Source organism: Anas acuta, chromosome 19, assembly GCF_963932015.1.
Source record: "Anas acuta chromosome 19, bAnaAcu1.1, whole genome shotgun sequence".
Classification (NCBI taxonomy): domain Eukaryota; kingdom Metazoa; phylum Chordata; class Aves; order Anseriformes; family Anatidae; genus Anas; species Anas acuta.
Window position 1 is genome coordinate 7514902 of NC_088997.1, and position 231658 is coordinate 7746559.

General features: G+C 44.9%; 3 protein-coding genes and 1 long non-coding RNA gene across 10 annotated transcripts; 1 reads left to right on the plus strand and 3 right to left on the minus strand.

The window, feature by feature from the left end:
* Positions 1-1359: 1359 nt before the first annotated feature.
* HSD3B7 (hydroxy-delta-5-steroid dehydrogenase, 3 beta- and steroid delta-isomerase 7) lies at positions 1360-19039 on the minus strand. Of its 2 annotated transcripts, none has more exons than XM_068655753.1 (6): positions 18793-19039; positions 15184-15339; positions 11803-11911; positions 7904-8003; positions 6913-7075; positions 1360-5895 (listed from the first exon to the last, which is right to left on the minus strand). In XM_068655753.1, the coding sequence occupies exons 1-6, from the start codon at positions 18947-18949 to the stop codon at positions 5459-5461; spliced, it is 1122 nt and encodes a 373-aa protein (XP_068511854.1). In that variant the 5' UTR covers positions 18950-19039; the 3' UTR covers positions 1360-5458. The 2 variants fall into 2 exon arrangements, with proteins under 2 accessions (XP_068511854.1, XP_068511855.1); XM_068655754.1 differs by lacking the exon at positions 18793-19039 and adding an exon at positions 16573-16698.
* A 1875-nt stretch (positions 19040-20914) lies between these two features.
* COL26A1 (collagen type XXVI alpha 1 chain) lies at positions 20915-195729 on the minus strand. Of its 6 annotated transcripts, none has more exons than XM_068655751.1 (15): positions 195677-195729; positions 170518-170640; positions 160782-160885; positions 66639-66700; positions 53829-53982; positions 51035-51079; positions 47761-47877; positions 46194-46346; positions 40226-40318; positions 38652-38713; positions 36174-36236; positions 32388-32432; positions 30625-30669; positions 29491-29575; positions 20915-26042 (listed from the first exon to the last, which is right to left on the minus strand). In XM_068655751.1, exons 1-15 carry the CDS (start codon positions 195712-195714, stop codon positions 25870-25872), a joined length of 1362 nt encoding a protein of 453 aa, XP_068511852.1. In that variant the 5' UTR covers positions 195715-195729; the 3' UTR covers positions 20915-25869. The 6 variants fall into 6 exon arrangements, with proteins under 6 accessions (XP_068511852.1, XP_068511853.1, XP_068511847.1 ...); XM_068655752.1 differs by having other exon boundaries at positions 195581-195712; XM_068655746.1 differs by lacking the exon at positions 195677-195729 and adding an exon at positions 193877-194213 and having other exon boundaries at positions 160782-160879.
* A 512-nt stretch (positions 195730-196241) lies between these two features.
* On the minus strand, positions 196242-204374 carry LOC137842101 (uncharacterized). Its single transcript, XR_011088913.1, has 5 exons — positions 204303-204374; positions 203663-203805; positions 202757-202825; positions 197225-197309; positions 196242-196293 (listed from the first exon to the last, which is right to left on the minus strand). It is a non-coding gene; the product is annotated as an uncharacterized lncRNA (long non-coding RNA).
* Positions 204375-208690: 4316 nt separating this feature from the next.
* On the plus strand, positions 208691-212259 carry IFT22 (intraflagellar transport 22). The gene is made up of 5 exons (XM_068655755.1): positions 208691-208849; positions 209105-209184; positions 209275-209364; positions 210077-210279; positions 211184-212259. The coding sequence occupies exons 1-5, from the start codon at positions 208811-208813 to the stop codon at positions 211330-211332; spliced, it is 561 nt and encodes a 186-aa protein (XP_068511856.1). The 5' UTR covers positions 208691-208810; the 3' UTR covers positions 211333-212259.
* The last annotated feature ends 19399 nt before the right edge of the window (positions 212260-231658 follow it).

Below are 231658 nucleotides of genomic sequence, written 5' to 3' on the forward strand. Positions count from 1 at the left end.
GAATCCATCAGCCTCGTGAGTTCTTGGGCAGAAATACTGCGCTGGGTTTGCCTGAGTGGGGCTCACTGGTGTCGTTTGTGCAAGCAGGGTGGTGACTGAGTGACTGGAGAGGATGAACAGAAGCGAGGACAAGCTTTCCATTACCAAAGATCTGGATTTATTTCTGTTCAGTTGTTGCAAGTCAGAATCCATTCTTTTCATTTTTATTCTTCCTTGCTGTGACACCTTTAAAATCCACGGTACATTTAACTTTTGATTTTCATTTAATACCCTTTAAAGTGATCTAATGCAGACAGATTACGGATGGTGAGGGATACTGTCCTTTGGTGGAAATACCCTATTTAATAAAATATTGGAAGACAGATTAGCTACTCTGTACATTAAAAAAGAAAGATATCCTAAGTTTACATGCTATCGCAGTAAAACTTTATAGGCCTATCAATTTTAGACAGTCACAGTCACCTGAAGTTTTCAAATCACTTTGCAGAGGTAGCTAGCTATCCTAGTTTTGAAATCAGAAATAGTTGTTGATGCAGTTTGCAGTATTTAATGTAGATCTATGTAAATTGCTAGGGGAGGGGGAGGAGAACAGTTTGATCTTAAAATATAATTTGGACTGTTCTCATCTTCTCTTGTAAAAGCTGTTTTGATCATTTGTTGCCACCTCCCAGTTTTCAAACATCTCAAGTCTCTCAAAAAGTTCTGGTACTTTTAAAGATAAGGATCAAATTTTATGTATTTTTGTCTCTTAGTTCTCATGCCTTTGACATTCAGGTTTGCAAACTTTTCCCCCTATCAAAGGGCTTTAACGTCTTTCCTATTTTATTTTTAAATGAAAATTGACATTCTCGTTTGATAATGTGACTCTAAGAGCCAAGACTTTAAGAAAAATGCCAAATACCACAATACTTATGGGAATTTGCAAACTTATTATTAATAATGGGCTTCTCTCTCTTCTCTTAAAGTCTCCTGAGATTTTGATGTTTTATCTAAATCCACCCAGATTCTTGTGACCTTTGAAGGTGGTGAGACAGTGAAGAAGCACTTCCTTGGGAGAGGAACTGGAGTAAAACGTGGATCCAGTTTCCACGTTGGACCTCTTTTAAACATCAAATATTTTCAGGTCTAAGGTTCTGTGGCCTGGAGTCTTGTTTTTCCCCCACTCCTTTTTGCTTTGCTGGTAGAATTAAGAATTTGATTTAACGTTATATGCCTGAAAAAATAAAGCATTTAATTTACATTTTACAAGGCAGTTATTGCAGGTTAATTAAATATCAATTGAGTGTTATAGGCCATATTAAGATTTATTAATAACCCAGGAGATAAATCTCCTTGGAATTCAATTAAATGAAAATCACATAAAAATATATGTGCAATTTTATTCATATAATACATAAAACTTGTGAATTATAGTGAAGCATTGTACAGTAACCTGATTAATGGAAATTAATTGCTGAAATAGAGAAAAATCAATTTAAACTTTCTGTAGCAAATACAGAAAGCAAGGTACACTTCTCCTGTACCCTTGGAAAGCTGAGTTTATTCCTGCAATCACAGTGTCATGCTCCATACTGCAGGATGCGTCTTGGCCATAACTGGGCTCCCTCTCCTTTCCCCTTCCTTTGCTCAGCGTTTTAGGCTTATGGAAGGGAACAACTCTGTACTGCTATTGTGTCCCTGGTGAGTTAATTGTTAGACTGAAGGTCTGAGAGATGAAAGGCAAGGCAGACCGGCATGCTGGTGGATATCCCTGGCTCAGGAAGTGCACGTGGGTTCGTGCCTTGTGTCATGGGTATGATGGTCTCTGTCTGCAAGGGGAAGGCGTGCAAGTGTGTACCAATGGATGTCTTTTGCCCTCGGTGCTTTTTCAAATCTCTCTCTAAACATTCGTAAGATAGTTACCAGCAGAAACTCTGCTAGCCAAATTGCCTGCAAGCTCAGAAGCACACGGTGCACCGGGCTTTTTCCAGGATTAGTGAGTATATCTAGTCCCGTTGGGGAAAGCGAAGCTTCCGATATCAGAGATGAGGTTGAGAAGCTGGACTTGGAAAATATCTTTCCAATATTTGCTGAACGATTGAGGCCTGGCGCGCTGCCATCTGTTCCCAGCGCATCCTGTGTTAAATACTGTCAATATGAGATTATGTTCCAATTACGGTACCAGACTGACTGGTTTAACTCCTACCATGAATCTATTTTCCTTTATTACTATGTACTAACTATGTGACTGATGTACCAGACACCAAAAGAGATGGTCTCTGCCCAGAGGGCTTTGTCTAAAAGAAACATGCCCGGAGAAGACAGAGCGCAATAGAAAATGCAGATGAATGAGTAACTCGGTTAAGATTTTCTTTTTAATTTGGGAATTCTTTGCTTGTTTGTGTGTTTGGCTTGAGTTTTAATGTTACTAAACTTGCTTCTTTCAGACGTTGCACAAGAACAGAGACTTCCATAGAAACTCAAACAGGGTTAGGCATGCGGCTCTTTGAAGTGTGTGTGTGTGTGTTGGGGGGATGAACGCTCAGTACGCACATGGGAACATCGGCAGGCGGAAAACGGAGGAAAAACCACGTCCCAGCTCAGACAACTCCGCCAGCAGACGCCATGGCTCGCGCTGGGGAAGTTTAGCCAGCTTTAAAAAATAGCAGGTGCCTTTCTGTCAGTGCACTCCCTGCTCATCCTCCCTGCTCCTCCAGCAGAGAAGCATGCATCTGTCTCCTCTGTGCTTCATCTCTGCTTCTCCCTGCAATAGTTGTCAGGGATATTAGCATTAAATACTTACTGCCTGGCTTAACTAAGGGGTAAGATAGGATTTAATTTGTATGGCTGAAATCCAATTATATAATGGAGCCCCTGGGGGAAGCAGTTATACCTGCTGAATCTCTTGGATGAGTAATTGTGCACAAAGGCTCCTTTCCAGAAGTAGAAACAGATCTGAAATATTTTTTTTCCTCTTTTTATTTTTTTTTTTCCTACTTCTGCTGCTGTTACATAATAGGGCTGGGACCCTGAAAAGAAAAGCCAATGACAACCCAGTGCAGTAGAAAGAATTAAAGCACTGCCAGGAGAAAACAAGTTATAATCTGATAAAATCAAGGATCTAACAGGAAGTCTGCAGCAGCATTAGCTTGGAGGAGCCAAACTGCAGTGCAGCCAAAGGAAGCTTACTCATCTTTTTGGAAAACAGTACAGAGGCTTTGCTGTCTAACTTTTTCCCCCACTTCTACTATGTGCAGGGAAAGGGAATCCTCTGCTTGCTTTTGTCAAAGCTTGGGAGGTGGGTAGGTGTAAAAAAAAGCTAAGTAGGTAAATTATTCAAGTCCTTTTGAAAAATGCTGCCATTAACTACCTTTAAAAATGCCTGTTCCTTATCCTGTGTGTCATCTGTATCCTGCTAAGCATCAAAATCATAGGTGATGATGAGCAGGATAGGAAGAAAAGCATGATAAGGTTCCCAGAGAGGTTTCTGAAAGGAGGCGAGCATACATTGGTCTCTAGGGTAGTATTGGGGCTTGGCAATTACACCACTCAGTACCTTCAGTAACTCCAGAGCCCACAAAGGAATAAAGCTATGGCTCCAAATGGGACTGACAGCATCAGCTCTTGAACTTAGCCAAGTTTTCTCGAAGGTCAGAGTACCATATTTCATTATATTTTGTAATAAAAAGCAAACTTTTATTCTTTTCTGAGTTACCAGTGGAAAAATAATTTTCTTGGTCTCTTTGATGATATGCCTACACGAGGATAAAAAGATGAATGCATCCAGGCAGCAGAGGGAGGTCCAAAACTCCAAATGCCACAAACTGAGGACAAACCTGGATGGTCAGGTACCCCCAGCCCATCCGTCAGCCTTGCTTTCTGGGTAGGTCTTCGGATTCTTTTTTAAAACAGCTCAAGCCAAAGCTGTTGCAACACTCGAAATCACACGGCGAAGGTACCTGTCTCACAGACTTGCAGCTCCACCCAGTGGCTCTTTTTTGGCAAGATAAAAACAAGGCTTCAGAAGCATCAAAACCTGTTGCAGTCGACGTTGTCATCCTGCAGCGATGCTCTGGCAACACACATGAGAAATTGGGTATATATTTCTTTGTCAAATTCTTAGCAAGCCGTCATTTACCATTTAAATTATAACAGGAAGCTGCCCAGCCAATTGTTAATGAAATAGAAAACCCAGCAATCTTATTACTCCCTTTCTGAAAAACTTCCCAGCGCAAAGGATTGAGTAAAAAAGTAGGGAACTGATAACTTACACAGTTCAGCTTCCCACATTCTCTATGAACAGATTGTTTGCCCTAAATTTATTTGTCATTTGAAATTATTCATGAATTACCTGAGCAAATGATTTGAGATCTGTGAGCTCATTTTCCAAAGAATTCTCTTGTGAGTATGAATTTCAGTGAAGTTAACTTGGCAGCTCACACGGTATCGCTTTGCTTTCCTTCCTGAGTAATTGCTATGACTAACAAGAAGCAAATCTTGATCATTTCTATCAAAGATATCATGCTGAAACTTGCTTTTTCCAGGAGGATTAGGGAAGTAATTAAAATAAGCTTTTATTTGTGCATATGTACATTGTAACTGTAGGAAAACTCAGGAGGTGGTTACGTGTTCACAGACTACAGGAATACTTTAAACATTCTCAAAACAACAAAACTAATTTTAAATTTTAACCAGTATTATAAAATAAGCCATTACTCCAAGCTCAGGTGAAAACTGAAATCTGCTGTGCTTAATGTAGGTCTGTCAGCCCCTCTGCATGCCTTACAGGTAGAGGAACCGGCAAACTGATCCGACCGCAGGCTTTGCTTTTGTTGTGAATCCTCTGTAAGTGCCCACCCCATCTGTGCTAAGAAAATATCTCTGAAATATTGTTCCCCCACGGACTGTAGCTCCAGCACCACGGAATGAGTTCAGATACACTCTTCTGCCCAAAGTTCAGGCGTTATTTAGCATAAATGCAGCCCCCAAGGCCTTCACCCAAGTTGCTGTCTGCCTTCTGTGCAGCAGCTGAACACGGCCTTTAATTTGTTTTGCTGCTACAGTGCTACAAGGTAGGAGAATTTGAGTTACAACTTATGTGTAACCACCTCTAAGCTTGGTCAGGTGTCCAGGCACATGGTTAGGATGTAAGGTAGGCTATTCATCGTCAGTACAAGAGACTGCAGGCTTATTTTATAGGAATAACATTTCAAAACAGATACAATCATTCATATGTTAATAATAACAGGAATAATCTTAAAAAGAGGTAGCATTTTTCTCTTTTCCAGAGCTACCTCTTTTCCATCAAGCCCTAAAACAGAGCAAGAACTTGCTGGGTTTCCTTGCTCTTCCAGAAATTATCAGGGAAGACCCCTTGAGTGTGTGAGTTGGTTACAGCCATCCCACCAGCTGCCTGAGACCACAGCGTGTTGTGAAGTTCAGCAATGAGCTCTCTCTCTCTTTACCCACATGTGCTGCTTTAATTCTCCTTCTCGTGAAGATGGGGGCAGGATAGGTTCCCTGCAGCTGCTTTCAGCCACTGCGCCGTTCTCTGCTTGCTCTCCTGCCAGGTGAAGAGGGGTTTGTACCCAAAGTGCCTGAAGGCTTTGTCCGTCTCGTAGGAGAAGGTGGTGACTATTGTGTTCAGTAAAGGCAAATTTAGGAACGGCTGCGGCTTCCAGAAGGGGTACAAGAGGACCTTGATTATCCTGTGCAGGTGTATTATCAACCACATCTTCCAGTAAGGGATGTGCGAGCCCAGCCTTATCGAAGGGTCCATAGAAGACAGGATCTGGTGCCTGACCAGAAAACCTTTTCTTGGAGTGTCATCATAGCAATAATACACTTGACCGGCGAGTAAGTCTGGTCTCAGCTGCAGGTGCCTTGCTGCAAGAACGTGCATCCATGCAACATTCCCTGGAGAAATAAGAAGGGGGGAGAGACAGGCATTCAGGAGGAGCTAGATTTGCCTGTTTCCTCTTAAAATGAATGAGTGCATTGGGTCTGCCTTCTTCGGTGCTGCGAAACAGGGAAAGCACTCATTGTGTTACTCAGCTGTACTGCCGAGAGACAGAGTAGTTAATCCAGACCTCCAAGAGCCTTTAAACCTTTGGTCTCCCCTTTGTGCTGGACAATTAATGTTCCTTGTGATACCGGTTCACGCGAAGCGAAAGGGCAGTGTTTTGTAGTGAGAGCAGGATGAATGGGAGGCAGAGCTTGAGGGTTTTATTCCTGGCTCTGCTGAGAGCCTTTGAAGAAGTCACTTGATTTATCTAGGCCTGGTTCTTCCATTACAGCATTTTCAAACTACTGTTATCTGCACTTTTGGAAAAAGACATATAAGTGAGCTGCACAGAAATAACTAAAGCCCTGCATGATTTAATGGTGAGTTACACTCCCCTGTAACGCATTCAACACCACAACAAACTATTTCAATAGGTTTCATGTGTAGTCTTTCGTGCTTGCAAGAATCACTTATGTATTACAGTCTTTTTATTTTTTTTCTAAGGAATGTTTTTCCTAAGTTATAAATAGTTAATGTAATTTCTTGTAATGAAAATGTCTTTTCAAACAACAAAAAACATTTTTAAAATATTCCCGAATTTCTGTCTTCCCCAATAAAATCATTGAAAGGTTACCAAAAAAAAGTTCCTATTATTCTTTTCTGCTATTTTTTTTCTAAACATCATTTTTCCCTACATTGAGGGGAAGAAAAAAAAGGAAGCCCTTCGCAAGAAAAAAAAATATTAAAAATGTAAACATCTATATTAAAAATTCTTTTAGCAAGACCAAGCTTTGTGGTTATAAAAATATTTGTGTTCAATCCCCATACTCATCTTTCTGTCATCAGGAGTTATGGGTAAGCTGCAATGGAAGATCTCCTGGGACCAGAACAGCCTGGCAGCACCACAAGCAGAGAGATCAGTCACTCACCCACATACGTGGAATTGCGCTCGGTGTTTTCAGGCTCCAGGTAGTTCAACACATCATTCCTGGCTTTGGCAAACAAATACAGGTCTCTCAGAAATGTTGCCTTCTCCCCATATACTGTGTTCGCACGGATGATGCAGGTTGTGAGTTTGCCACCATTGCTCAGCTGAAAAATCGGGGAGGGATGTTAGTGAGCAATGGATTCAGAGCTAAAACCTTCCACAGTGATGTTGTGTGTGTCAGATGAAACCAAAAATCTTGGGGAAATTGGGCTAGAGGAGTCAACCTTTGCAAACTTTGGCTGGACAGCTAGGGCCTGGTTTGGATCCTTAGAAATGCAATGAGGTGCCCACTTGATTTTATTTATTTTTAACAAAGCACACCTGCATATGGGTGGTGTTCACTGAGAAAGTTCAGGTGGAGGGTGCTAACAGCATTAACTCCTTCTGCAGCTGAGCTGTGAAGGAATATTTGCAACAACCAAAACTGGGCTGACCTCAAACTGTAACCAGGAGAGAGAGCTGCTCCAGGCAGGACAGAAGTTGCATTTTTATGTTCTGCTTCATCCTCTAGAAGGACTCATCTGTCTGCTGACTACTGGGAGTCCGAAACAACTAGGCAGCCAACTTAGGTAGGTGGCTGGGTCTGGGTAATATTAAATAATAAATATTGTTAAATCACTCAGGCATGTCTGAAAATACATTGTTATGTGCAGTATGAACCAGGTGAACCTGGTTTTGTAGGTCTTAAGTTTACACAGTGCTTTTCAAAGCCCCACTCCTTTTGGTGGAGTTTAAGCATAGGCATGAAGGGCAGCACTCTTTGATCTTGCAAGTGCTTGGCAGGCTCAGCCTTTGGTAAACTCTGGGGGTTTTGGTATGTATATCCAGTCGAGGAAGCAGTTGGATATGAGCTGTGGGACCTTTCTAACCATCTGTCTCCTCCCACTCATCCTGTGCTGAAACACCAGGGGTGCTACCATTGATTTTTGTACCTTTTTTCCATTGGCTTCAAATACAAGTTTTTCTGCCATGGCCTTCGTCTTCCCATAAGGAAGCTCCACTTCCCCGCTGTATTTGGTGTCCTCGTTTCCTCTGGAATAGATTGCAGATGCTGGGTGACTGTGGAGGTGGACCTCGGGGCTGGGAGATGTGTGTCATAGCGTGATTTACTCTGCAGCCCCTGCCCTCCAGGGACTTACCTCTGGTGGGGAATTGAATGGGTCTAAGATCCTTGCTATGGTCTGGGAGAAATAAATACCAGGCAATTCTGCAGGGTTAGGCAAAAGTGGGTTCATAGGGCAGGTTTGCATGATTTGATGTCTGAGAGTTGGATTTGCTTTTGTCTAATACTGTGTGATTGAAGCAAACAATATGCTGGCAGGCAAATTAGAAGGCAGTGCAGTTACCTTTTTAAGCAACTCTCAAGTGGCTGAGCAAGGTGGAAGGAGCACAAGATGATGGAGGGCAGGAAAATGAGAGCAATCCTACTTTTTTTTTTTTTTTTTTTTTCATTAGAGGTAGCAAGAAGCCTCTTATGAGCTATAAACTAAAAGAAGCTGCTGCTGCTTAATTTTCTCATATTGTAGATTAGAGTTGGGAGTCATTTGCTGGTGATGCAAAAGCTGCTAGTGGGCTTGTGGAAGGTGTGCAATCACCAGATTTGTGCTGAGGTTATTCCTTCATCTTCCATAGCAGATTGTGCTTGAGGGAAGAGCAAAAATGTAGGTCCATGATCTAGGGCAAGCAGGGCTTGGAGCCATCTGGGGACCCTTGGCTGTGACTGCGGAGGAAGGCAACATGCTCCTCAGCTGGCCGTGCCTCCTAACTTGCAGCAGTGAGGAAGGGAGTCAATGGGATCCAACAAATAACTGCCCTCCCAGGCCTGGAAATAATTCCAAGGAGAACCAAGAAAGCAGCTGCCATTTTGTCCCAGTGTTGTAGTGCACATTAGTCCGTTCTAGGATTTGGTTCAGAATTTGCGTTCTTCTAATTTTTAAATAATTTTGCTCTATATTTTTTCTCTCCTTCAGAGCCACTTCTGGAGAGGCCTGCAACAAGGTCGTGCAGCCAGTCTGCAGCATGGGTCTTTTTGCCAAGCTCTGGGCCTCAGCAAAGCAAACTCTGACTCAGGCTCCCTCTCTGACCTTGGGCAACTTGCTTGCTCTTTTCTGTGCTCAGATCCCCACATGTAAAACCCGGATAATGCTGCTGCCTTTCTTCTGCCTGTTTGGCAGTCTGGTATCTCGTGTGTCAGATATCCCAGCTGAGATCAGGGCCGTCTTGTGCTGCAGCAACAGAAATAAATTAGGAGCTTCAGAAATACAGCCTCCCCGTGCACCCCTGGCTTTTATCACAAAGCCCTCCTCCTCTTCCCTGTGTTTACGGGTGATGAGCAGGAGACAAACCAGAAAACAAGCACGACAAAAGATTGATTGTGCGCGGTTTGTTGTGACCCCAGGAGAGGCTCAAGACAATTAGGGGGGTTATCTAGAAGTTCTAGTTTTAATTGCTTTCTTTTTATATCTGAATTTATTTTTTGCCTTGCAAAGCTTTTAAAAAGCAGCAGCTTCACCAAGGGGCAACCTGCCTGTCATTCCTGGGCTGCAGAGCTCTGCTCGTATTTGCCTTCCCCCACCCCTTTTGAAGCTTAGTAGTAACAAAGAGCTCAGCATAATGCTCTTGCTTTTCAAAACGATCACAGATAACTGAACGCTAATAAGACTGGAGCAGCATTGTCAGAAGGTATCTCAGCGGTGGCTGTCTCAGAGGGATTGAGACTGACAGAGGCATTTTCTATTATTGTAGGATGCTGAGGTGTGAGCATTATCCCTGCACCCATCACCCTGTCCAGACACTAATCATCCTTTGTCTGTGTCAATTCCCCAGCATGTAAAAGTGAGTTAAATAAAATTATACAAGGAACGAGAGAGAAAGGGGACAGAGAAAGAGAAAAAGGAAGTAAGGCAGGCTGGATCATGCTCTGAGAGGGAAAAGAGCAGAACAGATTGGGTGGGGATGGGGAAACAGCACCTGTGCTTTCAGTCTGGACATGGACATATTACTGGGTTCCCTAGTGGGACAAGTGGTGTAATTTTTATGTGGGTGCCTCTTCTCCCACTTTAATTCCAGGAGCTTAAGGTGAAAATCATCATAAAACAAGAACCACTCTCAAAAGCAGGCTTTCTCCCAGCATGATGTGAAAACGTGAATGTGTTCTGTAAAATGAGATAAAGGCGGTGATTTTATTTGTGTTTGTGACAGGGAAGGATTGGGAGTTGAGAGGATGGTCAGCTCCATGAATGAACCTCAGTGTGGATGGGTATCATTACTTGGGCATCATTACAAGGCCAAGGACTGTCCTCTCAAGCAAGATTTGGGGTAGATTTCTCAAATCACCTACTCACATGCATCTCAAATCACAGGGCTAAAAATTCAAACAAGGACATACATTCATTTTTAGAAGTGATTTAGATATGTTAATGACCAAATTCCATAGCCTTTCAATAACACCAGATCATTTTGTACTCATGCTCCCAAGTGGGTTGAGGTTTCCTGCTCTCGGGGATTTTTTTTCCATAAGACATTTATTTCTATGGATTTGGGTGCTTAAATGATGTTCAGAACAACTGGGTTATGCCTTAGTTTACTTGCAAGTATGAAATTTAGGCTTGTAGGTCATTTTAAGTTATGTCTTAAGCAGCCTTTTCTAGCTAGGCTCAAATTTCTAGAGCCAAGAGACTGAAGCCAGCTGTGTCTAGACTGGCTGCCTGTAGAGACAAAACTTGGTTTTGAGCCAGTTCCCCTTGCACACAAGTTTCCATGGTTTGAGCAGTCTGTGTAGATACAACTGTGCTTGAAATCAGCAAGCAGCCTTACAATGGTGCATATCAGACTTGCCCCTATCTCCACCTGCCTTCAAATGTAATGTGGCTTCAGTAATATCAGCCCAACTTGAGGTGCAAGTCCTCATGCCCCATGAATACAAGAGGTACCCAGATCCTGAGCAGGAATGTCAGCTGGTTGTGAAAGGCTATTCTGGATATCAAAGAGAAAAAAAAAATACCCACCCCAATACTGGCATCTTCGCATTGTTCCAAATCCCACCTTTTGCCCCAGGAGGGCTTCTAAGCTCTACTACATCCTCTGAGTCTGTGGGTTAGTCTTGAAGGAGCCACATGCAGAAGAGATGGGTTTAGCATATATCCAAAAGCAGAAAGTCCAGGAGTTAACCCTGGCAAACACCTCCCAGGGAAAGGTATTTTTGAGGGATAGGGTGCCATTGCCAGGTCAGAGCCTGGTCACAGAGAGTGCAGCTACACGAGAACACTGCAATTGCACACCAAATGCAGCTGTGGCCCAAGACTATGTCAACAAAGTACCCTCTTCTGAGCTCATGCTAAAATAGTCCATATGCATTTGATCTCTTGTTACTGGGAGCTTGGTGCAGGTTCACTAGCAATTCACTGTGGAGCTGAAAAAGAGGAAAGTGGGTTGGTGACAGAGCATCACCTGCCCTTTGGGTCAACTCAGCGTGAGGTGAGTGAAAAATCAGACCCAATAGCAGGGTAAAACTCAAGCTTGTCAAACCCTGAGCAGCTCAGATCTGATACCAAAACTGATGTTAGGGCTTAGAGGAGCAGGTCCATAGCACATGGAGGACGGCCTGGAGGTGCAGCTGGGTCCTACATCTCTCAGTCAGCTTTCTGGTCAAGTTTTGGCTGGGAAGGGCTGTGATTCTTGAAGATGAAGAGCAAAGAGGGATTTCTAAGGAGGAGTAAAAGAATCAAGAGGAAAAAGAACACATGTTGTCCTTTGGAGACACAGCAAAATTCTTCAGCTGTTTGCAGCTTTGCTTTTTGCAGAGTGATGCAAAAGATTTGTTCGGCCTTACCTGCACATGGGCTCACACAAGGTGTTAGGTCCCACCGCAGCGATGGAGCTTGTGTAGACAACATATGGGATGTTCAGGACACAGCAGGCCCTTAACACATTTTCAGTACCTGAGGACAAACATCATCTGCCTTGCTTTGGTTTCTGTTATGCAAGTCAAATGAGATTTCCAGACTTGAGATTCTGACTTGGACTAGATCCATCCTTTTCATGGCCAAAAAAATGTAAAGCCATAGGTCAAGGTTGCTGCTCCTCAGGTACATTTGCACAGGTATGGATGTTTTATAACATGAGAGTCACAGCTACATCTTCAGCTATAAAGTGGCTTAATCTCTATGGCTATTAGTATCTGACATAACTTTGACTTAATAGTTGTTAAAAAAAGAAGCTGACAGCTTGGCAGAGCAAAATTCCATGTTGTCCATCTTTTTTTGATACATGAACAGACTGTCAAATGGTGAATTGCAGCCTTCTGGCAAAATAATTGGTGTTTTAGTTGCATACATGTATACTGCTCTATGGAAGTGACTGTAGGGTGAAAAAACATTGCAACAGACTCCTCCTGGTAGCTACAAAACATTAAATAAAATAGTAAGTGCAGTTTACAAGTCCACATGAAATCCAGATGAAACTGAAGCATGGTTTGGTTCAAGAAAACCATGGGCAGAAATCTCACAATACATTTCATACAGTCCTAGGCTGAGTCTCCCATGTGAAACAAGGAAGCAACAGAACAATTGGTACCAAAAAGCCCCCCTTTTTTGTCATCTTTGTTCAGATAAAGTATTTATTCCTTTTTAGGAATATAGGAACAGTATCTGTCTAGGGGAATAAAGACAGATTAGATAGTAAAGACAGTAAAATCCAGCATTGATCTTAGCTTGCAATGTTCCGAGTGTCATTAGTTTACACATATTATGGACAACCTAGTGACTTGTGTCTTGGTTTTTCAACTTAAAAGAGCTGAGAATTTGCTACTTGAGTGAAAGCTGTAACTGGTTTGCTTCAGGTAGTGTGGTAACCAGACAGCAGTCAGGTTAACTAGTACTGAGGGCAGCATCTATGCTTCTTCTGGCTGAACTTGTGGGTCAGTGTGTGGTTTTGTGCTTTTTTTTTTTTTCTCTTAAGTGATTTGCAACTCTTCCAGGGAGGGTTTTGCAATTATCATGATTCAATCAAGCTGATTCTACAATAGCCTGAATGACAACAACAAACCCATGGATGCATATTGATGGGCCTTCAAATCTGATAAGGCAGATCTTAAAGGAAGCTGCCGATAGAGTTGGTTTCGGGAAGCCTCTGCACTATTCATACCTGGCTAATCAGGATCTGCCCTTGAGCCATGCTGCGGATCTTGCTCAGGAGGGCTTACAATTTCTGTTCTTGTTCTTAAAGGCGTGATCTTAAATTATCAAGGAAATCCTGAGTTCAGGATAATTTCAGAGAGCATGAGTCAATATGAAGACCTGGTAGAAAACAATTTACTTCTTCATTGGCCTATACTATACAGTTTACTGAGAACCCCTGTAGATAAATATCACTGGAAACAGATAAGTTAAAATCCATTCAGCTTAACAAAAAACAGATTAAAGAGACTGATTAGATGGAAAAAGCAATTCTTATAAGAGAGGGCTCCTCAGTCTAGTCAAGACTGTAACACAATTCAGAAACCAGTGGTTGAAACAGAGAAGGAACAAAGCAGAACAAAGGTGTAAATTTTTGCCAGCACTAGTAATTAGCCGTAGCCACACTAATACTCCTAAGCATCGTTATGGCTTGCTGAAAGACTTGATAGATAGCCCATTAACTTGCTGTCCTTAATTCTAGGCAAAAGTCCTTTGAAAAGGCATAGCCAATTTAGCCACAAATTACTGGGCTTAAGGCAGTAATTGGATGAATTTCTGTGGCCTGAGCTGCACAGAGGAGCCAGCTAAGATTATGTAGTTGACCTGTCCTGACTTTTTTCCCCCCTTCTATGAAGTTTACAGTAGGTGTCAAATACAATTCAGTTTTATTCTTTTACCTGCTATGATTAATGGAAAAGTTCAGGCTAATCTCTGCATTTAAGACTCTGAGCAGTCCTAGTGGAGGCCGCAGCCTGAGTTTGGGGAGGCCCACATGAAGCCATCCAAGGGAAGGCACAAGGTGCAGAACAGATCAGCTGCAGGTGAGGCTCCTGCTGAGCCACCTCCAGCTGCTCCCAAAGAGGCGCTCAGCCACCAGTCACGTTGCAGAAACACAGGCTGTGCGGTGTTCTGGTGCTGTCAGATATTTCTGACAGAGGTTTGGTTTGCTGAACAGGGGAGTTGCCCGAGTTCACTGTTATCAGTGGAAACCTCAGTGCACTAAAATACCTTGCTCATAGCAAGCAGACAATGAAGAGGAAGATCTCACAAAGCCATTAAAAGGCAGCAGGAGCCCTCAGGCTCTGGGTATTCTTGGTACACACACACAATACAGGCTCTTAAAAGCATCTGGTTTTGAAAACAACTACAGCAATGAATGGATGGAATTTAAATGTTGCCCTTGAATATATCAGAAAGTAGGAGTAGCCCTAAGCAGTAACCAAGTGAGATGTGTGCATGCATGTATATACAGTATGTATGTGTATATACACATATATCTGTAAAATTGTTTCCTTGTGGTTAACAGCTATTCTAGTAGCTAACAGCCTGAGGTGCCATTGGAATTGCTGCTGTAATAGGGATTTCATTATCTTTATAGCCCATACTTATTTCACAGATTTATGATCAAGTTTTCTTTAAGCAGATCTTGCACCTAACATGAAATCAGCTCTTGGTGATAGAAAGAGTCATGGAGATCTTGGCTGTGTGTGGCTTGTAGATATGTAATAGTTGCAACCTCTGTGACTATTAAAAATAACATCACTCCCTTATAGCATGGATGCAGCTCAACTGATAGCTACCCTGTACCCCCACCCGTGCAAGGCTATTTTCTGACCCCCGGGGGAAGCCACAAAGTATTTAGAACAGGGGTTAATTTTTGATCACTGTCTTTCTCACATACCTGTAGTGAGAAGAAACTGTTTAGTATGTTCTGAATCAGTATTACCAGTGAAAGTTATACCCCTGATTAGAATAACTTACACAGTATCTGGCTCCACATCTGACTTCATGAGATTTAGCTTTACAGCTGTGCAGAGAAGCAGCACAGCCTGCCCTGAGCGACAGGGGGAAAAAGCAGAAACCCCCCTGCTGTAAGTGCACCTTTCTCCTCTCACAGCAGAGTGGTGCTTGTGGCATTCAGGGGACACAGGAGCACGAAGTCAGAGCGGATACATATGTTGTAGCCTCTTGTATGACTCCACACCAAGGCGTGTGAATTTAAGTCTGTATTTAATTGCCTGTTTTAAAGAGCTTACCCCCAACGTTGACAGCTTTCATTTCCCAGAAGGGCACAGTGTTTCTGTAGTCCACAATAGCAGCTGTGTGAATAACCACGTGAACACCCCGCATGGCAGCAAGGAGCAGATTGTAGTCTCGAATGTCTCCTTTCATCACTGTCACATGAGTGGTAGCTGGAGAAGAATAATATAAGCATAAATGCAGGGGGAAAAAAATACAAAACAGCATCCTCACCTTCTTGCAGGATGAAGATCCTGCTTGGAAAGCTTTCCTCTCTGCAGGGCAAGCAGCAGCACGCTGACAACTCTGCCATTTGAATACATCACACCAGGGAAAAATACATCCCCGCTTTCTGAACCCCAAGAAACCAGATCTGCATCTGGTTTAATTCAGCACAGCACTTTGCCAGTTTGCACCAACTGTGTGTCAGAATAACTGCAGCTGTCATTGCACATCTCTTACACGCAGCCAAGGACAGAGCTGAGCAAGGCTGGGAGACGGCTGGCCCAGAGCTGCAGCTGGCAGCAGAACTGGCTGCAGGATGTGTGAACGGGGAGGCTGTCCCACACAATTTCCTTAAGGCAGAAGACTTCTAGAGTGTGGTGGGAATAACACCAAGCAAGCTTGAGGGACATTGCACAAAGCTTTATTTAAATTGCAGATAGTATAGGTGGGGGTGGAAAATAATGTAACAGGTCAGATGAAGTTTCATAGGGAATTCCTCTCTTTGAGCCATTCAGAAAACTGGTTTGTTGTTTTTTCCTTCCCCTTGTCTCTCAAAATTGCTGCTCCATACACAGCTATTGTTGGCATCTACTACTAGTTTTCATGCTTTGAGATGGTGTTGTAACATCTCAGTGGGATTTTTCCCTTTTTCTGTGGTTGGGAATAGGCCAGCAAGAAGCTGGGTCAGGAAGCTGTGCTCCCCAGGACTTTTGTAACAAGCCAGGCAGCCACAGGGCTGCCTTGGGGCAAAGGTGTCTCCTCTGCCCTGGGCTGGGGGCTTCCAGCAGAGCCCCACACAGCCAGGAATCAGGGTAGTGATTTCTGAAGGATCAAGCACAGGAGCAGCTCAGGGAACAGTGTGTGACTGCAGCTATGGAAGTGTTATGACCTGGAAACCCTCGGTGAACTACTGTAAGTACAAGGGGATAAAAGATCTTGTCAATTCAAAGGAGGGAGAAAACTGAGGATGGTAGGTTTGCATTTGCCAAGAAGCATGGGACATAGGGAAAGGCAGAAGCTTAACAAAAGCATTAAGCTGATTTCTTAAGTAGCATCACCAAAATTTGGTGAATAAGCCCATAGCAATAGGATATTTAATATTAACAGAGAGAGTAAATTCAGCACAAACAGAGGGGAAGAGAAGGAAGATATTGCCCATATAGCAGAGAGGATACGCTTGCCTGGAGAACAGAGGAAGATGCTCCTGCTGAAAGGCTGTGCTGGTGCTGAAGGGTAGAGTCAGCAGCCTCATGGTGGGGGCAGCTTGCTTCTACTTAGCCTTGAGGAAAAGCCTGCTACAAGTTGGGCTGAAGTGTTATATAGCTCCTTTCTAATCACTGTCTTAGGGCAGCTGGTGCAATTAAGACCAAGGAGAGACCAACAAGAGCTCAGCTGTAAGGAGGGAGGTGGCAAGCACCAAGCACCAGGAGAAATTTTCAAATTGATAACACTGGTGAGTGTTATCCAGGACTGCTAACGGGGTAATGGATGTAATTGCAGCTTTATTGCTCTATCAGATAGTTTGGAGGACTTTTGGAGGAGGTGTTGAAATAGAGCAAATGAAACACCTGTGCTTAGAAAGGAGGTAAAGAAGAGCCAGGGAATTATGGAACAGCTTAACTTCAACATGAGGAATTTCAGGACTTAAACAACATGTGTGTAAGCACCAGTGGGATAACCTGGAGCATAGTAGCAAGTGACACAGATCTGGCAAGAATGAATCATGTCAGATAAATCTCCTTTGTTCTTATGACAAGCTAGCAGGCTGTGTGGATGTAGTGGAACAGGTCAACGTCATCTATCTTGATTTTAGAAGGGCTTTGGAAACTCTGTGTCATTCTCATACGCAAGTCAGTCAAACGTGGTCTAAGCAAGCCACACGAGGGTGAGCACAAAGCTGGCTGAGTTACAGCTCCCAGGGAGCTGCCAGCTGTGGGAGGTGGCTGCCCTGAGGCTCTCCAGTGCTTATTGCTGTATTTGGGTCTTTTTATTGTTTTCATCAAGAACCTGGCATATTTGTTCATTAAATCAGCAGATAACATCAAACTGGGAGGGACTCAAAGTACGCTGGAGGATTAGAGTACAAGCTGATTGTAACTAATGGAGTCTGAAGGAAAAAAATAATGGGGGTGAAATATGAAAATATGATAGGGACAAAGAGCAGATACTGGGCTTAGTAGGGAAGAGGCAGCGGGCCCAACCCAATTCATGAAAGGGTTAGGTTGGGCTTGATTGCCTATTGCCACAGTCATGCAACTGGGCAAAAGGCATAACTGTATCGACAGGCATAAACGGGGAATAGATTGTGGGACAGAAGAAAACTCCTGGCTTCTGTCTTGCCCTTGGTGCCACCTCTCCAGAAGAGAGCAGTGCCCAGAGATACAAAACGGTGAACCACGGAGAAGGAATATCAGCCCTTTTAGCCTAAGGGCTAAAGGCAGGGATTATGGGAGCTCCTTAATGGTTAAACAGCTTTCCCCTTCAGTTTTGGGTAATTTTAACGCAACTGGCTACATGAAGCCCGAGGAAAGCAGTATGGTGATTTCATCTGCAGAGGAAGTACTTCTGATAGTGACATTTCCCTGAGAATCTTTTAACTTTCTGAAGTCCCTCTCCTCCTTATCAATACCTCTTATCAGATAGGAGCTCCCATGTCACTTTTTTTTTTTTTTTGTCTCATTCGAAGCAGGCTGAGGGTTTGGGCGGCCCACCACCAACTGCAGAGAACTGTGAGCTGTGTTGGCTTGTTTGGGGTGGATGCTCTCAGATCCAGTAAAACGGGTTGCTTTTCCCCAGCGTATCTCACTGTAATCAGCCCTGCTGAAACTTCAGAAGGCAGCACTCAGGATATGATCAAATGGATTAATTTAGTATCTTGGAGCATATTTACTGAGCCTCACCTCTTCCACTTTTTGCACAGCGCAGTCAGACTATAGGTTTCTCTCAATTATTAATTTATTTCACGGTATCTCTAGCAGACACTGAGCTTCTGAGCACTGATTCTATTATTGTAAGGTATTTGGTTGTCGGCTCAGAATTGCTAACTGGTTGGAGCAGGTCAGGAGCATGGGGGTTTGAGTGGGTGAGCAGAACCAACTGGGCAGCCAAGATCCTGTGTGAGGTCCCCAGGGAGTGTTTCTCCTTACAGCTGGTACTTTGTGGGGACTCGGCTCCTCCCTGTGATAGACCGACGGCTGCTGCTCCCTGTGGAGCATTTTGCTTTGATGTGGTGCAGTGTTGAACCCGCTCCCCTCCCCACCCCCCCAAGCTGGAAGTTATGCTCCATGCAGGCTGCTTAATCCAGGTTCCTTCCCCGTAACTGGCATCTCCAGTAAAATACCCGCTGTCTTGAAAGAGGGAGGGTTATGGCTGCTAAATACAAGATGATGCCCTTGCCTTACCTGGGATGAATTTTTCTTCTTCTCTTGCTCCTGAATCAAAAACTCTGACCTCTTTGATGTAGTCTTGTTGAGACAGGAGCTCTACAATCTTTTCACCAATAAAACCACATCCTCCTGTCACCAGGTAGACCTGGGCTCTATCCGTTTCTGAAGACATTTTTGTGGTTGAGGAGTACAGAGAAGGTTGCAGCCAAGATCCTATCGTGTGCTGTTGATCCCTGTGTGTTTTCTGAACGAAGTCTGAAGTTTAACCTTCACAAAGTGTAACTGGCTGAACATTAACTCCAACCAGTAAGCCAGGTTTTTGTTGGCACAGTCACACAAGCGCTGCCCCAGACACACTGATGCTATGTGCGGGCCAGTTCTGGGCTTTCTGACTCAGCCTTTCCCTTCCACCCTGGTAGCGTGGGATCAGTGGGACACCTCCAGCTTATCTTGGTACGTGGCCAGTCTCAGCCCAAAATAGTGATGCCAGGTGTTCTCCATCCTGAACAGCCCTGGCCCATCATAGCCTAGACCTCGCTGGGGGCTGTGCAAAGGCTGCATGTCCTAGAGATGCACTCAGGGCATTCAGCTTTTAGTATGAAGCTACAAAAAGATCTCATGTGCGTGCACTAATGACTTTGTATAGACGGTGAAACAGCAGCAGATTCAGCCAGTGCTTTGCCACATTGTGAAAAACACAGGCAGGCTCAAGACCAGGCATTTGTAATGTCACAGGCACCAGCTCTAACATTTTGGTCCTCCAGTATGGCTTCCATGAATTCATTCTCTGAGTTGGACTGTACACACATGCTTGCACATTTAAGAGGAGAAAATCCACTTAATTTGAAAATGTCTAGTAGTAAAGGCACTAGCACAGCCTTTGGCGAATTGTTGCAGTAGTTAATCACTGGCATTGATAAAGGAGCGGATGGACTGCTGTGTGTTATCTGCCAGATAGTGGCCAATACGCCTTTGCCTTACTACACTGTAAAGGCTGTGTGCTATCCAGCGTGACATGTGGATCAAAAAAATGGGATTGGGTTTGTCTAAGGGTGCTTGATCTTATCCTGAAATGGGGGCAAAACCTGCCCTCTGGCACAGCTGTTGGTCACTTTCCAACTCTTGCACAGAGTCACAGAGGTAGCTAAGTCGGGCCTCATCAGCTGCCAGTCTTTTTTTTAAAGCCAAGCAGATTATTTCCTGAAGTCTAGTCAGGTATCTTCCAATCTGTTTTTGAACCAACTTGTCACCTTTTGTTTTTCTGGACTGGGTATACAGTATCCTGAGAGAGGTAGCAAAGGCAATCAGTCATGCAATCTCCCTACTTACTCTTCCTTTATAATACACACGGGTATTATAACCCAGGGAAGCACTGTATGGGAATGTCTGGCATCAGGTTACCTTGAGCATGTCCTCAGCTGTGTTGCAAAAATACCCTGCATGAGGTGGAGGCCTTGACTCCGTGGGCATTTCCCACTGTTTACAAGACTTAGCTTTTGCTACAGGATTGGCATCTGCATATCTACAGTGTAATCTGATCAGTAGGGAAACAAATTAGCTGCAATTTATGCATCTTGTTTTGTTTAGAATGCAAAAACAAGTTCAGAAACCAGACCTGTCACCTCTGACAGACACAGCCCAGGTCCTTCCCTCACAGGGGAAACCGTCCCTGTGCAGCCAGCCAGGGACTTGCATCTAAATGGGTAGCTGTTCCCAGAGTAGGAAGCATTTCTAAAAAGTTCCCAACCACATCTTTGACTGACGGTCACATGAGGTGAAGAGTCTGGGGTGTGTGTGCATCTGTGTGCGCGTGCCTGAATGAACCCAGAGGCAAATTCAGAGACAGCACAAAAGCAAAAGCAGCTGGTTCTGGAGGAGGCCGATGCCCAGTAGGTACCAGAGGGCTGCAGGGAGGCAGAGGAGGGCAGCTGTTGCTCTTAAATTCAACAATTCGAATTCCTTGAACTGTAAGAAAACAAGGAAGGGAGGCAAGTTGCAAGTAACAACATATTTTTAATGCCCGCTCCTAAGCACTGTACTCTCTCTGGCTGTTTCTCCTGTTCCCCCTGCAGCCCCAGGATGCAGTTCACTTGAACTTGCTGTGAACGCCGTAAATACAGGACACCTGACATCGTACTCATTTACAGTATGTTTATTTCTCAGTGCATTACATGAAAGGTCTTTGGTATTTGTGGGTTCTTGAATACTGTTCCCACTCTGCTCTGTAAGAAAATGCTGAATACAAAACATTCCATATACAGTAACAAAACCCATAGCAAATAAAGAGAAATAGATATCTTGAACAATAACATAGCAATATGAAAACAGATAAGTAACCATGCAAGAGGTGGAACAAACAGGTTGTGTTTACAACAAACATTAGAGCCTGCCATAAATGAATTCATCGTGTCAGAAGAGAGTTATTCTTGTCCTAATTCAGAACGTACACGACTGCAGAATGCTGCATATGGCATAACGACCAAATGGATGTATAGCTTATTACAATGGGAGAAGCTGGGACCGTTTGCACACATACAAAACACACTGATATAAATAAAAAAATACTGTGTAAAATAACTAGTGAAAAAGTTAACATTTCCTTCTATGGGTGGGAATGTGCTTTGTGGACAATTATAGCACCTTTGAATTGCTTGGTTTCAAAGCAATCACAGAAACGGCAAGTAGTTTAAACCCTATACCAACAAACACCAGAATGGAATGTAGTCTCAAATAACACAGAAGCTGTAAACATGGAAGAGAATGAATTTCCACTAAATTGTATTGAGAAGTAATTCCCGAGGCTGAATGTCTTTTGGAAGCCTTTGTCACAGTGGTTAGGTTCTTACATTACAATAGTTCATTGCAGGGACTGGGACTGAACCTGAATCCCAGCGCCAAACTTTCAGAAAGCCACCTGTGAGCCATAAGCTCGGCTCCTCTGAAAGCAGCACCCGTTCATGCTACCTGCAGAATTGGATCTGATTTTTATAGCCTGTCCCTGTTCCTGTGGAAGGTGATGGCAGAATTTTTGTGGAGTTTGGTGGGAGCAGACGAGGGTTCTTCTATTTTTTTCTTATTTCCCTGGGTCACTATCGATTCTTTACAGTAAGTGCAGGTTGGATACTCTGGAGAGAAGCATTCTCCACCTCCCCCGGAGTACCAGATTGCTGGTGAACATCAGGGTGCACAAACTGCAGCGACTGTCAGTTGTGCAATGTGCTGCTGCTGCTTCTGGTTAGCTCAAGGCAAGGAAAATGCGTTCCTACTACCAGAACTGAGCCAAGTCAAAAACACATTGGAGTTCAAAGAAACATTAAGAATTTCAATGAAGTCTTAGGAAAAAAAAAAAAAAAGGAAAACAACACACTATGGTATTGCACAGTATGCATGTAAGATAAAGCACTAAACATTTCATTAAAATATATTTCTAAATGAGCACGCATCCGAAGTAAATCCACTCTCTAAGTTACATAGACATGGCAAGATGCATACATGCCCTGGCTAAAATGAATCTTAGTATCCTGCCTAAGATGGAAAATGTGGTTGGAGTGGTTTGCTTAGGCATGAACATCATTAATGTCAGCATATGAGGCTGTGTTCACCTTTAAAGCGTATTTGAACTGGGACTGCACAAGACTGTGGTCCAACTGTTGTGTAAGTATCGAGGAATGAAACCCCAGCTGAGAGAGAAAGTCCAGTTGGTGTAATCTAATGTCACCCAAATTAAAGATACAGTACCACATAAAAGAGGGATGTAGCTAAAAAAGCAAGAAGTGTGGGGAGCAAAAAAATGACATAGCTCATACAGAAAACTGGAAAAATCAATAATTAAAACTGTTGCAACCCAAACCTAACCAATCTTGTGACAGTTAGCTTGGCAGGAATAATTGCAAACAACTTCAATTAAATTTCCCATCATCTTGCCAGTGATTTAAATAATTTCTTAATTTAAAAATCCCAAATCCTAGTCACTATGAATGAAGAGAGTACTCATCAACCTAATGCAATAGCTTTGCATTCATGAAGACAAACTTGGAGGAAGAAAAATTTCTCTTTCAATTCAACATGAAGGCTCCAGAATACCAGGAACATGAAAAAGGCCCCATTGTACTCCTCCAAATTCAACCCTGTAGCTGCAAGAGCAGTGAAACAAATTTTGCTGTTTCCCTGTTTAAAGATTGCTTTGTTTTAGTTTAGGTCCTGAAGGGGCCATGAGAAAAGCTTCTTAATGCAGTGAGCACCTCTAGCTTGCACCAACCTGCCCCGCACAGGCATTTACCTTGCACTGTGATTTCTCCTCAGTCTTCAGGGTCTCACCTTCCAATGCCTGCAGGAGGCATAAGGGGATATCTCCCACGTAATGGCCATATGATCAAGACCAAGCTAGTCCCTGTTCAACAAGGAGGTAATCAAGCACTTCTCAGTTCCCACATGGCAATCAGCCTGTAACTGGGGAGACACCTTTTTGTGTGTTTAATTCTTAAATGGGAAGATTATTCCAGGAATGTACCAGTGGCTGCACCAAGTTCAGCTATGCTAAGCAGATGCTCCAAGTCCCCTTCAAACTCTTTCCCACAGGGCAGTGAATGCAGGGATGTGACCTGCTGAACAGCCCTTCAGTCAGTTGCTGATTGTTGGGAAGTTGAGCTGCTTGTATCTGTGAGCTTGAGGCTGAGAGCTGGTTGCCAGCCTTCTCAAAGGCACTGATTAAATTCCACATTGTTTATATACGTGTTGTAATTAGAGGTAGCACTGGACTTAGAGTTACTGCTGGATTTGAAACTCAGACGTGTTCAAGAGACTTTCTCCTCAAAGTATTATGAATACAAGACCACTGCCTGAGCTCAGTAACCTGCTTGACTCAGATGTTTTGACTTGTTTTCTTATCTTCTGACTATATCACACTCAATCTATAATTCAGAGTGCAGGTAGACAAAGGAATACTGGAGCCCAGAGCATCAGCTCTTGGCAAACCTTTGTGTTCACTTCAAAAGTTGGAAAAAAAAAAAAGTTGGGGAAAGAGAGCACCTGACTATACCTTGCCTTCAACTCCCAAGACTTTTTCAAGGCTTGTTTCTTTGAAATATCCAAAGGAAAACTTGAGTGAGAAACAACGTGAACTACACAGATTTATTGTGGAGCAAGATCCCACCAGTGGCACTGGTCGAGCAGTGTGAGGATTCAAACGCAGGGTAAGTGCATGTACTGCAGCCTTCAAGCCAGTTTAAGCCCTGGCTGTTTTTTATTTAGCTGTATAGCAGTAAAAATCTTCTCTATGTGGACAAGTTTCTCTGCTGCCTGCTCAGCATCAACTTGCACCATTTTGCATGTTTTGCGAGGGATGGTTGGATTTCTGAAGAACAGGGCCAAAAGAACCCATCTGGTGAATTAATTCATTCAGGAGTAGCCTTTACCCTATTTATTTCTGAAAATATAATGCTCTTCAGAGGAAAGATTTGGATGTTGTGATGTCTTCTGTATATTTACAATGTATACAGAAAGTTAATTTAACGCGTGGCTAATGGGCTGGCAGAGCTCCTTCATTTTAAGGCTCATTTCCAGTGTAGCACGTGTTTCTGTTTTTACCTTAGGATGAGCACTTTGGGCGATGAGGGTTCCTGAACTCATGGACCATACAGTTGTTGGTCTGCAACAGCTTTTGACAGAAATAATTGTTGGAGTATAGTTCGTCTTTTTCAGCTAGCTGTATCTTGCACTAGGAAGCAGACAGAATGAGACCAATTTACATGACTGACACCATCAAATGAAAACCACAATTTGCTCACTTTTGTTTTGGGTGGAATTTGAAAACTTGGCAGAACAGTTAAAAATATATATACATATAAATAAAGGTAGTACCATCAGTTCTGTTGATTAGTCTTACCCTTTCGAACAAAATTCGCTGTCTCCATGAATGACTTGTCCAATTTGGTTTGCACAGCAGGTTCAGTGTTTCATTTGTCACTGAAGGGCAGGTCCAGCTTCTTAAACCTGGATGCTGGGACTTTCCCCAAAAACTTGTTATTGCAAAAAGTAAAATGACTTTGTACTTAGCTCCTTAGTGCAAGATAAGCTCTTGACAAGACTAATTCCACAGACTGTGATTTGCTATTACACTGTCTCCACATTCAAATGACAAGGATTTACCCACAGAATGATAAAAAAAAAAAAAAGTGAAAATACTTTTCCTTATTGATGTAAAATTAAGAAACTATTGTGAAGTATTTGAAGTATTCTTTTCTGTGAATAGTTATTGCTACGACTTAAATTATTTTTTTTCTGGATGTATGCACAAACTGAACACAGTATGGGAAAATTCTTCTGTAATTCCATCATCCCTCATACATACTGCTCTAAATTTTCACAGAACAGTCTATACTTATTGAAGATAGAGAGTCAATATACGCCATGAACATTTTCATCAAAAGTCCTTGCTCAGCCTGTCACAAACAGAAATAATGTCATTCACATGCAATCAGCAACATGAAAAGCCAAGATTTTGATGGTAAATTGCAAACAGTAATCTGCATTTTCAGAGTAACAGCTTAAAATGTTCTTTGAATTTTCCAATTTGTTCTTTGCTTAAAAGAAATCCTTGCAGGTGAGACTGCTTTAATGGCCTGTGAAAGTGGTACCTTCAGCTGAAGTCAGCGTGACACCACCACATAAAATAAAAGCGGATGCCACCAGCTATACCAACGGACAAGACTAAGGTTTGGCTTCGAGTCTAATGGGATTGATCGTCTCCCTCAGTTCAGCAGGGCTTTACTGAAGTGACTTTCAGGGGCTGTGGGGAAACAAGGGGAGGATTAACTGCTGGAGACACAGTCAGGAGGTGTCACTTCTGTAGACAGCTTCTGAGGATACCTGCCACCTGGTATTCCAAAGGCAAAACAACAAAATCAAGAAAAACATTCATAAGACCCTCTCTGAGCTATGGATAAGACATTCCCTGCAATAAGGGCATAGTGTTGGACAGGTAAGGGAATCCAGTTGCCAGCACTACAGCCTCCTACCCACTTCATCTGCACTTAAGCACTGGGATACTGTATCTTTAACTGGTAAACCGGCACGGAGGACACGCAGATGCTCCTACTTCATCCGATTACTTCTCCTTTTGGCTTCACCGTCATCCAGCAGTGAAGAGAGGATCTGGTAGGCTTGCGGCTGCTGGGGTCCTCCACGTTTGATCTTGATGCTGGTTCGCAGAGGGGAGCCCGGGATCACATCTTGTCCAGAGCCTGGCTCAATGGAAGACAAAGAGTCTGTAAGGAGAGAAAGTCACGGGAGAGCACTATTTAAAAGGGGAGGCTAAGGAAAGAGTAAATGGGCCTTTCTGAATGACGCCTCTTCTGGAAGAAGTGTTGTCCCTCCTGATGTCTTTCCATCCACCAAGGAACTGGGGCTCTACATTTGCTGTCATCATCCTACTCCAATATTAGGCCTTTTCCCTCTGCTCTGTATAAACTCCTCAGGGTAAATACTATTATTGCACACAGCACAGCAGGTCCTGTTCCCGTTTGTCACTCCATTTACAAAGCAGTGTTCATTTATTGATCATAATCTACCTTGGGCTACAACTACTACTCAGCACTGCCCACAGATTCCTGTTATTGAAGGATAAGGCATTGCCAAGTGGTCACAAGGAAGTGCTGTTCCTGGGGGTGTAAGTACCATTTCACTCCTTGTAAAGGTGCACATTTTTGAAAGGCTTGAGCCACCCGAGGCTATAGACAAATTAGCAATAAATCTGGAAATAAATATTAGCTGTCCACTCTCCCAGCATGCCTCGTGTTAACATACACCTCCTCTTTCTACTGCATCCTGCCCTACAAAGCTAAATATACATTTGACTACGGGACACTTTTATTTTCCCAGCAGCTGGCAACAGATGCTGATAGCATGATGCTGCCTCACCCTTTGGAATGCCCCAGTTTCTTTTTCCTTTTGCCTTCAGTGCTGGACATGGGCGTGTTTCCCTGCTGAGAGTCCAACCTCACAAGCCAGACACCCAGTCTTGGTTCATTCACATGAGGCAGCATTTCTATTTCAAGGGAGCACTTGGCTGCAGGAGGATTTGTGCTGTGCTTGCTGGAAATAAACAGTGCCAAACAATCCGGGCTTTCTTGTGTCCTTCTGGGCTGCTCTCCGTAGTTTGCTAGGCCAGATAATCTCAAGCTGCCCCCTCATTGCAGAGCAGAGGTTTGTTTGCTGGTATGTTTTGCCTTGTTGCTTGGGTGGCTGTGGTTTTGGAAACCACGTTGATTGTGAAGTTTCTAGGGAAAATGAGAGCATGCGATTGGCATTTCTGCGTGGGTTTCTAAAGCTGGGTGGAATTGGGCTACCCAGGAACCTGTGGTAAAATTCCTGACACCTATGGTGGGAACCTGACCAGATAGTTGGTGCTGGGTGATTTAAAGTTGTGGTGCTGTTCACTGCAGGGAGGTCTGTGCGCAAGGAAATCCTATTTTGTTATTTTAGATGTTTTCAGTTTTTTATTTATTTTTTAGCCATAGTCACATAAAGGGATGAACACAAGGAAAAAAAAAAGCCTTACTTTCCGAGTTCTTTTTCTAAGTGGTATTTTTGTAGGGCCTCAATATGTCTTAAGTTAAAGAATGGAACTATTTCAAAAGCACAGAGTAAAAATATAATTACCTATACTGTATTATTGGATAAAAAGGGAACTATTTATATAAAGACATGCAACAGAGGTGCTTAAACATGGCCTAAACTACACTATACAATTAAAGAAACATCCACTTTTTTTGATATACTTACATCAGTATAGAGTATATATATATGGATATCAGTAACTGATCTCCATCCCGAACAATAACAGAAAATACGTATTTGTCAGTAAAAATGGTTTGCTGAAGTAGCTGTGTCAAAATAGCAGCACCACACGCCTGGTTGCTGTGGTACTGCCAAATATAATGTATAAAATTGGTAAACAAGGCAGCTCTGCTGGGCAAATTGGTATCTGTCCCCCAGTTCAAGCCCCAGTGTCTATATAAGCTGCCCAAAGAGCTGTTTTTTGTTGTTGTTGTTGTTGTTGTTGTTGTTGTTTCTTTATAGTAGTATAAACGAGGTACAAAGAAAAAGACCATGGTGGGCCAGACCCTGGGTCCTGTATCTCTGTGAAATTCACTGACTGTACTTACAGATTAGGTTCCCCTTCCACTCTTACCAGAAGACCATATACACTGGGCATGGGTTGCTGCCTAGGTAACCTAGTGGGCATCCTCCTGGTACTTCCATCATGTCAAAGCAAACAAGCATAAAAACATCTCTTCCTGCCCTTGGTCTATAAAATCTGGTGAAAAGCTGAAGCAAACCAGGAGTACTGTAGAGGTAAGGTCAGGGTGACTGCGGTTAAATCATGGGCTCATGATTCATGATTTCCCGAAAAGCTCTTGCTGCTGCTGCCCATTGCTTCTGGAAATAGTACTTTGGGCCTCCAAAAGACACATCTCCATTGAACAATGCAGAGCAGTGCAGAGACCCAAGCCAGTTCAGCCACACAGTGTAGCACTCTACAGCAGCACTATTTTCTCTTTCACGTGCCCAATGGCATTTTCATCTGAGCACCGTGCTGGCTCCAGAAGTGGCTGGTGGGCTCTCAAAGCCTCGTGCCTTACTGCACCATAATAGGAGTGCTTTATGGCACTTGCTTAGGAACCTCAGACAGTTTAACTATGAGTTTGCCACATCCATATCCAAAGGCCACTTCGGAATAAAGGTGGATGCTGATCTGAAGGAAGGTGTGGTAGCAGCTCGATTTACAAGCAAGGCCAGGAAGGAGGTTCCACAGATCTGTTACAGTGTGAAAAGTGCCATGGGACTTAGTTAGAAATGCTCAGCTTAGTGCCAAAGAACAGGCCTGTTTCTCAAAGGCTGGGATAGTAGCTCCAAGTAGTAGTATTTTGCCACTGCTGTGTTTCTGAAGGGAAGAAATTGGCACAGCAACTTTGGCAGCTGTGCAAGACTTGAACCTCAAGTGGCACGAAGGGAGAAGGCTGACCTGTGATGACTGCACGACCCCACACTGGTTAAGGGGAGAAAACACTTAAGGAGTGATGCCAAGTCCTGCAGCAGTGATGGGAGAGCAAATAGCCTTAACAGAAAACTTACATTCTATTTGAGCGAGGAACGTGTGAGACTTTCTTTAACTGTGATTGAGAAAATAGGTTTTATGTAAGTTGTAATGGCAAGACCTTCACAGATCATCTGTTTTCTGGGTAACCTGCAGCACTGTTAGGGCTTTCTATGTAAACTACAGAGCTATACCAGGCAAGAGCCTCAGTGGTATTAAGGTGACTTAGAAGACAGTATTAACAGCATTAAAAGATCTTGACTAACAACCTGAACAAGCACCTCCCTGAGATGCTGGTAGATGATCATGGGTGCAGCATGGATTAAGACACTGTTCACTCTAAACTGTAAATAAAAATTATCACAGGGGGGTCATTTCGTCTGCTGGGGTAAAACCAGAGTAACTCGGGCAGGTGGTGGAGGCTGTAGGTCCTCAACAGTTGCAAGCATCCTTTAAGTCATGCTGGGTACCTAGTTTTGAGAAGGATGCCTAAATAGATACCAGACAGCTTTTGACATTGACAGAGAGCTTAGGAGACTGGGAGGGTATTTCATCATCAAGCAGCTGCCTGAATAGAGTCCTACTTGTCTCGAAAAGAAAACTTTAGCCATGCTTACCATGAATTCCTATCATGTGCTCAAGAATCAATACCCTCTCAGCTAAAATCTTCAGAGCTTCTCGAAGTTGTTGAACACCTTCCCCCTGCAAGAAGGAAAACTAACATCAGTACGTGTGTGCAGAATAGGCTTCTTGTTCATGATGTTGGCTGAGTAACACCAAACTATGCAGTGTGAATGCTTAAAAAAAAAAAGAGAAGTAGTAAAAAGTGAGATAAGCTGCAAGGATTAAGTTGGAATGCAGGAGAAATTCATATTTATAGAAAAATCTCCTCAGTTATACCCCACACTTGCAGAGCCTCTGGCTCAAAGCCAAACTTTTCACTTTGGTTCGTGTTCTTGCAGTGGGCCAAACGCAGGGTGTAGATCTGTGTCAAACCATTACACCAGGCAGCTTATGTTAATAACAACCTAGCCGATCAACTGCACTACCTGGAAAACAGGTTTTGCTCTCCTCTGACATTTACTCTGAATATCAGGGAGTTACTTGGGCTTTCCCTTCATTGGGACACCAGGAAACTGGCAAGCACCATCCTGTTGTTGCCTTATAAACTGGAACAGTGGCGTGTATGCCCATCCTGACGGGCTTCATGCTGCTCCTCTTCAAGTTCCTAGGTTGGCCACGTGCTGTCTGAGCCTGGTCACTTACTTTTACATATGCTCAAACTGTATTTCATTGCCCATGTTGTCTTAGATATGGGCTTGAAGGGACAGATGGATGCTGGGGAGTATTTTAGGGTGGGAGAGCAGCAATGTGAGAACTCCAACTCGCTGCACATCCAATTTCATCTCTTCTGGGAGGCTGTTGCTGTGCAGTGAAACAGGGCAGCCTTTCCCTACCTTGTAGCAGCTCTGTGTGGGATAAGAAGCACTAGGGATTGAGGAGGTGTTCAGCATGCATGGTGAGGAGAGCAGCTGACAATATGGCCAAGCAAACCACAAAGACCTGGCTTTCTAGCATGCAGTAAGGTGAAAGCCAAGGATCACATAATTTCTGCTGCACTTTTGTGACAGGACCCTTGTCCCCTCTCAAACCAGCCCAACAGAGGGAATGTGGTTAAAAGACAGTAAAGAGATAAAAAGTTAAAAAAAAAAAAAAAAAGGCAAAACAAAACAGTAGAAATACATGCTTACATCAGCACCTTTATCCCCTTCCTCACCCTTCTTGCCTGGTTCACCCTAAAAGAAACAAGAAAGAGAAATTTGTCTCCATATGACTGAGGATGCTGTCCAGGATTACTTGTATCCCTTCCCTCCAAAGGAACAAATTAAAGGCAGAAGAGTTGAAGCAGCAGCAAACAAACTGACTGCCTGTCACTTCATGAGCTCTGTCCTGGCTCCCACCAGCGTCCCAGCAGGTCCCCCCCTATTTCTGACATCGATGAACTTGGCTGGGGGTGGCCAGGCTGCAGGAGGGGCTCGCTGCCATGGCCTGGCCCTGCCACAAATCTCAGCGAGCAACGTCTTACGCCACAACGCTGAGATAAAAACACCATTCCCCTCCCCCAAACATGCATAGGCACATCTTTGATTTAGACCCTAAAAATCCTCCATTCTGCCTTCATTAATTAGTCATATCACTTTCTGCCTCTGAAGATGCTCATTAAGCTTTTCTTGAACAAAGATCCCTGCGTGCTGTGAACATCAGGCTGATGTTCCCCCTAACCAGGAAGTTCGTGCGTTTCCCAAAGAACAAAAGACACGAAGAGATTAAACCACAAGCTAAACATAGAGGAAAAGCCTAACAAATTGCTGCATAAAACAGAGTGGAAATGCCTGGGCTCCTCAGACTTGTTTGACATCCTTGAGATATTTGCAAAGCAGGGAGTGGGGATGGGAGGCAGAACTGAAGAAAAGGCTGTGGGAGTTGCACAAAATGATGAGCTGGAATTAAGGAAGGGTGAAGAGAAACCTCACAGCGAAACGAGCAGCTCTCTGGATGCTGCCAGTCAAAACAACCAACTTGCTCCACTTGCTCACTTTCAGCCAACCTTCAACTCCACTGGCGTGTTTGCACGCTAGCCACAGGTGCCTGTGCAGACCTCTCCTGTGTGTGTCTGTTCAGCTATCGCCAAGGAATCATTTGGCCAAGTCTCTTAATCTCATTAAAGGATTTCCAGCTCAGCTTGGCAGATCAAGGTGCAAGAGGGCGTTGAGAGCAGCGGATGCACTTTGGGCTAACAGTGCCCACCTTTGGGCTCTGCTACTGCCAGGACCCTCACAGGGCAGGGAGGAGGCTTCTGTCTGCCAAGCTGTGGCTGGAGGGGGATCTGCAAGCACGTCTCTGTTGGTGTGATGCCTTCATGACCACTGCTTTCCACCTCTGGAGAGCAGGACTCGAGTCACCAGTCCTTTCTTCCACTTTATGCCCCTGACTGCCCTGTCGACAACATACCACTAGCAGAAGCCAGCCAGGTAAGTCTGCAGAGCAGAGCTGCTAGCTTGCTGTGCGCTGTGCAGTCTCTCTCTAAGAGAGCCTAGAGCCAGCATTCTCCCCACCTAACTAAATCAATGGGAATCTGTCTGCTCTGTCCTCTGTGACGACTTTTTATGACTGACTTCTGGCTCTAGGACCAAGCTCCCCAGCTGGCAGGGCACCAGCTCCATCCCTTGAAGCACCCAAGGTGACAAAACCCATCAGATCGGTCTGATGCACTCTGCATTTCAGTGCTATGCCTAACACGCAGGAAGTGTACGTTTCATTTGCAGAGCAACACTAAGGTAAGGCTTCCTATTGAGCAAATCTCTGAGCTGGAGACAGCTGACCTGGTTGTTGTGTCTGAGAGAGCTGGCTGAACCAGCTGCAGTCCAGCTAGGTGGTGTTTATGGTGCCAGGTGTGCCAGGCAGGCACCAAAACCATCTGAGTCTTGCACACACCCGCAAGTGCATCACTTACAGGAAATCCCTTAATGCCCCTCTCTCCAGTCAGACCTGCTTGCCCCTGTTGGAAATAAAGTAAGTGTCATTAGGAGATATTTTGCCATTTGACAAGAACATAGTGTCATTTCTACTAGTGGAATTAAGATGGCTTAATGAAAAACCTTACACTTGGGATAATATGGAAAAAAAAAATACCCTTTCCCTTGACATTATCACTTAAAGACAGCAAAAGAGGGTCATGGTTTTCTGTCAAGCATCAGCTCCAAATCCTATCACACTTTGGAGAAGTTTGACTCAATACAGAGCTACTCCGCTCAATACCCTCTCAGTAAGATGATTAGCAATTTTTTTGAACTTTACAGCAGTCAGTTACATTATAGCAGGAAGGAATTTGGCTGGAGATTTGTTTCTTACAATGCTACAGCATTCTTCTCTCTAGTAAAACGGACAGGCTGATGCTGCCCAGACAGCAAACAGAGCCCAGGACTCCCACCGAGCGCTGATTTAATCTGCCTCCTGCTCACACACATCCCCCTGTTAACCCCAGCCGCTACCGATCAAAACACACATAAGGTATTTTGGTTGATTTGTTTCTTTTTTCTGTTGTGCTAATTTTCACATTGTTCTCAGTGCTTCATCTTCTTTTTCTTTTTTCTTTTTGTAAAACAGAAGCACTTCGGAATGGTGTGTGTTGGTGTGGGGTGGGATGAAATGCCATCAAACCGAGCAGCTCTTTTCTCCCTGTTTTCCTCCATAGCTTTAGCTTCCCACCCTGGGGCAGGGCAGAATCACTGACCAGGAGAAGAGTTATAGATTATTTTGTGAGAAAGCAGGAGCAGGAGAAGAGGAGGCAAAATTTAAAAGCATCTTTAGAAATCTATTGATGAAACAACCACGTATTTAACCTGGCTCTTCTCCCCTAAACACACACAGAAACAAACCCATCCTTTTGTTCCTAAAAAACTATCTAGCTGGCGGCAGCTTTTTGTAGCATTTGCCAAAAAAGGGAGAGCTGCTTTTTTCTTCTGTCCATCCAACCACTGCTTTGTGTAACACAAATGGGCCTCGGGCATCTCAGAACCATTACCAGGGAGCCCTGTGCAGCACACAGCTACCAGCGCTACACAAAGGCCCACATCAACACCAGGAGCACCAGGAGGAAGGCCCAGTTCTTCAGGTGCTCTGAGCACCTTCAAAGGAAAATGCTCAGATTCTGCACTGGAGGGAGTAAGGGCTGCAGAAAAGCACAGGCAGGCAGCAAAGCACAGAGCGGAGACATAACAACACGCTGAAAATACATAAACAGGCTGTGCTCTGTGTCCAGGAGGAACAGAGAAGGATGTTATCAGCTTAAAGTGGATCAAAGGATATTTAGGCTGAACGTTAGAAATATCTTTCATCCCAGGCCCTCAAGACCTGTACCTCTGAAGACTGCCTGGAGATGATGTGGTGCATCCCTCACTGGCACTGTTTAAGAATACGATGAACAGAGGCTGATCGCGAGCAGCACGCACATAGATGTGCCATCCCGGGGATGTGCTCAGACTGCTTCAGGTCTCTTCTACATCTGTTCTCTCTGAGATTAAGCAGGAAGAATGTATAATAACATTTTCTCATACCTCAATAGATATTGTCAACCCTCCTCTGCTTTTCTTTGCAGCTGCACAGCTCCTCCGCTCTGTGTAAAGCTAGCCCTAATTTGTATCCACCAAACCCAAATTGCAGCATGTAGTTGTCAAAACCAGCATTCAAATCCACACTCACAAAAGACAAAAAGCATACAGAACATCCTACAGAAATTCTGCCAGAAAAAGCTATCAGCTTTGCTTTGCATGCTAACAAAGAAAGGACAGGAAATAGAATTCACTTTTTCTATTTAGCAAGGCATTGTGATACTTGAAAATCTCATTTGTCCCAAACCTAGAAGGAGAGTTACAATTCTGAATATCTACAAGGAGAGAATGAAATCAGAGTCTAAAGTATGCACCTGTACTGAACAGACACAGTGCAACACAGCTTTTGGTTCAAAGGAAGTATAGTGATAGTCCTAGCAATATGGTTGAGCACAAACTAAAGCACAATGTTGAATGAATCACTGAGGAAGAGCTCTTATCAGTTTCCTGGATGGAAACTTGATGCTTTGTCATACACCATGCTTTTTTCTTTTTCTTCTTTCTTTTTTTTTTTTTCCTTTTCTATTTCTTTCCTTTTTTTTTCTTTTTAAATTGAAAATTAGCATCTAATGGTAATGAGCTGTAGTAGCTACCCATTATGAAATCTCATCAGTTAAGGTTTTAGTCTCTGATAGAACCTTAAATTCTGGTTCCAGAATGCATCAGAGACTGATCTATTAGTGAAGCAAATAAATGCCTGAAGTGGATGATCTGCACAAGGAAATTGTTATTAAAATAATACTGTCATTTAAAATGGTCTCTATCTTTCAGGTGGCTGCAGGTGATTTTTTTATGCAAGAGCAGGAACAAAGCACCCCACAAAAATGTGCGAAGATACTCAAATAAAACTGAGCTTTTTGAAAGTCTGTGCACTCCACCCTCAGATATCCACTTCTCGACATGAAGTGCTGCAGGAGAAACAAGCCACCTGGGCCCTGCTCGCCTTGCACACAGCCTGGATGGAGGAATGTAACCTGCGTCTGTCACTAGGTATTCTCATGAATTTGGAAAGTCATCACATTGGAGTTAACCTGTTTGTATTTGCCTTTCTTAGCTCTTTCAGACTTCCCTCTGCCTTTTGAATTGGAAGAGCAGAAATGAAGGAGAAAAGGAGACGCTGTCAGATGGGGGAAGCCCATCACCCACAGCCACCCACTGCACAGTGACCCCCACACTCACCTCCATCTATTGACGTGGCAGTGAAAGTGGCACTTGGAAGAACGGGGAATTTGTTTCCTACAGCACAAGGCTGGGCCTGTGTAGCCACCGCTCCAGACACATCATTTTACAGGTACCAGCCAACATTTTTATTCTCCATTTTTCTTTAATGCTTTGACTTTGTTCCACACTAGGGTCTTAGCAATGCTCCACAGTCCATCTGTGCCCACGGCTACATTTGGCAGATCTAATTGCTGAATGAGCCTCCACCATGTACTAAGTTCTCAGATGATTTTGTGTGCCTAGTGTTCTATGAGGCAATTTCAAAGACCATGGCCTGTTGGAGAGTAAGCTTAAAAGAAACAGCTGTAGGCCTAAGCACCATCTGAAACCCTTCCTGGTGCTGAATGCTGGACTGGGAATCTGACACAGATATATCTCGCTTAGGTTTTTCTCCAGTATTCCCTAAGCTTCACCTGTTTGGAAATAAATTCAAACAGCCCTTCTTGCTACAGTCATTAGCACTTCAAGGCCCATCAAGGACTGAGGTATAGCACATTTTCTAAACATATTAAGAGCATCATTTAACCTGGGGAATGGCTTTGGTTCAGGAAAAGTCTGATGAGCTTTTACCGTGTTACTGTCACAGATGGAAGAAGTCAGACCATCTAACATACTCCAGACTAAAGAGCTTTGGTTGGCAGAAGAAAGCTGGCTTCTGCCAGGCTGAATATTCCTTGGATTTACTACCTGCATCTCTTTAAGGAACACCAGACTCTGTGCAAGCAATTCAACCTTTTATCTGTTCAGTAACCCCTCATCTTGTTTTTTTTTTGCAGAAGACCTAGAAACTCTGCATTTAGATTTGGCCATGGCTGCAGTCCCATGGAAACTGAAAGACCTGTTGTATGTAATTTCTAAGGCATTAACCCAGATCCTGCTGGGAATCAATCCACTATGTAAAACCTTACTCTCTCTCCTCGGTCTCCTTTGGAGCCTTTTGGCCCGGGTTGTCCTGGAGAGCCTGGTAAGCCCTAGAAGAGATGCAGAACAAGGAGAAATTAACTCATATCATGAATTCTTTATGAAGATGTAGTGAAAACATTTCCCGGTGATCCTCAGCTCCTGAAAACCTCGCATACCCATTAAGTGATTGGGCTGGATTCGCTTTTGCCCTCAAGCAGCAACAATGGAAGCTCATTTTGCAGATATCCCGAGCACTATATTTTCTGCATATCCCCTCTCTTTGGGTCTTTTAATGAACTGCATGCTACTGATGTAGCATTTTTTAAGGGGTCAGTGTGACAGGATAGTTCTCATTCTCAGTGACTGAGAAGAAATTAATAAACAGATGGTATGGTTGGCCTAAAAATCCCCACTACTTTCCTCCTCTTCATAATTGCCTCAGTGGGTGGCATGAGTAAGCATACATACCTGAAAATTAATTGGATTGTGCAGTGGAAATTATTTTGAAGCGATTCACTCACCCTAATAAACAATTTTCAAATTAAGCCCAATCTCTACTAATAATTTTGCTCCCTGGGTTGAGTAAATCTATAAAGCAAGTCACCAATGGATAAGAAGGGCATTGTCTCCAGACTTCCACTAATTGAACTGCTTGGCAAAAATCTATCAAAATTCTTAAATTACACACCCAGTGAAGCCACGGGTATAAACCAGGCAGGAAGAGCACAATATTGTTTGTTTATATTCTGCATGTCAGTTCCGCATGACCATATGCAAGATGCTTTTTTCCACCTCAAGTGACTTGCACATCTCCTTGGAGACTGCAGCAAAAGAGTCCCCTGCTCCACACCAGACAGCTGGCGATTTAAGCCAACCTGCTTAACAACAGCCCCCAGACAGCACCAGCAGCCAGAGAAATGGGCTGTCTAGGCACAGCTGCAAGGAGCCTCATCATCTGGTTATGCAGCTCAACAAGATCAGGGACTAAAGGAGGAGCATCCTCCCAGCTTAGAATCAGAGATTCATAGAATATCCGAGTTGGAAGGGGCCCACAAAGATCATCAAATTTAGATCCTGGGTCCCCAAAGCATGCAGCTTCAGCTGGGAGGCAGCAGTGCTCCCCATTAACACGTTGCTCCTTGCCTGCAGTCAATCCTCCCCAGAAATTCAAGCCTTGATTTAGGAGGTTAACTAGAGCTGGCAAATGAGATAGGGCACAAACCAGACTTAGCCCCATGCCAAACACAGAGCATGAACAGAGCTCAAGTGCCCATAAGTAACCTTTGCACTTGACAGCTCTCAGCATTGAATTTTACTGTACGTTTACAGAGGGAAGCTCAAGAACACTGAATTAAACAAATCTGTTGTAAAAAATAAAAAAATTATAAAGCATGCTGCATGTGGAAAGCCAGACCCTATTACAGAACCTATTTATGAATTGCGAATTACCTTATATTTAATCACGTTAAACTGCAACCGTCATTTTGCTGCCAATTTTCCCACTGTGTTCATATCTATCTGGAGTTTCTCACCGTTCTCCAGAGCATTCACTAATTGAAATGATTCTGCTACACTGGCAAAATTTCACTAACCTGCTCTCCGTTGCTTCTTCAAAGTGATTAATAAATACATAGTAAAAGTCTCCTTTCTCTAATTTCTAGCAATCCCAAACCTGTCATATCAGGATCTGAGTTACATCCATCGTCTAAATTACTTAACCTTTCCCTCTCTTCTGTTCTCTTCAGTCACTTCATCTCCTTAGTCAGGTCAGATACCTTTGAAATATTTGATGTCACTGGTTTACGTCCACAGTAAGAAACATCCTTCCCCAAACTGGAGTCCCCTTGTATCAGCCAGCCACCATTTGGAGCAGCTTGGCAGTTCATTATTCATCATAATTTCTTTTCTTTTAACCTTTTTTTCATCCATATGAGTACTTTGCCCTTCTATCATAAATTCTTTTTAGTGACGTTATCACACTCCATAATTATCCTCCCCGCCACAAATTTTTATCAGTATCTAATCAATCAAACTGATAGTAATTTGTGATGTTTTTTATTGGATGGAAAGTGCTATTTCCAAAAAATTAGGCTTAAGAAATTCACTTTGGTGAAATGGCGAATTCTCATTGATACATTTTTATCCTTTTTATGTGTTCCACAGGAAACACAGTATTTTTCTATCACAGTTTTAGTAAAGCCTATGTCAAATCCTTTGCATCAACTCAGGCTACAGTAAAACATTTTGACAGAGTAACAGCAAGATGTGTTGTTATGATTAAGGGAAAGCCTGGGAAGTGCAACCATTTCAACTTCTTATCCTACTTCAGGATGAAAAACAGGTATTAAAATCACAGAATTTCACTGGGACCAAGACATCAGGTCCAAGATTTATAAAGTACTCGCTCTCTTTCAGCGATGAGAGGATTTTTCACACCTAACCCCCACCTCTCCCCCCCAGCCCCAAAGCACTAAAACTCTTACTTGTGATCCAGGGACTCCGATGGGTCCTGGGGGCCCTTTGGGTCCTGATGCGCCTGGCGGCCCTGGTGGGAATCAGCATTTGAGACAAGTTTAAGGAGACTTGGAAGGACCCTGAATTCCAAACACATGCACTGCCTTTCATTGTTCTTCAGCTCTCAATGGGTGAGAGCCATTCGTCGGTCACAGGACTACAGCACAAGCACTTCATCATACACCGGGTTCCTGGACACCCCCATCCTGCTATAATACATCCCTATGCCCTAGGGAAGACCCTAGAGCTCTGGGAAGAAGAAAAGGTGAAAATAGGGCAGGAAGGATGTCAGCAACGTGTTGCATTTCCATTGCTTAAAACAATAACTCTTTAGAAATCTTAAACTAGACCCATGAAACAGCTCCATCAGAGCAAACTGCTCTAGCTGCTGTTTCTGAAATGGAGGGGGTCCTGTAGGTGGGAAGTCTGCAAGCTGCTGCAGTCTGGCTCCCTGGTTTTGTCAGAACGTTGACGATGAACATGAAGGAGCCAGGGTTTGGACACAGCCTGAACAGAAGGCCAACTGTGGCAAAGCGAAGTGCTCTTTTGGTCTTTGCATGCTCACTCCAGTGGCAAGAAATTAATTTTAAATCTGTTCCACAGAAGTGGTTGCTTCCAGGCCGTGTCAAACACTGCCTAAACAGGTCAAATTGTTTTATACAGTCACATAACAGATTCATTCCTGTCGGAAAAATGATTATATCCCAACAGTAGCTGTTAAATTGTACCTGCAAATGGGAGACAGGATATTTGCTTAGTCTGAACTTAGCAATACTCCTCTCTGCTTTAGCTGTCACAACCCTTGAGATGAAACAATGTGGACATTGCACACAAAGTACAGCTGAATCAGCCTCAATCATTAATGCCCCATACAAACGCTTAAGTCAGAGAATAAAGGATCTGAAGGATAAATGAAAGGCCCTCATAATGAAGGGAAAAGCCTTCTCTGCGACTGATGGGAGTTCACTCCTAAATATGCATCATACAGGGAAGTGCTGATGTTTGCAGGAACATTATCATTTAAGCCACCCATCAGCACTGAGAAACAGAAGACTTGCTGCTAAATTTTCATCCCAGCTTCTGATCTCAGTTACGCTGGTGCAAATGTGGAATGGCTCAAAACAGATCCAAAGTTTGCATAGATATCACTGAAGACAGCTGCCCAGATCCTGCTCAGTAGAGCTCCACAGCAACAGGGCAGGATTGCACCAGCAGTGAGAACAGCTCTGCTCTCACAGAGGAATTCACTGGACAACCCATTCTTAGGGACACTCCAACAATTCCCTTCTCAGGATGTGCCCTGCCAAAGCAGTAAGGAATTGTTATAAGGTTAAAAAAATAAAAAATCTGCTGCTATCCACAGGTAAGAACTGGTTACTTCTTGCCACCCTTCCACTCCTGGACCCGTGGCTCCACAGCCCTTCCAGTGTGGACCACTTGCTTTCCCTACAGGCATCCCACAGACCACTTCACTCTCCAGCAGAAAACTCTTTCATTCATCTTCCCCATCAGTACAGCTTTGTGGCTCAGCGGAGTGTTTTACCTGGTGGCCCTATGGGCCCTGGGGCTCCCCGCGGTCCTGGCAGGCCAGCCATGATGGTGTCTATGACGGTGGAGGCCAGCTGGGGTTCTCCGTCTGTGTTAAAGAGCAGAACAGTTAGCGGCCCTGCAGCAAGAGCTGCCCCGTCCCAGCAGGCAGGACTTCTCTCCTAAATCCTCTGGCGCCTGTTGCTGGTAAAGGGCAGGCAGTGCTTCTGGATGCAAAATCTGGGCTCTTTGAGCAATTGTCCTGCTCTCTGAGGGCACAGGCTGCATCCCTCAGACCTCCTCATCTCACCTCTGCTAGCCCCTGGAAAAATTCATCCTTTCTGTCCCCAAATTGGTGTTCACACCCATGCAACACTACTTTTGAATGCTGAAGCAGTTTAGGAGTAGCTCTGCACTGTACAGCAATAACTCACCCCAGATTTGCCATCTCCAAGATGCATCTGGTTTCTGGCTACCTGAGAAATCACACATGGATTTGGAGCTCCCTCACGCCTGGCATCAGTGAACCGCTGAGGAAAGCTGGCAGTCAGCAGCGTGCCCACCAACCCAGCAAGCTCACCCTGCCACACAGCTGCTGGGAGACACCCCGAGGTCTGAGGATGGAGGAAAGCTCAAGGAGAGGCTGTGCTCTGCCCCTTGCACATAAGCAGAAAACTCTCTGGCCAGCCTGTGTAGGTCTCCTGAGCTCTGGGGAACAGGAGATGGGAGCAGAGCAGGGAGAGGAAAGCCATTAGCAGGAACTGGAGGAACTTTGTGCTTTTCCACGTCTTTCTCAGTCACATCCTGGTAGGAATAAAAATCAGCCTGTAGCTGCCCACATCTTCCCTCATCTTTGAGCCAACAGGCTTACCACTTCAGTTGGTAACTGAATAGAAACGAACAAAACTATATAAAATAAAAACAACCCTTATAAATTACTGCAACACCAAACCCACAATCAACAACCCTGTTCCCTGTGGATGTGCTCTGCAGCATGCTGGCAGTCTGTGGGGTACCGTGTGGCAGCATCTTGCATCTCAGCATCCCACAACACTATCTGACAGCTGTGGAAACCAAGGTGCAAAAATTCCACAACTGGCCAAGATGCTAATAACACAAAGCAAGGAAGGGAATCCCCACATCCTGATGCTACAGAGATTCCCAATCCATCGTCCTGTCGGGGCTATCGGACCCACAGCAGGTTTCCTGGTGCATTTAACCTGGATGAAGATGTTGACTCCCAGTCACTGGAATGGTGAACCCTCTGAAAGTCCCCATTTTCCACAGCGGGAGGCCGCCACACCAGAATAATGCCCATCTCCTCCTGCCCATGACCTCAAACATACTGGTGTTCCCTTTCACCCATCCCTTCAACTCATAATCCCTCATTCAGGGGAACTCTGCAGGTGTAAAAGACTGCAAATGGCTCACAGCTGCACTGGTGTGAGGATCAGCTAACACCAGCAGGATCAGAGTGATGTTTGCTTACTTTGCAGAGTCCAGCCCCAACAACAGAAGGTGAAACCTCCAGAAATGTTAGCAGACACATCGTGAAGCCTTTTCAATTTCTGGAGTGCTGGTAATGATAGAGAAGACTTTCAAGCTCGGTGTTTGAAAGCAGCTCCTAGGGAAAACTGTGAAATCTCTTTACCTGCCAGGGATGACAGAACATCTCTGCAACGTCTTCCTGGCAGCAGAACAGCACGAGATCTAACCCAGATCCCTCTGAGAACCAAATTTCAAACCTAAAGCCTGAATGCAAACAGGTATTTCTTTGACTATTGTTTCCAGACCCATCCATCTTCCCTTCTTTACAGCCCTGTAAAAAAACAACTGAGACTGTTTTCATGTTCAGAAGGGAAGGTACCCAAGTGAAGTGTGTAATCCAATTAATTTGAGTTTTATTTGACCATGTCAAAATCCATCACAGCTTTGGAGCGAGATGAAATTGGGAAATGAGCACTGAACAGCAATTGCAGAGTCTTTTGTTTTTCAGAGAACAAGTGGTCAACAAAACCAAACGCATGTCCGCTGAGGGGGAGAGAGGATGGGCTACAAACAGGATTTAATCACTTCTGGAGGTAAACTGGGGATAAAGGCTTGGGTTTCAAAACATTCCAGCTAAACAATACATTATTGCGCCGACAGAGTTATTTCCCACAAATCCACCCATCCTGACATTAGACCTATTAGACTTAAGTTATTTATGGAAGGTGATTCAGTAACTGTGACACTGAAGGGAGCTCTGCTCAGCAGCCCCTGAGCTCAGCGGCTTCTGATTTGCACAGAAGCATGGACACGTGGGAGACCAGAGAGGCTCCTTCCTAAGCTGTCTGGCCATGCAGAACTCACCAGGATTAAAGTTTTCTTCCAGGAGCTCTGAATGAAACATACTGTGAATGAAATGGGATTAAAGCATGTTAAAACACAACCCTCACGTGTTTAAGGGACTCTCTCCATATTCTCACAGAGCAGCAGGAAAAAAAGCTCTCTGGTCTTCCCATCTCCCTACACGCATGGGGAGATTCTGGGGCTCACTGGTGCTGATCCCTTCTCTACACCTATTTCATCAATGGCACGTTGGGCACACAGGCAAGCCTGCTGCGCTCCAGCTTCCCCTTGTCAAATAGGTTAACGTTACCTCTGTGTCCTTTGCAAACTGAAATCTTTGTGATATTAAAAACCACAGCCCTCAAAGATCTGTTCTTTTTTCTTCCTTTTTCATGAAAACCATCTCAGCTTTAACACCGAGCTGACTCTGGACCACATACCTGAGCCACTCTTTGCCAAGTGGCAGAGAAAGAAGCGACGCTTGCAGCAGCCCCAGCAGCGGGGTAGGGCAGGCCAGTCTCTGGCCAATATCTCGTGTTTCTGACTCAGGGATAAATTCCCCCATTATAGGCTTGATTTGCTGAGACAGGATGGAAATGAAGTAATCCTGTCCTAATTTCTTTCTGCTACCTGATCTGCAGGGAGACAACTGGGACCAATTTCTTCACCACAGCACAATGAAACTGTGAGAAAACGTCTCCCCATTTTGGGCTTCTGCCTGCTGATAAACACTGCCAACAGGAACTTGTTGTGATTAATAAAGGCACACGCATTAACCATGTTCAGGCGGAACCAAACGCCGTGCTGCTGCTAATAATCCAATACAGCTTTCTCACATCTCTGTGGGTGCACATGCCCATTACAAGGAATATGCTTCCCTCTGCTGTCAGCAGCTGGAATCTTGTGTTTATAGTTTTCAGATGTGCTCCATTAAAAATAATAAAAAAAAATAAAAACAAAGAAAAACCTACCCAGGATTTACAAGGCTAAGCTTTATTGGTTGTTGAGGATCAGCTTTCCACCAACCCCTGGTAGGCAAAATCAGCCAGCGTGTAAGGAAAATGGTAAGTTTTGTAAGAAAAATGGTCTCAGTATTGCAGTAACTTTACCATGACCAGGCAGATGACTTAAACAGGCAGGGAGACTTGTATAAGACATTATTTTTAAACAAGAGGACTTGCTATAGATTTTGGGCTTAGAGACCCAATGTTAGTACATCAACAAAGCCAGCTTGCTCCTGCACGCGTCAGTGCAATCTTTGCTGTACGCATCTAGAGGAAATTTAATCTCCATGGACCACTACAGAGTCCTGCCTCACACATCGCATGCCCTGGAAGAAACTGGATGAATAATGTGACCCCAGTGGGCAGCTCTGGTGCTTGCTCCTTGACCCCAAACTTCGGTGATGACCAGTGAGAAGAGCTGACACTGCCTGGCTCACTCAGCCACCCACCAGGACCCACGGGAGGGGGCAGAGGAGACCCTGGGAGCTGTGGGAAGGACAAAGATTTCTAAATTTATCAGATGTGAGGCTTAGGATAAAGCTGTTGGTGGCTGGCAGAAGGCATGGCAGCTGCATACAGGGAAAGACCAGCGCTGTCTTCTCTGTCCAAGCACCAGTTCGCGCTTAACACTCATTTATTTAGTCAGACCTCTGCTACAGACACCACCAGAGAGCACACAGCTTTCTGCTTCTTACATGACCTGGGTTATAAATCCAGGAGACAGAGAGCTTGAGAGCTCCATCAGGGCCAGTCTCTGTAACAGCAATATTTTAATTCCACACAGGATTAGGCCTTAATTTGGAAACCTCTACACCATCAGCTCCCTAGTTCTTCTGAGAGCAGATAAATCAAGCCTTGGCAGCACACACTGCTGCAACAGGGTCCTGGCTTCTCCTGAATACCAAGAAATCCCCCACAGGTAGAGAAGCACAGGGCTGCCCTAAGGATGGAGCGGTCACCATCTACTCACAGACTCAAGTCCTTGGGAGTCTGCTGCTGCCCAGTGTGGCTGAGTTAATGCAGGTATTTATCCACTCATTTATCTGCTTCCCATCTGGGGATAACACAGAGGTTTCCCTTCTCACACATCAGCTGGGAAGGCCATGGAATCTCTGCCTTTGCATACTTGTAAGTCTATCCAATACCTTGTAAGAAAGAGTTGAATTTAAAGGGTAAAAAAAAAAAAAAAAGGTACCTGGGGGGTACCAAAGCCACCCTCCAGGATGCTTCGAATAAAATGGTGAAGATAGAGGGGCACCAAACAATGCAGTCACTGCTTGGTGTAAGGCAGGGAGGTGGCTAACAAAAAACTTCCCTGTTATAAGGCTTGTGAACGCAGCAGCTCAGTCTGTGTTTTGGGAAAAACCTTCGCACTGAACCACAATTAATTTAATCTTGCCCATACGCGTTAAGTAACTGAATATGAAATAGAGCTGTTAAAGTTCTTCCCTAATTAAAAATACATCTGTTCATTTTCAAGAAAAGGAATCTGGAGAGGGGAGTGGGTGGAAGGAAAAGGAAAGCTCTAGAAAACTGTCAGACACAGGGAGACTTACTAATCCTTGGCTGCAAGCAATACAAATGAGCTTTGAAGCTGGACATGAGCAGAAGAGCTGGGGAAAAGGCACAGCTGAAGTCTGGGGGAGTGGAGATGGGAGACCAGGCAGAGCTGGGGCTCCAGGGGTTTACAAGCCAAGCAGAGATACATCTGAGTCCTGCTTTATCATTATTAGATGCCAGGAATACAACACCAGATCAGAAGAAATCAGATCAAGCCCAGGTAGGATTGCTCAGATAAGAGCGCATGATGTGCATTTCCAAGAAAGCCTTTTCTTGCCACGCACAACACAAATCAAGTAAATATATTTTTAAATCACCATAGGCTCAAAGAAACCCTGACCTTCCAGCCATAGGGAAGAGATAAATTACAGTGCTGGTCTGGGCTTTTGAGCCCGCAGTTCCGTGTTTTGCATGGATGTGGGATAAAGTTGCTGTGCCAGAAACACAGGTGGGGAGACGTGTCTGCGGGGGCAGGAAAAGAGCTGCACTTAACAGATGTCCCTGTTACGTTATATAATTTCAGAGCTGCAAACATTTAGTAGTTGTGCATTTCTGAGCATCCCCGAGCACCATAACGCTTCAACAGCAGCACCAAGAGGCCTTACAGCCACGCAGGGTCATTGCACCAACACCTCGCTGGGTGGACACGCTGTATGTCTCTACCCATGTGTCTCTCACATGATGCTACCTGAGCTCTGATGTTTCATTAGAGACCATCTTCACAGCAGCTACCCTGAATGGAAGCTTAAAGGATACTGAATTGCCTCCTCAAAGCTATGATAAACCCAGAAAATCAGGCACAGGGAACACACATGAGCCCCCTGAGCCCTGTACTCCGATGTTTGTAGAAGAGCAATGACTTACATGCAGTTCCTCGCTGTGGTGAACCCACCTAACTTCTGACATGCTTTGTCTTTAGCAGGAACGCCCAAGAGACCCACACAACAGAGGCAGCTCATCTTTCTGCTCCCAGGAAAGGCAGGGCTATGGCAGAGCCCAACAGGGAGGTGGGAGGAAGATCTGAGTTGCTCCAAGCCTGTCTGTTCTGCTGATGTACCAGAAAAAATGGGAACAGTGAAAGAAACTTACTTTCTTTTTCAGCCGTGGGCTGAAGTGAGTAGAGAACCCCTTGTTGGAAGGTAAGAGGGAGGCTTGGGGTGGCTGGTGGCCCTGGAGGCCCCGGGGGACCTGGGATCCCAGTTTCTCCTGGAAGTCCTCTTGGTCCTTGAGGTCCCAATAGCCCTGTGCAGAGGCAGGAGAGGATCTGTTAGTGCATTTGAAGATGTGCTGATGGATGCTACCATGTAAAAAGCAGCAACAAGCCCATTTGCTCCTGGAAAGAAGAGAGTCTAGATGGTGGTGATTCCTCCAGGACAGCGGTGAAATGCTACCTGAAAATAACCATCACTGCCAGACGTGATGGGGGTGTAAAACATGCAGAGAAATGAGAAAGGAATGACAATTCAGTCTTGGGGTTGTTTCCATTAAGCAGCAGATATCCTCTCATCCAGTCCCACCATGGCCTGAGATTACCACAGCATATTCTTGCCCTATTAGTAAACGGAAGCTTTCTGTTCTGACCTGCAATTGTGTGAGTTAGAGAAAATAAAAAAAAAGGAAAATTGGGAAGCTGTTCCTAATTCCCTTCGGCTTTTTCCTCTGCAAAGCAGACGGCCTTGCTTGGCTCAAAGGTGCCAAAAAGTTTAATTCCTCAAAGAGTAAAATCTCCCCTCTCCCTGAGGCTCAGCAAGAAACTAACGGCAGCAAGGCCTGAAAGCAAGCACAGCTCTTTCTCTTCCCCTGCACGTACACCTGTATGTCACCTTACCACCAGGAAAAGCACAGAACGAACACCAGAAACTCAGTCAGTCCAGCAGCAAATCTGTTCTGCTTCCTTTGGGACTGGAAGGCTCTCGCTGCAAATGGAGAAACCAAAAAGCAGACACATCCTTGGCCAGACTTGAGCCATTGATGGGTTGCCAGAAAATGCCAAAAAACTGTTCAAGGCTGCTCTCACATTTTTAGGCATGCTCCAAGTTTCAAATCTTTCCTGAGCTCAGATTTACAAGGCACAGCCTTTGAAACGCATGCAAAGCTCAGAGGCTGAGGTCTGGCACCTATTGTGCAGTATCACCTTCATCAAAAGATTTAGGAACATTTTGGGGATGTAGAAAGTCTCCGAGCTCAGAAATGGAGCGTACTGTGAAAAAATGGCCTCGTAACCTTTTCCCTTAACGTACAATAGCATCATTAGTTTGACATTCTGGCATCTGACAGCTTGACACAAATGGTGGAGAAAAAAGGCAGTTAAAACAGGCACACAGTGAGGAGGTTGAACAGGCAATGTTCTTCTCCGAAGGCCGACAGATCAGAGACGGGTTTTCACAGCTCCCGAGCAGGATGGGGAAACATGATCCTGATATTCTGCTTTCTGGGAAATCCCAGGGACCATCATAGGTCTGCATGCAGCTGCTTACCCACTGTAAGGGCTGCTGGCTGAGTTCAGTGCCCAGGGGACTTGCAGGAATGGATCTAATATAAACCAAAGATGCTCAATATTGTGTGTTTCCCAGCCTTTTGTGTCTATTTGCAGAGACAATTTGCACAAAGTGAAATACATCCCAGCACGCTGGCACTGCCTTCCCCTGGGACTTACCTGGTGGCCCTGCTGGGCCCCTCTCGCCGGGTTGTCCCTTCTCGCCTTTTGGTCCCGGCGGTCCTGGAAGCCCAGTTGGTCCAACCGGGCCTGGAGGACCAACCTGTCCTGGCAGCCCTGGAAACATTCAGAGAGGAAATTAGTTGGAGGCTAGGACACTACTGAGGTTGGAAGGTCTTTAGCAACCTGGAAAGGGCGCTAAAAAAAAAGGCGAGGGACTCACAGATGCAATGGGGAGCAATGCAGCTTGGTGCAGATAACGCAGATGGGGTGTTTCTGGTGGCAGGAGCCAGCCAGTATATGGGGGAGAAAAGCCAGATAGGACCTTGCTTCTCTTCTTCCTCCAGTCTTTAGAGGCACAGGAGCATCCCCACGCCCAAGGTCCAACCCCACCAGCCAGCAGGACACGCTCCTCCAGCTGGGTCCAAGCTGACCTGAGCCCACAGCTGCCCCTTCACCAGGTCAGAGCAGCTCTGGGCTGGCCGGTCCCTGAAGCTCCCCTTTGCTAGTGCCATCCAGACGTGCCTGTCAGCTCCACGGTAGTCCCAAAGTATCAAAATACACCAAATATATTCACAAAAGCAAATCAAACCCTGTTTCCCTTTTGTTCTGGCTCTTACACACGGACCGCCCAGAGATTCTGCGTCACAGATGTCTCCTTGTTTTCCCCTATTTTCATTTATCTATTGAGTGCACCACGCTGTGCACAAACATTTTTTCATTCCCAACTGAAACGAACGTACCCACGCTTTTGAAGTAATGAGATGTTATTAATTTATACCGATAAGCAGGGTGCTGAGCAATCCCACCTGGAAATGTCACTTACAGTAAGTGCAGCCCCTTGGCACGGCTGCTCAGACCCCCTGTAAGCCTGAGAGAGGTGCAGGCAGTGTTTGTAACCTGCAAGTGACTATTTCTGGTGGCAATAAATAAACCCTTAGTGCTGCTTCCATTAGACTATCAAAATAGAAACAACACTTGGCAATTTTACAGTATTTTTCAGAAAAACATTGTGTCTTTTGCTCACAGAGGCAGTAGCTGCCTTACAAAGATAAACTTAAATACCGGGCAAACATCACTAAAGCCTTTAATACCTCAGAGAGGTGTGCGAGTTATTCCGTCTACTCCGATTAGGTGGTTAATGGTTACAATAAAGACATCAGCTGACAGAGTTGGGAGAGTCACAGGTTCCTGGTTTCTGGTCTAGCTCTGAGTATTTGACAGTGGTGGCAGACATAAGCTCCATAGCCAGAGGAAGATCTGAATCCAAGTTTTGGTGCATTCAGATTTCAGGTTTTAGTCTCTGTGTTATGTACGAGCATAACCCAGCAGAGCACAGATTAAATTTTGATTTATTTTTAGTCGGCATCCTTCCCCAGCCCTGGTAATGAGAAGAGGTACTGGCCCCTCCAAGACCAGAACCAGGAGAATCCGTGGCAAATGGGGAGGGGAGAGGGGTGGATGGGAATGGAAGGAGAGAAGGAGAAAAGGAAGCAAGCTGCCAGCTAGCTCCTCCATGGCTGCCCCAAAGGGAACAAGGCTACATAATAAAAAATAAGGCTCACAGGATTTGCAGCTCCAACATTTGGAGTTTCCATTCAGTTTCCAACCTAGGTGTGGGATAGCCGACTTGGGGCACAAAACTGTGTTTCCCCAGACATTTATCCAAACCGTCTGCATTTCTCAGAGCAAAGCAAAAATCCCAAATACCAGACCCCTTGAAAGATTCCCCTTCCTCTCTTCTTTTATTGCCATTCTGGAGAGATGGCTAAAAAATATTTTTCTTACAAAAATGAAATCTATCCATCTCTAATCCATGGTGGAACCTGGCAGACTGAAGAAAGGAGATTTCAAAGGTTATGTGTGGGAGCACATTCCTGTACTTTTGTTTTATTCTGTTATCAATGAAGGTCTAATTTAATACAAGTACTGAACAAAGAATTAAGGTAAGGTTTTCATTTGCATCAGTTTGCTTACCCACGGGACACAAACTGCAGACTTTTCTGTGAATAGAGAGGCTCTTTTAATGGATCTGGGTTAAAATCCCCCCCAACACAGCAGATGCTGTACTTGGCAAGCTCAGGCAGGTGATCGGGAGCCCATTTAACAGAGCAAGACCATTAGCTGAGAGGAGTGTGAACAGCTTCTTCCACCCTACCAAAACCCCCAAACTTTAGCACAGCGAATCCTTCCCAGCACAGAGGGAAGAACAGCAGAAACAGTGCTCTGCAAGCGAGACACACTGGGGTGCTGAGCAGAGGTCAGAACGTTTCCTCAGTCGTGTAAGTCAGACTCAATCCTTCAGTTCAACCTTTATAAATCAATCCTGTGAACCTCTGCAGACCAGGAGCAATCATTTGCTGCTAGCATCCTCAATCATGCTGCAGCAGCGGAGCTTTAAAGGAGCTGGCACTCACTTCCCTGAAGGTGGAAAGTGCTAAAGGAAAGGCTGGGAGAAGCAGCGCTGAGTAACGTGTCAGGCAAATGCTCATACTGGTGACAAATGGTGTTACCAGCATGAAAGAGACAAGTGCAAAATGGAGAAGAAAGAGGGATGGATTCAGGGAAAAGTGGTAGGAAAACCGAACAGGCCAAATCTTCAGCTGGCATAAATCAGCTCTGCTGCAGTGACATTCATTGCTTTCAGAGAGCTGGAGCCCCTGGAAAGCATTCATTTCCCAAAATAAATGAAAGAAAAACCCAAGGGGAAAAAAAAAAAAAGGTCGAGGGTAAGCATGCTACTGCTCGTGACCAAATAAGATGTGCAGAGACCTGGATTTTCTTCCCAGCCCTGTCATTAACCTGCAACACAACACCTGTTCCCCTTCTTTCCCCGAGGTCTTGTCTATACGGACAGGAGCACGTTATTATCCAAACAGAGCTCAGCAAATCAATGCCCTGACCATCACCAGCAGCTTTCAGTGCCCCTGGCAGGCGATCCCGGTAATAATAGTGGTGCTCTCACCCTGCACTCAGTGTGCCCCATTTGCTCTTGCCATGTGTCCCTCACTGAACTGCCTCTCCCTCGGGCAGCGCTTCCCAGCCTTCGTGTGCCAGGGGAACCGAACGTCTCCACGAGGATAAACCTGGTGTGCTGCCTCCCGTGATCAAATAAAACCTGAAGAAAAATCCAGCCCCTGTATCTGTGAGGTGCCGAATACCTGAGGACTCCTGGCCACAGGACATTTCTGTTTTGGGGATATATTACATACGGGACCGGGCACAGCAACATTTTGTGCTTTGAAAAAGGAAATAGCAGAAACCATTCACTTACCCTGCGGTATTAGCTGCTCCTCTGCACCTCTGTGTCCTTTAGGCTCTAATTAAGAGGGTGAGGGTTAAAAAAGAAAAAATAAAAAATTAGGTCTTTTGCTGCCAACTGGCTCAGGCAGAGCATATATATTTTCTTAATTCTCAGTAAAACGTATCCTGTTGATTAACAAGCTGATCAGAAAGGCCAGCGGTGCAGCTGTCTCAACAGCTCTGATTGCTTTTAAATGATTGTCTGTTCTCGGCCTTGCCACTCACAAAAGAAACAGCTACCCCAAGAAACAGTAGCAAGTTTTCCTGGACCTCAGCCTGGAGAGGCATCAGCCAACTCGGAGCTGTAAGGTCATCCAGAAACACTCTCATTGTTCAAAGCAGCCAGTCCGTATCACCCGTCTTTGTGCTAGGCACCAAGATCCTGCCCTCAGTCCATCGGGTTTAGAAATTTGGCAGCACACAGGCTGGGACTTGGATTTGCTTTGGCTGAAAGAGTAGAAGCAGGGCAAAGCAGGCGGTATTTCACAAAACACGCTGGGGAAGGGGATGGGAGGGACAGAAGCATAACTTTCCACAACCCCAAATCACACAGGGCACTCGAGTTTGACTTCCACCTAATCTACGATCACACGTAGTGAAAGATCTCCTGAGGTCTGCAATCACTGCAAGTGAACCTGGGGCGAGCCTGAAGCAGCAAGTGACAGAACCATGCTGAAATCATGAAAAAAGGGGCAGTCCCACCCTACACCAACTGCATGAAATTCCCTACATTTCACCAGAATCCCCAGTGCATTTTTTGGCTGGCTTTGAATTGTAGATACAAACTGATGTTGGGAGGGAAGGAAGCCAAGTGTGAACCCTGATCCGTGAAACATCCCCACAGCTCCTTAGCAAAGCAAGCACTTCAAGTCCACAGAGCTCAGCTGGGGCACTGAGGAGGCAATTACATGTCAATAAGCAACTTAACTGATTACTTCTAATTGCTGAAAGACATCGCCCTGACCTGAAATGCCTCAGTGCATGCCTGATTCCCAGTTATTATGCTGGAGTTGTTATTCCACGCTAGGTTAAATAAATCAAGGCTAGAAAAACACAGGGCAACAATGAGTAAGGACTACACCTGGTGGCAGCAGGCAGGCAGGGCTGTAACGCCTGCAGCTGGCTGTGCACCCAGCCTGGTAGCCTGGCTGAGGAGACAGAGCACTCACGTACAGCTCAGACAACAGCATTGTGGCTTTTGGAGGTGCTCACTAGATACCTGGATTTACTGCCGGGGTACAGGGTGCTGATATTGGGCCATGGAGGCAACCCGATGCAAGTGCTAGAAGAGATTGTTGTGTTCTGCAGCGCTGCCAAAAGTCTGGGGGAATGGCATTCATCGCTGCTCGCTGAGCAGGAGGAGGTTATCGCCTGTACAGAGCCTCGGAGAGGAAAGGACTTTGAGTGGAAGGGACAGAGCCGTCAGTGCTTCTGCGAGACTGACTTCAGCACAACGAACTGCAGGTGCAGAGATACTGCAAGAGCAGAAATAAATGACATGGAGGAGGCAGAACGAGCACATAATGGACACTGGGGGAAACTGCTTTAATTCAGTTCCTGGCAGCCGTCGCTGTGGTTCTGAAAATACTTTGCAGAACATATTGTTAGTGAACCTCCCTCCATGTTGTGGCATCCTGTCAAATTATAAACATGGACGACATCTGGTCTATGTTGGTTGCTCCAAGTCTGCTGCAGTCATGAAGGGCTGCCATAATAAACTGCTCTGACAAAATAAAGGGGGAAAAAAGAAAAAAAAAAAAAAAAAAAAAAGGAAAGTAGGCCCTACAGAGGATAAAGAACTGCTCAGGGAGCAAGCAAAGCAACTGACAGACAGGGCTTTGGAAGCAGAGAGCAGGGATCTTGAATTGAGAATGCCAAGGTCAAGGAAATTCAATGCGTAGTGATCTGTCTAGCCAAGTGGGCTCAGAGGGAGATTTCTTGTAAGTGTATTTTTTTTTCATGCCACAAGAGGGATCATAAAACAGCCCATTGTGTTTATGGCAAATTTAAAAAATATAATGCAGAGTGCAACTGATGTTGCTATTCATGGGAAAGTTTTTCCTCCTAATAAAAGCAAGAATTACCCCTGGCCCAGTCCTCTGCCGCCCCACACAACTCCCCATGGGGAAACACTGCATTTAGTGCTCGGGAGGTGAACACAAACTGTCCCCCTGTTCCCCTGCTGGCTCTCTGGAGTTTCCTCTGGAATGTTTCAATCTGTCCAGGCCTCCAGATCCACAGGGACACAGGCATTGTTAAACCCTCAGACTGAACAGCCCCTGCTTTGGAGGAACCGTGGCTCTGGGGCTGACTAATGATGGTTCTGACCCTAATGCTGAGGATGAAAGCTCTCTCACTGCCTCTCCACAAGGTGCTTTTCCTGCTGAGCACAATCCCACCTTGCAGCAAGCACTTGCAGCCTGGCCAAAGGTACAATGGTGAGGGTGCAAAGCAAACAGCAGGTTGAGGCACCTGTGTCAGCAAGGCTGCCTGCCCGTACTCATCCCACAGCACCAACAGCTCCCTGCTGGGTCACACCAATGACAGCAAACATTCCAAAAAAATAATAAAAAAAATCCCATTAGTAAACCTCAGAGTCAGAAAACCTTTACAGGGCTGAGGGAAGGCGCTGGCAGACTTTCCCTCTGACCCCTCTCCTGTGAAGCTTCCACCACTATGTCAGATCAGCACGGGCTATTTCATAGGCACCCTACAGGAACCGTAGGGTGGGCTGACCAACTTAGCAGAGAGCAGGTCGTGCTTACCAGCAGGTCCCACCGTTTTCCTCAGGACGGTCCCGGGATTTAGCAGGGGAAAGGCGTCTGGCAGCAAGTCATCGTACCAGGTGGCTGTCGTCCCCGTGATCGGCAGGTTGTTTTCTAACGGGGGGCTTCGCTCTGCCGCCTCGAGCAGGAGGATCTGGGTAGGGGATGCAGAGAAGTCAGACAAGGTCAGCGGGATGGTTTCACTCACGGTCTCAGTTCTGAAAGGTCTTGAAACTCCTCTCCTTGCCAGCAGGAGCTGTGGATAACTCTACAGCACAGACTGCAGGGTTTTGGTGTTAAAGCTCCATTGGTTTTCTGAAAGAGGCAAGAATTACCCCAGAAATGAGCCGGGTGACATTGCAAGAGGTTCCTTAGAGAGGGCTTTGCTGCTTGCAGAGATTCAGCCTCCAGTGCGGCTGTGTACGGCAAGGACCGGGAACCCAGGGAACAGAGCTGGGGTGAGGACACAGCTTCTCACTGCTAGGTTGAAGTCGGGTCAGAAATCACCGAGCTGGGACAATGTGAGGGGCTGTGGGATGTCCTGGGTGGCAGCCTGAGGTGCCTCAGGACAGCTGCTGGCTGCAGGCCACAGGACAAACGCTTAATGAATTAAACGAAACAGAGAATGTGAAGCTTTTAAAGAGCTGAAGTGCTTTAATTTGGGAGCAAATAAAACAGAGGCAATTTCCTCAAAAAGCTCTGCTTAGCAGTAGGAGGATATTATTAAAACTCACAACTGCTTCTATACCTTGTAAACACACTACCTTCAAATAAATCCCCATCCCAACGTGCGTCCCTGAGCTCCTTGGGCCATTTACAACCTGAGCTCCTTGGCAAAGCGATCCCGTTTTCCCCGTACAATTCAGACGGCTGTTCAGCGAGCTGAGCTCCCCCAGCCACTGGTGGCCTGTATGAAACTGGAAATGAGGCTTTAGCGTGGCTGCAAAATCCTCCACGTCCCCAAGAAGTGGAGGGAGGGAAGATGCAGGTGGACTCTGCCCGCTGACAACCTCAGTTAAAGTGAAGCCTGCGGGAGCCATCACTGCCATTTGTAATCAACGTTTTTATTAGAGCTTTCTCAAACTGCGATTCTTTATAAAGTATTTTTTCTAATTTAATCTGTATGCTTCCCAGCCACTAATCAAGGACGGCATAACGAGGCAGTCTGCAGATGTCATTTGCAAAAGCAAAACTATTCCTTCAACTACCAACCCACTGAGACCAGTGGCCTGGATTGCCAAGCCCCCACGCTCTGCTGCAAATGAGTTTTGTCCCAGTTGCTAGACATCACCTAGCTGCTAGACATCATCACCCCATCAGCAGCACTTGGGATGCAGCAGCAGCCCTGCTGCCTGCCCAGGATGGATGCAGGATGCCCATCCTGGAGCAGGGCTGAGGCTCCCAGAACCGGAGTTTTGCTGCAGACATCCCACCTAACCAGCAAACTCACCAGGAAACGGTTTGAGGAGTGCACCAAGTGATTAGTTATTGCACTGTTTCTTCCTGTTTGGAAACCACCTAACCAAATACTGATTTATGGATAAGGGAAATAAAAGAGAAATCAGCTCAAACTTTCCACTAAATCCCTAGAAGTTTCAGCTTTTACACGCTGCGCTCATCTTTACATAATGAAGTCACACTGCAATTATAAATGAGAGTGACTTGGCTCCACTCATTTGTTTTTAACTTGCAATTATTGCAGGGTTTATCACTTATTTATTACAAGGCCTGGTGAGAGCCAGTATTACAGCAATGCCAGGAATGATGAACTTCCTGCAGAATGCACTGGCCTGACAGGGGTGAATCAGAAACTAATTAAACTGGGAGCTAGCTTAAGTGCAGGGGAGCTGTACCTCAGCTGCTGCAAACAAACAAAATTCCTCCTCTTTATTAATGGGTCCAGAGCCTCGCTTTAGTAGTAATAAGAAGGCAAAGAGGAATTAGGCCACCCCGCGAGCCCTGCTTCCATCCAACAGGCTTCTCTGATGCCAGGCAAGGCAGGAATCGGTTCGGTGTCTCACACACCGCTGTGCTTCTGCCCAGTGATTCACTGCTCAGGCTTTGAAGGAGACGTGCTATCAGTTAACGAACACTCAGCCATGTGCCTTACCACGAGCGTGCTTAATTCCCATTGACGTGGGACTCAAGTGAGCATTAAAGACGTTCTCTGAATCAGTTTGTCCTGTTATATTGCTCTCCTGCTTCCCCAGCAAAATACCTGAATGCCGCTGCCAAAGTACACTCAGCAAGAGAGGCAAAACTACACCTTGGGGTGGTGCGTGAGAGGGGCCAGAGCCTGGCCAGGGTTAAGGTGCTCCTGCTGGGGGGAAGAGACCAAAACAGGCTGTCTTGGGCAGTATTTTATCGTGGCCCAGCGGTGCTGCAGGAAGAGGTGCCCTGAAAGTGACAGCAGCACTGGGCAGGGACCCGCAGGCTGCGGGGGTGCTCGGCCCTCGGGGGCAGCGTGAGCGGAGCTAGCACAGCTCGGCCGAAGGTTGCATCTGGAGTGGAACAGCTCCAAATCATTTTTATGGGTGATAATAAAAACGTGTTACCACATAATCAACACTAAACAGTGGCAACGGTATCCTTTTCATTAAAAAAACATGGCTTAAATGAGCGCTGTGCTGATAAACGCCGGAAAAGATTTAAAGGCGTGCACAGAGTAATGTAGTGTGATCTTTTATATGCTGACTGTGTGTACTTCATGGTCATCGGGGCTCGAGCCATCGTAACAAGTTTATTTTCCCAGGGCACAAAGTGATAGAGGTTGGGAAGTCTCTGGACTTGAAATTGCTGAGAAATTCTAGTTTTTATGACCAGGACTGAAAAAGTGCCCAGAAGATGTAAAACAGCAAGAGGACAGCTCACATCGTGAGATCCAGGGAGCCAAAGCGAAGGAGGAGAAGCACGAGGGATTTAGTCACACTCAGAATCTCAAAGCATACACACTTCTTTCAGCAAGGAGTGTCCTTTTATAAGCTAGCACAGCACACAGCACAACCGGGGTCCTTCGGCGTTATTACAATAGCATTGGAGCCATTCATCTATTCTCTGTCACGTTCTGTTTTTCTTAAAGCTGCCATTGCCATAGTCAAGGGACTCGAGGAGAATTCCCACTTTCATTAAACAAAAAAAGAAAGTTTCTAGCCCTCTGAGTAAACTGCTGGAAAATGATACCACAGGGGCTCACAGCCAGAAAGCAAATTAGCAAAATGTGCAATGTATTAAAGGCCCAGCAGTAAAGTCTTGGTGTTTGCTCGTCGGTAGGGTTGAGGTGGACAGAAGGCTAACACCAACTGAAGAAGGCACAGCTTTGCTTGGGAATCCTCACTGCAAGCAGTGCCCATGTCTGTTACTATTACTACTTGCAATGCAAATGTTATTGCAAAAAAAAGGGGAGTGGAGGCAGAAAACACCCCAATGACACCAAGACTTGTATCTTGATGCCAAGGATCACAACAGTCGCCCATCCAACTGAGCAGAAGCGGGTACAGGGAACTTCCCGAGGAGCAGCACCTGTGGTGGCAGGGGGGCAGATCACTGCAGGAGACACGAAGACCTTTCCTCCCAGTTTGCACGGCATTGTGCAAGGGGGAGGGATGGCCTCGAGTCAGCAAAGCACTCAGGCTTTTGTCTTTTTGCACGTACAGAAGCGAAAAGTCAAATCTGAGCCGAAATGGACGCGTTGAACCGGAGCCTCTGGCAGCAGAGGTCCCACCAGCATGAGACAAGGGCTCGCCTCTGGTTTCCAGACCCCACCTCTCAGATGCAGCTGAACTGGGTCAGAAAGCTGGAAGGATCTGAAACGCTGGGGCCGCGTCCCCTGCCAGCACCGCCGCGGGAGACGGGCCCGACGCAGGAGCCGGCGTGCGAAGGCGAAGGGAGCGCGGGAGGGATGACGCACTGCCCTGGCCCAGGAGCTCGCAGGCCAGCGCCAGAGGCAGAGGTTATTGCCTGCAAAAGTCACCCCTGGGCTTTCCGAGCCCCGCAGAGCCACCAGGCTCACCTCTGTACAGCGTCTGGCGCTCGCCCTTCTCCCGCGGCTTGAAGCCTGGCTCTCCTCTGCGTAGGGCCCTCAGCAGGGACGTTAGTGTTACGTGCCTGAAGCTCGGTCCCAGCTTACTCAACCCAACTCCCCCTCTTCTATTTGCCAGCATAAACTTTCTAAACTTCAGACACATACCACATTTCTTGCGTCAGATCAAAAGCTCAGCCCAGGGACAATGGAAATGGGAGGAAGGTTTTCATCTTCTTGAGATGTTCAGTGTCTGAGGATTTTTTTGGCTTGCAGTGGCTTTCGAGAACCCTATTTTGGTTGTTCCCACACATCAAAAGAAGATTTCACAAAAACAGCCTCCTCCCATCATCTGTCCTCTGCTTGCATTCCTGATGTCCTGTAACTAGTAGGTGCTAGAAATGAGGAAAGAACAGCCGGGCGTCCAACGATTTCAAAATTGATACAACAGGGCTCAGAATGTTTTTCTTTGGATAAAAACCCATGGAAATGCAGGGGGATCGTTTGACACAATCCAGATGGATATTATTAATTAATAAACAGGGGATATTTGCTTTCTTGAAGCATTGACAGAATGAACTCCCCTCCATCTCTTTCTGAAAAGGAGGGAAAAAAACGTGCATGGATCTAGCTCATCAGCTAAAAATTCCAGTGTAAAATAAGATTCTCTTGATCTTGTAAAGACACAAGCTGATTAATAATGGTAATTGCATAACTTGTTGGACATATCTTTCTTTATAGCAAATTATTTGGCAAAATGTAGGAGTTTTTTAATCATTCATCCAGACACAGAGCTAAACAGGGAGTTTTACAAAGCCTGATGGAGAACGGTATCTCTCTTGCAGCATTATGAAACCTGTGAACGCAAGGCTCCAATGCAGACACAGTTGTTTGGTTTCAGAAGCCAACAGACATTCGGTAAGAGTTTGCTGCAATCTGATGAACCGGGTACCCAGAGAGAATCTGGGTGACTTCATCCTTATAGCATCTTAGAGGCTACAGCCAAAGGGGACAAGATAATTAGTGCATGGAGGAGTTCTCGTGATATTGATAAATTATGTAGGGAGCAATAGCTGATGTCACTGGACTGACCCAGCGTAGACCAAAAGGTAAGCTTGATATCATCAGCTATTGCACTGAAGATGGAAATTTGGACCAAGGGTTTCTGCCAATCCATAGGTGATGCAGCCCATGCTCTTTTGTGGAGGTATTTGATTTCTTTGTACAGTTCTACAAGACTTCCAAAAACAGAGGATGCAAAAAGTGACTGTTTCAGCAGCAGGTATCTCCTAGGGGGGAATCACAGCAGAGACAACACGAGAGCACGAGCTAACCTACTAGTTCAGGTGAAACCAAGGCAAAGTCCATCAGACCACTGAGGCTTTGCCCCTCAGGCTGCAGCAGGACAAGGACTGGCACTCGCTCACCAGGTCACTGCCCTCAGAGGCACCCAGGGAGTTTCTCTGCTGCCGCCACCACCTGGGGGTTCACCTTCGCTGCTGTACGGCCACGCAGCCGGCCATCGCTGGCACCCCTACGCCTGAGAGCCAGGGGAAGGAGGTGGATGTGGAAAGGATCCAGCAATCCTCCCAGTGCCGTGCTAAGAGCTCGTTGCAGAGTGAAGTACACAAAGGAGCTCAGAGTGAAATCGGATTCCCCACCATTACTTTAAAACACCTGATAAAAATAAACTGCAGCTATAACCTTCCACCCTCAAAATCACATCATTCTTCTCTGCCCAATTTATTGCTTGTCACCTGCTGGGGATGTAGCAGTGTTACGGACGTGGAGCCAGGCCAGCCTGAGATGAAGTCAGTCTCCAGAAAGTAACATCTGTTCTCAGCAATGGCTTTGAGATCAGCTCTCTGCTTCTCGTCAGGTGAGAAGCCCTCGGCTCTGCCTGAGATGTTCACATCGGCCAGCTCCAGCGGGCCGAGATGCCTCCTGCACTCTCCTCCTGCGCTGGGCTCCACGTGAAAAGCTGCTAGAAGAGAGCAGCACAACTGCAAAAAGTCAGATGTTTGGGCCTTTCCTTGCTTGCCTTGGTGCAGGATGAGAAAAGGACCTTAAGCCACTTTTCTCTTACAATCAGATTTTTGTTATGAAGCTCCACCAGAATTCCTGGGTTATTCCTGACTGGTTCCTAGTAGGGTTAGCAAATGATCCGAGCACTTATACAGCCTTTGCTGTTACCTACTTTTTGGCCACAAGAGTATTTCTCGTGAAAAACAAAGCTTGCAGATGTAATACCCTCAGGTAGTAAACATACTCAAAGTATTTCCTAATGCAGACGTAGGATTCGCTTGGCAAATTAAGTTGCATGTTAAAGGACAATGGAATTTTTCGAAGTTATTTTATGAAAATGTCAAACATATTTGATTAAAAATGCCAAACCTGTAACTAAAAAACTTTCCAGGAGGGGGTGGTGGAGAGGGAGGTCTTTGAAGCCTTTTTGTGGTTCTGGCAAATGATTTACAGCATTTGCCAAACACATGGAACAGCCTTAGGGGACCAATTTCTCCTTCAATCCAACAGTGATAAGAAATAAGATCCAACAATTACCAGGCTTGAGAATGAAAGGATTTTAACCGTCATTCTGGAAGACGGAAGCATGCCCAAGTCAGAGAAAGGTCAGTATCAGAACTGCCTCAAGTGTCCTTGGCAGAAGCGTGATGATTGCTTGCTAGAAAAATGCCAAGGAGATAGATGTGAAGCTCAGAGATGACCTTTGATACAAAATTTGGTTTACCCACTAGATTTTGTTTCATCATCTCTCCTTCTTAAGCATCAGTTTGAAGATGTGTTTTAGTCTTAAGGACAAAACCTGACCTACAGAAACTCACCAATTCACTTAAGCATTTTACAAGGAGTGATTTAAGTTTGCTTGTGCTACAGCTACCTGCAAATTAACCTAAATACTCCCTGAATTCAATGCATTGTTCAACTGGAAAAGCAGATTCTGCACAGGGTCACCAGGAAACCTCAGAGATTTCCTAAGCTACTTTCAATAACTGCTAGTGGCAATCAAATATACAACGTGGAATATTCATGAAAGTCCTTGAAATACCAAGCAAGCGTTACTGTCCGCTCTTTGGGAGCAGCAGCAGCCTCACGGCCAAGCAACTCGGGTTTTGCTCCTGGAGTTTCTCCCAGCTATGCTACAGTACCTTAAAACATCTTCTGTTTTGCAAATATTTCTGCACTACAGCAGGAGATTGTTTCACATCTATCAGAGAAGGAAAAGACAAACCCCACAAAACATCACAGACAGCTGCTTGGAGAAACAGGCAGATACAAAATCATTTCATACAATGATTTCAGCAAAAAATTCCAAGTAATGGTGCTTTGTAATCAAAAGACATGGGTCGTGAAGGTGCTGTGTGGAAACCTGAGCTACATAAATGGGGTGATTTCAGAGAAATAGCAACGGATCGATTAAACCTCTGTGTACAGTACAAAGATTTTCTTTAAAACCTTTCAGAAATTCCTACGTGGGGAATCACATTACAAGGACTGTTTTCATGCAAGAAATACGCATGTCATTTATCAATCACACAATGAATCAATCAGACACTAGATATGTAATGCTATCTCCTGCTTTAAAGCTGTGAGTGAAATGCCACGATCCTCTCAAAAGCGGTGTCAGGAGATAAGGCTGGCTTATATCAACGCAGATCAAATGCTGTGCTCAAGCTCCAGCCGAAAGTTGGGATTAATATCACACTGCCCATAACTCCGCGGTGCGGTTTATTAAAAGAAACCGGGGGTTGTAGAGAACAAAATAAGCAGAAGGCTTTAGGCAGCTGCCTGCTTTCCTGCTAGCACTGCTCGCAGTGGGAGCAGCGCTGCAGCGCTCTTGAGTTTCAGCACAATTTGTCAGGGCTTTGTCCTGTGTCACAGGAGGGCAGCATCAGGCTCAGGACGGCCAGAAAGAAAGGACTGTACCCTCTTCCCACTTAGAAACTGGGCTGGTATAAAGAGAAGCCTTGTATTTGAAATGAAAGTGGGTTGTGGGAGGCTGTAATCATGTTGTATAGGATGCCACGGGAGAGAAGTAAGGTTTGGCATACTGGGGAGGGGAAGCTTTTGCCCTTCCTTGCATACTTTCTTGCCCTTTGCCCCAGCCTCAGCACCATCTTCACTGATGTAGATTCCCCAAGCTTGTGGATTTCAAGCTCAGCACCATCAAGCAAACTTTCAAACCTGTGGCACCAAAATGGGTCTGGTATCAAGCAAATGGAGTGTGCCAAATCCATCCCATGTTGATGATGGGGTAACTCGAAATGGGAGAGATGAGAAGGGATCCAGACTCATCTCCCTTCACCTCCTTTTATGCAGCAACATCTCACGCAGCCCCAAGGACAACCTACAGCAGTGTTAAGGAGGGCACAAGGCACGTGAGGACTTTGTTCTGTCCCTAATGAGTCATTTTTTCTCACGTCTCACTTTCTATTCCAACTTTCACATTACAAAAATAGGAGGGCTCCTTTTATTACCTCATTTGGACACTGACCTTGCAAGTTGGATGAACCAACTCATCCCTGCATTAAGAAAGATGAGAGCCGTTCTCGTTACAGCCCCATTTTTATGGGGACGGCTGTGGTAGCCTGCAGAAGAGGAGGAGGGAAAGAAGAAACAACAGACTTGCAGCCTCTTCTTCCACGGCTGAGCTTATTTCACATACACTTGCCCTTCACAGCCACCGGAGGACAAACACACATTTAACATGTCCTCACACATACTGGGAAGGGCTCTTGGCTCCTCCTCCGCTTTGCAGAGGTGTGAAGAAGAGCCTGTTTTTCACTTGTGCCTAGCCTGCTCTATTAAAGCAGCATTAAATTCCTATTATATTCCTATCTATTAAATTCCGGGTTGAAATTCAAAAGGGCAAAAGCAGCAAAGTCATCCATGGGTGACCTTTTCTGATTTACACACTGCAGTTGCAAGTCCCCCCCTCACACTGCTGGAATGCAGACTCCCCGTCCATTTGGGATTGTCATAAATAACCCAGAGATTATCTCTAAGTTTCCCACACAGGGTATTCCAGCCACAGCCTGTGCACAGCAAAGGAGCTCTGTATTTTCTCATACCCAGTGAGACATTTCTGCATCCCTTCAGAACTGAAAGCTTCCAGGGGGCAGCTATCCTTTGGGTATCCTGTGGCCACTTTCACTGACGGCGTATTCAGATACCACAGATTTCCTTCTACTTACTGCAATACAAGTGCAAATGGGCCAACAGGCAAAAAAAAAAAAAAAAAAAAAAAAAACAGCAAAAAACAAGAATCCACCTTCGTGTTTTCTCCTCCCACTTGTACTCTTACCTTGCTGTAAAAGCAAGGACAGAAAGAAGGCTGTGGAGGGAAATCCTGCCCCCGAACTGGCTCTTTCCCACCTAGAAAATGTAAGAATTAGAAGGAAATGTCTTTCTCTGAATGTGAACCTTCTATATCACAGAAATACTCTGTGGCTGCTCATATGGCTTCTACTCTGGCATCTTCAGGTCCTGACATTACTGAGCATCAGTTGTTTCAAAACAGGCATCTTTCTCCAAAACCCAGAGCAGGAATAGAAGCAATACTAAATGAATGTAAGCACCTTTTTCAAGGGCGCTGGCACTTACTGCATTACAACAACTGAGGTCACTACATGGCTGTGTAGATCAAACTGAACTTAAATTAACATGGAAGAAAGAGTGAATCAGCACATTTCTCCTGTGTACGGCCTCTGTGCTCATATAATGTTGCTCCACTCTGCTTTTAACTGCTACACGCCACCAGTTTTTGCACAGCGGCCACAGCTTATCAAACAAAGTGGAAGCCCAAAGATGAACAACATCCTTGCTAGGCTGTGCTGCAGAACATACTCTCCTAGCAGATACATGATTTTAGCTCACCACAATACAAACAGACAACTCATTGCCCTCCATAAAAGTAAACCTCTTGATGAGCTTTGCTCCCAGCTTGGGTCTCTGTGGGAGCACAGCAGGGTCAGAAGGAAACCCATCACAGCAACAACACAAATTGCCTCATTAGCTCCCCAGAGATAAGGTGTTTTCCTTGCCTTTGGAACTGGGTAAAAAATCAATGAATATAATTAGCTAGAGAAAGGTCAAATCGGAAACACAAGTTTTCCAAGCTGTAACTTTTTAAATTTCTTTGAGGATGAGGTGTCACACACAAATGCTCACATTTAGCATGGCTAAAATAGAGCATGAAGCACTCTTCCTGCAAGCCAGACAAGCCCCAAGCAGCAGCGCTTGCTTAGCATTACGAGGTGTCTGGGACTGCAGAGTGCTGCAGCACTAAAACACACAGACACGATGCACCATGCCCAAGATAGCTGATGGAGCTGATCAACCCCGCTGAGGTGCTCCTCGTCTGCTGAGCTCAGGCTCCACCAGCTGATCATGTCCGTGATTCTGCAAACTTCCAGCTACCTGGAGACTTGGAGGGCCACGGCATTCATGAGGTCCTTCTGGCAGGAGCCTGTCACTCCGCAACCTGTGAGTCTGAGTTATCCAAAGTGCTCAGGGAGGCAGGGAGAAGGAGTTGGACTTGATGATCCTTGTGGGTCCCTTTCAATTCAGGGTATTTTGTGACTCTGTGACTCTAAGGTGCTCTTTGCTTGTCCATGGCTGGGACGAAGCCAGTACCTAAACCCTTCAGGGGTCCAGCTGGTAACATCTTGGCACTGGGCTTTGCACACATCTGCCTCGCTGATCCTCATGTCAAAGGGTTTGCAGGACTGCAGAGCCTTCAGCTGTCGACACAGCGCTTTTTGGCTGCCAGCTCGGTGCTCCCTCCTGAACGCAGGGTGGGTTGCAGCATGGTGGCTGCCAGCACCCAAAGCATTTCCTAGAGACCAGCACGCTGGGTTTGCCAGCCAAGGGACAAATGCCAGTTGCTGCACAAGTGCCCTAGGTCATGTTGGTGCCTTCACTAGAGCTCCCATGCACAAGGTGAGCAGGCAGCACTTCCCAAATACCAGGGGCATCAGGCAGGTGGTGCCCACACCAGAAAGCGGATTGCTTTTAGGTGACAAGAACCTAAAATCACCTGTTTTAAACCAGCTGCATACCTGCATAACAAACCCACTGACCTGGGGGCACTTTCGCTGGCGGTCAAAGACTTCTCAAGGGGGGTTTGGGCAGGTGGGAGCTGCCTCCTCCTCCGCCAAGTCCTGCCAGGGCCCTGGCTGAGGCTGGCCTTTGCCTCTTAGGCTTTGTTACCCGGCACAAGTGCTGAGCAGCACAAGCCAGCAGGGCGCAGGTGCTCTGATGTCAGGACTTCGGAACAAGTCTTTGGTTATGAATTTCCAGGGAGTCAAATACAGAAAGTCCTGGAAAGCGAAGGAAGGTAAAGCTGGCTACAGGCTGAGCATGGGAGGGCTGATTTACATCTCTCTGAGGCTGGTCCATGTCTTACTTGGACTCGAGACTACACGCAGAGGTCGGTCACCAGCCCCTCTCTGCTCTCTGAACGCCTCCAGCTCGCCGCTGCCAAAGAACACCCACCTGCCAGGTCCCGCTGCTCCGAGAAACAGCCCAGCTCGTCTTTGTCCTTTGCACTACAACAGTTGTTTCCACTCGAACAATACAGAATTCCCCACATCTTCATCCCCCCCTCCCCTTTCATTTTCCCCGAAGTGAAATATAACTGCGAAGGCTTTGAGGAAGTTCCAGACAACATTGCTCACTTCATTTCAGCTCAGACAATTCCCAAATTACCAGAATCTCATGCACTGGCCTCAAAATCACCACACATCCAACCTCCCCCCACCAAAGGTTTCTCCCCAAATTCTTTCATGTCACTGATAGCCATATGTTAATGAATAATAAGAGCAGCACTTGCTTAAAGCAACCAAAGCATCGCATCTAACAGCCAGGACTGGGCTGGCACAGGGACACCACAGATCAAAGGGGACCAGCTCAGCTTTTTTGTTACTAGACTGGAACAAGTCGTCTGAATCCCAGTAGGTAGAAATTAAAGCAATTTGCAGGGAAAAAAAAAAAAAAAAAAGAACAACAACAAAAAAACACAACAAAGTGAAGGTCTGCCCTTAATATTTTTCTCCACTGAAGTTGCACAAAAGCTTCCCATCCTTCAGAAGAGGGATAAAAACACAGGAATGGATAAGAATTGAACAGCTGGCTGAACAACTGTCCTTAGAAAAATCTGCATGTCCTTACTGCTCTGTTTTGTGCCCTACAAGGGTCAGGTTCCACAAGGCATTGGAGTGAGCAAGACCAGAACTGGAGTCTGCTCTTTCCCTAGCCAGGGGAATCGCTGCTTTATGTCCCCGTGGTATCAAGCAGCTGAAAGCAAGACATTTATCACACAGCTCCATCCGCCCGCTGTTCCTGGAGCAAAACCTGAGTGCTATTCAGGAGGAGCTGAATTAATGCTCACACAGACCCATCTTTCACCAGCCGCCAGCAGTACAGACGGGGCTGAGTGCCTGTATCTGCTTCAAGTGTTTTGTCCTGCACCACCCAGGCACCTCCCTTTGGGCTTGTTTGAGGCAGACACATGGAGCACTTGCTGCAAAGCAAATGGAAACAGCACGAGCAGCCTCTCTGGTTATTAATCCCAAGAGCTGAGCTGAGCAAAGGAGATGAGCAGCTCTCTCCTTGCACACCACTTGGTGTCACACCAGCTGAGCTCTGCTGTCCCTGCTTGCTGTGCAGACGGACAGACACCTCCCCTCTCCAGGGCTGCTGACTCAACTTTTTCACGGGCAACGCTTGGAAAATTTTGCCAAACAGAAGAATAAAGACAATAAAATCCTTACCTTGGCCTCAAGCGTGTTTAGCCTCTCCGTCATATCTGCTAGTCTTGTGCAGTTCATGCATTCTGGAAAGAACAAAACAGAATGATGTAAAATCTCTGGGTACTTTGCATTCTAATCCATGGCTTTCACTCTGCGGGCCCTGATCCCTTTTTGATCCAAGGCACACAGGAAAGTGCTTCAAGATAATAAGTTATTGGGGGTGGGAGGTGGAATAAACATTCGACACTATTATGCAGGTAAGCAGCCACAGCCACATTATGAATGTTGTTCGGGGACATTCGGTGGTGCAGTGTGAAATCAAGTTCCCAACAGGTAGAAGGTAGGCAAAGAAATTTTTAGTTTTAAGACTTTTCCTGGTGCCAACCAGCACGACCAGCTGTCACCAGCAGAGACATGGTCTGTCACTGGTACAAGCTGGCGTGGCACGTACCACCTCACAGACCCCGGGCTGCACAGCTGCTGCTCCCACTTAGCTCGGTGCTCTTCTCTCCTCTGCTCTCAATCCTGGTCAAATCCCGAAGAGAGCAATGAATGCACAGAACACCCGTCTCTGCGGAGCCCTGCTCCATCCCCAGGCCCTGTAACCACTCCCACAACAAATCATCAGTCCCAGCAACAGCGAGAAAAAACAAAAGTGACCCCAGGGCTGACGCAGAGCAGACCTGCAGCACGAAGTGGTTTCCATCTCACTTTGCCGCATAGAAGCAACAGATCGGCAGCAAGCACCAAAGGGGTCTTGACAGGATGCCTTACCGAGAACAAACGTTAGCTTAATGGGCTCTGAGTGCAGTTTAAAATGATTGCTTGGTACAAAGGACATCACTTATCTAAACAGGAGGCCTGCTGCTTTGCCTCTGTTTTCATTTCAGCAGTTTTAAAGTGAGTGAAGGAGGATAAAGCCCTGAGCAGAGATTTAATCAACAAGCACTTTCCCAGCACGTCACAGCCGTGTTGAACGGCCTGTTCCCAGCTCGCAGAGAAGCGTTCCAGCCTGGCCTGCTCACCTGTCACAACTGCTCAAGTGCAATGGTTTTTAAAAAGGGAAAATGACTCGCAGCATGAAGTCTGACAGAGAACAAACCAGCCTTACTCAGGTGACACATCGTGGGACACAGCTCATGTCCCACAGAGGAGAATCCCTGGGTGCATTTCTGGGCTCCTTGAGGACCAGGGCCAGTTCACAGTGATGACCACTGATGCAGGATTTATGCCTGGTATTTCCATAGGGCTGGGGAGATTGACCCCTAAGTCTTGAGCCACTAACAAACCATGCAGGTGTGGCTCAGGCTGAGGGTGCACTGGGGATTTGTGTAAGCCCAGTACCTACCGATGGAGAGCAGTGGGTGAACCAAACATCCCTAGGACACCTGGGACTCAGTTCTCATCCCTAACGAGTGTCCCCTTTTGCATGAGGACCCCTGAGGAACCTCTCAAATCTTCACCCACAAACACTTTCCAGTTTATGAAGCACATGGTATGCGCCGATGGCTCTCAGCCATGCTACGATTTTAATACGTGGCTCGGAGGGCCAGGAAGTTTGGCTGTTCCCCTTCAGTGATTTACAGCCCGAGCAGACTGTCTGAGTACTAACAGCATCCAATCACCCACTGCAGAAACCTTCCAAAGAAATTCTCTCCTTGACCCACTGGGGGCACAGAAAATCTCCGTGGGGAGCTGTGCACCTTCCCAAAGGAGGCAGACACGCAGCCTCCATCTGGTGAGGCCTTACCTTTTGCAAACAAAGCACGTGATGGTTTGGGCACACTGCGATCGAGGGCTTTCCTCACAGGTCAAGACTGACACGGACCGTCTTTGGACTAACAGCATTTATTTTTATTCTCTGCAATCGATCTTGGGGATCAATATTTTTGGCCTGAACTGGCCCATGAATACACGAGTGCCACAGGCGCACTGTCCCCGGGGAAGGAAGTGGGTGAGGCTGGTTTGGTCTGCATCTGCTTGTGGTGTGCAAAATGGGGAATTATGTTCTGTTTGTAACCGGCTTCATGCTTTTGATCTTGCTCATCCCCATCGAAAGATAAGACTGAATAAATCCAGAGCTCCCAAGAGCCAAAAGGCGTACCAGATGTGTTACAGAGCAAATAAAATATGGAGTCCTAGTCTCCCTTCTGCTGGCTTGCACATATTAATAACCCCCATAGGTTTCAGAGAGACTAACTTGACCCGTCTGAAAACCATCTCTGGGGCAGATTTTGAGATGAATTGGTAAGTTAAACTCTATTTGGAGAGCTCAGCTTACAGAAAAGACTTGTACTACCCCTCTGCACAGGGGCGAATCAACCAACTCAGATGAGAAGCAGCTCTGATCATCTCTGCTGGACACTGGTCCAGCAGCCCCTCTGCTCTTGAAGAGCATCTCAAGCAGTACTCTTATGTGCATTTGCTGGACAAAACATTAGATTTAAATAAGCAAAATAACAGAACTCTGATCCTGTCCTTCTCAAAGCACCTGGAAACCCGGATCCACACCCAAAGTACTTAGCCTGGACCCAAAAGACATTTAACTAATCCAGTAAGTGGAAGTCCTAGTGCAAAAAATCTTCTCACTGAGGAAAAAGAGTCCTGCCAACAAATCCTTGTGTAATTTATCTAGATAACTGGCAGATGGACAATGCTTACAAACACGAAGAGTGAGATAAATGCTTGGTACTTCTGATACAGAAACTACAGTCAAAGCTTGCTTGCAACACACCAGGGACCAGCCTGCTTCAAGATCTGGGGGTCATTATGTGTCCTTGTAGAGAAGTCTGAGGATGATGGTGACAAATCAAGCTAACAAATTATCTTCCCTTACTACTATGCACTTAAGTATTTACTTTCTAATCCTAATGGCTGGTGGTTCCAAGGGCTTGCACTGCAAAGTCAAAGCATTCTGCTTTAGTAAAGCTAGCCTGAGAATCTCACATCATTATTCCACAGACAATGAATACAACGCTGGGGCAAATACACACGCTCTCTGACCTGAAACTCCAGAGCAGACGCTATCCATATCTGCAGAAATCCATCACTTGTTGCTACACAGAACCACAGTTTATTTCCCCCAGATTCCTAGCTGGCAGATTTGTATTTTTCCAGCTAAACTCTGAGAAAGGAGTTGTGATTTCACTCTATGAAGCCCAACCTTAAAACACATGGTAGGATTTGTTTTAGAAATATTCCAGCAGGGAGGATAAATAATTGAGATAATAAGTGTAAGACTGTACCAGCATATCGTGTGACACCCAGTCTGTCTCCAGAACATCTTGCTGTCCCTGTCCTAGCACACCTCTGCCTTCCTGCCCTCCTGTTCCCCCCCTCTGGCCGCGTGGATGAAGCAGTACAACTGGAGGGAAAGGAAAGATGTAACATATCAGAGATGGGATAGACTCAGCGTGCTGGCAGATAGCAGGTCACATACCTTGTGTCAGTGGTGACCTATTTAACTCTGACCCAAAGGCTGCTGCATTTGATCGGTCTTCAATTAAAGGCTGAGAGCTGGCACCTCCTGCGCTGCACGAACAGGCACCGGGTTCTGGACGTGCTCCTACGACAAGTGACTGACAACGGTGAATGTCTTCCTTCAGGTGCTTGCTACGCTTGGCATTTCCACATTGCTTGAGCAGCATGAACATAATTTCATGATTAAATAGGTGCATATTTTGCCTGCTCGAGGCTGAAAGCCCCACAAGTCTTCCAGCTCCTCACTCAAATCGAGATTAACCAAAAAGGCATGATAACGGCTTTATACCGATAGGGCTCTAATGATTTCAGCATAATTATCACAGTGGTACTGAAGCGAGTAAAAAAATCAGGCCAACTTTCACCATGGGGCCGCAGGTCAGAGAGTTCTGCGAAACAGCAAAGAAACCTCTTGGCACCTCTGCCCCATTTCTCAGCCCTGACAGCCCGCGCTCATTTGTATACCCAGAGTCTCTGCAGAATATTAAAAGGGCTTTTGGTTTCCCTACAGCCAGATGCTCAGTAGATATAAATTGCACAGCTCAACTGAAGTCAAGGGATCAAGGCTCTGTCTCTCTTTTTCTTGATAGATTACTCCAGAATTCATATTTCAGAGAGGAGGCGGAGGAGGTCGTTTATAGCATATGAAAGGGGAGAGAATTCTGGAATCACAAAGCCTTTGTTTAAACAAATAAAACCTTTGCAGCCAGCTTTTTCAAGGTCATATTTTGCCATTACTAGAAAGTCGAACCCTGCAATGCAGTGGGGTGGTTTGGAGTATACTGCACTACAAATCTGTAACACACAAGCTGAGTAGGTCCAGTTTGGAGAAAATGTTGTTCAGTATTCTCTGAACAAATCTGGAAGAGCATCAGTAAAGTCAGCTAAATTAATCCAGGCAACTGTTTCTTTGCAAGGAGAAAAGAATGAAGCTCAAAGCTCCTGAGGGGAGCAGAAAGCATGGCTAACTTTACAGTAAACTCTGTGAGCAGATAGGGAATGAGAAGTGACACAGACATCCAGGATCCAGCAGCAATGCAGCAATGTGTTTCACTCAGGTGACAACAGCACTGTCACCATGCCCAGGCTGTCCAAGTCCCATTATCAGGCTCAGCATGAAACACCCACCAGAGGTGTTGTACTTGGACACTTCAAGATAAACCACTGGACCACTGCCCCTTCCATCCACTTGTTCCCACACACACGCATACGGCCTAGCCAAAAAAGAAAAACACAAGCAGTGATATTTGCAGGCACCAGAAGAAATCTCAAGTCAAATTCCACAGTAGAAATACGAAGACAGACCCCCTGCGCCTACCTAGGTGGCCCTCGGTGGGGGACAGCCAGCCTGGGCTTGCATCTCCACCCTTCTTTAATTTGTCTGGTTTGACCCTTCCAGCCTTTTTACATGGATACTGAGTTTCCCTAAGTAGTTTATGTTCTGGCCCTTTGCAAAAGCTTTCGCCAGTGCTTGTGAAGGATAGCAGGCCCAAGCCATAAATCACAGCCAACCTGGGATCTGTTTTTTCAACACGTTTCCTCTAATGAGAGTCAGATGTTGGCTAGATAGACTTTATTAATTGTACTTGTTTGGTATCAGTCATGTCTTTAGCTCTGTAACGGAGCTGGAGCAAGCGAAAGGCTGACAGCAACCGTGGAGAGGAGGAGGAGTGCTCGCGTGGCCCGGTAGCCTCTGGTTTGAAGAAAAAATGGGAATCAAAGGTCGGGGGAGCTACAGGAGGGATGGGACCCTGACACGATGGTGCAGGCCCGGCCACCACACAGCCAGCAGAACCAGCCCACGAGGCTGGAGCAAGGCCTGCTCGCCACGGTCAGCACCCCGGGTTTTGTTTAACGCAAGATCCACAGGACCCAGCTGCCACAATGTCTTTGTTTACTGCCATGGCATTTACTCATTGTATACGTCATGAATTTACACCTTTTGGCAAAGGCAGTGGTTGGGAAGGGGCCGCAGTGGCTGGGGTCCCACACAGCAGTGGGGTTGGGATCCGGCTGAGGCAACCGATGGGGAAAAGCCGAGCTCACCACATCCCTCCTCTTCCCATCGCTTCACATCAAGGCCGTCTGTCCTCTCACCCCCTCTCTGGGGCTGATAACTACCCAACACCACGAGCCTCTCATTCCAACAAACAATTCCTCTGACCCCATGTTCAACACCAGCACCACCAGCCCCACAGCACTGCCGCTGAGCAGGGCCCTGAACGTAATTAAAGCACTTCACAGGTAACGAACCTCAGGCCAAGGAGGCTCAGAGAAGTTTAAAGATGATCTCATTGACCAAATAACGATGTTTTGTTCTCTCCCACAGTTTTCACGTCAGGATTTTACAGGATGCAAAGCTTTAGTTTCACTCATAAATTGTAAATTATTAGGCTGCCTATCAATATGAAACAGAACATCTATAGAATATTTCTGCAATTTTAGCATCATTACGGATAATTCATTGTCCCTACCAGGAGACCCTTATCACTGCCAAAATTTCTCCATTTGTGATCTCTCTCTCTCCATTTAATATATATATCTATCTATTTTAATAACCCTTACCCTTAACTTTACTGGCTATCTTTAAAAAGCAGCTCAAATTTCCCTTCTTATGAGAACTGCTATCTGATCTTTTTCTGCTTGTAAAATATTCATACTTAATTTTCATGTCTACTTTTTTCTACCTTCTTAAACAGGAAAGGGACTTTTTTGTTCCCCAAAAAGCAATAAATATTTCTTTTATCATGAAATTCTGTGATTTTGAAGGCTCTGTAATAATAAATAAATAAATAAATATAAGAGCAAAACCGAGTGAAAAGGAAATTTACCACAAAATGTACTTTTGGAATAACAACTACTATTTGAGAACCCAGATAAAATCTGGTATATAGCTTCAAGTGGAAAAAAATGGGGTGTACTTTGCAAAAAATTTCTGCAGTACTTTCTCTAGATTTTTTTTAACTGATTTTCAGTTTCTTAGTGACGTTTTGGTCTTTGGTCTCAAAATGGTATTTATTTCAAAACTCACCTAAATTAAAAATGAAATTAACTGATTAAATAGTCTTAGTGAAACTAACTGGTTCACTCTGGGTCAAATGAAATAATTTAGGTTGACCCAAAACCATATTTTAGTCATTATGTTGTGTCAAAAAGAAACCCTAAATATTTCCATTTCAGTTTGTCCCAAATCATTTTTCTTTCCAATTTTTGGTTTGGCAAATAAACCCAAAAAAATCTCCATTATTCACCCAGGTCTATTCTTAAACAGCTCACATCACTCACATTGTTTTATTTAAAATTTCACACATGCACACTCCCACACCACTAACTAATTTTATACATAATTGCTCTCAGCCTGGGGATTTGTGCTCTTTCACAGTGCCAAAGATCTATTTTGCTGGTTAGGCCTGTGCTCTGTTAGCATATGGAATTAGATCATGATCATTTATTCATAGGCAACCATGAGCTGTGAGCTCCGTGTTCAATCCATCTTTATCTGTCAGAGGAAAGTTTAGCAGAGAAAGGCTGGCTTTTGGGGCAACACATTTTGCTAGAAATGTATTATCTATTATTTTTAGAAACACCAAGGACATTTTACTAATATAGCCTGAAGACTGAAATGACCCCGACGAGGAGGAATTTTCCCTATCCAGCACGGGTTTGTTAAAGCCTTGCTGTGTGTGAGCTGCAGAAGATGCACTCCCAGATGATGCTGATGGCAGCGTGGTGCTCGGGGCTTCTTGGTGCCGCACCAAACCTCCGTCCTGGCAGCTCCCCCACTGGCTGTCACTGCCTGGCTGTAAAATTCACCAAAGCAAATAAAACGCCAGAAAACAGGCATGCAGGTAGCATCAATAACATGTATGGACAAACCTCTCACAGCAAGATGTGGCTGTATATGAGTGCCCCTGACCTAAAAGGAAGGAGCCCACAAGCTTTCCTGCCAAGGCAGCTGAGTGCACCTGAACCCCCAGGGGCTGGGGCTTTGTCCTGGGTGAAAAAACCCTCCTGGAGATGCTCCACTCCCCCCTGCAGCCAAAATGCAGTGTCCCATCCCCACAGTCATCGCATCAAACTCATTCCTTTGGCACTGCGTGTTGCAGATCAGGGAGTGATAGTTCATGGCACCTGGCTAACTCATCCGACCCCAGCCCAAGCGTGCATGGGAACCACACTGCACCTCAAAGTTCACCTCCAAGTGAGACGGTCCCACATCCCTTCCAGAGGAGACTGCTTTTCCCTGCTGGGAGAAGTGATCAGGGGAAAAACGCGCTCAAAACACGGCATAACATAACACGAAGTAAGGAAGCAGACAGGACGAAAGGAATCAAGGCTCACCATAAACTCTGGAGGGACTCCTATAATATCAGCTCTGCACCTGCGTATCACAGGTCAGAGAATCTCTCACAGTCTCGAGCCAAACAATGTGTGCTAACTGGACTATGTCTCTCAGAAAGACACTCTAGAGCCAGACAACCTAGGTTTCTTTAGCAAACTGCATCCAAGGCTAACCCCTGTGTTAAAAATATGCATCTTGTTGCCAGTTTGGATTTCTGACATCAAATTCTACCCCTGCTTTGTTTTATCACACTTCAGACTGCAAGGACTAAAGACACCTCTAAGGTTAGATGCCTTCTCTCCATGGAAAGTCCCTGTAACCCATAAACATGTTACATTTAGGATGCTCCATCAAGCACTGGTGTTTCTTCATCCAGAACATTAGCACTGCCTTCCTTTAGCCAAGACAAAAATTAGCTGAAAGACCAATAAGGAAAGCGTAGCTTAAGCTGCTGAAAAGAATGGTCTGAATTCAGAAGAACTTTTCTCCCTGAAAATCAAAACTCTACGTTTGCCCACACTTACTATGGAGAACGCACTCTGATTATTCCTGTTATCAGCCCCAGGGGCACTTTGGCAAAGCCTCTGTTTCCCTGATCAACATTTCAGCTTCAGGCTCGAGCCAGCGTGCTTCATCCATTCTGCCATGCCTGTCGCCCAGCGCTGCAGGGACAGGATGCAGTCCAACAGGATGCTCAGCCTCTTGAGGATCATTACTCTGCCTGATTCTGCTAATTACCTTTTGCTAGCTTTTGTCTAAATCCCTCTGAGCTCTGCTATGGTCCTCAGAGATCTGAGCAGAAAGAGGAATCCCTTCCACATCTCCCTGCAGCTGCAACTTCGCTCTCTGGGACACCAGGGAGAAGCAGACCCAGCAAATCCCCGATATCATCTGGTCCCCATAACGGGAGGAACAAGGTAACAGTTGCATCAGATTAGTGATTAGCGCAAGGCTGTGCAAAGGAATTTTTTTTTTTTGGTTTTGTTTCCATGTTAACTTCTGGATGAAGAAAAATTAGCAAAGGAAATATCCAGCTGGGGTCAGCCAGGCATGTTTCATTTTCAGTTTCAGATTTTTAACTCTTCGAAATAGCTGCACCAGACTACTTTTCTAACTCATTTTAGGATGAAGAAATCAGAAGATATCCATCATACTGTGCTGAATCAAAATGTTTTCCAGAATTCCTTCATCCTGTTATTTTAACCCAAAACTTACCAAATGCTTCCCACAACTGGGGACCCAATTATTTCCTGGTGGAACCAAGATTGTCCTCACCATTTGTGCTTCCTCTCAGTTATGACACCTACACAATAACGAGTACCATCACATCTCCTCCAAGACATCGTGCTAGTGGTAATTAGAACAGCTTCATTTTGAGGCTCTAGTTGCCCCCGCCTCGAAGTTCTCCTACAAAATGCCTTAAATGGCACATTTAGACTCAGGAATGAAGGCCCAGCATCAGGGGAGATCTCTCCCGGAACACGGCGAGCACTGGGTAAGGCTGCACGTCAGCCAACCTTCTCTCCCACGCCATTCACCCCACGCACTCAGCCCCAATATTACGTTTCTCTTACAGCTGTGGAGGATTTGACAATGAATTCTGAACCTCCCTGAGCACTGATGGGGAACGGGGAGAACAGCCAGAGCCTCCGAGTCCAAAATGGACAAATGTGGAGTGGTGCAATTTGTCTGCAATGCACTGAGCAGGAATCGGAGATCTCCGGAGAACCTTCCTCCCGCCCCAGCCCCATACCTTCTTCTTACAACAGAATCGGTGATTATTCCTAGGCAACAATACACTGGCAAATAAGCTCAGACCAGGGCTTTAAAACTGCACAGCTGGAGGATTGGGAGGCTCTGTGCAGGGTCACTGGTGCCCACTGCCACACGATGCCTCTGGCAGCAGGGCTGATGTTGGCACTTCTCAGTTTCACACAAGCGTAAATGTTCTGGGGTGAAAAGAGCTCCCGGACTTCATAGCCACCGAGAGCTTAGCCCCAACAGCATAATCAGGAAACTCGAGGGTACTTAAACAAACCAAATCTCTTAACTGGTTCAGTTTATCCTTCTCCATGAAAGGTATCTGGAAGACACTCTCAAGCACTTCACCGAAGCTGATTGCTCGAACCCAAACCATCACATGCCACAAATCCTTTAAACTTTGAACAGCTGCCAGGCACTCGTTTGCTCGCAGCCATGGAACAGCTTTCTTATCAATAAATGAGGATTCCTGTGTATGCAACACCCAGTAATGGCAATGGAAATGACTCGGTCAAATGCCTCTGCTTTGAGATTAGGAAATGCCCAAAAGGTTTTAGGCAGCAAAAAAGTGCTAAGTGCAGCTACAGGACAAGCAAGATGCACATTCAAAATAAACAATGGAGCAGTCCCCTTCCAGAAGTGTGAGGACAGCCAGTGTGGGGTATGCTATAAAAACGTCGACATTTGCTATAAATTGTTGTGCTTTGAGACCCAAGATGCTACAGCACTCCTCAATAGGAAATAACTGGGATATCTCCAAAAGCTGTTGGTAAATGAGGACTTTAATGGTGACAATTGCATCAGAATAAGAGCAATCTCCTATTTTAGCCCAATTAGTGCTGTGCTAAATCATCAGCCAAGGCCCTGCCTTTTGCAGTTGAAAGAGACACATCTGTGAGGCTCTTCTGTCGCATGTGTTTTATATTATACTCTAGCACAATATGTATAAACTAACGCTATTCTACACTTACACAGCACCTCATCTGGAAATCTGAAAGCGATTTATGAATGGTGGGCATCTGTGACATTTTACAGATGGAAATTGAGGCACGGAGGGATTCAGTAATTAGCCCCAGACTTGCACAATGAGTCAGCTGCAGAGCAGAGCCTATTATTTGTTGTGTGGTAACATCTAGTGTCCAAACACACAGGGACAAAAGTCTTTTTCCCCAAATAAAGCATGCAGACATGCCCAAAAATGCCACCCAGGTCTGCATTCAGACCTAAGTTCTTGCTGAATACTCAGTCTGAACACATATCCCAAAGCACAGCCTCCCCTGGCAGACAGATCCCTCTGTTCCCGAAGCACAAATGCAGACCAGAAGAAGGGTTAATATGCCTGAAAGTTTGTCTGCTTTTTCCACATCAGTTGATCTAATAAAAAAGATTGATTCTCCCTGCAAATCTGGCCTCGCTTTAACAAATCATTTGATTTGACACAAAGGACTATATTCAGATAGTTTAAATTCCACTTCAGTCCCTGGAAGTGCACTTTCTGATGGACTGAACGCTTGGAGACAGCCAATGGGAAGCACCAGGCAGAGACACCCACCTCGGGTAGGGTTTACATTGTCTGAGTGTGGCCAGAAGCATCTGCAGATCTCTCCGTGCTGTAGTGCTTATGAGCCTACTAGGAACGTCACGGTGTTAGAGAAAACAGACAGCCCTTCCTATACCTCCTAGAAAGACAGCAGCAACCCACATTGCTGAAGCACTTCCAGCGTGTGAGTGTAACACCACGTTACCTTCCCACCTTGCCCAAGGCAGCGGGCAAGATGCCTGGAGTGACACTCGTAAGGTGTGGGGCTGCAGATCACCAAGGGGGAGAAGAAGCCCATTAAAAATCCAAGCAATCCAGACACTTGGGTTAGAAAAACTTCAATTGCTTTAGTTTGAAAAGACAGGAAAGCATCTGCAGCCAGATCTCTGCTGCAATTTAAAACAGATCTAATTTGCAGCTCCCCATTATTCCCTCTAGGTACTGCCTGTATCAAAGTTAATGGATGTTGAAGTTGGAAGGAGCTGGTTTTAGTGCTCCTGTCCTCGGTATACCTGTTCTCTACTTATCTGGCACGTTTCCTTCTAGAAAGAAGAAGAGCAAGTCTTCATGTGATGTGGTGCCACACAGAGCCTACACTGAACAGGAAAGCTGTGGAATACCTCCTGCACGTTTCATTGTCCCTTTCAGAGCAGTCATCTCCCTCCCCAGACCTTGCTGAGCGAGTCCCAGACCCACTAGGAGCAGTACATCCCTGCCTTGCTGTCTGTCCATACTCCTAAAGTGTTTAGCCTACCCAAAAACTCAGTGTATCATTAGGAGGCTAAATGACTAAGAGAAAACAATAGAAGGAAACATCTTCAAACACAGGATGTCTGGAGGAATCCTAGGCCAAATTGCTGATAAGGAGGATTTCTTGCACAGAGGAGAAATATATATGTATATATATCCCTCCAAAAACGCAGCCAATATCCTCCAACCCCCATTGTCAGGCTATCAGAAGAATAATAGTATCAATTAGATTTTGCCTGGAAGAGAGCAACGAGGTAAGCCACATTTTAAATAATTTAGTAACTAGTCTCCTTCGGGGTCCCAGATGTGCTGTGGGCAGGACCATTCCTGCCTCATATGGCCACAGAACAGGGCAGGTGTTGAAAAGTATACGGCTGCCTCGAGGGAGGAATCAAAGCACAACGTGGAGACACCAAGGAACTGAAGCAGCAGCCCCAGACAACAACTGCAGGGGAAGAGAAGTAAAAATCGTTCGCCCGAACCAGGGTTTGCCAAAGATACCTTACAGGGGATTCTACACACCAGAAAGGTTCTTTAACTTCTTTAAGTTAGCAGTGAACACCTAGAAAAGGTGCAGATGACTTCCACCAGCTCAGGACCAGCCACAGGTGGCTCTGGGGGTTCATCAGGCCCCTGGATGCTCGTTTCATTTTTGCCAAGCTCTAGAAATGTCCCTTTGGGATCCCGCAGGAGAGATGGACTACTGGTCAACCCCCTGTTGCTCCTGGGTGAACAAGCTGTGAAGTCCCATGTTTGGGACAACAAAGCAAAGGATGAGGTGGGAATCCCCAGGCAGAGAAGACTGAATTGTCTCAGGGCAGTGAGAAGCCAGATAGTGCACAGTCACCTCCAGGCTTATTTAATATTTAATAAACTCTTCTGCAGGGCTTGTTATGAAATAAGGTAAAAAGCGCTATTGGACAGATGATAGCAACACACTGCCTGAGATGATAAAAGCCAAGAAGGGATAACAGCAGGTAAGGACTTGGCAGTAAAGTCACTTACAAAAGACAATCCAGAAACAAGATTATCCTGTAGCGGGACCAATAATAAGGAATTCTGAAGATTTAGATATAAACCCTGCTGACACAACACTTTTCCCACGTCCTTGGACAAATTTAGTTCCTTCACATGGGAGCACCAATTCGAGGGTCGGTGTGATTCATGGTGCATTCATGGGCCTGGACAGGGCCAAGTTACAGAGGGGAGAAGAACCGGATCAAGGATAGAGGCAAGAACTGAAGGATCCTTCTCTCCCAGAAGGGCTGGGGCTGACTTCTCTATTCAGACATTTATTTTTTTCCTGATACAATGAGAACTAAGAATTCCAGGGAAGGACCTGATGCTATCGGCAGCCAGCAAGGAATGGCTGTTGGGCACCTTCAGTCTCGGGGTCCCACCCCAGGGATGAGGCACTGCAGGTTTGGAGGCGCAGCCTTCCCAGGCTGCCATCCCTGCCCTACCTGGCCAGCACCACTCCAGCTTGTGCTGAACAGCCACGGTTAACAAGGAATCAGACCTGTTCTGTCCCATCCATGAGCACAGCACACAGAGAGAGAGGAACTACAGTTGGAGCACGAAGCACATCTCCAGTAGAGGTGGAAGCAGAAGACAGAAGCTTGGCCTGATTTAAGGCTTCATTGGTGCTTATGGGCTCTGGGACACTTATTTTTTCTGCTGAGTGCACGTTCAGGGAGGAGAGCAAAGAGGCAGATCAGCATGAGCTCTTCTTCCCCTTGCCACACTGCTGCTTTCACAAAACCAGCCTTGTTGGAGTGGTTCGTCTGCTCAGCACATGTGCTGCTCCTGAGCTGGCGCGATTTTCATTGCCCACAGAACCTGCACACAGCTATCACGTACAAAGGCTCCTGCATCAATCCCTGCTGCTTTTTGATTAACCATGGATGGAGATTGACAGTCGAGTTTAAAACCTCGGCTGGACTTTCACACGTGCACCACAGCACTTTTACACTACTTTTCCTGCCGGCTCGGAGGCACACACTCCACGCAGCACCAAGCGATGCTTTGTTGCTGGCCCCCTTCAGCCTTGAAAACCACCTCAGTTTTATCAGGAGATGCTGCTCAGAGGCACCAATGTGAGTGTCACCAAGAGATGTGGATGTGAGGAGACAGCAGGCTGCTGATGACTGATGAGCCTGTCTCCTTAGAGGAGAATCTGCAGTTACAAACAAGGTCATGGCCATATTCCCTCTGAGAGCTCTGCAGCACCACCTCACCGGGCTGACCCCACTCCTTGTGGCACCTCTCAAAATACCACCATCAGAAGTGAACAAGGAGCACGATGAGGTCTGTGAAAACAGAGAGCTTTCATTGCAAGGAAGAGTGCACACAACAGGCAGAGCCCCACAGACACCCCCCCAGTGCTTCCCCAACAAGCAAAGGGCATCCCTGGCTGCACAGCCCCCTGCCCGGCCGTGCACCCGCTGTGCTCTTAGGCTCTGCTTTTCCCTCGTGTTCAAGTTGCCCACTTACGGTCCTGGTTGTAAAAGTAACTGTGCTGGCAGCCAGATGAACCTGCGGGGGGGAGACAAGGCAATTATCACCGGGAACATGTCAAACCCTTGCCCTGCGCAGCATCGGTTCTGCAGAGAAGAAGTTTACTCAGCTTGCGGAGAAAAACTTGGTAAGGAATGAAAGCGCCTTCGCTCTCCCCGCTCGGCTCGTTTGCGCTCGTGCCAGCATTTCCCCCCCTTCCCACCCACAGCAAGACATGCAGGCACAGACACACACACTCGTGCTCTCGAAGTGCTGAAATAAGCCTGTAAAAGAGCCCCATGCCTCTGCTGGAAACGATGCTTCCAAAAAATGCAACCACAGAAAAACCTACTGAATGGAACAGGCTGCAGCAAGCCGTTCTGGTCAGATGTACGAGGGCCTTGGGGTTTGTTTTGGTTTTTGTTTTGTTTTGAGGATTGAGGAAAAATGTTTTGTTTTTTTGAGGAAAAACTGCCCCAGGTTCAAGGAGGGAGAGCAGCAGTCGGTGTTTTGGCTGAGCCATGGGGAGAAGAGCCCAGCACCTTCCCAGCTGCTGCTGTGGGTGCTAAAAAACAGATTTGTGGCAGAGAGAAGGGAAGGAACCAAGTCAGGAGGGGAAAGGGATGTAGCAGTGCCAGCACAGCAGCATCTCCTACTGTCCAGAAAACCCAGGGACACTTCAGAGAAGCAGGTCTGCCCCTGAGGTTACCTCGCCTCTAGAGATTTTTCTATCTCCACGTGTAAAACCAGAGATGCCGACTCCAACCGCCTTTGTAACCACTCTGAGGTCTGCGAAGACCTAATTATTTAAGTCTGTGAGCCACAAAGCACTTTCATCTGGAAAGCACAATAGATGAGCACATCAGCATCTATGTATTCCTACACAGAAGGGTAAAAAAAGGAAAAAGAAAAACGCTAAACAAGCTGAGGAAATAATTGTCTTGGTACCAAAAGTTTCCCACAGCCCTGGCGGATGACGGTCACACTGGAGCGCCGTGCATTAGTCATGATCAGCACACACAAAGTCGTCTTGAAGATACTAACTACAAACAACTGTTACAAGATTTTACAAGAGTGTGTTTGTTGTACCAGTGTCTAGAAACATCACATTAAAAACAAACAAACAAGATCAGATAATTGCTTCAAGTATGGTTTTGGTTAGGTTGGGGTCCTGGATCTTTTTGCACATGTGCCTGGAAAGCCGAGCAGCAGGCTTGCTGACTGCCCTGCTCCGATCTCCACCGGCAGGACTCGGAGACGTTTGTGCAATTCCACCCGTGCAAATCTGGACAAAGCCAGAAGGCCCTTAAGACCCTCAAATACCCAACTAATACCCACACAGTTCCCCTTGGAGGGCCGGTGCTTTACACCAGTGTTACATTCCTCCAACATCTATCAAAATTTACTTCCCTCAAAATCTAATTTTGAGGGAAGGAAATGCAGACTTGGCTGCTGCTGTCACTCTCAGCAGCCACTTCCATAATGCTGGGGCAAGCATGGGAGACACAAATGAACAGAAAACTGCCCTGAATGAAAACCAGCCCTATTCTGTTTCTTTTTTCTTAAAGAAATTCTGTCTCAGAAGAGACGGAAGTCCCTCACAGGCTGCCCAGTGGAAGGAATCTTTTCACCTGGTTTAATCCAAGATGCAGGGTTCAAGTCACGCTTACTGTGCACAGAGATGGCAAATCGGATCAGGAACCCAAGGGGATGCTCCCAACTTGACCACAGCACGTGCTGCACCACTCATATCACTTCCAGTCCCACCTGCTCAAGCCCTGGCAGCTGGGAGGAGATGCCTTCTGCTGAAAAACCCCATACAGAGAAGACAGACCCTCCTGTGAGCATTTGTGATGCCAGCACGTGTTGCAAGCTCATCTCTGGCTGCAGAGGAGAGAGCAGGATCGAGGACATACCCTAAGCCAGGGCAGCAACCGGGCTGGACCAGAGCATTTCTGCAAACACGACAGAGACACAGTGCTTAACCAGGCAAGACTTTTCCTGCTGCATGGAGAGGGGCAGTTTTGCCTCTACATGAGCAGCAGTTGTAATCTTCCACTGATGTGGAAGAGAAAATTAATCTAGCCGTCCAGTGCCAACGCCAGCTTTGAGGACTTAACATATGAGCAACCAAATGAGGTTTTCATGAGATTTCTGGGAACTGGTACACGCAGAAAATGGGCATGAGATGGAGTGAACAAGGCACTTCGCTACAGAAAGCCTTGCATCAGCACAGAGTGTTCAAAGTGCAAGCCAGAACAAAATCCGCACAATGACATAGTTTTGCACTCTTAACAGAGTGATACAGTAACCAATATGTAAGAAATTTTCTTTCATTATTCTGCTATTAACAGAAACTACAAACCACCATGTTCTACTTCGAGGGGCAGATAATGATTCCAGTTCAGTCCCTTCCAGTTAAAATTAGATAGATGTTTTATGCCTTCTGCAAGATCTGCAGAGTCAACAGAACCACCAAGGGCCAGCTCCAGAGGGATCCTGTTACTGACTGAAGACCCAGCAGAGTTGAACCACATCCCCGGAGCAGCATAGGAAGCATCTCTCTTTGCACAGCAGTGCCAGGCTGAGATCAATGACATCAAAAAATGTGTACATGATCTTTTCTGTAACAGCAACAAGAAAGAGCAAACTAAATCACAAGAACTGCAGAAAGAAAGGCCACTCAAAGGTAGAAATCTATTCCACAGCCCTGCGCAGGGAATCCATTTCTGGAGAGCTGCCTAAAACTCTGCATCCGCCTTGTGCTGGCTCAACCCCCACTGCTCTTGGCAGGTGAGATAGAAAATTGGTTATAAAATGAGCCCTATATTTTATAAGTTTCATAAACATTTTTTTAAAAAACTGGAATATGAGGTATTCTCAGGGATCCCGTGCCAGAGAGTAATGTGGTCTAACTTGGAAACAGAGTTACCACCTGTTCATGGCAACTACTCTTTTAATCTTCATTTCTGTTTTATGAGCTGACCAACACTATTTTATTAGCTGACAATTAGTTTAGGTTGATTTAATTAAACTGAGTTGATTACAAGCCCTCTTCCTTCCAGGGCAAACTTCCTGCAGGACTAGGGGCTGGAACAACCTTGACCCTGTATCAGTAAAGCTGTATTCCAGATCTCCTTGTCAAAAGCGGTCACACGACAATTCAGGTCAATGTATGTCGGTGGGCACAGAGACATTTGAGGTATTGGGTAGGAAAAAAAAAAAAAAAAAAAAAAGCAGGATCTGGCTTCCTTAAGCTTAACTGGTGTAAAAACTTGCCGCCGGTTTCATAATGAGTGCATGCATACCACACAGATGGACAGTAAACCAGATGGGGAAAGAGAGATGAAAAATAACCCAATTTAAATACCCCTCATATTTATTATTTTACAGGAAGATCAATTATTTAAAGCATGTGGCTGCAGAGATGCCTGAGTCAGTGGAACAGCAAGGGCAGAGCAGGGGAGGGAGGAATGGCAGGCACGGTATGGGGGGTGCATCTTAAGCAAATACTGCTACTGCAGAGCGGTTCATTTAACTAAGTGCAGAGATAAACACACGGTCATAAATGAGTTACTGCTTGATCTAAAGCTTGAAGTTGATGACAAAAATCTGTTGACATCAACAGGCCAACACATCATGGGCATCTTGAGTGGACACCTCTGAAATAAATGTTGCATATTAGGGAAAGAAAGGTTTTGGTAAGCATTTACTCCTCTGTGAACACATACATTAATACATCAGCATTCAGCATAAAGTTTTGCATCTGCAAAAGTCTGGTCTACAGTGAAAAAGGTAGGTTTGTGGGTAGCTTTACTCACACAGGGAATGGCTTTACCTGCAAGTCAGGTAACAGATGGACTGAGAAGAGAGAGCATCCATCCATTCATCCAAACGGGCTGTATAGTGATATCTAGCTTATTTTAAAGATTCAAAGCAATAATTAACCACCATCAGCAGCATTAACAGCCTTCTGAGTACTGGCCCTTACCAACTGAGCTTGAGTGAAATGTTCAGGACGAACTTTCTCACGTCACGGTTTCACAAGGCCCATTTTGCAGCAAGGCAGAACCCAGTAGTTAATTATACCTCGGAGCTTGCAGTAGAGGTTGTGGCAACAACTCAACCTTGGAGAATGGATAAAAATGACTGTAACAGTAGTAGGCATTTGGGTGCAGTTAAGCACAGACAATGTTGTAGTCAAATGGCCATCCTGCATGATATATGTTGCCTTTGACACTTACTGAACCTTGAAAAGTGAAACGCCACTACTAGTTACAACTCCCTGGCAACAGGAGCCCTAATAATTCTGACTAATTGTCATGGAAAGTTACCCTGATTGCAAATTTGACAGTTATAAAAATCCAATTTTGGAATTCCAAACAGGCCAGGAACATAATTAGGCTCCACATTTTAACACCCTCTTGATCAATGGTGGGGTAATGGAGACTCTTCCAAGAGCTTTGTTTTGAAATGAATGGCGCCATATTGATGAAACAACTTGGACAGAAACCAGAAATTAAATTGAAAGTTTAAACAATGCAGCTGTATTTTATCATCCTGTATTGTCAAGCTTTAACGAAAATAGCTCCTAAACAGAGCCACATGTTTTGCCTGTTGCCCAAAAACTGAAGGTGAATTTTAAAACCCTTTCCTAAACTGCAGGATGCCAAGATTTTTCAGCTAGAAGTTATTATTAGGACGCTACAGTATTTCATAGAAGTCTTGACAACAGTTTTGCATGGTTTCTGTAAAAGCAACTTCATTTTTTAAATCAGAGATGGCTTAGATGAGTGATGCTTCAAAAAAACGGAACCTCTGTTGTACATTTCTTTTTGTTCCCTATACATACGGTACTAGCAAAAATAAAATCTAATTATTATCAGTAGAACAATCAATACAGGGAATATAAGAACGATTCCCCCCCTCATCCTACGTGTCATTAATAACATTGTCAGCTGCCTTCTAATCTCAAGACCTGGAAAGAGATCAAGTGTGGGTGTATCGTGTGTCTCAGTGTCACTGAGAAAACTGCAGTCAATTCTTAGTCTGAGAGTATCTCTTGCCTTTGAGGATTGAGATATGATGAAGAAAACCACCACTGTTACTTACAACGCTCTGAGAACCAGATCTTTGATAACTCTAATGAATTGGTCAAGATACAACAGACAGAAAATGTATAACAAGACAGTCTTTTTAATATCCAAGCTGGATTTGTACAGCTGGAAAATTAGGAAGAAAGTTCTGTTTTTTGGCTTTTCATCTGCTCAAATAGCCTAGCGGATTTTAGAGGTGTGCAACACATAGAAATTAAATGGTATTCTACCACGTTTATTTACTGCAGGTATGGTATCATGTTGCAAGACTCAGTTCCATGTTGTGTGAAAACCTATTGAAAAACCAACACCACATTAAGTTTTTCCAGCCTTCCCTGTAAACGTCTAAATGTTCAATCTCAGGTTTGAATCCCTGTAATCCCAGAACCAGGACAGAAAAAAAGCTCTAGGATTGCAACCCTCCAGCTGAATAGGTTCAATGGCTCAACTCTCACATGTGCTACAAGAATGAGGTATTTTAATTGGATCTATCAGGAAGCTTGCAGAGGGGTGCATGCGACTTTCATCTCAGTCCACCGGATGAAGGAAGGGAGAGGAGACGTAAAGAGATAAAAAAGCTGAGAACAAAGAAGTCCGCACGGTGTCACTCAGCCTCTCTCGTGCTGGATAAACACGTCTGTCAGATCCTGACAAAGAGAGGTCAGGCTAAAACCTCCGAAAATGGTGGTCTGTAAGGCTGAGTGGCTTTTATCTTCCTGTGTGTTACAGGCTTCCCAACAGCACACGGCACGACTCAGTTGGATAGCTTCCATGTATTTCTGCACACTGCTTTTTTCTTGTGTGCTCCTCTGTGTAATGTGCAAGCAATGCATGTAGGTATTATGTGTTTTTGTCAGTGTGACACCTGAAAAGCTGGGACCAAGCAGCTTCAGAAGGATTAAAGCTAACAAGGCAGACAAAAACCCAAAGCAAGTTAAATCCCACTGATGATAATCTACGTGCTATCCAGTCACTTGTAACACTTCAGTAAGCAGAATGCAGCCAAGCACCCTGCGTCGCAGCATTTCCAAGGTGACTTCAGGCCTTCAAAATGTCACCTACCCTTCCCCACAGTGTGTTTCACCCATCCATGCACTCACGTGCAGCGATACGGAGACCACTGCTGCTGGAAGACCTGCCCATTGCTCACTGCACGCCTGCTGCCTGGCAGCACAGAAAACAGAGCATGGTGGGGAGGGTTACGGGCAGGCCACTACGCTGAGATACGATTGTTGTGACAATGTCAGCAGAGTAGCCTTCTGATTTAGATCCCTGTCTACTAAATGCAAAGGTGATGCATCCTTTCTTTGTGCATATTTAGTATGTTAACTGTACTACAGAGGCTGACAAAGTTCGCTGTGGTTATGGAGGTCACATGTTCCTTGGGCAGACCATGAAAAATGAGCTTGTGTTCATTAAATGGTATCTAAAATGTCGGAACTAGGAGATGGTTTTTAATGAGGTTGCTACTCCCATTCATCTGCCACTGTTCAATATCTCATAGCTTTTTATCTCTCTTAGCAGACTAACAAGTCTGTAAAAGCAGCAAGATAAATGCCAGCCAAATAGCTTAGCTGCTGTAGCCAAGTATGTGAACATGGACTTCAGAAGTGCACCAAACTTTACAGCCTAGGGCTTTGCTAAAGTGGCTCAAAGGAGGGCTCGAAGGAGGAAGCACCTACCTGTACTGGTCTGTGCTGCAGCAAGTTTTTTCTGCAGTCCTTTCATGGCTAATGAACATCCAACAACGCTTGATAAAAACAGTGTCTGCTACTGATCAAGTACTGGTTGCTTTGTATCACACTTGAATCTAACAGGAAGAAATGTCCAAGAAGATGTATTGTCTAAGTTCAACGTTTTATCAGAACCATATGAGCACACAGAGCCCAAGGTCCTGGTCAAAAGCCAAAACATACAAGCAGGAAACTGCAAACGGGTAAAATGTGACACTCAAAAAAGGGGTAGTTACCCTTATGCCAAAAACAAAGGCATTTTTACCATGATGGTGGTGTATCTGGAACACCTCTGCCTCCTGAAACAGAACACAGTGGCTGCTTCAGGGCCTGTGTGCCAGGCCCTGCCGAATGGAAACCCTCGCTCAGACCACCTCGGGGTGATGGACTCCAGTGCCTTTTCTTTACACATTCATTTACACAGATGCATACACATGTGCACATACCCTCGTGTCTGCACCGAGAGGAAAACCGCTTCCATCACAGCTATTTTTATGCTCTTCAGACTACCGCTGAGAGTTTTCTGAATGATTTCCTTCATGATATGGGCTTGGGCTTCAGTGAAGAACCTTGTCTGGTGTTCTCCTTAAAACATGACCTCATGCCAGAAAAAAAAAAACCCTGAGGGGCAGAGTGGTTTCACAGTGACTTTCCAATCACCCCTCCACCTTTGCTGTCCTCTCTCTTTGCTGCACTCTCTCTTGGCCAGTCATTTTCAGTCTGAGTCTCTGGTTTTCAATGAGGCCAACTTTGGTGTCAAGATATGGAGCAATGGAACCGTGTTCCACCTAAAATGGACGTGGCTTTTCCGATGCAAAACCCTAGCTTCTTCTACAGTTTCATCAGCTCCCAGCTGCTAAGAAAACAAGAGTTTCAGCAGCACTTACTGAACCCACGTTTAACTCCCGGGACAGCCAGCTCAAAGTACCCGCTGGCTTGTGGGCTTCGGATACCTGCCACATGCACTTACGCAAAGAGAGCCTAAACTGTCTGTGACAAGAACATGAGGGGAATATAATGCACTAACCATCACTAAGCTACGCTAGCACATTTTTTATGTGCTAAATTGTTGTTTCCAATTAACTTTTAGCAAGAAAACATATCCTGAGTGAGCCTGTCACATTCCTGCTAAGGCACAATCCACCACTGCCCACAGTGAGAAACACTGCAGGGCATCAGGAAATGCCTCCAAATCCCCCCCAGTTCCTCACTCCCTAACCCCCCAGCACACACAGCGCTACCCCAGCACAGCCCTGCAAAACCTATTTGCATTCTGCACCTTGAAAAATAGCAGCAGAAGATTCCTGCTGGTCCCTGATCATTTTAAGTTGTCTGTCCAGTCAAGGTAGAAAGTCTTACGGCAAAGGCACTGCCACTTCCACTGCCACGTATGCAGAGGCCACAGTTCCCTCAATACCATGCCCCCCATTGCTGAAAAGTAAAATAGCTGTTGGAAAGAACTGGAAAATAGTTTTTAAGCTTCATTAAAATATTTCAAAAAGTTACTTTGATTTAAAAACCCACCTTAATAAAGCCATATTTATAGTTTCTTTCCACAGTCTTCATCCATTTATACAGCTGCAGTTCCTCTAAAAGACAGTTCAAAGAAATGCAGCTCCAGGCACCCAGTCAGAGCCTAAAAATCCATTGCTGAGTTGCCCAAGATTTTACTAATAAAATTTGTCTTCAGCAATATAAATTGAAAAGTCAAAACAGAAACCTGCTCACAATCTACTGCAGTGGGTTTTTCAATCCGCAGCTCGACTCCGTGAAAAAAAGGTGTTCCACATGCCCTCCGATTGCTGGGGGGAGATAAGGAAAGAAGCCCGGTGAGTAGGTGCTGAAACCTCCCAGAAACCCGACCATACCCTGGGGTATTGTCCTCTGCTCAAAGAAGCAGGCACTCTGCTCGTGACCCCAGATCAGCGTAGCCTCTTCGTGACTTGTAGGAGAGCAGGCCAGCTTGCAGCGTCTCCTTTCACTGCCATTCTCTGAGTTAAAGTTCTCATACAAACCCTCTTTTTCTACCAAAAAAAAAATTTCGCTTCCCCTCATCGAGGTACAAGATGCCCCAATGAGAGACAGCAATCTGCGAGAGCCCAGCACACCAAGGGCAGCTCTCCTGGAGCTGCTCCAGGCAGTGGCAGGGAGATCTGTGGCAGCTTCGTGGGGTAATGAAAAGCACAAATAATATTTCCTACTAGTGCTTGAGACACAGCCTTCTGGCTCACCCAGTGAACTACAGGTCAGAACATAAGGCTGAAAATAGTAAAAAAAGGGTTGGAATTGCTAGACTCATCTCTCCTAATAACCAAAAGCAACAAGTGTTATACTCTGCAACTACATTACGCTACTTTAATATTAGGGTAGCATCAGAGGGTGCTCGGAGCATTTAAAAGAAGATATTTGTTTTCCTACATCGCTATCCTTCAGCTACAGAAGACTCAAAGGCTTTGCAAACTGGTTTCCCAGTGACAGAAATACACAGCACAGAATGTGGGGAAGCCATCAGGCAATTCCCGACCTCTCGTCAAGAAAGCCCCCCCAAAGGCAGCCCTGAGTTCAGAGAAACACGTCGACCCCATGCCCAACCAGAGCAGGGCAATCCCCAGCCAGGAGGTCTGGAACAGCCACGCCAGCTTGCATCTCGTCACCAAGCCCTCGAGCCACATGTCATCCCTCTCTTCCAGTCTTTTGGGACAGCTCCTCCCGTGCCTTCAGTGCAGCAGGCACACGGTGCCAGGGCCATGCACACTAGGCAGGAACTCTCCCTGAGACGCGTGGTAAAAAAGAGGCAGAGCTCCAGGAAGACACAGCTGATCTCAGAAAACACCGTTTGGGTAGCCCTGCTCTAGAAGAGAAATAAACCAGGGAGAGAAAAATTTTCTGCCGTTAGTAACTGTTCCTTGCATAAGACGCGTTTTGCCAAATCCATCAGTGCAGCACTTCTTCAAGGCCTCCGTTATTCCCATGCAAAACCAGGAATGCTCGGGGCCACAGACCTGCATCTGGCAGCTCCCGCTGTGCCGGAGCTCGTTCAGCACTTGCACAGGGCCCTGGCCCGAGTGCTCTCCTGGTGCTACTGGAGCACTGCTGCTGAATAGCAGCACGCTGCTTAGCTTGCAAAGCCAAGCAGTGCACGAGCAAAGCAGGGCTTGTGTGTTGTTTGTTTTTTATTTTAAAACTGTACAAGCTTATTGAAGGGCCAACATATGACAAATAGGACAGGCTTGTCAAGAGTACTACCAGAGAATGGGGACAAGCAAATCATTCTGAGCTGGCAATGCAGCCTGCTGACTGCGAAATGCTGGAACTGGACTGCTCAGCAAATGCCCGTCAGACCAGCAAGGCTGATGAGAACAGCAGGACTGGGGACAGCAGGGCCGTATCTTTAACGTCCAGACTTTACATCCTAAAATTCTTTAATTTCAGTTACTATGAAATTCCAGCGCTCCCTGATAACATCTAGAAGGCAAACGTTGCCACAGCACAATCTCCAAGGAAGCAAATTTTAAAACTGAAATGACCTTTGAAATATTTGCCTACATTGCTTTTGCCAAGAAACCTGGGGCAGTTTCGTCTTTCATCATTGCTGACTCCCAGCTTTTGGCAAATAGCACACGTTAGGTTGTTATTAATAGTAGTATTTTTAAATTAGTGTCTAAGAATCCATTTGTGTCCTCTGGTAGCGAAGGAATTTGAAAGAAAAATAAATAAATAAATAAATAATACCCCCATCTCGGAAATTAGAGTTCGCTAGCAAGCATGCCTGGATTCAATCTATAGCTCCTCAGAAATCACAAGCCAGTGGAAGATTAACCCAAAATCATAGGATGGGAATGCACATGGATTTCTCATTCTGCTTACGGGAGGGTAAATTACATTTTTTCATCTCCGAAGCTTGGTTGATGTTTCAGTTGGTCCGTGGTTGAAAGGCATCTGCCCAGCCACCTCCCGTTGCCATTTGGACAGGACAGATCGCTCCGTTTGCATTTCCCTTCACATAAGATAATGTGTCCTCAGCTCTCTCCCATTCACAGCACAGGCAGCAAAATCCTCTGCCTCAATACCAACACTGTCCATGCTTTTCAAAAGTGAAGGCACCTTCCCTGCTGCTTTCCCTGAATAAAAACCATTACTGACAGGGTTACAGTTCCTCAGGGACACAGACAATTGCTTTCCTATTTCTCACCTCTTGGATACATGCATCTAACACCAGATGTCTATGGAATACTTCACTCTATAGAGGGCTACCAATTCCCCTCATCATTTTTCAATTAACAAGCAAGTAGGTTTAGCACTGGCCGGGACATGGGGTGTTCTGAGCACGCCGCAAAAAAATTCAGGAGGAAAGTTGTGCAATGAAGTCACACCTCATAAGATAACACGAACAGGAACCTTAAATGCCATCATTTTCAGAACATTTTTTGTGATGACATTTCCCCCACATGAACCAAGACAACCTCAGGTTCAGACAAAGCACAAAACGCTGCCCAAGCTGTGAGCACTTGGCTAGCAAAATACAACGTACCACTCCCCCAGAGAACTTGGCCTTGCCTATCCTGGTCCAGCTGTTTTATTTTGTGAATTAGAATCTAAATGCGTAAGCAAAAGAACCACACGAGTTTAGGTTTGCTGATGCACAAGGGGATTTTCTCTAATAATCCCATACATCATTACAGAAGCTAGATGTGTGAACGATGATCCCCTAATATCCTCTGGGGAGAGCTAGAAGTCTCGTATTCAGCAGGCCATTCAGGGGGGTGCATCTGTGGATATCAGAAATATGATTAAGTGCCTTAACTAGAGGAAACTGTGTTTTCTTTCTTTCCTTTTAATGAACAGCTCAGAGTCCGGAACATGGGGAAGAGATAAAATGCCTGAAAATAGTCAACAATGCATCAAATGAACCTGGAAATTTCAATTTGAGTTTCTTCCAGCTACTTGCTGCCTATAAGGCTAACAACAAATTTACATCCTCCCTCTCGTACCTTAACCTGAAGGGCTAATGGGAGAAGGTCACACCTCACAGAGCTGAGACTCTCCTTGCCAGGACATAACCATGCAAAAGGGTAGGGAATATTTTGACATATCAAAGGTGGATCCATGGCAACTTACACCAAAGCAGAACCCACACCTTTTACCATCAACTCAACAGACAATTCTCCCATTCTATGCATACAAACATAAAGTCTTACGTTAACCGAGTTAATGATGTCATGGCTAGTAACTCTTCCCTCCTGACTTCCAGTTATTTCTCCGTGTTTTTCACAGATCATAAATTGCAAGTTCACTAACCACCACTGGTAACTGTATGGAGTTTTTCCCTTTTCTTTCCTCTTCCCACTTTTTTTTCTTCCCGTAAAGAGCTTTAGTTATATGAAAAAAACTTACACTGATTGTGACTGAAGGTAAGATGGCCATGGGGACGCTCCAGCGTTGTGTAACCTCTCTATAATGGGTTCACCCACAGCCTTGAGACATTCAAGACCGGTGACTCAGAGCACAGAGCTGGTACTGAGAAACATTATGATGAGGGATCTGATAAAAACAACATGAAAGATGAAGCAGAAAATCTGCTTGCATTTTTTTTTTTAATTGGTGTGGAAGGGCAGATCACAGTAAGCATCGAGGCCAGAGGACAGGCAACCAACAGCTCAACTTCTGCGAAACAGGCACCAGTTCTGCCACTCTGACTTGGTTCTCAGTAAAACATGCAGATCAAAGAGACAACTTGCTGGAGTTTCTCTCTCTCACGGCCTACATTAATTATTACTTAATGCAATGTAACATTTTTCCCATTGTGTTCTAAAGAAAGCCAAGCAACACTGGAATACAGTTCTCATGGCAAGGCTACTTGGCTATATTGCATATTCTACATATGTCATCATATAGATTTAACATATGGGTCATTCTAACAGTGTAAATCGGGAGTAACTTCGCTGGAGCCAACAGAATTACACTGCCATATAGTCAGCGTGAGACAAGAAATGGGCCTGCTGCCTTTGAAGCTCGGCTATCTGACTGGAACACTGGATTATGTAATGGGGAAGGCTCTTTTTAAGACCAGAAGAGGTGAGAAGGAAAAGCAATGTAATAGAATGCAAAAAGTTTGCATTTCTTGACTTTGACCTCATTGCCTACTTGAGCAAGCCACAGAAGTTACTTCAGAAACTGTGGGAGATCTTGGAGTTGGACGGTGCTTTTCTCTCACGCTTTGTCCTTACAAAGGTGAAAGGGAGATGCAATGGCACAGCCTCTATGCTTTACTCCTTTTTGCTAGCTAAAGAGTCTACAGCACGTAGCATAATTCCTGTTACAGGAAGGAGAAGTTAACGCTGAATCTGGAGAAGCCAGGGAAGTATCAAGAGATTTCCAACAGCTGACGGCTGCTCTGGAGAAAAATCCAGCTGCTCCTTTCCGTGCTGTGACCTGTTAAAGTTGGAACAGCAAATTTCCAAACCAGTCTGTAGCCATGCCTGGAACAATGAAGCGTAAATAAATTAAATTCTTATCTCGGAAAAGCTTATGAGTGTCTCACTCCGTATGCAAGCTTTTCAGGAAATGGGGGAGGGGGAGAAAAGCTTCCAAAAATTCAGCACTACAATTATTTATGCTTTCTGCAGTCAGAGAAAGGGAAAGGGAAAAAATGAAAAAAGAGAATAGCAACCTTTTGACGGACAGAACAAGCACCACTGTCTCTAGGGGAGCAGGAGAAGGCCTTTGGATTTTGGCACAAGCCCTCACCAAAGGTAAGAGGAACTCAGCCACGTGTGCAGCCGTGAGTGGCACAGACTTTCTGTGTGAGCTCTGCCAACAATTCCCCCACAGAAAAATCCACTGAAGGGTATCTAGTTCTGGAAATAACAGTGCATAGCCGGCACACATGGTCTCAAAACAATATGTGCACAAAGCAGTGCCAATTCCAACCCCAAAAGCTTATATTCCCCCCAGCCACGGGAACGGGCTGGCAGGAGAGAGGCAGGACGGGAGGTCACTCAGCAGCGTGCTTGCTCTGCATCAGAGCTGGACTTCCATAAACTGCAGTCTCTTGCCTTCTCCTCTGAAAGAACGTAACTTGCCAACAAGTGTTAAGGCCTGAATGATCTTTCCAACGCTTTCACGTTTTACGTGGATGCTGAGCGGTCGCAGTGGCTCCAGGTTATGGAACGGGAACATCAAGCAAGCAACGTGAGGCAGCTACAAGTGTTGGGCAAACACCTGAATGAAAACCTGGAGGGCTACTGCAAACTGCTTACACTACGGCTATTGGAAAGCTATCTTCTTGCAGACCAGAGCAAAACCAACGTTAAGCCTGCTGCTTTTACCTGGGGATAAACTTTACCACATGAAAATGGAGTGCAAGATGTATAGACAAAGAGCAGTTATGAAACGAAACAAATGTCTCCTGAATTCAGTCATTTCCCAGAGGGAGCAAAAGTTAATCACATAACCTAAAGACCAGGCAACTGCATTTAAAAGTAATGATGCAAACCATTCTTGAAAAATAAAAACTAGATCTTTGCCTGTCCTTAGATTTTGACATTAAGACCATTATTGCAGCTTGACCTCTGTGTCACCTGAGAGAAAAAAAATAACCCTCGCTATCATAAAACAATACTGCTACAGACACTTGTATTATATTTATCTTATAGTTTTGTGAAAATATTTCTCCCAAGAACTCTGTTCAATATCTAGTGCTTCCTTAACTAACCAGAGATTCTCAGTCAAAAGGAAGATCAAAACTTCCAATCCAAAATTCTTAATTCCGGACTAAGCTTTCAGAAGAAAACTATGGAAAAAAAAAAAGGCAATTCAGTAACTTTTTAAATTTAGACTAAATGTCAGTTCTCTGCCTTAAAAACGTCAAAGGCAAATGTTCAAACATCCTCCCTAATGCTAATTTTATTAATACTGTCAGCAGTTCTCGGTATCTCAATCTAGGACAGTGAGTCAGGCAGCAAATCAATCCAATTGCCAAATCTCCAGAGAGAAAGAAACAACAGAGGAAGCAGGCCAGAGAGATTGCTGATAACAGATATTTAGTCTCCATGTGGGACAAATACTTTGCTACTTCCTCACACTCCTTTTGCTCTGTTACACGGGGGGCACCCACTTAGTTGTGGCTTAAATGCCTAAATTTAGATTACGCTGCCTGGAATCGTTATATGGGAAGAATTTTTGCCTTCCACTCCTCGAGCTGGTTCTCAGCTGACTCGTGGGACATCTCACCACGTTGGGGGCTGCGACTTTCCTTACTGGAAAGGATGACGCTGTCTCTATGGTAAGCAAACACAAGAATTAGTTCAGATAACACAGGCCTTCTGAACCTTTATTTCTCCTGCAGCCCGTTCAGTGCAAGCATACCTCTGTACCCACACCTGCAGGTCCCCATTATAACAAAGAGCAATTCCACACACAACAAGATTCAGCAATTTCTTGGCAGATCACAGTGACACTGAGAAAGATGAGACCTGAGACCAGGTCTCATTTTTCAACTGTTTGAGCCACTCAAACAATTTGGCTATGAAAACTCGACTTTCCCCTTTGCTCTTGTTGGTAGAAAAAGAGCCAGACGAAGGTTTTGCATTCTGGACACAGAGATCATGCCCAGCACCCCAGGGCTTTTAGACCTGTTCCTGACAGTTCTGATTTTATCAGCTTGGCAGGACACGATGGCATACACTGACATCCTACTTCCCCCAGACAGACGTACTGCCCTGAAATCAACCCCTGCCTACGTCGCAAATGTAGGATTTCTTTGCACTAATTTGGGCACCTGAAAGCTAGACATGTAAATCCGAGCTAGCCACCCTGGCCTCTCTTTAAGCTCGAAGGCAGAGAGCAGGTACTGCCCATTTCCCTGCGCCAGACCTCCCAGCCAGCTCACACAGGTGGAGGCACCAATTTTTCTGCATGGACTGTGCGAGGAGCGTAGCGTGAACTCCAGCGTTCACACTTCACCCAAGGAGCTCGCAGCCTTACGTGATATATGTTAACCTTTGCTTTTTATGTTCATTGCTACCAACTTTTTATGCATGCCTGCAGCCCGTAAAAGATTTTCAGCTCTTAAAGCAAACAGGCAGCAAGGATTGCCGATGCAGCATTAACAAAAAAAGCAACACAGAAGGGTTTGAGACCTGCTGGGCACTGTGTGCCTAATAAACATACTTGCATTTTCTTGTCAGCATTATTTTGCCTGCTTGGTTATGTTTAACTAAGGGACTAACGAGAAGCTTCTACACATGCCTGCATGGGGAGGTTTTATTTCCTTTTCATGTGCGAACGGAGCTCATGTTTGATTTGCACTGACCCTCCTTCCCACACAATGCCAGAGCTCCATCGCCTTGGCTACGGGCCACACGCTGCGGTTGGAGACGCGGTCCCTCAGGTAATTATCTGAGGAACATTTACATGGAAATCGATGGTACAAACTCACAGCTGTCTGCCGGGCTCCGAGTTTGGCTGAGCCAGAAAGGGATTCAAAGAGAAAAACCAGTTTCTAAATATAAATTATAATTTTATTATTAATATTATTATTGTTATTATTACTAATTGTATTTTCCTTATTTTTTCTAGGCAAAGAAGTGAGAGAAAGGTGAAAAGTGGTTCTTGGTGAGACAAACCTTAGATCCCTCAAGATGTCTGGATATTTTGATCAAATTACTTTGTGCCTTCAGCTGTTATCATGCAGGACTGGGCACTCTTTCAAAGGGAAATTGCACAGAGACTAAAGCATACGCTCATTGGCACAAAAGATCAACTCATCTGTTAAAAGAATTTGGACCTCTTTGAGAAAGTTAAAACATTTGCACCAGTTATTGTGTTAAAGCGCTACAGTAAAAAGAATCCAGTAAACCCAAACACAAAGTGCAAAATTAATAGGTAGGATATCCGCTGACTCATTGTGATTTTTTAGCAAGGCCTCCAGTACATACAGCCCAGGGGCTTTCCCTTGCCATACTTGGGCTGACTTCAGTCAGTGTCCTTAAGATCCTCTTTCCAGTTTCCCAGGTTCTTATATGCTTTCTTCCAGGGAGGGGGGGAAAGTTGGTATGCCCTCACCCAGCTGGGACGCTGAGTTTCTGGGTACGATGATCAAGGTAGTGTTGTAAACTAAAAAAATGAAAGTTTTCCTTGTTTTAACGTGACACTTTGCAATGTGTCCCTCACAAACATGTTATTCAGAGGACAAAATCTTGTTAGAAATCACCTTGATAAGTGAATAGTTAAGATTCTGATTACAGTACCTTTGAGGGCACTTAGAGAATCTCCTGCTGAGCCACTGATGGTCAAGTTCAAGAATTTTTGGAGGACAATGGGAGACCAGAAGCCTGGGCAGAAGGAAGTGTGATGCTTATCTTTAAAAATGGAGAAGAGAAACCAGCCATTTCTGTATCAATATGCAGAAAAATACAACACTACATTATCAGACTATTTATAAGCACCTGGACGATAACAATCAAATCACGTAATAACCAACATACATCTATCGAGAACAAATTGTGTCAAACTAACCTAATTTCCTTCCCTGATTAAATACCTGGCCCCTTGAGGACAGAGACAAAACACTAGTTTGCACATATCTTCATTCTGGTGTGGTTTTAGCCCTAGATTTTTTTTTTGTGGCATCTTCATAAGACAAGTAAGGATACAGAGCCTGCACGAGTCTGCTACAGGGAATATGGGCAAGCAGCAGAGAATCACCCAGCAGTGAGCAACATTTCCCTGCCAAAGGGACAGGATGCAGTGAAGGAGGCTCCACAGGGCTCTGCCCCACTGCAGGTCTGCTTCATCTTCTAGTAATAGTGAGAAAAAGAACAATCCTGATCAAAAATGGAAAGCTTACTAAGTTAGATTAGTTGATACCATGTTAATAACCAAGCATTAATGATTAATGATTGCATTGGCAAAACAAACCCAGTGAGAAAGAATCCAAAGCATAATCTGAAACAAAAATGGAGATTTTATAAACAATAAAAGTGAAAATTATCTACCTGCAAGGATGCTTACTATTTGCATGTTACACAAAGACTGGACTACAAATGCACTGACAGAGAAAACTGAGGACAACTCTAACAAATTAGTGAAGTTGCCTGAATAAAAAGAATAAAATTCAAACTGAGCCAGTAGTACCCGTTGTCTGTTCACAGGATGAAGAAAGCCTGGCTTAGCACTGGTTCTGATAAAAGGCCCTCGACAAATTAAACATCAGACTCCCACACCACACCATCAGAGACTACAGCGAGCCCCAGACTGGGCTGGACAACAGGCATGGAGATGGCAGAAAGGAGGCTTCTGCTCCCTCAGCACAGATAAAGCCTCAGTTATATGCAGCTTCGGGTATTTCACCCCATATAAAAACGAATTCCTTTTGGTTTTGTGTGAAACAGAAAATAAATCAGCACCTGTTTAGAGAGACACCACTGCAGCAGCAACAGTAAGCCTGGGAGAGGCGAGTTGTCCGACCACAGGGCAGGGACCTCAGCAGTGCTGCTCAGCCACTCAATTTGTTTGTCCCTTACATCTCCAGCAACCCTATTTTAGACCATTGCCTACACACGCCCTCAGTTACCTCCTGACTTTTTGCTAACGAACCAGGAATACAAAGGGGCTGTCGGGCAGAAGCCGCGGGCTGATGGCTTCCCTTACTCATGGCTGCAGGCTGGGGAAGCGCGGGCAGGCGGCTCATCAGCCGGCACATCCCAAAGGAAGCCCCATCAGTGCAGAGCTTCCTGACAGCTCCTGGCCTCTCTCTGGAATGTGTTTAATTTAAAAGAGAAAAAGAGGGAAAGAGGTGGGAGCAGGGGGGGAAGAAAGGAAGAAAGATTCCAGGCCTAAGATTTATGGAGAGCCAAGGCAGTGGGAAGAGGGAATTAATAACTAAGGGTTATAGGGTTTTGTGTGCAGATGATGATAACACACTGGGCTTTACTTGGAAATTCACAAGATATAACCAGAACGGGGAATGAACACAAAGCAACCAAACCCATCTGCATGGCTGGATCCAAAACTGAGGCTCGCTGGTTCCCCAGTACGTCCGTGTGCCTTTTCCCTGCTTCTTTTCAGAGGGAGATGTGTTTGAGGTTGGTTGGGGACTGGGAGCTGTAATCTGCTCCTCCAGTATTTTCCTAGGAGCCGATCTGGGAAGGAGCAAAGACTGCTCAGGTACTACCCGTAATTCTAAATGACTTCGTTTTCCAAGTGATCAGATCTGCAACAACAAAGGCTTCAAATAACATGATTATAGTAACTAAGGGCATGACACAAAGGTAAACACGAACACTTCACGTGGCTTTTATATCCACATTCCCAAATCTTCATCTCAAACAGGAGCAAGAAGAGCCAGCTGCTACCTCTACCTCCTGTTATCACAGTAGATCAGACAGAAGAAACGCAGAGCTGGCCCGTCACCTGCACCATCAGAGCTCTCCAGTTCAGGTTTCACAGCCTGCAGGCATTTGCCTGGGCTCCTGTTTGGAAACTCCTCATCAGCCACCCACTTCCACTGTTACAGGACATTACGGGACAGCAAGTCTGGTGTTGTAAATGTTTTTAGTCCCACAGTGTGGCCACCGACTCTCCAGGCCAGGCTGAAGCACGTACCACGGCTCAGGGGGCGCACTCCCAGTCCTCGATAAATGGCTTAAGAGGAATGCAAGGGATTTACAGTCACTGATTGCCTATAAATCAATTAAATGATCTAATTTCAGCCACAAGTACAGAGCGCGGTGAGGTTACGCATGGAAAGGAGCAGGAACGCCTTCTTCTTACAGAAAGTGGGATGCGGGAATAAAGCGACTCTTTCAGTTCTGCTCTGCGAGAATGGAGCAGGCAGGGCAAGAGCCTCACGTTTCACAGCACGAATTCTTGAAGCATTTTTTCGGAACTCATTAACAACCCACTGAAATAAGGGAAAGCACTTCATTTTGAAACCATTTCACTGAGCATCACCCTCCCCAAGGAACGCTCCATCAGCCGGGACAGACCCGACACCATCAGGGCATCTCTTCCCCTCCTCCTCCTCCTTTTCTGCTTTCTGGAGATAAGCATTACTGTCTGAGCCAGCCAAGGAAAGGAAAGGCATCCAGGCTCTTTAAACAGTCAAACACCAGACTTTTCTTTTTTTTTTTTTCAGCCCCTTTATGGAAGGATCTTCAGTTTGAATGCAATGAGGACAACAACGGATTCTTGCTGAACTCAGGAACTCTCTGGTGGCCCTGCTTTTCATTGAAGAGCCTTGGAGCTAAAAGCTCACGTTACTTGAAGATGATCTCAATTGAAGTATTTTCTGCTGCGTGCGTTAGCAGCTGTCAAGCACCCTGCTCACAAAGCCAATACGTAATATTCCACCGCAGTTTTTATTAATGGTATCTCATGAAAGGTACAATAGCATCTTGTAGGAGAAACGCTGGAAAACACACCTTAAAGGACAGTCTGGCAGAAACGTTGGGAATGGCAAAGAGAGATCTGAATATATATTTTTTTTCTTTTCTTTATGATAAAAAACTAGATTACAGAGATTACAATGTAATTTCAAGGCTTGGCCTGATGGGACCCAGAAAGGAATTGGATTAAGAACAGATTGTTTAATTCATTATGTTTAATTCATTAACCTATAAATATTATTCTCCCAATTCTCTGTGAAATGGGAATACATAAACTCCCTTTAATATACAAGAAAACAAGATGTCTCGACCGAGATCAGAGTCTGTGGAAGAAAATTGCTTCTTCACGTAACATATAGTTAAACTGTGTAACAGCTCGCCACGGATGGACTGCAATGCCGTGCCAAGGATGTTGCACTTGACTGCATTTTTCACGGATTCAGAAAGGGTTGGACCAAGTCACAGAAAAATCCAAGAAGGCTGCAAAATGGAAAGAAAGTGCTAAATGGAAAGAAAGTGCGTGTCACCAAGTGATAAGATGAGGGGAAACGGCCTCAAGTTGCGCAAGGAGAGGTTTAGGTTGGATATTAGGAGAAATTTCTTTACTGAAAGATTTGTGCAGTGTTGGAATGGGCTGCCCAGGGAAGTGGTTGAGTCACCATCCCTGGAGGTCTTCAAGAAAAGTGTAGATTTAGAAGTTAGTAGCATGGTTTAGCAGTGGGCTTGCATGGGTTAAAGGCTGGACCAGATGATCTTCGAGGTCTTTTCCAGCCTGAATTGTTCTGTGACTACGAAATCAGCTCAGAGCTAAGGAAGTGATTGAAACATCACATGTTGGATGCAGGCTGGCAGAGCAGTGCGAAGTACTGCTATGCACTTGCCTTTTTACTCACATTTTTCCATTGGTATCAGCTCCTGGCCGCTGTCAAAGTCAAGAACCGAGGTTGTACAGATATTTGATTTGATACGATGTGACCAATGTGATCCTCCTATCTTTATTCTCCATCTACTATCTTTAGCTTCCAAGATAAGAATAATGGATATGGAATTTCTGTTCTTTATCACAAATTTCTGAAGAACAAAATGCTTGATGTGGTTGTTTTTTATGTCTCCAGAGACTCTTTTAGGGACATCAGCACACTGAGGCTGCCAGCACAAAGGGAAAGGAGAGAGGAATAGGGTGCAAGTGTTGCACCTTACCAGTGACCTCTTGGACCCTCACAGGAGGATCCTAAAACATGCAGCTTTTGAGGAGACAGCTGCTAAGGATTTTGCAACAAGCAAAGCCCATTTTAATTCTATTGTGATTTCTCTGCTCTTTGGGATAAGGAAGACAAAAAGAGGGATCAAGGAAAAAGTACCTGGGAAGTGTCTGCTCTAGCAGGACTAAACCTCTGCTGCTCTCTTTCTAGCCTGTAATGCCACGGGCAGAGTGCCAAGTGGCATCATGTCAAATCCTTGTTGTAGGCACCTGGTGGAAGCTCCATGAGCAGCTGCTCCAGGAGGATGGGCTCAAAAACCATCAGGGACTGGGACTATGGCCAAGCCTTAACGTTGTGCTGCTTCCTTTGATCTGTTTAGACAGTGCTTTCTAGACGGCAGATGATGCCTGGAACAGACCCTCTCCGCCTGTGCACAAAGTCACCAAATCTTCCAATTTATACTTAAGTTCTGCAGAGATTCAGACTGAGGGGGAGAGAAGCAGCATTTAGCTTCCAGCTAAAAGCAGCTTGCTGTAGGGCTGGGGGATGAACCTGCTCAGGGAGGAAATGTGTAAATAGCACGGACACGAGTTACTGAAGGAAGCACAGTGCTGCAGGAGGCAGAGGCTCGGGGAAAAAGGGCAGTGCCTGCTGAGCAAAGGGAGAGCAGCTGTTGAGCAGGGGCTGTGTGTGGTGAAGGGTGAGACCAAGACCTGCCGGACTCTCCTAGCAGATGCAGACTGTCTGCCTCAGGCCCAGTAATGCTCAAAAGTGGTTGACAGTGAGGAAACTGCAGTTTAACTGAATAAAACAAGGTTTATGGATGTCCAAGAGTGCACCTGAACCCACACTTGCTATAGTAACTCCAAACACCACGTAGATGCGTCACCAACTGCAGAATCAGGATGGACAAGTACACGCAGGCTCACCTAACAGATAACTGCTTTTCGATAGGGGCTTGAACATGTGTGGTATATGAACGAAGACACCACTAACAAACTCGTGGCTCTAGTTTTGGGGCAGGAAGACCTCGAATGGGTTGCTGGTGGCCATGCACCAGCCACTCAGCTCTTCCCCTGCCATTATTTTGTCAAGCAAGATGCACAAAGGCAGGCAAGCAGATACATATGGCCTGGCTAAAGAGAGTCTATAAATTTGAAAATCACCTGGGCACATCCAGACAAAGATCGCTGCAGGAGCACTCCTTGTGCAGTTACTGAATTTCTGGCAGGAACAGCAGGACCACAGAGGCAGCTCTCAGCTGAGCCATGCACAGGCTGGGGCTGCTTCAGACAGCGAGGCTTTCAAAGGCAGCAGTAGCTTCAGCTGATTCTGAATGACCCCAGGAGTTACTGGGCTAACACATGCCTTCACCTAAACTAGGAAGAAAAATAAATGCAGCACAACAAGGAAGACTGGAAGGTTTGGTCGGGGGAAAACACATTTTTGCTCCAGGTAAGGGATTACCAGTCTCTCAGGAAGGCCTCGTGGGATTTCCAGAAAATTTCACTGTAGCAGCAAGAAGCAATTCAGTTCCAGTAGGAAAGGCTACAGCTACAGGGCAGATAGAGCTACATGTGTTTAGTCTTCAAAGGTTTAGTAATTTCAGCCACTTGGCCAGGCTCGCTTTCTCATGTTGTTTATCCTAAATGATTGTTTGGAGATGCATCCAAAAAAAAAAAAATCAGAAACAGAGTGGTCTGGCGTAGACAGTCATGGAAAGGCTCCGTTCCTGAGTAAGCTGTAAATAGACTCCTGCCTTAGTAATTCATTATGAAAGAACTCATTTTCGCCAGGACTCCAGGTTAGGGGTCAGCTTCTGGGGCCTGAAGGGCTCAGCAGGTTAGCCACAGACTCCTTGCCTCCAAGAAGAAATGCCAAGTAAATTATTTATTTATTTATTTTTCTTACTACTTTTTTCATGCTTTCTCACCCTTGGTCAGAGGCTTCCAGAGAAGAAGCAATCAAAATGAAGAAAGCAATATGTAGTGCCTTTGATAAATTACAGTGCTGGTGAGCAGCTTCACCAGACAGGGCTTGGAAGATGAAATTAAATTCAACGCTGTCTCAGATTACTGACTAAATGAGGCAGCCTGGGAAACAAGCACACTGGATGGACTTAATTCATAAACCACATTTTTTTTTCTTAGTGCCCAGGAGTCAAAACTTGTTGAAAATCCCAGCTGCTCTTTGAAGTTTTCCTGGGCTGCCCACAGTAAGTAGCAGGTATCGGTCACTGGCAGCCCCCAGAACTGCTTGCTGACATCAGACACAATGAAAAATATGAACTATGTACCCAGAGGCATTAAAACGTCTTTAGAGACCTGGTCATCTTTTTCATGGCAATATTAAAGATGATATTTGTTTGGAAAGGCCTAGATGCAGAAATCTGCCCAAGAAAAACCCTTTCATGAAAATTTGTCCTGTTTTTAACTAGCTGGGCTTATTTAGGGTTTGAGCTCTTTTTTAATACGATGATGGAAGAAACAAGGATTCCCATGCCACGTTCACTGTTATGATCTACTCAGAGAAACATCCCAATATTAATGTCTACATCCCAATATTAATGTCTACTCAAGTTCACCAATTACCCGAGAATGCCAGAAATCATTTATTTTAAATGAAAATTAAAAAAAAACAACGCACTCAAGCATTTCTTTTTTTACTTTTTCTAAACGTGGACCTCAAAAGAAATAGAAAAGCCCTTTAAAAGGACCTTCCTCTAAACACCCCCAGGAGGAATCCCTCGCCCTCTCTTTAGGGGCACCCACTCTGCACCTCTGTGAGTGAGCTGACTGCGAGGGACTAAAGCTGGGCTGGTGGCACGGAGCCTCCCCCCATGAGGCTGCCTGTGCCTGGGCTGAACATGATCCTCTCAGCATAGTGGCTGCTTCCTGGGCTTCGAGGAAACTCTTCTGCATCCCAGCAGAGCAAAGGAAGCCAAAAGGAAAGACACATTGCAAGCTTTCCTCTTCATCTGCTGCTTTTCACCGAGGTAGCTTGGTGGTGGCCGGGGGCTGTGACATGGAGCGAGGAAAGCAAAAAAAAAAAAAAAACAAAAAAAAAAAACAAACAACCAAACAAAAAAAAAACAACCCACAAAAACAAAAAACAGCCTCCAAACGCAGAGGAAACAAGGAAACAAAACACTGAAAACAACACTCAAAAAAAATTACGAATAGCATCTTGCATTTGTTGATCTTTCCTAAGGTTCACTGACTTCAGAGTTTCCTGTCTGCAGACTAAGAAATAACACAACTTTTGTAATTTGTCTTAGTCACTCAGCATAGGGCCTCTGTTCTCAGCTTGTACTTCAAATCTGCTCTGCAATATATACCACATGAGTCAACTGTGTGCGAATAGCAGGCGCTTCCCAAGAGAGCACGTGTGTGTGTTTTGGGCTGAAAGTCACCAGGATATTTAAATAACTTGGTAAGTATGCACAAACATCGGTAATTCTAGTGTAGCCATAAAAATTACACAGTATGGAAATATACTGAAAATGAAAATTGGTACCTTAGACAGCCATAAAACCTTAAACTAGCCACGAGTTTGATTTTAGGAGACCAAAGGTATCTTTAAAAAAAACCATCAGCTTGTTGGAATAAACTTTGCTGCGAACCGCAGGAGAATGTTACAACTCAGCTCGCCCCGTGATTTTTTTATTTTAATGCTGAGTTAGAACAGATATAACCTCAAAGTTACTGAGCCACCGCTCCCCAACTGCTACCATACTGCTTTCCCGTTGTTTCCTTTTCCACCCCTTTTTTTTTTTACTAAACCCTTCTCCTTTCATATAATATTTCCTACCTACGCAGTCTGCGCTGCCAATGTATCAACAAGTGCCTTTTGCTCAGATCACTTCTTGCTAAAACTCACATCACACTTTAGAGAGAGAAGCTGCAAAGCCATTACCCTGAATCTCAGATCTGCGACTCCACAATCCCTGCCCTTCGGTATTCAACTCGTGCTGTTACGGCACGTCCCTTTCGGCACAAGCCAAATTAAAACCCCAGGAAGAGCAATGCTGCTGGGGGCCAGATGGGTTGGATCCTCCCAAAAAGACCTTCCCCTTGCTGTGTCACCCCACTGTCTTTAAAACCAAGACTTCAGAAGGAATACGTATTTTTAGCCTTTATTCTCAAAGCTGCATCTCTCAGCAAAGCCTAACCCAACCCCATCCCTCCACAGCTCTGACCTGCACGCCCACCCTAAGCTGGGGATGGCCACAGCCCATTTTTGGAGATCCCAAAGCACGCTCCTTCTTCCTCTGCTTTGTGTCCTCAGCCTGGGAAAGGGCGGTCACGTACTAAAGGAATGTGGGACCGATGGTGACTGCGAGGCTTTACAAATTCAGGGCCACGCTCACCACTTGAAAGTGGCTGCTCGCAAAGACCCCGCTCAGAAATTCCTTCGCTAACTGGAACCGCAGGGGAAGCTTGGGATGGGCAGGATTTCATCTCGTGAGAGCATCTGGCTGAGACCAACATCAAGGCTGACCGTTTTGCCAAAAGCACTGGGAAGACTAAGTCACTGCAAAAATAAAGATTAAATCTCACAGTTAATGAAACGAAACCTCAGCACGGCACAAGGCAGTGACAAGTTCTCTCCACCCCAGCCCACTTCTCCCTGGCGTAGCTGATGGGAACCTTGCCCCGTCGCGAGGCTGGGAACATTGCTCACGCCAGGCATTGCCGTGCCTTTAAACCCCAAATATTCACCTGCAGACCCACAACTGAGCCCAGCGATGGCTGATAGAGGGCTCCTGCCTCTGCCTGTGGAGGGGGAGCAGAGGGGAAGCACCCTGCAGGCAGTTCTCAAGAGGAGGAAAACCCCCAGGCGATTCTCCCTGCCTCCACCCGAAGGATTGCTTTCTGCTACCAGTCACTGTAGGAACAGCTCCATAGGGGAATCCCCACACCACGAAGCTCCTCGGGACCTTTGTCCTCGCTTGGGCAGGGCAGCAGAGCTGCCCAGGAAAGCAGGTTTGCTCCCCAGCTCCCGGATGACCTCCTTTATGACCAGGGCTTTCCGTGCCACAGTTTTTCTAGCCGTAAGACGGGAACAGCAATGCCATCTTTCGCAGTTCAGGGATTCCCAAAACCCTGTGTACGGGTGAGGTATTCCTGTTATAATTCAGACCTGCTGACAAACACTGAAGCTTTACCATGACGGATGCCTGCCTGGGTACGTGGTGTAGCCATTCTTCATCGAGCTGCTTGCGAAGTCCACGGACCCAGCTGCGTTCAATTTGATGCTTACACTTATCCAAGGCTATTTATACATCGTGGCATTCTTAACCTCAGTGGCTTTGCATCTCCCCACATCTTTCAATCGCGTAATTGAGCTGATGAAAAGGTCCCTGGTGTATTTATTTCACGATACCATTATCAAAACTGCACAGCACAGATACCCAGCGCTGGTAAAGCTTTGGAAAGGGAACTGCAAACACCAGGCGACAGCAGTGCTCCAGCCAAAGTCATCTTCTGTTGCCATTCACACGGTGAATGACAAACACAGAGGATGAATTAGGCGCACAGCACACTGTTCAATTAGCCAGGCCAAGAGCTTTGCAATAGCTTTCAGTGCTGACAGCTCGGTGATAATGAAGCTTAGTTACTCGCTGCACTGCAAAATGCAAAGCAGAACATCCAACCTGGAGGAGGGAAAGAATAATGTTTGTCTAATTTATCATGTTTCCAACTGACAAATAACTTCGGCTCATAAAAATAAAAAGGAAGTGAAGCTTTAATCCCCTCTCCTTTCCTGCTCGGTGGAACGTTTTTAAAGCATCTCTCCGCGTTCTGGACCACGGATCGCTGATCCTCCTAAACGCCACAGCGTATTAGTGGTTTCACACACTGGCCCAGCCCTGTTCCAGCATATTCAAACCATAAGGCAAGCAGAAACGGGGCATTTGGGAGGAAGGGAGACGCAGGAAATACCCTTGAAAGCGAGGGAGATGGGGATTTTATCCCACTTCATAACGCAGCAGAGAATGGAATTAAACAGGCTGACCACATAATGAGGAGCAGTTCTTAAAAAAGAGAGCAAATCCTTCTCCTAAGCAAGAGCATTTGTATCGCATAACCTTGGGACACAGCCTACACGTCTATGTTTGGTCTGGTCTCCCTAGGTTGCCTGTGATCAATGGACAGACGAGTGAAATCACCTTCTGGATCTTTATCAGCTCCTGTTCTGAACGGACCCCCAGGGAAACCTTTCCTCCTGCTCTGATTAGAAAGGGAGCCGTTGCAGACAGGTCTGGTCACTCACGCCGACGTTCCTGACGGGAGGGCTGCGAGTCCTTCCCGGCAGCGGCCGAGAGGCTGGGGCAGGCAGCCCACATGCTTCTGCGAGAACAGGATTTATCCACACGTGCTTCATTCGCTGGGATTTTTGTTCAGCTTTTTGATTCGAGGATCCAAGGGTCAGCATGAGAAACAGGAGGGTGATGCTGGCAATTGCTGCCACCAGTGTGCACAATCTTAATGCTCACTCAGAACAAAGATCCGCAGCTTCTAGGGTTCAGCACACTTGAGATAAACAAAGGTTTTTGCCTTCTTGATCCCTTTTATACAGGCAATGCTCTGCTGAAACAATGCTCCCTGCCCTGATCCCGCAGACACAGACCCTCCCTGGATCTCCCTGTGCATTTCATGCAGTGAACTCAAAGCACTTTTTTTTCTTACACACAGTCAATTTCTATGGTTTGAACTACTGGAAGCTAAAAATCATCACTCGTTTCATTAGCAGCTACTCAAAAACAAAAGTACCGTCAGTGACTTGCCAAAGATGCCATGGTAAGGGCAGTGATGGGGCAAAGCAACCTCTGGAGTCTGGTGTCCCTGTGGTATTACATAGGATGCTGTTGGCATGGTTTTGGTACCAGGCACTCAGCGATTCTTCCAGGTGTTAAGAAAAAATACACATGGCTCAGTGGCACTGCCTGGCAGCCCCTCCGGTGAGGCAAGGCTGGTGATATCCTGCTGCAAAAGTGGGGGGTGGTATCCTCTGCTTTGAGCAGTCACAGGTAAAGACTAAGCTACTTTCACAGGCTAGCAAATAAAGAACTTAAGGTTTTTTTTTTCCTTTTTTTTTTTTTTTTCATTCTCATAGAGTTATGCTGGATTTTAAAAACTCAAAGCTCTGCAAAACAGCACTTCTAATTACAAGGTAGGATTTGGGTCCTGCTCTTCTGAGATACTCAGTTCAATGCAGACAATGCCAAAAGTCAATGCTCACCCTTTAAAACCACTCTTCTCTGTCCACCTCTGCCTTCCCCTCCTCTGTGTTCATGCTGAAAATACAGAATAAATGCAGAGTGGAAGAGGGAGGCAAACTTATTTCAAAAGTCTGCAAGTAGTCTGCCGTGATGTAGGTGGGATCTTGATGACACCAGTTACAATTTCTCCAAACTACTGCAGAGAAGTATTCCCATACATCAGGTGTATTTTCTTACTCCTGCATTGCTCTGTTAAACTATAAGTACCTGTCAGTCACTGAAGAGCTGAATCTAACCACGCACAAAGGCAAAGGCAGACAAAACCAGGAACGGTGTGTCTGAAAGGTGTGTCTGAGGAACTTCACAGCCAGGCGATGCAGGGGGACGCTCATCTCTGTCACAGAGCAGGCAGCGATGCAGAGAGGGTCATTTAGGATGCACATGGCAAAGCCTGAGATTAATCCCTGGCTCTTCTCACCACCATCTAGCAGCTTAGCCAAAATGTCTTCCCAAAATCCTGCAGCACTCAGCTGCTAACAGATGCAGAAACTGCATTTATGAGCCCCTGGACAGGAACACGGGTGGCAGGAGCGAGCAGGGCAGCCTGGGGCATCGAGCACAACGGCAAACCTTCCATACCACATTCTTCCTCCCTGAAATCTTCTTGAGGGACTTCTGCAGCTTCTTAAGAATGCTTCTAAACATGACAATTTTCAGCAAAGCTCGCTCAAGGCTATTGCCCCACAGCCTTATCCCTGCATCCTGCCTCCCATCAGAGCAGGGAGGACCCAGGCACAGCAGCCATGTGGGGCACAGCACCCGTAATTCTGAGTTGTGTTTGCTCCCGCGTGTACAGATTCTCACTGATGCAGCAGATAACTTCAATAACCTCCGCAGAGCTAGAAGTGATCTACTTATAAACACGTAATGCAGGAGCACAGACACAGAAGTGGCTTAAAATCTCATACAACCTCCAACAACACCAGGTCCTCCTCGCTGCTCCATGCTCTCACCTATGAGAAAAACACATGGAAAAGGGCCACAGTCCCCTGCTGTAGCTTTTTTTGCTCTGACAGACAGTGGCCAAAGGAAATTACAAGAGCTTAGATGAGTTACTAATGTCAAAATTACTAATACCACTGTGATCAGAATGGAAATTTTCACTGGGCTGTGGAGGGTGGGGAATGAAGACTCGCACGGACTGGAATCCTGCAAGAGGCAAGAGATGAAATTCAAGCCTGACCTCAATCAAAGTCTGCATAGTCCAGAAAACGCCACTAGGACTTTCTCCAGAAATGAACAGCAACGAAGAAGAGCTGTTTGGAATGGAACATTATTAAATCATTTCTGGCAGCATTTTGGAAAGAATTACTTGCATGTTGGCACTTTTACACCTCTGCTCACGGTTCTGGTAAAGGTTTTTGGAGCCCACAGGCTCTATCTGGAAATTATTGCTTATATGATCTTTGATATTTCCTCAATCAGCCAGCCAGCTGGAAGGTGGGTACGTACACCCACACTCTAAATCTGAAGCGACTGTACCTTGCTGCTGAATTAATTGCCTGAGCTGCTCTCACTGCAGGAGCAAGTCTTGTTATAGGGATTTATAGGGCTTCTGCTGCTCTTGCTTCCTGTCAATGGGACAAAGCACGCACGGTGAACGCTTGTTGCTGAATTGAGATTTAATCAATAACTCTCCTGCGTTAACTTTGGTCTGACTTCTGAACTCTTCCTTTGTAAGAATCTTAAAGGAAAAAAAAAAAAAAACAAAATCAAAAAAAACAGCTCAAAGCCCTCCCTTCCTAAGCCACATACAGCTTTGCTTTGCACTGTGATGGTACTGAAGAATCTGCCAACAGGCAGAGTTGGAAATCAAAATGGATTGAAAATAATTGCAGTAAACTTCTGTGACAAAGCAGGTGTCGCTCACGTCACGCCAAGAAGCAGAGCTGGTGTGCTGCCTGTCCTGCCTCCAAGTGCAGGTGCCACAGGACACGTACATGTAAACCTTCAACATTGAGACAAATGTGTTAAAAAGAAAAAAAAAAAGAAAAAAAAAAGAAAAAAGAAAAGAGGATTGTCTGGACAACAAAATACTCAAGGAAAACAGCAACAGGCCTGGGACTGCAGTACCAGAAGATGCTGACCTTCCTGGAGCTCCCAGTGAACCCTTCCCATGGCTGCAGGCAGCAAGTCACCGGCCACAAAACCTCTGAGAGCAGAAGGGAGGTGCTCCAAGCGCGGTGGGAGTGGGAGATGACAGTGGGGCTGGGCACGTGCGTGGGTGGGCCCCAGGTCAACCCAATGACATCAACGTCCCCAGCCCCTGCTGGCTCCCTGCCCTGCAGCTGGGAGCTGGGGCTCGCCAGCAGCTCCCTCCCCAGCACGCCCCACTGCCCGTCCTGCAGCTTCACGAGCCTCTTCCACGATGTTTTTAGGCTGAGCGTGGCTTCAACACCTCCCGAGGGCTGCGCTGCGGCTCCAGGCATGGTTCTGGTCCTGCGGGGACAGCTCAGCCAAGCAAGTTCTCCGCTCCCAGCGAGGAGACTCCAAAACGCCGTCCTAAGCAAAGCTGGGGACGAGAGCTGAAGGGAAAGGCACCCCACGTACCTATCACCTATTTAGCTTCTGCTGAATAAGCTTTTTCGTACACATTGCCCAACTGAGAGGAATGGAGGCTCTTCTGAGTGTAACTCAATAAATTTGAGAGGAGGGAATGCCAACACACACTTCCAACTCCAACCGCTAAATAAGGAAACATACGTGGAAATTACAGATGAACAAATTCTAAACAGACCTGGGGGAGTTTTCTCCTTTTCATCCAAAAAGCCATAAATGTCACAGGGCCGAGCAGCAAATCATTCAAAACAATGTAGCTTACCAAGCACGCTGTCAAAGCAAAAATCTGAGTCACTTAAACAACTGGATGCTATTTCAGGACTTTTTTTTTTTTTTTAAAGGCTCAAATTCCTCTTTTGTACTTGCTAATAACGGGCGTGTTTCTTGGCTAGAGCTGATCTGCAGAGGTCTGATTTGTCTTTTATTTCATTCTGAAATGCCTCCCTGACCTCCAGCCGTGGGGCCAGGACCCTGGGAGGCCATCTGCCCAGCCTCTCCTCCCAAGGCAGCATCAGTTGTGCTCTTATCATTCCTGACATGTTTGCCTAAGTGGTTCTTAAAGATTTCCAACGCTGGAGGCTCCACGACCACTTCAGGCAATCTGTGTGTGTTTTATATAAATCAGCAGCTCATCTCAAATTGAATGCTACATTTAATTTTGCTCGCTTAGGTCCAACAATAACGTTTAAAACATGCATGCTAACGTTGAAAGATTGAAGAGCACATGCACATAAGTGCCCGCCGCCTACGCCGTGCTCCCCAGTGCATCCCAGGATCACAACACGATGCTCCTGCTGTTACAAACCAAAGACAAGTTAAAGGACCCCAAAAAGTACTCGGACCAGGCAGGTACACGGGTTAATGACTGCAAACTGCGCTGTGGCTGAATCACCCAAAGCTACAATTACGCTGAGAGTTTCCCTCGGCTGGGGAAGCTGCTGCACTGCAGACCACAAAACCTGGGGGGATCCCAGCGCTTCTCCAAATCTCTAGCTCATTCCGCATAAACACTTGTGTTTTTATCATGCTGCCTGTATAAATTCTACTCTCTGTAGTTTGACTTGAGAATATAAAACCCAACGCTATTCATACAGCTGTTTGACCAGTTCCTTCAGGAATGTGCAATCACTTTATCTGCCTGGTTCATCAGTTCCTTTCCCACTGTTTCCAGTCATTGAGCACTTCACTGAATCCAGTCACTGGCCAGGCAATGATTTCCTTTACAGCTCACTCCTGCAAGCCCATGGGTTGCACTGCTCAACCCCAGCAAGCCCTGGGGGGCTTCTCTGCACCCTGAGCCCTTCCACTCCAGCCCATCAAACAGGGCTACACTCATGGCTGGGTTTGGTCATTTTTCTCCAAAGAACGTATTCCTTGTTTCTAACAAGCGCAAACTCTGTCTGGCAATATCTTCTTTCTTTAATAAAAAATAATTGATTTTCTTTCAAGATCATCATTTTCTTTCACATATCTGGGTATTTGGTCAAAATGTAAAAAACACATAACTAAAAGCAACGCAAAAACCTTCGTATTATGGGAAGCACTGCCAGACTCAGTGTCAGAAATCGTAACCATCCCTCAGAAATTGCTTTTAGCTAGCTATTCTTCCCCAAAATTATCAATCTATTTGGCAACTTAAATATTATTCCTTACCATTTTGATTATGATTTTTTTTGTTTACCTTGCATTTGTTGTACATTCAATTATATACGCAGTAGATCTGGGCAACGCTTTCTCTGAATTGATTTATATACAGCAAAATCCTTTTTTTAGCCTCTGTTGGTTTATTTAGTTACTTCCATTCTAATCCCAGGTTGAGTTCCAATCTGACAGCATATTTTTTCTATTTAACGTAAAACACCATTTGCAGTAAGCATTTCCTTCTAATTGTAAAAACACATTCTCGTGATAGAGCAGCAGTTGTGCCAGACTAGAACCACTTGGCTGACAAATTAATTCGGGAGGTTTCTATTTACAGCCTTTTGCAGAGATTTCTGATCCCCAAGTTTCAGCCACTAATGATGTGTTAATTACTAAAAGCATTGATTAAAACATTGTCTGATACTAATCAGAAGAAAACAGTGTGAGATGCAAGCCATTTGATGAATGACAAGGCTCTGCCACTTATCACAGTTCCCCCAGTGATGCAATGAGAGGGACTTAAGTTAGACAAGGAGGGTGAGATTTTGGGGAATTCTCGGGGTTTTTGAATCCCAGTGAATTTGGTAAGGGCTGCACATGCTCAGCAATCTCCAAAAAGTCAGGCAACAAACCAGAAACAACAAAATCCACAGATTTTCATGCCAAAGGGGGACTCATCCTTTCCTGGAAAGTTTTGCTGCTCTCGAGTGAGAACCAAATTATGGATAGCAAATGACTTTTCTTCCACATCGCCCTAAATATATACATATATATTTGTCTCTATCTATAAAAAGGAGCTAAATGAACCAGGAAACTGCAGACTGCCAAGTTTTAGATGAAAGAGGTACTGCACATCAAACAGCGACCCAAGCAGACTGTCCAAGAGGGGGTGAGTGACGCCTGTTCTTCCACGCGCTGCAGTTACATGGCGTATTGCACCCAAAGCTGCTTCCAGCATCTGCGATGGCACGCAGCAGCCTGTCGCTTGCCTGCTCGCTTCCTATTCATCTGCACAGGAATCAAGGGCAGGCGGCAGGGGAGCTGGCAGGGTGGCAGGATGTATGCTGTTCTTGTGGACGTTATACGCAGCTGGGATGGTAATTTAGAGCCTTTCTACAAAGAACTGTGATGGGAAGGTAACTGTTTTTCCTTCCATGCCAGATGAAAATCTAAGCTTCCTCTAAAACATGCTGAGTCAATGTGGAGTACGGAAAAGGAGCGATATACTGTCCAGACTTGCACAAGGGATTTCCTTGTCCTTGGGCAAGCAGAACGGGAGACTGGCAGAGCGCAGTCCTCCTGCCCAGTTCGTGCACAGTCTGAATTTGTTCCAGACATCTGGGCTGCGGGATGTACATTTGGACACAGGTCAAGGACAGCTTGGAAAGAAAGGTGCTCCAAAAAAAAGAGACCACACATCCAACCCAAAACTGCGATAGAAGGGAAAATTTACTGTCTGGAAAAAACTCAGCTGTGCTTTATACATCTGGTACATGAGATACACTTTATGACAGGCTGAACTGTATCTTCTGGATTAAGGCTTGCCATGTAACTTAAAGTACTTGGGTTGGTTTGGTAAACCTTACCTGGGTCTGCCTCAAATCACCACCAGTGCACTCAAGAATTGTGACATTTTCTTCAGGCTGCTTCCACTCTGCAGCTCCTCCAACACGTCGTTGTCTTTCATCTTACAGCACCTAAAGCAGGGCTATTTTGAAGGTATGCAAGCAACACACATAAGACCCCAGGTTTAACACCTTGAGTTACTTAAGGTTACACAAATGATCCTCCTGCATTCTGTCTGCATAACAATCTTCGTATAATAGGTCACACAAAGAACCTGGTTCGTAGTGAAGAGGAAGAACTGCAATGGGGAATAGGAGGCAATCGTTGACAAAGAAGTGCTGCCTGCAAACATGTTAAAACATGGGAATATTCAGGAAGAGATAACTGAGTGCCAGCAACACCTTAATTTGATTTGGTGAACAAGAAAAGAGGGGTTCAGACAAACTCCAGGACTCATACTAAGGCTTAAGTTGACCATGGCTGGACTGAGGGAATAAGGAATGGCTCAGTGTGCCACCTGCTAGCTGAGATGCCAGCCACACTAAATATAACACAGCTGCCTCTGTAAGGAACCGAACACATAAAACGTCACTGTAAGAATATAACCTAAAATAGGCAGTCCCATGCTTCAGCTTTCCTAGGAGCCCAGCTTCAATAGCAGGCAATAGCCACTGCCTGTAGGAACGTGTAAGAGGACAAGCACATAGTGATACTTGCACTGGGAACCCTCCCAGCCTCCACTGGTTTATGGTTCAGCAACTTCCCTCGGCTGAGCTCAGCGACACGGTCCAGCCTGTGCTCCCACCCAAGCATGCACTCCCTGAACAGGCCAGTAGTTTTTTTTGCTTTGGTTGCACTGCATTCACTGTTTGACAGTATTTTTCATGAAAGCAACTGCAAATCTTCCATGAAAATTGAAGGCTTGCAGTGTGAGACAGCAGATGGGAAGTGCCAACATGCTAGGTGCCTAGGGCCATTCTCCAAAAAGGTGTAACACCGTGCCACCCCTCCTGGGATCCCACCTCATGGACTGCAGAGACCCCCCAAAGAAGGAAGGGCAGCGACGGGCTGCTGCTGGAGACACAGACGGGAGAGCAGAATCCACAGAGGAAGGGAAGGGGCTGAAAAAATTTACTTCTGACATTTTTTGGGGTAAAGATTCAGGATACTAAATTTGAGCTAAAGATTAGAGATGTTGCCACAAATCATAAAAAGAAAAAAAAAAAAAAAAAAAAAAAAAACAGAGGAGAAAGCCAGGGTCTGATCATTCCCAAATTCCAATGACTCAGACGCGGGTTGGGATGACACTAATGGCACAGCAAGGCAGGGGTGAGCATGTGTCAGGAGAAGAGGAACTCCCTAGTGCGACTTGCAGAGCAGCCAACATGAGCAAACACTTGTGTTCCTAATCTTCAGAATCATGCTAGGCATAATTACGTCCATCAGATGTTTGGAGGCATTCTGGTCTTATCAGCAGATCTGAGGAACTCACGACGAGATAGTATGCACTTGAGATAGGAGCGTAGAGGCTTTTGTGTTATTTTTTTTCCCCCTTTTGAGCTGCTAGATTCAAAGTCCCTTGGAGAATATTGATGAGGAATTCACAGCATGTCTTGCATTAACCGAAGAAAAGCAGCAAATCCTCCAGGAACAGCTAGAACAGCTAAAACTGAAATCCAGGCAGGTGCAGGAACCAAGTCAGGAAGGCAGAGCTCCACCAGATCACCATGGCTGCCGAGGAGCAGGATGCTGTACGGTTACGAAAGTTGCCCATGTTCACCTCTAACAAGGTATCCACAATCAGGCTCATCACAGGAGCAAAAAGGAGATCTCTGCGAGAAGCAGGAGGGGTAAATACCCACAAGCAAAGCTCTAGCCCTGAGCCTGGAACAGCCTGCACTTTGGGTTTTGTGGCAGTAGGACCTATGAAGGAAAGGCACCCAGAAGGGTTGGAGTTCAGCTACAGAGCTAGGCAGAAGTTTGGTGTTTGGGAAATAAGACCAAACAAACTGAAGGTATCTGTGCTTATTTGGTTTGCTTATGAGTGCAGTGCACACACAAGCAAGAATATTGGCCAGGAGAAGAATAGCCAAGAAGTTATGGAAAAGGAACTGAATGCACTCGGTGCTGGCAAATAAACCATCAGCTCTGGTGAACTGACAGGAAGAACCCAGTCCCACGGGGTGAGAAATGGCTCAGTTTCTACTGACATCTGCTGACTGCTAGCTCAGGGTTCTCACCGTAACTGGATCCCATCCTCCATGAAGTAAATGACTCAACACCTTCGAGGAAGGATCCTATACACAGCAGTGCAGCCAGAATCAGGTGTCTGGCCCCCAGGGCATAGCTAACACGAGGAAGAGCTACAACAGCCTCTGCTCTTACACTGCACACATCCTCACACATCAGAGCACCTTCAGCAGCACCATTCTGACTCGCCTTTGTTTTCTTAGTCTATTTCTGGACAAGAAGCAAAGGGGCAAGATCAGTGCCTGTACATCACCACAAATCTCCACTTCATACTTCCACATTCCTGGATACTCAGGCAATTCTCCATCAGGCAGTAAGAAACGGTTTGTTCCAACACAGCATTTAAGATATTCTCGTCTTGTATTAACGGGGCAGCCAACTCACCTGCGGCCTTTCCAAGTCTCTTGTGCACCCAAGTGAGTTCTCCCTATGGGTGTGAATCCAGTCAGTGAAACCAGTGCATAGCACGTGTGGTCAGCATTGGACCCCAGCCTCTTGAGGTTTTAAAACCTTAAGCTTTATAACTGTTTTTAAATACATTAAAAACAGAAACGATCCAATGGAAAAAGGAGATCCTATAATTGAGTTTGAGACCAACAGGCATGCTTCTGAATAATCAGAGGATGTAATGTGAAAGCAGTCAGAAGATTCTCAGATAAAACTACGATGTATGGAGCTTATTCAGCCAAGTACCTCTTTACTAATCATTTCCCCCTATCTTAATTCAGGCTGATAATTTGCAATTACAGTTGTGAAGGGCTCCAAGTGAAAAGCCCTTTTATCAGATGTTTCTGCTGTTAGTCAACTTTCCAAGAGGGAATCAGATCCAGATGAAGGTACAGAAAAGTCCAAATCAATCAGCCTTTGACAAGAATTGTAGCCCTCCAGCAAATCCAAATAAAGCATCTTGATTTGGGAAGACATGAATGCAATTAACTGAGGAATCCACATTCATTTACTTCCCTTTGTAAATATTGTTTATTTCCTTAACAGGTTACAAAAATGGTGACACACTGAAAATTCAACAGCCCTAATCACTGGGCTAACAAGATCTAAATGATTCCAGGTCCCCCAAAGGGAAGTCAGCTACTCTCAGATACCCACGGACTGATTGTCCCTGTCAGAGAAGTATTGGCTAACGTTTATTAACCCATAAAAACCACTGTCTGAAAGGGGCATTGAAAGTAAAAAACCTTGGCCCTCCAAAGTTTACATTTTTCCTATGTGAAGCATGCCAGCTCTTTGATTAGCAGCCAAGAAAACGGACTCCATTCCATTCCAAGTCTTAAAAAATTGTATGAAACAAAACATTAGCGAAGTGATTTTTCCTTGTTTTAATGTGGTTTTCAACATTAGGTTTATTGTTTTGTGGTTTTCTGCATGGAGAGCATATGCTTGCAATATGTTTATGATATTCTGGGTTTTTAAAGCTACAGTATAGCCATTTAAAAAGAGAAGATCCTGCAATTTTAGGAATCCTCTAATTAGACAACAGCTGATGTTTTCACTGTCCTAAGTGCCTTTGCAGGAGGTAAAACTAAAGGTAAAACAGATTCCCTGTTTCTGGCTGGTCAGTCAAGTACTTTCTCTGCTTTTGAGATCATGTTGTAGAAGCGTTCTGGCTCTTTTACAAGTTAGCAATAATCATTTGTCCACCTGTTAGAAGGCACTCACCCTTTAGGTCTCAGTTAATTCAATAAAATAGCCACCTCGTTAGGTCTTTCAATACAAGGACAGCACAAGTCCTCTTAGGGTTGGGATGATCACAAGTGGATCTCTGATGGATCGGACCCAACGGCAATAAAACCAGAGAAAAAGTTTTGGTTTTATCTCTCCATCTGCGCTTGCTCTTGGTATTTGCTTAATAACAGTCAAACCCAAGGAATGGAGAATCTCAGCACGTGGGCTACAGATATACCTAATGGTGTAAACCATCATACTGCAGAGAACTGGACTTTCTGAGAGATCAAGTCTTCTGCCTTACACACGTACCAACTAAAAAAAAAAACCACCTATCTGCCACAAGTACTAAACACGACACAAAGATTTAGGTTGGATAGAACCTGTGCCTTCAGACTAAATCAGGAGAGTTGTCCACATACAGATTCAAAATAAAATTTACACGTGGACCCTTCTGATTCCCGTGAGTTTTTGTGCTTGGGGTATTCAGCACACCACCTAACTCCACACCAAAACACAATGCCAAAATTTCTGAGTGGAAATAAAGGAAATAAATATCAACTGCAGAACCTTGGGGTACAGACAGAATCAGCCGCAAGAGGAAGAACAAGAGCCAACAACTCCTGAAACGTTGGCTCCAGAGGTGAGTGAAGGAAAACAGCTCGTGGAGGAGTAGTTACTCCATCTCAGCACGACACCACAAAGGCAATCAACACGGAGTTTGGAAGACAGTCCCATACGAGGAACAGATAGCATTTATCTGCCTGTAGGCTAGGTGGCCTGGGCAGGCGGAGGTGCCCACGGTCTGGTTCCATTCCCTGCAAAAGGAAGCGGCCGTGCTTAAGGTTATCTGCTGAAGTCTGACACCCAAAACCAACAGCACAAAGCCAGTGCTTGCTTTGGGAAGTTTGGCTGCGAGCTGTCTTCAGTTTGACGGAGAAGAGCACTGTAACCTAGCAAGTAGCAATGGTATTCATGGTACAAACACACACAAAAGGGAGACAACCACATAAAACAGAGGTAGCATTGTATCTATCCACTACAACCAACTCAATGTTGTGCAGTGACAGCCAACCCTGTCTGCAACGTGAAGGCACTAAGCACAGCTAGCAGGTTCCTTCACGTCCTTGTGTTCCCTAAGCTCTGATCCGAAATAAGCAGATGGGGGAGAAACTGCTGACATGACACTCTGCGCACAGCCACACACCCTTCCCTCACACCTCCCCCAGATAGCCTGGCTCCAAGGGCTAGCGTCAGAAAAGGAAAGAAGCATTTAATTTTATAATTTCTGCTCCAGTGATTCACGAGGTGCTTTTGCAAATTGCAAGAAAACACCCTATGAATCAGTCAGTGACAAAAATAAGTTACATTAATCCATAGTAGTAATATGCTCGGAGTGCTAGAGTTTCAGTAGAAATGAGCTCATTTGTTAAGCTGCCTGCTCAAAGCATATAGGATGGCTTTGTGCCGTAACATTGTCCCATAAGACAAAGGCCCACTTTCCTGCTGGAAGAGACCACATATCACACACCAGATCTCTATATTCAATTTGAGACATTGCAGAGTGGCATCCTACTATTCAGCCGCCCTCCTAACTTCTTCATGCCAACAGCAATCTCTCGCCTACTAATTGTGGCGTTTGTTCTACATCAAAAACACTGAATTAGTCAGCTAGAAATGGGCCAAGATCCAAACCCCATAACCAAGGGCAGTGGTCATGGCTGCACAGGAAACTCTTACACTTCAGGATGAAGAGAATCAAGCCACTGATTCTAATGGTGAAGGTGAACTCTTTAATTGCAAGTCAAAATTCAAGAGCAAGACAATCATCACATCTGGCTTTGCAAAAGCTAACAGCAGCCCTAGCCAAAATGACATATGAACGTTAGAAAACTGGAGTCTGGAGTCTGGGGCTCTTTGTGCAAGCAGCGATCTAGACTGAAGTGCTGAAATAATGATTCTCAGGGCGTCTTGCTTCGCTTCACTGCTCTTGTCCCAACAGCTGAGCCCAAAAAACACAAAGGTATGAGCTGCAAACAGACATGCCCGCAGAGATTAGGGAGGCTGCTCCCCGTCTTCATTTCAAGCACCTACTGTCAATTCTGAATGACTTAAAAAACAATCTATCCGATCCCTCAGAAAGCTTGCTTCAAAATTCTACAAAACACTTCAAATTCGAAAGAAAGAAAAAAAAAAAGCTTTGGAAATGTCCAAAAAGTTTGAAGGGATCCTGACACTGAGTTCTGTGCCTTCCCCCTTCCTATCCTATTTAAATAAGACTCTGTGAAACAACTGGTACCTGTAAGAAATAGCACTGGCAACCTGAATACAAGCGCTGCTTCCAAGTCTTCTCTGAAGCATGACTTGACATTAAACAACTTGCACCTCGATTTCCAACAACAGCTTCATTTTAAAGAACTGCTGGAAAATTCATGATCAGGTCTATGAAAAATTACAGTAACTACTATGAACACATTCCCAAATGAAATGATGGTCTCAGGCCAACTCCACAGTCTTCGCCTTTGCCCTGACCACAAGTGAGGAATGGTGCAGCCAGTGTCAGATTCTGCTGCGTTTTTTCTATCTACTGCAGCTCAGTAACCATAGGATGACCTGAATTTTCCCCCTTCTAGGTAGATGTGGGGATCATCGCAACCTAATGACTAAAAAAAATAAAAATCCTCCTTTCAGGTATCTAATATCTGATGCTTCAGGTATTCTGTAGTTACTGCTGCAATAAAATCTGGTTTTAGAACAGCAGACAAGCGAACGCAGGAAAAAACGCATACAACCAAGTGGTCATACAATGCTCTATTGTGAAGACTGACTTGCAATTTTTTAAAAATAATGCTGTTTTATGAACTGTTTGGGACAGCATACCATAAACTAGGATTGGCTCCCCTTCTCCCTAGCGTCTTCATAGCATCGTGTCTGTATTAAAGCAGAGACCGAGAGGCCAGGTGCAATCTGTATGGTACGGCTCCGTGCTCCTCCCCCGTCCCGCACAGCACCCGGCTGAACTCACAATCTGTCTCGTAACAGAGAGAACATCATTTCAACAATGAAAACAACGCTTCGAGCAATAATTCGGATCCAGTCACATTATTAAAACGTAGACTTTTAGAAAGCATTCCCATCTCCACGTTTATTACGCTGCGTGGTTTCAGATTTTGCTTCCCTCTGAAAGGCGGCTGGTGCTGGCTGCCAGCTCCCAGCCTGCTTCACCGAACGGGTCCTACAAAATGTGGGAGCGCCTGGGATGTAAAGGATACCATGCTCTGTAATGTAAAGGACACCGCGCTTTGTACTGCACACACTCTTTTTGGTTGAGGAAAAACATTTCTCTTGGTAGGACATTTTTCAGAGTGAAAAAAAGAAGTTCGCCTAAATCCAAGTCTGAGAGAAATGTGGCGTGATGTTTTTGTGAGAACACGGGCCCTAAATTTGGGGTGAAATCTGACCTTGGATTGTTCTTCTATGTCTGCAGATTATTTTGACTGTGTGGACTATTTTTCCCATTTTGCTGGGTAGCATTTTCTCGTTAGCTTTTCAAATGTTGCTCAGCTTCTGACAGTTAAATGCCAATCCTGCAATTCTTCAGAAAAGCAGTTCTACGTATAGAGACCAAGTTCACTACTTCATCCCAACTTCTGCAATTTAAGGCTATATCCTACATAAAAGCAGTGGTTAAAAGCCTGTGATCCTTAGACCACTAGAGGTCCATAGAGCTGTTTCTGCTAAAGCTGTGAAGAATGCACGACTTAAACAATAGTTTTATTCCTCTGGCCTTGCAAGTTTCAAGCGTCTCGTTTTAAGGGTTGAGCTTCTCTGCACACATCTGGATGGTTGGATTATTACATGTAAAGTTTTAATAAGCCTCTTATTTTGGGGCGTGTTACACTGGTATAATCTCAACCATAGACAAGTTTACAGATGATACCTAGGACAATGAAAACTGAAAAAAAAAAAAAAAAAAAAAAAGTAACCTGCAGATATTACAAAAGGCAGCTGAGCCAGATTTCTTTGTTCATTAGCTGAGCAAAATTTCTTTTGATGTGAATGGAAGATTAGCACTATTTGGTACCAAAGTATTCAAGTCACAAAGATGAGAATCGATGCTAATATCCACAAAACATCTAATCCAAGAAAGCAAAACTAGCCCAAATACGCAACAGAATGGAAGCAATCAAAAAGCCATAGCCTTTTCACTACGGAGATCTTTTTTGTTCAGGCTCCTTCAGTCTCCTGCAGTTATTTTAATGAGACCAAGCTCTACAGTTTTGCATGGAAGAGGTGCGGGGCTGTAGCAGGTGGGAGGGAGAAGAGCTGTCCCCAAGAGGATAGCTCACGGTAAGCCCCTACTACAAAGAGTAACTAGGTCTCGAGAGACAACACAGAGTTCAAAGGATTTTAAACATTGTCTGAAAACACATCCTGCACTGCGGCCATCCTTCTTACGTTTCACTATTTCGCAGGGTGTTTGCAGGACAGCATTCTCCAGTTTTTCTCCCTGTTCCATGTCCTTCCCACCTGGAGCTCCACCACGCTGTGCAAGCTGTCCCAGCGGGGTGCTGTGAAGGGGCTGACACTGTCACAACTCTCACAGCCTTACTCCAGGTTAGAACAAAGAGCAGGAGCAGATCTTGTCAGAGCCTCTTCCTTAGCAATGGAGAAAGCAGAAAGAAATTGGAACTAGCTGGCAAGAAGAAGGTTCCCATTCTCTATTAAAGCGCCTGAAGACTTGCGTGACAGTCCATCCCTGTAATGCTACCATGCCAGAGATAAGCTAAAGATCATATGTGAACTCATGCACAACTTGTCAAAAGGTGCAGAAAAGATAAAACAGGTTTAATTTTATGCTATAGGGCAAAAGTAAAGGAAAACACATACATATCATAGGTCTCTTCTTACTTTCTCCCTCTGGTGCCCTTCTGGCATAAAAATGCACCCTTCAGTCTCTAATTCCTTTCTTACTGAAACCTTATCATTAGCTTACTCACACACTTCCCACATAATTATAACTGTAGTATTTAGGGTAAGAAACACTCATAAAATCCCTATTAGCAAGGAGTGTTTATCTTTTGCACTCACAAAGCATCTCCCAAGTATCAGAAGAGTTAATGCTTTCCCTCTGTGCCTTCAGTAAAAACCAGGTTATTTTCTACAGCTGCACTGGTTACAGAGCAGCTACAGCGAATGCCTCGGTCTTTTTATGTCTCCAGCAGCTCTTTAGGCACTATTATAATTAAAGGGAAAACAGCACAACTCTCCTTTGAACATAACTTTTCCACAGGTAAGCTTTTGTTGTTGCTCTGAAGTTTAGAAGCTGCAACTCCCGCTGAAATGCGCTGCTGGGTTTTATGAAATCAGCAATATTTGCTTGCCAATGCAAAGATCATAGGACTGTCCTGGAGCATGAGAACTGAAAACGAAACAACGTAAATAAGGAAAATATCTGATCCTGTGTAGCCTTCCCACAAGTAACTTTTCTCGATGGAAGACAAAAGCAGTGCTTACTGTAAAATCTGGCTGAAATAGGGACCTTTCATCATCCAGCTGGGAAATTCAAGTGGCAGCAAACAAAAAATCAATAGCAATAATTAAATTGTTTAAAAAACAAGTCACCTCCCAATGTTACAAAACAACTTTGGATTATTAAAAGCAGAGGAGGCTTAAAATAAGAAGTCGTTTGACACCATCCCTTTTTTTTTTTTTTAAAGAACAAATATTCTCATCTGCTCTCTATATGCTAACCTATGGTTTCAGTAACGTCTGTTCCTTCCAAGGTAGAGGTTAATGACAATGTCTGAAATGTGGTAATCGGACAATCTAAAAGTTTGGCTTCGTACATGAAGGATAAATGGCAGGAAACTGGAGGAAGAATAGTTTTAGCCAAAACTGGATGACTGAAGACCAAAAATACTACCGTAAATAATTCACAAAGGAACACAGCCAGGGTATAACTATGTAAAGGCTTAGATCTTTTGCAGGATAATAAATTAAATGGAGATGTCTCTGATAGCTTGAACAGCGCAGCACAGATCACTAATTGCAAGTGTTTGCAAAAGGCTGAGCACTGAAACACAAGCATATGGTTGGAAGGGTGGTCTGATGACTGCAGCGAAGGTCTCAGTTTCTATTCCCCACTCTGCGACCAGCATCTTTGGCAGACCATAAAAACATCTTTTAATTTATCTGTCGTATTCACTGAAAAGAAAGACTGAAACACGCGTTCTTCACCTAGCTGTCTGGGACGTTAGCAGGCTTTGTATTTGAGAAGTTTTGAGCGTGATAAAATATCAGAAATTTTCAACATCTTTTAGTTCAATTTCTTCAAAATTCAAAAGAAAAATAAGGAAAAAATAAGAAAAAAAAAAAAAAAAAAGAACGCTGCTTCAAGGCTCTAGGCCTCTTGACAAACCTCAGGAGACAAATCACACAATAAAACCCAGCCGCTCAGGCAGCTGAACTCCAGGCAATTCCATCACCCAGGCAGACAAGAGAAAAACACCCCTGGGCTCCCCAGAGGCTCCCCCTCGTCCCTCCCCCAGCCCGAGATGCTGCATCTACCTCGAACTGTGCCAAGAGCAATTAAGATAGTGCTGCCCCGTATCAAGGTAAGGGATAAATCCTAACATCAAGGGCCCAGAGAGTAAGCAGTATGCCAGCAAAACATTTTAAAAATGAGATGACCTGCCATATATCCACCTGGCAAGGATGCAACTACCCCGAGTACAATCCACCCATGAGAACTTCCCTCTTACAGCTGCAGCTCAGCACTGCCACATCCCACAGGCACAAACCCCATCTCCAGCACTCAGTGTTGGTGCTGTTCCATAAGGTCTAGCATCAACCCCACTTTAAAGCAGCTATGGAGACCAGCTGGATGCCCCCATTGCAGTTTTAGCTAGTAGCTGACTAGGGGGTCTGGATGGAAAATGGCAAAAGATTAATTTATTACAATTTAGTAAGTTCCATACTCAGCACCCAAAGCTGTGCTGTTTGTCTGCACGGTCTCATGTTTATATCAAAACATCAGACTTTGTGTTTGCAGCAGGCAGAGAGGGTACAAAAAGCCAACTGGGTAAATCAATGAGCTGCAACTCACTGAGCTGCAGTGATGATAACAGTTGCCTAACTATACTCCTGATGTAATTCCAAAAAAAGCATACTTGTTTTTTAGCTGCCTTGCAAGAACCCCTGCTTCAAGCTGCTAACAAGATGTGCACCGTGTAGACACTGATTAGGGGGAAGGGCACGACAGTGTTGTACAGAGAAAGGCCTTGATCTAAGCTTTTTTAAGGTTGCAAAGGAGAATACCATTGTGCCTTCAAATTGTTTTATATTTAAGGAAATTTTCAGAAGTAAAAGGAAACTTGGAGGAAGTTTTTTTGTTTGTTTGCTTTTGTTTTTTTTTGGGGGGGGGAGGGTGTTAATTTCTTTTTTCACCTCTGTTAGACCATCTAGAGACTATCCAGTATAACATCTTCGGCACAGCCTGCTTGTGAGGGGGACTTCTGAAGGGGCTTCTGGCAGGAGGGGGTAAGCCAAAAAAAAAAAAAAAAAAAAAAAAAAAGAAGGGAAGAGCTCTATCTGATCACCCAGCCTGGAAATCACTGTGCCTGCACAGCCCTGTTTCAAACCTAATTATCATAAAAGCTTTGGGAACATTATTTTCAAAATGAAATCTTCTGTCAAAACTTTCATTAATAAGTAATATTTTTTAGTATATTTCTTAGGGTATCATTTTACATAGAGTGCCCAGAGATCTTGCAATGTGGAACAGATTCTTTTTAGATGAAGTACAGTATATTGTTTTAGGATTGTGGTAACTTAACATTTTACTTATGTTTTTGAACCAGAAAAGTTCTCAAACTTTACATATACGTATCTGAGAAATGCATTTCTCTTGGGCAAGCTTACGAACAGCTTTCTTTGGGGCTGAGAACCCAGAAGAGGAAACGGTAAAAGCAGAAGTTAGCAGATTAATAGGAGAAAAGAGGAAGAAAGGGAAAAAATATGTATTTGCCATAAGGAAGATCACAGTTAGTACCCATAAGTTTTTATGCCAACTCAAACTCACAAGAGCATTAGCAATCTTTCCTTTCTCTCTGGGTCCATCCTCCCCACCCCCCCCCCCAAAACAAAACAAAACCAAACAACACGCAACACCACCACGCTGTAATGCCATAGCAGGACTCAGGCACCCAATCTGGGAACACGAAACGCATCACGGGAGCAGTCCTACGCAGTAAATAGCAAACAGTGGAAGTAATTGGCTCATTTGTCTTACTCCGTCCTCACTCACTAACCAGACTGAAGAAGGATTTGGGTTTCACAGACAACTCCAAATTGCCAATATTTGGGTGGTTGTGCCGCAGAAGAAAGAAAACCGCTGACATTGCAGAGCTCCCGGTGGCGTGGATGCTCCCACAAGGATGCCCCGCAGCATGCCCAACCTTGCCTGCCCCAGGGCACTGCAGCAGCTGGCAAATCAAGCATTTGGCTGACGGACGGCTGTCCTGCTCAACCCTGGCTCGAGCGAGGAGATCAGGCAGCTGGGAGGCTGATCACCAGCATCACTCTTGACTGTCTGGATCCCATCAACAGTTTTGACAGGTCTCCCACAACAACAACGAGATCCTGTGGAGTCAGCGCTTTCTCATAGCAAACAGCTCTGTTGGGAAACTGTTGTCCAGCTCTAGATGCAAGATGAATTGTGGAAGGCTCAGAACTATTTGTACCCTCAGGATAAATCTATATTTTCCAAAAAAAAAAAAAAAAAGACCAGATGCTATCCACCATGAAAGCCATAAAATCCCCCATCATCCAGGGCACATTCATCAGGTGGCACAAACGCAGCTGAATGAAATGTGGCCATGATTAAGCTGCATTTTTTTTAGTTGTGCTGTGGTTCAGGACAGCTTCCTTTGCACAGTGCAGATCCAACAGTATCAGAACAAAGCATATGAAAGGCTGGGGCAGAAATCTCTCAGCTGCAGAGATCAAGATGTGGAATAAACATTTAGAAGATGGAGGGGAATCAAGAGAGTTGGGATTTAGACCCAGGACACAGTGCTTTATCAAAAAGAATGTTTCTGCAGAGTTTCTTAAAGCTTTTCAGACATAATTAGAACAGAAGTTCCTTTCTTTTCCATCCCCCAAAGACCCTATTCTATACAATGAGATTTTTTTTACAGCGTGGAAGACTACTAGAGAGTTCCCTGCAGACAACAGACTTTAGCATCTCAAATTAGGAATCAATAGCTGGGCACTGCTCTGAAACTCAATACATGCAGGTTTTGTGCACAAATGAAGTGATTTCTATAGATAATACACCTGCATCCCACAAAGAGACCAGAACCCTTCATGTCATTGAAGCCTTGCAGAATTATGGATGCCTAATTATCCCCAAGCAATGAATGCATTTTTGCGTGTTTGGACACGTGAATGAAATATCCTCACCAAAAAAGAGCCCGTTTGGGGCCTGAAATTGGTAAGTCTTCCTTATGGTTCCACAAGGTTGCCTTAAAGTATATCTTAAAAGTACAGAGTAGGCAGGTTTGCTTTGGATCAAGAAGCTGATCTCTGTCCCAAGGGCACCAAACTGTGCAGTAGTTGCTATGGTACTGCAAGTATTTTTGTTTGTTAAACAGTAGATTAAATAGTCACATAAAATGATTAGACTGCACGTTGGATCATTCCCTGGGAAGGCTTAAGTTACAAACTGGCTTTCTGGGGAAATTATTTAAGCTTTTCACTTTTTAAAAAAATGTTTTTTTCAATCTTAGGATGGTGCGTTTAAGAGACTCCATTCCCTACTTCGATTTAAGCTTATTTGTGCAGGCAGGTAATATAACAAGGCACTTTTATACCTATTAAAAACATTGCTGCATCTGTTGGCTGCACGCAGTGAGCTCTTTAATAGCTCCGGTATTATCATTACTATCATGAATGGTCAGGGCTTGGATTACAATTCCTTTGCAAGATGCACGGATGTCTTGCCTTGGGTCATAACAGTGCTGCAGTAGAAATTAAGGATGAAGTGCGAGTCTGCATTACCAGACAGAACAACAGATTCCCTTAAAAGGCCGAGTGCACATGCATTGTCTCCAAAATAAGCTTATTTGGTTACAGAAGTTACTGGGAGATATAAAAACTTTTGCTTATTTCCTTTACCTGCTTTGGCATTGATATTGCTCTCCCTTCATGAGATCCAAGCACTACTATGAGAGAGATCCAAAACTAAGCAGAAGTATTTAATGGATGATAAACGAGCCCTGGACTAATTGCTCAGGTGACGTAAAGGACTTGGGAGCAGACGGTCACCTAGCATAAGTCAGCACAAATGTCAGCGAAAGATGTGATGGTTACACAAATGGACAATCTGTCCCTCTATCTCACGAATTATTACCTTTTTTGAACAGTTTACCTGAGCTGCCAGCCTGGCCTGGCAAAGCAGTGCCAGATGTAAAGAAACATGTTGTAACTTCTAAAGCTGACTAACAAAGAGCATCCAAATATCTTCAGAAACTCTAAGAGGTGGCTGATGGCTTGGTCCAGAAGGTAACTTGGGAAGAACACAGACAATTAGTATTAAAGACCCAGTCCTGATGCAAGAGAAGTGAATCATACATATAAATATCAACAGAGATAACCTCTGGTTGCTGAACAAAGATGTCTGATTTCAGAGGACTCCATGGCTTTTTTCCTCTCTCTCTCAAGAAAGGTCAATCTAAGCAAAATAATATTAACATTAAGCAAGTACAGCTGTAGATATCAGATAAGAGGAGTTCTGAGGATAATATTTGGCATATATTACACTGTTTCATCTGTTTTTCCTGTACCCCCATAAATGATGACAGAACTCTCTTCTCTGCAAGAGTTCCCACAACCAAAGGCATTGATCACTGGAGCTTCCAAAAGAAAGGCAAGAGGAGCCAATACAGGCTCCAAAGAAAACAAAACATGTACCAAACTCACAAGAAAGAAGTCATAAAATTCCCATCAAAAATGCCAGTAGGACTGAAGCAGATCAACTGCAGACAGACCTGGAAAGTTTACTGCTGAGTTCCCTTCTCGAGCACGGGTGTAACAAACCAGACGCTGAACAGCTAAAGTTACAGAACCAAACACTCGAGGCAGGAGACAGGAATAGCTCGGGCGTTTATCACAGCTAGAAAATGCAAATTAAAATGCCCTTTCCCCAAAAGCTACAGCTTTCTGCCTTGCTTCAGCCACCTGGGTCCATGGTCACCATTCAAAGCCCCAGTCCCCGCTGTAGCTTTGCCAACATCCTCCTGGGGTTATTGCTTTGGAGTAACCTCACACTGCCGTTTCCTTGGGACGAACACCATCCTGCTCAAATTCAATACTCCCCATCCAGCCTCCCCCGGAGAACAGGGCTGTTCCAGATGACTGCACGGATGTGAAAAATAAACTGGAGAACGGGAACACCCATGTTCAGAGAGGACAAGACTCGCAGGAGTCTGACAAGAAGCGCTCTAAATAAGTTCAAAACAGATATTTACACAGCATCTTGGCCTCCCATAGAGAAAGGGCCATCATGAAAGTCTTGGCACCAGATTTCTGAAGTCTGCTTCACAACTAAGTTTCCTTGGAGGAAGCTAACTTTGCAAACATCATTTTCTCCTTGCAGCAGCTAGCGGGGATAGGCAATTTGTTGTAACATTCTTATTTCACAGAAGAAGAAACAGACAAAGATGAAAGTCAACATTTTCTGGTGTGGAAAATGAACTTGGGAACTGCAGAGTTTGGGTGTCTTTGCTCGGGATGCCTGAGCAGCAGCGGCAGCAGGGGGTGGCGTGTGTTTGTTTGTTTAAGGCTCTCTCTACCCCAAACCACTGATGGAAACTGCTTGGAGTTGGCTACTCCCAAACCAGACATCCCAAAGTTATTAGCTGCTTTTGAAATGCTGGCCTGAGCACTTTGGTCCACAGCACACGCAGGAGTTGGTCACAGAGCCACAAAGCAGAGCTGAGGAGCCTCCACTTCACAGCTTGCTCACAGCCCTGGGTCGCAGTGTATTCAAAACACACACAAGCCAGCTCTTGGATGGCTTCTGAGGAGCTCTGAGAGCAGGCAACAACTTTCAGCTCCATTTCAAGTTTTCCAGCCTAACTGGACCCTTTCCCTCTTCTTCCATTTTTCTCTTTGAAAAGATGAATTCCTCCACTTAGTTTTAATCCTATTTCTCTTCCAGAGCTGCCAAAACACCCAACCCGGCTCACCTCAGCCAGCAGTTCATTTCTTTGGGGGGCAAACAAGCAACCGAACCGAAACCCCTCCTGCCCTGTGTCACCTCCCAGAGCCATTCAGCCACAGCTGGGCCAGCACTGGACGCGTCCATCCTGCGGCCGGGAGCTGGCGGCGCAGCCAGGCCTGCGCACCACCACCAGGCCCTGCTCGGCTCGGCGGCCCCGGAGAGCAGCCCAGCAGCTCCTTTATTTACAACCTGCTGACAACGGAGTGGAAATTGATAGAAGCTGCAGGCAGCGAGTGACTCCCTGTCTGTCAGCACCGAAGGGCAGCTCCTCTGCTTACTCCTCCGGACAGAGCTCGTTAACTCCTTTTCCCTCACGCAGCCCGGGACTCCCAGGGGTGCTGTGGGCCGGCACCGTGCCTGCAGCCATGCCAGCCTTACGCTCGTGTTCTCCAACCACCTCCACCTGAGCTGCTCCTGGGGCAGAGAGGTGACAACATGCCAGGTCCCCCCGTTTTGACATTCAGCACACAGGTGTGTTTGTAGGGCAGGTGCTATACCTTCTGATTTTATGCACGTACCAACACAGAGCACAGTTGAACAACCTCACCGTACTCAGGTGGAAGAAATAAATCGATGCTCCTAAAAGCAAGGGGCTTGTCTGCACACACAGGCTCAGAAAACACTATCTGCATTAACTATGAAGTCTGACCCTAAAAAGTGAATTAGCTGAACCACACTGAACCCTATATAGGCATCTTTTTTCCAGTTAAGTGGCCGTCATTCCGTTTTAGTTAGTTCCAAAGAAAATCAAATTAAGGTTGATTCAATTCTGAATAAGTGTTTATGCAATTCTCTTCAAACTCGTATCTTCAATTAATGCAGATTATGTAGACAAGGCTTCTTATAAAATTCAATAGTTATGATTTCAAATACATCAATATTGTTATTTTCAGTCCTAAGGGGGAGAGAATGGGGAAAAAAATTACATTAACTCTAAAGACTGCAGGCTAAATAAAAGTTGCCTAAATATGTGTAAAAATCCTTAATTCTCATACATACACAAAGGAATCAAACACGAAATCTGAGTTAAAATCAGAATCTCTCTAAACTGAATTTTAAACCAGACCACCCGTTTCCACCAAAAATGTGCTAAACAAGGGAAACAAGCTTTCCTCCCCACCCTAAAAATCATTAGTGTGGTTTGAAGTCTTTCAGTCCTCTCCCTGTCCCACTGCCAACATAACGCTGCTAAACGACTCTCGCTTGCATTTCTGTGCATCAGGAGGCATTTCTGCAGGGTTAGCAGAGGTGCCTGGCACACCCGGCTCACCTCCTGTCCTGACCACTGTGTACCAGCCCATGTTCCCCAGCTCCCTTCCTTCCCTCCCTGATTTGGGGTGCAGTGCCTACCCCATGTTATCCAGCCTTGGTGCTTCTGAGGCGTGGAGCTGAGGGAAGAGATGGTGCTGGAGGCCACAGTGCCCCAAAGCAAGCCTGTGCTCCATCACCACATGCAGCACCACGGGTCTGCCAAGTAGGAAGCAAGGTACCTAGAAGGGGGTGATACACCCTCTAATCCACCTACGCTGTTCATGAATTTGGTCCAATTTCAGCTTTTATATGCAGCTGAAAGATACACACCCAAGCGTGCCATCCAACCACCTACATACACACAGGCTTCTACTGTTGAGCTTTGAGGCCTGAACTGGCCTCCAGGTGCTCCAGAAAGACATGATGTCCCTAGATTACATCAACCAGCCACTGGATCATAACCACCAGTCCTCTGCAGTCATCTCAGGCACCCAAGGGCATCTGAAACTGGCACTGCCTACTTACATTAGGGAAAACAAATCGCTTTCACTTTGGCTCTTGGACACGCATCTTTAAAACAAAACAGTACTTGGCAGGGTGTTTTATTTCCCATGACCATGTTCAATCCCTAGCTCTGATCCTTCTCATGCAGGTCAAGTGAGCAACCAAGTCCTGAAAAGACCATTAAGCCCTGACATTTTCAGGACTTGTTCCTACAAGAATACTGTGAGAGTCCCAGTTCACCCAGGAGATGCACCAGCTTTGTGCCAATGTAACTTCTCTGAAATCAGATTACATGCAGACAGCCTCCAAAAGCAGACAAAGTGAATATAAACACAAGATACAACTCAATGGTAAAGTGGAGTAATTCTGAAGTAAATGGTTTTAGGTAATCCTTTGTCCCCTGTGGGTACGTGCTGTGAGATGAGCCATTGCAGCCACAATAGCATCGCTGTCTCAGTGAGGAGACATGTAATAAGAAAACTGGACAAACACCAAACTCCTCAGCAGCAGCAGCAGCCTCTGCTCGGTCTAAAGGCAGGCACTGAACAGCACCAGAAGATCTGTGCTGAAGACCTTCCTGTGTACGGGACCTGTGGCAATTAGTCTCAAACAGAAGTGAATCCCATAAATTAATCCAGTTCACTCCGACTTCTGTTGCCATGAACAAAATCACGACTTACCCCCCAATAAAATTAAACCTGCTGTATGACTACACTGGGTCCAACGGGACATGAGAAACGCAGAAGGCGCCTTGTAAAAAGAGCTCCTCTTGTTTAACCAGACTTGTCCAAGTCACAGAGCAGTTGGGTCAGGTTTGAGCTGTTCGGAAAGGTACGAGCAGCATTTTTAAGTCCTATTTGATGATTCTCAAGATGCTAATCAGAACAAACAGACAAACTTGCCCTTGATTTATGAATCTCGCATTAAATCCATTGCAACTGATGAGATGCTCACCCTGAAAAGATGAGCTGTGCTCTGCAGGACATGCAGTCCCAAAGTAATTTTTCAAATCAGCTGAACTAAGACAGATTAAAGCTCCATATGCCATTAAAAAAAAGTTAACGTTTATGGAGCAAACACAAATTTTCCACTGGACAGCTGTTTCCCTGCTTGGGGAAAATATATGTTACTAATAGGAATTATATCCTGTTTCCTCTCTACTGCATAAAACATACAAACAAATTATATTTCAGCCTAAAGACATATTATTCATAGATCTTTTACTTCACTGGAATATACAGTTCAATTCCAAACCTGTAATTTTAAATGTTGGCTGTTTTTCTAAGTAATTCACCAGAAGGGGGTCCCAAGTCCCCTTGTTCCTCCTGCCAGTAAGAAAAAAAAAAATCCCTGCCAACTTCTACATAAATTGGTGTAAATCAGAAGCCACACCACTGAAGTGCCCAGGCCTGACTTTTCCTTTCACATTGGAACTGAGCAAAAGTAAGGAAAAAAAATTAATAATGCAGGCACATATTGCACGGAGCCTTTCCTCCTCCAGGGTCACACAGCTGGTGCTAAACTGGTGGTAGCAGAGCGTGGAGGCCAAAAACACCAAATGCAGCATCCAGCAACTAGGGAAAGTATTACTAATGATACAGCATTCGAAGGGGGAGAAAATCTGCTACCAGGGCATTACTGCACGAGCCCTCTGCTGAGCAGGGCACAGGGCACGACTCAGCGCGCATCAGCTAGGACAGGATGACTTCCCAGCTGCAATAAGTGGTGGCACGGGACCCCAGGGCCACACGCCCATACTCCTGTCCCCCAGGCTGGTTCTCAGCCCGATTCCTCTCCCTTGGCAGCTCGCAGGAGCGGATGCATGGAGACAGAGCTCGATCCGAGAGGTCTCGTTGTCAGAAGCTCCAGTCGAGTCCAGGGGAGTATTTCGCTCTCACCCTCTCGAGGTCACGGGGGCTGCTTCCTTGCTCTGCATTATGTCAGTATATTTTATAGCAAGGAAGGGTGGAAATAAATACCATCAAACTAGCCCTGCCTTTCCTCCCCCACGCTCCACACAAGAAAATCCCTCAATCCCTACAAAACAAGCGGAGCCTTATGCCAAGCCCAACAGAGCTCACACAGACATTGTTATCTTTTGAAATGACACCTTCAATTTAATTATCTGAGATTAAATCATCTCGAAGCTATTAAGCAAAATAACTCAGTGGTGCCAAAACACTGCATCACTCCATGACTTCTCCTCTCTCCTAACCCCCTTTAAACCTCCCCTCTGCCGGGATATAGCCTGGATATCCAGCACGGCAGAAGCGCCCAGATCTGCGGTCATGCCCAGCCTCCCCAACTCCAATTCCTGCCCACACCAGTTGCCAAGTTTCCTATCTTCTTCATGTCTGACCTTAGCTCCACTGGTACCAATTCAGAGCAGTTCCTGGGGCTTCAGGGGTAGCAGCAAGCCAAATATAACACGCTGGATCATAGGATGTGCAAGCAAGAGTACCTGAAAGTGTACCAACTTCAGCTGAGAAAGTGCAACAGGAAAAGCAATGTTCAAGGCATTTTAAGAGGCTGCAGCCTTGGTTGCTTCCCAACACGCATGTCCTGCTCCCCACTGCATGCTGCACTTCCCCATATAACTCCATACCATCTGATGCCTACTATGGTTTATTATACACACTTCTTAACATATTTCCTGCATCCTACAGTGCTCTTGGAAGTCACGTCACCAGCAACATCGTTTCTGACCAGCCCAGAGATCAACATGGGAATAGCACATTTTAACTCTCATTGAATTTGGGACTCTGTAACCAAAATAAAAGCATTTTTCTCCCTTCCAACACCACAGATACCTGCTTCTGTACTGACAGAGAGGGATGTAGCGGAGTGCCCAGCGCCCAGCACTGCCACCGAGAGCAAGGACAGAGATCTCCTTGGTCTCACCACACAGCTCCGGATCACGGGAGGTATTTGTCAGGAAAGAAATGATTATTCCAGCCAAGCTTGTTAGAGCTAGAGTCCTTCATCACATGAAGGCATGCAGAGCCGCATAACACTCTCTGAAAGGGCAATAAACAACTGCAATCTTCTGCCCACAGGGAGGAGCACGTACAGCCCAGGCAGGGGTTCACTTGGCTCTTCGATTCACTTGGCTCTTATAAGCTGCCAAATCAGAGTTTGGTTCTCTAAAGGTGATCTTAGAGGAAGGACAGTCACCGGACAGACAAAGGACTGGATGTGAACCATACGCCAGTTCTGTCTGGACCCCAGGAAGGCCAATGAATTCAGAAGCCAAAAGTTTGGGACAACAGCTACACACATACAGAGCGGAAGGGCACACAAGCCTACGCCAGGTGTACCACATTAAATTATCAGTAGTACTCCGCAAAGTTGGCTTGATCTAGTAGAAAAAGGTTGGGAGGGATAATTTCATGGGAACAAAGCAGCCTACAGTGTTCAGAAATTTACCCTTTCTGTTCCAAGGGAAGAAAATACAAACTAGATTAAGAAACTAGTTTTCCATCAGTATCTTCAGCTGATGGCCTGTTTGCTAACCAAAGGCAAGGCTTTGGAGGCACGGTACCCCTCGGTGTCCCCATCCGTACAGCACATAAAACATGCTGGAGCTTGCTTTTCCTGCCTCCTCTGGTACAGGCACACACCCTCCTCCAAAAGATCTCGAGTTGTTCATCATAGCAGGACAAAAGGGCGGCCACCTAGGCCCTCAGCAGCATCTACCTGCCGCAGGCACCAGCCTGCAGGATAAGTGCCAGGGAGGATGAATTTTTGGAAGGGGCTGGGATCAGTTGCTTTGAAAGGAAAGGGGAAATCTCCCTACATTTTTGTGATCTTTTAATTAAAGCAGATGGTAGTGTTTTTGGGTTGGAGACCCTGTTCTGCATGTATAGCACAACACAGATGCAATGCCATTATTCACAATGCAGATAACTCTGCTTTCTCTTCTCCTTCTTATCCTACAGTATGTCCTATGCCTCAACAAGAAAATTAATTGCTTGACTGGCGTCTCTGCTGTTTGCTCTTTCATATTTCCCCCTATCTCTTCTTACAGAAGAAAGGTGCTGAGCTGTTTGGAGATGGGTAAGAGCTTGTCATTTCTACAACAGTTTTCCTTTTTAAAATGTTTAATATTCATTTTTCTGGAAAAAAGAGGTCCTGGCACAAGAGGCCTGTGTGTTAACTGCATGACACTGAATTGGATTTAACTGAACTACAACCCTATGAATGAGCGTGCCTGCAAGTGAGAGGCAACTGATGGGGGGCAGAGTGGGAGGAAAGGAGCAAAACATGATGTCAAGCCTAAGAACTCACCCGTCTGAGTTATCAGGCTGCTCCAAGTCAGCAATTTATTTTATTAACATTATTCCCTCTGGTCTTACATCTTGGTTACCCTGGCAACACATTCCCAAACTCCCTGTACTATTCACGTGCTTAAAACCAGCACATACTAAAGAAAAAGTACTGATAAAGCAAGAAGCTCGGGGCTGCAGCTAATGCTGTCATTACTCGCCTCCACTTCTCAAGCCTCAAGATCAATGCCTCCAAAACCAGACACAAACCAGACAGAATGGGGTACAACACAGGGAAGCTGGGACACCACAAGGTAAGTTGTCTCCTGTGAGATCCTGTGATGAATAAAAGAAAGAGGAGGAAAAACAATTTTTTGCCAAGATACTTTCTCTTTAAAACATTTCCACAGGTTTAGCACCACAGTTGGTCTATCCTAAAACTCAAAGGCCATGCTCAGGGTGTTCCTTGCTCCCTGCAGAAGCTGGGCCAGGCTACGGTTGTAACATCCTACCTCACTGCACAGTTCACACTTGGCACAGGCCGAAGCTGACATTTGAATAACTCAGCGCTGAGGGTATGTAGGACTGGGCTGCCATCATTCTGGGTGGGATTTTAAAAACATGGCTGAGAGAGAAGCAAAAGGAATAGACTCCTGCTGAAGCTATCAGGCAAGTAGCCACTGCCAATTCCTCCCCACACAATCATACCGCAATCAAAAAATACCGCCAACCTCCCCAGCTTTCAACAAGCTTTGTGTCCCTGCTTCCCTCATCACCTGTGAATGTCATCTGCTGCTCAAAGCCCATTAATATCACCAAACAGGAAAAAGCCAGTTAAGGGGTTTTCATTCTTTCACTTAGGGCTGGCACAGAGTTTTGGTACAATCAGATAAAGAGGCTCCAGCAGCAGCCCTCTATTTCCATGGAAAAGGAGAGGTGCATCAGTGACAGCTACTTCTCAACGTATTTCCTGAGAACTACGAGTGTCATCTTACATAAGCACTCAAGGATAGGCTCATACAGTGGGCCACTACTTCTGTCAGGTTTCCTAAACAAACCAAGGGTGTAAGAGATGCAGCCTGCTGTACCAGCATCCAGAGCTCCTGATGACCTTGTAGCTCACCTTGGACTACTGATAAATTGTTTTTCTTCCTATAAGTCTTCTTGCTTTTTCTACCCATCAAATCTGCAGAGACTAACCTGTGTGCAGAGCATGACAACCAGTGCACAGAACATTTTCAGAAAAGTTCAGGATACGTTGTGTGGTGTCCAGTTCCAAAATGGCATAAATTACATCCTGGAACGCATTATGTCCTGCTAAGTTAGACAAGAGGAAATGTGGTATACAATGAAATAAAAGACATCCTGGAACCTATTACATACTCAAAAGACAAAAGAAAGGACATTATAGGATCGACGTGGCTAATAAATGATGTGTTGGCATCTCTTTTCTACCAAGATGTGGATTAACAACAGATGTATTACACTAATGTCTATTTGTACACTAATCTAAAACAACTGCATTGCTGTTGCAGACAGGAATTTGATAAATGCAGCCCCCATTCCAGCTCCATGAGTGCCGCTGAGCTTTAGGAAAGGTGGGGAGGGCAACGAGCCCCTCCCAGAGCTTCCCTTTGCAGAGCTCGGGCCCTTGCTCTCATCTCCTCCTCCTGCTGCCTTGGTCCCTGCTGATCTCCCACCTGCACATCAGGATCTGAAGGATGCTGCGAAGGACAGGGGTTGCCTTGCAGCTCAGCTGCAGGAGACTTTGGAAGTTAGGACTACTTGGCTTGTTGAAGGGGAGTCTGCTTCTGAACTCTAGAAGCTACAGGGTTAAATCGTAGAGCCTCACAACTTCCAAAGTATCACTTTCCCCCTCACAAGCCAGCAGGCCTCCTGCATTTACATAAAGCCCTCCAGGGAAGGCAGCTGCAGAAAGCATGCACAGAAGATGCCTTCCTCAGGTGGCTGAGGCACAGGACAGCAGATCCTGCTCGTTCGCCCTCTCATTCCTTTCCACAAGGAGCAGCTGGAGAAGAGGTAGAGGCAGAGCCTCCAGACCACTAGGACAGCTACAACCGCTTGCTCACCTTCCTTCAGCCTCAGTGAACAAGCACAAGAGAGCAGCCTCTGCGCTTCTGGAAACCTGGAGGGAGGTGCTGAAAATGATGGTGATGCTTAGCCAAGCGTCCTCGAAGTGCAGGTGAAAGTCCATCTAGTGCCAGCTGCAGAAGAGGCTTCTCCAGGCACCGCCGCTCTCCTGTGGCATGGCAGGACACGAGCCTGCCCGCAGCACCTGAGCTCCGAGGGGTCACAGTCCTGGGAGGATAAAGTCACCTCCAGTTCCCTCTGATCATTCCCTATTAATGGTCCAGAAGGGAACACACAGGTGTAGGGTACAAGTGGAGGAGCTTGGCATCCTGACCCTACAGACAGGAACATCTTACTGGTACCCAGAAGCAGCTGGGAACGATGGCACCAGTGGGAGCTGCTGAGAGCCAGCAAAGACTGGGCAGAGAAAAGCAGCTGAGGCTGGGAATTGGGAGCCCACATCAGCACCACCACCCCAAAACTGCATGGTTTGCCTGTTCCTGACCCAGGCTGTGCCTTAACCAATGTAAGGGAACAGGAACAATGGGTCAGGGGGAGGGGGGAAGAAAAGAGAAGAAACAGAAGCGTAAAAGTGAAGCAGAGAAAGGAATGCAAAGCTGGCTAGATGAGAAAACCTAGGTGAATATATCTGATCCTTCCTCCCCAGCCAGCAGAGGCTTGCTCTGTAAAAAAGATTTTCTCTGAAATAATTTGCATTTGCTTCCAACCTTAGTGCTGATCTGTCACCAGTCACTCAAAGCTGCACTTCAGAGCTCAGATGGAGATTATGAAAAAATGTGATAGGGTCTGTTCCCACCGCTCATAGCCTGGCTTATGGTACAGCTAAATGCACTGTTTGGGGAACAGGACTGCCCTATAGAGCCACATGGTTACATGGCTCAAAATGCCAACACGGGTCATCAGTTATCATACAAATAAAGAATGTGAAAATCTCTAAGCAAAAACACAAGAAAAACAACTGTATCCACATATCCGTATACATTTTTCTACGTATATTTCCCATTTTATACCAACAGAAGTCACTGTTCTGTGTCAATCAACCCAACCATCTCCTTAAGGTCAGCATCACTATGGGTTTTACGCTATGCTCCATTTACAGCTTTACTTTTCCCCACAACTTCCTTTTTTTCCCCCTGAAAGAGACTATTTCTACTAAAATTAAACACAACCCTCCATGCAGAACTCCTAGTGAAGATGTTGACAGAGATGAGGTTACGATCTTATTGATGTGAAGCAGAACTTCCTACCTTAAGAGGTTATCTGTGCACACACAACTAAACGCCATCTCTTAACAGAAGGTTGCAGAATAGGTGTGTTCTCCCCAGAGATCATATTGCTTCCTTTTCCCATAAAAATCCTACTAAAAAATGAGGCCAAAGAGAATCTCATTCCAGGCCATGGTCTCTGGCTAAATAGCTCTGTTTCCCATTTTCATTTTTTGCATTTCTCCCACTTTCCCTTCCCTGGATGTACGTCAATGCCCTTAAGGTGCTGAAAAAACTAAGTTACTCCACATGGAGCAGAAGTAGGAAAGCTCTCCAGCTTCCACACAACTCAACGTCCCAGAACAATCTGAAATTTTGCTTCCTACATCACTTGCAGGAAGCAAGCACTTGCAGTGCTTTGGAGCAAGTTAATTTTCCCTGGGGCAACAGGGTTTGCAAACTTCCACGTTCTGAAACTTGTTGGAAGGAGGCTGACGCTGACACTGAAGGATGTACGTGACACTAATTGTACGTGAGAAGCACACGTGGTGGTCTCACCGAACGCCTCTCCTTGTTGGCACGTGGTCAGCACAGGGACAAGTCTCTGCTGGCAGCCTTATTCATGAGGCGATGGTTGATTCGCGAGCTCACAATGGGGCCACTAGTCAGGATTCTCACTGATGGGACAGGCAGCCTAAAGGCTGCACTACCACATCCTATGCTAGGTAAGGCTCAGAAGGTTTGCTTCTGTCTTGCAGGCATTTGAAGGAGACTCCAGAAACAACAGAGGATGGCTTTTACAGCAGGTTCAGAATCCTTTATCCAAAGAAACTGTTCCTCTGCTTCAGTATGGTCCCTAGAAAAGATGAATAGGGTGGCAAGAAGACTCTTGCCTGAAGCAGCCTTTCTCCATACAACTCTTCCAGCTCCTGTACAACACCTGCCCCCGCTCCCTGTCCCCATCAGCCTAGGGAGGTGACCAGTGCCAGCCAAGTCTCAGCTTTCTGCCCTTGGAGCTGCCCCAGAGGGACATATCCCTATATTCCTGGAAAGGGAGCAAACTCTACCCAGGCAAACAGGAACATGAAACCAGGCTGCAGAATTGGAAAGATAGGATGAAAGGGAAGGTGTGGTGGGAAAAAAAAAAAAAAAAAAGTAAAAGGCATAGGGACAGCAGGGGGGGACAACACATGGAGAAATCTATTGCATCCTGCCCCATGCTACACAGTTCTGGCTGTAGCCCTGTCCCTAAGCACCAATTACTTCATGTGAATGAAGACCCTGGCCAGGGTGCTGCTATAGAGCTGGATCTCTGCTGCTTTCCATCTGCTTGCACTTGAACTGGTCAAGAGTCTCACACAGGAAAAAGCACCTCCAAAAAGCCACGAACATGGGAAAGCTGGGACAGAACAAGTGGATATCCTAGAAGCGTGAGCGAGGACAAACTTTGGCTGACAGAGTATTTAGAGCTGTATTAACACTCTCCTCCTAGTTTAATAGATAAAAAAAAAAAAAAAAAAAGTCTATGTAGAAAAACAATCACTCCATTAAAACTGAAAGAGGGCCCTGAGGCCACCTCAGCCTGTGTAATCTGTTGGAAGGGTGCAGAGTCTGGAAGTTTTAATTCCTTGAGTACTCCTAATACACCAAAGTGTTTTGGTGGAAGCATCTACTTCATGGGCTCGCTGTGCACAATCATCTTGTTTATTGATCTCTGAAGATGTTATAACCATTTGTGGTGCAGTTCATTCAGAAGTACCACAAGGCTTGTCACCTAACTGCACGCTGCATTAACCACTAAGGACATCGGGTGCCTTGCAAGTCGCATGCAAAATTCACCTTTGCAGACAACAACACAGCTGGCTGCAAATGCAGAAAAGCAGTTAATGCAGTAAAAAGGTGAATCCCTTCTGGGAGAGGCAAAGAGGCCAGAAAAAAGCAATTTATATAAATACAGCCAAACAAAAACAAGTCTTGATGTGATTCCGAGAAGCAGAAAAGCAAAGAGACCCCAGGCAAATTGAGACTTTCTGATCGCAAACATCAGGCCAGGACAGGAAAGTTCCAGAAGAGATCTGACATTTAGGGAAGGCAGGGAGGTTGACTTGGTCACTGTGTGTGTGTGCTATAAAAAGACAGGCAAGTGGGAGTGCCCTGAGGCTTATGGCTCACCCACCTAAGTTTGTAGATGCCAAAGAAGTCTCTCCTTTGCAGCAAACGGAGACACATCATGTTAACGAGATGCACACATGTACACCCCTTTGGAAACCAGAGTGTTGCTGCATGCACTGAAAACAGGGTAAAACTGGTCTTCGATATACATCAAAACCTGTCTCTGTGGCAGCACGCAGAGAACAAGCTCTATACCACCAACCGCCACCACTGCTCGCCGAGCATTAGAAATCATCTCCAGAGAGCTGCAGTGCAGACAGCTTCCAGGAAATGAACTAATGTGATTATGGGAGAAGAAAGATCGTGAGAGGCCCAGGTACGATAACAGAGATCCAGACACAGCTACCGGCCTGAAGCAGAAGCCTTACCCTCAGGGGGACATGCAGATGGCGGAGCAGCTCCCTGGGGAGAGTGAGGTGTGCTTCAAGCAAGAGCAGGCGTAGGATTTGGACCTGTGAGCAAAATCCCCAACTGCTATCTACGTGGAGAGAGAAAAGAATCTCTAGACAGCAGCTTGCCATAATGGAGATGACTGACACGGCTTACCAAGAGAACTTGAGCCCAAAGACCGGTTAAAAAGGAAGAATGCTCTTGCCAAATTCCTTCACTTGAGGACTGTGTAATTAGGCCAGGAAAAGCACAACAGAATATGCTACAGAGAATAGTCCTGTACTGGCTGCTTAGCCCAACAGGCCTCTTCCATCTCCAGAGTCTGCATTTCATAGCAGGTGCCCAAAGGGTATAGATTACACCAAGTGGTAAGCCAGCAATTCCAATCCCATCATGAAATTAAGTGCAGGCCAAGTGTGGGGAAATATATATTAAAATTTAAGTTAATAGACTAAGCTAAGCCTTTTTTAACATGGGAAGACTCCCCGTGAAGTCACTGGAATTCTGCCCGAATAACTGACGGTGGATGGGACATGGGACTTCTGCACGTGCTTTCCTGTGCAGCACCTGCAAGAGCCATCCCCTGGGCTTGCAAGGCCTTAGTCCCCAGCTAAGGATTGCCCAGAACATCTTATCTACACTCCACCATTCACGTGCAGAGCTCGTGATACTCTAAACAGAAGTTCAACTTGCATAACCAAATAGTCAAGTCTGCTGTAAATGCAGCCCAACTTACTCTTAAATGCAAGGCCCAGGCAATGCCACCAGTGACATCAGTTGCTGAGGCTAGAAGCAGTGAATACTTCTGCAAATCAACTATCTGGGCGCCACAGTGGAGTTCCTCTCTTTCTTCCACCACCCCATAAAACAAATCTATCCAAAATAGTGAGCTTGATTTTGAAAAGGCTGCCATATATCACCCCTTGTGTGACCTTGGCTGAGTCATGACTGGACCCACGAGTCTTCCTCTCTAGTTCTCTGCTCTAGGTAGATGGCTACACTGCTTCCCCTGAGACCCAGAGAGGCAGAAATAGGAAATGAAATGGAGAACAGGGAGGAAATTCCATCTCCCAACACAAAAAAATTAAGAGGCAGTCACAGAATTCTCCTGGTAAGAGGTAAAGAAATACGTATGCAAGAGTGAAGGCTAGAGACACAGAAATATCTTGTTAAATTTTTACAGTTTAACCACTGAACAAGCTACTTTCTCTCCATAATTTATACCTGAATTGTGTGTCTAGACATGACATCATTTTAAGGTATGCCTTGTGTTCTGTGGTAAGTTTACAATAACCAGAACTTATAATTGCCGTGGTTCAGGTCAGCAAAAGAGGAAAAAATATCCAAAGCCCCTTCTAAGCAGCTGTTCCTGGTAATCATTTTAGTCTGTTGTTTTCTGTCAAGAAGACAAGGCCTATCAAATGCTAAAAGCCAACGTTAAACCAACTCCCCTTCCTAAAAGTGACGAATACCATAGATAATCTTCAGTTCTCAGGCAGCTTTATTTGGTATGGTTCGTATTAAAAGAGCGAAGGACAGCCAGATAAGCAAGGGCAATATAAACATCTACTGCCTGCCTAGGGAGATGGATGGCTCCAGGCACACCAGACCCTGCTGTATGCCCACAGCATAAACCAGTCATTTCAACGCAGGGAAATAAGCCGGGGGGTCTCAGGTGGGATAACGACAAATACCGGCGCAATCTCACTACTGAGACACAAATCCTGAGGCTACGAGGGCTGGAACCACAGCACAGCTTACACGTATCAGCAGCGAGCCCCGCGGTGATAAGGGCTGCTGGCCAAGGGACTCGAGTCACATGAGGAGCTGCAATCACTGCCCTGGAGAGAGTGGCCTGAAGCGTCCTATATTGCATCAGTAAAGTGGAATTTAAACAGTAGAATGCAGGGAAAACAGCCTAACCTGAATGCTAAATGTCATTTTGGTCCTGGTTTTATTTATTTTTTAAACTGTCATAGTAAGCATAGACATGCTAGGTGTCAGAGCCTGCCAAGGAGGAGCAGGAGCTAGAATCAAAGCACTCAGGATGCTGTGACATCCAAGGCAGCCCAAAGGTCCTAACGAGACGAGAAAAATGAAGCATCATGCACCTGTAGATCCAGGGTGTCCAATAAGTGGAACTCAGTCCAGAATATGCATCTCAAAACGTACAAGTATGTCACGTGATTTTTTGATTGTTTTTGAAAGCACAAACATGAAGATTCATAAGAGTGAAAGACGCATGAAGGTTACAACACACCATTCCTTTCCCTGTTATCTCAATGATAAGACAAATTATAGCCCGGGAGGTATCAAAATAAGGTCAAAGATTTAGTTCTTCTAAGACCCACTCAGGAACAGGGAAACGCTTCAGCTAATAGCAAACAGGATAGAACTTGTGGTACTGCACTAATAGGACTAAATAAGAGGCTGATTATGGTACCCAGACTGAAGCTAGCTTCTACTCAGCTAGCTCGTGCAAATGCAGAGCTATCACATCCCTGCCTGGACCAATCTACGTGGATCTGATGCCAGGTCACACAAGAATCTGTGCTAGAGCAAGGCTGGTGGCTCCCAATGGTCCAGGCACCTTTTAAGTCATCTGCACAGCACGGACTCACACCTGGACCTACAAACCCCATACGCCATCACAACGTGGGGCACGTGCAGAGCAAGGAGCAGCCCACACTGTGCCACACTGCTTAGGGCCATGGCAAGAGCTGGAGAGCAAAGGAAAATATTGACAGGCACTGGTAACGGCTGCCCTGAGATACCTGATGCTCATGAGCAGTGCGGAAAAGGAGAAAGCAGCCACGGCTTTTCAGAGCTAGGTAAGTAGAGAACAGTGGTGAGAACACCATTGCTCACGGGATTCCAAGGCAGCAGGCACATCCCCGCCCAAATGGTGCAGCTGACCCATTAAATCCTTCTTGTCCCAACCTGAGTGTACATTAGGGTCTACAGGTGGCTTATAATGAAAATCTGAAGTCAGCAGGGCTGTTTTGGCTCCAGTTTTTGTTAAAGATGTTGAACATCAGCCCAGGTTTGGTCAATAGGTTACGCAGGTTTTCAAATCGTTTCAGCTTGCAGTGACCAAAGGCTGACTTAACTTTACCAGAGTGTATTCACATTGACAGTTCCACAAGCTGCCATAAAAAGCCAGGTAAAGATCCGAGTTTCTGCCGATTTGAAATTTAAGGAATAAGCAAGGCACAAAACCACATGGATCGAAAGAGAGATACTCACTCACTCCAGGATCAGCACAACTCCTAGGCTGAAGGATTGATCATCTTTTTTTGATATACTTCAGGAGAGTGGTCATCTTCCTCTTATCAGCTTTCAGTGAGTTAGAAGAGTGAAACTTACTTCAACTCTTTCTCTCATGCTTAAATCAACAAAGTTCAAAGCTTACAGGCAGGCTTCTAGCACAAATCATATTCTGCAACCAAATTTCATATTCCAGAGTTGACAATATTCAATATTTGTCCAGGTCTGGGAGACCAGTGCTGAATGTCAAGGGACACTCATTTTAGAAGAAAATCTGCCACTACTCATTAAGAGACATCTAAATCTTCATTCAGATTACCCTTTACGTGCATGAAGGATCTTGTTACTTACACAGTTCTGTAAAGACCATAGACTTTTAAGGTTATCTTCCTAATTACTACTTCTAGTAGGCATCCTGCTTCCCTAGGACAAGCACAGGGCAAGAATGATACCTCTTTACATACACATCAAACTATGTATGAACTACTCACATGGTAAGAAGAAGGGTTTATTTTCCTGTGTAGCTAATAAAAAGCTGCTGTCTTGCTGTATGAGCGCTATTAAAAAAAACAAGAATCTTGGTGCTTATGTTAGACAAACCAATATCCACCCTCTCCATCTCACCCAATCTAGATGCGGTAGACGTAACTTATTTATGTTTCCACAAGGACTACCCAGCACACAGTGAAAGGACCACGTTCAAGGCATCTCTGTGAAACCACAGTGGGAGATGCACTTAGCAGATAACAGAACTGGAGCTTGCTGGCAAAGCCACTGTTTGCTTAATCACTTGAGGGTAAGTTTGAAAAGATCAAATAAGCCAAGTTTAGGACTAGCTTGTTCCCCCTATATAATGGGCTGTAATGTTTTACAGTGCAAAGCCCTGCAGCAATACAACTAGCTGCAGCGTTCGGAGCCATCGCTACACAAGCAGTGGGAGCCATATGGATTTAACGACTCTCACCACCAGTAAAGAGAAAACCAGAACCTTGGTTGTTTAAGCACGAACCTCCACTATTTAAGTTAAAAAACAACACTGGCTGACAACAGCAACAGGTTTGTATCTGTCACCCAAACTGGCCACTGGAGAAGTCCTAATTAATCAAGACACTTCCCAATTTCCATCAGCATCTCACTGGTACCACAGCAGTTTCTAATGCTTGGGCTGTAGACACACTTCTTTTGCAGGAGAACAAGGCCTGCCACCTCTGACAGAAGCTCTGGCACTTGACCTAGGAAGCCACATTTGGCACCATCACTGGCAGCAGGAAACAGCCCAGTTAAGATCCCACTGCCATGAGCAGGCTGGCCGGGATCAGCATTTCCCAAGGTTTGTAAAACGAAGGACTACCCAGTAATCAGCAAAGGCCCCTGCACACTTTCTGTAGAGGATACCCATGAAGGACAGCTTGGGCATTACTACCACAGAAGTTTCCATTTACAAACAAAAAGCCACTGAATTTTAAATCCTCAGTTACTGGCTCTGTATTCTTCTTTTCTGCTTGTGTCTATATGAATACATTCCTCGTTACATTTACAGGAAAAGAAAAAAAAAAAAAGCAGGAATTTCTTCAACCTTCTCTTGGTATCTCCACAACCAGGTAAAGACTAGGACCTCTTCGAGCCCCATATTTCTTCTAATCCTGCTGAGTTTCTCAGCATTGCTCTCCAGATGAATGCCAGTCAGTGCCGTGGGCAATCCCGCACCCTGCTCGTTACTGTAATGCTCTTCTGTCAGATCTGCCTTCGGTAGGGGCAGCAGCCACCCGTGGCACTGGGTGAACAACAAGTAAAAGTCACAAGCATAATTAATTTTTGCATTATTCATTTGATGGTACTAGCAACGAGAAAACCGCAAGTGTTATAAGAATTTTTCCTGTCAAGAACGAACACATGTAAGATGTGGTTGCATCTGTAGTATGACCCTGATGTTGCCTTTCCTATAGGCTGCACCCATTGCTACGCATCTTGAAACATCTGTGCCTTTCCAGTGACTGATTATCCAGAGACACGCAACAGTGCTCGGTATCTGTAAGAGGCCGGGGACTGAACCCTGACTTTATTACAGAAAAGAGCTGGAGCAAGCTGCTTGCCAAAAATCCAAACTGTAGCCAACAAGTCCCTCCAGGCTCACTTGGAAAGGTCTTGTAACCTCATTGCCGTATGCCTGCTGGGCTCAAAATGAAATGCAAACTTGCATGTTACTTGTGGATTTGGATGCATTATCCAAAGAGACAAATCAGGAGGCCGGGCAAGAAGCACGTTATTAAGAGTCCAGAAAAAAAAAAAAAGAAATTACCACAGTCTTTAATAAACTTCATCATATGGGATTTTTGCAATGCCATTCCTTAACGTCTTTCCTGCTCTGGTGTTGAGGAACCAAGTATGACCTTTCCAAATGGGGGTTTTACACATTCAAGCATTCTGATGAAGTCCTTTAAATGTTGTTTGAAAACTAGTTTTGGGGTATGTAGAAGCAGAGCTGATGTCTTCAGAAAGTTCACCAGCAAGCTCTACCCAGCCTTCACTTAACTCTGGAACTTTGATTTATTTAAGAACTGCAAAGTTTCAGCAAACACATACAAGTGCTCCTCGTACTGCAGTGACGACCAGGATGTCCAGCAATGCTACGCTCGTTAGGGAACTGATTAAATGTTTCCTACTGTTTGTAATCATGTTTATGCAGTCATTAGAACAAGTATATGCCTACTTCTTGTCCAGTTTTTGGGGAGAAAAAAAAAAAAAGACAAAAGTTAATATAATTGGTAGCCAGGAAGGGCCACTTCTAAGTAAGCTGATTCGTTCTGATGCTATTTTTAGTTTCATATGTAACAGGCACCTACCAACACCTCTAGCTGGTAATTAAAGCTCCGCAGTTATTTAACAGCATGGCACCTTCAAACATTAACTAGGAAGGGCATACTCCTTTCCTAACCAAATACTTTCCTTTACAAATGCAACAGACCCCTTGCAGTATTTATAGTGCAACACCAATTAGGACCAACTTTCTAACTAATTGAGCGTTCACCAGGCTGGAGTTATTTTAAGCGCTGAAACCTGACCCCTCTGAGGAACGCTGACACGTGCAGATACCCCTGGTCCATAGCATACCTAACATTTTAAATGCTGTGTGTCAGGTGGCTTCACGGATGCCTTAGTTGTAAGCATTACATGTAGTCAGAGTACTTGTAGCACCAGGCTCCAGCATGGCATTCTTCTCTTGAATTGACAGCAGAGCTTTATTTCACCTTCTTCTACATCTGGGATCCTGCTGTCTTCCAAGTCTCCATCCATTCAGAATTTGTGAACTCATTATTCCTGCCTTTGTGACTGTCCTTGACTGAATCTCACTTTATGGATTTTTGCTCAACTCCACAGCTTATGATCAAGGTTTGACTGCGCATTTTAATCCTAGTCTACTGCATATTCCTGGTACTGCTCAGCCTGTAACACACAGAACTGATTAGTCCATTCCTCACACCAACTTTTAAATGAAATATCAAACCACACCGGACTGAGAACAGTCCCATTTGACACCTCCACCCAAACTGACACAGTCTGAACTGTTACCAATTACACTGCAGTTTCTTCTGAGTGAGCTGTGTATTTTGAAGTCGCTCCATCCAACACACATTCCCGTAGCTTCCCAGATGGAGCTGCACTAGCTTTGCTGCTTTTATGCTGCTAACTAGCTCACAGAGAGAAGACATTACCTCGGAATGACATGCAATGAGCAAGCTTTTGTCTCACACTTTTTAGTAGTAAATTGAAATTCAAGTCTACTAGAAATTATTCTTCAGATGGACATCTTTGGTTCCCCTTTCATTAACAAGGTCTTGAGGAAAGAGTACAGTCCAGGATTCAGCAACATGGGACGGTGATGCCTACCTCTTCCTTTCACTTCAAAGTCTTACAGAAAAGATGAAATCATGCAACCCCAAACTTTTCTGGCAAATTCATCTCTGTTCCTATTCCTGGGCTTGCAATCCCATTTCCAGCTGCAAGTCCCACTTCTGCAAGCGAATTTCCACTGTTTGTGAACTTTGTCATAAGGTGCTACATGCGCAGCCTTTACGTGAGGTGACACCTGGTGAAACTTCTCACTCATCACACATACCACTGCAGATAAAACAAGATGCTCCAGGCTGCTGGAAGGAGCTACAGGTCCTGGCTTCTGAATGGGTCTGCCTGCCTCCTTGTTCAGCCAGACCCCCAGTTCATTAACTTTTCCAACAAAAGGCCATCTTTCATTATGACTTTTGTGACTGAGGAGCCAAATACAAAATCTCCTGTGGCTGACATGTTACAGTTTTAGCTTGTAGGACTGGCAGAACAGAATCTTGATTTTTTCCCCTGAATCCCCACTAAATGACAGCAGTATATCCTCTCCGGCAATGTGTAGAGATGGATTTGTAAAAACATATTTCAAGGCACCAGACACCTATGCATTGTAGCTTTTAATCATCACTGTTAGGTGATGACTAAAACTCCAAGTAAACCACTAGGTCAAAATGCTTCTCTCGCTGTCAGGTCTTACACCTCGGTAGTGCAGAACACCAGCTTAACACATGCCCAGAACCGCAGTAGGAAGGCAGAAATGCTGGGCAGGTCCACGGAGTTCAACCTCTTGGAGAGAGCACCAGATCGGATGCGTGCTGTCACACAAAACTTGCTGCAACATCCCTGTTTAGAAGAGCTCTTAAAACTATAAGCTCTACTGCAGAAACACAGCACTTAACCCCTACATACATCTCTTTCAGAAGGTAATTCCTTCCCAATTACCACAGCACACTCACAAGTCTCCTGTACCAGGCCTGATGCAATCATCAACCTCTTGGATTAGGTTTCTAAGGCACACACACAATATATCCCTTTCTCTCAAGTTGCAGATAGTACAGCTTTGAGGGTGGGGCAGAAAGTAATACCTGATTCATCTTCTGAAGACTCTCAGAAGAAAATAATTTTCAGCATGGTTCCCTTTGAGAAAGAGTGAATCTGGTAGACGACCAAATTGTGTTCAGGAGCTCCCGATGTCCTTTGAGAGCTACCCCCGGAAAAAGATATATGTTATTTATATCTATCAATGAAACAACTGGCACAACTGAAACCAGAGGGAAGAAGTGTCAGCTTCTCAAGGGACTACAATACAGGTGGCCCACCAACGTAAAACATGCCCTAAACAAGAAACTTCACCATGCCATTCGGTTCAAAGAGTTAAACAATCAGAGGCATGAAACAGTGCAAAAAAAAAAAATACTTTAAAAACTAGTTTCAAATATTTAACTTGCATTACAAAAAACATGGTGTTGCTTGCATAGCAAAGCATCCCAAAATAGCTGCAACAATTCAGGTCCCCTTTAAATGTTTTCTGCCTGAAGGTTTGTGTGGATGAGGCTAAACCTGCTCAGGTGCCACACTTGCACACACTCTCCAGTATCTCGACGTTTTCAAACAACTGAGAACTGAAAATAGTTACCACAGAAAAGACACAAACGCTATTGTACTGATTGCTTTAATTCATAGTGCTTAAAAAAAAAAAAAAAAGAATCCCTAAGGTAGAAACAGCAAGATCCCCAAAGACCAGCTCCAGTCCAGCTTGCTACCAACTCCCTCTGTGCTACAGCCTTCTTAAGGCTTTCTGCTCTGTAGTGCAACACCTGTACCCTTCTGACCATTTACACGTGAGAACAGCTCGCACTGCCAACAGCTTTGTTTAAAGTTACTAGAAAACATGAAAAGAGTGCATTGGCCTTGAGAGGACACAGTGGATGATCTAATATGTCCCATCCATCTGCCGTCTGTGGAATCCTGGCAACGAAGCCCCCTCTTGTCTCGAGGAATTTCCCTTACTCTCATGTCTTTAACCTCAGCAGCACGAGATACTCCTCCATCACTCACACAAAGCAACAGCTCAATATTAGAACAGCTTTGCACAGGAATCCAAAAACTCTGGTGCAAAATATGTTCTCATTTGTCCTGCAGTATTTGACAAGACAGAAGTAAGAGATGGCAGCACGACACTGAACACAGTCACACCTAGAGGTGAAGCTTACATACAGGGATAAAAACCAGGAACATTCCCTTAATCTCACATGCAGGATAACGAGGTAAGTTAGTTACTGGACTTGTAAGAAAAGAGATGGCACTCTGCATGTCAGGCGTTACTTGGCCCCTCAAGTATTCTCTTGGAAGAAATCCAACAAGTCCTTCCTCAAGGAGCCATCCCATTCAACACTCTGACAGCAGCATTAAGTCCGCACATTTCATAACTATTCTCTTGAAAAGCAGTGGGGAGGGAGCTGTAATTTCTTAAGTGTTTAATTTTTGAGCGCAACACAAACCAGCTGGTTAAATGGGCAATGGTTGTGGAAAGTCACTGAAAGAAGATCCTGTTCTTTGTTGCCACCCCTTCCAACTGTAGGCACTTCATATTGACAGCCTAAGCCTCATTTCCCATTCCTGATAAAAACAAACAAGTTATTGCAGCAGCAAAGAAGCTCAGATACTGCTTCAGCGGGTGGTTTTCATTCTCCTTCATTGTTATCTACTTCTTACTTGAAAGGCATCAAAACAAACAGTGGACACCAATTAGGAACCATTCCTCTCTTTTAGCACTTCCATATGCGATGGGTAGTGTGGTGTGTGCTACAAAAACCGCTGCTGTAAACACACCCCACCCTTCCTCCACCACCTCGGACAGGAATTTCTGCAACCGAGAGAAACAGGGTGGAGATTTGGGGGGATAATGTTTTTAAGATTTTTGTACTCACCACATTCACAGGACTGACAGCATTACATGTCACGGCCTCCTCTTTTCCAAAAGGAGGACAACGCTGGCAGCAACATCGTGAACTTCCCAGCACGCTCCACATCAGTCCAAAGTCTCCTTGTCCTGGACAGAAGCGATGGCTTAGCTAAGTCCTACGGCCTTCTGGCTTCTTCACCTGGCTCTGAACAATAGCAACCTGCTCTGTTTACACAAAAATGCTTCCTCAGGCTCATCCTTCCTCTATTAATGAGCGAATGACATCAACACATCCCACTGGAGGGGGATGGGAAGGAAGGCAGGTTGCAAGAAGTAGCAGCAATCAGAAGATGTCTCCAGATTTGGGTACTCGCAGTCAAAGGACCCAGCCCTTACACAGAGCCCACCGCATGCAGAAGCAGCAAATATGCCACATGGGACATCTCCCCAAGCTCTCAATGCCCTTGTTAGTGCGCTCGTACCTTTTAAACCTCAGACTTCTCCAAAACAAGAGAAGCATGTTTTACACAACGCTTACATTAGGATAACCTCTATGAACTGGTCTCCAAGGCAGATCATCCTGAAATCTGCAGTTTATGAAGATGGAATATTTAAAAAGAAAATAGAAAAAAGGAACATCTACTGGATAAATTACTGTATCCTAAAACACACACGATTCAAGAAGGAAATTACAATGAAGACAACACTATCCAGACCTTGCATGGACTCTCCAGAAATCAGGCCTCAAGTTTTATTCCTAAGTAGTTCAAAAGCTTATCCAGGTATAAAAGTTACAATGGGTAACTGATCAACTAGGGATGTGTTTATGACTGCTTATACAAATCTAACAATATTTCTTAAAGGATTTTAAGTCCACTGTCACTAAATCTTTGGTCACAAAAAACAAACAAACAAACAAAAAACCATACAGGACCCAAAGTCTCCATGCTTCTGCTCTGTTGGCTGTTCAAATTGTTCCATGGGCAAGCAGAAGTTGGTAAAGAAGCCCCACATGCTTGTCTCTTTTTAGACAAAAATTAGCTGAAACCTGCCAGTACAGTGAGAAAGGATCCAGGCAGGGAAGACAGAGCCTCGCAGCCTGGTCCCGTACTAGCCCTATCCATGGTAGGGTTACGTTCACTCCTGATTAGAAGTAGAAGAAATGAATAGGAAAGCATTAGGTATAAATAGATGTGTCTGTCATTTGTGAGTTAAGAAATATGTAGTACTAAGAGGAACAGAAAACATCCATCGTGTTTGAGAAAGCGAGCAAATAACTTATCAAACTAAAAAAAAAATAAAAAGATTCTTTCCACACCACAGTAATTTGATGGGAGCTAAAAAATGGGACAACGCAACAGTACGGCATACAGCTTTTCTAATTATGTTAAAATAACATCTGTAGATATTTAGCACTCCAAATATTTTGACATTAGGTGCTGAATAAAATTCTCCCTGTTCAGATTAAAAAGGTCCAAAAAACATTAAACGGCTCAGATGCTGGAATGCAGTGTCAATGTCTTTGGAAATCTGTCAGGGATTTTATTTTATTTTTGACTGTATATCGAAAGAGAAGATGAACATTTAGAAATTGTTTAAGTAGTCACACAGCACTGATGCCAGAAAGCTCTCTCAGCAGGCTGCATATTCTTCCAACTGTGACCACACACTCCAGGAACTCCTCAGAAAATTTGATCAAGGGTGACACATGTTCTGCCTGCAGCCAGAGGTTGCTGCATGGTCAGCAGGCATGGGAGTGGATCAGAATCGGGTGACACACTGCACAGTCAGGAGACTTCTGGTGGCCCTTCTGCATTATACTGAAGAGGAAACCAGGAACACAAGCATCTGGAGGTATATTATGTGGAGAAGTAGGAAATATGTGCTATTGAGGAAAATATTAGTAGATATTATCCAGCCCCAGTGTACCGTAGGTATGCAAATACCATTCCTCAGAAAGCCACCTTGATGCATCAGCAGTTCCATCAAGGATGATCAACGTGTTTTGATGTTTTTTTCCACAAAAAAAAAATAAATACTTGAAGATAAGTCTACAGAGTTAGTTACCACATTTTACTACCTACTTACCTCTTTATTAATTAGATGAATATTAGGACGTGCAGGTTGTAGTCAGAACATTCACAGAGCAAACGTAGCTAACAAACATTAAACTTGAGATGAAAAGGTATTTCCAGAAGTAGGTTTACTACGAGGAAACACATTTTGCTCTCATATTGAGACCTTTCTTTCAGACACATTTCACTAACGGAATTAAAGCCATTCTCTAGCAGAGAAATACACACACATGCAAGAATATGTGCTAGATCCAGACTTGAAAGGAAGCAGCCTCAGTTTGCAAAGCATTTGCAGCATTAACTGCCCTGCTAACCAGACAGCACTATGCTGATAACCTCTGGGAAGATTTCCCCATTCAAATAAAGTTTTCGCTTTATGGCAGCAATAGACAGACTCCATCGCTTCCAAATGGTGGTGGCTACAACCAAGAGGGAGTAACAGGAAGGAACTGATGTACTGGAACAGAGAAACTCCACAAGCTCAGCTCCTGAACAGAATTACCGTGATGGTCAGTGTTACTCCACAGTCACCATGTTGTGCTTTCACAGACTGACAGGTCTGTGTTTAACAATCCACAGGGAGCAAACTAAGACCTGAGTAATGAGGTCCCACCAACGCCACACTCAACATTAAAATTAAAGACCTAAAAGTTTGAAAGCCCATGAAAGTGCTCTAAAAGCTTTAAGTCTCACAGTCTCATCAAATTTTGTTATAACTGCGTTTGCTAGCCTAAGATTTTCCCAGCAGTTTTGTTCCACATTTCTCCTCCTGAATCCAAAAAACTTTCTGAACAGGCAGCAGAAGGGTTTTGTGCTCTCGCATACCAAGAGGAAAGGTCCTATTTTCTTATGCTGCTTTGAAAACTGTAAGCCCATGGGAAATTAACAGGTTTGGAAAATATCAGGATAAGATACAAACAATAGTTTTAATTAAAAAGTAGATTAAGAAATCCAAGAACTGGAAGAGGTGTGGGAAGGAGTAAATTCTCAAATTAAAACATTACTTGAACAAGACCGTTCAAATTTCCTATCCTCCTTGTATTCCTATGGTGTTTTACCAAAAAAAAAGAAAAATAAAACACCACATACTGAACCCACAACCAAAAAGAAACATCAAAACAAAAGCTTGGAGTCCTAATGGAATCACTTTAGAGGTGCCAAGGTTAGTCTGGAGCTGCTTCTTGCCCAAATAGCTAAGCTGTCTCCCATCAATCTACTTCTGGGGTAAATAGGATACTGGCTACTATCCCAAACTCAAGCAATGCAAACAATCAAGAAAGAAATCTATGCGATATTCATAAAGTAAAATAAGATATTGCCTAGCTGGAGAGCTCTAAGGCTTTGCTGAGCCCCTGAACTTCTTAGGGACACTTTTCCACTCCCAAGAGATTACACTTGCCTTTGAACTTTCAGCCATATAGAAAAAAGGCTGAGTTGAAATGTCAGCATCATCTTGGATTCAAATCAATCAGCTTGATGCATGATTGCAATAGCTAAACCACTTCACCTCTGCACTGCCCTCGTCCATATGTTCTTTATATCAGCAGTCAGCAGACTGGGTGGCTCAGTGGATTCATTTCCTGTCCTAGGCTTGGGCTCCAGTTTAAACAAAACAAAATAAAAAAAAAAGGAAAACTGAAAAATAAAAATTAGCATCTACTGACAGTTAAATTCACCAGACTTGTTTGCATCAAGTCTTTCTCTGTCCAAGACAGTTGAAACAAACCCTTCAGTAAGTCCTGGTACAGCTGATGAGTTAGTCAAAAATCTGTTCAACTAGCTGGTCACAGCTCTACAAAAACAGCAAAAGAACTAGAAACCTTTCAGATGTTGACATACCCTTGGGTGAGAAGGCGGCAGCAAAGGGACAGGGGGAGAGCCCTGAACAATGTTGGCTTTAAAAAGAAAGCAGATTACCAAGGTGGGGATGGCTGCTTCTAAATTAATAACCCACTGAGCAGCAAAATCTCCACCCACTCTCCGGGCTGGACTTCCTCCAGATGATGCTCTTCTTCAGCTCCAGTGCAAGAGTTAAATTCCCAAGATAATGTAAATCTAAACAACGTGCTACCTTCAGCATTAACATAGGTGCCTGCCAGCTGGTGACAGTTAAGTGGTTACTTTCTCAAGCTAAACTTATTAGCTAAGGGTCAGGACACTTTGTAGTGCTCAAATTGCGTTTAACAGCTTGCTCTATTGGCATGCAGTCTGTTACCAGGGAAGGAGAGATTTCTTATTGTGGGTGTGTTACAGCAAACCAGTCACATCAGGAGTCTGCCATCATCTGGGGCTGGCCATCCCCACTGTATTGTCACGTCTGGAAATATCTGCACTACAGCGTTTGAGTGATTGCAAGTTCTTTGACTGTTTCCTTGCTTTGTCCTCCCACCACCTTATCTTCCTCCATAAAATGCTAAATGAAGTAAAACAAAGAAAAAGGGCAATGAAGGCCTCCTAAAAAGACAGCTAGTAAAAATAATCCATCTTCCAGATAGGCTACAGTGGCCCCCCCAAAGACACTGTTACAGAACAGGACAAAAAAGGATGAAGCATCAGCCCCGCTCCCTGGGGATTAAAGCAGCAGGCAATGGCTGGGATGCCTCAAGCTGCAAAAGGCACCACCAGTCCACAGGGACCCCATAGCTGTGCCCACGCACATACAACTCCCCAAACTACTCTGTGCTTGATCAGTCCGTTATCTCCTGGCTTAAGCTGCCCTGTTCACAAAGATGCAACCTTTCTACTCCAGAGAGCATTGGAAAAGCAAACATCTTCTTTCTGTCTCTGGAAATAGGCAGCATCTCGACGCAGAAGTGCAAAGCCATTGTGGTTGCCATTCTGTTGACAGTGGAGACAGTGGCTGTCAGAAAATCAGAGCATTTGCTACACAGCAAGAACACAAGTCAAAAATAATGAAGGCCCAATCTGCCTTTAATCACATCTACCTCACAACAACTTCAAAAGCTCCCGCTGCACAAATGAAATATTGAGATGAAATCTAATTGATACCCAAAACGTGACAATATTTTGAGACTCTACCCCGCTAATTTGCTGCAGCTTCACAATTGCACTGTTCTTGTATTGTTTGTCTAGCTCTGGTTTTTGTCTGCTGTTTGCAGTAAGACCCACACTGATGTAAGCACCCTACCCTCTCACCATTCACAGTGGGAGAGAGCGCAGAAAGGAACGAGTACAAAACGCTTTGCAACAGGTTGCCAAATGTACCAACTAGTACTGCCAAAAGGCCCTAAAAAGTCTTTTCATCCTCTTCTACTTACAGTTCCAGGTGACACTACCATTAAGGACTTGTATAAGGATCAAGTTAAGCACTTTGATTTTAAAACTGCTGCCTCTGGACATCCACTAGAATCAATATTGCTGCTAGAAAGTAAAGTGGCACAACTCTGCTCTACTAGAAAGGGCTCTTTTTTCTTTCTTTCAAGAATATGGGACTGTCAGTAGCTCCAGATGTTTTATGGAGGGAAAAAAAAGTAAAAAATAAAAGCTAAAAAAGAGCTCCTACATGAAAGTGCGAGCTTGCTACTGGCTTTCTGCTTGCACTCCGCAGCCCGTATCCGAGCCCAAATGCACAGTTCCACCTTGAAAGCCGGCCGTGTAAAATTGTCACCTCGTTCCACAGCCCTGCTCCTGCGAGATCACTGCTGACTTTCTCAAACAAGCTTATGTTGGCTTTTTATTTCCACTGAACTCTGCTGAGACAGATCTGGCACAGCGGGAGGGAGCTGGATTCTCTCCTTTACACCGGCAGCACCACTGCGCTGTAATCGCTCACACCTGTCCAAACCCACAGGCAGGACTGGGCTGCACACACGGGCTTCTCGGGCCCCTGGTCAGGTCCTCGGGCAGGCTGAGCCCCGGCTACCTGGGGAATAACAATTCTGCCCCCATCCTGAGCATCCCTCTCCCCTGCCGCGACAGGTAAAAAGCCAAGCTGAACGCAGCGAGTTCTTTCCCAAGCTCACTTCTTTCAGCAGTGTGAAATGTTGAATTTCAGCTAAAACACAAAGCTCTCCCCTGCACACTTCAATGTAGGGCAGCTCTGCCACACCTTAGACTTCTCTGGAGCTTCTGGGAAGCTATTGTTTCCTCAACAGCCTGAAGGGAGCTGCTGTCTGTAACCATCTTTGCAACTGTGACAACTTCCTACTTGGAGATTTGCCTGAATTGTGTGATGAGCACAATGAAAATAAGCCGTAGCTACAAGCTGCAGTCTTAAGAGATGTTCAGTGCTCCCGGTGACCCCTTGCCAGCCAGCAGAGGCTGGCAGCAGGGACCTGATGCAAACGAGCAGAAAACCTCAATCCTCTTTCTCTCCCATCCATAAACCATGAGCGGAGACTCAGCTGATGCTTTGTGCCTACAAATGAATTTTGGTGGAGAAGCAGACCTTGTTTCTAAGTCCCAGAAGCAACAGTTAAAGCAGAGAACAGCAGGAAGGAAAATATAAAAACATGCCCTTTTTATGCATCATGATGAAACAGGGAAAAGATTTTCCCTTCTAGCTCTGGCAAGAGCCCTGTATTTTCTTCTATGTGAAGGAACAGGCACCAAACCCAAAACTGTGTTTTATATCCACTGTGCAACCTGAATGTTGTACCAAAAAGGCAGGGAGAGGGTGAGAAGAAGGAGGTGCCTCGTTTAATTCAGTCCTCTGGAAACACATATTGTGTCTGGACCTTACAAGCATAAATCTTACAGGCAGCCATTCAAGGACCAGCTTTCATCAGCTACAGCAACTGATGGTGATGACAGCAGACGTGGAAAAGACACAACACTGACATGGTGAAGGCACGTTTCCTGAAGTGGGTACACCAAATACAGACACATCTATAAGGAGGGCACCCCTGAGTATCCATTTCTGTATTTCTCTTCTTCTTCTTCAGGCTTATTTGCAAGCATTTAGCGTGGACTGATTTCCAAGATCACCCTTTGGACCTTGTGTGCAAGCCCTCAGATAATGATGAGGAGTGAAGAGAATAGGTAATTTGCTCCTGTGTTTGAGAGGCACGAAGCAAATGAACAAACCCAGCTCAACCCATATTGTCGATCCACACGTGCCCCTTTGTGCTCTGTAAGAGCGGATGCGTTGCTGGATGACTTACCCTCTTCGCAGTTGCTCCCCGTGAAGCCAGGACAGCACCTCCACTCCAGCGTGGTCACAGTTCGGTAGGACATTTTGTACGTGGGCCTGATAAGAGTCCTGTAACTAACACAAGCAAGCAGTCAGTAGGACGCACTTTTCTACCAAGTCACAGCACATCTTCCTTCCCAGAACATCCTCAGCGCACCCAGTCACCCCCAGCTGCAGGAAAGAAAAAAAAAAAAAAAAAAAAAAGACGCTTAAACTAACAGAACAAGTGTTTACTACAGCATGGATATGATTCTCCAGCCCTTATTTTTCTCCTTAAGCCCTCATACTCTTGGTTCTTCCTCTCCCCCAGGTAACACCAGTGTGCTTTATGGTGCTCTCATCACTAGGAAGTTCTTTCAAGTAGCAGAGATGATGACTCATTTCCCTTGCTCTATCTCCATGTGGATTCTCTGATGTTTAGCCTTTCTTTGCTAAGTACTCAGAGTTTCCAAGACATTATTTCCACAAAAATTGCATAAATCTCTGTCAAATGTCTTCCTTTCTCCCACCCCTGCCACTTAGACCTGGGGTCTACTAACACACCTGCATGCCACATCATGCCACAACACCACATCAGCGATCTGCGTGCAGCCTTTTCCCAGTTAGCAAACCCATGTCTCTGTTTTCTCTATCTGAAATAGGGTCACACTCTTCCTCAGCACAGCCGAGGTTCTGCAGGACACCTTCTGCTCTGCGGATAGCACACAGCATCCTCGGGGTTCCATTTAAAGCCATGCCCCACTGGAAAACAGAAGGCTGTCTGCAGACACGAGCAGATCGTTGCAAGGCACCAGCTTTGCCTTCTGGAGTCAATGCAAGACTGACAGTCGCATAAGATCCAGCTTTTGTTTTAAAACACTGGCCCTTCAAAGCTGACAAATCGGAGTTTTTCCCACACGCAGCCAGACAAGTCACTGCTGCTATTCATGCAGTTGAAAGAAAGCACAGAAGTTGTACTCTACAAGTTCCCCTCAAAATTCCTACTCGTACTTAACGGCCAAAGGAATTTGGCAGGCACAGGGAGAGGCTGAAGCACTGGGATTACGGCGCTGCAGACTGCAGCTTTCTGCTTCTCTCTCAAGGCTGGGCAGACGCAAGCCCAGAGCCTCCAGGTCTCCACAGGGAAGAGCATCCCCAAGCAGCACCGAGAGCCTCCAGGTACACGGTCACAGCCTGCCCTGCCTACAGCTCTGCCCCAGCCCAGCTGTGCAGAAGGCCAAGCCAGGGCTAGATGTCTTATGAACCTAACCTAAATGCCTCTGGGAAGCGCAGCAGGCACGTGTACATCCGAGACAGCACAGCAGTGACAGCAGTGCTGCTAATCTGAAGAGCAGTAACATGCACTTACCAGGAGAGGCTGCCCATGTATGGCTTGGAAAACAGGCAGCATCTCACTCGTGGGTAACAGGCTTTGGGGACCTCATTTCTCAGGAAGCTGTGGCTGATTATTTATGCCAGCTGCCAAACACAGAAACCAACTTCTCCCATAGCCACTGGATAAGAGGATCTGCACGAGCTTCTTCCTGAGCACGCAGCCGCCTGCGCTGGGAACAGCATTGCCCAGGGATGGGAGAGCAATGCTGTCTCCCTTGTACGTTATGTCTCCACCCTCCAAGTTGCCAAGAAGCACACCAGTTACTGCTAATTCCAGCAACTGTGATCCAGGCACTTGTCTAATAAGGGCTGGACAGAGCCAGCTCATTCCACCTAGCACTTCTCATCCCTGCATTCAGTGGCATTCAGGAGTCTGCAGCCACAAGCAACCCCAAGGACTTGGCACCGTGTTGGTGTACGTGGTGTGTTTTGCTTTTGTTTGGGTTTTGCTTTTAAAACAGAAGGACCTAAGTCACAGAGGCTTGAAATCTCTTTCTGAGCATCTCTCAGAACAGCTCTGGCAAACTTCAGGAGCTGAACCCAAGTCTCCCAACTCCCAGCCTTGGAGTTGGACTTGAGACGTCTTTCCACACTTAAGCCCCGAACCATCAGTCAGAAGTTCATGACTTTGTCACTAACACCACAGTTGGATTTGACCTTGAGATGAAAGTCTCCAGTCCTGTTACCAATGTCTGGAGCCAGCCAGTCTCCAACCACACCGTGATTTTAAAACCATGTTTCTGCCAACACCAAGATGTTAAAGCTCTCTCAAACTTCATTATGAAGTGTGGAGAGTAGCTTGAGCCAGACTGGAATCTTGGCAGCAGTTCTGTGATGGGGAAGTAGCTGTAGTTTTAATCCTCAAACGAGAGAGGACTTCTCAGGGCATGACAAACTTAGAGCTCAAGCATCACAGCCTACCACCCACCCTGAATTTCCTGGAAGAGTCCTGCCGTTTGCAGCTCTGTTCAGCATTGTGCAAGTCAGGCACGTGAAGGAGTCCCAGCTTGCTACCTCCACTTTGCTTTCACGTTGCTCTCCTCTTCAGAGCATCATTTGGTGACATGGCACCAAGGTCTGCTATGACAATCTCACCGCATCACACCATGGATATTTCTAGCTGCTGTTTGAGGAGGGGAGTAAAGAAAACTCCTCTAACAAAGCATAACCTGTGCTTCTGATAACCAAAGCATTCCTTTCACATTCATGTTGCTCTTGCACTCAAAGGAGAGGAAAAGCCATGCAAAAAGAAAAGAGGGTGCCTTTGAAAGATAAGCCTCAGAATGAAAATGTGTGGAAAACATAATGGGTAGGAAAAGGGGCTGGTAGGGGAATAGGAAAGCCTTACCCTTGGATGCCACCTGGGCCACAAACACTGGCACAGAAATACTGCAAAACCACGGTAAGAGAGGAGGTTAGGACAAGCTACAACCTGCACTTCTTTTGTTCCCAGGGAGCTGAAGGGCATGCTCAGCACCTGCAGTCCCGTTCAGCAGAAGACCTCTAAGCACAGAGAAGCGAGCTACCAACACCACTGCAAGAACACACATCATTTACCAGCACTCTTGCTGAGGCTCACAGCCAAATCCCAGGGATCAGGGCAGCATGGGAGGAGGAACCCAAAAATCTCAACCAGCAGCCATCATCATTACTAGATCAGAAAGGATTGGGAAAGCCAGGACTCCAAGCGTCCACCTTCCCCTGCAACTATTCCCATGGCAATGAGGTATCAATCCAGTAGATCCAACCCTGTCTGTGGTTATATAGCTATCATCTTTGGAGTACTAAAAATCCTTCTGAGTTAAAAAATAAATAAATAAATGAATAAATAAGTGCTAACTCTGCATTAAAAGATCAGAACAAAAAACTTCTGGTACTTCTCCTAATATCTGGGGCACATGGCCTGATTTATGGACATGCCAAAAAACCTGAAACGCCTTGTGGAAAATCAGCACGTTCTGAAGTCACACTTCCAATTTGTCAGGCTGCACGCTCATATCCTGCAATGCTTGGGTGCCCTGGAGAGATGGGAGGTTGGGAAGGGCTGGGCAAGCGTTGACATAGAAAAGAGTATCCTGTGGGTATATCCCCGCAACATATCCAAGGAATCCATTTCCCCAAGAAGCTATTAAGAACACATCCGATTCCCAACACCATCCCACTCCAGGCAGACCATGATAACTACCCCCTAAAGCCTACCAGGCACTGGTTACACCAGGTTCTCTACAGATCACCCACAGGATACCTTCACCCCAAACCAGAGCCACAGCAGACACAGGGGCAGAGAGTGCCTTTATCATCATCTTGGTACTTACAAGCATGGCAGAAACTACCACGCTCTGAATTTTTTGTTCCCTGCAGTCCTGCCAGCCTTCCCAGCACAAAGCCTGCAGATCCCCAGGTAAGAACATAACCAGGGTTTCAAATACGCTCCTTCAGACACCAGACAAAAACCCAAACCTGCAGCTGCAGGACTGCTGGAGGCCATTGCACATGCCAAGCCTTTGCCAAAGGGGAGGAAGGGAACTTGTTTTCAGTTTGCTCTTTTCTGGTTTGCACAACTTATCTACAGCCTAAAACCCAGAAAACTGGCACCTATATGCCTCCCACCTCATGCTAGGCAAAGCATTAAGCCTGTAGCAATTGAGCCTTCAAAAGCAGAGCAGACCAAAATGGATGATCCTGCAGAATTCCTTCTTTATTATTCAGCAAACTAGCTTGTAAAATACCCCAAGGAGCAGAAATGTGCTCAGTTTAAATAAAAGTTTAAACTTTTTTTAAACTACATCCAAAAATATGGAACAGCAAGAACAATCCAGGCAAGACATATAGCCTGCTTACATTAAAAATACCATCAAAAGCACATACCTGTGATAAGCCACACCACATAGAATGCCAAGGGGTGAAAAAGATGCAATGGATGGCAGTCAGCAAGGCACTGCAGCTGATGGGGATTGTCTTTACTGCAAGAACACTCTCCCCTTCCACCTCTGCCCATCTCTGAGCAATGTTCAAAGACGACTGGTAAGAAACTTGTTTGAGGTTTCAATGTTTAAGGTTTCAATGGCTCTTGCTGAAGCATGGGAGCCAGGTAAGACCATCCCTGTACAAGCCAGCTATGGGTTTCCAGAAAAGTGTCCAGATTCTCTGAAGCCAGACAGTGCTACAGAGAGTGGATGCTCAAAGGCTAGAGTGAAATGGAGCTATATGACCACTAAGCACAGCAAAAAATAGATAAAAACCTCACACAGCCTTGCTGGGAACAATCATTCTTTTAGGATCAAGTAAGAGAGGAGTCGGAATATCCTACCATAATCTGAAGAAGCAGGCTTCTGGATTTGATATATGGATTTTCATAGAAACAGTTTGTAGAGGTAAATTTTTGCCTTCCAAAGGTAGTGCATGAGCTGTCAGGCTGTTCTCACATGCTCTTAACTCCAGAGATACTATTTTACTGTCCACAATAGTCACACACACAGGCTCTACACAAAATTGGGCTCATTTTGCCCCATCAGGGCAAGAAATTGTCCTGCTCTCAAAGTCATAAGCCATAGTAAGGCAAAGGAAACACTAACTCATAACATATTCTCATCTCTCAGGAGAGGTAACATCGCTTGACAAAAGGCACAGGAAGACATAAAACCTCCTGCAACTAAACACAGGTCTTAAATCCGTGCCTAGTCTATGAAACCATCATTCTCCATGAGCCTCAGGAGGGTTGAGTCCCAGGTATGGTAGAATTGTGCGTTAGCCTACAGGTGCTGCAACAGGACTGCTCAGAAGAAGGGTCACCATTCGGGTGCCTGGGTTTACCGGCAGCTGGGTGCAACCATGAAGGCAGACTCGCAGTGATTAGGTTGCCACTGAAACACCAAGCAAGAGACTTTATCCCTTCCTTCAGACAGATGAATAGCATGCAACTTTTCTAAGTACATTAGGAGCTTCAGCCAGACTGCTGGAAAGCTGCCTGTTCGCTTCGTAGTGTGACAAAGCAAAGGCATATCCTACGGCACGCAGAAGCTGAAGCCTTCACAACACAAATGGAGAGAGTTCAAGAGCAGAAATCTGCTGAAGGAAAGCCTCCAGCCAAGACCACTCCAAAGCAACTCAGCACCCAAGCTAAATAAAGAGTCTGGGGTGGAGGGCAAGAAGAGAGCAGCTCATCCCATCCCCGCCAAGATGACGACACTCCTGCAAAAAAAGCACAGCTGCCGGCTTCCCAAGAGCAAGTGAACAGACAGCAAGGACATCGCGCAACCAAAGCTGCTGGGCTGGGGATCTCACAGATACTCCCCTGTCAAATGCCTGACCCTCAGCGGCAGTTTGTGCAATGAGGAAAAGAAACACAGCACGAATGAATGGGAGACAGGAAATTGACTAAATCCGTGTCTGGCCACGCTGATGTCTGCTTGTAAGCAGCGTCTCTCTACCAGAGAGCCCCTCTCAGCTGTCACCGCGCAGTTGAGAGATGCCTTTTTTTTTGGCTGGCGTCCCTTTTGCTAGTGAGCAGCCTGATAACGGGTGCTGGCAGAATGAAGGCTCTCCCTGATACGGTTGACTCCCTGCAAACAAGGAGATGAAAACAGTTTATTTCAAGTCACAGCTGGGAAAAATACTATAAAGCCAAAAATAATGCCAATAGCTTACTGACAATTTGCTCCCAATCAAGCATAACACCGCGTGAATCTGCCTGTGCATCCCCTTCAAGCACAGGCACCAGAAATCTTGCTGATAGAAGAACTGAAGGGCCAGAAGATCATTAAGTCTGTCCTTCAGGCAAAAGGGAAACTTGTCTATATAGTACCTGAGCGACCACAGGGACACAGAGAGTGAGATCACATCTAGCCATGGACAGACTTTGAGTAAGCCTGACACACCCCAGAGAACAGACTTGCAGAACGCTGAAGCCACAGAGGTGCTGATACAGAGTAGGAAAGGAGGAAACAAGTTATTTGATGGGAACAAAGCATTGGTTGGGTAAAGTACTCTTGCTGGAGCTGTCTTCTAGTGCAGATACATGCAAGTTTATGGCAGCACTGAGAACTGTAGATAAAATAGAGAAGTTCCTTCATATTACAGGAACAAACTTGAGGACTGGTGATCTACAGAAGGCAATAGGTAATAGGTTTAGTGACACAACACATTTTTTGGTTCCCTACCCGTGAAGCACGTGCAGGTTTCCTCCTGAGGTTTGTGATAGTGTCCTGTCCTCACACTTCCCATTTGATACCATTTACTGCTTTCCTCTGTTGAATGTATCTGAGAATATCCTTGGTACCAGGAATTGAACCATTCTGGAATTCAATCCTGCAGTACCAGTATTAGATGAAACATGAGCACGGGTGACCTTTGCCATTAGAGGCTAAAGGCACATGGTGGCTAAGTGGACAGCCCACAACTGTTATGCCACTTCTCTCATTCTTTTTTGGGGAAAGAGTTGGTTTGAAACACAAAAAGAGGCAGTATTTGCCCTGACTGCAGTGCCAATACTCATAGATGCTTTTGCCCTGCACAACAGACTCATCAAAGGAAAGAAAAAAATGAAAAAAAGACTCTTAAAAGCAGGGCAGCAGCGTCACCCAAAGCTTTCAGACATGTGAAGGTAGCTTCTGGGATTTGGGATAGTTCTTTGTTTTGAAAAACTAAGTATAGAATGACTCTCAAGCCCAGTAGTTACTGCAGAAACTGACACAGGACACCTGAGTTTAATTTTCTGCTCTGACGAGTATTCTGTTCATCTTCAATGTGAGCTTTCAGAGACTTCTCCTAGGAAGTCCTGCAGCTTGGAGGCTGGTATAAGCTTGCCTTTCTCTTCAAAGTCAATTTCCATGGAAAAAGAAGGAAACCACATAGAACTTCTCCACTGTTAAGGGAACTTCACTAACAAGTGAGGTGCTGAATAGAATAGGCACTCAACTGCCCTGCAACTTCAGGGAATTTCTCATTGCTATCCTTAGGAGTTTTCATCTGAAGATAGAAGATAGGTTTCACCTGAAACAGGAGAGAGAAAAGGGTTTGTTTTTTTTAAAAGACACAGTATTCATTTTATTGAAGGTGATGAGAAGTTTAGCTGTTAAAAAATAATAATTTCAGCTTGACTCCTAGACTAGAGAAAGCCAGTTATTCTCACATCCCTAGGTGCTGGCAGTGTGACACAGGCAGGCAACAGCACAGGCCCAGGAAGTAAGACTTCAACCAAAAATTTGCATGCACAAGTTGCACACCACAACATCCATCAGTTTCAGTGACTGTTTTTCATTCTATCAGAAGTCAGATGCCAAAAAGAAGCAACCACCTATAAAAGATGTCTAGGATTAGGATAATTTATTTGACAACCCACTAAACTCTCGGGATGCCTGTGGCTTTGACTTCATTGCCATTTGTTCCTGGGGCTTGCTGTCTCTTACAGCGAGAGCACAGTAAATGATAAGGAGCTGGCATGTGCTGCTCCAGCTTTACCTTTGCTGATAACTGGGTGGGCTCCAGCACTTGCCAGCAGCCTTCTGGAGGTTATTGGGAATGAGAGGTGCAGGGTCTCTCTCTTTTTTTTGTGTCACATGATGCATAATTAGGACAAATTATATACTCATACCCTCAGAAGGGTGCTGTTGGCTCTGGGTCCTCCCGCTTGTAAAGGGAGCAGAGCATTAGCATCTTCCCATCTCTTCTGGAAGGTTTCTTCCAGTGATCATCTTCCAGAAATGCAGCTCCCATCAGCTGAGGTTTCATCAGCTAAGAACTTAAATATTAATAACTCCAGCTTCCTTGTGTTATTTTTCACATAGAAAGAAAAATTGAGAAGTCTGCTGCCATTCTGCATTGTTTCCAAACAATTGGACTCGTCAAGCAAATGAACCAAGCTACATTTCAAACTGAAAACATTTTGTGAATAACAATGTCACAATGGCAGACAACTCCTAAAGTCTCGGGGTTAATAACGTAAGAAACAATGTATAAGAGTAACTGCAGGAGCCCGCAAAAAGGATTTTTACCAGTAACATGATCAATTGTTTAGTACTCATGAAACTGCAGTTATATTAACAAGGAAAAATATGCAAGATTTTTGGCAAGTTTGGGAGACAAGGTGAAAGCTCACAAGTTTCTAATGACAATTATGTGTGTAAAACGTCTGGGAAATTAAAAAGCTTCAACAGAAGTTTGGCCATGACAGTGTAAAATATTAAGTGTTTCAACCACAGCCTTGCATAAAACAAGACCAAAGAGACACCAAAGCAGATATATTACAAGTGAAAAAACTTAGACTGACCAGTGGCCAAATAGAAACTAGATAACCAACTGTGGTAACTGCCACATGGAAAATGTGAATTCCAGATGAAAAGAGTCCCAGGAGCAGATCAGCGCATGCAGGAGGCACATAGCCCAAGAAGATGGATCTCTGGGTATTTCTGTTGGTAGTTCAGCCACGTGCTGGCTAGGTTGTCGACTAAGAAGACCTCAAGCTGTGGCTGAACTGGAAACAACAGCAACAAAATGACTAGATTATAAGCTCAACTATGTGGGAAATTCTTGTGGAAGCGAGGTGTACATCTAGAGAACAATGACTTCTCTGTGCCAGCTCCCAGATGGGTGGGTAACGTTATTTTGCTCTGAGGATACCTTCAGAGAAGGCAGGACCCAACACCACAGACACTGTACACGGGAAGGTAGCAGCTCAGGATAGCTATTGCATTTTTTTTTTTTTTAAATATGGATCCTAAGACTGTAAAGGATTGAAAGGCCGAAGTAGACTAACAGCAGACTACACAGAAGTTGACAAGCCACTATCTCCAAGCTTTGTTTCTCATCTAGGGAGAGATGACATCGCACTTTCATGCATGTCTCTAAAGGATATGGAGACACAGGAGTAAGAGGTGCTGGATGGGAATTCCTCGCTGAGAGGATTTACCTTTGTCCAGCACTACCTGCAAGGACTTTGAGCAGAGCTTTCCAGTATATGTAATCAACATCCCCCTTAAAGATTCAGGTATGAGGACTTGATACCACCCAGTGCCATCGGGACAGTATCCCCGCTAAAACCCTGTTCAGTCACACTGTACTCTGATGGACTCTGTTTTGCTTCATGCCTAACAGCAGCCTCCTGCATGTGGACGTACAAGCTGGCATTACAACATAAGTTAGAACTGTTTCACATGGCTTGCCTCTAATACTGCACTTGCTTACATGCATGCAATGGGCATTCCTTAGTTCTATCATCATGATGTAGAAGATGGTCTGACCCACAGAGCCCACTGTACGATACTTAAAAAGCTAGGCAATTTGATGAGAAGTGCAGGAAAGTGTGTACAGGCAACGTGAGACATGAAGATTTTTACCTCACTAAGTTGGCACAAGGTCCAGGCCACCGGCAGCTCTGATAAACTCGCTGGATCACCGTTTCTGAACCATTCTGCACTTGGCAGGAAACTGTCCGTGTGACCGTGTAGTGACACCAATGCCTGTGGAAAGAAAGGACGATGTTAGCTCCAGTAAGACAGCAAGCTAAACCAACGTATTTAAGACTGCTTAACTAACTTAGTTCCCTTTTACAACAAGATTACTCAACCAGTAGGCCAAGGGAAGCCAGTAGATGTGATTTCCCTTTTACTTGAGCAAAGCTTTCAATACTGTCTCTCACGGTATCCTTCTGGACAAAGTCTCCAGCACACAGCTTGACAAGTTCATAACACGATGGGTGAGCAATTGGCTGATGGGTCAGATTCAAAGGGTTACAGTAAATGGGGCGACATCAGGCTTGTGGCCAGTCCCAGTGGGGTTCAACTGGGCTAAATGATTTGGATGAAGAAGTCAAATCCTAAGTTTTTGGATGATACTAAATTAGGGGAATCTGTTGACTCCTTGAGGGCAGAGAAATCTTCACAAATTAGAGGGCTGGGCAATCACCAACCACATGAAATTTAATAAGAGCAAAAGGCACATTCTGCACCTGGGGCAGGGCAACCCTGGATATATGTACAGACTGCGGGATGAGAGGCTGGAGAACAGCCCCACACAAAGGCATCTGGGGGTTTTGGTTGACAAGTTGAATACAAGTCAGTGTGCCCTGGCAGCCAAAAGGATCAATGGTGCCCTGGGATGATGCATCCAGCACAGCACTGCTAGCTGGTGGAGGGAAGGGATTGTCCCACTCTGCACTGCTGCAGCTTCACCTTGAACACCGTGTGCAGTTCTGGGTGCCACAAGAGAAGGACATAAACTGTTAGAGTGTCTGAAGGAGGCCAAAGATGGTGAAACAACTGGAGAGGAAGATGTAGAAGTGGCTGAGGTCCCTTCATTTGTTCAGCCCAGAGCAGGCTGAGGGGAGGCCTCATGGCAGCCTGCAGCTCCCTCACAAGGGGAGCGGAGGGGCAGGCACTGAGCTCTGCTCTCTGGGGACAGCGACAGGACCAGAGGGAACGGCATGGAGCTGGGACAGGGGAGGGTCAGGCTGGAGGTTGGGGAAAGGTTCTGCACCCAGAGGTGGTCGGGCACTGGGACAGGCTCTTCAGGTGAGCGGTCACAGCACGGTGCCCGCCAGAACTCAAGAAGCAGTTGGACAACGCTCTCAGACATATGGTTTAATTTTTAGGTAGTCCTGTGCAGAGCCAGGAAACGGACTCAGAGATCCTTGTGGGTCCCTTCCAGCTCGGGATATTCTACGATTCTATGACTGCAGTAAAAACAAAGTAACTGGGGGTGGGGTTGCTGCTTCTGCCAGCCATAATGAGCCCAACTTGCAGTCTTCCTTTCCCACCCCACCTCCTCCTCCCCATAGCTGCAGAAAGATTCCCTGCTTCTGCCAACCTGAACCACAAGAGATCCAAGTAATGCCTCTTGCTTGGTCCTCAGAGGCCAGGGTTTTACAGTACATAATTTAGTTCTGTAATTTATCATAAACAATAGGATTTTAGAGGGGAAAAAAGGAAAAAAGTCTTCCAAATCTCCTGATAGTCAGCTCCCATTGTACTGGTCTTAATTTCATCCTGCTCGTTATGGTATCGCTCCCCAGCCTCCTAGCACTCCGAGCAACATCTGAGCTGGAAACTTCTGCTGCTGGTGCAGCGGGGTTCACTGTCAGCAGGGCTCGAACAAATGGGCTGCACTGGAGAGGTTGCAGCCTAAAAACAGGCAAGACAAAGTACAGGGGAGGGAGGGACTGCAGTACTGTCTTGGCTCATAAGGGAAGAAAATAAGAGCAAGAACTCCACCACAAAGCATGGGAGAAGGCAGCAACTGCAGTGCCAGCCCTGGGAATCAGCACCCATTCAATCCTTCCGCCTTCTCTTAAAGACCTTTTTAGGTTCAAATGTTGTGCTTGGGGAGTGCAGGGGAGGAATAGGGCACTTGTATTTTCCCCTTGTAAACATCACTCATACTCGCCCAATTCTGGTTCATATTTTTGCCTCTGTAACTGCAGAGGTAGCAGCTTTGAGAGCCACCTTCCCACTGCTCACACAGGGGCAATAGGCACATCCCCTCCTCCTTCCCCATCCCACCTCCCCAGTGGCGGTCCATTTTCTTTACTATTTATCCTATTTGCTGTGTTTCCCCCCTCCTTTTTGGACCCCCCCCTCTCTGCAGGAGGCTCCCCACTCCGTCCCCATGAATAGGAGGCAGGGCTGCCAGCAGCCAAGCCACAATGGGCCAGCCGGGGCCAGCGGGCGGCTCACCCACACCTCGGCTACAGGCAGAGGGGCGAGCGGGGGCACCCAGTCTGAGGGGGGCTTCCACCCAACACCATCAGGCCCAGCAGCAGCATCAGGGCACAGCCACGGAGCTTTTCCTGCTGGTACTGCTCCTGCTTGCTGAAAATCCACTTGTGGTCCTCTGCTTCTCAAGAGCTTCCCAGACTTGTAAAGTGAGGTCGTGGAGAGCCCCTTCTGTCAGCTTTATTGAGGGTCTGTGGTAGGTTTAGGAGCAGTCCCTAAAACACTAAGTGGAAAACAGCATTAAATATTTGTTGCCATGTGCTGCATGGGACCAAAGATTTCACTGCAATATGGCAGGGCAACCAGAGCAATACCATCTCCCCACCCCAGATGTTATATCAAACATTTAAGAAGTGAGAAGTGCTTCGGCCACCAGATTGCTCCCAGTACAGATGCAAAGTGACAGCTGCTGCGCTCAGGGTACAAACCCTGGACTAGCAGAGGTGTCTTTGCTAACACCTACAGCAAGGAGCCCAGCGGGCAGTGTTACTTCACGATTAGTCCAAAAATCAGATGAACAAAGCCTCGGCTCACAGGATGACAGCAGGTAATTGAACAGGCTTGGCACAAGGCTTAGTGGGCAAAACCAGGAGACACACGAAGACAGGAAGAGGAGATTGGAAATGCAGTAACTCAAAATAAGTTGTTATTGCTGATGGTTTTCCTTTCAAGCATGTGGTGCAATTGGCCCTCGTTTCATCTCCCTGAGCCCTACCCACAGGGTTTGTTCAGAGGGGCGCTGCTGGCTGAGAGCTGCCCACGCCCTGGGAACAGCCGCGTGAGTATGGAGGAGAAGAGCAGCCAGAAGGGGCGAGTACGAGAGGGGCCAAGGAAACCACAGCTCTATACAATTAACTCAAGTACATGCTTTTAGCACAGCGCTTACAGCTGTCAGAGGGACAGCACAAGCCTTCTGCACAAGCCTCGGGACAAAAGCATTTAATGTCAGGCAAAAAAAATTGTGCACACACAGAACCAGACAGGATAACGACAGGAGCACACGTCCTGAAATTACAAAAACCAGAACTTCTCACCAGCATGCAAAGAGGAAAAGAACTGGTCCAGCCACAGGGGAAGAAGGAAGCGGCATTTCACACACTGACAACGTGCACCAGAGCAAGGAGGGCCACAGATACTGACAAATTCAGCACACAGTTACTGCTTCCTGAAACACAGCACAGCTATCGAGGACTCCGGGGCCTTTCCGCACATTAAAAGCATTTTTCTGCCTTGCCAATGAAATCCAAATAAGTCGAGTATTTATTTATACACACTATGCTTTAGCTGTTTTGTAGCTTGTGTACATGTGCCCCTCTGGCCTTCTCCCATCACCGAGTTCCATTTGGGAAAAAAACAACGCTGTTCCTGCCAGGCCTTTCATTAAGCGGGTGCTGCCGGCATGCACGCAGATTTCCTTTATGAAATGGCCCAGAACTGCTGGGGTCTCTTGTGCCTTTGTTCTACCTGGTCCTTGGAATAAGCTGCTGAGGAGCAAACATCCCTCGCAGGTCACACAAATCTGGCGGTCGTGCTGCCGCTGCTGCTTTGGAGAAGCCTTGCCTTGAGCTGAGACTCACCAGACACCTCGTTACAGCCTCGTGGCAGAGCCAGGGGCAGCAGAGGGAGGTGTAAAGGCTGCTCCCTCCCTTCAGAGCATAACAGAGGGCTGCACGTTGGCAGGGGAAGACACCGTGTTCCCAGGTTCGTTTCCTCGGCTGAACTATCTGGGGCCTGTTAGAAAAGGAAGGAATGGGGGAACTGCAGGCAGTGAGAACCTTCCCCGAGGCTCCCCGTTCCTTCGCTGCAGCCATCACCTGGGCTGACCAGGACTGGCAGCCCACGACAAAAACACATCCTTCCCTTGGGGCCTGGAACAGCCTTCTATGGTCTTCAGAGCACGATAACAGTGACAGAGAAATGCAACCCAGGGACTCTTCCCTCGAGCAGAACCACCAAACAAAACGGCCAAACCCCACAGACACTCGCGGTCTGACCTGAACACAGATTTCTCTCATTTCTTTGCCCTTCGCTTCCCATAAATAGCATCACTTTCCTACAAATGCACCTTACAGGGGTTTGGTTTCTATACTGGCATAGAAGCAGGGGAGACAGAACAGGAGCACAGTAAATCATGATATGCATTTGGAATATAGAACTCAGGACTCAGTGTAGATACAATAGCACAGTGACTATAAGACAGACAGACAGACAAACCTACCCTGAGATTTCTCTTTGCAAGCCAGAAGTCCGCAAGAGCAGCCTCCAGAACGCAAGCAGGCTTCAGACCAAGTGACGAAAGGCCCCATCATGGCTTACAGAGATTATAAATGACCCTTTATATTATATACAGATGCTAGCAAGAAAGGTTTAGGACTTTTACTGGCACGCATCCAGGATGGCAGAGAATATATTACTGCTTATTCAAAGAGAATATTCCAACCAAGCAAACTAAATGATCCAAACAGCAGCTCATTTAGGGCTGGGGCTGCTGGATCTCATGCAAGCTCATCACCAACATATTTAGCACAATGCCCTGCAGTGCCTCATGGAATTGGTCTTCCACCACTCTGCTTGGAGAGGAGAGTCTCACAGTTGCTCTGCTTTCCCCAGCCATTTCCAAATGGACACCCTCCTTTCACAGCCTATTTAATCCTTGGAAGACTTTCACAGACAATTGAAGATCTGCAGATCATGGCCTGTGAGTTCCCAATTTAGCAAGTTTCGGTCCAGGACTAGACTAATATCTCATGTCTTGATCACGGCTGACAGCATGCTGCTCCGGAGGGAACACAAGCGCTGATACCAGCAGATATCCAACTGTATTTGCTGCAGAGGTTCAGGATGTAGACGTTTCAGGCTAACTAACCATTCAGTGGCTTGCTTCTAGTTGAGGCTACTCTGGAAATTGCTATTCTGAGCTTAACTAGACACTCAGGAGATGCTGGAAGGAAGTTGCCCACTCTGCTGGCTCGGCAGAACCACGTGGCTTTAGGCACCAACGAGGCAGGAAAGACCAGCCTCCCATGGCACGGACAGAGCAGGCTAAGAGGCTCTCCCAGGGCTGCTGGACTCACCGGAGGCTTGAGCTGCATTTTGCTTCTGTGGGCAGACACCAGGGAGGAGGCTGTGTTCTGCACCCCAGCAGCTTTCTGGGCTCTGCCCCCTCTCAGCAGAAGCCTCATCTGGATGCCCAGTTCTTCCCCTGGAGACTCTAATCCTACAGCACGAAAGAAAAGGGACTGCAGAAGGTGGAGCAGCAGAAGGTAATGAATTAGCTAAAATACTGAAGCTCCTGAAGAGCCATATACTCACAGATCCAAGCTTAACTCCAGGCTAGCATGACTGAATTAGCTCAGAGCACTCATTTTACGGACGGGAAGCCACCAGACAGCAAGCCTCCTCCTCCCCCATCTGGCCATCTGCATTTGCACAGTGCTGTTTGCTAAGGCCACCACCCGAAGGATGCAGAAGGGATGCCCCCACCCTCTCGCCCCCTGTAAACGCCTAAAGATTTGCACTACAGCAAGCTGACAGCCCCATCCCCAAAAGCAACGTCTGTTTCTTCCCCAGCCCAAGTGGCTGGCTTTGATCCAATCTCCTCGGACTCCTGGGGGTCCCCGGGGGGCCTTCCAAGGGGCTTGCGAAAGAAAAGGCAGCGGGTTGTTCGGAGGCTTCATTTCACTGGACAGGCGAGCACAAGCTGAACGATGTCAGGAACCAGCAGGCTGAACTGATCGGGACTCAGCAAGCAGCCTGCTTAATCAAGAGCATGCAGCTCGAAAATGAGAGCAGCTACATTCCTGCCTAATCACTTGACAGTTCGGCTCCGCACACAGCTGACTCGTTGCTGCGCCCCGTTAGGGACAGACCTACAGCAGGCAGCGATGCTACACGCAGGACCTGCTGGCTGACGTGGTCGCTGGAGGGAAGGACAGGGTTACAGCTCCCGAAAACCACGACCCCGTGGCACAGCATGCTCTGAGCAGCACGATGTGCTGTGCTTTCAGCAGAGAGTGCTCAGACTCCAAACAAACCCCTTACACTGTTGTGAAGCTAACAAAGATGGAGATTTTACGTCTTTTTAGGGCTTCTGATAAAAACACATACCATAAAGTGCCACACAAAAGCTCAGATCACCAAGCCTTAAACAGCCAAGAAGAAAGCAAGGTATTTCTGGAGAAATAAATATCTTTCTATGCACAATTATTTCATCAGCACCTGTTGCATCCTTTTGGGCATGAATCTGCCCTCCCCATTTCCAATAAATCCTATAGATGTCTCTCAACAAGCTTGGCATTTCTGATGCCTGCGATTTGCCCTACAGCTCTGTGCTGTGTAAACAACTGCACTGAATTATCTTTCTGTTTCCATAAGGATAACACACTGTGTGTTATACTTAGCAGAGATCAACATTTAGGGCACAGAAAACAGTAGGAGTGTTTTGATAGCTAGACAGATTTCCCCGAGTTTCCTCATAACATTTTTCACTGGAGCTATCAGTTTCCCTGCAATCATGGAGAGGAATTTCAATAAAATCAGAAGGTCACCGACTTTCACTGGGAAAAAGTTGCCGTTCTGACTCGATGAAAGCAAACCGTGCCCTTTTCTCTGTGTAAATAGTACAGCATCCTCCCTTGCCAGGACAGCAATCTGTCTGTTGTGTGCTGGAGCCCATCGTTAGGAGGGGTTCGTTACTTAGATACTCCACCGAGGCCTGGAGCTTAGGTTGCCCCGTGCATGCCAAGAAAACTAGCATTCAAAGGCCACAAGGCTCTCTGTGGCATCTCTTCCTGAACCATCCAGTTTCGCATAGCTGCATTATTCCTTTCTTATTCACAAACACACACCTCCCTCACCACGCTTTGGTTCCCATCAGGATGAAGTTGACCAGCTGCCTGTGACCAGATCGCTCCCCGCTGCTGTGATCCAGCTAAGGAGGAGACAATCCCATCGCACACCACTGGAGAGCTCAGATAAAAATCAAGCTGGGTTCAAGCATCTCCTGTTCTCAGCCATACCTGAGCTCTCCCTGGGTAACTAGCTTTGAGGATCCAAGGCTGTCATTCCTCCTGCCATCCAGAGAAAAGCCAGCTGCAGAATTCAGCTGTGGGCACCAGTGTCTGTGAAACGAGGATGTTTGGAGTCAAGGGACAGAGTCAGGTCTGCAGACTGATGGACCACTGCTAAGAAATCCACAGAAGACTACCTGGCAGGTGTGGCAGGGGCCGCATACAAGCATATAATGGCAAGGTTTAGTTCAAAGCAGAGTCTGCTCTTCCTTTACAAAGTTTCCAGGGGTCTGCAAATCAGAAGACATGACAAGCCACAGTAATCTCGTTGTCAATATTGATGTTTTACGCATGCCTTACTCCCACTGAGTGCTTCAGGCATTAATAGAGGTTACCCTGACTCCTGTGAAAAAAAGGAGAAAATTTTTGTAACAGCCTATTCATTTTGGGAAACGAATAAAACTGGAGGAATGCTAGTGCTTCTGAAGCCAGACAGCAGCAGCCATCTGAAGTAACATAGAGCCAGAGACTCAAACAGGAATAAGAGAAGTTCCAGGTCTCCCACTCCGCTGCATCGGTCAGACAAAGACTGGAAGGAGCTCCAATCTTTCTGCCCCCAAGTAAGTCTGAAAAAGAGACTATAAAAATCAGTTCTGCCTAGCAGAGTCAGATTGGACAATTTATCTAGGTACCTCCCAATAGCATAACCCTTCCCCAGGGGCCAATATGTTCTGTGCTCAGAGCACTTCAAATACTCAGTTGCCAATAACAGTCTTAAGTTCTCCCACACAAAGTGGATTATCAGAGACTGCTGGAGGGAGTTCAGTCCTAGAGGAATCTTTACCTTAGGAGGAAAACGCAATTCAGTCTGCACAACAGCTTTAATCTTCAGCAAGTTCTGCAGCCAAGCGCATTTAACTGTGCTTTCCTTCCTTTGTTGTGTGCATGGTTGACCTTCCAAAACAGCATTACCTCGAGGGCTGAACTCGCTTCAATTCATAGGAAACTGCACAAAGTTTTGCCTTATCCTTCTGCAGCCATTGAAGTTACAGGGGCTGAGGGAAAAACCTCTCCCTGCCGGAATTACTGAAAACCTAGAAACTGAATAGCCAAATAGCACAGAGCCGTGGGTGCAACTCTGTTTTGAAACAGCGAGAGAACCCAGCTCCCCCAAGCAACGTACAGCTTCCTCAGCCGTGAGGCCATCCCTCTCCTCTTCCAGTTCCACCTCATTCAGCAGGCACCTTCCAGCTGCCGTAACAAAGCGGGGCTCAGAAGGTGATGGCCCTCCTGTTACACACGGCATTCATTCCTGCAGCTGATCCACCCTCTCCATCAGCGCTCACAGAGATTATAACAGACACAGATGGGGACCTGGAAAAGGTTGAGCAGGCAGTATGAGAAATAAAGCCAAGTCTCACAGACTGCGATCAATACCCACACTTCTGTGCCCACGCATGTCTACGGGCACATACAGGAAAGGGCTCAAGGAGGATTTCTCTAGCATGAAGTCCCTGTGCGTTATATCCACCACCCAGCTCCTCTCAAATTGCTAGTGGCACGTTCTGCCTGAACCAAACAAATATGGTTGACCCAAAACATAATTATCCTCATCAGGAAAATGAAAGAGGTTAGCCCATGACTGAGTGCTCAGAAATAAAAGGGGGGTTCGCTCCTTTGAAGCGCTTTGCTTTTACAGGCATTCTTTATGCTCTTGACTGTTTTGTGGCTCCCTCCCCCAGGCTTATCACAATTGACGAGAAGACAGTAGTTTCCAGTGCTCACAGAGGGAGGGAAGAGGAAACGTACAGAAATATCTGTGGAATCTGTCTTTGTTAAATTAGACTGACTGGATGGAATTTGGCATTTGATATCCATGCAGCGTGGAAATCATGCACAATTACAACCTAGTATGTCATTTTAGCAACATAAAAGCTCCTTGAAATAGAGCTTTTGAAAAGAAGAACCTGAGCCTAAGCATTTTTGCGCAGCTGGATATCACAGCTGTAGACAGGTCTCCTGCCTTCCAACATGCTCGCAGCACTGGTCCGGTCATTCCTAGAAAGCTTAGCCTGGGAGGGAGGGATGAAATTAAGGGAAAAAAATTCCATAAGACATTGATTAGAGGTACAAAGCTGGCACGTAAAATACCAAATACTGGTCTGAAATATACCTGTGTTTATAAAGAGCACAGTCGCCGTTTGTTTGTGTGCCCTCCTCTGAAAATCTAATCCAGAGCTGCTAATGCTGAAGACAGCAACCCTGATCTTCATTACAGCCTAAAACCAGTTTTTAATCCAAGTCAGTACCTCTAAATTGCACCAACAAATTCATTCAGAATTAAACATCAACTTTGAAGTAGCAGGAGATGGAAGGAGTGCGAGTGACAACGCAGGACAGACTTATGCCAGCTTGCCCTTAAAATCTTTGGGGAGAGAAAAACATCAGGAAAACCAACATAAGGAGTCAGCAACCCAGTAACAATGTCCCATGCTTTATGAATGCTCCTGTTGTGGCTACAGAGCCTCCTCCACCACCCATAAAGCTCCAACCCCTGGCTGTCAGAGTCCCCTTGCTATGTTACATCACAACAAAACAATACTTTGCACAATGTGCATCCACCAAAAAGGCTAGATCAGTCCCCTGCATTTACGGGCTGAACTAGCTGCTTTTCAGTGTCTCCTCCAAACCAAATACCTGAGCATGCAGGGCACGCTTACATCTGCATGCCTCAACACCAAGTCCATGTGGATTGAGGAGGGTCTGCTCCTGAATCTATTTTTTTTTTGCTTATATAGCTCCAAGCAGGCAACAGCACATCTTTGTCCCTCAAATTCAGCCTTCTGTTGCCAAACTCACAGCACTTACCAGCAGCAATGAAAGCCACATGCATGACAGGAACACAGGGACTCAGCCTAGACGAAGCAGTGTTTTTCATTAGCATTATACTGGCACCAAAAACCGCAAATTACAATGAGAACAAAAGGCAGTGTCAAAAGGAGAGCACCGAGTGTATCAGAGGAGAAAAAAATAAGGTGGTACAAACAAGTTGTTGCTCCGTATCAACTGCACCGTGTTCATCTGCCCATTTAACGTGCACGTTCCAGGTTCTTCCTGGGGCTGAACAGTAGGGATAGGACTGCCAGCAAGGAAAAATACACTCTCTGGAAAGCTAAAGAGAAAGCTATATTGCAGGAGACCCCACAAAGCATTGCTTTTTCTCTTTAAGGGGGATACAGATTTGTTTCCCTGAGCTGTTTCTATACTCAGAGCACTTCCCTGTGAACTCCCAGCACGACTGGCTCAAAAAGGCATCAAAAAGCAGAGCACCAGCTTCAGACTCACGGACGTTAGGGTGCAACTGGAAGCGTCTGCACAGGTAAACAGCGTCAGGTAAACAGAGCCCAAAGCATTTCTAGCAGCACTTCCTCCACCTGCCATCCCTCCTCTTTGCCTGCACTGTTACAACCACTTCACTCAGTCTGGGTCCCCAGTTTGTTCAGCAATACTCGAAGTGCTCTGTGGGCCCTGGTACAGAGGAGACTACACGGCAGACCTTTCTAGAAGAGCAGTTTGTTGAGTGTCTGCCCATCACTGTGGGGAGCTAGTTTTAACGAACCAAGGGAGCCTCTCCCAGGCTAGCATGAAGTTGCACTGAGTGTGCAGGCTCAGCTTAATTCCCCACCGCCTCTGTTTCAGGTGGCTGCCATACAAAGAGCCAGACATAACGTCCTCATTGGAAGGGCCAAAGAAACAGCACCAGCCACAGCCTTTCCTTCAACGTAAATTGTAAGAAAACCCTACAACTCCCTAAGGTTTCCTCTGCTGGCAGAGAGTTAGCAGTAAGACAGTCTAGACAACACCATCTACTCGTACTGCGTCAAAACCAACAACCCTGCTTCCCCTTTGATTTGCCAGCTCAGTCACTCCAGTCTAGGCAAACTACCAAAGTTCAGGTGCCCATCAGCCAGCATTTGCATTAGACCTGAGACAGGGGTACTGATGATGCTTCAGGAAAGTTTTTGTGGGGCAGCTGTACCCAACAAACATGCTTGTACTGCAAGAACTAAACCCCTTTCTTCAGTAACTGCTCTGTGGATACACCAGGTCATTCTGACTAACAGATGGGGTAGGTGAAGCCCAGCTCAGAGCCCCCTGAGCTGAGCCAGGCGAGGCCCCACTTCGGAGAAGCAAAGCCTCACAAACGCTCTCTGGCTGGGCATTCACAGTGTTAATCAGTCTGAAAAACAAAACCCAAAGCCTGCGTGTTAATTTGCTATTTAAATTGAAAACTTTTTCTTCCATGTCTGCCATGTCTGGCACAAGGCTGTCCTGGGCGTTACTACAATAAAAAATAATTTGGAAAATAATCCTATTGTTCCAGTCACACCCAGGGGAGTTTCATGTGTAGGGAAGTAGGAACATCAAAACTGAGATCTGCTGCGTGATCAGAGAGCTGAGCTTGCCCTTTACAGCAGTTCGTTTTGAATCCAGTGCATGCTGGGGAGCGATCCCAGCGAGCTGGGGCTGGAGGATGTCTCCATGGCTTTACGGTTACTGATTCCTACTCGCACAACCAAAAGCTTTCAAAAGACATCTCTAGTGCAGAAAAGTATCAATACTCTTTGCAAGCACGTGTCCACCCCCACGGTCAGTTCGGTGACCCCGTCCTTCCCTCCACTCGTTCCCAGTGCCCATCTAAACAGGCAGTGTTTAAAGAAAAAAAGAAACCCAGGTGCCAGTCACGAATGTTTTCACCATGCAAAGTGGAGACCATGCCTGGTGCTCCATGTGAACGTGGATGCAGTACTTACAGGCACAGGACATTCAGCCACAGCAGCAGCCTCTGCTCACCTTGTGCCAGGCTCCCCCGCTTACACTTGGCCCACTGCATTGGTCCAGCACCGTAAAAAGTAACTGCAGAGCATTTGCTGCAGCTCAGCTCTTCCACACACAGTCATCCCAAACCCCTGCGAGCAAGGGCTCTGCTCTGCCTCAGTGGGTTTTAAACTCCCTCTTATCCAGATGGTGCACGTTAAAGCACACAGCCTGCTGCACGTAGATGGCTACGGACAGACTGTACGAAGGCATCTCGAAACAAAGTGCTTTAATATATTTTCAGTTAAGAAGGATCTTCTACCTTTGACACATCTTTCTAAGTTTTTACAGGTTTTTGAAGTAGGCTCCATATCTCCCTTCCAGCCAAGAATAATTATTAGCTCTTTTTTGTGCAACCAGGTTTGTTCACTAGAAAAAAAGTCTTTAAAAAAAAGTCCTCCTCTCGTGAACAGAAACACTAACACCTTTCCCTGTTATTAAAAAATTCTTGAGCAATCTAAGAAACCGCTTCAGTGCCTCAGCACTTTGGAAACCTCCATTTGGAAGGGAGATGGTCTTGAGGGAGGAGATCTACATTTCGGTATCCAGGTGGAAAATGGGTTTGATTTGGCCAAGTAATAACAGACGAAAAAAAAATCCTATAGCCTGTGCACGCACGGTAGATTCCTTCGGAATGATAACAGTGCCTTAAGCACTCCCCAGGACGCACACGGGAAAGGGGATGGGGAGAAAGCAGCACCAAGGCAGAGCAAGGTGACAGCAGGAGCCCTGCAAGGGACACAGAGGGTTGGGCAGGGAAAAGCCCTGCCTGCTCTGTGGGGAGCTGCAGGAGTGGCACGTTGCGTTAGATGGGGGCTGTAGGGGTTTGCTGCTGTTGGAGTTTAGAGTTACCTGCCAACGCAAAGAGGCAGGACAAGCCAGCTGTCTTCTCCAAGGCAGGGGAAAACCCCACAGTGTACTTTCAACCAGGAACTGGGAAGGGTGTGGAGCGAGGCATGCAAAGGACGCGTGCTCCTAAAGCAAAGGCCTCACCGGCTGCTGGGACTGGAAGCATCTGGAGCTACTGGAGAGAGAAGTGAGAGAAGCCTCGCTCTGCGGCAGCTGACAGGACACACACACACACATCCCACTTTAAACACACACTATCCAAAACTTGGGATCGACTCAAGGCAAAGCCAGAGAAGACAGCCTGCCTTCCTCCCCCTCCATACAGACCTGTACAGAAGGAGACATCTGGTGACACAAAGGTGTGGAAGATTATTTGAAGAAAAAACAGTTATGACCTCAATTTGATTGATGGGTCACAGGTATTTCATATTTTTACCATTTTTCCTTCATCATTTGGAAAGAACAGCATCCTGCTGCTTTACTTACTGCAGGCAGACCAGCAAACCCATGAAAGACACACGGCTGCTCAGCAACTGCCCAGCCTACAGCTTATTATCATGCCAGAGCACACACGCAAGCAGCCTTTGCACACCACAGCTGAAGTTTGCTCACGCTTTTTCTCCCGCATACACACATATATGGCAGATTCCCTTTACACCTCCCAGTGCAGCTCGGAGGAACTATTTACATGCGGCATTCCAGTAGAAGAAGACAACACGTGTCACTTCTTGTAGCAGAAAAAAATGGGATGAGTTTGGATTGAGAGCACTCCCACGTGTACAAGTCAAAAAGGTTGGTTGAACCTGAGAGCATGGAACAGGGCGAGATGACAGAACAACTACTGAGCCGTTTCCTCTTGCAGTCAACGTGTCCGTGGAAACACCCTTCAATTTTTCAGTCATTACTGGCAAAATCTGAGCCTCGAATTCTGTGGGCTGTGTGCAACTCCAGACAAATGCCTTTGTTTTGAAACACACAAAAATACACAACGGAGCTCATGGTGGCATCCCGCAAAGCGAGCCTTGCCTGCTTAAGGCACAGAGACGCCTACATGCACATCAGTAACCCAGGCGTGGGCAGCACAAGGCACCTCCCTGAGTCCACCCTGAGACCAGGTGAAGCACCCTTTCCAAATCCATCTGGTTTTTAGCTGTATTCAGCTCCAAAGCCAAGTTGCCCCAATCATATCCCACCACATCAACTTTCCCACCGCTTCCCCCTGTTCCCACCCACCACAGACAGTCACAGCTCCGTCCTCACCTTCCCAGACACCCAGCAGCGACTCCTCCAAAAGGTACCCGGGCGCTGGAAGTCTGTTTGCAGTGAAGTTGTGTGGTGGTTTCGAGAAGCTGCTTTGCAAACCTTAGTGCAGATGCCTTTAACCACTTGGCAGGGGCTGCCAGACAATTAGAGCCTGATTGTTTCAAAGGCCATTACCCAAGAAGATGAACGTGTTGCTGCAGTCCTTGCAATAAGTTTCCAATGGCTTTGGTTGCAGAGGTTTTGAAAGGGTTTTAGCAGACTTTCAGCTACACTATCAGGACTCAAGCGTTTTTCTGGTGCTTGGCAAAACAGGATCTTATTATTTCTGCAACACGCACTCAAAGCTTATCCACAGGCCTATAGACTAATTCCTGCAACTTCGTAATCCAAAATTTTTGTATCATTTGTGATATACATTAGCGACTTCCAGTAACAGTGGCCCGAGAGACAGCGTTTTACTATGCGATAGTTCAAACCATTTGGCTCCGTGCTGCAGCCCGAAATACACTGCAGGGAGGCTATATATTTTGCTTCAGGTTATGCTGATTTACAACAGCTCCAGGCCAAGTGCTGCAGCATCCTAAAGAGCCAATTTGCCTCTTTCACTCTTGTATGTAAGAGGCAGCATGGGACCAGAGAAAGCTTGCAGCATCGCAGCCCAGAACTGCCTCTGCCCAAAGGCTGGTGCTGCTTGGTAGCACCAGCTGCCACAGGGCTTTCATCGCATGCCCAAGGGTCACTGCTGCTTCCACCGGTGCGTAATTAATTCAGCCTCCAAAGCTCTCACTGGAGAAGGGGAGAGGAAGCATCACAGCCTGTGCCACTGCTGCTCACCCCAGCCCCGCTCAGCACCTCCCTCCCCAGCCCCCAAACTAACCTCTTTGTGTACGCCAGGCACAGACCAACTCCCAAAGAGTAATTTCAGTCATCTGGGCTCCGAGAGGTGCATTAAACAAGGAGCACGACGACCTCCATTCTGTAAGAGTGGAAGTTTACACAAGTGCCAAGTATTATCATGGATAGCTTTTATTATAAACTTCTACATGCATTCACATACAATACGTTGGATTTTGCAGCTTTCCATCTAAGATCTAACCACACCCTCACGAAGTACTCCCCAGTGAAGGGAAATATTACTATTCCCTTTTTAGTCAGGGGAAAGAAAAAAGTCAGAAAGAGGAAACGTACAAGTCTCGGTTCCCAGACTCTGTGCTGCTCTATAGAATACACTGAGCATTGAAGGGAATGGTCTTTTTCTTGGGAAACAGGGTTGAAAACAAAGCCTTATGAATCAGCCAGCTGATAATTAAAAGCAACCAAATCCAGATCACTTTAAGCTGCACATGAGAATCTGGACTCCTCAGATGCCGAATTCCTCTGCCGACCAGAAAAGCCAGGGTCACTTGCCCAGCTGGTCACCATTGTTCTGTCCAATAAAGTTCTGGCAGGAATGCATGTTTAACAAAATACAGAGATTAGGCATAACAAAGAATGCGGCTCCCCCCTCTCTGTTTAGGTTAGTTGGGTTTGCCATGTTGAAATACTGAGGCTTACACATATCAGATTTTCTCTGTCCTGTACTGCTAGCGCCAGTGACAGACACAAGCTGACAGCCCGGTTCTCAGGATCGACACTATTTTAGCTTTGAGTTCATTAAAAGCAGCATAAAAAGCTTGCCTCAAAGCTGCAATGACTGTTAAATCAGTGTTTTCTTGGGGCCGTAAAGTACCAAAAAAAGAAAAGCTCCCATTACCTCCAACACACCAGAAACAGCAAGTTAGACCAAGCCGAAGAATCAAGGTGACAGATTTCGAGTACCTTGCAACAGGGCAGCTCATCTTCAATTTGCTCAGATTTCCCACAAGAAACCCAGCATCCAGCAGGCAAATGCAGCATCAGGAAGGCAAGGATCTTCCTAACACCTCACTCAGCTCCTGACAGTAACCAGGATCTTTTGTTCGATCTCCAACCAGGCATGCAAGATTAGCCAGATGCCAAAACGTCACTAAACCAAGTCACACAGGGAATCTTACAGAGATCTTCAGAGATCTTGTAAGTCTTGTCGGGATGCAGCTTTTACTGAGTCAGACACCATGTGCAAGGCAGCTCTGGTACCTCACAGGGCCAGCAATTTCTCAAAGTAATATTAGGTGGACAGAAGTTTGCGATCCATAAGTAGATTCTCAAAGGATATAGCCCTTGGAGAGCTGTGTGCAAGAAGGCTAGAAACAGCCTGGATGCACCTTAGTTATCTGGAGGATAACATTAAGGATTTCTGAGCTGCCGTGTGGGGTGGGTATGACAGCTTGCACTGCACCAAGTGCACTTTATAGGTAGGGAGCATCTAAAAGCCTCTTACAATGGCAGTCCCTCCTCCCTTTCTGCCTTCATAAAAAGTTGGAAAATAATTTTCTGCGAGAGCCACACATTAAACTGGAATGGGTATGGCTGAGATACAGAGCTACCAACAGCCTGATTCAGGGTTTTTCTTCTAGGAGAGCCTTTTTAGTCATCCTAGCACAGAAATCACGTTTTAGCTGGTGTCCCTTTCACTGCCACCTGAAAATGAAAACAACTCCAGGTTTGTACAAGGTAGCAGTGATGAGATGAGCAGCCAGACAGCCCACCCTGAGCAGGGCGGCAAAAAATAGACCAGGAAAGCAAAAGAGAATCAGGCCAGAGGAGAGCCTGGAAGCCAAGCAACCTAAAGGAAGAGGAAGAGAAGTGGCAACAGATGAAAAAGCCTTTTCCTGTAGTGCAGATGAGCAGCATTTCCCTCGCGGTGGAAGGGGGCGTTCACGCCAAGCCCTTCACACACCGAGGCGCGCTGGAGAGCTGCTGGTGGAGCTGTCACCCACTGCTGCCTCGAATAAGGATTGGAAAAAGCTCCCTGTGCTCTACTGTGTTTACAGCAATAATGAGAGCCTGGAGGAAGGGGTTAGGAACATCTGAGTTTAATAAGGGCTGAGCAGCACACAGCAAAGAGAAACGGCTGCCCTTCCGTTCAGGGCTACCACACCCCACCAAGCTCCGCAGCACCCCGCCAATGGCAGGCTCGGTGCAGAGACGTTATGTCATCCCAGCAGCCGCGGCAGCCCATCTGCCCCAAGCCTTTTCGTGATGAGAAGAAGCATTTTGAACCAAGCTGAGAGCTCCCAGCACCACTCTTTTGAAGGGCTAAATAAGCACAGCCCTGGGGGGGGAAGAGCAGATGGAGACTGACCCCGGGCACAAGAGAAGCCAAGAAGAGAAGGGAAGTTTTTGTGCCTTAACCAAGCAACTCCATCTCACAAGGTCATGGCAACTGGGCAAAATGGAGATCTAGCTCATTTAGCACCCACTCTTCTTAGTCCTAAAGAGCTCCAACATCCCAACAGCTCAGCAGCATCCTGCTCTGTATGATAAACTGCAATAGAAGACCAGTCATTTAGCACGCAGCTTCTGTGGTCATACTTGCCGCACGCCCTCTCTCACAGCCTGTCTCCAGAACTGTCCTCCTATGACGCAGGCATCTTTCCTAAAATGCCTTTGTCTCCAGTGTCTGCATGATACTCTTTTCCCACCTCATGTATATGAGGTTTTTTGTTTGGTTTGGTTTTCTAATCTATTTTCAAGTATTACGTTGCGAAGCGGAAAGCAGGAATTGAGGATTGTCCATCTGCAGAGTCAAGAACAATTTACTCAGTAGACCTTGGTTACAGGACCGTGTCCGTGGGGATATTTCCCTACCCCATGACTTCACTACGCTGGCGTTTCTGAGATGCTCTGCGCAAACACGTGCCTGTATCTAGTGCAAGCACTGCAAGGAAGATCACTTCCATCCAGTTCCTAGGGGCAGAAAAAGTTGGAAGCAATTAAAAGGATGTCTGACTCCATAACCTGATGTCAAGATTGGACATGAACAGATGCGTTTCTAGGCAGTGGTACCTCACATTGCAGTTGAAGTTAATGTTTTGACAAATGACTTACTTGCTCAGCACAAAGCGGTATCGCCGCGTACCGACAGCCCCAATCAGCCCTCGCAGGACAGACAGGAGACACGCGGCACAGAGGTAATGGGAAGAGTCCTACATGAAAGAAGCTCACAGATACCTTCTCTTCTCAGCTTCAAAGAGGTTTCAAGATCAACTGCTATAATTGTCAGAGGCAGATTCTCTTTTCCAGATAAACCACACAGATATGAAGGAGTAGATTGATCTGTCCCAAATGCTACATGTCTGGAAGCTGCCTTCCACTTTCATCTCAACAGCATCCACACCGCGGGCCTGAGTGAAAGCCATTTCTAAACACATAGGAGAGGTTTCTCCTTTGCCAGAGCTATGATTTCCCTGCTTTGGAAGCTGAAAATGAGCCTTAAACCTGAAATTGCCTCCCTTGTCCTTCCCTCTCAAAAATACACAATTATTTCCAAATAGCGTTACAAGAAATGCTTCCACCCAAGCACACTCTTTACATATTCATCCGTTCATTTCCAAAAGGAGAAAGTTAAAGACATCCAAAAAAAGCCAGAACATCTCAACCAGATTATTCCACATAATAAACCGCAAGTTAACAAATAATTGTTTCTTCCTAAAAAGGGAATAAGGAACAAAACCCATACGAACCAACATCACCTTTCCCTCCTTTGTTCCTTTCTGTAACGCTACCTAAGGACTCTGGTTCAGATCAGTGCCACTTTGTGCACAAATACACTGAGAAGGAGCTTAAATGTTATTCAATTATATGAAAAGTTGAAAATTCACAAGACAGTAACCCAATTAGTAACATTTCATTATTTAATTTTTGCAGCTATAACCCTTAATAGAATCTTTGCGATAGCTTTGGCACAGGCTAGCTTTAAGCTCAAAGCTTCAAAATAAACATTACGCTTCAATGGAAGCAAATTTAAGCACTGCCTACATCTAATTAAAAGTGAATTGAGAGCTTTGAGCGTATTGCAGAAATGAGGTCCAATGAATTTTAACTCCACGCTACAGGAGAGGCAGCCTACGCTTTCCAAAACAATCACGTTTCCAGACTTGCTAGGTCTAAAGCAAGGAAGCTAACCCATTATTCTAACTCTTTAGACCTAAAGCACTCAGTGCTTTCAGTTTTTCATCATTTTTTAAAGACACTCATATTTTTTCCCCTTTATCAAGGCACAGCCCAGTAAGATAAAGCAGACGTGAGCTAGGATCCAAGATTCAAGAACCCCAAGCAAAGCTGTGAAGTTTCTAACCTGACATGTTTCAACTAGGATTTTAATGCACTAACAAGCTCAGCTTTGAGAAACTGAACAAATAAGGGTTATTGAAAGAGACACGTTTGTTAATTTATCCGAGGGGAGCACAAGTTCACTGCCACCCATTGCTTTGCCTCTCCGCTGCCTTTTCCTTCCTCGAGCTGGAAAATGAAGCATACATGAGAGGAAATGATTCACACAAGCATCTGGAAAGGCAAGACAGTAGGAGATTTCCTAAATGAATACAATTTACTGCAGTAACTACAGTCACGTCTGGTATTTCAAAGCCATTCCAGTGTTGTTAAGTCCTTACACTTCCATCAGCTTCGCTGTTTTAATTGCTTTGCAAAGCTCCAGCACTGAACCCCGCAAGTCAGATGAAGATCAGATGGCTGCAGAGTCCAGGAAACAAACACCGGATGGTTCAAGGGTTTGGTGATGAGCTCAGGACCTTCTGACCTCTTGGTTACCTGGGTAGGGCACTTCAAAGGGGAATTAGCGCCGAGGACTCAGCATGACACAAATCCCAGTTTGTTTGCTTGACATCCCCACACAGTCTGTGGCAAACCATAGAAAACCAGCGACCCCAGGCAATGAACGGGCTATTAGGTGATGGAGGGAATGACTCAGAGAGCAAGATTCTCTCAGAATAGGGAAAAAAAACACATTTCTCTAATATGTATACTCCACACCCACTTAAGAGCCACAAGAGGTTCAGAATGTGGGGCTGAAATTAGGTTCAAACAACCTTTCTCTGGGAAAGAGAGAATTAACAGAGAGCCATCAGGAAAACTGCAGAGATAGCGTCCTCAAAGTGCTCTGAGAGACTACATAAATCAGGACACTCGTTTATAGGTCACCTTTTAATGTCAAGAACAGGCTTCTATCGCAGGAAGACACCCACACTTACTTGAAAGCACAAAAACCTCACCTAAGAGGCTGCATTTCATTATGTTACAGCTTAGTTGTGCACAGTCCTTCAGATAGGGCTGGGGAGGGCCAACCCCATTCCTAGCAAGTGTGGTTGTAGGACCACGCACAACACTGGCAGGCATTTTGAAAAGAGCAGACCTACGGCAGGTCCACCCAAACACCTTGACCTTGAAAGCCAGCCATTCAAGTGTCCTGTTAGGACACTGCCCGATTCAATGGGAATTTCAAACAAAATAGCCAGGCTGCTACACTACACAAGGCCAAGAAGCACTGCTGCTCGGACTTCAGGCATCAGTACTTGTGCATCCCCTGCAGAACTGGACAGCAATTCAAGACATGCCAAGATAGACTGCAAGCATCTTAGCCAATAACCAAGATCTGACACTAAATCCAACCAGAAAAAAAAAAAAAAGAGAGACAAGCAAGCAATGTTTCCACCAGAACATTTCCATAATTTCATTCTGAAGGACGCGAATACGCCTTCTGCTTCCCCCTCCATATTTCCCCTACACACACCAGAGGCTTTTCACATTGCTCAGGGCCTCAGCAAAAGCATCCAGCAGTCCTCAGAGCCTTGGGAGCCCATCTCCAAGACAGCCTGCAACCTGGATACCAAGGCCTAAATCAGCTCTCAAGCTTGGAACGGTTTCCTACAAAGACAGGATATTCCAGCAAAATTGTTGCTGTTGTTTGTTTTTTTTCCCTTGGAGAGATCCAACTTTCTTGACAAGTCAACTTTTAAAAAAGTGACCTCAGATTGCCAAACAGCTCAATCATGTCTTCACTTGCTGATTAAGGACAAAAAGACAACTGTGGGAACAGGGAGGGTCTCGCATCAGGAGCCATCAGCTGCAGAGCATCGGTATGACCGGGAGCTGCAGCAGGACCCTTTGGTGCTCTGGCCTGCCGGTGGGCATCCAGGAGGCACGCCAGAAGTCACTGGACAAAGCCCGAATGGGAGGTTTGCCAAAATTGAGTCTGCAGAAAGGAGGTGAGAGCAGCTGCTGTTGCCTAATGGCAGGCAGGTGCTGTAAGGTCACCCGTTTGGATGGCAAAGGGGGCACTGAACAGTGCAAAGAGCAGTTTGTGCCAGCCAGACTCAGTCCCCTGAAAAAAAGTCTTCACATCCACATAGATCAACGTCAAATTTTAGAGCAAAAAGCCTCGTCCTTCATCCAGCACCACATTCGATCCAGACAAGCACAGCTACCCTGACCTGAAGCTGTGCCCTGCAGGAGGCTTCCCACCAAGGTCCAGCTCTGTGGCTGGGTACAGCTTTCCCACACGGACTTTCCCAGCAGAAAGTGAAGCTGTTAGACATTTGCCAACAACAAAACTCCACCACTCAATGGGAAATTCAAGCACGCAAAGATTGCTTCAACGTGTGATACTTGACTAAGTACTCCAATTTTTTATTTCAAAACATCCACCAGTGATTTTTCCCTCCCTTCGATTTATTTCTCCCCCTGCTTTAAACCAGAACGGGAGATACTCGCGTGGCAGAGTTCCACCGGACCAAAAAAAAAAAAAACACACAAAAAAAAGTAAGAGATTTCCCAACATCATTGTTTAAATTAGCCTTAGATGGTTTTATACAGCCCTTTATAGACTTGGAGAGGGATGTGATCCCCCGGCAAAGGGTCGGCTATCCAAACAACTGAGGCCTGGGAAAATCAAGCAAGAGTGTGAATTGGGGAAGGCTTTTGGTGAGCAGCGACACAGTCCTCGCTCATGTAAGCGTGGTAGCTCTGAACAAAGATCTGCAGGCTAATAGATATGTAAGACAAATGACATGTGGTTCTCATTGCAGCTCATGCTCGGGGAAGGGGGTACCTTGGAACGGCTCCAGCTGGGATAGGTTTATCCCATTACTCTCCTATAATTTTCTGCTGTTTCAAACCCTTTGACAGTTACTGTAGTTTAACATCACACCCCCTACAGACTGAGGCCTGTTTGACAGGCCAGCAAACAAAACCACCCCCACTTGGAGAAGAAATACGCACCATATGTGCGGGCTGTGCGAGGCTAGCACCCACTCTCGTGCTCGTGACACGGCGATCGATGCGAATCACCGCGCAGGAGCCCCAACCCCATGCCTAGCCCAAAAAGCCAGGGCCAACGAACCTCCTGCACGGCAGCAGGACTCCACACACCGGCTATTAATGAGGGGAGGGGGAAGGGGGTGAGACAGGATGGACGAGCCCTGAATATTAAATTCCCAAGTTCCCATTTAAGGGAATTGCAGGAAAAAAACAGTGAAATTCAAGAACAACTGGAATCAGGTTAAGCCACTCTCCCGCTTCATACAGTGCGGCTCATTCATGTGAACAGCTGTTTCACCTCCAGAGAAATACCCAGAGAAAACAGAGGGGAGGGGGAGAAGACTAAATTGTTTGCTCTACTGAAGCAGCAAGATACAGTAAATCAAGGCTGATTTATATTGTCTACGAGAAACCGGCTGGGGAAGGGGAGGGGAGAGAAGCGTGAGCTTTGGTTTTAAACAGCTATTTGAGAGCTGGGGCTCTGGAGGACAGCTCTGTAATTAAGCTCTTTCCTTTGTTGAGCTGACCAAGTTGTTGCAGCTGAGGGCGAGCACGGTTCCCTCTGCCGGCACCCACCGTGGCAGGGGGCTGCGGGGACACGCTGCCCACCGCCCCCCATCCCTCCCCAGCTGAGGGGCAGGCAGGAGGGCGGCTTTGGGCCAAAATTCAGCTTTCACTCACCGCTGCTGCTCCGTGCCCCGGCAGGTAGGGAGCCTGCCCACGCAGCCAGGATGGAGCAGAGCAGCCCGGCACCCCCTCGGCCCCAAAAAACCCCCTCCGCTGCTACTCACCGGCGACTGGCGAAGCCGCTGCCCGGCGAGCCGGAGCTCTGCTCGGGGTAGTTGTGCTGCAGGCTGGACGCCGGGAATTGATAGAGGAAGCCCGTTCCCAGCGCGCATCCGTGCAGGCAGCAGCACCAGGACAAGAAGAGAGCGAACCGCATTTTTGCACCGCCGGGGGGGCTCCTCCTGCTGTCCCCGCTTTGCTCCTGGGGCGCTGCGGGGGGCACCGGGGACCCCGCTCCCTGCCCCAGCCCAGCCGAGCCCGGCGGCTGCTGCCCGCGCGGGGTCCGGGGCTGCTCGGGGCGCCCAGGGCGCACTCCCAGCCCCCGGCTGCCTTTTCAAATTTGGCGAGGTTGGCCCCATTCCGTCAAAGGGGGCGTGGGGCTTCGGCGTTAACCCTTGGCAGGCCTCGCAGCAAAGCCCGCAGCCGAGGGGAGGCACCGGCAGCACCCCCGGCACCCGGGCACGGGCAGCGCCTGCCCGGTAGCGCAGCCGAAGCGCTGTCCCCGGCTTCCCTGGCTCACCCCAAGCCCCTTCTGGGGAACCCCCGGCACTGGGGTGCGGGAAGAAAGCTGCCCCCACACAGCCAGGCCGGTGCCTGCTGCCACACTAGGGCAACGGGGCTACACAGGTGATGTGGGAAACAAAATCCTGGAGTCGTTAGGGTTGGAAATGCCCTCCAGGGTCATCTGGTCCAACCATCCCCTACCAACAGTGTCACCACCCAGCCATGTCTCCAAGCACCACGTCCAACCTTCCCTTGAACACCCCCAGGGATGGGGACTCCACCACCTCCCTGGGCAACCCGTCCCAGTGCCTGACTGCTCCTTCTGAGCAGAAATGTCTCCTCATTTCCAACCTGAACCTCCCCTGGCACAACTTGAGGCCATTCCCTCTGGTCCCATCACTGGTTACCTGTGAGAAGAGGCCGACCCCAGCTCCCCACACCTTCCTTTCAGGGAGTTGCAGAGAGCAATGAGGCCTTCCCTGTGCCTCTCCTCTTCTCCAGACCAAACACCCCCAGTTCCCAAACAGGTATTTTGATCCCACGGAGATAATACGAAAACAGCTGGGCTCATCCCCTCCCTGGGTGAGCACCTACCCCTTCCCCCACAGTGCCCACCTCCAGAGCCTGCACAGAGATAAATAGCCCCTGGCTGGAGCCTGTAACCAGACAAGTTTAGACTGCAAATGAGGCACCAGGTTTTTAAACAGCCGCTGTCATTAATCACTAGAGCAAATCACACAAAAAGGAAGGGGTAAAGCTGCAGGGCAGCTCAGCATAGCCTCCCTGGACTTAGCCCACAGCTGGCCTCGAGGAGTCCCAGGCCAGAGCAGGGGATGGAGCACCCTCTGGGCTCAGAGAAAGCTCAATGGGTCCAGCCCAGCAGTTTGTGAGCTCAGCACAACCACTATTTATTTGCAAAAATCCCCCAGTACCTGGGGCTAGGACATAGCAGGACCATTTGTCCCCAGCCCTGGCTCAGAACCACCACAGAACCTTTCTCTACTTCAGTTCCCCTCAACAAGGGGAACTTCTCTTCCCTTCCACTCAAAAAATAATAATAAAAAAAAAAAAGCTTGCCCAAGGGCGTTCAGTCACTCAGAGCCAGCCCATAGGAAACTTCTGTTCAAATTGGCAGGGCAGTGAAAAAGGAACCTTAGCCTCTGATCTCCCCTCTCAGTAGGGGAGCAAACTGCTCCCAAACTCACCTTTCTCCTAAGAGCACACTCAGGAGCTGCTGCATTTCCAGGACGCTACATAACTCTGAGACTCCTCTACCCGTTAGGCAGGGTGACCATCCTCACCTGTGAGTGACTGCCCTCAGCTGCAGGCACACAGCCATCCTGGGGGCAGCTGTGCAAAGCCCCCACTCCAGCAGGTTACTGCAGCTCCAGGCTGCGTGCTGAGGGCCCGTTTCATCCTCTTGTCCCAAGCACACTCAGTTTCCTGCCCTGACAGGCTGGGATCAATCATTTATCGGCATTTAACTGAATAGCACCAGTGGCTTTGTGACCCATTCTCCTGGTTTGGGTTAGTCCCTTCAAAAGCTTTTAGCAGCCTTCATGTCTTAACTGTCCAAGAAGGTTTTATTTCTGGTTGCATGCAAAATTTGCCGCTTCAGCCTTCACTGACTTTGCAAGACCCTAGGAAGAGATATTAAACACAGGTGATTAGATAAGATATGATTCTGGCAAATTGTTAGAGACATCTGTAGGAAGGTAATACTCTTCCTACTTCACGAACTGAGACACTGGAGACCAGAGGTCAAATGACTTTGCTGAAGGCTGCAAAGAGCAAATGACAGCGCCAGAAATAGAGTTCAGATCTCCAGGCTCCCATTTCTCGTGCCCTGTCCCTAACGCACACTTGCCTCTATTTTGTATGGCTGATTTAAGATGAAAATGAAGAATTAACTTCCAAGCTGTTTTTGGAAAGAGAGAAGAAAGGGTGATATTGTCTACTGTAAGGGGAGAATTAAAGATGACATTTCATTTTTAGTCCTTTGGATATGCATAATATAATCAAACACGATAGCAGTAATAAATGGATATTTTTTCTCCCCACGGTGCTTATGAGTGCAACATATTCGAACAATTTCTCAAAACTATGTTGATAAATTGGAAACGCAGTGATGGAGGTAACAAAGACAGCCAACAAAAACATAATTCATTCAATTTATCAGAGGGACTAGTTTTGAGAAGAGAACCCTTGAAATATGAACAGCCCTATTCTTACAAACCAGACATACTATATTTCAAAAGATAAAGCTACACTTTTTAGGCCTGTGCATAAGCATGTTAATTAAAGATTTGCCTAGACAATCAGGACTAAATAAATTACTTGGAAGTATTTCACCAACTCAATTCAAGATAGAAGGGGCAGGGATGCATGCAGGAAGCCAAAATGGATGGAAGCATAGGAGGAAATGGAAAGAGGCAAAGGCCAGGTTTTCAAAAAGCAGCCCCAGGAGGGCCTTCTTCTTGCACGCTGCTCACTTTCTACGCAGGAGACAGTCTTGAACCGCTGTGTCAGAAAACTAATCTATTGGACATGTGGGCACATGAGATTCCACATGGTCTGGAGCATTTTTCAGCTCCTTAGTCCATTTGGCATACCTGGGACATAAAACATCACAAAACGTTCTGTGAAAATATCTATAATCTCTTTAAAGATACACACCACATGCAAGCCAGACAACAAATGAAGTGGGGACAATAAAAGGAACACTCAGTGTTTAGTCTGATTTTTGTTCAGTTTAGAATGAAAAAGCAGTGAAATGATACAGCAAAAGAGGAATTTCTTTTCTACAAGGTCTTAAGGTGGCATAGAAAGGTAGCAAAACACTGTCATACCTGTAAGAGCAAAGCCCAGCCCAGAACTGTAATGTCATCTCAACTGTTCAGTGTCATTCACAGTATTGCCAAAGTCAATAACAAGCTGGAAAAAAAGAGTTAGATTATTGTTAGAGAACAAAAGAATCGTGGCAAATAAATTTTGAGGCCCATCCCTTGCATTTTGTGAGTGCACTTTTCATGTGTATACTAAGATGAGACCAAAGCAAAAGCTGCTTTGTTCTACTTGATAAAACCTTGTGAAGTTTTACAATTATTAAATGTCCTTTTGATGTTCGATAGAAGTCAGCGATTAAGACCATCTAAACCCAAACATCATTTGGATAAAACCCTTGCAGTTTCCTAAGGAAGCTAGATTATTTCCTTGTGATCTAACAAAGCAATCAAGGAACTTTGGAAAATCAAAAGAGATGGGTAAGAGCTTAGTGACAGTAAGAGTTAAACATCTCTATTATAAGTTAAATTATGAGATTACTAAGTTTATTGTAAAATGTCTATTACTAAGGCGTCAAACCAAACCTGAATCAAACTGAAAATCTAGAGGACTGTGTATTTTTTCTAAGCTAGGAGGAAGGCAGTGTGTTTTTTCCTCAAGATTTCTTGAATCTGACCTGGCATAAATCAATCAAAATGCAATAGACCTGAAAACAGTCACACAAGCAGTTTGGCATATGGTAAACAGAATATCCAGTGGTATTGTATGAAGCACAAGAAATGATCCAGAAGTCATGACTTTGGCAAAATTAATTGACCTTAGAGAAGAATTTTGCCTGAGTGAAGCACTTGTGTGGGTATTATAAAGCAATATAGTGGATAAAATATCTTAGATTGAAACATAATTCAGCAGATGGAAAATTATTGATTTAAAAGATCAGTGAGACAATGCCAACATGGAGTGGATTTACACATATTCTGAGCATTATTGTGTCCTGGGATGAAAAAATTATGTGATCTTTGATGTCAGGCAAAAAATCCCCCAACTGGCCATGCAGTGACGCTCTGACCTGCACGTGCACAAGGACTCTGACACACCCCTGACGTCCAGGATTCACCAAGAAAGCTATAAAGCAGGGAGTCCCACAGGTGTGGTACAGCCAATGCACAGCAGCACCAGGACTATTGCGCTCAAACCTGCCACAGCGGAGACACAAATAGAAGCCAGGAAAGACTGGAAGTTGATTAATGCCTCTTCCTTCTCCCTGCTAGAAGGCAGGATCTATTACACATAGATTACTCTTGGCACAAATTTGTCTGCCTTGTTCTGAAAGGCCTCAAGACAGAAACTCCCCATGCTCTTCTGACAACATATTCCAGTGCTTCCCTCTTTGTACGGGTAGTTTTTCTTAACATCCAGCCTCAGTCTGTTTTGTTGTAATTTAAGCTCTCAATGTCTTACTTTCTCCATTATGGACATAAAAAATGATCCTGTCTCTCTTTGAGCAGACTTTTAATTCCTCAAAGTACTTTTCAAAACGTTTGAACACCTCTCCTTGCCTTCTAGAAGCAAAACAATCCAAACTTCTTAAGACTTTCCCTGTAGGTCATATGTTATATTCTTCTGATCCTTTTTTGTTATTTTCCCCTAGTCTTTCAAGCTGATCTACATCTACCTCATAGCACAGCACCTGTAACCTATACCTCTGTGCAATATCTTTTCTGCACAGCCCTGTTGAGGATTTGCTTTTTTGGCATCTGTACATCATTGATAATCCATGTTTAATTTGGGATCCTCTACCTTTTTTCTGAAGAACTGCTGGCCTGATTTTCCCCATCCTTTATTTGCTAGTTAAAACTATTTCTGCCAAAGCGCAGTGCCCTGCAGTTGTCCTTAATGAGTTTCATCTTATTCTATTCAGATCACATCACCAATTTATCAAGACTATTTAAAATTTTAATCCTGCCTTCCAGTGTTCTTGCTTTCAGTCCCAGCTTCACCTCATCTGCAGATTTAATAAGCATTTTCCCTCTCCCATCACTGAGATCACTAAAGAAAACATTGGGAGGTCTGTCTTCATGTCGATATCCTCAAATTATGTTCCTGATCATTAACTGTTCATTAAGCATTATTCAGTCCCAGAGGGCTGCCTGCTTCCTTGACGCTGTACAGGACATAAACACCGACCTTACAAACTCTCCAAGCCATGGACAATCCTGAACTTCTACCACGAAACAAAGCACTTTATAACACGTGGTGCAAGAAGCTACCAGATGGCAAGTCTGCAGTTTTCAGTGGAGTCACTGACAGCAAGATATCCAAATCCAGTGCTATCCAGACACTTATCTGATTTGAAAATCTATCTTGACTCATGGATTCTCTCTGAATCCCAGAGAAGCAGGGACTTTCATGAAGAAAGAATGTTTCGGTTTTGGACTCTGGCCCTGAAATCCTCCTCCCTATGGATCCAGACTGTCTGACTTGAGCACCCCACCATGATTGGGAGTCCAACATCCCTTTCGTATTGCGCAAGTGACTTAAACGGGTGTGGGCTGACCCCTTTCCTAACGAAAATAAAGGCAAACAAAACACGAAAGTGCATCTGGAGAGGAATACCCTCCTCCCAGCCCCTGTACACCCCAAAAACCTAAAATGACCTAAAGTTTCACCCTAGGTGTCTGCAGGTAAGGTGGATTAGTACCAGGCTCATGCTTTCTCCCTCTTCTCTCCTTTGCCTTATTCCACAGATTCCTCACCTGACAGCCATCTGTCCTTGCTCACCAAACTTCTTGCCAGTCAGTGCCTTCCTGCACTATCTTTGCCTCTGGTGGACCTCACCACCCATGTTGTAGGGCCTTCTGCTGCCTTGGTGCTGCAGGTGTTTCCGAGCTTGCCCTGGCATGGCTTTCAGCATTTTATGTGTTACTGGTAAACAGACAACCACAATCCGCTATCATACGCGTATTTTCCTTACAGATCTACCCTCACCTTATTATGCTCTAAAGCTTCTAGTTTCAAGGGACCCCACCAGTAACTGACATTACATATTTCTTGAAGCATTCACATGAGCCTCTCCCTTCTCTGTCCTCATTCTTTTCCCAAGATTCTGTTTTTTAAATTAAGTCTCCTTGTTTTCATAGACTTTGTCTGTTTCAACGTGATTAATCCTCTTCATTATTTTAAAATCATTGACTGAATCACAGAAAGATCTCTTTTTAAACAAGATAATACCAAAGCTCTTCAGTCTTGCTTTATAACTTAGACCTGAAAGGCACAGTATTATTTTCATTCTCCCTGCTTTATCCCCTTAATCATATCCTTCTTAGGTAGAGTGAGCACTACTGAAAAGAGCACTCTGAACAAGAACTCACCAGTGTTTTATGTAATAACAGTAACACCTCTTTTGATATATACTCTGTTCTTACCGTAATGCAACCCAACATCCTGTTCAGTGGTTGGGGTCTTTTTTCTACAGCTGTGTGTTAGGCTGAGAGCTCTGGGGATTATTTAAAGAGAATATTCTCCAGATTTATCAATTTACCATTATGAATATTTTGCTCCATTCATCCTGAGGTAAGTAAACCCCAACACTGCTCAGTGGCACTGCCTTGCTCTTTAGCTGGCTCTCTACTTAATCTCCTCTCTTGAATCTTACAGATTCCTCCATGGAAGCAATAAAATGGCCACTAAGGTGCTAAATGCGAAAGAATCATTGTAGGCATTAAAGGCTAAAGTCACTGCAAGGCAACTGGATCCAAGTATTTCTTGGCTATGCACGTATACACTAATGCTAGCTTAGGTGTTCACAGAATGCTCTATTGTCACTAATGGATACCACACCTAAAGGGCCTGGTATTCAGAATCCAGCCCTCTCCCAGGGCCCCTGAGTGGCTATGTCAAACCAGCTTTAGTCTGAGCACCTTCCTGAACCAGTTGCATACAGATTGCCCTCCCCTCCTGGCTTCCATTTCTAGACAACCCAAACTGGAACTTCTGAAGTGTGCTTTGCAACTATTCGGCTCCTCACATAGACTGCAGCTCTCTTTTTCACCACAGGAAAAGCTTTGTCTCTCTCTGCTTTCTCTTCTGCCTAAGAGAGATCAATCTGTCTACAGATGCAAAACCAATCCCTAAGTAATCCTCTGGGTTTACACAGGCGCATAGCCCCTCATACCACCAGGTCCCAGGCAGGTTGGATACACAGGCTACGAGCAAAAGGAATCTGGTTCAGCTCCCTGACCTACAAGAGCTCTCTGTCAGTGCCTCTCTAAAACTAGGTTTTAGTGCTTTGTTGCATATCATGGCTATTTAAGGATAATACGAATGGAATAAAAAACAGCATGGTATAAAATAGTAGAAATCATAGTAGAAAGAAAAGAAGAAAACAAATAAAGGAAACAAGATGAGACATAATCTAAAGAGATAGATAAATTGTTCTTTTCTTGGCAGAAAGGAAATGATGAAGTCTATAAGACGCTATAAAATGTTTAGGCTGATTGTTGCCTGAAAAAAAAAAATAAAAAAAATAAAAAAAAAAAGAAGTAAAATCTTTCAACCAGACTAAGGAGAATTTTGGTGTGCAGTGGAATGGTAGGACGAGACTATCAGCCTCACTGTGTGCCTGGAAAGAAGTGTCTCACAGCAAATATGGTTTGGCTCAATTCACATCTTTTGTATTTAACTCTAAGATTGTTGTGAAAAAGCCACTGCAGTGCCCCAACCAAAGGGTGATGCACTATTTTGCATTGAAAACAGGTGTTCAGCTGGCTGGCTTTCTAGCAGAGCACAGCAGATTTGTCCCAGATTTTCCGTACATGATCTCTAGGTAATACTTGCCTTTTCTTCACATGTTTCAAGAAAATTAGATAATTACTTTCCATGTTCTGAGACTTCCCTGAACTGACTGACAATAGATTTGCAGAGCTAAGCTGCACGTTGGGTGGAGAGGGAGTCTGGCCAGCTTACAGAGGAGGCGAGTGGACTTTGGAAAAAGCAGTGCTGCACTTCTGGAGCATCTCTGAGAACAGCCACAGCTTGTAAGACGTGCCCAGGCTCACTGCAGTTACACCAGTGACCTGCTGAGGCGCAGTCTCTGGCTGGGGAAGACAAGGGCAAGCAGTCTGGATAACCCAAGCACTCATTTCCTTAATTTTGAAGCTGTGTTACATAAGGAACTACATTTACTGAAACTTCCCTCTGTGTTTATTCATTTAAAATGGCTTTGAGACATAGTTTCTTCAAAAGACCATGCATAATCAATCTCCATTGTTCTGTATATATTTGCAGAAGATAACGACTTCATTAAAATATGGCGGGCTATTAACAGCAGTAAATATCCAGTGCTAAACCTTAAGATGTAATGCAATTAAAGAAGAAATACGAACCTAAGGAGGTTAAGTGCAATCTACCATTGACAGTTACATTTGATTTGAATTAAAAAACACACACAGAGGGTAATAAAGGGCCTCCGTACATACTTGGATAACAGGAAATCCCCTGGATGTAAAAATAGTGAATTTAAGAATGGAGAGTATAAAGGTCTAGTTCAAATTAAAGATTTTATGACTGAGGACTCCATTAAATCTTTGAACACTTACAGTAAAGAGTCTGGAACACTTCCAGTCCAATTCTTTATGTTCTCACAAGTGACAGATTATACTTCTGAACTTATACAGCAAAAGAAAGAAAGAGTGATTGTATTAATCCATCTAAATCTGAAGCTTGTTAATTAAGATGAAAACTATAAAAACCTGTGCTTAGGTGAAGAATAGTATTTTTATAACCCAGCTCATGATAACCTTGCTAGCTAAGCTAAAAGTAAAAGATTTTAATTCTCAAATTATTGAGAACAGTAAAATAATGAACCACTTAATACTACGTGATCAACAATCTGTACTAAATAGGAACTCTTTGGTACTCCTCAGTCTATTTCTCTTTCTGTACTTCCAAGTCATTCCTCATGGTGTTTAAAACACACAGTACAACATGCTTCTTCTAACTCCACTCCCACCTGCAAAAATGCAAGGATCCTCAACTGCAGCAAGTCCACAGTGGCAGGCCATGATCGTGTTGAAGTGCCAGTCTCACATAACTGGGTATTTATAACTCTAAGATATTAGGGAGGACCTTGCAAGTGAATCACACTGGAAAATAATGTACTACCTTTCCCAGGTTTCAAAGGGAATTGAGACAAAATTATCAAGGCTTTTTTTTTTTTTTTTTTAGTTGAAGGTGTAGGGTTAAGCATTCATCACTGCATTAAGCAAAGCAGCAAGGATTTGAGATCTTGTTTCAGACTCCTCAAAACATACTAATTACTGGTATAAATCTGCTGTCTCTAATGGCAGCCTGCCAAGGGTTAATTGAGCCTTAAATGAAAATGAATGTGAGATATCTGAAAAGACAGCTGATGTGGCCCAGAATGTTAGCAGAAACAAAATGCCTGGAAGGACTGTGGGGTTAAGAAACTCCTGGGTTTGGCCATAAGCTCCAAAGCAACTCACAAGTCAAACAGAGAATAAAAATGAGAGAAAACAAAGTCTTCCTGTTGGGAGGATGTGTTCTCCTTTAGGACCACATGGCAGTCCCTCTAAAAAGGAATCCACCCTTTATTTGCTTGCTTCCTTGAAGTTGTTGAGGATCTGGCCTAGGGTGAATAAATAGAACAGACAATGTTAATAAATGCAGACTCTTTCCAGACCAACAGGGGTGGCAGACACCACAGCTGTCAATGGAAACAACATTTACTTTGAAATTTTTGTATTGAAAACAAAAAGCATATGGGTCTAATAGAAAAGGTTGCAAGAGCTCCTGCGAATCACAGTTATCCCCTTATTGTCTTGTCTTAGCCATCCAGCACCCACTACTCTACCACCTAGGAAATGTTTTTTACCACGTATGCAGTGAGGTTTTTCACCCAGCCCACCAGGGCTGCTGTGCCCTCTTCTAAGAGCAAAGGGTGCCCAGCACATCCCCGCACAATATTCCTCACCATCAGGCTCTATTTCTCTTTGACTGCTTTCACCAAGAGGTATTGAGAACACACAATGTAAGAGTTCTCACTAATGGTACGCCCATGTGCCAAGCACGTATCTGCACAGTAGCTGAAGGAAATAGCCCCATCCTTGTCCCATTTAGCCATACCTCCACTGGTCCTTGTTCTCTTCTCTCTGTTAGTAGCACCAGGCAGTTGATTCAACTGAAAACTATTCTCTCTCCTTTTTTTTTTTTTTTTTTTTGGGGTGGGATAAGGGATGGGGTTTTTCAGCTGAATTCAATTCCCTCTAAACTGGTAACTGGAGCAGGACTAAACAGATTTGCGGATGTGAACGGAGGCAATTCTATTACTTTGGGCGGGTGGTGATACAAGTTTATGCCAGATGTAAAAGACTACGTATCCACAGCACAAATTAAGAGTCCAAGCTCTGTCAACAGGCAATGAAGATTCTCCTAAAAAAATGTTTCCGAAGGGTAATTCAGAATACCTAAACCAGAAGCCTAAACCAGAAGATTAGGCAGCATGAATGTGACAAGACCGTAATGTCTTAGTACTGTAATTCCCACAAGGAATTGAAGCTCTGTTTACTAATGCAAATGATCTGGGTTAAAGCAGAAATACTTTCACTTAATGTTTTTTTTCCATGGAAAAATTGAAACTTTCCCCTGCTAGGGGGAGAGAAGACCCTCTGAAGGGCTCTCCTGCTAACACAATAAACATCTGTGGGTTCTTTCCTCTCAAACGCTATTTTTCTAGGGTGTCCCCTCTGATGAAATAGCAGTCCCGGTAGAACATGGCAAACAATCCTGCATACCACATCTTAAGCAATGGTACTGTTCAGAACAGATCCGTATGGTCTGCCTTAATGCAGGCAAGTTAACACCACGTTATTAAATGCACCGAGGTCACCAACCTCCATCAGATGATCTGCTTGATCCTTTTCTAGACAAAAAAGAAAAAGAAAAAGAAAAAAAGTTTGGATTCCATACAGAAATCTGAGTCCTCCAAGCTGGAAGTAGTAGGCCTGGCCACTCACAGCCCACCCACCTACAGATCAAGATGGACTGGAACAACCTCCTCCAAGAGCCAGAAAAGTGAAGGGGGCTGGGAGGTGGGAGGAAGAGTTTCGTATTTCATCTACCACTTCTAATAGAAAACAGAGCGTGGGGGGGGGTTGAAAGGAAAATGGCAAATCCCTAGGGATCCTAAGTGCTGGCCTCTCAAGTCAAAGCTGTCAATCACACCACGTCCCCTCCGACTCGTGCTTCTGGCAGGGAGGGAACAAAAGGAGGCAATGGACTGGCACGTTCAGCCACTAGGTGTTACTGTTGCTCCACAGAAGGGGATCGGAGCAACCAGAATAAGCAGAATGAAGCCTATCAGAGGCATCTGAAACAGCTTTAGCTTAAGAGGTAAGCCATCAGAGCTAAATCTTTAGCTTCACGTACCGTGAACCAGAAAAATTAGAGCATTTTGGTGTGTTGTCTTGGAGGGGTCATGGAGGTAGACTGCTGCTCCCTGGGTGTTGTTTATACATCATTGCGTAAATGCAGCAAGTCAAATTCGTGTTTGGGAACCACCACTGGCTTTGATGAAGGAACACAAGGAGAATTGGGCCCCTAGAGATGTGGCTGACTTCATGTCCACTGGTCAGAAAAATACATTGGTTACTGAGTTGTCTGCTTGCCTGCCTCTTCTGTGAACGGCCACAACCTGCCTGAAAAAAACTTTGCACTGAAACTGAAACACATCTTAACCAAGCTAGCTCTGCTGTCAGCCAGGTGGGCTCCTCAGGCAAGTCATTTAAATTTTTTATGCTTTAATTTCTCCATCTGTGAAGATCCTGATCTCCTCTGAAGAGGACTTTGAGATAACAGATAAATCAGAGCTGGTACTGTTCCTCTTAATGTAGTCTTTGATAATCTGTTAGTATGAACCAAGCAACGGTTTTGCACAAGCCTTTTCAACTGCTTCCAGAATAGGTTTTCAGAAAGAGAAATACTGAACTGATCACTTATACCTCCCTGGTAGCCACTTCTAAGTGAAACAGTCTCATGATAAAGAGCAGCACCCCACCGCACCCCTGTCCATGTACCTTAATGTCCTGTTCCTGTTTGGTCCTTTTACATAGTTCTACTGAAACTCTATTATTTTTAGGATAAAATAAAATTATTTTATATATTTTATTAGATTTAGGACAGCCACATTTCATACAACCCTTCAACAGCCTACCTCAGTTTACCTGCTCAATCAATTAGGCATTGAACCTTGGATGAATATTGCTTCCCTGAGTTTCTTCAGCAACATGCTTCCAATTTACAACAATACTGTTTTTATTGTTAAGTTTTAATAACAATGAATTCAGCACACATGAATTGGTGTTTCTTTTTTTTTTTTTTTTTTTTTCATTCTATGCCTTGCCCCAAAACGATTAGTATAAATAAACAGGATATATAGTGCAGGTCTCCACCTGCATCCATTAGAAAGCTGTTTCTGCACACACACACAGTGTCATGCAACACACAGCGAACAGGCAGAGCATTTATTCTCATGGTAAGTCTTGCCATGTGGTTGTACTTCTAACCAAGGCATTATTTTCACACACAACTTGACTGCTCCAGGGTATGTTTCCCAAAGCTTGGAAATATTGTTACAGTGCATTAAACAAAGTACCAGTACTGAGCCACAAACTTATGAAAGATTTTTTGAGTTGTTTTCATAGGAAAAAATTTATATGCCACATTAAACAAAATATAATGCAAACTTAAAATACTGTTCTCCAAAAGACTGAATGATTTGCAAATGCTAAAGTATTCTCTGAAAGGTGACTGGCACTGCATTTTACTGCTGCTTCCAGTAAAACCTGTGGGCCTCTAACTTGGAGGCAAAGTCCTCTTATCTGCAGTTCAGGCAACAAGCATCACATGCCACGATAAGGCAATCAATGTGTCTTAGTTTGAATTCTCACAGAGATTTCTAGAGTGAAGAATAGTTTAGTGAAATATTATTGATAGCCTGCAATTGTTTCTGGCTGTTGAAGGAAGAAGGAGGATCTGTCCACGGAGAATCATCTGGAGATGATCATTTTTGCTTGCTACCAAACATTATGGTGGAAAAACTGCCATCTAATAAATGCAAGACTTATAGACCATTACCAGTATGGTCTGGAAGTAGTTCACTTACAGCTGGAGTTTTCTCTCTTCTGTAGTCTAACAAAGAGGTTGAAATAAGTGAAACAAAATGGCCTTGCCGATTTGCACACGTGTAGTCTCGGCAAACAATACATCAGTAACTAACATAACTTTACTCAGGCCTACGGCAGATGCTGATAACATCAAATGTACTTGACTTAGATGCCTTTCAAAATGTCACCCTGAGTGGCTTGGCAGCTTAATTCCCACTTTCTAAAGTGACTTAAAACCCTAAATCACATGGATAAATCTGAAAATTGCAGCCTTAGACAGCTGTGCTCTCCTTACTCTTCAGTGGCTAACATAAACACACAAAGATGCTATCTGACACCTCATCTAAAAATTAATCCTAATTGCTTTCTGGGCAGCTGCACAAACAGCCAGTTTTACCTCATTTCACTCTTACCTCTTGTTCATTATTTTCCTCTTCTTCTTTATAGAAGAAGAATAGGTTTCTTTATATCACATTTCTCTTCACATGCTTGTGGACATGGCAGTTAAAGGCATGTGCCAGCTAATAAGAGATATGTCTTAATTTCTTCTCTCTGGGTCACTCTTTGTGTCTTTTCTTCAGAAATTACTATGCCTGAAATATGGAAAACAACACAGCAGCAGAAAGCATTAACTACAGAATGACCCGTTTAATTGTGAATTTGGTCCTGACTCACACGAGGATCTTCACAAACAGAAAACACAGCCCAGCCTGCTACTACAGAATCAACTCCACTGCGAGGACCAACCACCACCTTTTGTATCGTCTTTGTCCAACCGGCCTGAAAACTATGGCCTCTCTGAAGTTTATAATCCCACAAGAAGCGCGATGCCACTGCCACGCTGAACAGCTATCAACTACCCCATGAAAGCAATGAAAGAGCCAGATCAGCCCACAGTGCGATAGAAAAGGCTCTACCCCTCAGCGAGGGCGCAGAGCTATTCTGGTTCACATTTATTGGTAGTACTAGTAATAAACATTTACATTATGGTAGCGCCTAAAGGCCCTATTTGAAAGCTCATCTAAAACTGTTATTGTACCTGGGCACTAAACAGCTCTGAAGCAGCACATCTGTCTGCCAGATGGGTGTTTGCTGGGTTTTGTTTATTTAACTGAGGAGTTGCCTCTTAAAAAAGCCTCACGCTTACCTAAGAAAACTTAATAAGAAGTTTCAAGAGATTGCTGCGCTGTTCACTCAGGGAGAACCCGCAGCTAAATCTGCTGCGAAACTCCAGGCTGGGACAGCGCCTCCTCACACGAGCGAGGGACACCACAGCCCCACTCCGAAGACACCGAACCTGCGGTCCCCGGGCCCACAGCGCCTCAAATCCGTCACGGGAGCACCTCGAGGACCGAGCCAGCCCCCACACGGGGAGCTCCGGCACCAAGCGGCGGCGAGAGGCCGCCTCCATCCCCCCGCGGGGCTCCCCCTTACGGCGGCGGCGCCAACGGCAGCGCGGTCGCGGCCGCCATGTTGAAGGCGAAGGTGCTGCTGGTGGGGCCCCGCGAGGTGAGCGAGCCCCCGGCCCGGCCGCCCGCCCCCCGCCGCTTGTCCCCGGGGCTCGGTGTGAATCTGGAGCGGCCTCGCCGGGCCCTCAGGGCCGCGGTCTCTCCGGGCTGCCCCGAAACGCGGAGGCTGCGGCCGGGCAGTGGTGGGAGGGGAGGGCGGGGGTAGGGTCGCGGTGAGCTGAGGTGAACGCGTTTGGTTGTTGTGGCTGAGGCGTGCTAGGCTCACAGGTGTTTTTCTCGCTCTCCTTTCTGCCAGGCTGGAAAATCCGTGCTGGCAAATTTTGTCTCGGAGAGCATAGAAGGGATCGGCAGCTACGTCCCGACGCAAGGAGTGAGGTGAGCAGACCCTGTGCGCTGCCGCCCTGGCAGCCCGGCCGTGGCCCTGTGCGCCGTGACCATTTGTGGGGTGGCTGCTTGCTTCCACAGGATCCTGGAGTACGAGAAGCCCAACCTAAACGGTAACAGCAAGGGAGCTGCGTGTCGTTTGGAGCTGTGGGATTGCAGCGGCGATCAGAAGTAAGTCCTGTATTGCTGCTGCTTCCTCCAGGTTACTCAATTTCTAATGATTCTGCTTACACAATGTTCTCCTGCTTAAGGCCTAAAACCAGTGATCATTTTGAGTTGAGGAATAGCCCAACCTCTTTACCCTATTATATTTTTTTTATATCTTTCTCCTGTAGAGCATCTGATGCTTCCAGCTGACATTGCAGTTTGTTTTGGGTAAGGACTTAGCATAACAGTGATGTCCGTAGCTCCTAGAATGGAGTATGGGTACAGCAGACAGACAGAGGCCCAGTCTGCCAGACTGCCTTTATCTGTTCGAAATTATTACATGATGGACTTCAAAGAATGTATTTATATGGTTGAAGCCCTAATTGCCAAAGGATACAATTGAGAACTGGACAGGTCTGTTTTTAGAGAAAAAATAAATAAATATGCATTTGACCAACCACTGCATTGTCAGCAAATCATGGGACCAACTAACATGATAGGTAAGTAAAAATATTTAGGATGTCATAGATCACTGGCAAGATTACTAACTAAAGTAACTAAACTACTAACTAAACTAACTAACTAAAATAAAAGTATTAACTAAAGAAAAAGTACTGTAATGTGTTCTTGTGGAGAACTTTTTCTCTTGAGGAATAAAAAAAAATTAAGGAAGTTTGAGTATGTTTCCATTTTCCAGCTATCAATCTTACCATTTTCTGTGCACCTGTTTTTCAAGGTTTGAAACATGCTGGCCAGCTCTGATGAAGGACTCTCACGGCGTAATAATAATCTTCAATCCTGACATGCCCAGTCACCTGAAAGAAATTGAAATGTGGTACTCCTGTTTTGTGCAGCAGCAGCCACTGCTTGATAGTCAGTGTCTCCTGGTTGCACATCACAAGCCAGGCAGTACAGAGGACACAGAAAATCTATCCTTAGGTAAGAAGATGGAAAACACGATGTACCAGTCAGATGAGTTTTTTATTGATCTCTTTATCTTTAAAATTGGTGATACCTTATAGCTTGCATTTTTCATGACAATCTTCCAATCTAAGAACTCTATTAGAGTGCTTTGCAAAAACAAAAGTATTGAACCTCAAAAGCCAGCTAGAAGGTGAGCCATATCCATGTTTCCCAAAAGGAAAAATAAAGACAAGCAACATTTGAGTGACTTCCCTAATGCCATATAGTGAGTATGCAGCTGAGCCAGGAATTGGAACTCCTGATATCTGTAGCCATAAATCATCACTAGCAGTTTTTCTTGCATTGAATTTTACATTCTGTTTACTGACACATTTAAGCCTGCATTTTATTGATCAAAATAACTTTTTGAAATAAAAGGTAAATGAGCTTCCTCTTAAAATTAGTATAGGTATGTTATTATATATGGCAGAATTACTTGTGGCTGTCTTTACATATGAGAATACATATTTCCTCTGAATAGCCTATTCCAGTGCTCAAACAGTGTTCAAAATTTGTTAAAAGTATTAATGTATTAATATATATTAAGCTTAACATGTATCGTACCATAATTTTGAAGTAATCAAAGACTATCAATTCAATAGTAAAATTGCAATTCAGTGCTGAATTGTTCAACTCTGCCTAATCAAATGTGAGACCAAAACCAATACTTTAAACCTTAATGATAGTTGCATTTGTTGTAATACCAACAAGTTTTGATACATTTCTTCCTCGCATTGTTTGATACCTGGGGTATCAAACATTGGATACTACCAAATTCCAGCAGACTCCTTCAGCATGAGCTGTCCCTTGACCTTGATCGTAAATGCTCCTTTTCTAAAATGAATACATCTTAACTATTTTTTTTTTTTCACCTTCAAAGGTCACCCACTGAACAAGCTGAAACTAGTACATTCCAACTTAGAAGAAGATCCTGAAGATGTTCGGATGGAATTTATGAAATACTTCAGAAGCATTATCAACATAATAAATGAGAACAGAGAGAAGGAAGAAATGTCAATTATCTCATAACGTTAAAATAAAGGGTTGTTTTCACTTTGTAAGCCATGCTAGCCTGTGAAAAGGTTCTCACAACAAGAATTTACCAGTCTATAAATGCTTCAGAGAAAACACTGCACAATTTATGACTTAACCAAAAGAACCAAGTGCTGACATCAGATGAACTGTGGTGCCAAATAGATGGCTGCACATCCAGGAATTTGGGTAACTTTAGCTGCGCTTTGGTTCCATTTGGCATCAGAGGTACAGGAAGGTGTTTTTTAATGTGTTATTGTAGACCAAAAGAAAAGGGTATTTGTCATCTCCTCACTTAAGAATGCCTTTTTGTAAAGGTACTAGGAGAAGAAAGCCTGACAGAACATAAGATTTGTGGAGTTCTGTTGAAGCATCTGAGTAAAGTGTTCATGTTAGCTGTGTTCCTGGAGAAGTTATGCTTTTGGAAGTCAGTTGAAACTGACTGGAGTGGAGATCTGAGAAGCAGTTGTGGTATGGAATCTAAATTTTAATGTTCCAAATTCTCCTTATCTTTCTGTCAAGCATCTGAGGAGAACACATTTCATATCTATTGCCTTGGCAAGGCAGAGTACTTTGCAGTCTTTCTCATGACTAGGCTTTTCTCCTATTCCAACAAAATTATCCTTGTTTGGGACAACGTATAGGACACTCTGGGAGGGAAAGAATCGAGGTCTCAGTGTAGTGGAATTACTTTGACCTATGCTAGGAGCTCCGATAGAGGGGAAAAAAGTGCTGCATTCTCCAGAGGAGGAAAAGCTGTTTCCAAACTATTACTGTTCCCTATTGCACTAAAATAAGTGGTTTCATAGATGATTTACTTTCTGGTTTGTTTGGTTTGCACTCATCCCTATTCTTGGTGTGTTTTGTTGTGGAAGGCATTTTTTGTAATATAATACTAAAGCAATAAAAACACTTTAAAATGTGTCCTTTTTGCTCTCAAAGGGAAAGTTAATTATGTTTTGTGGAACTCTTATCAACTTGTTCAATTTTTAGTGAGAAGAACTGTGGTAAGTTTGCAATATATTTCACACTAATAAGATCTAACAGGAGAAGTTTGAAAAAAACTTGTCACAGACCCAAATAGATGAAGAAATGATGAATGAAAAACAGAAGCATCTATCAATGCTGTTGCCCTTTTTTATTTTTCAAGAAGAGAACTTAAAGGAGAGAGGGCCTGGGAGCAGGAACTGCAGGAATCTCTCAGAAGCATCCACTTTTCCCTTGTACGGTAACTCACCTTGTGAGGTGTTGGATCAATGGCTTGTCAGAACTACATCTGACCCACTGCACTAATTTTTACTGGTTGTTTTGTTGTATGTTGCATGTCACCCAGCTGTATTTGAGCTGCAGCTGTTACAGCCTTTGTTCTCTCACTAACGTCTTTTAGTAAACATCCATTACAGAAAGTATGTTAAAAAACGAACTACTTAATGCATTTTAGTTCAAGACAACAGGACTAAGAGTTACTTGTTTTTTTTCAGTGATATAAGTTAATCAGTCCACTATTCCTATTTTCATAGTTCTTTCTCTTCTGAGTTATAAATAGTCTGTTCTTTTGCAAATACTCTCCATTTACCAAGATAGCAAGAAGACATGCCTCAAAAATCTACTCATTTACACATCTTTCTCCTGGCCTTAGCATGTGGTCAGGGCTTTCTCTAGCAAACTTCATTGAGCAATCGGAGTGTTAAGCCCTGTCACAAACGTGTTAGCAGTAGCTCAGGTCTTTTCCTGGCCACCTCAAAAAGTCCACAGCACTTCAGGCAAAAAATCGTCATTCCCTTTCTTTTGTGAACTCAGCCCACTTCAGTGGGATTTACTGCAGTAGTCTAACAATGATTTGACTGTAGCAGCTCAAAATAAGTTATTTTTATTGCTTTCAGGTAGGAGATGATTTTTCATTTTTTCATATACCACTTGAAGATTTCTACATTATGCTCAAAATCAACAAGCACATGGAGTCTGAAAGCCTCTTTGTTCCAGTTGTATGTTTTGCTCCCCCAGGTATTTTTTTTTGCTGATAATTAAGCTCTTTATTTCAAACAAAGGCAAGGCAGTCAAAGGATTAAAAGAAGATCTTTTAAACAACTGTAAAATGAATGCAGCAAAACCTACTGAGCTAAGCTGCAGAGAATTTAAATTTCAATGATATTCTGGTTTGCTCAGGTTGGTAGCAAGCGTGTGGCTCATGAAGTTGGTCCTGGTAACTCACACCATTCTTTTACTTTGTGCTTGGTGTGTTCACAGTATTTGCTGCCCCAGCCTCTTAATTGTCAGATAGCTCTTTCTGTGCTGCTAAAGCTAAAAGCTCCACTTTGTTCTGATGTGAAAATGAGGGGTACTGAAAGAAAATACCAGTGAGAGGAAGGATACCGTGAAAGAAAAAAGTGAAATAAGCAGTAAGAGATGAAAAGGTTGGAGTCAAATAGTGGGAGGTTGGCATTTCAACATCTACATTTTATTTATATGACTTTTGAAATGGCTTTATATGTTTGCAATCAGTGTCATAGGGTGGTCTATTGGAGACAGTTATTGGAAAATTCACAGTCTAACTAGAGAACAAGTCTTTTATATGCTGCCTTAGATTATTTTTTTTGTTGCCAGCTGTGTGGCGTTGGAGCCAATTTTAAAAATATACTGCCTGAATACAGCTTCTCCCAACAGCAGGATTTGGATAAGGCTGTTGTGAAACCCAGCAAATCTAATTGGTCTTGAAATGTAAACCAGTGCTTGAGTGAGGCCAGGGTTAAAAAGTCAATGATCTATTCACCACCTTGCTTCACATAAAATGTTAACCATGATCTTTATAGATTCATAGAATCATCTGGGTTGGAAAAGACCTTCAAGATCACCAGGCCCGACCATCACCCTGACCTCCCAAGTCCTGTCACTAAACCACGTCCCTTGGTGCCATATCCACATGTCTCTTAAATACCTTTAGGCATGGGGACTTCCCCAGGCAGCCTGTTCTAATGCTTGACCACCCTCTCTGTGAAGAAATTCTTCCTAATATCCAATCTAAATCTCTCCTGGTGCAACTTGAAAACGTTTCCTTGTGCCCTATCCCTTGTCACCTAAGAAAGGAGACCCACGCCCTCCTCACTGGAACACCCCTTCAGGTGTCTGTAGAGAGCAGAGGTCTTCCCTCAGCCTCCCCTACAGATTAAACAACCCCATTTGCCTCAGGCACTCCTCCTAAGTATTTATTCAGAAATATAGTTCATTAATGATTTATGAAAGGGGTCCACAGAGACACCCAGTTAGAAGAGGGGTAGGAGAATGTCAGATGCAGGACAGACATACATTAGTCTCTGTGCACTCTGCACGCTGCCGTTCCACTGCTATCAGTAAGTCTGAGGAGCTTCAAACATTCCCACAACACGACGTTAGCCAGACTGGGGCTGTGCAGCCTTATTTGTTTGCCTGAAGCGATGCGGTTAGCAAGTGGCTCCATCCATACTTCTGCTTGTGAGAGCAAAGAATTACCCAGGCAAGTTTAAGGAAACCAGGAACATGAGGTAATCAGCCACAAGTTACACAGAAAACAGTTAGTTGGCAAGCTACAGGTTTAACTAGGAGTAGGAGCAACTTAGGAACAAAAGAGCAAGCTTGCAGAAAAAGCACTATATTTTAACCCTTCCACACTGAGGATCTTACCACCATGCCTGGAAGTTTGGAAAGGCATTTTGGATGACCTTTCCAAGAAGCGGAAGGGTAGGTAGAGAATCCGTGAGGTCTTGTCAGTTCCACCAGATAAGTGCAGCCTTCTCTAGCTGTCCTCAGTCCCTTACAGCAAACAGTTTGTCTCCCCTTCTTGTTCATGCCAGCAGCCACGCACACCCAAGCCCTTACTTTGTATGAACTGTGCACAAACTGGAAGCCTCTGAGTTTCTTTCCCTTTGTGTGTTTTCTTGTCCATGCTGGAATATAGTGGCTGTTTTTTCCTGTAGCTTTGCTGGGATCACCTGCATTGACATGGTCTGGGCAACTGTGGGTGGATCAGGACATACAACTGAGCCATCGTAAGCCATTAATAAACAGAATATTTTAAATACTAATTCACTCAAATAGGCACAGTCTCCACATTGTGGCATCCAAAGACCCCAGGATATGACAAACATGAAGTAAGAAAACAACCTGTTACTTACACAGGGGTTGTTCTGGTGCAACATTATTTTGTCACTTGGCATTAAATATGGATTATCCTGAAAGCTTAAATCACTATATTTGTGGTGTACAGAAATGATTTTCAAGGCTTTACTACTGTGTAGCTACAAACAAGTTTATACCTAGAGGTGAGCTCTACTGAAGTTCACACTCATCTACCATTAAAGTAGCCAGTACATTGTTGGTTTGGGCAGTTGACCTGTCTGGACAAAAAGTCAGTATGGAAATTTGATGGGGAACAGTCAGACTCAGAATAACTCTGCAGGATGCAAAAAGCAGAATTTTAAGATGTTGGAAACATGCATAGAAGGTTGATGGCTGTGGCTATCATGAAGACTTTACTTAAAAAACATTTAAGTTTTTCAATTATAAAAGAGTCTGTTCAATTTGCCTCTTACAAGCTGTTTCTACACACGCAGAATATTATGAAGCCCAAAACTACTGTGATGATGAATACAGTCACAGGCACTGCAATCCAGATGTGTGGCTTCCAGGGCAGAAATCCTACTTGTTTACAACCAAACTTTGGGAGTAGTGGCAAAGTCAAATGAAATACATTTGGACCTTACCAAAAAAATGTTGCTTTCCTTTCAAGTTCTGTATTTTGAAGGCCAGGCCTTTGGTCTCAGTTGTTCTCAGCAGTATTGTTCTAATGGACACAATAGACATAAGAAACCCTATGTTCCTATTTGTGTTATTGAACTTCCAAGTGACTCTGAGGAAGTCGTGTAGGCCAGCACATTCAAGAGTGCCCATCCATGCTGAATTTTTGTATGCTCATCTAGAATTACGAAGGGAGTCGATGTGCAGACGATTGAGGAAGCAACTTCTAGGAGGTACCCAGGCCCTTTTAAAATCAGATCTTGAAACTACTCAATTTCTCAACTTGCTTTGTACCTTGCTTTGAAGGTCACTTGCAAGTATTTCCTCTATCCCCTTTCTAGAAGTCCTCACTGCTAGAGTACTTCAGTGGTACAGCAAAGGTTCCTCAAAAGATTCATTTACTTTTTTGAGAAGTTGCTTTTCCTGAGATGCTAGAAGAATACTCTGCCAGTAACTCACATAACTGTAGTCAGCACTCCTCCTGCACACACAGACACTATTCCACTTGTGAGTAAAAGATACCATATGCTACTAGGCCAAGCAGCTCAGGGAGTTAATTCATGTGTAGGAAGCAGGCCAGTGGTGAGGTCAGGTGTATATTTGCATTGCCCCAGCTTATGTTACTTAGCACAAGATTCCCCCTTGAGTGACTGAGATTTACATAACTAGATGTATCATGAAGGTGCCCGCTTAGAATTTGCTGAGAATTCATCCTCAGAAAATCAGTCCTCTTCAAAAGCAGCATTATCTGGAATCCTCTTACCACTTCTTGTAATCACCAGCTGAGGGAACTGGCTCCGTGCAGTGTACTGTTTTGGCCACTCATGCTTGGAAAGCTACGATGAATGAGAAAAGGGCCACCTGCGTGGCTGAAGAAGAAAGAAACAATTGCATGAGAAGTATTTGGTGTTTTTTTGTTTGTTTGTTTGTTTGTTCGTTTTTCACTCTAGCAACATAGGGAGAGAGATAGTACCTGCTCAATATCTGTAAATATTTCACAAAGAGAGAAAATTGACTATTTACCTAGACATGAGATAACACAATCATCAGAGCAGGGCAACTGTTGTTGAAAGACTGGACCATTCTAAGTGGCACAAACTGAAATATAAAGTACTTTCTTATCATCTGCTCCTTTAGCTAATTCCTCCCACCTCTCCCTGAATTGTAGGAGGAAATAATTTGACATTGAATGTAAGATAACCTTATGTTTACGCTTTTTTTTTTTCCTGACAGAGACAAAAACAAAACAAAACAGGAGAAACCTAATATTCAGGATCACATTACATTTGAGCATAATTTTAACTAAAAACAGTTTTCGCACAAGAATATACATGGATAAACTAGTCACTATTCAAGTCTGGTCTGGAAATTGAAGAAGGTTTCTAACAGAGTATCTCAGTAAGAGATGGGAAAACACCTGGTTTCAGAGTAGCAGTTAATTAATAACTTGATAAACTAGGACTGATCTTTCCAGCAGCTCTCTTATGAAACCAAGGGGCTTATTTCTTTTTTATTAATGCAAGCATTTTTTATTTATGAGGGTATTTTCCACAGAGGTGACAGTGAACCGACCATCAGCTCCAAAGTTCCTTGAACCTTGAGAAGCTTGGGTTCTGATTCATATGCTCCAACTGGAAATCAGAGGTTGTATTTATACATATGCAGAAGAAGTAAAGCAATTTTATCAACTCATAGTAGAAGAAAGATAATGCAAATTTTCTCATGAGTCTTCCTTCAGAGTCTGCTGTCTGAGGATGGGCACTAGAGTTTGCTTGCATAACCCTTAGACAGGAATACAAAAAAGCCATATGTTTTGCTGAGTTCCATTGTCTCTGCCTTCCTTTGTAAGGAAACGGGAGCCTATTTCTCTACTAGTTTCATGAAATCTAACTGAATCCTGGTAACATGTCTCTGAGAATTCGCTCAGAGGGACTACTAGACGAGGACACACCCTCCATTGCTATGTTGCTGTTACATGAGTTCCAGACAAAAGCATTTATTGTGGTTTGGCAGCAACCATCTATTCCTAAAACCCCGGGACTGCATTGTTCTTTGCTTGTCAAAAGCTGATTTAGTACCTACAGGCACAGAGTGCAGGGTTCATCTTTTTAGGAAGGATCTTCATGCTCCCAGCCAGTAAGACAACTTGGAGGAGTCACACCAACGTCAACAGTGAAGACCAGGCCCTCAATGGAGCAAAAGATCAGCCCTGCAATGAATATTGAAGGATTTTTAGTCTGACCCTAGGTTAAGTGGTAATACTTCAGAAACTGAGTTACCAACTGCCAGTCCCATAATCATAACTCTGAGTCATTAAATAAAGATATGTCTTGGGGAAAAAATATTGCTTAGGCCCCAAAATTGCTATGCTGCATTTGGAATCCTAATAATGGCAGAGGTTTAACTGACGCTCCTAACGATACCAGGATCTTGCAATCTTATCTGTAGCTAAGATAATGAGCCTGGGACCTACACAAAAGTATTAGAAGGCCCTTCTTCTGCTCAGAATGGCATATCTTGACTTTTAAAGCAGATCATTAAAAGTAATATCTAATGAAAGCTCCATCTGTTTTCCATTGAGCATACACATGGAAGCATTGGCTCTCACCCCCCAAGGCTGCATGTCATTTTGCAGCACACAGTGCTGACACCTTCACAATGTAACAAGCCAACCCAACCCTTGATGCAGTTCCGTTGCCCACAGAAGTTAAATATTTGGTATATCTGGATCTGTTAGAATAAAGCTGAACTTCTGGACCTTAAATTTCTCCAGCAACTGGAGAGAGGTGCAAAACTTAGGTCATACAGACCTGCACAGGTCTGAGTTTGCAAACCATAAAGGTTATTTTACAGAGCACTAGCAACAAAAGCTAAAACTTGCACTCCGTGCACCCTTACCTATTCAGCTAAATGGGAATTTCCATGGCCTGTTAAGATATGGGGTCTATGACACAAACCTGGGCCATTCTGATCCTATCTGTTAATGCCCTTTAGACGTTGCTACAGTTTTCACTACCATGAGCTCACAGAGGCCAAACAGACAAACACACATTTTCTATTACTAAATAATTTGTTTGCCATCCCCATAAAAACCTAGCAGTATTAGATAAACATTTTATCCTAAGTGCCATTGAAGACTAGTCTGTCTTAAGAATTTACCCACGTGTAGGTTTTCTGCCCTCCTAGACAGGTCTTCCTCCCTTATTCTCTATACAGACATGGCTACCTTACACAAGAGTTTTTTAGGAATTTCGTAACTTCAAGACTTATTCTGTGAGATGGGGTTGAAAATAATAAGAAGGGACAAGTGAGATAAACAACCAAACACACAGCTAGAGAGCACATTCTTATAGCCAGGCTAACAGTCAAAGTTAAGTATGAAGGTGGAATCACACGACAATGAGATCATTAACAACACTCGTGTGGTGATCAAGAATGCGTGTACACTTCTGGTGATATGAGTGCCTGTGGTTGCTCTTTCTTATGTCATTTGCTGAAGTCTAATATTAAAAACAAAAACAAAAACAAAAACCAAAAAAAAAAAAAAAAAAACCTTCGGGACATTTATTCTCAATCGTCTGCAGTTTCTGTTAGACTCCGGAGACTCCATCTGATATTTTCTTTTTCTTTTACACCCAGACATGGCTGGCCAATATCCACCATCTTTCCAGTTAACAAAGACTTGGAAGACTTCGTCAGAAGTTGTGGGTCATCTGGCTTCCTTTTGTCAGCCCTGAAAGGGGCCAGAAAACAGGAAAGATCCCTTCCAACCTCAATCTGCCAGGCACAGGGGAGGTTCCTGGGTGAGAGCTGGCCACCACGCACACCCTTGCAGCCCCCTGGGACCGGGTGAGGCTCGGAGGAGGCAGGGAACTGATGTGGAAGATGAGTTTAGCTGCATTCCACTCCAGTTATCTTTGGCTGCTGATATGTTTGGGGAACAAGGATGAGCAATGTTCAGAAATCACTCATCTGAAGAATTTGAAGGACGTCTCTGCACCACTGTCTGAGAGAGCTGCACATGGCGTCCGAGCGTGGCTGCTCAGCACCGAAATGTAGTAAGTGGGGGTTTAAAATTTGCTGTCCTTCTTAGGACCCTCCAGATTCAACTCAGAATCAAAGGCTTAATCTGCCACCATCTAATCTAATGAAGAAATCTGGCTACTTTGCAATGGAAGATGAGTGAGCCCTGATCTCCATCTCTTGTTCTCTTTCCATGTAATAGCTCCTCTTTAATCATAAACAGATGCTACCTTTTATATTGGCACAACAAACATATCACATTCGTGTCTGATCTGCTTCTTGCCTTCTTGTCTGATCTATTTCTCTTACCTCTGAATTATTGCTCTCCTTTTTCATTTTTAAGTTAATTTACATTAAGCAAACTAACCTTGTAGAAGGTTAAAAAAACACAGTGAGAGAGACTTCCAGAGCTGTCTGGCCTACAGGGCTGTTCTCAAGTTGAATGCAAAAAATTGGATATGTGCCTTTTTTCTTCACTCTTTGTGACTTTAATGTATCAAGAAGGTTTGAAAGAAGCCACTGTGATTTTTTAAAGCTTTTTTTCTTAGATCCTACTCACTTTTTCTAACAGTAATGGAATCATTTTTTTCTATAGGAGAAAGAGAAGTTATATTTCCATTGTAAAAAATAATCAGGCAGTTTGAAGAGCTAGTAGGGTTATTAATTGGAAAGATAATTAGAAAGTTAATCAAAGTTATGCAAGTAAAATGAATAAAATCAAGATGGACTCTTCTCATCTCTGAGAAGGACTTGAAAGAAAGGTTTTGTGCTGAAACTCAAGGAAGCCTACAGTTTTGCAGATCAGGCCACAAGAAACCCCTGTTGAACCTTATGACCAGATGCTACCAACATTTGAAAGATCAACATGGAAGAAGCAGGGGAAGATTTCAGGCCTCTTATTTTGTACAAACAAGCTAAAATGGCTGTGATCTCCTCACTTTTTTCATGGTGTCCATAACTTTTATATGACCCCCTTAGGCTGTGCAAAAGATCATTCTTTTATAGTCAGTGAAACTGCTGCTAACCTTCCCGTTGCCATTCTCAGTTCTTCTATTATCTTGGAAGCTTGACCAGTTCCTCTAATTATCTATGATCCACAAGAACTTTCTCCTTGCTTAATATGATGTATCATGACGTAATGACATAAATGTACCATGTTGCACATTTAATGACATAAAAGGCTAAGCATACACTGTTGATAAGAGTTTGCTCTGAACAGCTAAGGTATGAAGGAAACAAGTGAAGGCTGGCTACAAAGACAAGCTCCTGCCTCCTTTACTGGACTTGGCACAGCAGAGCATGTGCACAGCTTCACTGTAGTTCTATGGAGAAGAAAAGAACTAATCAGCCTAAGGGATGTTCCTGGAATAAGAACAAACATGCATAAATTGACCATGGAAATTAGCAGGTTTCTTCCTATCAAAACTAGGAGATTCTGGAGCAGTCTCCCAAGTAAAGTAGGTAAATGGGAGGATAGGAGACACATCGAGGAGGAAAGAGTACATTTTTTGAATAGCACAATCTGTTTATGAAAAGGATTGGGAACTTGGCTCCCTGCAGAAGCACAAGACTGGACTCAGCAACCCAAAAGGTCATTTTCAGTTCTATGTTTCCTTCCTTCCTTTCCAAACCAGAACTGGAGAGGTCTGATTCTAAATGATGTATTCTTCGTCTGCACTCACCTGTGCAAACATGGAAGTTAAAACGTATGGCACCTCTTTTCCATGTCCAACAAGGAAAAAATTAATCTCATCTGGCCCATACCAAGAATAAATTAAAGATGCTTTAATATGCATTCAGTGAAGCAAAAAATACCGTATTTCATAGAGGTTTACAAATAAAACATATCCTATATATAAATATAGATAAGTCATAAATAAGTATAAATAAGTCATAAATAAGTAATACCTAAGGCCATAATACTCAAAAAATACATTCTTGCATTTTTGTTTTTGTAAAAAAACAAGATTCACATTGATATTTGTTTACATCGGTCAGCCCCAAATAACCCTAGAACTTGTCCATAAATCCCAGTCAACTTTCACAGAGGGCATTGAAAATACTTAATTTCAGCAAATTTTGTGAAAATAGATGGCCAAATGAAGAAGACAGATTATTCATCCCTCACTGAAGAAATAGGCTAAACATGAACTCAATCCCCATTAAACACCAGAGAATTCTTGCCAAAATGCAATCCAAGATATAAATCCATAGGAAAAAAAGGTTTCACTGTTTACAGAACTACTTGTATTGGATGAGACCACAGAGAGATAACATCAGTATGACAGAAACTAATCACCACTCAACAAACCTTTTGGAAACAAGTCAGCAAACACATCTGCTTCAACAGAACCAGAGCCTCATGTGACAGGAAGCTTATTAGAGACCCTGTCTCTCATTATTTTGTTTTTGCTTATAACTTTCCCAGCATGAATATTCAATATTGCAAAATAAAGTGGTTTCCTTCACAGACCATCCAGAATGGAGAAAGAAATGGGGCCAGACATTCCAGATCCTGAAGAAATTGGTGCCTGTGGAGCTATGGATTTCTACCAGCAAAACATCTGGCACAAAGTAACATTAAACATGAATAACTTGCTTCTTTCCTCTTACCATTGGTGTGAGGCAAGAATGACTCCACTGAAGTTCGTTTGATGTATGAAGCCTGCAAAGAGGAGAAAAGAGAAGAAAGTCAGCCCTTTAAGCCTAGCAAGACATCTTAAAGGAATGTAATTCAAAATATTTTATTTCCTCAATAGCATAAAATTGTGAGCTGTTTTTCCTGGTTACTACACGTGAAAGGGTTGCTTTGTAATATTATAAAAACAGCTTAGGAATTTCCATTTGATGCTCCTTCATGGCTTCGGTCATAGGTCAAGTAAATTCTGGGGATCTTTAGCACCACTGATCTGAAAATCTGGCCTGGTATGGAGCCAAGGCCCAGGAAGGGTCATGGGAGCCCCATGTGCTCAGCCTTTCTTAGCTTTTCTTTAAACACTTCCTAAAGTGAAAGGAGTTAATCTCGAACACCTCTAAAGTAAATGGTCTGTATGGATCAGCCCTCAGTGTGCCTCTGTTACCTCAGTTATTAGAGCAAAAAGCATGTAGGCCTCATCCTCACCGTGCCCAGTGGCTCATGATTTGGAAGGCTGGGGCTGAGGCACAGGCATGTCCATTTGTTGTATGGCATCGGTCATACAAATGACAACAGCTCCCATTTCCCCTTCTTACTCTTCAACTCTGCAGGACTTCCTCACACAGAAAGCAGGACTGGCATTGGGGCCTGTCAGTGCTGAGCAGTGGGATACCATTCATCCCCCCCAGCCAGTGAGGTCTTGCATGGATGTATCCGCACTGGGACCCTACAGGAGCAGAGAGGTTTTATACAGAAAACAAAACAAAATAAAACAAAACCTCGCCAACAGCTACACTTTGCAGAGACATCAGGCAGTACCTTCCCTCAGTGTCTGGGTGACCGCTCCTCCCTTCTCCATCACCTTGCGGGCAGATAAAAAGCCTTTCAGGGACACTTTAAGTCAGCCTTGCCATTTCAACCCCACAGATGCCAAAGTGATTTTTATACTCTTCTGCTCAACTAATTGCCAAGCTCCAACAAAGGGACTTTAATGGGTTGCACCAGGCAATAAACCATCTTCTACTGGCACCAGAAACAGGAAAGTAAGAGAGGGAATGTAAAGCTGGAACAAGGCACAGACCCAGAGCAGGTCCAAATACTTGCAGGAACTGATTTATTCGAAGATTTGATACCAGATGTTCTATTCAGACAACTTTAACAAAGCTCCACAGAACATTAAATGCTTCTCATGTTTTCAGCATTCAAGCCACTCCATCTGGGCACTTCTGCCACAGGGCACAAACAAAACACTGTTTAATATTAATCAAAGAAGTGAGTCTTGCTCTGCAAGTCCAATATAAAAAGGGTAAGAGCAAACACATGCTAAGCTGTTCCTGGGAATGCTGAACACAACGGAGGGGCTGTCTTGGATTATAGTATTTCTAACTTATGCCAGCCCAAAGTCTGGTTTTAGGGAGGATATATTACTGATACGTTACTGCAAACACTGTGCTAAACTGGAGCAGTCTGCATCTTTGATTAATAAATATACTGTTCATAGTATATCCAAAATTCCTGCTTCCTTGTTTACTTAGGTTTTCAATAGACCGTTGCACAACTACTATTCCACAAATAAATTGCACGTTTTTACTTGGACATTTATTTGGATGTCACTTCTTCACAGATAATGTTAATTGTTGCCTTTTCCTCTGACTTCTGACCATTTTTAGCCTTGCAGTCTCCTTGTTCTCCTATTTGCTCCTTCTCTCTGGCCTCCCCAAATCCTACAGCCATTTGTGATAAGAACTGCAGCTCATTGCACCTTTCTGTGCAAAATCTTTTTCTGAATCATTTTAATTCTTAAAACCCAGGGGTACCTACATTTGTCAAGCTATATACAAGGCTGTCAAGACTGAACAGGGGCAGCTGAAGTCACTCCTCCCTTACTTTCTGAGCTGCTAGTGCAACATCCCAGCCCCTTGGCTGATTTCTCTCTACAAAGGGGAATCATAGAATCATAGAATCATAGAATATCCTGAGTTGGAAGGGACCCTTAAGGATCATCAAGTCCAACTCTTGACACCGCACAGGTCTACCCAAAAGGGAAGGATTAGAGGATAAGGACCTGGCCCAATTTTCTCGTTCTGGCATGCCTCATTGCCTTCATAAAATCAATTTGTTTACTATATTCTTGCCCAACCCCCATTTATTGCTACCTCCACCTTGTCCTGCTTGTGTCCTTTACTCTCTCAATCATCAATAAATCCAGCTCTTTTTTTTAGAAGTTGTGACCTTCCAGTTGTCTTGTGTTTTCGTGACAGGCTGACAACTTTGCCAGTCTTCCTTCAGAAGTCCCTTCTGTAACAGACTCTAGCCTCTTTCTATTTAGATCGCCATGGGCCCCACCAAGTGTAGCTTGACTATGGGATAGGCAGAGATGCTTTTGTATCAACGACATTGAAATTTTATGTATTTACTCTGATTAGACACTGGATGGTGCTCTTTGCACTTTCATGCCAGCAAAAGCACTTCAAAAGTAAGCGAACGCCCTCTTCTCATGAGAATTGTAAAAATTCCCCAGGGTCAGATACAGTTATACATCTAAGCCTCTAAATCCTGTGGGAAGAGCATGTTTTGACTACATAAAATGTAGCTCAAGCTGCCGTGGAAGAAGCTCAGTTAGGTAAGGACAAATGCCAAATAAAATGTCACTGCCTATTACACACAAATCCACCAAGTAGCGGTTTTCACATTCCTCCTCAAATATTTTATTTGCTAATTGGTTCCTTATCAATGTTCCCCATAGCAACAAGAGAAACCTAAGTGGCACAAAGTGGGCTGAATGACATTATGTCTGCATGTAAATGTAACTTGGATTTTGCATGGAGGAGATGATCTGAAGGAGGTTAACAACATAATGTGAAACCTCCTGTGGTCTCAGAGGAGAAGAGAGCTCCTTAATGCTGTGTGAGTGGTGAAAGAGAAAGGCAGGAAAGCATATCCCAGCAGCAAACATTTTTGAAAGAATCAAACAGAGTTTTTGTAGAAAATGAGTCCATTTGATCTCTTTAAGTGTTAAGAAATATTCATTTTACAACAGATGTTTGTCTTCAGCTATTTTCAAAGGTCGGAAGCTTTTTAAATGTGTAATGAATAAGTAAAGGGAAGAAATATATTTTATGGAGGAAAAAAAAAAAAAAAAAAACACTATAGGGAGATAGGAGATATAAGTTCTACTTTTTTCCTACTGTGCTGAACTTCTGTGTATCCCTGGGCAAATCATGCTATCTCTCTGGGTCTTAGCTTCCCAACTTTCGAACCTGAGATAATTCCTTCTCTTCTCTTAGTACACTAGAAGAATCTTTCCCCAGTGAAAGGAACCGTAAAAGTACAAAATATTTGGTGTGTTGGCATATAAGGGACACAGCTCTGGAAAGGACACCCTACTAAAATGAAGAGACAAGTAAGAGAAACCATTGTAACTCCAAGGAGAAATCAAGGAAAATAGGACATATAAGGTTCATAATGATGGGATGGCATAGATGAGAAACAGTTGGACTAGCTGGGTCTACCCTCTCACCTACATGTGTGATTTAAGTTTGTACTGACAAGTATTTAGGTAAATCCATCTCTGGACATACAGACACAGGCAGAGCCACAAAAAAGGCTCAGGAATCACTGAAAAGTCCTACTTGGAAGGAGGTCAAGCTAGACTTTTGGAGCATCCAGAAATCCTATCTGGACCAAATTGTTCAGAACGGTGGACTTATTCAGCTGAAGGATTTGCAGGGATTTGGTAATTCTGTGAAACCCTATCACATCTCTTCAGCTTCAAGGTCCACTGCTTCTACAAAGCCTGCTCAGACTTCTTGGATAACACGTTCTAAATATCTCCAGTGACTGTTCTCAGGGAGACATAGTGAGAGTTAACAGTGGTTGGATTAATAAAACGCTCCAAAGCAAGCACTGCTGTTGAAGTCTTAACACGGAAATCTTTTGGCCACACCATTTAATACAACACACATGGGACAATGAATTTTACGGTACTTGCAACATTCCCTCCTTCTCTTGGCAAGTGGGCAAGGCAATCATTAGAATTTATGGGATATCTGATCTGCTTGTGCCTTAGAGAGAGAAATTGGGATAAAAGGCCCAATCCTGAGGATCTGAGAAGACTCACTGATGTTAATGAACTGGTCTTCTCAAGATCAGGAAGTTGAATGAATGAGACGTTAACATGGTCTGTTGTTTTGAAAAACACTGCTACATGTGATACTTGCCACACTGCCACTTTAGTGTTCCCAATTCCAACACATCTATCTTAAACAGCCTCAAAAAGCAGAACCCTCTATTGTTATTTTAACTTTTTGAAGAAAAGTATAATCCCTTGGAAATTGAGACAGACAACAGAGTTCTCTCTGGGGTTCCATTACCCTCGTTGTCCCCACTGCTGGATCTTGTTGGGCTTTGCTGGGTGAGGTCCAATGAGCATGTGGTGACTGACATGGGCCTTGCTGGTGCCTGCTCTGTTTGGTTAGAAATTCCTGCTACAATAACAGGGCTGGCAAGAGGGACTATGAAGTGTTCAACCTCCAACTACTGCAAAATGAGGTAGAACATCTCCACTTAAATCACTGGTGAAGGCAGATCTGGGCTCAGGATAAACATAAGCACAGTCCTGCTCTTCTCCCTCTGTTCCACTCCAACAGTTCTCTCTAATGCAAAGGCAGAGTAAGCTACATAGCACCAGCAGTTTAAACCACTATGGGAAGGTTTGCCAGGATTGCCTGAACCCCTTTGCATCCTTCTCTGGGTGTCTGTAGACAGATCCAGATGACTGTGTTAATACAGACGTGAGTCTGAATGGTTTATGGCATATTTTTAGATTTTTCAATGAAGCAGCATGGAAGCGCAAAGTGGTGTTGTTTTTGTGCCTCCCTGCAATGACAACTCTAATGAAGTATTGCTGAGCAAAGTTACCCAAAAGACTATGCTCTTAATGTGTCGTTTGTTATGCACACGTAATGAGTTTCTGATTCCCTGGTTATTTTGCAATAAGAAAAATTGTTTAGTTTCACGGTGCATCACAGTATTCAATGAGCTTGCCCCTTGGGAACCCAGAGAGCTTTTGAATCTTAATATAGACATCTTTCAAATAAGATCATTAATGTGCATATATCTAGATTTAGAGCCAGTGCAAGCACTTCAGTTTTTGCCTGCCATATTTTCTTTTCTGGCTTCATTTGCTTCCCATATATTCAAAGAACTTTACCACATGGAATCCTTTAAACAATCGATGGGATAACATAATTTTTCAATTGCTCTTGAAAAGGTTTTTAACCACATAAACTATTCTAGGGTTTGCTAAGAAGTTACCATTGCAAATAATGTAATTGTTCCAGACTACATTCCTTGCATTGCAGTATAACTTTTGAAGGAAAGAGCATGACTGGTTTGGGATTTTTAACCAACCTCTTTATGGTAATACTTAGATGAATGTAAATTTTCTCCAAAAGCTTTGCATTAAAGAGAAAGAACCAAAGCCTACAAACACTCATGTCTGCAGGACTAATACCTAATGCTAATGAGCCATCAATCTCAACAAGAGGAAAATAAATGTTTAAACACTGGGAAACTCAGGGCACTTTTTTATTTAAGCTTTTTTATTTGCTTAAATAAAAAAAGGAAAAAAAAAAAAAAAAGCAGTTGACAAATTCTGGCAAACCTAGAAACATTTAAAGTACAAGCAATAACTTCTGGTTTCCCTCTTTTCTTTTCCTAGAAGGCCAAGTCTGTTACTTGCCTGTTGAATGAACCCAAGGCTTGCTGCTGGGAACGGCTGAGTGCTTCCTCAGAAATGTGTGCAGTTTCTGTTCTCTCGGGCTTCACCTGCAATAAGAACAATTTTGTTTTTGTTTTTTTTTTCTGGTCATATGTTTACTTTCTCCATCCAAACCATATCAGGTCTTTATTGTTGCATTAATCTAAAGACAACGTCTTTTTGCGGTTTGTCCAGTGAAGGAGACCAAAACCTTCACTGTGTAATGCCTGCTGGTTGAGTCACCTGGGATACAAGCTGTTGCTCCAAAGTTAGCTCTCCTAGTTGCTCAGGCAGACAGTCCTCACTTCTGCAATTTTCTTCACTGTGGAATGGCTGCGGAGTCTAGCTTGGCAAGCAGCTTCCCAAATCTACCTTGTTACTCAGCTTTCTTGGATGAATTGAATTAAACAGTGGGTGGTTTATGAGATGAACTACATTGGGGAGCAGGGCCTGTAATTCACTGCATACTCCTACCATGCAGGGCACAATGGAATTGGACTAATTTGTGGCCAGCAGGCCAGCACAGCAATATAAATAGGAAACAGCACACTTTGCTGGAACTTTTTGATCCCCGTTTTAATTCTGTTCTACAAGCCAGCTTCTCATTTGCCACACATCAGCCCCTTTCCACTGAATTCACACCAGATGTAGACTTGGCCTTGCAAGTCAAGAACTTCAGTTTCTCTTTTTAAAGTCTGTGATTTTTGTAGAATCGGCTTAGTTACGGTACAAAACAACGGTATCTTGTACCATTTGAAAGCAAAGGAATTAGCTCTGTATTTTATTAGCTTCACTTCCCAGTAAAACAAAGCCGCTGTGATCATACTCCTCACTGGTCTGATCACAGTCCCAGTCCCCTGATCACCCACATGGAGGGACTGGCTGTGACTTCTTCCTAAGCTGTGTACTTTGCTTCAAGTGGATGTAAAGCATATGTAATTTTGTCTTGTCCTGACACAGAGTTGGGACATAGCCAAGGTAACTCAATCGGACCTAGGATTTGGGGCTAGTTACACAGATAAAGGCAGCAATCATTACATTCTTCAAAGCATAATGAAAATACATACTTCGGTTGAGATTAAAGTGCTGCAATGAAAGAAAAAGGGATAAAGCAAAGCCACAGAAAAAGATCTTTTTACAAGTTCAAAAAAGTAGGAAAAGTTTTAATTTTGAACTTAAGTGTTCAAAAGGACTGAAGGCAGTCAACCACAAGACACAGATCTATCAGGAAAACAGATTTAATTAGCTCTTCTGCTATTTATTTATTTATTAGGGAAAAAAAAAAAAAAAAGCTTCTCTCCTGGATGTGTTATGTAAATGGGTTCACTATGCCCTACCCAACCAAATTACCACGGTCCCCTTCAGTTTACTCTGGGTCTCCAGACAACCACGGACTGTACACACTTGCTGCCTGTCACTGGATGTTACTGTTTAAACAAAAGCTGCCAACTTATCTTCTGCAGTAAGCCTGCAAGATTAAATTTCAGGCAGAGTGCAAGGTGACAGCTCCTCCTGCAGCTTGCTCTAATGAGCACACACCTTTCTGCCTGCTGCTTGTGGTACTAATGCTGAAAACGCCTGTGCTAGACTTTTAGGCCAAATATATTTGATAAAAGTGCATGTAATTCTAGGAGCTTAATTATCACTGGAGAAAATTATTCTGATGAATGAACAAGTCTCTGCCCACCTGCAGCTCTCTGGAACTAACTCAAGTGTCATTGATTCATTAACACAGCACTTGTCTAACATTTACAGCATGGAGATTGGGATTTGGGCCTTTTGGTCTCTGCTGGTTCTGCCACTGCAAGAGGCCTGTTTCCATGACTGCAAACTGCTGTTAGACTTCACTTTGTGCTTTTCAGGTTTAGCTGAGTCATGTTGGAAAAGCCTTTGAGACCAAGACTATAAGGACTACAAGTGATTAGCACTAAATAGTACATTTTGGGAGGCACAAAGGAAGTTACCCAGTTGTCCCAGGTTTCAAGACATTGTGAATAGATACTCCATACACCTTTGGGTCTGTCAAGTCCAATTGCCATCCAGAAAAAGGAGGAAAGATTAAATAAGAACTATACTGATAAAACTAGTACATTGGAGAACAGGAGCGGAAAAAAAAAAAAAAAGTATGAGCTCCTTGAGGAGTTGTCTGTTCTTCAAAATTCTGTATAAAACCCAATTAATATTTAAGCTCAGGAGTTTTGATGCAGATTTTGTAATGTTTTGATTCCAACAGTCAATATTTTGGTGGTGGAAGTGACGGAAGGGATATGGCGTTTATCCTTTCATAAGTGTTTGTAGGTAGACAGTTATCAAGCTTGATATTATCTTACTCTCTTTGCAGCAGGGAGTGATGCTTAAGGGTTTGATCCCTGACCAATTGGCACGAGCAGTTTTGCCTGGACACCAACAAGATGAAAGGAGCTGTTAATATGGGTGGTTGGGGGCACTCATTGTAACACACACAAGGATAAAGTTCCCAGACTTCAGTTCCCACAGTTAGGACTGGATTTTCTAAATGATTTATTGTGCTGAATGCTTATAATATCCAGCTACTTCTAAAAGAGCATACGCAGGAGCCAAGAAATTTTTGAAATGGAGCTCAAGTGATAGAAACTCAGTCCTTTGAGCATTTTGTCACTAAGCCAGCAATTCTGTGACCATTTGTCAATTCCAAGTTCTCCAATGAAAAGAAAAGCCTCACATCTCACACTGGAAACATGGATTAAGTAAGTCTTTACTTCGGGACCACTTTTTACAACAGCAAAAACTGAGAAGATTTAATTCAACTTGGGCAAAATAAGTAACAATCAAAATTGGCAAAATGTATAGGAATAATTTTTAAAGACTCCCTCTATTTCACTTTTGTATTTAAGTGAAAATGTAATATGAAATGCAGAATGTAGTATGTCTTGCCGTAACAAATTGTTTGATAGCAAGGCCTAAAGAAAGGTGGCTAAAAGCAAGGGGTAGGAATGAAGCCCTGTGAGCCCCAGCTTAAAAATGACTGATTTTTTTATGTGCAATCTGTAAGACAACCAGAAAGATCTTGATCTTGGCAGGATTTGTTATAATACTATCCACTGCAGTGTTGTTTTCTGTGGGTTTATATGCCCCTGAAGGATGTACATGTCTTT

Coding starts and splice junctions, on each gene's coding strand:
- HSD3B7 (XM_068655753.1), bottom strand. CDS start 18,949: ATGTCTTCAGAAACGGATAGAGCCCAGGTCTACCTGGTGACAGGAGGA. Junction 15,340..18,792: donor AGAAGAAAAATTCATCCCAG/GTAAGGCAAGGG, acceptor ATTCTTCTCCAG/CTACCACTCATGTGACAGTG. Junction 5,896..6,912: donor GCGCAATTCCACGTATGTGG/GTGAGTGACTGA, acceptor TTATTTCTCCAG/GGAATGTTGCATGGATGCAC.
- COL26A1 (XM_068655745.1), bottom strand. CDS start 194,028: ATGCGGTTCGCTCTCTTCTTGTCCTGGTGCTGCTGCCTGCACGGATGC. Junction 170,641..193,876: donor AGCGGCTTCGCCAGTCGCCG/GTGAGTAGCAGC, acceptor TTCTTTCCACAG/GCATTGGTGTCACTACACGG. Junction 29,576..30,624: donor AAGGGGATAAAGGTGCTGAT/GTAAGCATGTAT, acceptor TCCTTCTTGCAG/GGGGAAGGTGTTCAACAACT.
- IFT22 (XM_068655755.1), top strand. CDS start 208,811: ATGTTGAAGGCGAAGGTGCTGCTGGTGGGGCCCCGCGAG. Junction 209,185..209,274: donor GTCCCGACGCAAGGAGTGAG/GTGAGCAGACCC, acceptor TTGCTTCCACAG/GATCCTGGAGTACGAGAAGC. Junction 210,280..211,183: donor CACAGAAAATCTATCCTTAG/GTAAGAAGATGG, acceptor TCACCTTCAAAG/GTCACCCACTGAACAAGCTG.